Source organism: Sus scrofa, chromosome 1 (assembly GCF_000003025.6).
Source record: "Sus scrofa isolate TJ Tabasco breed Duroc chromosome 1, Sscrofa11.1, whole genome shotgun sequence".
Classification (NCBI taxonomy): Eukaryota; Metazoa; Chordata; class Mammalia; order Artiodactyla; family Suidae; genus Sus; species Sus scrofa.
Window position 1 is genome coordinate 114,398,174 of NC_010443.5, and position 240,595 is coordinate 114,638,768.

Consider the following 240,595-nt stretch of genomic DNA (forward strand, 5'->3'; position numbering starts at 1 on the left):
TAAAGTCAGCTTATCCAATAACCCTTTTCCCAGAGAAAGGGAGGAGCCCATCTAACCCAGGAAGTGAGGTAAAGAGAAGCACCAAGCAGGTGGCTGAGTAGGGAGAGTGCCCCCTGATGGTGTCCTATGACTTTCACATTTATTTTGACTGTGGTTGGAGGAAAAGCAGCTGGATTTGATCGGAGAGGGAGCAGGGAAGCACAGAAGGTTCCGGAACAATACTGAGCCTTGATGTACCTAGCACCAGCGAAGCAGGCTGACTCTGTGAACCGTTGCAGAGGATAGCTGGGGCATTCAAGGAAGTTGATGGCAGGCTTTTTCAAAGGCCTTTCCTCCTCCGATGGACAGGTCACTTTCAGAGTACTAAGTTGAATGAAACTTCATAGGCTCAGGTTTAAGTTCTTAATAGGTATGAGACATAGACCTCCCAGAAGAGTGTTGATGGGGCCAATGAACTGCAGCCCAGGAGACCTGGGTTCCGTGGTGTCCCTGATGACACTCTCTGCCTTCCCCTGGAGTCATGTTACCTCCCTGGGGCTTCATTTCCATGTGATAACTGAGGGCTTCGGGACTGGATGTGATCTAAGGTTTTTTTTTTTTTTTCTTTTTAGCTCTGACATTCCAAAAGCATCAATAAAATGATTCCCAAATATTTCTGTTTCTATTTATTTGGGTTATAAACTGCCATTTCCTCTAAATTGTAAACAGTTTACTCTTATAATAGGTCAGGACTCATGGCACTGGGCAGAGTTGTAGGCTCTGTTCTTGAGGAGAGTAGACACATACCCAACACTGGATGTTCAAATCACAATGCATCCTACATTTCAGCAGCCTTGGATGGCTTTTACTTTCTGGAACATGCTAGGTACCCTTACATCTCCATGCATCTTGGGGTCCTAGGACACACACTCTTAGGCAGGTTTGTGTGCAGAAGTGTTTGGGGTGCTCTTTGGATACCAACCTATGGGGCTGATCCTCTGCAGCTGGAATGGCCTTTCAGCCTTGTGTTCAACTCAGGCAAGGGGGCCACGCCTCTGGACTCACTTGTTGACCAATCAGACTCAGGCTTCCCCTGGGGAAGGGGCCTAACATTGAGCTAAACAGCTCCCTCCAGCCAAGGGTGATTCTGTTGCGCCATCAGCACCCAGCACTCCCTGCAGCTGGGGGAGTTGTGGGCGGAGCTGTGACAGCAGCCCCCAGGGGGCCTTGTTCACACTCCGCCCCTCCTCATTTCCCCAGCTTCTCCTGTCCATCACTGCTGTTGCCAAGCTTCTCCCAGTGACTCAACATTTTTTGTGCAACCAGGAATTCCTCGAGGGTAGGGCTGCCTCAAGCATCTCTGTTGCACCAGACATTCCCATGGAGCCTGGCAGGTAGGAAAGAGAATATACTGAAAAAAAAGGGAGGTCTCCACATCAGAGATGAGTTCAAATCCCAGGGTTACTCATGATGAGGGTACTCCGGTTCCTATCTGAGCCTCGGCTTCTCAACCTGTGAAATGGGGAAACGGTAATGATCACTGCCTTTTAGGTTGTTGGGATGAAAAGAATAGACAACACACCTGGCACATGGCAGCTACTTAGGAGAGGAGCAGGGAAGGCTGCTTCCTGAAGCCTTTCCTACTGACATATTAGCAAAGATCTGATTAATCAGTTTCAGGAGAGGGGTGGAGCGAAGCAGTCAGAAAAGGAGGAGCTGTGTGTGGGCAGCTATGAGCTCCAGAGGGCATTGGGGGAGCCGTGGATCCTTAGCAATGTGGTGGTGCCCAGACTAGGGGAACGAGGCCACAGGCTGGGGTGTGGACCCTGGGCGCCTCCACTGGGGGGACCCTGAAATGGAGGAAGGACTTGAGGGGAAGACTCAGGGGCAAGCTTAGCCCAGCTGTGAGGCCTGTGTCCTGCTTCAGAGGTCAGTGTCTTAGCCCTTCATCTGGACATCATCTTCACAAACATCGCTGAAAACAGAAGCTCCCCAATGTTTATTATCTCGCCAAACAACATTCCTGGCAAATAAGCAGACAGAATTATCGTCAATGCCAGGCGTTTCCTCCCTACCCCAGGACAATGCAATTATTACCATTGCCTCACATGGGCCACCGCATAGACCTCTGAAAATAGGAAGCAGCCCGATTAGAGGGGGCTGGAGGGCCTGGCTGGCCCGCATCCTGTCTCCCACGGGGCCAGGGCCCGCCGGATACACCACGGAAAGCCCACTTCCATCTCCATCCCCTCCCTCAACAAAACCATCCAGGGAAGAAATATGTGCCTGCCCTGGGTGGAGAGAGCTTGGTCCTGCCTGTACAAGGGGAAGGGGAAGGTGCACCAGGACCAGATGCTTAACTCCTGTTTTCTTTGTAAATTTCAACACAGGGCCCCCAAACATGTCTCTGCTGAACATGTTTGTATTCGGACGGTGGGTATTTCACTTTACATTATGTCGTTTTATTTCATTTTGCTTAAAACTCAACAGAGTCCAAAGAAATCCCTTCAAACCCCATAGAGTACAGCAATCCCTATGTGTTATCAATATGGGACTCAAATCAAGCTACCCTCCATTCAGCAGGCCTGGCATATCATTCAGGCTACTTTGAAATGGGAATCAGAATACAGCCCAATTGCAGCCAAGTTAAAACTAAAATAAATTGCACTACCAGAGTTCCCCCTGTGGCGCAAGGGGATTGGCGGCATCTTGGGAGCGCCGGGACAAAGGTTCCATCCCCAGCTGGGCGCAGTGGGTTAAGTAGCTGCCGTGTAGGTGGAAACTATGGTTTAGATCTGATCCCTGGCCCAGGAACTCCATATGTAGCAGGGCAGCCAAAAAAGAAATATAAAATAAAAAATAAATTGCGCTATAGAGCAGAATCACATATTTTCATTCATTCACTTATTAAGCCATCTATTCATGTACTAATTGGATAGTAAATGGATCAATTACATTGTATGGTATTGTACTGAGTACTTTCAAGGACCCAAGTGTTGTCTGAGGGCTGTGGAAACACAAGGATGCCTAAGAATCACCCCCTGCTATGAGAGGCTTACTGTCTAGAAGGGGCAGTGGAGTCTAGGAACAAACCTGTAGGAGCGTATTATTCACCAGGAGGCAGGGAGAACAGGAAGGACAGTGGCTGGACTGGCTACACTCATATGGACACACAGACTTGGGGGCCATGAAGTTTGCTATTAAATTTCATCCCAAATTTTAAAACGTCAACAAAGCATTTTAAGCAGAGGCGTCCTGTGATGCCACATGGCCATCAGACTGTAAGTGACAGCTCAGTTGTATATCCCCAGCCACCAGCACATGCCACATAAAAGCAGCTCAGTAACTATTTGTAGAAGAATGTATCAGCACATGGAGATGTTTAAGAACAGCAGAAGAGAGGGATCTCTGGAGATGAAAGGAATTGGGACCTCACGAAGTTGGGAAAATGATTGAAACACCCATGATGAGAATTCAAGCGAAAATAAGCAAGTGGTGGATAAAATGATTGCCAGGCTACTCAACATCATTAGCCATCAGGGAAATGCAAGTCAAAACCACAGTAACATACCACTTCACATACACTAGAATATCTGTAATCAAACAGACAATAACAAGTGTTAGCAAGGATATGGAGGAATTGGAACACTACTACACTGCTGAGAGCAAAGTAAAATGGTGCAACAACTCCGGAAAATAGTTTGGTAGTTCCACAAAGGGATCTAACAAAAGACCAAGCATTTCCACTCCTAGGTATATACACGAGGAAATGAAAAGTGTGGTCATTCACAGATGTGTATACAAATGCTCACAGCAGGAGTTCCCATCATGGCTCAGAGGAAACAAATCTGACTAGCATCCATGAGGATGAAGGTTCAATCCCCAGCCTTGCTCAGTGGGTTAAGAATCCAGCCTTGCCATGAGCTGTGGTGTAGGTCTCGGATGCGGCTCAGATCCCGAGTTGCCGTGGCAGTGGCGTAGGCTGGTGGCTACAGCTTCAACTCCATCCCTAGTCTGGAAACCACCATATGCCTCAGATGCGGCCCTAAAAAGACAACAAACAAACAAATGCTCATAGCAGCATTGTTTACAGTAGCCAAAGAGTAGAGCAACTCAGATGTTCACCAAGGAACAAAATGTGGTACATTCATACAAAGGAATACTGTTTGGCCATCAAAAGAAATGAAGTGCTAATACATGCTAGTACATGAATCAGTCTTGGAAATATCATGCTGACTGAAAAAAACCAGTCTCAAAGGACCACATAGTGTATGGTCCTGTTTACATGAAACGTCCAGGATAGGCAGACCTAAAGAGGAAAAAAAAACTCCATCCACTCTGGAAAACAACATGGAGTCTCCTAAAAACAAACAAACAAAAAACCCAGAACTACCATACGATCCAGCAATCCCAACACTGGGTATTTATCCAAAGAAAATGAGTACAGTAACTCAAAAACATACATGCACCCCCATGTTCACAGCAGCATTATTTGTAATAGCCAAGTCATGGAAATGCCTAAGTGTCTTCCAACAGAATAATAAAGATGTGACATGTATACACACACACTGATGGCCAGGCCATGGCGATGTCCAGTGGAGGAGTATGGTTAACTCTATGGCAGAGATAAGCAGTCAGCTTCTCAGCCCTCCTCTGAGCAGCCCCAGTGGCCAGAGGAAGGGGAGTGGGGTGTCAGTGCCCTGGGAGGGCCCAGGTGCCTATGGTCTCAAGGAGCGTGAAGAACTGGTTCTGTAAGTCTGACACCAGCTGTGGAGCCACAGCATAAACTAAGCAATTTGCAGTCACAACTCAGGTCTTGGTAATGACCTGTATGAAAGCTTGGTACATCCCAAGGCATGACATGAGCAGGACTGAATGTAAATCATGGAGGATGGTTCTGGGGCTTTGACAGTGATGGCAGGTTGCTCATCACCCTGGATGAAGAAATGACTGAAATCGTTCAAATCTCAAGATTCTATGAATGGCAGAGGCATGTACATGCCAAGGAAATAACCCCCGGGGGAAAGTTAAGGGAAACTCCATCACTTATCAACCAAGTGTGGAGACAGAACCTGCAAGAGCCACGACCCTGGGGAAAACAATCACTTTTGTCAGTGCCTCGCCAACTTTCCATCAGCAAGGACATTCTTCAGTAACATTCTCTGACAATGGCACATTCAGAGAGACCATGTCTATCCAGTTGCATCCTAACAAATAAATAAAATGTTTTCAACATTTTCATGAATCAGAGAGATTTACAGTGGCCAATTAAAGCTTCTCATCAGTTGAGACCACCAGCCTCCCCCGGCTGGGTTTTGAGAAGCCTCAAGCCAGCAAACACTGACCTCACTGAACAAAGCAGCAGTACTGGGAAGCTGCAGGGTTTCCTTCTGTCAAGTTTCCCAGAGCAGTGGAGTGGCCTTCAGATCCCCTAAGAAGTCCCCCAAGGCCCTAAGGGCACATGGGTCTTTTGCCAGAAACACTGTCCTCACCTCTCTCCTGTGGTTGGGACTGGCTTGTTACAAGCAGAGCAGAACAGGGGCACCAGGGTTTGGGACCCCCGAAGACAATGTGCTGTTTGTTTATTTATGCTTTTTAGAGCTGTACCCGCAGCATAGGGAAGTTCCCAGGCTCGGGGTCAAATCTGAGCTGTAGTTGCTGGCTTACACCACAGTCACAGCAACTCAGGATCCAAGCCACATCCGTGATACTACACCAGAACTCACGGCAACGCTGGATCTTTAACGCATTGAGCAAGGCCAGGGCTCAAACCTACCTCCTCATGGATACTAGTTGGATTCGTCTCCACTAGGCCACGACGGGAACTCCCAAGGTGCTGTCTAATTAATGCTAAATGGAAGCAAAGACATCAAGATTTTGCACAAATTCCTCTCCCCACCCTTCTCAAGTAGTGCCAAGCCCGAGTGATTTTGTTCTTTCCAACCAAGGTAATGCATTAGGTCTAGGGTCTAGACTGGTGAGGTCCAAAAGTAACATAATGAGAGCCATTTTTGAAATTCTTCATTTGTCTTAGAGCCACATGTTTTAGATGTAAAAAGAAGCAGGTGAAATTAATTTTAAGAACATATTTTATTGAAGCCAATATGCCCCTAATATCATCATTTCAACATTAACATTACTATTGATAATAGTAACAGAGTTATTCTGTACTTTGGGGATAGTAAGTCTTCAAAATGCAGCATGAATTTTACACTCGGAGCACATTTTAAGCTCTCAGCCTAGCTAGACTTCAAGTTCTCAATTGCCCCAAGGGGCTAGGGGCTATACCATTAATAAGAGGAGCCCAAACCTGGCCGCCTTCCTCGGACCCCAAGTCAGCACCATCCTTGCTGCTGCACAAGCCCCGTGTGTGTTTCAACACAAGTGAATGACTTTTCCAAAGATAGCCCAGCAGCTTCCCCAGTCCAGCCGCCCAGGCAGGGCGTGGCCACCTTGAGCTCCAGAAAGAACAGGTGTTTCCCACTGGGATGTCCCTTCTGACTTTTCAGAACGTGGCACTCAAACTGAGTTTATCTCATCCCTCCCAAGTGCTCTACTCAGGTGCAGACTCGGTGGCTAATTCCTACCCCGCACACTGGGAATCCGACATCAAAGCAGATACAGACACAGGAGCACATAGAAGCAAAGGAGAGAAGGAACTTCAGGGTTCCCTGTGGCGCCTCAGTCCCTGCTTCAAGCTCCTTGACCCTGGGCTCCGAGACACCTCCCTCCAACCTCAGAACAAGTCCTCCTTGTCACTTAAGGTAACTCCAGCAGGATTACCTCTGACCATAGGCTTGTAGAATCTGTAGATTATTGGATAGATTGCACAAACCAAACTCTCTTCTAAAGAAAATCAAAGCCTAAAGGCAAGTCAATATGAAGCATTTATCTTGAAAAAAAAGATTGGCTTCAGATGGACTCGGGGTCCAATTGTCATTCTAGAATTATCTGCTGTTAACTTTGTTGAAAAGAAATCAAAATTATATATTTGTGACTTTAAAGGTCCAATGGTTTTTGGGTTTTTTTTTTGTCTTTTTGTTGTTGTTGTTGTTGTTGCTATTTCTTGGGCCGCTCCCGCAGCATATGGAGGTTCCCAGGCTAGGGGTTGAATCGGAGCTGTAGCCACCGGCCTACGCCAGAGCCACAGCAACACGGGATCCCAGCCGCGTCTGCAACCTACACCACAGCTCACGGCAACGCCGGATCGTTAACCCACTGAGCAAGGGCAGGGACCGAACCTGCAACCCCATGGTTCCTCGTCGGATTCGTTAACCACTGCGCCACGACGGGAACTCCAATGGTTTTATAAAGCTTTATAATGAAAACGAGCCTTTCCCTGATCCATCTTCTACACCCTGGTTCCCACTCTCTAGATACAACCACTGTCAACTATGTATTCTTTCTTTTTTTTTTTTTAAGTCTTTCTAGGGCCACTCCTGCGGCATATGGAGGTTCCCAGGCTAGGGGTCCAATCAGAGCCGTAGCCACCGGCCTACGCCAGAGCCACAGCAACGCGGGATCCGAGCCGCGTCTGCAACCTACACCACAGCTCACGGCAACGCCGGATCGTTAACCCACTGAGCAAGGCCAGGGATCAAACCAGCAACCTCATGGTTCCTACTCGGATTCGTTAACCACTGAGCCACGACGGGAACTCCTCAACTATGTATTCTGATATTTATCTCTATATATTGAAATAGCACACTTACGTGGCTTTATCTAGATTTTTTTAGATTTTAGATCTTATCTATTTGACTATCCAAAGGGAAGCTGGAGGTTTGGTCTCTTAAATCACCCTGTCTACTTCCCTTCCCACACTATCAAATACAGCTATATAATTTTCATTAACTCAATATTCAGTGCTTATACCTTATGCCTGTGTGACACATACAGGGCCATGTAGTGCACTGAATAGTTATATATCCTCTTTTTTCTTTTTCTTTTTTTTTTTTTCTCAGGCTGCACCTGCAGCATATGGACAGGTTAGGGGTTGAATCGGAGCTGCAGCTGCCGGCCCATGCCATAGCAACACCAGACTCAGACTCGAGCCGCATCTGTGACCTACACCACAGCTCATGGCAATGCTGGATCCTTAACCCACTGAGCAAGGCCGGGGATGGAACCCAGGTCCTCAGGAATACTAATCAGTTTCATTACCGCTGAGCCACAACGGGAACGCCTCTATCTTCTTCCTTATACAATTTTTTGTTTTTCCTGGAGTTAACAATCATTGTTTTTTCTTCAGTCAACTTTCTAGGTACTTATTACTAATTCGTCACTAACTTTACTTCAAAACTAGCAATCTTTCAGTGTGACAAAATTCATTTGGTCCTGTGTCAGTGACATCTTTTTCTGGCCCTGCCCCACTTCCTGCCAGAGCCCTCCAAACCTGTCTTCCAGGTCAGCCCCACAGCACCACCCAGGGGCTCTTCTTACCTTTGTTCTGGGGAATCCCAAATGTATTTCCTGCGATGGATCACCAGCTTCCTTTATCTCTTTTGTCTTCTTTTTCTTAAGTAATCTCATTTTAGAAACACTCCAAAGGGTAAACAAGAATTTAAAAAGTTTTCAAGTTTTTGAATACCTGAAATTGTCTTGATGTTTTGGATGTGTACAGTATTCTAGGTATGGAGAAATAATTCTCGGAATTTTGAAGGCATTACTCCATGATTTTCTAGCTTAAATTTTTTCTTGAAAAGCACAGTGCCATGCTCATGCTCCTAATATCCCCTTCCCTTCCTGCAGAAACTGAAAGGGTCTCCTCTTTGCCCCTACTGGTCTGGAATGTCCTGATTACAGGCACTGTTGTGGATCTGTATCATGCATTGTGCTTGCTCCTCTTTTCCATCTATACATTCGTGTCCTTCAGATATGGGGAAATTTCTCAAATTATGTCTTTGATATATTTTTCCCCTCTCTGGTCTCTGTTTCATCTCTATTGTCAGCCAGTTATTTAGGTGTTACCTGCCTGGATGGATCTTTTTTTTTGTTTGTTTTCTCTCCTATTTTCCAGCATATTTATGCTGTTATTGTTCTACCTTCTGGGTGATTTCCTTACCTTCTCTTTTTCTTTCTGCTCTCAACTTTCAAGTCCAAGGATTATCCCTGTTTTCTTATTGCAGCATCCTGCACTTCTGTATGTATTCTCTGGGGATCAACCTATCTCAGGACACTGTTCTTGTTGCCATGATGGTTATTCCTTCTATTTGTCAGCTTCTTCCCACCTTCCTCTTTTTATTTTTCCTTCTCGTTTTTTTCTCTTTGGTATTACTGATTTCTCCCAAACGCCTCTGGCCCTTAGCTGTGCACTCACATTTGAGAGTAAGGCCCTAAGTAACTGGTAGGCAGCCCTTTCCATGGAGGCAGAGCCCACTGGCTGTGGGATTAGCCAGAGGATAAATAATGGGGCACTTCCACTGGGGGCTATCAACCCTCAGCCTCCTTGAAGGTCCATGCCCCAAGCCAGTTGTCTTCCCCAGAAAGGAATCCCCTAAGCTCCTGCCTGGAAGATACCAACCTTGCTGCCAGTGCCCTTGGAGTAGGGTGGTGGAGGGACGGGGCGGGGGGCGGGGGAAGAGGGGGCTCTCACCATTCAGGGTGTGGACTGTCACTCAGTCCCCCATGAAACATAGCTCCCCTATCCATGGCCACGCTGCTGCCCAAAGCCAGCAGCTCCAGGGAGCCAGTGTCTAGTCCTCTGCTGGAATGAGAGAAAGGATCTGGGGGATCTGCTTCATGGGCAAATTTTCAACAAATCCTATTCTTAGCACCATCTTTACCCCATTTTCAGAGGCTCCTTCATACTTCAAACTTCCTTTACTGTCTACTAGGATATATCATTTTCTGATTTGTTTAAATGACACAGGTCCATCTCTTTCCAGCTTCCCAGATTTTATTGCCATTGTTTACTCATTTATTGTTGTGGCTTTTCTTCCATAAAAAGGTATCTCTTGGAGCTCCTGTTGTGGTGCAGCAGAGATGAATTCAACCAGTATCCATGAGGATGTGGGTTCGATCCCTGGCTTCTCTCAGTTGGTTAAGGATACACCATTGCTGGAGTTCCTGTCGTCGTGGTTGAGTGGTTAACAAATCCAACTAGGAACCATGAGGTTGTGGGTTCCATCCCTGGCCTCGCTCAGTGGGTTAAGGATCTGGCATTGCCGTGAGCTGTGGTGTAGGCCGCAGATTCAGCTCGGATCCTGTGTTGCTATGGCTATGGCGTAGGCCAGTGATACAGCTCTGACTGGACCCCTAGCCTGGGAACCTCCATATGCCATGGGTGTGGCCCTAGAAAAGACCAAAAAAAAAAAAAAAAAAAAAGGATACACAATTGCCCTGAGCTGTGGTGTAGGTGGCAGATGTGGCTCGGATCCTGAGGTTCTGTGGCTATGGCTGTGGCTGGCAGCTGTAGCTCCTATTCAACCCCTCACTTGGGAACCTCCATATGCTCCAAGTGCAGCCCTAGAAAGCAGGAAAAAAAAAAAAAAGGTATTTCTTGAATGTGATATTTCAGGAGGGCACAGTGGTAATTAGCGTGTTCCTCCAGTCATGCTTAACTAGTCTCTTGTCATCTTGGTGAGCTACTTTCATGCCTCTAGGCTGTTCTTCCTTCTCTGGAATAGGCTACGGGTAATACCCACCCTACAGAGCTGTTCTAAAAATAAAAGGAGGTAATATTTGTAAAGCACTACATATGGTTTCTAGCACATACTAAATACTCAGGGCCTATAGTTTACTCTTTTCAGTTACCAGATCCACCTTGAGAGAATGACACGCAATGCAGGAAAAAAAAAAAAAATTCAGATTATGATCAAGTATTTTATGTTCTAAATTCATAAAAATTAGCTCCTGGAAGTAATTATTTGTCAAACATGTCATCTTTCCACATCCATATTATTATAAGAATGTGGTAGACAGTCACATCCTGGGTTATTTTAGACATAGCCCTTTTTGGAAACAGAACTGGATGACCTCCAAAATTATAAAAGATCAATTTATCCATGATGAATAGATATCACAGGGAGATAGGGCAATGTTAATATGGCCTCTGTGCCTAGGAATTTGAATTGCTTTATTTCCAGGCTGGAGGCTGGTTGGAATTGAGAACTCTTTCCAATAAAATGCTGGGACAGGAAACCTACAGATGAATTACCCCAGTAAGTGGTATAGGATAGCATTGCAAATGTGTATTTGCATTCAAGATAGAAAATGATCTGAATTTCAACAAGGAGCAGCAAGCCTTTAGATTGACCACAGGGCCTTCAGGCACTAGGATTCTGGACTGCCCGGCCTTTGGAAACACACAGCTCTCCTAGGAGTTGGGATACTGTAGAACCTGATATCTTTTTTATCCAGGGTGAGTTGACCTAATGAAAACTTCACACAGACAATACTTGGGACTATAGAAAATGGGGGGAGTTAGAGAAAGAGATAGGAACATGGCCTGAGGAGTGATCATGCCTGACCATTTTCAGAGGGAATTAACATACTTACTGAGGCTGACATTAGGGGAAAGCCTTTGTGTGTGATTTATAGATATTAATGAAAAAACATTTAATGAGAGTCTTTTGCAAAAGCTTTCTCCTTTTAAAGAAGTGATGGATATGAAAAATGTTCTCTCATATCCATGAGCATGGAGCACTGGCTTCTGGACAAGACGGAAGGAGTGCTCATCAATCGGAATTGTCCTTGAGGAAGAATGGTCAGCCCCAGAGGCATCCAGATCCTGGGCTTCACATCACTCTTGCTTCCTTGAAACGTTTTCAGTCATTACATATGTGATGTGTCAGAAAATTAAAATAAAGTAAGCAAAAAGAAATATTCCTTGAAATTCTGCCACCAATCTTAGCCTTTTCATCACTGGTCTCTGCGTAGGAGGAAGAATCTAGGAAAACTTGGCTTGAACATGGCACTACCTTCCTCTAGCAATGCCAAGCTTACAACCTGTGCAGAGAGAGGGGATCCTCCAGGGCAGGATTTGAAAGGGCCCCCAAAGCTACTCTCCTCTCACCATTAGAGACTCACTCAGATGGGGCAAATATGAGGACTCTGTGAGTTCCCAAAGAAAGGGCAGCATCTTACCAGCCACTGACACACTCGAGCAGGAATGACTTTGCCTGCATAAGGTCAACACTGTTGCCTGCAGAGCGCAAGGGCCTGAAGGAAAGGGAAGTGGTAGAGTGCTTTGTAAACTGCAAAGAACTCTATGAAGAAAGTGTTATGACTGGTCCAAAGCAATGGAATTCTAGGTTAAAGTGTGATAAAGCCTCTGCTCTGAAGTCACTGGTCTCATAGGTCACCGATGGCAATAGATGTCAGGAACCGGAAGGGAAACTATGAGTCACCAGGGATGAACGCCTAAAGAACATATGGAACATTGACGAAGTGCCCATTGTGGCGAGGTGAAAGCGAATCTGACTGGGAAACATGAGGTTGCGGGTTTGATCCCTGGCCTTGTTCAGTGGGTTAAGGAACTGTAGTGTATGCTGCAGACACAGCTCAGATCTGATGTTGCTGTGGCTGTGGCCAGCAGCTGAAGCTCTGATTAGACCCCTAGCCTGGGAACCTCCATGTGCTGAGGGTGTGGCCCAAAAAAAAAGAACATGTGGAACATTGAGACATGAAGACCTACCTGTCAAGCAGTCCTGCAGAAAGTTAAGATGACCACAGCTAAGTTGAAAATATCACCCGCACATGGGACTGTGAGCTGGAAGCCACTGAACCAGTTGGCTTTGACTTATGTGGATTTTAGAGATTGTCATGGTAACTATGATGAAAGATGCATGGAGCCCTCCTCCAAGGCTGGTGTGACTGTAATAAAATCATGCAGGACTCTGGCAAACAGCTGGGCAGTTCTTCAAAAGGTTAAACACAGAGAGACCTTATGAACGAGGAATTCAACTCCTAGAGAGAATTCAACCCAAGAGAATTAAAAACCTATCTTCAAACAAAAACTTATACACTACTGTCCATAGCAGCAAGATTCCCAATAGCCAAACAACTCAGATGCCCATCCACTGATGACTGCATTAACAATATCTATTTGCACAATGGAACATTATCAGCCATAAAAAAGAATGAAGTTCTACATGCTATGACATGGATGCAGCTTGATAAACTGAAGTCAGACACACAGGACTACATATAGTATGATTCCATTTATAGAAAATGTCCCAAAGAGGAAAATCCATGGAAACAGAAAGCTAGATACAGGGCATGGGAGGGAGGGGGAAATGAGGACTGACTACTAATGGGTGTGGGGTTTCTTTCAGGGGTAATGAAAATATAAAATTAGGTCCTAGCCTCCTTTCCAATACACCAAATATACATCAACCAATAGCGTGCAAGGATGGGTGGGGACCTAGCAGGGTGGAGGAACCCCGGTGGGAGACTATTCCATTGTGAAGAAGCCAGTGCCATTTTTCTTTAATAACTGACAGTGAACATGTCTAGACATTTTCATGATCAGTGAAAACACTACATAGAGGGAACACGAGAACCAAAGGTGTGGGACCCGCCCCCAAGCCACCCCTCTGACTTTGGTTGGCTGTTTCAGGAAGAAAGGAGGCCAACTCCACAAGATCCCACCCTGGCAGGTGTGTGAGCAGGAAGAGGAGCCAGGAAACACTGATGCTGATAGAAGGGACAGAACCACACCCAGCCAGAGATCACTGTCACAGTGCTAAGTCCATCAGCCATGTGAGGAACAGAATGGAGAAAACCCACTTCGATGACAGGAGCCTTCCAGACGGGTCTCTTCCTCACCAGTCTTACCTTCTGCTGACTGTAGACACAGCTTCTGTGAAACACCCAGCACAGGTGAGAGCTCAGTGAATATTTTTTTAGGGAATTAATAGCAACATCACTTCTGACAGCAAACAAAAAAGAATGAATTTAAATGTCCTACAATAGACTGTTGGTACTGATACACTGATGATGTCTCTAATTAGGCAAGTTATTTAGGGCTACCATGCCTGAATCTTTCTCTTCGCTAAAATGAAGAGAGTAACGGAACTTGTCTCCTATTATGAAGATTTAAATGACCTTAGGTATGTAACTTCATAGCATAAGTGAGTACAAAATAAATGTTATCTGTTACTGTGGTTCCATGGAATACTGTGCACCTGTTAAAACTGTGTTGAGGAAGTATGTTTTATACATGGAAAAATTCATGATAATTTGAAAAATAATGAAAGTACAAAGAGTATAACTCCAAACTTTATAAAAGAAATGTATAGAGAATAAGCCTAAATAAATATACAAAATAATAATAAGTTATTTTCTAGGCAGTGAAACCAAGGGAGACTTTCCTCCTGCTGCTTCTCCTTTATATGCATATTATCATTTATCTGTCTATATTTTTTAACAAAGAGCATAAATTATATAATTGAAAAAGTTAATAAAAATTCCACTTGAACCCAAAAAAGGCATTCTATACAATAATTCCTATTTATGGAATATTACTCCAAGAAAATAATGGCAAATAACAAAGAAAATAATATCTGTAAGAGTTGAGTATATTTATATACAGTGATTTTAAAAGATATTCATGATGTTCAAAACATGAAATCAAAAAAGTTCAAACATATTAGAATAATGCTTTAAATATTAGAATATACTTATCAGTAATATATAATTTACCTAGGATAAAATAGCTGACTTGTGATCTCAAATACATAGCAAAAGAGAATATCATAAGCAGACTAGACTATAAAGAGCTGATGAAAAACCTTAACAGGGAAACCTAAAGAGCCATTAACAGAAGACATGTTTGACTTTCTGCCATTTGTTAATTACAGTTAAGGCCATTTGCCACCTTTGACCAGAACAGGGTGGATTCTTTTTCAGTGATGCAAAAATTAACCTAGAAACCTCTGGATGTAATAGAAATCTGAAGGGTATGACAGGACGCTGTGACTTCTGGTTCAAGGACATCAGATGGACCCTGTGGCCACAGCCTAACCCATACATTCTGGACCCCTCGGTCCCCTTTGTAAGTTCTAGTTCACCTTACCCTCGGACAGAAACCCTTGTGGAAGTGACCTTGAATATTAGCAACTGCACTCCACTCCTGAGGAAGGGACCAGTTGAGGAGAGTTCTAAGGGCCTGGCAGAGAGTGGGGTGGGGATCGGGAGAGGGGACACCCTGGGGAAGGAGTGGGATCCAAATCACCAAGCACTCCCTTCTCCAAAGCATCCTTGCATGTAGGCTAGCCGGATGTTGTGGCTATTTTATGTGGTCATTTGGCAGCAAAAGTCTGCAATGACAGAAGCAGCCCTGCCCAGTCTCTGCCCGAGGATTCTAGCTTTAGCCAGAGTGGAGACTGTGGTGCTCTCTGCTGCCACCCAGTGGATCTATTATGAAAGGTCAGGTAGGGCATTTAATCCAGAGGTCCTCAGTGTGGTCCCTGGACCAGCAGTACCAGCATCAGTATCACATTCTTGGCTGTCCCAGAAATTCTGGAGTGCGGCCAGCAGTCTATCTTTTAACAATACCTCCAGATTTAGATGCACACTTAAGTTTGAGAAGTACAGCTTTAGTCGAAGTAGCGATTTGCCCTGGGATGCATGAAATAGAAAATCAAAGATTTTTCCATTGGGAGTAGCTAATTCTCCTTGTTCATGATCAAATGTCAAACCTTTTATAAGAACTAAAATTCACCAGCCACTTGAAAAAAATTATTCATCTCCTTCTTAGAAAGGACAAGGAGGCGTGAAACTCAACTCCTCTGCTTTTTATCCAGAATCTCCTGCTTACAAACATCAACGTCTTTCCTGTTTCTGGGAGTGCCATTCAAATTCTCTCAAAAATATAGTCTAAAAACTATTTTCCAGCCTCACCTCCAATCACTCCTCCACTTGATTTATCCTAGACTCTAATAAACTGGCTAATTCTCTAAATCCAGCCTGCATCTGTGTGTTCACTCTACTCTTTCTCCAGTCAAACCTGCACCCATCTGTAAGATTAAAATTTCACAACAGGCATTCTCTTGTGGCACAGGAGGTTAAGGATCCAGTGTTGTCACTGCAGTGGCTCAGGTCGCTACTGTGGCACAGGTTTGATCCCTGGCACAGGAAATTTCACATGCTGTGGGAGTGACCAAAAAATTTTTTTTCATAATAAAAAGTCCTAAAATATTGCACCCATTTTTAAAGCCCTCTCAAACACCATTTCCTCTATGAAGCATTCCCTAACTACCCCAGGCAATAATGATCTTTCTCATCATAAACCACCATTACACTTCATTTTACCTCTCTTTTAGTACTTTATTTTTTGTTTGTTTGTTTGCTTGTTTAGGACCATGCTCACAGCATATATAAGTTCCCAGGCTAGGAGTCAAATCAGAGCTGCAGCCACTGGCCTACACCACAGCCACTGCAACACTAGATCCAAGCAGAATCTGCAAACTACACCACAACTCACAGCAACACCGGATTCTTAACCCACTGAGTGAGGCCAGGGATCAAACCTGTGTCCTCATGGATACTAGTCAGATTCGTTTCTGCCTAGCCACGATGGGAACTCCTCTTTTAGTGCTTTAGACTATGCCCCTTGCTTTTTAGTTCTCAGTGGACACTTTTATTCCTTTAAATCCAGGACTGACTTACCTCAGTATAGGGAAGTGCACAGTAGGTACACAGCAAATGCTTTTTGAAAGGTGCAAGTGAATAACTTTGGTCTCACTAAATAGCAGCTTACAACCATTGGGATTAAAAATCAGTATGACACAACCATTGCAATATAAAGGTAACTAGGAGCCTCACACAGTCTGGGCTAGGCTGGGAAGACAAAGCATGCTTTTCCGCAGGTGAGTGGGGCCCTGGATCCCCAACACCTAACACTCTACCACATCAGAGCCAGAAGTGGCCACCAACACCCACTGCTGGCCACCGCCGTGGCCGTGCTAGGACTCACTGCAGGTAGTCCTGTGAAGCCTCCATCTTATCGGCTCCTTAAGGAGTCCACCTGAGAACCCAGGAACCCTGGGGAAACCCAACTGTTGCAGCCACCACTAAGCATCTCCTGAGCTTTTGGTCCAAATCTGCAGTAGCCATCTCAGGAAGTTGGAGTCAACTTTATAATTTCTCTCCTTCCAGGCCACTCACCCCAATGGTACCCCATCCTCACCACTGCCCTAATAAGTGTCCCTGTATTTATAGTTTTGACCATGTGGACCTGCTAGAGGAGAGATACCCATGGGGCCTGACACTGGAGCTTGGCCAGAGGACCTGAAAGCCAAGGGGTGGTCAGAGAGTAAGGCATCAGGATCCTCCAGGGGAAAAAAAAAAAATGTGTGGGCAGTCGAAGATAATGGCCAAAATGGAAACCAAGAGATAGTGAGGCTTGAGTGGGCAAGTGGGAAAGGACAGTCCACACAGCAGGCTGCAGTTGACACGGCCGCAGCCTGGGGCTTGAGTGTGCAGAGCTCCCAGGCAGAGGGACTTGGGGGCCCTGGCCTCTTCAGGCAGACCTTGGCCTCTGATGCAGCTGACACTATTGTCACAGAAAACCCCAACTTGGTGGGCACCCTTCCTTCAGGATCACCCCACTGAGCCGTGAGTCCCACCCCTGGATATGGTCCTTCCAGCAAGCCATCCAGAGGCAGGTCTCCTTTCCTGTGGGGAGGGCAGGGGAGGGGCATTGCTGGGGTCCACACTCACCTCATCATCTTTATAAATCCCTTCCAGCGGCATCTGTTTATTTTCTGTGAATGTGCCCAGTGGGACACACATTAATTCTGGAGCCTGTATGAAACATTGAGAAGCTGGCTTAGAAGAAATAAAATGAGAAAGAGTGGCTGGTTGCCTTTGGGTAGAGATGAAGAGACTGGGATCAAGGATGGAAAATTTATTTTTCACTGTTTTACTCTGTTATACTCCTTTCATTTTTTATTATATGCCACTTAAAACATACTAGCCTCGGAGTTCCCGTCGTGGCGCAGTGGTTAACGAATCCGACTAGGAACCATGAGGTTGCGGGTTTGGTCCCTGCGCTTGCTCAGTGGGTTAACGATCCAGCATTGCCGTGAGCTGTGGTGTAGGTTGCAGACGCAGCTCGGATCCCGCGTTGCTGTGGCTCTGGCGTAGGCTGGTGGCTACAGCTCCGATTGGACCCCTGGCCTGAGAACCTCCATATGCCGCGGGAGCGGCCCAAGAAATAGCAAAAAGACAAAAGAAAAAAAAACATACTAGCCTTAATAGAGAACAATTAAAAGGATAAGAACCAACAAGTCACAGCGGGACTACTTGTAAAATAAACCTGCTAACAATACAGAAGATTAACCTTCCTATGACTCAGAAAGAAAGGTTAATTAGCAAAGCTGAGCGATGGGGGAACTGGAGGAACTGTCGCATCTGTATATTGTTGGTATCTATGGAAATCAGTAATTTGGCAACATTTATAGACACATAACGATGTTTTTCACTTGAGACCCCAGTAATTCCAGTTCTAGTCATCTAGCCAAGACAAATAATTTGAAATATGGAAAAAATTACAAATACAAAATAGTCACTGTATGAAGGCAAATTTTAGAATCCTAGGCATCCAATGATATAGGACTGGTAATTAACCAGTGGGATTCACACAATGTATTATCATGCAGCATTTTGTAAAATGATTATAAAAAAGTTTATAATCTGGAAACAAAAGTGACAACAAAGCATACATAAACTCACATCAACACTGTGAGTGTAGTTATGTTTTTTAAAAACCATATGAAAAAAGACTGGAAGGAAATGTGCTAAAATGCTCATGATGGCTACATTAGGCTGGTAACGTTATTTTCTTTCTCTTTTTCTTTTTTTCAATTGTTATTTCCCCAATACGATTTTTTTTTTTTTTTACTGTACAGCATGGTGACCCAGTTATACATACATGTAAACATTCTATTTTCTCATATTATCATGCTCCACCATAAGTGACTAGATATAGTTCCCAGTACTACACAGCAGGATCTCACTGCTAATCCATTCCAAAGGCAATAGTCTGCATCTATTAACCCCAAGCTCCCAATCCACCTGACTCCTCCTCCTCGGCAACCACAAGTTTATTCTCCAAGTCTGTGAGTTTCTTTTCTGTGGAGAGGTTCATTTGTGCTGTATATTAGATTCCAGATATAAGTGATATCATCTGGTATTTGTCTTTTTCTTTCAGACTTACTTCACTCAGTATGAGATTCTCTAGTTCCATCCATGTTGCTGCAAATGGAACACTTGTATTCTTTTTTATGGCTGAGTCGTGTTCCATTGTGTATATACACCACATCTTCCTAATCCAATCATCTTTCAATGGACATTTGGGTTGTTTCCATGTCTTGGCTATTGTGAATAGTGCTGCAATGAACATAGAGGTGGATGTGTCTTTTTTAAGGAAAGTTTTGTCCGGATATATGCCCAAGAGTAGGATCATATATGGGTCATATGGTAGTTCTATGTATAGATTTCTAAGGTACCTCTATACTGTTCCTCCTGTTTTGGTAATATGATTTTATATGGACAAATAAATACGTGAAGAAAGAAAAGTGGTCTTCCAAGCCCTCTACCTGCCAAGCAGAAGCACTCTTGAGGCCTCTTGGCAAGCTGTGATGTAATCCTATTTTTGGAAACATCTGGTTAGAAAATGCATACTTAAGGAATAACAAACACCAGAAGGCATGCCTCAACTGCTGAACTGTTCAAAAGCTATTCCCAGAATGTAAGAATTCCAGTTTCTGGAATGTTGAAATTAGAAGGAAAGTTCACCAGAGTTCTCTAGTAGCACAGTGGGTTAAGGATCTGGCAATGTTACTGCAGTAGCTCAGGTAACTGCTGTAGCCCGGGTTCGATCCCTGGCCAGGGAACTTTCACATGCTGCCCTCATGGCCAAAAAATAAAATAAAATTTAAGAAAGGAAAGTTTACCAAAGGAAGTTCACATTCTGCTCAACAAGAGTCCAAATGGAACCCAGCAAGAGAAACATGGCTACTAGCATCCAGGTGGCCCAGAGTGAAGTGCACAGACAGCATCCTTCTCCAACTGCTGGTGGTCCAGGAGGTTGCAAGCAGAGGGGCCTATAGAGGCAGCAGCCCAGGAACAGCAGTGGTGATTCTGGGCCAAAGCTGGGTGTTCCCAGGGATGCTTTACTCTTTGTTCTCCCAGGGGGGTGGGAGGTGGGGTGGTGAGACACTGGTTTTTGTGAGCCTAGAGCTAGACAAGCAAGCACCATAAGCAACTAAAAATACCCATAATCAAACAGACAGACAACTAAATGTTCCCTTAGATCGACACTCTTCAATATTTGTTCACCATATTTGAGGGACAAAGGGCAGCAGCGTGCTGGGTAAGGAAGGGGAAAGAATATCTCTGGGTAGATCAAGTCTATTCTTCACTGCTGTGCAGGGAGGGTGAGCTCAGGACACCCAAGCCTGGACATCCCAATGCAGCAAAACCAAGGCTCTGCCCTCATCCGGGTCCACCTGTAGAAAGAGCTTAATCTTCAAACCACTAGGCAATTATGTCCCCCTTGGGGGTCTCATCCCTCCCCAGTGCTGCTGAATGCCTGTGGATACTTGTTTAAAACAATTCCCCCTACAAGCCTCACCTCCAATCATTCCTCAACTTCATTTATCCTAGATGATAAGGCAGGTGACTGGTTCTCTGATTAGTGGTTGCCTTTAAGAGGGAGAAAGGGGATTAGGTAGGGAGTGAGGGACAAAGGGGAAATCTTATTTTAAAATGTAATGCAGGGAGTTCCCGTCATGGTGGCTCGGCAGAAACCCAAATCTGACTAGTATCTATGAGGACGCAGGTTCAATCCCTGGCCTCGCTCAGTGGGTTAAGGATCTGGCATTGCTATGAGCTGAGGTGTAGGTTGCAGATGTGGTTCGGATCTGGCGTTGCTGTGACTGTGGTGTAGGCTGGTAGCCATGGCTCTGATTTGTCCCCTAGCCTGGGAACCTCCATTTGCTGTGGATGTGGCTCTAGAAAGACTAAATAAATAAATAAATAAATAATATAAAGCATATATGATCAAATATTAACTACTATTAATTTTTGGTGGTGGGAACACAGATTTCTCAACAAAATAAACCAAAGGTCCTTAAATGGAAATTTCAGAGACCCAAGGCCAGGCTGTGTTACCTTGGCAATTTCTGTATTCCCCATATTTGATGCTTCATAAATATCTTTGTTGCTGATGTTGGTAGCAAAATCACAGGGACTAACTCCACACCTGGCCTCTTAACTGGCAAGCAGCTCTGGATACTCACTGGCATAAGTGATGCGATGTCATGACCCCATAATGACCAGCAGGGGGAGCTCAATGCCTCCTGCCTGCACGGTTCTGCCCATCCCGGGAAGGGCTAACCTGGTTATCTTGGGCACACCTGGTCCTCCATGGGGCCTAGACGGGAAGGCCACATGAGTTTAGTAAGCCCAGGAGCATTCCATACCTTGAATCCAGCAGAAACGAAACACGGGGAAAAAAAATCTTTTTAATTGCCCTGAAGGGGAAGTGGTAGTAGTTATTTGTTTCAGATAATGAATCTGGTTTAGGAAACCATGGGTAAATTAGGAACGGATAGTGGTGGGAGGGCCAGGGCTTTGCATTATTCCTGGGTCACTGGAGGAGACTGCAGGTAGGCTGAGTGGAGGCCAGGTCTGCCCTCCAGTTCTTATCTAAATGCCAGGAGATGCCTGCCCAGGAAGAGTGGACAGGGATACCAACTGCCTCCTTATGGAGAAAGAAGCCAGAGCCCCACAGGGACCCTGTCACCTGTCTTTTTCAGATCCCATTTCCTTGCTTAGCTCTCAAGGATCTCTGTGCCTGTCTCCAAACAGCTCCATATTTATGCCCAGGAACATGGCACCGGATGAAAGCCATGACAGCCGCCCCGAGACGAACAAGCTAACCAAGAAGCTGGACTGGCAGGCTTACCAGCCCCACCCTTTCAAGGGCAGAAGGGCATCTAACCAGAGACACTTGGTTTATCTCCAAGTCCTTTCCTGGGAAACAGACCTGTTCTGGAAGGGCCAGAAGGCCAGAGGCGACTGGCATGATGTTAGCAAGGCTGGCAGGCTGCAGCGGGTGGGAGGGAGCTTGCAGAGGGATCGAGCAGGCTGGCTGCCTTCCTCCCGGCAAGCCTCCTAGTCCAAGTGCAAACTTGCAATACAGAGGCCTGGAGCTGTGACCACAGATGAACCTCCCAGCCCTTGTGCCCAACTGTCCTCAGTAGGGGAGGCAGCAGTGACTGTTTTGGGGGGACAAGCAAGGGAGAGGGCCAAGGTACAGGGAAGCCGACTGGTAAGAACAGCAGAGGGGGGACTTCACCCCAGCCTGCTACTAATTGGTGACTTTGGACAACTGATTTCTCTTTCTGCACATGTTCCCTAACAGGTGAAAGGGGGCAACACCACCCACCTTGCAGGCTACAGATTAAACAGGTAAACATTCCTGGCCCATGGGAGTCTGCCCAAGTGCAGCTTCTACCCTGTAGAGGGATTTTAGATGTTAAAGAATCATTCCCATTGCCCGCAAATAAGGTCATTCCACAGGGCAAAACAGATTGGTCTTTGTACAGTCCCTGGGTGGGTCCCCTCTGTCTGTTGTGTGGATGGGGAGGTGGGTGCCTATCACTTCTCGACCAGCACACATGAGCCCCGCCGCAGCTCGCATGCCAAGGTAAGGAGGCAGGGAGTCTGGCCGCCACAGCTGGAGTCCTACCACTTCTGGGACTGGCTGGGCAGATGGGTCCCCTTCTCTCAGGGTGACCTACACACAGTTCTCAGACCAGAAGCTGGCTGCACCCACCTATTTTCTCCCTCCCCGAACACAGGTCAGATCCTGCCCACTTGCAGGAGTCCAGAGCCCAGGCCCACCCAGCTCAGCACAGTCCATGCCACCTCCTCCAGAGGGCTGGCAAGGGTTTCCAGACTCCACCGCCAAGCACCCCATATTCTTCAATGTGCTGCTCTGGGGTGAGCAGTTTTATCAGTGGATAGAGTTCCATAGAGTGACCTGCTGATTTCAGGTTGCAAGTGCAGTGATGAAAGCTGTGAGACGCAAGGACGATGAACGTTGTTATACGCTGTTCAGAAGACGTCTCTGGCTCCAAAAAGTCTGGGGGCTGGGATGGTAAATGTTCCCTCAGACTGGCTGATGTTGGCCCAAGGCCACCTTCGATACTGGGAGATGGTGGGGAGGCCTGATGACCACCCGCCCCAGATCAGGCCCAGACAAGGCAAGTTAGCACGGCGCTAGGGAGCATCGATGGCAAAATGACAAATCCAAAGATGACAGCAGCTGAGGGCATCCCTGAGACAGCTAGGTTAACTGTGCCCAGCCTCATCCATCAGTCTGTGGCTCAGAGGGTGACTCTGATTTCCGTGTGCCTTTTCCTGCAGTGCTCAGAGTGGAAGCAGAGGGCAGGCTTCTGCGTCGCAGGGGAGAGCTGAAAGAGGAAGGCTCAGGAGACCATAGCACAAGATCGAATGGGAGACCCTCCAGGATGGTGGGTGAGGGTGGGAGGCAGCAGAGCTTCCTGGCTCAGAGGGCAAGCTCCAGACCGACTCCAACCCTGCGTCTTCTACCACTGCCACGTGCCCTGGGGAAGTTAGGAACTCAATCTGCCTAGGCTGCCTCACCTGTCACAATAGCACATGGTGGGGGGGGTTGGCCAGAAGGACAAAGTAAGTTAATACACCTGGGAGTTTAGAACAATGCCCAGCACACAGCAGGCAAGTAGTCAGAACACCAAGCTGCTGAACTGTGAGCGGAAAAGCAGGGAAGACGGGCGGCACTGACTAGACAGAGGGCGAGCAGAGGCTAAGACAGGACAGACAAATCCGGTGTGTTTAAGTATACAAAGGACTTAGTGTTTGTATCTAATTTCCAGGTAGTTTAATCATCAATTCTGTAATCACACTTTAAGATTACAAAGGTCCCAAACTGTGCCTCATACCTTGGATCTGCCGCAGCACCTGGCCAACACTGGCAGACCTGCCCTTGAGCTGACTACTTAGCTCGGATGTGACCCATCGCAAAACGCCTAGCTTCCCCAAGCCTCAGGTTCCTCTCCTGCCTGCATTTCCCCCTTTCTCTTAAAATTGTTTGTGTTTACCCAGAAAACCTCTGGAATCATGTTCCCCATCCAGGAGGCATGGTTGACAACACGTTGTAAAACCAAGCGACATTCCCCGGGGTAGGAAACTCACAAACCTGCCCCCACAGAACAGGTGCTACTGCTGACTGTCTCCCGGAAGGAGCCTTCCCAGCTTTAACAAACCCAGCATGGGGCACTCACGCAAATCCTGCCTTGCTGATGGAGACAGGCAGCGCCTCAGGTCACACACCTGAGTGTCCATGAGGATTTCAGCACAGGGCTGGGGGCGTGACCAAGTCTGGCTGATCCCTCGGCAAAGCCTGGCATTTCTGGATTTGGGGCAGTTAAGCCGCTGATAGGAACTTGCTGTCGAGTCATTTTCCCCTATAATTTGAAAGTTTACAACAGAAAACTTTCTGGCTCGTGACCGTCTTCCTACAAAGACAGGATCAGGGCAATAGGAATGCAGAGAATATGGGGGAAGGACTTCTTCCTCCTCCCAGAGGTTTGGGGGAGAGATCACCTCTCAAGACCTCTTACTCCCACCGCAAGGACCCCGGCAGAGGTCAAAGAAACAGGCTTAACAGTTTCAAACACAACTAATACCAAATGTGTGCCTTTTACTTCCACATAAAAAATGTATACCCCACTGATCTTGACCGTAAACCAAAAACAACAAAAAAAGGCAAACAGAATTTATGCAAAGGCTTTGAGGACTTATTAAACCTAGAAAATCTTGGGAGTTCCCATTGTGGCTCAACGGTAACGAACCCAACTAGTATCCATGAGGATGCAGGTTCGATCCCCTGGCCTCGCTCAGTGGGTTATGGATCTGGTGTTGCCATGAGCTGTGGTGTAGGTCGCATTCGTGGCTCGGATCTGGCATTGCTGTGGCTATGGCTGTGGTGCAGGGCAGCAGCTGTAACTCTGATTTGACCTCTGGCCTGGGAACTTCCATACGCTGCAGATGAGGCCCTAAAAAGAAAAACAAAACAGCTAGAAGATGTCATTTATATTTGATATGCTCTGTTTTGTCAGAATAAAGTGGGTCAAGGGCTTCTGGGCAGCAGGTTTGGTGGGATAATGACATCACTGGAGGCGTTGAGGGGGCAGAGGGCAGAGCTCTGGGCAGGAAGCAGCCGCCACCTGCTGTAGTGCCAAGGCTTAATGAAAAAATGCCCTGGAGAGCAGCAGTGTTGGGGGAACCCACTAGGTCTGCCGAGGAGCGAAGAGAAACAGCTGCAGGCAGTCCGACCGCCTTTACCACTGGAGGCTCAAGGAGGAGGTATGGTCACTCAAGTCCTGTGGGTCATGAGGGAGCCCCTCGACAGGCACCACAGCCAGAAATGCTGCACAAACAAGAGAGTGACAGCAGGAAAATGCTGACCTCCACCTGCTCCCACCAGCTGACCCCGACCAGAGCGGTCATCCAACCTGGAGGGAACCCAGGGCCTGTAGGGATCAGCCGCCAGAGGACAGGACAGAGAACGGCTCTGAGGACAGAGGATGAGCAGCGTAGGTCCCCTTCCATGCAGAAGCGACTTTTTTATCCTATAGAGGGGAGGCCATGGTACCCACTGGAGATCGAGTGAGATGATAAGCCAACCATGATTGCAGGAGAATCCATCTCAGTTTAGGAACAAGGAAGAAACAGGGAGTGCCTATGTATTCTGTTATCAACACACTCCCCCTCCTGGCATTTTCTGGAAATGGGCAGTTTGGGTTTCTCAGAACATCACAACCATCCAGTGTTCACCACTGACCCCCTCCCCACCTGCCCATTTCGCAAACGGGTCCAGCTGGATGCCCCAAGTTCCCCTTCCTCGAGCAGCATCCAGCCACTGACCTGGACTGCTTCTTGGCAGACACTGAGCCAAACTCTGGAGAAAACAAAGGAGTCAAAATAACACGAGAGTTGAGATTCCTGTTGGGTGATCAAGTTTATTGAAAGGCAAGCTCGCTTTCTCCAGAGTTCACTTACACGGAGGTAGCTGCCCAACAATGTCTCTCCCCCATGACAAACCAAGGCAATCAAACCATACTTGAAAGCACAAACCCAACAGAATAAGCCTATTGGCGCTGTCAGATGACATTCAGAAAAAAAATTACAAAGCTATTATGATGATTGTCTCCAAAGCACTGCATTTGGCCGTATACTTGTTTATTAAATAAAGTACTTTTTTTTTTTCTTTTTAAGCTAGCTAAAGAAAATACTCTCAAGTAGGGTTAGTTCTTAAAACAATAAACAGAAAAAAAATATGTGTACATAATAAAATCAAAGAAGGACAGATTGTCAGAGCTGGCAAGGACCATGGGCCCTGGTCTTGAATCATTCCATATAATCTGCTACTCGGAGGGCATGCCTCTCAAGGTCCTGGGGTAAGATGAGCTGGGAAAATGTCTCTTAACTCCCAGTCCACTGTTCCTCCCGCCCCATTACACTACATGCATCCAGCTCACCACCAGCGCCGTTACCACAAAAGAGGGTGCATTTGCTAACATGTGAAACAACGGCTTTAGGGCAAGGATGCAGGTCTTCTGAACGATGAGCGCCGTTCCCTCTGTAGTGGCAGTTTGTTTCTTGCAGCTTGCTTCATGGCTACCAGAAGCAATCAGCCAGAACGAGAGGCAGTGAACTTCTCATCAACCCAGACAGACTCTTCCTCACTCCAAAGTTGTTGGGCACCTGCTTTCCCCTCTCGGATCCACAGTTCTGAGCCAGCAGAGGCATGGCTAGGCGGGCATCTTGGCAAATATCTCACGGTGGTGGAAGTAGTGGCGAACTCAAGAACCTATGAGGGTCAGAGAACCCCTGGGAGTTCCAGTGAGGCTCGCCGTGTCCCCGAGAGGACAGAGGGGCTCCAGGGCTGGGTCCGGAGGGGCTCAGCCTCTACATCCGTCTGTGGGACTGTTGTCTATCACATGGTTGCCCCCAACAGTGCTCCAGGAAGGGAGGGACTTTGATCCACTTTATTCACGGCTGTGTTCCCAGTGCCAAAGACTGGGACATCGTCGAAGGTCCAATAAATACTTGCTAAATGAATGAATGGCTAAAGGGAGGAATCTCCACAGTCCAAGGAAGTACGCAGAGGCAAGAAGCCCTCCACCCAGCGGAGGGAGAGAAGGGCCTGGCTCAGATGCCTCCCCCACAGGGGGCGATGACACCCACCCTTAAATGGGCCTCTTCACCCTGAACCTGCTGGGTAGGCTCTGTGACCTGGTGAAGCAGGGCGCTGAGATTCCCCACTCCCCATGACAGCTGTCACAGAGCACTTGGGTCACAGGCCTCTCATCTACCAGGATGTATGGGGACCCTGCTGAGGCTGCTGGACACACACACTCGGCTCACAGGGTTCTCTCTCTCCTGGGCCATGGTGAGCCCTCTCAACTGCCCACTGCACACCCTCGTCCAGGTGACCAGACCTGGCCTCTGGACCTGCCTGGGGACCCTTACAGTGACAGGGACACCAGGAAGGCTGGATGTGCCAGGATACCCTGCATCCTCCCAATGCCCTCCTGAAATGCCATCCCGGGGGCGGGGCCTTGCCCGGATATCACCCAGTCCCAGTCACTTCCTGCCCGGTCCCACCCACTGTCCCCTGTCTGGGGAAGTAGAAAGGATTCTTCCAGTTGGTACAGACATGCCTCTGTCTTGTACTTCTCCCTTCCCCTTTCCGACATACACCTGAGATCCTGCTCCTCCCCCTCCTGTCCACACCTTCCCCAGCTTTCGAGAACTTCTCTTCCGCCTCCCTCATCCACCCACACCCACACCCACATGCTTATCCCATCTCCTCTCTTCCAGTTCCCACGACCTTATCATGCGGACCCGCCTCTTCCTCAAGCCCAAGTCCATGAACCTTGTCCCCAAACCCTCCCATTTCCCACCCAGCAAGCACCCCATCCAGGGGCTGAGAGGGCACAGTTCAGAGGCCTGCTGGGGGCGGGGGGCAGGAGGAAGGGACCAGTAACACCTGACGGGAGGGTGCCATCCTCCCAAAAAACACATCCTCTGTCAAAACCCCTACATGCATGTCTCCCAACACCACTGGTGTAAAAGAAATCGCAACTGGTGACTGGAATTGGTCTCAGTGTAGCTTAGATACTTTACCAAAAATCTAAGTGAAATAAGCCACCAAGGCCGCAGGTTCAAGTGATCTCTGACAACTTTCCCTCTCTTCATCAGCAAGCTGGGACAAAGACCACTTGAATTTCTCTTCTCGGGATTAACTCTTCCTTATCACCACAAGGATTCCTTTTTTCCAACTCTGATATCCTGAGGGGCCTTTAGTCTAGCATCTCCCTCTTCCTCTTGCCTCTGCTCTGCAATACTTAAAAATCTAGTATAACTTCATATTTTGAAAAATAATACTCAGTAGAGATGTGCGAACTTTACAAACAAGCTACCCCAAGAAGCCTTTGGAACATTCCCAAATGGAACAGCAGCAGTCCATGAGAAGGTCTGATTTAAAATATGTACAGCCTATACACCATTCCCCCCTCCCCCGCACAATGGCTGTTAAAAAGGAACTAGATTTGGACCCTTTTTCTCAACAGGGGGAGGGCGGCGGGGGGATGAGCAGCAGCGCCAATGGTGCTGGTGGACAGCTGGGCAGGACAGGAGCACCCTCTACCAGGCTGCCGGGGGATGGCTCCCAGGCCGCAGGCGGCTCAGCGCATACACTGCAATGGCTAAGTCTAAGCTACCAGAGCTGTGCTGCCACAGAGAGGAGGCCACGATGCAAGGGGAGGAAGGAATTGCCTGCTCTGTGAGAGGAGGTGACAGGGCTCCTTTCCGGCCTCCCGCTGTGGATCCAGGAAGTGGGCTCAGATCTGGCTGGCAAGAGTGCTGTCCTTGGGGTAAGTGTAGCTCAGCGGTGCCTCGTAGAGGCTGCCCCCGTCTGTGCTGAGGTCGTCATCATCGTCCACGTCATCCAGCACTTTGCTTGGCAGCTTCTTAAGTCTGCGGAACAACAGCGGACATGTTTCCTGGTCCTGGACTGGGGCTCACCTCTGATCTGCAGCTGAAGGGGTTGGAGGTTCCTGTCTCTCCACCCCAGTGAGTGGCATATAAGCCTGTGAACTTGACTGGTCTGCCCCTGACAGTTCCTACAGCAACAGGGAGCAAACTGCTCACCTGTTAGCATGGGAAGCTGCTATAGACAGGGTAGGCTACAGATAAGGTGGGCTGGGCAGGGCTGGACCAAAATCAGCAGTACTCATTTTTCCTTTTGCTTCCCAAGTGGCTCAGCAGGGTGCCGCTATAAATCCCATCTTAACTAAAAACTTTATCGTCTTGTTCATCATGGGTCATTTGCATTAGTATTGCATGTAGTATAAATTCTCCATCTTGATTACTGAGGGTTTTTTTTTTTTTTTTTTTTTTTTTTGCTTTTTAGGGCCACACCTGCTTTTTAGAGCCACATATGGAGGTTCTCAGGCCAGGGGTCGAATTGGAGCTACAGCTGCCAGCCCACACCACAGCCACAGAAACTCAGGATCAGCACCATGTCTGCGACCCACACCATAGCTCATGGCCAGGCCAGATCCCCAACCCACCAAGGGAGGCCAGGGATCGAACCCGTGTCCTCATGGATCCTAGTTGGGTTTGTTAACCACTGAGCCAAAAATGGAACTCCCAATTATTGAGATTTTTGGTGCTCTTTAAATGTTTCCCCTTAATGCCAGCCAGGAGCTAGGTTCTCGACAGGCTCTGTTTATATGATTCTCAACAGGCTCCAGTCTTTTACACATTTCTAAAAAAACTACCTTGGCAGCCAGCAAAAAGCCCTAGGTCACAGTCAGCCTCGAAGAAAGGCCCAGTTCTATGAATGAGGCATGAACTTAAACTCACGCCTTCATTGCAAAGACCCAGGCAGTGGTCCTGAGGCAGGAAAAACAACCCCCACCTAATCCTCCATCCTCAGGTCCATGGCTGGGAAGCTTGAAAGAGCAGCTCTCTCTGGAAACCAGGTCTGGGATATGCTGGTGCTCCAGAGAACATGAAACAGAACTTCACCTCATTTCTCCCTAACCCAGGAGTACTAGGGGCTGGCCTAGGAGCTGCTCCCCCCATGGTGGTGGGAGCCACTCGTACCTGCTCCGAGCCTCAGTTTCCCCTTCTAGAGACACGGATAATACCTGCCCTGCTGACACTGGAGCAATGGTAGGAGGATGACACACGTGACATTCTTTTGAGCATGTGGGGCAAGTGGAGTAGACAGCGCCACTCTCTTCTCTAGGATGGGATGACCCCAAATGGTGACAAGGGATCAGCATGAGACATAAGGAGTGGGAGTGCCCTGAAAGCACTGCACCCTCCTCAAATGCCATGGGCATCACGGTCCCTGTGGGGTCACCACACTTGCCCACCTTAAGTCCTTCTTCATGGAATTGAGCTGCCCCTGCAGCTGCTCATTCACGTCCATCTGCTCCTCCAGCTCCCTCTGCAGCTTCTTTTTAGAACTTTCCAGCCTGTCGATTTCCTCCTCAGCCTCCTCCACCTGGCGCTTCATTGCCTTCAAGCGCAAGCTCAGCTGCAGGGGAGAGAAAGCAGGCTGTGAGCTGGCAGGTCACCTGGCCCAGCATGGAGAGACCAGCGGTCCATCCAGGCAACCAAGACATAGCAAAGGGGACAGAAGACTAAGAAAGACATGTCTGCTTTTCAAAAGCCAAGTTCAGGATTGAAGTTTGCAGAAACCCCCTACTGAGTGGACTCCAAAGGCGCCATTCCATGACAGAAGGGGTGGGGAGTAAAGGGAGGACTCGGTCCACTGCAACCTCACTGCCCACCCACGCCCCCAGCCCGCAACGTTCAATCTCAGCTGGGAATGAACTCGCAGAGGGGCCCACACCTGGTCCTTCTGATCTGTCAGTGACAGGTGCTCATCATCCACCTGCATTACCAGCTCCTTCACCTTCCGCTCCAGCCGGCGGTTGCTGAGCTGGAGGCTGGCCCGGTCCCTGCAAGGGCAAGGGAAGCAGAACAGAGGACCCTCTCACCTCAGTGCCCCCCAGCACCCTTACCCCAGGAGGCCCAGCCCACACCTGCCTGGTCTACTCAGGCTTAGAGTCAGAGAGACTCACACCCAAACAGGAGGGAAGCACTGCCCACTGGACAGATGAGGACACAGGGCTCTGAGAAGGGGCATGGCTGTGCCTGAGCCCAGAGAGCCAGACAGGGGCTGAGCTGGGGCCTGCCCTGAGCGCCCCCATCCCACTGCTTTACTTGGTAAGGCAGAGGGTCACAGGCTGCCAGACTGTTAATGTTTGGGGCTGACGCTAGGCTGCTCTGGCTCAGTCCTAAAGTCCTACTGAAAATGGATAATGTACAGTGCTCTAGGCACGCACCAAACACCCACACCGCCACCAGGAAGGTGAAGGGCCGTAAGACCTGAGGCTGGCCAAGTGCAACCTGGTGCTGGCCCTGGGGCTGCGGGCTGAGTGCTAGCTACAGGGAATCACGGTGCAGAAAGGGGGCGGTCATCTGATCCTCTGTCCCTCACAGCCACACGCCCATCTCTAACAGATGGCCACTTGGCCTCTGCTGAAGACACCTGGTTCCCAGGGCACATCAGCCCCCTTTCCTCCATTCCAGCTCCAACTCAGTAGCTTAAGAGGCCACCTGTCCTACTGAAGGTGGGGAAAGGAGCAGCTATGAACTAAGCAGTTAGGGTGGAGGGTGAATCTTAAGTTTCAGCCTTGCTACATCAATATTTCAGCCAAGCTACCTTCCTCAAGTCACTTACTTTGGTGGGTCTCCGTTCCCCTACCTCTAAAATGGGAACAATTTTTCAGCAAGGCTATACTTGCTCTGCCTTCCTCAACAGGCTTAGGAGGACAGGAAGAAGCACAAGAGCAAAACACTCTGTAATGCAATGCCCGCTGCCCACCAGGGCCCCTGCACCATGGCTGGGCTGGGCTCACCTCTCCTCGCTCTCCAGACGGTCCTCCAGCTCTGCAATCCTGGCCTCCATCTGCACCACCAGCCCCTCTTTGCTGGACCTGTAGGAACCTTCTAGGTGGATAATCCGGCTTTTTAAGTCCTTGGTCTGGAATAAGACAGGGAGACTGTGAGGTGCTGTGTCTGCCACACTCTGTGCAGAGCAGGAGCAGAGCCCCAGGTGGGTGGATGTTTGGTCAGTGACTGTGATAAGCCTAGTTTCCACATTAAGATATGTGGCCCCAGGAGACCTGGGGATGTTTTCTGGGCAAAGCTTTGCACTCCAGTCCTGACAGGCCAAAAGAAGAGGTTCTATCACACACCCCAATGGGCCTAAGTGAAAGCTTTGGTATGTCCTAAGAAGTCTGCATGTCAGACAAACAAGCATGGCCTTGGCTTTTTATAACCCTATTGGGGTGGGACGGGAGAATCAGGCTCCTTCAGTAATATCACCTGCCCATTGAAGGACTTATATGAATAGCATGTGAAAGAGTGATTCAAGTAGGATCTGTTAGCAACACCTGCATTTGAGGATGCTGGTCTTTTATTATTCTCTTCTCATTGGACTTGAGCCCTCTTAGATCTTAAACACAGCACTATAATTCCACTTCTCCCCAGCTGCTAAACCTCCAAGCACATCTGACACTGGGAATACCTGTTCTGGAAAAGGCCTCAGAAACACATCTTCCCCTGAGGGGATTTCATGGAGTGCTGTGCCAAGAAGACTCAACCAAGGGGCTCCAGTCCAAAGCCACAAGGAAGGGCCAATGGAGGGGTTGGTTCAGCTGCCCTCACCTGTCTCTCCAGGGAAATCTTGTCACATTCCAAGTCCTGACGCGCAGCTCTCTCCTGAAGCAGCTCGTTCCGCATCTGCTCCATCTACACCAAACAGAGCCAAAGCCCAGAGGTTAGAGAGGTTGTTCCTGGAGCCTTTGTGCTGAAATGCTTCCCAGGTACTGAATTCCAACCTCCAAGTCAGCTCCTCTTCCTGACCGGGGCTTCCTGCCTTCTCTTAAATAGAAGCTGTTTCTTACTCTTGACTTCTCAATGATTGCATGGATAATAATACAAATAACAATAACTCATAGCTAACCCTGTCATGATGGGTTGAATCATGTCCCCCTAGAAAGATACACTAAAGTCCTAACCATGAGAACCTCAGACATCACCTTATTTGGAAACAGGCTCTTGATAGAGGCAATCAAGTTAAACTGATGTCATTAGAGTGGGCTCTAGCCCAATATGACCGATGTCCTTGTAAAAAGGAAGAAGTTAGTTTCTTTCCTTCTTTCTTTCTTTTTAGGGTTAGGGCCACACCTGTAGCATATGGAGGTTCCCAGGCTAGGGGTCGAATCAGAGCTGCAGCTGATGGCCTACACCACAGCCACAGCAATGCCAGATCCAAGCCACATTCGTGACCCACACCACAGCTCAGAGCAACGCAGGATCCCGACCCACTGAGCGAGGCCAGGGATCAAAGCTGCATCCTCACAGATACTAGTCAGGTTCTTAACTCACTGAGCTACAACAGGAACTCCAAAAGGGGACATTTTGATGCAGACAGACACGGACAGAGGCAAGACAGAGACACAGGGAGAATGCCACGTGAAGACAGAGGATTGGATGGAGGCAGCTCCAAGTCAAGGAATACCAAGATTGCCAGCAAACTGCCAGAAGCAGGAAGAAGGAAGGAAGGATTCTTGCACAGGACTGGAGGATGAATGGCCCTGCCAATGCTTTGAATTCAGAGTTTTGGCCTCCAGAGCCTGAGACAATACATCTTAGCTGTTCTAGGCCATCTACTTTACAGTGCTCTGGGATGAAGCCCTAGAGAACTGAACACCTGCACAGCATTTCATAGGCAGTATCCCACGACAGCCCCACAACAACCCCACGGCGACAACGATGACGTAGGTAATATCATCTCTGCTGAGGACATCACAGCTCCGAGAATCTAATCACCCTGGATGGTGACCAGCCCTCCCAGATTGCCCAAGACCAAGGATGGACTTGGGACATAGGATTTCTGCTCAATCTGCAGGAGTCCCGGGCAAACTGGGACAAGTCAGTCACTCAACCTGCTGGAGAGCTACACAACTAACAACAGAGGGGCTGAGATTTCCCTGAGTTCCTGACTGCTGCATTCAAGTTCAAGCTTCAGAGAAGGCTTCCGCAGTCAGCATATCTCAGATGCTACTAGATCTCTCCCTTCTTATGCCAGAAACAGAAGTCAGCAAGAATGCTCCAGGTGTCCTGGCAAAGGCCAAGTGCTACTGTGGATTTCTTCTATAGTAATAGGAAATGAGCCTGGCTGGGCAGCATCTGGAAAGAGATCCCATCACCTGCCTGTCAGCATCTCCATCTCCCATCCCCTTTAGCACAGGTGAAAGGAACTTCAAAGGCAGAGGCCCCAGATGCTGTTTCCAGAACCGTCCAATAGAGGGCGCCCTGAAGACACCCAGAGAACCAGGAAAATCAAGCTGCCTGCTCCTTAAGGTCAGCGACCAACATAGCTAAGAGGTGTGCACATAGCAGTCCCTTGAGGCCTGGGGAGACCTGTAACACTCTCACCTTATCTGTTCTTGGCCTGGATTTTCACAGGCTATACAAGCTCCCCTGAGTAAAAGATTAGGTCATTCCTTCCCTGCCATCCACCCCAAGTGCAAGAGCTGACAGTTCTATGAATAATGAGAGGTGTCACCACAACAGGCTAGGCTTGCATCTCCCACTGTCCCAACCACAGTGTTGCACGGGGTGACAAGTGGAGTGGTGTGGCTGGTCCAGAGTGGGTGACACGGAGTGGTAAGAAATGAGGCTGGCCACTGTCACGGCTGGTACATGGAGGCCTTGGCACCACAGGAGGAAGCTGGGACCCTGCCCACAGGTGAGGGTGAATCTGTGTGTCCAAAAAATAAAAAATAAAGTTTGCCTTTCTGACCGGCAGGCTTCTAAGGCACCGGGGTTCTGAATTTTACAGCAGAGGACACTGAGGTCCAGGGCAGTTATCCATGTACCTGGAGGGAGCCAAGCCAACTCAGAGCTCACAGCCCCATGTGCTCTGGCTCCCTAGACCAACTCAGTGGAAAAAACTTCAAATGGACTTAGGGTTAAGACAGCTGTCACGTAAAAACCAAACCTGGGAGGCAGTCAGTCTCCTTGGGGCATCCTTATACGCAGCAGGGGAAAAAATGCCAGCCTTGCATAGGGTCAGCAGGCAGAGCATTTAAAACTCCTCCTGTGCCCCCTGCCTGGAGAATCACATGCTGCAAAGAGGGCCTGGAATGATTTCTGTAACGCTCTATAAGCACAAAGTCCAGGGGTAATGAATGCAGCCTCACAGCCCCACTCCGAATGCAGCTGTGACCCACAGAGGTTGTCAGCACAGCTGGGCCACGGGGCCTCGACATGCCTCTCGGGGGAAATTGTTCTGTTCACGCCTGCTGGGCAGAGGCCAGGCCTCACTGAGGACACAGTTAAACTTTCACTGCAATGGGAAGCAATTACACAGGCTGGCAGCAGGGGCCCCGCTCTCTTCCTGGCTCTGCATATGACCTTGGTCAGCTCACCTCTGGGATGCAGACTCATTTTAGAACAAGGCAGCCTGTGACACAGCAAAAGCGCCCTGGGGTGCTGTGTGTGTGGCTCTCCCTGAAGGCAGCTGCAGTCCCCTGCTCCATCCTTAGCTACAGTGACCATCTCTTCCCTCCAGATCTTTAGGACCGTCCCCAGAAAAGACCCCCCTCTGTCAAGCTCAGAGGTAGAGTGTGTTTGTGAACTTACAGGCTTGTGTGCTGGGGGGAGGGGTGGTCTTGGAATGATGGGGTGGGTGCATTCATTCCTCAGACTATACCTATCATCAGCCTAGGCTGGACATCGTGACAAAAAGACCAACACAGTATCCGATCTCATCACAGGCTTGTAGGGGACAAACTGGCCTGGTACATGCAGTCAGTGTCACCGAGATAGGGAAGGAGGGAGTAGGGGTGGAACACATCGGGGGGGAGTCACACCCCACCCAGACTTGGAGGGCCAGGGAAACCCTCCAGATAAAGGAACACAGGGTGGGGGAGGACAGAGTCAGGAAGAGATGGGAGGGGGCAGAAGAGAACATGCAGCCGATGAGACAGGGCGGAAGTAAGAGAGAGGCAGCACAGGTGGGGAGCCAAGGGGACAGGTGGAGTGATAGACAGGGTGCAGTCACACGGGGCCCACAATAGTACTGTGACCAGGACAGAAAGGACAGAAGCCCTGCATTGCTTTTTTAGAGTGTTATTCCCTCCCACCATCCCCCAATGAGGTGGGTACTGTAAATATGCCTGCCCACCCTGGAGTCCAGGGGTGTTTGCACACACAGGTGTGGAGGCTGCATGATGCCAGGTGAAGCCACAGGATGGAAGAGCTCACTAAGGAGAAAGGAATGAAGGAGGAGGAGGAACTGAGTCTGGGAAGGCCTCCTGCTCCACGTTATGAGGGGAGGCAGGGAGGAAACCAGGATGCTGACCCGTCCCCAGAGCAAAAGAAGGGAGGCCCTGAGGAAGGTGGGCGGAAGGAGGACTGAGGAAAAGGCATGTCGGATGCGGGGAGTTTGGTCTGGGAGGCTGGGCAGGCAGAACCGGACTGCAGAGACTGGGAGACAAGGCTCCAGGCGGTCAGCTGCAGAGCTTGAGGGAGGAGTTTGCAAGCCATCTGCCCACACTGTTCCCAGACCAAGGGCGAGAATCACAGAAGAGGAAGACGCAGTGGGTGATGGACTGTAACAGGATGGGAGTATGACGGGAGACAGGCCATCCAGGGAGGGACAGGCAGGATCCAGCTTCCCCCCACCCCGGGGGGGGGGGGGCAGCATGGAGAGAACCTCTCCCTGGGAGACCTAGAGCACAGAAGACCCAGCCAGGCTGGGGGAAGCAGGATCCTGGAGCTCGGAGGCCTGGGAGGGAGCAGGAAGGGAGAGAGAAAGAAGAGAAGTGAGATTATTTCCCCCAAAGTGAAAGGATAAGGAAAAACTGGAGGCTTGTAGAGAAAGAAATTCAGTTGTTACAGGGTGTGAGGTCCAAATCCAGCAAGAGGCAGTAAAAGGTGGGCAGGGCAGAGGCCAGAGTCTCCTCGCAGCTGGACAGCACCTGCTGTCTGGGGGCCCGGGTGGTGACTTCCCACAGCTGTGCTCCAGGCTGAGGAAAGAGGAGGGAAACACAAAGAAGCAAGAGCCTCTGGTGACAGGGGCGGAGCAACTACGTGTCTGCGTCTGAGCCCATTAATCCTCCTGGAACTCGCAGGGGCAGAAGTCAGCACCCTTGCTTTCCAGGTGGGAGGCTCAGGAAGAGGGGAAGCAGCTTTGGGCTGCAAACCTGTAGGACCCAGGTTCCTCAATGAAGGGCAAAATGCAGGACAGGCAAGAGCTCATTGCGGGGGCGGGGGAGACCACGGAGCCTAAAGGGAAGCAGCAGGAGGCGAGAGGCGGAGGTTCTGTGGAGGGATTGAAGGACCCAAGGGGTTCTCCGCCCTGGGCCCAGGCTGAGGTTCAGGACAAACCCCTCAACGTAAAGCAGCAGCCACTGGCCAAAGTCTTGCTTCCTTAGCGCCACTGCCGGGAAATTCTGGATCCTGCCAGGAAATGCCCCCCTCCACCCTGCCCCCCCCCCAACCCCTTTGCAGAGGCCCTCGGGAAAGCAGCATTCCAGAGGCCTCCGTGGGTTCGAGACCTCCCCAGCGTGCCCCAGGCAAATGTGACTCTCCAAAGGAAACACAAAACAATAATTATTTATACCCCACCGCCTCCCCGCCAGAGATGGCTATTAAAGTGGAAGTGTAAAATAAATCAGAGTGGAGAACAGGAAGGAACAAATGCGTGGCCATAAAACTTCACAGTTACTGTCACTGAGCAGTCAATTTTTCTTCAGTCTTTTGGAAACCAAGGCTTTTGGCAAATGTGATAGGCTGCCTTTAATTCTTCTAAAAGAATAGCCTGACACTCAATTCTAAAATAAATCCACCACAAGGAATACCATGTGGTGTTATGCACAATGCCTTCAAGGAAGGTTTCACCATAAACCACATGTGTTTCAGCCATGCTCCTCAATACAGCCATCCCCAGCATTGGCCCAAATATTCCAAAGGAGATCCTTCTTATCCTGTGCCCACAGTGGCAAAAAAAAAAAAAAAAAAAAAAAAAAAAAAGAGAGAGAGAGAGAGAGAGAGAAAGAGGGAGAGAGGAGGAGAGGGGAAGAGGGGAAGCGGGGGAGAGGAGGGGACCAGGAGGGAGATGGAGAGGGGGAGAGAAAGAGAAAATAGCCTCTGGCTTCTCTGGACCAGGGAACTAAATCTGAGGTTGGGAAAATACTTCTTTATATAAGCTTAGCACTTTATGTGCTATTTACCCTTCAACTACATTAAATAGACCAAACCAAAACTTTCCAGTCAAATTAAAACCAGAACAGGAGCTAAAGGCAACAGTGTATCACAGCTGGACTGAAAGAATGCTAAACCCTGAGCACGATGATCGGAAATAACTGTATTAGATTCCAGTGGCTTTATGTCAGAGACACTGGTGACCTGAGCCAGCTCTCGGGATTAGAAGCAGCTGCCTTCTGGGTTAATGAAAAGCCAGAGATATTTGTGATTGCTAACAACAATATTTAACCCCATCACCTGTGTTTACCATTGGGCTGTAAAAGGGTTGGTGAGCTCACACTTCTGGCTAGTACTAAAAGTGATACTCAACCACAAGGAAGAAAAATTATTATTAACCAACTGTACACAATGGGTTCTTGAGCAGCCTTTACAAGAAGGGGCAATTCTGAGACCAGAATCATTTTAATTAAAGGGGGGAAAAAATGAAAGAAAGATAGAAAGAAATCCCATTCTGCTCTTGTACTCACTGACGGCAAAGGAGCCTAACTGCCCAGGTGTATAGTCTGGTAGCTGCATCCTCCCCCTGGCCCCATGCAGACTGAGGAATAGGTATGATGCAGGCCACTAAGGGGCAGTTACTGAAAGTAACCATAGAAGCCCACAACTTTATCCACTTGGATTTATCCTGCAATTGCAAAGGCAACAGGGCAACCTCACTTCAGGCCCTGGAAAGAACATGAAGCCACCCGAAGCTTCTGAGTTTGTACTTGTCTTTTTCTTTTTTTTTTCTTTTTGGTCTTTTTAGGGCCACACCTGCAGCATATAGAAGTTCCCAGGCTAGGGGTCAAACTGAAGCTGCAGCTGCTGGCCTACACCACAGACACAGAAACTCGGGATTCAAGCCATGTCAGCAACCTACAGCTCATAGCAACGCTGGATCCTTAACCCACTGAGCAGGGCCAGGGATGGAACCTGTGTCCTCATGGATACTAGTTGGGTTATCGCTGAGCCACAATGGGAACTCCTTGAGCTGGTACTTTTCCTCCAGCCTCCTGGCTGCCTGGGATGCATGAACGGTCTTTCCACTGGGTGGGGTTATTTTGGCCTCCCCAGGCAAAAGAACCCATCTCCATCTAGACGGAACTCTCCTGGTAACTGCATGCACTCAGCCACTAGTAACCACACGCAGTGCCCAAGAACATCAGCCTGTGGGACACATTTAAAATACCAAGCTGGGCCATCTGCATCCTGGACTCCTGAGGAGAATCAGGAGAGGACTAGGCAACATTAATCCTCATTCATATTAAGACACACCATGGCATTAGCTCTACCTTAAGAACAGAGACCCAAACATCTGGGGGTCCTGACCACCCTCAGTTTGACAATGGGATGATAGAAACAGATAGAAGGGAGTGGGTTTCAGAGTCAGGCCGTGGCTCCACCTCTTACAAACCTCTCCACCTCGGGTGGCCACGTAGCCTCATAAGCCCCAAAAACAATGAGAGAAAGCATGCAAGACACAGGCCCAATGCCTAGCACCTGGAGATCCCGCAGTAAGAATGCAAATTGTCCTAAATGCAAACACAGTTTTGGAGGAAGGAGAGGAAAAAGGATTTCTTTGGATTTAAACAAACCAAAAGCCAGTAAAGCACCCATGATTTTATTCAAGTTTCCTTCAGCTTCAAGAATATCTTGAGCACGTTGCCGTGAGCTGTGGTGTAGGTTGCAGACGCTCAGATCCCAAGTTGCTGTGGCTGTGGTGTAGGCCGGTGGCTACAGCTCTGATTCGACTCCTAGCCTGGGAACTTCTATATGCAGAAGGTGGGGCCCTAAAAAGACAAAAGACCGGAAAAAAAAAAAAAGAATATCCTGAGCATGTATGCAAAAGGAAGGCCTGAGAAGGCCTGGGAACTTAAAAACAATGTTGCTGTTTTTTTTTTTTTTTGGTCTTTTTATCTTTTAGGTCCACAGCATATGGAGGTTCCAAGGCTAGGGGTCCAATCAAAACTGTAGCCGCCAGCCTATGCCACAGCAACAGAGGATCCGAGCTGTGTATGTGACCTATACCACGGCTCACCGTAACGCCGGATCCTTAACCCACTGAGCGAGGCCAGGGATTGAACCCATCTCCTGATGGATGCTAGTTGGGTTTGCTAACTGCTAAGCCACAACAGGAACTCCCACCGGTATCTTTTTTTTTTTTTTTTTTTTTTTTTTTGCCTTTTTTAGGGCCACACCTGATTTTCATGATTTTGTATCATCTGTCCTTTGTCCCTGGGAATAGCCCAGCTAAGGCTTCATTCAGGCTCACCTTCTCTTGCTCTTACTCCCACCCAATTCTGGAACTCTGCTTCACTCTTCTGCTCCACAACCTCCATGGCTCCCCACTACCTTCAGAATGGTCCTTTCAAAACCCTCAATACGCCTCTCCTATTTCTATCTTATGGAAACACAGGAGTCCATTCACTGCTCCTCAGAATATTAAATAGATCCTACCTCCCAATCCTTGTTCACTCCTTCCACTCCATCTAGGACTCCTTTTCCATTCCTTAGTCTAAATCTTACCCTTTCTTCAAAGCCAGCTCTGGACCACCCTGCCCCTGAGAACTCCCACAGTCACCCTTCCCCCCCTTAGCGGCCTGACTCCTTCACTTGGTGTTTAGGACCTGCTGCTCTTCCTTGAGACTCGTCCGCTGTTTAGGTATGCCTCTGCTTCTCACACAAACCACGGCACCTCAAGGATGGAGGCTACTTTGTTTAACTGCACAGCCTGACCCCAGGGCTATGCACACAGCCGGCGCCCACCATGCTGTGCAAACACTGCTAGACAGGACACTGCCTTGGGAGACACCCGAGCACCCTGGCTGCTACAAGGGGGACTTCAGGCCTTGGTTCTTTCATCCACTGCATGAAAAGTCTGGGGAAATGAACCCGGAGGTCCTTGCCAGATCTCAGATGCTGTAAATGGGGTAGGCCATTTGCTAAAATTGTCAGAAAACCTTTTTTTTTTTTTTTTAAGCTTTTTAACCTAAGCCCTATCACTAAGACTAGGAGAAAAATGGAGCTGTTTGGAGGAAGCAAGGATTCAGAAGAGGAGCTTGTGAGAATGGAGAGATTAAATACAGAAAAGCACTGTACCCTTTCACTTTTTAATTTAGAGAGACCATGGTCCAAAACAACATTCCCCGTGTCTTCCCCACTCAGTACAGTGAGCCAAGCATCCAGAGCCAATGATACACATCTGGCTGGAGATTACAGGCACTGTTTTCCTATTCTTTAGGAGACATCTCCTGCAAAGGAGGTGTTACAGGGCAGCATTTGAGGGGGTGGAGAAAAAGAGATCTCAGGTATAAAGGTTTCCTATTTCTTTGATTCTGGCACGAAGGCAGCAGGAATATATATCCCTTGAAGTTGAGCTAAGTGAATTGCACAGTTTCAGAATCAAGGTCCACCTGTCTACACCCAGAGCCCTTCCCTGGAGCCTTTAGCAAGAAATCCATCTCAGACTGACCTTGACTTTAAACGAGAAGTAAAATAGGTATTTGGTTGACCTGTTTCTCTACCCTTCCTGACAAACCTGGAGGCAGCACTGGCCAAAAGAGAGGCCCCAAGAGCTCCACCAGGAGACCTCGTTTTATTTCAAGGGTTTGTTTTATTTCATTGCTGTTTTAGTAATCCCTGTATCTGTCTGAACATGATGGTCAATTTCTCCACTTTTAACAGGCACCAGACTTTACAGCCCCAAACCTAGAGAATACAGTGAGAACAACAACAACAAAAAGACGAGGAAAAAAGAATGAAAATGGCAAAGAGGCTAGACATTTGTGGAAGCCATCTTTTCAGGCACACTAACTCAGACACAGGAAGAGAGTGGGGGCGTTAAAAGGTGACTCAGACCCTTAATTTTATAAAAGCTTCTCCTAGCATTTCAGTGTTAGAATTTAGAAAAGCGTCCAGAAATCTTCAGGAGCTACATGGGGTCACTGCCAAAGGGTTTGGGCCTGCAATGGGGACATGCTACCCAGTTAATGTCACTAATGTCACTGCTATCTAGTGATATGATACCCCATCTCCAGGATATGACTTAGGTACTCTGAACTTTTTTTTTTTTTTTTTTTTTTGTCTTTTGTCTTTCAGGGCCACATGTGCGGCATATGGAGGTTCCCAGGCTAGGGGTCTAATCAGAGCTGTTGCTGCCAGCCTATGCCACAGCCGAGCCACCTCTGCGACCTATACCACAGCTCACGGCAATGCCAGATCCTTAACCCACTGAGCAAGGCCAGGGATCGAACCCGCAACCTCACAGTTCCTAGTCAGATTCGTTTCCACTGAGCCTCGACAGGAACTCTTGACCTTTTTTTTAATTAAAAAATGGAAACAAAATTCCAAAACCTTGGGACTATACCAAGTGTAGTTTGGGAAATCATTCCCATTATGTACAATATGAGGATAGTGTGAACTGTCCCTGACCACCTCCGAGTGTTGCTCTAAGGATCAAATATAAGTGAAACTCCTTTCACTTAAAAACTGCAAAAAGCATTCCCTTGGAAGGTACGGTTATTGTACTGTGAATGCCTCATAGGTGGATGTATTGCTAATTCACTGGCAAAGTTCTTAAAGGAGACGGAGTCTTATCATGTACTCCCCATGGACTAACACAGCTACCAAACTCCACGCAACTGCTTGTTGAACTTGTGATTCTCAAAGCCCCGGCTCTAAAAGCCCTTTGCCCCTCGTGACTAACAGACTGTTATCCATTACCTGGAAACTCCCCCTCTACACACACTTGTTATGTATCACCCCTCTTTCTTAGTGGCTCACCCCACCCTCCATCATTTCCATAAGCCATGAACCCTCCCTCCCTCCTCTAGCTGAATCCTCATGTTTAACCTCTCACATTTTCTTTTTCATGCAGGATGATCCACTCACCATTCAATTACAGTACAGTACCTGTTCCCTGCTGCGAGCGATCCTCTCAGACAGCAAATCTGAGTTGTTCCTTTCTTCATCCAGCTCTAACTCAAGTTGAGACATCTTGTCCTAAGAAAGAAGTCACAAACACCGGTAACTTAACTTGCACTGACCAAGTTTTTAGAAGGACTGCCCCATGGAGGACAACCCCCAGGGCAGATGAGAGCTGTATACTGTGAATTAGAGTTTGGGAAAAGGAAGTGTCTTTTTCTCTTACTGTCCACAACACATTAAGTCCACACATAATTTGAACACATTGTAAAACTGTGTTTTATTGCCATTTTTCTTTTTTTTTTTTTTAGGGCTACACCTGTGATATATGGAAGTTCCCAGGCTAGGGGTTGAATCAGAGCTATAGCAGCTGGTCTACACCACAGCCACAGCAACACAGGATCCAAGCCACATCTGCCACCTACACCACAGCTCATGGCTTAATCCACTGAGCAAGGCCAGGGATTGAACCCACATCCTCATGGATACTAGTTGAAGTCATTTCCACTGAGCCACGATGGCAACTTCTTATTGTTTTTATAGTGTAAAATATAATTGTGCACCTATAAAATACATAAAGGAAAAAAATATTACCCCAAATGCTGATAGAAGCACTGAGGCTATTTTAACATCTTTCCTTCAGACTTTATCCTCCCCTTATGAATCAGTAATTTTACAAAGATCTACCGAAGCCTAGGAGGTATGTAAGTTAAAAGACAGTGTGGAAACCAAGACACAGCCCAGCACATTTCTTGAAATACTCTAACCTCGGAAGTGTCTTTCCTGCTCAGGGTTTCCAAGACCCTCAAAAGCACAGAGTGTATAACAGCCTTTTGCATCTGCCTTTTTCTTCTAGGAAATCTCGTATACTCAGCACCATGCAGCCCCAAATCCACATCAGAATAACATACAGACAGGGCTGGCCCATTCCTCTAAACCAGCCATCACAGAAGAAGCATCATCTCTAGCTTCCTTGCAGGCTCCTCATTTAACATCACTGGGTGTTAAGAGAAAGCTACTTCACAAACCACCCCACTGGAGGGTTACGGGGTTTGCACATGTGTTTCTCCTGTCACCAACCATGTGCCCTATGCCTGGATTTAGTCACAACCACGAGCCAGGCACACTAAAAAGCAATGAGCGTTGTGAGTTTTTATGTGAGCCTGCAGCATCTGTACATAAATAAATATTGTCTCTGCAATTGTCAAAGTTGGCTGTCTAGCCTACATATGCACCAAAAATAAAACTCACAGAACACGCAAATGACTTAGTGTCTCTAAGTGCCCTCCCTATTAATGAAATCTATCCAGAAAGCTCTCTCCCAGGAGCCAAAAGTCACAAAGACCAACTCAGAAGAGGAAGCCAGGTCCGGCACCAAACCTCCTATTTGTTCAGTGCTTCCTGACTTCTCCAAGGCCAGTGTCACTCGGCATTGCCAAGGATCCACAAGTGCTCCATTTACCTAAAACAGCCACTGAGTCTCTCAGTTTACAGACAATCCTCATTACTGAGAGAGCTCTTGAGTCTGACAATTAATTTGTTAAGTGCTACTGAAGGACCAAGCAAGGTATTAGTCACCACAAGACAGTCCTTCCAGCTGCCTCTTAGGGGAAGAAGTCCCCCCCCCCCGGCCACACACAAACACACACACACACACACAGTGGTAGGGTCTGGAGAGCTGTTCCTTTTTGTTCATTTTGTTCCTTTTTAATGGAGAAATAGCTAAAATATAGCACAGGGGCAGGTGAAGCTTAGCTACACCGCTGCTACTAGACCATGAGCTGGCAAAAGGAGATGTTCTTTTTAGTTCAGAATATTCTGGAAGATGAACTGACAGCCCAGTGTTTGACTATGAGCACCTCTGCACAGGGCTCTCTTCTTGCCTACAGTCTGGACTGTGCAGAACCCAACAGGAGCATTCACGGGGTCAGGCCAAGGGTCACTTCACCAATGGTTCTCATGTCACTGACTGACGAGGCTTTAGCTTGATTTTAACCAGTTTTTTGGGTCCTAGAATAACCATTTTCTAGTTACCTGGGTTAACCTTAGCTTGCCTTAAAACGACCCCCCCAATGAGATCAGAAACAGGACATTAGCAAAATATACAGCAATCTTGCCAAAAAAAAAAAAAAAAAAAAAAAAAAGATAAAACTGTAACCAGGTAATTCTAGCCTCTAAAAAGGGCCCATCTAATAAAATCTTTAAGGGCTGAAATATCACTTCCTAGATATAAACTGATACTAAGTCCCCTAGAGGTTTTAAAAGTTATTTCTATTTATTTGTCAAGTTGAATTGGGAATTCCACTGAGTTTAAATTCCAGCTATCTCCCCCTGGCCTTGAGCACTCTCTGACTTTTATCGAAACCTTGACAAAGTTAACATCTCCCAAAGACCCGAGGCTAATTTTTAAGTCTCTCTTTTCCTCTCTATTAACTCCACTGGGAGAGCCTCCTTGCCTGCCTGCTTGCATCTCTCACAAGTGTCCTATCTTAATAAATTTATTTCTTTTTATCAAAAGATAAAAATAAAAAAATAAACTCGCCAAAAAAAAAAAAAAAGGAGTTCCCGTAGTGGCTCAGCAGAAACGAATCTGACTAGCATCCATGAGGACTCGGGTTTGATACCTGGCTTGGCTCAATGGGTTAAGGGTCCAGCATTGCTGTGAGCTCCAGTGTAGGTTGCAGAAGGGGCTCAGATCTGATGTTGCTGTGGCATAGGCCGGCAGCTGAAGGTCTGATTAGACCCCTAGCCTAGGAATCTCATATGCCGTGGGTGTGGTCCTAAAAAGCAAAAAAAAAAAAAAAAAAAAAAAAAAAAAAAGACTTTACTAATGTCTGGCTGTTCAAGGGAATAAAAGCCAAAGACTTCCTGGAGTTCCCGTTGTGGCTCAGTAGGTTAGGATCCTGAGATAGTGTCTGCGAAGATGTGGGTTCCATCCCTGGCCTCGGTCAGTGGGTTAAGCCTCAGTCAGTCACAAGCTGCAGTGTAGGTCGAAGATGTGGCTTAGATATGGTATTGCTATGGCTCTGCCATAGCATTGGCAGCTGCAGCTCCAATGTGACCCCTAGACCAGGAACTTCCATATGCCACAGGTGCGGCCATGAAATTAATTAAAAAATAAATAAATAAATAAAGGCTGAGGTGTGCACAGAAAGGCTACTTCCCTTGTGCCACAAGCCCACTCTCCCCAGGCCCCAGCTCACGCCCGTGCTGCTCAGAGACCTCCATCTGCTTGACGAGTCTGCCTCGGTCATCCTTGAGGTGACTCTTGGCCTCCAGCTCATACTCCAGGTCCTTCAGGGTCTGCTCCAAAAGCTGCCTTTTCGTGAGTGCCTCCTCCTGAGCTCTCTGGTAGTCCCGTAACTCTTCCTCCAGCAGGCGCATCTAGAATGAGGAGGAACTGGGCGGGTTATCTGGGCACATTAGGCACACAGAGGTCTCACTAGACAGTGCACAAGCTGACCTGGAAGACGATCAGAAGACCGCGAGCCAGAGCCATCTCCCTCTGGACTCCAGTTTCTTCTTTTAGAAAAAGAAGCCATTTTCCAGTTATAGATAGCAACCCGCTGGGTTATAAATTCAACATAGTAGATGCTGATCAGTGTTAGATATAACAGAAAAAAAAATCAGAGGAGTACAAGGAAATACTGTTTTGTGAAACTTTTCCTTTTTTGGTCTTTTTTAGGGCCTCACCTGCAGCATATGGAAGTTCCCAGGCTAGGGCTGAATCGGAGCTGTAGTTGCCCGCCTACATCACTGCCACAGCAATGCCAGATCCGAGCCACGTCTGCAACCTACACCACAGCTCATGGCAACACCAGATCCTTAACCCACTGAGTGAAGCCAGGAATTGAACCCGTGTCCTCATGGATACTAGTCAGGTTGGTTACTGCTGAGCCATGGTTACTGCTGAGCCATGATGGGAACTCCTATGAAACTTTTTCTACTAGGTATTCATATATTTGTACAAATGCATGTATTACTGGGTTACAAGGCAAGACGTCCTTCTTACTGTAGGTCATGGCCAAAAACACCAGAATACCCCTGAACTAAGTAAGTGGTTCCTAGAGTGTAATCTATTGCCAGCTTCTATCAGCCTATTCTCAACAAAGGTTTAAAGTTAGGAGAAAATAAAAGGTAAAATAATGACCCCAAAGCAACCTGCAGGCACAAAAGCTATTAATATAACCATGCAAATTAGGTGAAAACCACTGCTTTCCAGAAGAATATCATGTTACAGGCTGTCATAATTTACAGTGTTTTGTTCCTCCACAAGATGGCACTGAACTAATAGCTGTGAAGAAAGTACCACAGAGATCCTGATTCACAAGAGGTTGTCTGTGTTTTCCGAGTCTCTGGAATCTCCTCAAGGGGACTAGCCACCACAACACACAGAAGGTACTCCTTAAATAACTGTGTGGGCTGATTCAGTGAAGCTCAGGGCTGTCTGCTGTGTCCTCTTCCTTCCCTCCTGGAGGTGGGATAGAGTGGAAGGTGAAAGTGGTCTTGGGAGTAGAATACACCAAGGGTTAATTCCCTTCAGGGAGCATATACCATAGTGAGTGGCAAACTCCATTAAAGTACCTGCCTTTGGGGGTGGTTTGCACAGAGAAATTGGGAAAGCCTCAAAGATAGTCTTTTGGGGGACCCAACAGATTAGGCTAGTTTAGGAAGCCCAGTAGGAATATTAAGAAATGCGTTCCTCTCCTGGAGGCTGATAGAAACACCTGACATTTCTTTTCTTTCTTTCTTTCTTTTTTTTTTTTTTTGGCCTTTTTAGGGCCACACCCACAGCATATGGAGGTTCCCAGGCTAGGGGTCAAACTGGAGCTGTAGCCGCTTGCCTATGCCACAGCCACATCAGACCTGAGCCACGTCTGTGACCTACACCACAGCTCATGGCAACACCAGACCCTTAACCCACTGAGCAAGGCCAGAGATTGAATCTGTGTCCTCATGGATGCTAGGCAGATTCGTTTCTGCTGAGCCATGATAGGAACTCTGAAACACCAGACATTTCTATGAGCAGAGCCTTGAGGAGGACATCTCCAGATAAAGAGCCTCGTCTGGTCTTTGGTGATGACTGAGTAAAGGTACAAAGTGAAAATCATCCCATGGAAAAAGGAGGATGGGACATTCTTTGGATCCAGGGAGTGCAGCATACTCCAGAGCATTAAAAAAACAAAAACAAACAAAAAAAACTCTCCAAAAAAAGTGTCTTTAAAAAAAAATTCTTTGTGTTTCCACATCCTGATTTGTAATATTGCAATAATTATAAAACTGACCTTATGAGACTCAAATGAGATCACACCCCCCAAAAGAACGTGGGGTTTAGAGTCAGAAAGACTGACAGGTAAATGGACAGCTCAAACTTTCTTCTCAGTATTCTTCCCAACCCACAGCACATTCCTACCTTCCACAGCCCAGATAGCCCCTCCTAACACCTAGCAAGGGCTCTGTCATGCCAAGGGCACTTGATGAGGATATGCCCACGAGAATACCTAGTGTAGTGTCTGGAATCACAAGTAAGCATATACCTTCAGGAGTTCCTGCTGTGGCTCAGTGGTTAACGAATCTGACTAGGAACCATGAGGTTGTGGGTTCGATCCCTGGCCTTGCTCAGTGGGTTAAGGATCTGGCATTGCCGTGAGCTGTGGTGTAGGTCGCAGAGGTAGCTCGGCTGTGGCATAGGCTGGCAGCAACAGCTCCGATTAGACCCCTAGCCTGGGAACCTCCATATGCTACCGGTGAGGTCCTAGAAAAGACAGAAAACAAAAAAAACCTTCTGAACCTACTAGTGCTACCCTTAAGCAGTTAAAAGTGCCCCTTGCTAAGTGGGACTTAGAAAATAAACTGAACAGTGAACTCAAATTCTTAATTCTCTAAAGATTATCTTCATCAGAACTTTTTGAGTTCTACACCAAAGGCAAAGGAGGTAAAATGCCCATTTCTCTTAAACTAAAGAAGGCAGTACCACAGCTCTTAGGGTAGGGAAAATGGACCCCTAGAGTGTTTGTTTTTGCTTTTTTTTTTTTTTTTTTTTTTTTTTTGCCATTCTTGTGGCATGCAGAAGTTCTGTGGCCAGGGATCAAACCCATGCCACAGCACTGATCCAAGCCGCTGCAGTGCCAACACTGGAACCTTAAATTGCTGTGCCATCTGGGAACTTTTTTTTTTTTAAACTGAGAGCATTGTCTCAGCTCAACCAAAATAGGGTGGAGGGTGGTGAACAGAGTTGAACTTAAGTTTCTCAAGAATCCAGAGTGAGCTCAGCTTATTCATTCATGTTTATTTCAAATGCCTCCATGACTACAACACCCTGATTCAGGGTAGTATCTGACTGCACTTTCCTTTTTAGAATGATGAGGTGCCTGTTTCTGACATTCAAATAGAGGAAGTATCTCACAGGGCCATGCCACTGAGAAAAATCTAGGAAGCACCATCTTTGTTGTCATCATAAGGAACCCTGTTATTGGAATTATTGCCCTTTTATAAACAACACTGGTCTCTATCTGGCCTTAACTAATCTCTCTGGATCTCAGTCTCTTTGCCGAAGTAGAGGATCACCAAGGTCCCTTCCAATCCAAAGATTTTAGCAGAGTAGCCATTATACACAAACCAGGGGGAACACTTTACAGAGGTTACCATGACACTGATTTTCTGGAATCAAAACTGCATCCCAGGAGTTCCCGTCGTGGCGCAGTGGTTAACGAATCCGACTACAAACCATGAGGTTGCGGGTTCGGTCCCTGCCCTTGCTCAGTGGGTTAACGATCCGGTGTTGTCTTGAGCTGTGGTGTAGGTTGCAGACTCAGCTCGGATCCTGCGTTGCTGTGGCTCTGGCGTAGGCCAGTGGCTACAGCTCCAATTCGACCCCTAGCCTGGGAATCTCCATATGCCGTGGGAGCGGCCCAAGAAATAGCAAAAAGACAAACAAAAACAAAAAAAAAACAAAAAAAAAACAAAAACAAACAAACAAACAAAACAAAACAAAAAAAACTGCATCCCAGGTCTTTGTTGGTGTTCTGGCCAATTCCTGGATCCTTCTGCCCAGTTGCCACCGAAATAAAAATGATCATTTTTTTCAATGACGAAGATAACCGTGATGTCCATATGCTAATTTCAGTTCTTACTTGGAGTCCTGTATCCTAAGACCCTGAACCGCAAAGGATCTGTTCTCAGGGTCCTTTCACAAGGGTTCTACAAGCCTGTAATAAACATCCATTGTTCTTTCACACAGTTTCAGCGCTGACTCATGGGCGACTTTTCTTTGATCATCAAAGATATTAAAAGTTTGTTTTTAAAGCAAAATTTGTTTTCCTGTGGAATTTTGGTGCTTTGGGCACTACTTACCAAAAAAAAAAAAAAAAAAAAAAAAAAAAAAAAAAAAAAAAAGCAAGCTTTACAACAAAACAAACAAACCCCCTACTATTAGTGTCCAGGATATACAGACCCTCTGCCATAGTCTCACGTGTTACCTCATTTAACTATTACATTGTTATTATTCTGTATACTTTTAAAGAGGTAGAAACAGATGTTCAGAGATTTGGAGTAACTGGCTCAAGATCATCCAGCTGCTAAGAGTCACAGCTAGAAATCAGAACACACTGTACTTGCATTTTAGAGCCTTCAACTTTTCGTTAAAATAATCAAAAACATTCCCTTTATTTTTCTCAGTGCTTTAGAAATCAAGACTAAAGGGAGTGAACATTGGGGTTACTTGGCTCTTGCATTCTTAAATACAGTCCAAAGTTACTGTTTTAATCATTTTGATACTCATAAATTCCTGAAGATTTCTTTTTGTCTCCATTATTGTTGTCTTGAAACTCTTAACCACCACTCCTATTCCAACAAAAGCTTGTACAATTTTAAATGAATGGCCAAAAAACACCTGGCTACTATAATCCCAGTTCTAGGATTAAATTAAAACACTAACACATATAAGTTATTTCGACACAGCTAGGCACACCACTGGTGCTCATAAATGCAGCTGGACTTTTTAGGCAGAAAATCTTGGATTAATCATGAAAACGGTCAAGCTAAAGTTGTGTTAATTTCATCTCAGAGGTCCCAGGTCCTTTGTGTCTTAGAATGCCATCTGCCCCCACGTAACCATCCTGAGAACTAAGCACCAACTCTATCCTAAAAATCTACCCTAAGCCTCTCCTGAGGAGTTTCAAGGCAGTCTTGAAGGATATTTTGAACAGAGGGAAACCAGGAATGAGCTGGCCAGGCATTACCTCATCCTGCATTTTCACGGCATTCAGACGGGACTTTTCAGCCTCCAGAGTTTTCTCTTTCAACTGCCTTTGCATTTCTGCAAGCTCCCTGCGATTTTTCTCTTTGTACTCATCCAGCTGGTTCTGGAGCTCCAGTGTTGATGTGCGGGACACCTCGACAATATCAGCCATCTGGAAGAAGTGACACAGGGGGAGCCCACCCTGTGATGCTCTACCTGGGGCCAGGGAGCTAGGTTTGGGTCCCATCTCAACACTACCCCACCCCCTCCAAAGAGTTCACAGCACCTGGTCACGGTCTTCCCTGGGTTAGTCACCTCTAACCTGGAAGCAGGCTGCAGGTGTAGACAAGCACATCCTCTGGATCTGGATCCACAGTCCTAGGCCATATCCTTGCTCTGCCACTGCCTAGCTGTTAGACTGAGGCAGTACCTACCTTCTCTGGGCCCTTGCAGTGTACTCCTTAAAAGCACTGAAGCCAGACTCTATACCTGGCAGGATTGTTGTCAGTATTACAACAATACAGAGACAGAATTCCAGTCAGACAAAATAGCTGGTAAAGTGACTGGCACACAGCAGTTGTCAGCAAAGGGCAGGTACTCAGGACGGCTCCTAGAAGGTGGGGAGCCCATCAGTTCTGGGCCTTTCCCCTTCTGCATGTTTTAGGGCAGAGGTGAGCAGAGGCAGAAATGACGGGGCTTTAAAAAACTGCATTTCATACTCCTGGACATGAAAAATAGGCACAAATGCACAGATTACACAAAGGGCAGAGCTTCTGATTCAGGTAACATCCGTAAAGTCTGCACTGACATGCCAGGCTTCTCTGAGTCATTAGTGAGAGGAGCTGGGTCCAGAATCCAGAGCGGGTAACTGGCATTTTCTAAACCAGATTCCCTGTAACTGGATTATCAACAAGTCCAAAGAGCTGCTTCAGGAGATCTGCAAATCCCTGACACATCTGTGCTGAGACATAGTGCAGGTCTCCTCGGCAGGCCCCTGGGGGTGGCAGGCTGGGTTCCCACACCCTCTCCCTCGCCTCTCCTGCTCCCTCACCTCCTTCTGCAGTTTCTCAATGGTCTTGTCAAGGTGCCATCTCTCATTCTCCATTTCATTCTTCAGTCTTCTTAACTGTTCCTTCTGCTCAGCCTCGTCTTTGAGCTTCTCAGACATCTGCTTCTGCTCCTGGGTAGCCCGACTCAGATTTCTCTGCAGATGGCAGGGAGAGGACAGTGCTGTCACCTACCTACCAGGTCAGCCACAGGAAGAGGTGGCAGAGGGAATTTCACAGCCATACCGCAAAGCAATCAGACCTACTACATCAGTGATCAGGAAAACAATCACAATAAAGCCATCAAAGAGACACCAGCACCTCATTAGCTCTGAAATTCAGGATCAAAATGCAAAAATGACTGAACCAAAAATATATGCAGGAATGAATGGGCAGAGAGAGGATACACTACAGAGATACAGAAAATGGCCAAGGCTGTTGGGGGTGGCCATTCAGGATAGTGTCCAAAAATCTGACAGGGCTCACGCTTGAAACTGAGATGAAGTTCTATGATAAACTAACTTAAACCTATGTGACAATTTACATCCTGTGATGCACAGCCTTGCACTTAATGTTCTAGAATCTTCTCTGCTATACAGATGATTCTTACAGTTAAAATTGCTAAAAAATGAATCTATAAGAAAAAAGAATATTGTCCTAGGGGACAAGAATCCACTTGGCAGAAAGAGTTGTAAGCAACAGAATCCATGGGCTGGACTCATACCTAGAAGAAAAGGAACTTGGCACTCCATGGGCTGATGAACCTGACAGATGGAAGGTATTAAATGGAAGAGACATGAGTCGGGAAAACTGCAAATGAGGGGTTGTTTGGTGAATCGGCACCAAATACGTACTTACAAGATCTACCATCGTGGCACAATGGTCCCCTGGGCTTCTCTGAGGTCCTCATTTCAGAACATCACACAGACTGATGTTCTTTATGTAAAAAACATGCAATGCTTAGAAAAAAAAAAGTTCTTTAATACCTTAGGAAGATTACAGTGGCTTCCTTAAATGGCTGAGTGTTAAGGCCTTTGGTATAAGGATATCACAAAGGAGCACAGCTCAGAATGGGGGAGCATGACCCCAACACAAGCGAGATCATACATAAAAATGTTACTAGGCACTGAGGGCTGAATGTGGGTTAGCACAGGTACTGCTGAGGCCCTATGCAGTCTTGTGCCCCTGCAGAGGCTGTAAAAGGACAATGGTTTATGTTTGCACACTACCAAACAGTTTACACACTGCTGTCACGTGCAGTAACTCAGGCACCTTGAAAACACTCACACATCACTTCAGGCACTACTGGTTTGAAAAGCTCTGGCATAGCTCTGCTGGCCAAGCTCATGACCTGGGGCCAAAAGGCCACCTGTGGAGGGCTGCACTCAGAGAAATGGCCAACACAGCCGGGCTGCTTAAGTTAAATGCTGCAGAGACCCAAGGTCAACAAAGGCAGCTGGAGGAAGGAGGGTGGTAAAAGAAAGGTAGTCAGGAATTCCATGTCGGGCAATTAGCAGGAGTGTCCGATGTCCAGCCGGGCACACACCAGAGAGAAGGTCAGCCCCCAGGACTTGGGTCTGTGGTTGATTTAATAGTGTTGGGGACACAGGGCAGCACACATGGTAAGGTAAGCCAGGTATGGTTCTGCTGTTTGGGAGAAAACTCCCATGAACAAGTATCTCAAAATGTCAATCCTTGAAAAATAACAAATACAGGGGCCACCAATGCCTTCCCGTAGAATCATCAGGGTCCAACTCAACCCCTGTTCTGAGGTCCGCAGCCTCTCTTTTTCTTCTTTCCCAGGGGCTCCAGGCGAGCAGACAAGCCAGCCTCACTCAGCTCTACTAAACCTTCAATTGGGAGTGCATTTCTGTTCGCCATTGGCTCAGAGACGGCTCCCCTACCCCCACCCATGGCTCTGCTCTCCTATGCCACTGGAGACACCCCAGACTGACCCGCTCTGGGCCTGGGGCCCAGCCAATACCCTCACCCCAACCTTAACACACATATACACACAAACACTTGCCTACAAGATTAATTTTGCCAAATTATTTTTAAAATATTTCTTGCATGCTCGCCCCCTATTGCAGGGTTATTAAGACCTGAAAAGGCAAGGAATATATATATTTTTTCTCTTTTTAGGGCTGCACCTGTGATACATGGAAGTTCCAGGCTAGGGGTCCAATTGGAGCTGCAGCTGCCAGCCTATGCCATAGTCACAGCAACGTGGGATCCAAGCCACAGGATCTATGACTCTTCACAGACAGTGCTGGGTTCTTAATTCACTGAGCCACAATAGGAACTCTCATAGATTTTCTATCTGAATACCTATCCACAAAAGTAATCTAAAAATTTCTTCCATCAGACTCAACCAAGCAAAGGTGCTGGACTTTTTAATGTAAAATATAGACTCTAGCCCTCTCTGGCAGAATCACCATTTCTTCTTAGAATGGAGCCCAAGCGTTTGCATTTGCAAGTTACCCAGACAATTCTAATAGACTCTAAACTTTAGAAATGCTGTTAAAACAGTGATCTGCCTCTTTGGTTGTTCAAGAAATATGTTCCGACATGTCTCAGCAGTGGCTAAGAAAATATGTACTAAATTCACAAGAAAAGAAAAGCAGCAAATGTGGCAACTTTGCATTTAGCTCTGTAGTTACAATAGGGACGGAGTAGGCACAGGTGGTTGAGGAGGTCCCAATAGGTCATCATAGATAAAGACAGAAACCTGGGGGATGTTGGGAGACCACCGTAAATTCAAGAAAGCCATCAGAATAAGGCAGCCTTGCTTGACTAGTGGAGGTGTGAGAACTGCCTCAGGTCACTGGGTGGGGGATGGGATGAGGCCTGCATTCAGATTCAGCCCAAGGGCAAGAGTTTGAAGACCACCCTTCAGCTGACTGAATACACACAGTTCTGGATACTAAGGAGGAACCACCACTCCCTGCAAGGAAGAGGCAGGCCTTTCCAACCCCCACTCCCCTTGGATGATAAAACTGGGGCCCACCAGATCCTCAGGCAGAGCTTCCTTGCCTGTCCACTTGCATCTTTTACAAGCATGCTATCCTAATAAATCTGTTTCTTACCTATCACTTTGTCCCTCGCTGACTTCCTTCTGTGGGCAGGCATAAAGAACCTCAATCTTAGTGAGTCCAGACACAGGGTGAATAACTTGAATTTAAAACCGTGGGTTTAAGTCCCAATCTGGCTTTAGATTGGGTTTGAGTCCCAGCACGTGGTGGGCTCAAGTCCCAATCTAGGTTTTGGCTGGGTTCGAGTTCTGACACATGGGTTCAAGTCCCAATCTGTGTTCTGGCTGGGTTCAGGCCATTAGTGCTGTCAGTTTCAGTGACTAGCAGTATAAGCCCATTGATTAATACTGGGACAAAAGTTTAAGGAACATTTATCAGGTTGGAGAATCCAAAAAATAAGGTTGATGGTTGTCTAATGAGTGCCCTTGAGCTTGGGAACCATTACCTCAACGGATGCAGAGCCTCTTCCTCTACGGCTGAGCAAGGCCCCGACTGGTCTGTATTAACAACAACCAAGTGGCAGGTGAGCCTACAGGCTTTAAGGAAGGCGAGAGGCTTGGTAAAAAGGCTGTGATAAGTCCTGGGGCTTTCCTCTCCCATGGTCTCAATTCACTCAAGTCCACTAGGGTGGGAGGCGCAGGCACAGCATCGGTATTGTTATCCCTCTCTGAAGGCAAGAACTACTGCTTCCCCATCTGCAGAAGCCATTTCTCAAGGCAATCAGAGACAACTCAGCCGTGAATGCAGTTCAAGTGAATGTACACGGCAGTACGATCCTCAACCAGTGGCAGGGCTGAAGCAAATCAAGAATGGCACCTCTTTTAGGAACCCCTGCCACTCTGACTGAACCATAATAAATCAGATCTGGGATCAAACGCTCTTCAGCCAGCATGTGAAGAAATATATTTATCATACATGGAGATGCAATGGATCACTCAAGGCACAAAGATTTTGCGATGTAAAATGCTTATGTGGGGGCAAAAAGGTCACCTTCTCGTCTTCCTCTAAGGGTTAAGCTCCCTTTCGGTTGCCAGCTTTGGGAAAGGCACGCAGAGTTGAGAAACTAGGGGAACAACTACCTAGTTCCCCATTTGAGAGAAAGCAAAGTATTTTCGAGTGATGGTACACTTTTTATAGCACTACTTTGGGGATCAGATAATTCAGATAATGACGGTGAGATTGTGAGGCTCTTCAAAAATTCTTGCCGGATTATGTTGCCAGTGGTTCACATGGGCACACGCTGCACAAAGCATTCTCACCATCTCAACACGGCTGGGAAAACAGGCCTGAGCAAAAGTAACACGTCAAGGATTATTTCCAAGGCAAGGATGGAGATCCGGAGGTGGGGGCGGGTGGGGATTACATTAAGATCTTTGTACCTTGAGGCCGTCATCTGTTCTCTCTGCTGAATTAGCTATGAGCTGCAGATTCACAGCTGGTGAACTACTTCCTTCTCTGTGAAACTTTCTTGTTTTGACTAAAGAATGATAAAGACAGAGCCTGTAATAGCTGCTCCCAGTGCTTGGTGTGGACATGACACAAAGGTGCATGCAGATGTTTGTCCCTGTAGAGGACACGTGTTTGTCCTCTCTCTCTGTCCCCAACAAACTCAGATTTAAAACCTGTGCTTAGAGTGCTGGGTTGTAGCCATCACAAGCCTTAAACAGCAGCACAGTGAAGCTGCCATCCACACAAAATTAACCAAACAAGGAGGCAGGGAGGAAGGAAGGAAATGGTGAGAGACAGAAGAAGAAACCCAAAGAAAAGACACCAAAATAAGGAAAAAAACAGGGCTTTACAGCATGCAAAAACAAGGTCTCTTAATGATCATTATACAACTACAGATGTGATAAATTGATCGAGTAATTGAAAAAAAAAGGCCTCTGTCCAAAGCCAGAGACAAGGTGGAGATCAGTGATCTGGATGTGAGGGCTCTTGAGTCAAGGCTGACCTGAGTGAACCCTACTCAAGCAGGTTCCCCTCCTCCAGCTCCAGGAGCTGAAGTTGTTTATGCAAGGCGAGCTGCATTTAGACATTTACAAATCTGAATCCCGAGTCAGCTCCTGACACTTTTCACTTGCTCCTCCCCCACCCACCCTCACAAGCATGTCCTAAGGGAAAACTTTAACAGCCTCCTCTTAGACAATTGTTCAAAAACACTGGCTTTCACTGCCTCAGAAACTAGCCTGAGGGATGCTGGTTCTTTAAAACCCAAGAGCAGGCAGAAGGAAGGACATACCTGGATCACCCTGAGGTCACTGTGCAAAGTCAATTTACAACCTTTTTTTTTTTGTTAAAGAATGCATTTCAAACAATCTTTCCAGCCTTCAAATAGGAAAATCTAATTTTCTAAGACTCTACTGATTTTGAATAGAGATAGCGATCTAGTTTCAAGGAAATGACTTCCTCCTGCTCCTGGGAATAGCCATCTTGAAGGACTGCACTGAGGAGTCTATTTGCCCAGAGGAGAAAGGAAATTGGCTTCTGCCACAGAGCCGTCTCCACACTGCCCTGGGGACCAGTTCTGGCGGCCAGTGCACACCATTCAAATTTTATCTTTGGAGAGCTGTCAGGATCTTTCATGTCTAGAGCAGGATTTCTCACCCTTGGCACTACTGACATGCAGGTGATGCACGGCGATGGGGGCGCCCTGTGCTGGGCAGGGTGTGAAGCAGAATCCCTGGCCTCAGTTCACTAGAAGCCGGTAGCCTCTCCCTGGCTGTGACAACCAAAAGTGTCTCCAGACACTGCCAAATGTCCCTCAGTTAAGAACCATCGGTCTAGATGGATGGTCTGAAGGCCAGGATGGTTGTTATCATGTGAGGAGCAACGTGGAAGGAGAGCGCCCATGGCAGTCTGAGCCTCCCTCAGACTTGCTCCTCAGCTTCCTCTATGGGGGATCGGGACAACAGCCCCCAGTGTTTACCTGGGCATCTTCCAGCTCACTCTCCAGGGTCCTTCTGGCTGATGTGGCTTCTTTTTCTTCCTTTCTTGCACGCACAAGGGCCTCCTCTAATTGCCGATTTTCTCCCTACAAGGAAACACCAGGTCAGTGTTCACACAGACATGTGCTGTGCCTACAAAGTGGATTCTGTGCCATGAAAGCCCTCAGGGGACATGCCCAGACATGGCCAGCAGTGACTGAGGTCACAACATGCCTGTCATGGGCCCACAGTGGCACACAACAGCCGTGCAGATGTGCGTGCCTGTCTGCAGTTCCACACTGAGCCGGAGGTGAACACCCAAATCAGTCATCTGGGATAATTTTTGGAACATACAGATGTGCAGTCTCTGTGCTGGAGCTTCAGAAACAACAGGTATTGAACAGACTCAAGCATACAGTTTTAGAAAAAGCTTCCAAGTGATTCTGATGGATGACCACTTGGGGGATCGCTGTTAGAACACACCTTCCTTTATGTTTCTTTTGTCCCCTTTTACCGTCAGAGGCTATTTCTCATGGCCATCAATACCCATCTCTTGCTAATAGCCTCCTTTTTCTAGAGATCTGGAAAACCAGATAATGAGTTTGTTAAAACTTGAGAGATTTCAAAAACCATCAACCAACTGTTAAAAAAAAAGAATAAACAGTCAAGAGTGAGAATGGGCCTGATGGCAGTGTGAAGACAGTCTTTTTGGGTGTTTCGAGGCCTCTGCAGTGTCAAAAGGTTGAGCATGCGTGGTGTTTGGACTCCTGTGGCTGGGCTTCCCACCTCAACTCCATCAGCCCTGTTGTTCCCAGGCCTTTCTAGAAGCCCATCTCCCAGTAGTACCACCCACAGAGGAACACAAGAAATGGCTTGTAGAGAGGAGATGTTCATGATTACCTTGACCTTTCCTACTCAATTACGATTAAAAATCCTCCCCACTTCTCAAGCCACTCACACAAGAAAGGAGGAACCACTGTTGCCGAGCCCAGACTCAGAGCCCAGACAGCCTCACCTCGAATTTCTTGAGCATTTCCTTTGCTTTAGCCTCATCGCCTTGCAGGTCAGCTACCTGCCTCTGAAGCCGAGCTACGGTGCACTCCAGCTCTTCAATGCTTGCCCGAAGCTTCTGGTTCTCCTCCTGCAGAGCCTTCACATGCATCTCGGCCCCCACCTGGGTTTGCTCAGCGGTACTGCTCCGACTGGCCAGGACCTCAACGTTCTGTTAAATACATGGAACAGGGGAACACAGGAACCAGGGTCAGGGCGCATCCCCCAGCTTTGAGGAAGGCTGACAGTTATTAAAACCCACTACGTGCTGGGCACTGTGCTAGGCCAAGCAGTGGCACAGCACAGCCTGCAGGCCCACCTGCTGCTGTCTGCTATTAATCATACAGAGTTCCCATTGTGGTAATGAACCTGACTAGTATCCATGAGGATGCAGGTTTGATCCCTGGTCTCACTCAATGGGTTAAGGATCCCGTGTTGCTGTGAGCTGCAGCATAGGTCACAGACACACTTGGACCCCGCATTGCTATGGCTGTGGCATAGGCCAGAAGCTGCAGCTCCAATTCGACCCCTGGCCTGGGAACTTAAACATGGCACAGGTATGGCCCTGAAAAAAAAAAAAAGAAAGAAAGAAAAAGAAAACCAAAAAACCCGAAGTGTCACTGGAACACCACCATATCCATTTGTGGTCACACTTTCTGTGGTCATGTTCATGCTACAACAGCAGGGTCAAGACCTCTGGCCAAGACCTAAACATTTACTATCTGCCTCTTTACAGAAAAAGTTTGCAGAGCTTTGCCTGTCAAACCCTTGATGTGAAATTTCAACCTTTTAATAACTTTAGGAGGAGGTGGGTATTATTCTTATTGCCATTTTAAAGACAAAGAAACTGAGACTTGGGTAGACTGAGGGACTTGTCCAAGGTCATCTAGGAGGAAATGTATTCAAGCAGACAAAATCTAGAATCTATTCATAGAACCACTGCCTTCCCCCCCCTCCGCCCCGCACTTTTTTGGATGCACCCAAGGGATAAGCAAATTCCCAGGCCAGGGATTGACTCCGAGCTGCAGCAATGCCAGATCTTTAACCCACTGTGCCACAGTGGGAATTCCACCACTGCCTGTTGATGAGTTTACTTACCTGACCCTCATCACTTGCAGCGCCCCTTAGTAGAAGCTCTTGATGAGGGGAATTTCTCTCTATATATACATATACATACATACATACATATATATATATATGAATGAATGTCCAATACAAAATAGGAATTAAAATTTGCTTAAATTATGATACAGTTCATAGTACAAACTCTAGGCACTGTCATCTGAAAATGAGCATGTGTTACATACAACCCATAATGGAAAGGAATGGCAACAATTATAGGATGATTACTGTTAATTCCAGGTGTCACATGGGCTTTTTATTTTTTTGGCTCAGCAGCTTAAAGTGACAGTGAGGAGTTCTTGTCATGGCACAATGGAAACAAATCCAACTAGGAACAATGAGATTGCAGGTTCAATCCCTGGCCTCGCTCAGTGGGTTAAGGGTCTGGCGTTGCCATGAGCTGTGGTGTAGGTTGCAGACACGGCTCAGATCTGGCGTTGCTGTGACTCTGGGGTAGGCCAGCAGCTACAGCTCCAATTAGACTCCTAGCCTGGGAACCTCCATATGCCGCGGGTGTGGATCTAAAAGCAAAAAAATTAATAAATAAATAAAGTGACGGTGAGTGGTGCTGTCCAGAATTTCACCTCTCTCAGCACATCTCCTGTCTTCCATTTTTCCACTACTACAAAGATGCCAATACCAGTAAACCCAATGTCCCCCAAACAATGCTGCAGACACCTTCAAGGAAAGAAGGCCGATGGAAGGCAAGATCTGGCTTTGAAGGCTATGTCTCAGCCCACTCGGGAGAGCTGGCTGCAAGAATTGCTCACTTACACAGCTTTTGAGAAAGATCTTTAAATCATGTAACAGTACAATAAGTTGTATTATCCTGAACTTCGCCAATTAGAGAGTTTCAGAAACCAGAGCATCTTTTCACAAACCCAATGTTTAGTTCTATACATCTAGGAAAGCTCAGCAGAGTCAAGCTACTGAGTCAGAACAAGGTTATTAGCTGGCATCGCTAGGAGGGCACTAAGGTGGTACCCAACAGCTGGGGTTTCTTAGGACTACCTGGATATATCATCTCCCATCAAAACCAGCAAGATGAATGAGGAGGAGAAATAAAGTGTGGTTAAAAGCCCGAGGAGGGATCTAAAGAATGCAGTAACTGGTCAGACCAGGGAAAAGAAAGAGCAAAGTCCAGATTGTCCATTCCTTCCCTAACTTTCCCATTAAGAGATAAAACTACAAAGCTACGGTTATCGAGACAGTGTGGTTCTCGCATAAGGGCACCCATGTAGTTCAATAGCATAGAACTGGGAGTATAAAAATAAACCCAACACTTAAAGTCAACTGATTTTTATTTTATTTTTTTATTTTATTTTATTATTATTATTTTTTTTGTCTTTTGTCTTTTTGTTGTTGTTGTTGCTATTTCTTGGGCCGCTCCCGCGGCATATGGAGGTTCTCAGGCTAGGGGTCCAATCGGAGCTGTAGCCACCAGCCTACACCAGAGCCACAGCAACGCTGGATCCGAGCCGTGTCTGCAACCTACACCACAGCTCACGGCAACGCCGGATCGTTAACCCACTGAGCAAGGGCAGGGCCCAAACCCGCAACCTCATGGTTCCTAGTCAGATTCGTTAACCACTGCGCCATGACGGGAACTCCAGAGTCAACTGATTTTTAACAAGGGAGCCAAGACAATTCAAGTGAAAAGAAGAGTCTTCAACAAACAATGCAGAACTGGATAGCCACAGGCCAAAAAATGAAATTAGATCACATCATACACAAAAATTAACTCAAAATGGATCACAGACCTAAATGTAAGATATAAAACTATAAAACTCTTCTAAAAGAAAACATAGGAGTAAATGGCGTGAGCTTGAGTCATGCAAGTCTTCTTAGATACAACACCAAGAGCACAAGTGACAAAAGATTAAAAAAAAAAAAATTGTTGTAATGATACCAGTAAGATGAAAAGACAACCACAGAATGAGAGAAAATATTTACAAATCATGTATCTGATAAAGGACCTGTATCTAGAACATATAAGCAATTCTTCAATTCAATAACGAAACAATAGCTCAATTTTTTAAATGGCCAAAGGATCTGAATAGACAGCTTTTAAAGAAGATATACAGAAGTCCAAGAAGCACATGAGAAGATGCTCAGCATCATTAGCTACTAGGGAAATGCAAATCAAAACCATAATCAGCCACTTCATACACACTAGGATGGCTATGATCAAAAAGACAGATAATAGCTAGTGTTAGGGAGCGTAGAAAGACATTGGAACCCTCATACATTGCTAATGAGAATGCAGAATGGTGCAGCTACTTTGGAAACAGTCAAAGTTGCTAAAAATGTTATGTATTTACTTATTTACTTATTAATTTGTCTTTTTAGGGCTGTACCTGCAGCATATGGAGGTTCCCAGGCTAGGGGTCAAATCAGAGCTGCAGCTGTAACCACCAGCCTACACCACAGCCACAGCAACACCAGATCTGAGCCACGTCTGTGACCTACACCACAGCTCATGGCAACACCAGATCCTTAATCCACTGAGCAAGGCCAGGGATCAAACCTGTGTCCTCATGGTTACTAGTCAGATTCATTTCCACTGGGCCACAACGAGAATTCCTCCTCGAAATTTTAAACAGAGTTATCCTAAGACCCAGCAATTCCACTCCTAGGTGTATATATACCTAAGAGAAATGAAAACACATGACCACACAAAAACTTGCCCCCAATCTCCACAGCCACATTACTCATGGTAGCCAAAAAGCGGAAATAGCCCAAATGCTCATCAACTGGTGACAGAGTAAACAAAATGTGGTCTATCCATACCATGGAATATTATTTGACCCTTAAAAGGAGTACATGCTACAACGTGGATGAAGCTTGAAAACTTTACACTGAGTGAAAGAAACCATTCATAAAAGGCCACATATTGACACTTATATAAAATGTCCAGAATAGGCAAATATATAGAGATGGTAAGTAGATTCATGGTTGCCTAGGGCTGAGGGGATGGGAAGATTGAGAAATGACACCTAAAGGGTACAGGATTTCTTTCAGGGGTGATGAAAATGTTCTAAAATTAACTAACTGCAGGGACAGTTGCAGAACTCTGAACAAACTAAAAACCTGTGGTTTGCACTTTAAATAGCTGAACTCTTATGTTATCTACCTCGATACGGCTGTTTTGTTTTTTTTTTTTTAAACAGGGGGAAAGCACCAAGGAAACCCGGAGGCTGAGTGGGACGGAGGGGATGGACGAAGTGAGGTCTGCCGAGGCCCCATGGAGAGGTAGAGACTCAAGATATCTGCCTAAATCTTCTGGGAAAGCAAAGAACATTTCCATGTGCAGTCAGTGATCTTTCCTTCACTCAGAAGTCTCAGGAAGAAGAACAAGTAACCTGAAAACCAGATCTGGTTTAAGCTGGATTGGGGCCCACCTGGCACCCTAACATGCTAGATAAAGAGAGTGCTGTGCTTCTCTCTTTAGAACTTGGTGTTTTCTCTCAAAGTGGTGGGGCACAGTCTGAGTCCATCATCTTGGAAGGATGGACCAGCAGATTATCTATCACTCAGCTTCCAGGGCCCCATCAGCTCCAACCTCAGCTCTGGGTTTCAGACTGAGTGTGACCCCAGGGGAGCCTCTACGCACTAAGATACATTGTCTTGTTTTGACCATCTGTAAAATCATCAACTGTTTTGCTTTATGTCTTCACAGTGTGGTAAACCACATTATGTTTACAAATAAATTTAGTTTAGGCCTCCATTGGCAAACTTTTCTTTCCAGAGCCCCCTGCCCTGTGCCTGCCGCCCCCTGCAAAACACTCACAGTTCACTGTTTCATATAAAGCCCATAGGGCAAACGTGCTTTTCCAGAAACCTTACCTAACTCACCTGCCACAGGGCTAGAATCTGAAAGAATAAAAATCATATCTCTTTGTTCAAGGCAAGTCCTATATGCAAGTTTCTCCTAAGTGAAGAAAATTGGTTTAGTGCAACTCAAAAGCTCTTCCAACTCTGACCTTTGATCTATGCATCATCTTTCCCAAATGCTTAAGTTTGTATTTATTTCCTGACTGTGGCAAAGGCAGCAGAACCACCAGCACCGGAGCCAGTAAAGATGTACTCAGACAGGAGATCACTAGGGACAAACACTGCCAACCTCATTTAAGTTGCTGGTACTTCACTTCTGTAATTCTTTCATCTTAGTCTCCTGTGTCACAAAAAGACTGGGGAGGGTGCTTCATTATAAAGAAAACCAAAGAGCACACGAAAGTTTCTAACAATTTATTTAGCCACATCATACCTCCCATGTAGTATCTATCTGTAAAAAAAGACCACATGGACTTACCTTTTATTATTATTTTTTCTTTTTTGTCTTTTTAGGGCCACAACCACGGCATATGGAAGTTCCCAGGCTAGGGCTTGAAGCGGAGCTGCAGCTGCTGGCCTGCACCACAGCCACAACAACGCCAGATCCCTAACCCACTGAGCAAGGCCAGGGATCGAACCTGTATTCTCCTTATAACTTTTTTTTTGGGGGGGGTCTTTTTGTCTTTTCTAGGGCCACACCCGCAGCATATGGAGGTTCAGGCTAGGGGTCTAATCGGAGCTGTAGCCACCAGCCTACGCCAGAGCCACAGCGACGCGGGATCCGAGCCACATCTGCAACCCACATCACAGATCACGGCAATGCTGGATCCTTAACGCACTGAGCAAGGCCAGTGGACTGAACCCGCAACCTCATGGTTCCTAGTTGGATTCGTTAAGCACTGAGCCACAACGGGAACTCCATCGAACCTGTATCCTCATGGTAACTAGTTGGGTTCATTACCACTGAGCCACAATGGGAATGCCTGGACTTGCTTTTTAATATCAGCTATTACCCATTCCTACAAGCAGTCAGAAAGAGTTAACAAAAGTCACTCCAAATTCCACTCCAGAAGGCTGAAAACTTACACACTAGGTCATTACCACAATGGCAAAAGTAGCGGATGTGCTATGTTCTCTTGTTTTGTAAGACTGGACCATCCCTTAAAATCACCCTGAAATGATTCCTTGACCCATCAGGCAGCCAAGGTCAAAAGAATGGAGAACACAATGTGGGGGTGGTGTAAGTTTCTCTCGTCCGCTGTGGCAGGGCTAACATGAGCTTCCAGAGCGCTACACGGTCGTATGGATTAGGATGACAATGTACCTTCCCTCTGACCAGCAACGTCTCTTCTAGCACTTATCCTACATGTGTTAAAAGTGATATGTAAACAATATATTATTAACTGCAGCCCTATAATGGCAAAAGATTGAAAACTAAATGCCAATTCATCAGGCCCTTGCTGTTTAAGTTAAATCAGTTCAATGATATCCCCTGCCTCTGAGGGCAGGAAAAAGCAACCAGATTAAGTGAGGAAAATGGTGTGCTTCTGTTTGTATGAAATGAAAGTAAGAGGGGATAAATCTGTATTTACTTGGCTACACAAATTGGTGACACTGCCTGGCTGAGAGGAAGGGAAGTGGGGCTATGGAAAGAAGCAGAGAGACGTATTCCATTGCAAAACCCTCTTATAAGTTTTAAATTGTGAACTATGGACATTCAAGGAATACTTAAAATGCTTCAGCAAATACACATTTTCTTTGAAAAGATTGACTACCAATAGCCATAGGCACTTGGAGGACAATCATCTCCCCAGCCCAGTTCTCCCCTCTTCCAGCCTCCAGAAACTCTTCCCCAACACATTCATGAAAGCTCCTGGGCCATGAAAGATAGTGGAGCGGGAGCAGGGGAGCAGCTGTACAAACAGAGCAGAGGGCCAACTCTCCCACGCTGGTTTACATAGTTAAGAAATTCCTTTTCACCACATATAGCTGGGAGAATGGAAAAGACCCAGATGGCTCAGGACTTTCATTTACACGAGTGATTCTCCAAAATTTCCACCCAAGCAACCCTAAGGCAGACAAGTCCAAGGCAGGGTGATGAGAGACTTGCAGAGAACTGCTCCCAAAGCTTGGGTTTCTCCATCAAAGAGGCATGTGCAGGTGTTCCCTTGTGGCTCAGCTGGTTAAGGATCCAATGCTGTCACTGCTACAGCTCGGGTCACAGCTGTGGTGCAGATTTGAACCCTAGCCTGAGAACTTCCACATGCTGTGGGTGTAGCCAAACAAACAAACAAACAAACAAACAAACAAAAAAGAGCACGTACACTTTGTGATCTACACTACAACCTTCCTTCTACTCCACATCTCTTATTATATCAAGATACCATGTCCTTAGTGTTCCAGGAAGATGGGCTACCCTGTGGCTTTAGCAACCACACTCTTCCCCACCCACCCGGAATACGTACACCCATCTCAGCATGACTGACACAGACATAAACCATCTTAAGAATGGAATTCAGATTTAATTTAAAAAATGCGCCCCTTCAAACTATTGCATTTGGAATGCATAAGCAATGAGATCTGGCTGTAGAGCACTGGGAACTATATCTAGTCACTTGTGATGGAGCATGACGGAGGACAATGTGAGAAAAAGAATGCATATATGTAGATGTGACTGGGCCACGTTGCTGTATAGTAGAAAATTGACAGAACACTGAAAACCAGCTACAATGGAAAAAATAAAAATCATTTAGAAAAAATAAAAAAATAATATAAAATAAATGTGCATCTAAAAGTACAGAGAAAGAGGCAAAGCGTTCTGCAGTCAGGTCAACCAGATGAGACTCAAATCCAGGCTGTGCCTCTTTCTGTGGCCTTTCAGTGGGCTGGGTCTCACAGAGCCTTAATTTACCTATTTGTAAAGGACAGATGTTACCTACCTACACCATCTTAAATGTTCAGTTTAAACAAGGTGATGCCTCTACAGCTTCCATTGCTGTTATGACCAAGGCCACGAAACATACATGTATTTCCCAAAAGGTCAGGACTTTGCCCAGCTTACCTACTGTGGTTCTAAATCCTCAAACCTGGCTTCAGACTATACTCTGCACATTTTTACCACCCCAATATCAAGCCTAGCTTTTGCAAAAGAGAAAACTGAGATCTTTTAACAGTCTTTCCAGAGGAAAACTGTACCACTAAAAATCACAAGACTCCTTCTCATTAATTATAGGGGCAAGTCAGGTTTCTTGGTTGACTAATTCATTAAAAATTTAGTCCCATTTCCCAATCGCAAATGGTTTGGCAAACTGAGGGCAACTAAGAAAATTCTTCCAAAACAGACAAACAGCATGTTTCGACCTGTTGAACTGCTAAGTTTCCACTACTAAAATAGTTGACTTTTAACCATATGCTCCAATTACTGATTTAAAAGCAGGTTGGGAAATGCTCAACATCACTTACTATTACAGAAATGCAAATCAAAACTGCAGTGAGGCACCACCACACACCAGTCAGAATGGCTGTCATTAATACATGTCTACAAATAAGAAATGCTGGAGAGGGCATGGAGAAAAGGTTACCCTCCTACACTGTTGGCAGGAATGTAAATTGGTGAAAACAGTGTGGGGGTACCTCAGAAAACTAAATATAGAATTACCACATGATCCGGCAATCCCACTCCTGGGCTTATATCTGGACAAAACTTGGCTATGTCACAACAGCCAAGATATGGAAACTACCTAAGAGATGAATGGATTAAGATGTGGTCAATATACACAATGGAATACTACTCAGCCATAAAATGAACAAAATAATGCCATTTGTAGCAACATGGATGGAACTAGAGAGTCTCATACTAAGTGTGAAGTCAGAAAGAGAAAGACAAATACCTTATCACTTACAGGTGGAATCTAAGATATGGCACAGAACAGAAAGAGACTCACAAATGTGGAGAACAGACTTGTAGTTGCCCAGGGGGAGGGAGTGGGATGGACTGGGAGTTTGGGGTTAGTAGATGCCAACTATTACATTTAGAATGGATAAGCAATGGGGTCCTGCTTTATAGCACAGGGAACTATAACCAATCACTTGTGATAGAACATGATGAAAGAGAAAAAATGTGTGTGTGTGTATATATATATATATATATATATATATATATATAAAATAAAAGCAGGTCACTTTGCTGTACAGCAGAAATTAACAGAACATTGTAAATCAACTGTAATTAAAAATAATATAAATGAAAAGAGGTTGGGGGCATTTCTGTTGTGGCTTGGCAGGTTAAGAACCGGATGTGCCTGTGATGATGTGGCTTCGCTCAGTGGGTTAAAGATCCAACGTTGCCATAAGCTATGGCACAGATTGCAGATGAGGCTTAGAACCAGCATTGCTGTGCCTGCAGTGTATGCCTGCAGCTCTGATTCAGCCCCTAGCTGGGAACCTCCACATACCGCCAGTGCAGCTATAAAAATAATTAAAAAAAAAAAAAAAAAAAAAACTAAAAGGGGCTGGGGTTGGACTACATAATTATTATCACACACACACACAAAGTAAAAACCCAGTCTCTGCCTGGTACCACCATTCATGGCAAATAATGACCTGCTTACAAGCTGGCACATTTTCATGTGTTAACGCCCACATTTGGAAATGGGACCAGGACAAACTTTTATTCATGAGAAGCACAAAACTCCCCCAAGAGCGCCACAAATGGCCACGTCTGAGTGTTTCTCCTGACCCAAAGGCACTGATGCACTTTCCTTGCCAGAGCAACAAACCACACGCCTCGGAAAGGCTTGCTCCCAATGGATAAAAGGTAACCGCCCAGAACGAGCCCCTCCTGGCTTGTCCTAGTGCAGATCCAACACATAGACACATCAGGTTTTACTAATTAACAAGGCCACTGGCACAGCCAGCTTTTGTTTCTTTTCCGTCTCACTTTTTTGCTGAATGAGGGAAAACAGCTGAGGCGTGGAGGCCGGGAGTCCAGGGAATGCAATGCTGGCTCGTCAGTTCCACGTCACTGGCTGCCCCCACCCTCGATGAGTGAGGCTCAGGAGCTCAGCTGATGGGTACCCAAGGGGGCTCCTGAGGCCAGGTTTTCTGCAGGGAGTCATCCCTTTCCATGTCACAGCTGTGGACGTCACTTTCAGTCCACGGTGAGGACCTGAGTCACAAGTGATGTGTCCCTTTCTCACTTGGGATTCGTGGACAGTTAGGTCCCCTGCATTATGCCTTCAGCCTCCCCCTCCACCTGCACAACAGTCAACTACTGAGGAAAGAAATAGCATCTATTTTAGTCATAAGCCAGTCACTTTATCTCCTCCCCCAGTCACCTGCGAATTTCACTAGCATGAAACTTCTAAGCCAGGGCTTCTCACATTTTAATGAGCATGGGACTCACTGGGGGACCTCCTGAAACGATTGTTCTGGCTCAGGCAGCCTGGAGCAGGGCAGGGGCTCTGTCTGACTAACAAGCTCCCAAGTGGTGCCAGCGATGCTGGTCTCTGGGTACCATTGTGAGCAGTGAGGTCTAGACTGAGAGGCTGCTCTAACCTCATGCATATGGTTCACAGCTTAGGCCCCAACTCTCTCCTCAAGTCCTCTATGCTTCTTGGTCCGACTCCAGTGCTGGGAGGGGTACAGGCAGCTTGAGTACCACTGCAGGCTGTGCAGCCAGCTCACACAGTGACCTACACAAACTCATGAGCCCTCTAAACTCAATTCGCATCCTTATAGAAAGCATAGTAGGTAATGTGTGCTCTAAATGGGGCAGAAAATTCCCCAAAATGAGATATAAGAGCTAAGAAAACTGAGATCCCTGCGCTAATGTAAAGTGACGGATTTTTCTTCTTCCTTCTGACCACCCATTTGCCATTTTTTGGTGAAAGTGGGGTTGAACCATTGCAAAACATCATTTTAAAACCCCTACCCTCCAAAAATTCTCTCACTGTATTTTCCAAATGCCAACACTATTCCTTCTCAACATATTTGTGGTTCAGAACTGAACTGGTTGCAGAGTTATCTCATTGATAAACTCTGCAGCAACAGAGCAGTGCCATTAGGAAGATGGAAATACATGTTGCAAAGGAAATAATAAAGTAGATAATACTCATTACCAAACCCTAAATATTTTCAAGGAAAAGTTGATTCCAAAGCCGAAAAAGGTAGACGTCAGTAGTCTTTTCCTTTTGTTAGAAGATGTGAATGCCACACTAGACACTGCTAATAATTAACTCTATGATGACTTCAGACAAGTCATTTAACTTCCATCTGCCTTCAGTCTCCTCCTTTGTAACATGAAATAGTCAGTCAAGCAAATTTCAATGTTCCTGCCAGCTCTCAATTCCGGGATTCTAGAATGAACTTGAAGAAATCAGGCCATATTACACAATCATTAAACTAAGATTCCAGAGGTTTTACTCCTGTAACATCACACTTAAATTTTATCTTCATATGCTGTCTGTTAAACTCAGATAGTCTTTGCCATCGTCCCCACCATGGCATCTAGAGCTAAGGACCACATCTGAAGACCAACTTTCTGCCACGGAGCAAAGCATTACTAGCTCATTTTCTCTCTACAGTCCCCAACTTGCCAGAACTGAGTTGGAATGTATCATGTTTAATGAAGATTTTTGTTTACATCCTTTTTTTCCATTGCCCTGGTGGTGATTTTTCTGTTTACAAAACCACCTAAAAGATACTCCTTTTTAATCATACTCAATTACCCAGTTTTTCCTATAGTAACTTGGTGATTATATAGGCTAAAAATATCATTTGTTTTCTTCACAATGTCCTTGGGAAGTCAATAACTAAGAAACCAGTAATATTTACTCTCAGAGTGTAATTCAGATATAGGTCTAAGACAAAAGCTGTGCTAATAAAATACATCAAGTTTGCTCTGAGAATCCATCTGACAAAGGCTCTCATTTAAGCCATATGACAGAGTTAAAGAGACACCCAACATGGGGATAAAAACACCTATGATAAAAATACTCTGCACACGGGAGTTCTGTTGTGGCACAGTGGTAACGAATCCGGCTGGCATCCATGAGGACACAGGTTCAACCCCTGGCCTTGCTCAGTGGGTTAAAGGTCCTGTGTTGCTGTGGTGTAGGTCGCAGATGCATTTCGGATCTGGCATTGCTGTGGCTGTGGTGTAGGCTGGTTGCCACAGTTCTGACTGGACTTAGCCTGGGAACCTCCATATGCCATGGGTATGGCACTAAAAAGACAAAAGACAAAAAAAAAAAAAAAAAAAAAAAAAAAGAAAAAAAATGCTCTTCACACAAATAGGTCAAGATCAAGTGATTTCCCCAAGAGGCAACATGCTCAATAATAGTTCAGGCTTTTACATATTGTGCAACTCCACTGACACGAAATATCTACAACTGAGAAAGAAAGTAGACCTGTGGTTGTCAGGGGCCTTGGGAGGGGGAGCTGAGATGTAAGGGGCTTCATTTTGGAGTGATGGACATGCTTTAAACTAGGACAATAGTGATGGTTGCCCAATCCTGTGAATATATTAACACCAGTGAATTGTACACTTCAAATGGTGAAAAGAGTGAATTTTACATTATGTGAATGTTATCTCGAAAAAGAAAACAAGAGTTCAGACCTTGGAGTTGGCAGACCTGAACTGGTTCTGCTTGTTGGTCTCTACACCTTGGTTTTCCCCATTGTTCTAAGAATGAATGGACACATTATGCTAAGCACATAGCAATGTTTCAGGCACACGGTAAGATGATGACAACCTTTGATGGCTACACATAAGGTCATGCAGCCCAAAGTCACAAACCAGGACTTGCACCTAGTTCTCCAATTCCTGTCTGTGATCTCTGCTGCTGGCTACCTCCAAGTGTGACAATGGCAGCGGCTTCAGGGGAAACTCCCCAGTCAGCCAGAGAAGAGAAAAGGAAGATTGACACCTGCCAACTGTGGGCTTAAATCTGGACATATCCAGATTTAAGGCAAGGGAAATGGAATATGCAATTGGATCATGAAAACTGTTTCTGGAGCTTTCTCTGAAACAGAGCTCCGGGTTGCAGACTTTTAATTATGCTTTTGCCTTTTTTTAAAAAAAACACCACTCCTTAAAAAAAAAAAAAAAAAAAAAAAAATCCTCACAAAAATCTGCCCAGTGTCCCTGGGTCATCTCATTGTCCAAGAGATGACAAGAGCCTTATATCATACCTGTAAGGCACCATTTCCCTCACCATGAGGGCCACAGTCTTTGCTAATCTTGTGACCAGCATATCAAAGTTCTCTTTATAGAACCCCACTTCCCACCACGGTACAGTCAGTCCTTCGGGGTGCTGCCAGCTGGCGGAGAAGACTCCACCCAGGCAATGCCATGAGTCCAGAGGCTCTGCGTCACAAGGAAAATACGGGGTTGGGGGGAGGCAGGAAAAAAGCAGGGGTTAGACACCCAGTTAGACAGCCTTCATCACCGATAGACCTAGCAGTTTCCCAAATGGTTAAAATCAGCTTGCTGTCAGCACACACACGTCTAACAGGTTCAACAGGATTTCTCAAGACAGAAGATAAATAAGCAAGTTCCCAGAGCCCTGCCTACTGGAGAACTGAGGGGACCCCTCCAAGATAAACCAAATCTCAATCTGGACGCCAACCGGCCCTAATCAAGTCCCCAGTTCTATACAGTTCCCTTCCCAGAAATCTTGTTATTTGTGAAAGTTGATCCTTCAACTTCCCCACTTGGCTGCTACTAGACTTCCATAAACACTGGGAAGATAAGCCCTAAGTTGTAGAAATCATGCCGTTTCAAAAATTTAAACAGAAATTTTCAGACCAAGAACTCTCATTCTGACAACCATTCCCATTAGTACCTCTTTACACTCCCAAATTAGACTAATTTCCAGGCAGAAAGTTGTCAACTTCTCCCTTCATCCCCTACCTCCAAGGCTGCAGGAACAATAACAGGAGCTGAAGAAAGGAAATCAGGACTGACTTCATGTTTGGAAGGGAAGAGGCTGGGCCAAAACCCTCACCAAGCTTTGAGGCTGGTTCCCATAATCCCCAGGGTTAGGACACACAACAAGGGTGACCATTATTTATTTCTTTCTTCCAAGATGCTCCTTGAGACTGAGTTGAGCAGACTGTCTCCTGTAAAGCCCAATGCATGCATGGTCTCCAGCTCTCTCCTTGTAGGCCAGCCTGCTGGGGTCAACAGCTAGCTCTAACTGCTGGGCAGGAGGAGCAGAGCCAGAAATAGGAGTGGCCTAATGCAGGGATGGTCACCTGCTCACTCGGAGGTTTTGTCCAAGTCACCACTTCTCTGAATCACAGTTTTGTTTAAAAAAAAAAAAAAAAAAAAAAAGGTGGGGTTATGGATCCATTCATTGCATGGATCAAGAAGAATGAAAGATACTGCCAAGCGTCAAAACACTAGTCACTATATAAATGGCAAACAGTGTCCAGGAAGGAATTAGTGTGCACCGCTCAGGAGTCAGAGAACATAAAGCACAGGTTTCCTTCTAGACAGAGGCCCTGAAGGAGGCAAGGTGACCCTCTGGCCTCCATCCCCTTGGACTAATTGTTTCCCAGCCATGGATGCTGGCTCGACTCTCATTCAGTCCCTCTGTTTCTGAATAAAGGGAGAAACAAATGTCACCTTTCCTCTCAGAAGAGGTGGGGGAGACAGAGGGAGTGGATAGCACCATCAAGTCTGCTCACAGATCTACCCCAGGACTGCTCAAGTGCCAGGTCCCATGGGCTTTTTTAAAAAGGCCATTTTGAGGACCTACCCTTGAGGCCCCATATACCACCATCATAGTCACTGGTGCTTCTGCCCTCCAGGTACAAGTATGATTGTGCCTGCCTGTCTCCTTGAAGTCAGGTGTGGCCATATGACTAGCTTTGGTCAATAAAACATGAGTGTAAGCAACATGCATCATAAACAGGTACAAGCTCTAAGAGACAGTTAGGGATTCACCTCCATGCCTTCCACTGCTGCAGCCTTCAAAGATGCCTGGGTGAACCAGGGGCCCTGACAAGCAGAGCAACCTCCACCTGCATGTGGCCACCATGACCCTTGTGAAATGAAATGTGGGCAAGAAAAAAGCTTGTCTTAGTTAAGCTACAAAGCTACAGAGCTCTTGTTATTGCAGCATGACATCATGCTAAGACCTGTGCTTAGAGGCCCAGCCCACCCATCTCCTGTTCACTGAGCACAAAACCTTGAGTATATCACAGGCTTCATCCCAAAGAGCCAGTGAGGCTATAACAAGGAAACAGCATGGCTTCCAGAGTCAGGCAGACTTGGGGTCTTTTTTTTTTTTTTTTTTTTTTGTCTTTTTAGGGTCACACCTGCAGCATGTGGAAGTTCCCAGGCCAGGGGTTGAATCAGAGCTGTAGCTGCTGTCCTACACCACAGCCACAGCAACTCAGGATGTATGTGCAGAACAGAGGCAGACTCAGACTCACAGACTTTGAAAAACTTAAGGTTACCAAAGGGGACAAGGTGGGAGGGTGGAAGGGATGGCCTGGGGGTTTGGGGTTGGCACATGTACACTGCAGTATGTGGAATGATTGGCCATTGGGGACCTACTATATAGCAGAGGGAACTCTACCCTGTATTGTGTGATAATCTATGTGGAAAAGAATCTGAGAGAGAATAGATATGTGTATATGTACGACTGGGTCACTTTGTTGTACAGCAGAAATTACCACAACCTTGTAAATTAACTACAATAAAACTTAAAAAAAAAAAAAAAAGAGTCCAACAGTCTAACGGCCTCTGAGATCATGTCCATCTCTGTGCTTAAGAACATGGCACCTGCACAGCAAATGGTTATTTTCTCTCTCTGGCCTACCCAAGTTTCTGTTTTGCCAGGTGAAGTTCCAACAGACCTAGAAATTCATTCATTCATTCCCATCTTACTCACTTGTAAAGTGATAGCATGTCAGCAGTATTTAGGACACCAAGTTTCTCTGGTTCAAATCCCAATCAGCATTTCCAATATCCCCCATCTCTCTCCAGCCCCCACCATAACTTTGGTAAATAAGCAGACCTACAGCTTCTGCTTCCTGGGGCTAGAAGCCACTACCTCTCCAAACAAGCCTTTCCATTTTCTCAGAGCTCTCAGCCATGGAAATAGCTCCTTAATGCTGAGCTATCTGCATTCCTACATCATCACTGGGACCAAGGAAGGTACAGTCCTTCCTCCAAATGAAGCCTATCAAACATCTGAAGCCCTCAAACCTCCATAATACCATCTTACCTGGCCTTTTCTTCCTTAGGCTAAACTGTCAAAGGTCCATCTTCAACCACTGGGGTGCAGTATCCAGTACTGTTTCAAAGTGTGGGGCCCCAAACCAAAACAATACTTCCTGAAGACTTGCTGCCCACCCACTCTGCTGATGACCAAGTACCCTCAGACACTCAACGCAAAGTCTCCCAGTAAAGAAAATCTTCAGATCCCTCATAGGTACGTGTCTGCATAGAGGTAAGATAGAAAGCCTCATGCCACAACTCAAGTCCACAAGCTGAAGAAAGCTTTGGACTCCTCAAGACAGATGTCTGGGAGACCCTTCCCAAGACCCGCCCTGCAACTGATAGTGTGGTGATGGTCGAGGAATGACTGCTGCGGTCCTCTGGTTCCCATCCCTTCTTCTGCTGCCAGCCCCTTTCTGCCTCTCCCCACCTGGGTACCCCAACACCCTGCTGGCTCTCATGCATGGAGCTCATCTTGTTGGCACAACCCCATTTTCTTCGCTAAGTTGTACCTTAACCCTTCTGGGGAGAAAAATTAGACAATGTCTTTTTCCCTCCCATGCTTCTCTCCCTTTATGGCCAACACTTTCCACCCCATCCCATCCCAGGGGCTACACCTGGGGAACTGGCCCCAAGTACGCTGTTAGTTACATTCCCCAGGACAAGGCTCTGGATCAGGCAGGTGACACAACATCTCTGAGTCCTCTGTCTATGCCAGGCATTGGGCCCACCTGTTGGGCATCCCACTTTGTTCTTAGTTACCCACCCGCCCCTCCCAAGAGAGGTATTATTAAATTATTTGCTTAGAAATGGGAAAATGGAGACACTAAGAGGTTAACTTGCTAAGGTCTCGGGGCTAGTAAGTGGCAAAGCCAGGTACAATCCCAGGTGGTCTCACTTGAAAACCTAGCAGACTGACCACCAGCCGGTGAGCTCTTCACAGGCGGGGCCTGCATCTCACTCCTGCACCCCAGGCCTGCCCATACCTGGCACACAGTGCACTCGCAATTCAAGTTTAATTGGCTCTATATGTTTTTAAGCATCTAGGTGTATTTGACTATACCAATGAGAGTCACCAAATGCACATACTCCCCACTGCACATTGATTTGATATTATTTTATCAACACACATGATTTCCACCATGTCATGAGCTAGATCAACTTCTGTTATCTGGCCTGAGAACCTAACCCCAATTTATAACAATGTCTCCAAGAGAACATTCTTTCAACTTTCAAACATCCTACCTAAAAATAAACTTTTAGCACCCTCCTTTCCTAAATTGAGCCTACAATTAGCAGATTCCTTCATTAGGGTGCTGCTGAGTTTTACATTACTAAGAAGTCTGTCCTGCCTTTAGTCTGCCTCAGAAAAGATGCCTAAATCTCAAAGGAATGTGTGAATTGGACACCCCTCACATTTTCTTTGCTTTTTTTTTTTTAATAAAGGCCCCATTCTCAATCCAAAATTTTCACAATATTCTAGCTCACTGAAGGCAAAGGGTCTTGTGTAACCTGATAAATGAATGACCTAATTAATGAATTTTTAATTCCCTGAAATGGCTGGGATGCCTAGCTCAGGTCAAGCTCAAGACGTGTTCTAGCGACTCATTTTCCAGATAAGCAAACCAGAGGCTGGCGAGGTTAAATGACTTGTTCAAAGTCACACAGTGGAACCTCAGCCACAGCAGGGCCTTGACGGACTTAAATTTAACCACTCTATCAGACATTATCTATTAACCCAAGTAATACCTCTCCTGCTCCCTAATAATGACAATGCAACTCAACACACACCTACTCTTACAGCTCTGCCTGGGAACCCAAGGGCTTCAAGGGAGTCCTTGTGCTTATCTGGCCTCAGAAAAACACAGAAGAGGAGATCCTGTCATGGCTCAATGGTTAACGAACCTGACTAGTATCCATGAGGACGCAGGTTTGATCCCTATCCTTGCTCAGTGGGTTAAGGATCTGGTGTTGCTGTGAGCTGTGGTGTGGGCCAGCAGCTATAGCTCCAATTCCACCCCTAGCCTGGGAACCTCCATATGCCACAGGTTTGGCCCTAAAAAGAAAGACAGAAAGAAAGAGAAAAGAAAAACACAAAAGAGTCTCTATTTTTACCTTTGGCTGCTGAGAGTGGCTGCTTGCCAAAGGGAAAGGGTGTGAAGAAAAACATCTGACATTTCCTTCTCAACCTGAAAGATGCATTTTCACCTTCCTACCCCACCACCCAAACCCAGGGTCTCATCTACTCAGCTCTAGAAAAGTAGGGGACTTGGTTCTAATATACAGCTCACTCCTCCACTCATTCACAGCATGTCTTCCAGACCGCCCTTGCCAAGATGATGCTTCCACCGAGACCCACCACAGCTCAGAGTCCAGAATGACGCCTATTATGTAACAAAGTGAGTTAAACTCCTAGCCCAGACTCCAAAACCTTTCTAAATTGACTTCAGTCTACCTAGTCCACCTGATTTTGCCCAAACCTTCAAACTCTGCGTCCAAGAGATTCGTTTTTATACTGTGTGTCAAGTTCATTCCCAATTACAGGCTTTTGTACAGCATCCAGAACCCTCTGTGGAAAGTACCCTCCAAAAAAGAATTATCTAACACAGTATTTTCCCCAAAAGTGTTTTATAAAACAAAAGCATTGTGGGATATCGTTTGAAAAAATTTTTGTGGTCATTTAATTCTGAGAAATTCTTATGACTGAGTCCTTTCTTGGAACATTATAATTCACATTCAGCTCACATGTTAAAGGCTCAGAGAAGTCTCATAACAGGAAAAGACATTCAACTTTATCCCAAGAGCCCCCAAATAATCTCCCATTTACCCTCTGTTCTCCATCTTCACTGTCGCTACACCAGTCGAGGATGCCACCATTCTTCCTGGACAACAGCAAAAGCCTCCTGGCTGGTTCACTCACTTCCCCGCTTCTGGCCTCTCCAATCCATTCCCCACACACCGGGGCAAAAGGGAAGATTCTGAACACCAAATGAGTTCATGTCATCCCTTGCTTAAATGTTTCAATGGTTTTCCCATGCCCTTGAGGATAAAGGCAATGACCTCTGTCCTTGGGGTTTATGGATTCTACCTACCTCCCGTCGTATACACGCTTCTCCTCCTCACTCAACCAGCTTTCCACTGGCCTTTTCTTTCTTTCCTTTTTTACCTTTCTCCTGGATCCTATTTCCTTCTACCCCAGGGCCTCTACACATCTGCCTAGAAGACTCCGCCCTGCCTCTTCCACATCATTAGCTCCTGCTCAGCCCAATCATCACCTCTTTAATGGTCCCTGCCCTTCAGACTCATCATATCCCAGCCTCTCTATTCCATGAGCCTTGCTGCAATTTGCGTTTATTTATATGACTTTCTCCTTACACCCCCTTCCATCAGATTGTAAGCTTTCTGAAGGTGAGTATGTGTCCATTTTCGCTCACTCAGTTTAACACAGTGCCTGGCCCAAGGTGAATACACACACACACACACACACACACACAAATTGCTGAAACAATAAACCTTAAGTATGAGCAACCTCTGTGAGAAAATAAAGTACAATACAATACATTCTCTAACAGAGATATAAACCAACTGCTCTGGGAGAGGAGGCAAGGGAACCTTAGCGCCACCTGGTGAGACAGGCAAAGCCAAGACGTGCTGGGTGCCAGGCAGAGAAGGGAAGGGGAAGGCAGTGCAGACAGAAAAAACAGCACCTGCCAGGGTATGGAAGCTTGCAAGGGCTGGCTGCTTCCTCATAGATTCTGCCATACATCTAGACCACCTCCATCTGCCATCCTCAAGGGGAGAGAGCATGTCCTTTAAGCTCTCCTCTCGAGCATGAGAGGGGTGCCCTGGGCACAGAATTGTCTGCCAATGTGAGAAGTGAGCACCTCCCTACGCATCAGTTGTGTTCCCTTCCTGCCGGGGAGCCTCAGGCTGCCCTCCCAGTGTGCGCCTGCCCACAGCACTGCTGCACAGCCCGCACGCTCAGCTTGCCATGGCCTTGAGATTACAGCCACTCTTTGCAGATCCCGCAGTGCCTGCCCTTGTGGCCAGCCTACCCTAACCCTCCGCCCCTGTGGAAGTGCCCCATTTCTGGAAACTGGAAGCCTCTCTTTAGCCTCACTCTGGTTAAGAGCTATCCCCAGCAACATTCCTAGGGATGCTGAATAAGCAGCTTAGATGAAGAGGGTCGGGGTGCTCAGAACCCTTTGCTGGGGCTTTGACTCCGCTGGATCAAAGCTGCAGCACGTGTGTCTGTGTCTTTACCCTGCATCTGCAACAGGGAGACACATGCCAGACGCTCCTCCAAGAGAGTTTGTTCTAAGCAAGAGGAATCCTGCCGGGAACCACCCTGCCCACCCCCACCCTCCAACCCCTAATCTAACCAGGCCTGTTCTTTGTTCCACAAAACAAACAGCTAGTTCCTGCCAGGCCAGATGAGGTGCACACACACACACACGGGAGCAAACAAAAAGGCCTCTTGCCCAAGACTTTCTTTCCTGTTGGCCTGACGCTGTCACGGGGCCCTTTGTTTGAAGTCACCAGATGTGCCAGGTCCCTGAGGGACCTGCAGCGGCTGGGAATGTCACTCACTGACCTTCTACTGCACAGTCAGCCTCACTACACCTGACCCGGTGGGGCACAGTTCTGTTCTAACCACCCACAGGCTACTCGCGGAGAAAATGCATCCTTCTCCCCACAAATCGGCCCTTTAGCCTGGCCCCTCACTCTTCTCTCCTCCCTGGCCTAAGAACGTCCACCCAGCACGTCTACACTGCACCAAGACGGTGCTGCCAACAACCTTGTTTCACCTTCCCCTCGTCTCCATCATCACCCCCACTTTACTGATGGGGAGATCGGAGCTCAGGCTCCTAAGTGCCATGCCCCAGTCATCTGGCCGGGTTCTAGGGGGCTCTAGCCAGCTCCAAGGCACAGGCCACCAACATCTTTCTCAAAGATCCTGATAATTAATTCCTTCACAAAAGACTTGATAGGTGAGTTCCTGTCATGGCTCAGAGGTAATGAAACCAACTAGAATCCATGAACACTCGGGTTTGATCTCTGGCCTTGCTCAGTGGGTTAAGGATCCAGCATTGTCATGAGCTGTGGTGTAGGTCACAGACATAACCCAGAGCCAGCGTTGCTGTGACTGTGGTGTAGGCTGCAGCTGTAGCTCCAATTCCAACCCTAGCCTGGGAACTTCCACATGCCGAGGGTACGGCCCTAAAAAAACCAAAAAAAAAAAAAAAAAAAAAAAAAAACTTGATAAGGAGTGGAAGGCCACACTCAACCTGGGCATCACGTCAAGCACGACTCTCAATCTGTTCAGGAGACAGTTAGACAGTTCTCTTGATAATTACAACAGCCTTATTGGAAATAGTCACATTTGGGGTTTAAGACCCTACACCAAAGGAACGTGGTGATTTGGGTTTTGTTTTTCTTCAACATATTTGTTGTCTTCCTGAGCACATCCAGCTGCACTTCAGAACAACGCTGTGGATATTTTCCCTGAAAACACACACGCCTCCCTCCCCTTGCCTTTCACGCATTTATCTTATCTCCACTCCCCCAGAGTTCATGAGGCTCCATTCCACATCATCCCTGGTTATCAGTTTTGCTTTTACGAGCAACACTTATCTGGATTTCTGAGACATTCTTGGCTTTCCAGAAACATGCTTTCATTTTTCTTGTCAACTAGTCACTTTATACGCTTCCCAAGCGAGGCCTCCCCATGATAACAGCTGCCCTCTTAATATCCTCACCCGTCTCGCGGCATTAATGCAAGCTGCAATAAACTGAGACACGAATGCATTATTAACGTCAATCTATACCAGGGAACATAATGCTAGTCATCATCTAAACCACATTAAACACTTCCCAGGACAATATGGCTTCATCTAACTCTCTTTCTTGGTGTTTATCAGCAACTCCCCAAAATTGTTTATCAATACTTTATTATATATACAGAACCTCAAAGTAGGAGGGCAGCTACACCTCTGTTTTTTCCTAGACAAACTGACAGTCCCCAGCGATCGTGTTCACCATCATCCTTTCCTTCTCTCCTTGGTGGTGTTCCCAGGTCAAAAGGGCGGAGTAATGCTGTTTTTTTCAGAGTCACCACAGGTATAAAACCAGAAATTCAGGCTTCACCATGTTTGATTTGAAAGAAATCAGCAGGGTTAGGTATGAGGAATCCTTGACATGCAGGGAGGCTTTCTAGCAAGACAGGTCAAAGCATCCCTGAGGTATGAATAGCGGCAGAGGTTTCAGAGTCCCTGCATCTGACAAGCTACGAGGAAGCTGGTAATGAGACCACGACAAGGACGTCTCGGTGGTTAACAAGCTGACTGAGAAAGCAAGAATACTGATGACATCGTGCCAAGCACCTGCTGACAGGTGGTTCGAGGGTCACATAAGCAAGCTATTTCAGGGATCTCTAAGGAGCGACCCACAGGGTATCACCGAGTTACAAGAACAGATCCTCCAGCCTACAAAGCCCCTGGGTAAATGTAAGGAAGAACTGTAAGAGGTGATGACAACCACCTTCACAACCCCTGCTGTACAAGGGATGGGCAATGAATCCCAAAGAATAGAGCAGAGAGAGAGTGCTTGCTTCCAGAGGAGAGGCGCTACCTCCTGGCTGGACAGTCAGTATTATACAAGAAGCACATGGGGATATTTGGAGGGATGGCAGACTTGCCAGTGCCTGAGCTCATGCCTAGACGCTCAAGTTTCCAGGGAACACCCTTGGCCGAAATCTCCTGGATGGGATGCCAGCTGAGTGCCGTGACTCCCAAGTGGATGGGGGCTGGGAATGAACAGAAAAAGACATAGTCCAGTTGTCCTGGATGGAAAATGTAACACGCACCAGTTTGCAATCATTCTAAAATGAAGAATCAGGCTTATTTAGCCTGAAACAGAAAGAACAGACAGCTCATGGGATTGGGTCCTTTCCCAAAATACAATCCATTCATCCCAACTAATGCTTTTATTTGTCTTTTGTCTTTTCAGGGCTGCACCCGCGGCATGTGGAGGTTCCCAGGCTAGGGGTCTAATTGGAGCTGTAGACACCAGCCCACGGCAGAGCCACAGCAATGCAGGATCCAAGCTGCGTCTGCGACCTACACCACAGCTCATGGCAACGCTGGATCTTTAACCCACTGAGGGAGGCCAGGGATCCAGCCTGAAACCTCAGAGTTCCTAGTAGGATTCGTTTCCGATGAGCCACTATGGGAACTCCTAACTAATGCTTTTAAATTTTCTACCTCTATTTTTAATGGCCTAACCGTATATGAGCAGTTTATTATAAGCTGCTGACAAGGGAAGGGTGTTAAGTGCTGCATCCAGGCGCAGAGGGGAAAAAAGGACCAGGAGAAAGAGCAGTGGCAGAGGTGGGCTCTTTCAAACCAGAGACTTCAACAGAGCTGCAGCAGAGAGCTAGAGATGATAGAAGAAAGAGAACCCTCTGTATTCCCATCATCAATAAAGCTTTCTGGCCTCCATTTCGGAACACAGATCCTTCCCAACCCCTCCTTCTCACTCGCACAGTATCCAGTTACAAAAAAACATGGAATGGCTATGCCTTTAAAACGAGTCACTAGGTGTGCCTATAAATGTAACATTTTAAAATGGCAAGAGCACAGGCATATAAAAGTGATGGTTTTTGGACCCTAAGTTTTCTTGCCTTGCGAAACTGATCTAAGTGGTTTTCAAGTTGATACCCCCAGTCAGTGTTCTGGCATATCTCTCTGGGTGATTACTGTTTGTCTCATTCTTATGAATACTGTGGGGTACAACAGTGGCATATGACATCATCCATCACCTGCACATGATAAGGAGAGAAACCTGAGCTTACTGGGATCAAGATCATGTCTTGTTTTTCTTCTTAGCTACAGTACCTTGACCAATGTCACATATACAATTGGAACTCCATAAATATTCAGTTTGCTGAAAACCCGAGTGGAGAAAGCTACCAAGTATCTATTATAACCATAGCAGATGAAAAGAATGCAATTTAAGAATCTGCAATCTCCCTGAATCCACTAAACAGTCCCTTAAAGGATTCTCAAGTTTGACATCATGTTACCTCAGTATTCATAGCAGCACTATTTGCAATAACCAAGACATGGAAGCAATCCAAATATCAACAGAGGAATGGGATAAAGATGTGGTACATAAATACAATATAATATTACTCAGCCATAAAAAAGAATGAAATGATGCCATTTGTAACAGCATCAATGGATATACAGATTATAATACTAAGAAAAGTCAGTCAGAGAAAGACAAATACCATGATATCACTTATATGTGGAATCTAAAAATGATACACCCCCAGCGTGGGAACTTCCATATGCCCCAGGTGTGGCCCTAAAAAGCAAAAAATATATATATATATAAATATATGATACAAATGAACTTATTCACAAAACAGAAACAAGACACAGACACATAAAACAAATTTATGGTTGCCAAAAGGGAACGGGGGTGAGGGAGGGATAAATTAGGAGTTTGGGATTCGCAGACACAAACTACTATACATTAAATAAACAACAAGGTCCAACTGTATAGCATGGGGAGTTATATTCAATATCTTGTAATAAGCCATAATGGAAAAGAATGTGAAAAAGAATACACACACCAAGAGCATATAAGAAAATAACACACACACATATATAATTGTATTATAAATGAATCACTTTGCTGTACCCCAGAAATTAACACAACATTGTAAATCAACTGTACTTCAATTTAAAAAAAATTTTTTTAAACAAAGTTTGACAGCATGTTGACTTATACACATGAATACATCTGTGGAGCTTAGAGTCATCCAAAAGTCCCACTAAGCCTTGGATCCTGCATTCCACACATACGAAAGAACAAGAAACAAGAGATGTCATTTATCTCTTTTCAGTTTAATAGAGTTGACTTTTAAACCAGTGCTACTGCCTGTTCAGACTATTCTGAACCTTGGGTCTATCATCTAGCAGCTGGGCTCTCTCTGCTGGCTTGGGTCACCTAACAGATTTGGTTAAGTGTGCTTTTTGTGTCTTTTTCATGGAAAACAAGTTAACAGGACTAGGCCAAGAGTCTTCCACCCATCACTGGAAAACTTTCCAAATCTGTCTGTAACCCCAATCTCCTCGCCTAGTAACACTGCCAAAAGGAAGAAAACATAATCTGATGATCTGGAATGACTTTTTTTCTGACTTCTAGGGATCCTCTCCTACATCAACTCTTATTTGAACTTTTATTTATTTTTTTTTTCTTTTTGCCTTTTTAGGGCCCTACCTGTGGCATATGGAAGTTCCCAGGCTAGGTGTCTAATCAGAGCTGCTGCTGCCAGCCTACACCACAGCCAGAGCAACATGGGATCCGAGCCAAGCCTGTGACTTACACCACAGCACACGGCAACACCAGATGCTTAACCCACTGAGCGAGGCCAGGGATCGAACCTGCATCCTCATGGCTGCTAGTCAGATTCGTTTCCACTGAGCCACGACGGAAACTCCATGAACTTTTAATATTTTCTAAAGAAGGACACGAGAATCAATGTGATTGAACTTTATCACCTGCAAATTTTATTCATTGCAAATTTAAAACTATGAATTCATCATTAAAAGAGTTAGTTCCAGATTAAGGTACTTTCCTCACCTTGTTTATTCCTGAAGCCAAGCCAGATCTCAGAAATCGTAAACATTCATACGTCCTTATAGGGCTGCTTTACTAGTCCCTTTTTCTCACTAATGCAGGAAGACTGATGTGCTCCCATAATCCTCAATAAGGAAGTAAAATCTGGAAACAAAATGCCATAGCCACCCAAGGGGCCATTCACGACTCCAGGGCAATGACTGGCTGCTCTAACAGTGCTCTATGAGCCTGAGTTAAGTACAGATGTGGGCCCGTCTGGATCCCAGCATCCACCTCCTTTCTCTGCTCACAGAGTCCCTGTAACTCCCAGGCTAGGAAAGAAACATGGGTATAATTTTCAAAATCATACAGCAAAAAAGCCTTTACCTACCCTGAGGAAATGGGTGCTTTCCCCCTCATGGACAGCAAATATCATGGCAGAGATCAAGTTTCTTTTTTCACTTTGACTGCCAGAAATCTCAGGACCACAGTGTTAATTCACTTTCAGGAGCTTTGGACTACATGGTTGGGCTGTCTTTTGTCTCCACTACCCTCAGTATTAACTCTATTTTTCATTTCCCATGTTCTTTTATATTATTTTTTTTTGCTGAATGTGCTTTTGTAAGCATCCTCAGATTCATCCTGCAAAATACGTCAAGATGTACACAAAGTTGCAAACCCTATTGCTCCCAGAAATATCCCCTGCAAATTAAAGCCTGGCAGCCCTTCATTTTTGCCCAGTGCTAGTAGGTAGGAATGGAGTGTAATTCTGAAATGAACTTGATACCTCTGAAGAATGAAGTCAAGCTTCATTTTCTGTGCCCACTGAGAGGATCAGATCCTCCAACTTCCACCTTAAGAGATGCAATGGAATACTACTTAGCCATTAAAAAAAGAAATTTTCCACTTATAGCAACATAGACTTAGAGGGCATTATGCTAAGTGAAGTCAGAGAAACAAATGCTATGATATCACTTATATATGGAATCCAAAAAATATATAAACTAGTGTACATAAAAAAAAAGCAGACTCAAAGATACAGAGGACATGGGAGTTCCCACTGTGGCTCAGCAGGTTAAGAACCTGACTAGTATTCATGAGGATGTGGGTTTGATCCCTGGTCTTGCTCAGTGGGTTAAGGATCCAGTATTGCCACAAGCTGTGTAGGTCACAGATATGGCTCAGATCTGGCATTGCGGTGGCTGTGGTGAAAGCCTGCAGCTGCAGTTCTGATTTGACCCCTAGCCTGGGAACTTCCCTAAGCCCTAAGTGAGGCCCCCCTCCCCCCCAAAAAAGGAGAATGAAAGTCTCTTAACTAGAAATACTTGGGTGTGAAGCTGCTGGGTTAGGGAGTAAGGGGAGTTGGTCCCACCAGTATCATGTGAATCCCAGTTGGGATGAACACATGTTTAGAGCACTTCTACTGGCAATCTCCTTGTGAATGTCATTCTGTTCTCCAAAATGGAAAGAAAAGGCTTTTCTTTCTCTTCCTGCATCATGGCCTCATCATCCAGTTACTATTCTGCCTCTGAATAGCAATGTGGGCATCTTTGAGTATAGTGACCATAACAACAAAAGGTCATGCACGGAGGAGTATGCTTGAAATATTTGTTCATTCTTTCACTGCATCAGTCAACAAACATGCCAGTGCCTCCTATGCGCCAGAGGCTGGACATAAAGATGACCAAGGAGCTCACAGTCTAGTAGAGCAAATAAGACCTAAACTAATTGCACTGCAGTGTGCAAGTGATACCAGAGGTGTGTACGGGGCACAGGGTAGAAAGTGGTAGGGTTGGAAGGAGGCCATTCAGAGACGACTTCATCGAATTGGGTGTCAGACGATCTCACCAGGTAGATTCTTTTTTTTTTTTTTTTTTTAAAGAAAAGTTTAGAACAGTTTTATAGAAAAGTTGCTGAGCTAATACAAAGTTCCCATATACTCCACACTCAGTTTCCTCTGTTCTTGTGTCTGACTTTAGGTACATGTGTCATAATTATTGCGTCAATACTGACACATTATCATTAATGCAAGTCCATACTTCATTTAGTTTTCCCTAGTTTTTCATGCCCTCTTTCTGTTCCAGAATCTCAACATGGCTATCCCCACTATATTTCGTCATCATGTCTCCATGTCTTCCTTGGTTTTGAAGACCCTGAAAACAGAAGTACTGGTCAGGTGTTCTGCGGACTGTCCCTCCATTGGGATTTTCCTGCTTCTTTTCCTCAAGGTTTTAGGGAAGAAGACCACGGAGGTCGGGTGCCATTCTCATCACGTATCGAGCAAGGGTCTATGCGGTCCCTGGTATTAGTCACTGACGATGCTGACCTTGATCACCTGGCTGAGGGAGTGTTTGTCAGGGTTCTCCACTGACCCCACTCCCACTCCCCCCAGAAGTCACTCCTTTCCCCTGCTCTTTCCAAACTGTACTCTGTGGAAGGAAGTCATTATGTGCAGCCCACACTTAAAAAGTGGGAGGTAAACTCTATATTCCTGAGGGAGTTCCCGTTGTGGCGCAGCGGAAACGAATCTAACTAGGAGCCATGAGGTGGCGGCTTCTACCCCTGGCCTCCCTCGCTCAGTAGGTTAAGGATCTGGTGTTGTCGTGAGCTGTGACGTAGGTCACAGATGTGGCTAATATCCTTCATGGCTGTGGCGTGGGCCGGCAGCTATAGGTCCGATTAGACCCCTAGTCCGGAGACCTCCATATGCCTAAATAAATAAATAAACTCTACCTTCCTGAAAGCAAAGTACCTTTATAATTTGGAATTCTTCTGTAAGAAAGATTTGTCTATGCTTCCCCTATGTATTTACTCATTTGTTTATATCAGTATGAACCCAATATTCTGAGTTATAAGCCAATACTCTTTTATTTTATTGCTCAGATTGTTCCAGCTTTGGCCACTGGGAGTTCTTTCAGGCTGTGTCCCTTTGAGACATCTGCAGCACTGTGTGTACATGAGAATACTCCTTCTGAATGTTTCTTTACTCTCTGGCACTTCCAGGTAGGCTTTTATAACATGGTTCTAACAACAAGGCCTGACCATGTTTTATTTGTTTGTTTTTCTTTTTTTTTTTTTTTTGGCTTTTTAGGGCTGCACCCACCAGCATATGGAGGTTCCGAGGCTAGGGGTTGAATTGGAGCTGTAGCCACTGGCCTACACACCACAGCACCTCGGGATCTGAGTGGCGTCTTCGACCTACACCACATCTCATGGCAATGCTGGATCCTTAACCCACTGAGCAAGGCCAGGGATCAAACCTTCATCCTCATGGCTACTAGTCAGATTCTGCTGAGCCACAACGGGAATTCCAAAGCCTGACCATGTTAACAACATCTTCAAACATGCCAGCATCATGGAACTTTAATGTAAAAGTGGATGTTATGACATCACTGATCATTAGAGAAATGCAAATCAGAACTTCTATGAGGTACCATCTCACACCAGTCAGAATAAGTCCTCCAATAACAAATGCTGGAGAGGGTATGGAGAAAAGGGAACCCTCCTGCACTGTTAGTGGGAATGTAAATTGACACAACCAGTATGTAAAACAGCATGGAGATACTTCAGAAAGCTACAAAACTACCATATGACCCAGCAATTCCACTCTTGGGCATATAGCTGGACAAAATTTTCCTTGAAAAAGACACACTCACCCATATGCTCATTGCAACATGGAAACAACCTAAATGTCCACTGACAGAAGCTGTGGTATATATACACAATGGAATACTACTCATTCATAAAAAAGAACAAAATGACATTTGCAACAACATGGATGGAACTAGAGACTCTCATACTAAGTAAAATAAGTCAGAAAGAGAAAGACAAATACCATATGATACCACTTATATCTGGAATCTAATATACGGCACAAATGAACCTTTCCACAGAAAAGAAAATCGTGGACATGGAGAATGGACTTGTGGTTGCCAAGGGAGAGGGGGAGGGAGTGGAATGGACTGGGAATTTGGGGTTAATAGATGCAAACTATTGCCATTGGAATGGATTAGCAATGAGGTCCTACTGTATAGCCCTGGGATCTAGTCACTTATGATGACTAGATCTAGTCACTTACATGAAGCATGATGGAGGATAATGTGAGAAAAAAGAATGTATATTATGTATGTGTGACTGAGTCACCTTGCTATACAGTAGAAAATTGACAGAACACTGTAAACCAGCTATAATGGGAAAAAATGAAAATCATTAGAACTAAAAAATAAATAAATAAAAAATAAAAGCAGACTCTAGGGGTTTTTAATCCAGTGCCCTCCTTTGACAGAGGAGAAAGTGCAGGGTGAAGATGAAGTAGCATGCCTGAGGCCATACAGCTTTTTTGGAACAAAGCCATTATGAGGAATCCCTGCTTCCTATTGCTTATACTCATTTCCTTTTTCTCACTAATCCAAGGATCTGCTGTTGCCCATGTGTGATAGCCCAGACTCCAAATCTCTCCAGGTGACCCAGTGACCTCAGTAAGGTTGCATACCAAGCAAGGTCCGAATGTTTTATGCTATCTTCAGACATTCAGGGAAGATGGCACCCTTTTTATTTTCAGTAACCAATTTCATTTTCCTACTTGGGATAGCGGTAATCCTCACTTGCAACTTAGCAGGTAGCAGTATCTCAAACTCCTTTGGTTTGAACAGTCTTTCTCTTTAGGGTAAGTGGCCAGGCCTCACTACTACACTTGGATGGTAAGGGGCTTTGAAAGAACACCTGAACAATGGTGTTCAGACCATTCCAAGGGGCAAGAAAAGTCTCTTCAAGATATGGTGCTGGGGGGAGTTCCCATCGTGGCTCAGCGGTAACAAACCCAACTAGTATCCATGAGGACGTGGGTTCGATCCCTGGCCTCACTCAGTGGGTTAAGGATCTGGCATTGCCATGATGTGTGGTGGAGGTCCCAGACACAGCTTGGATTCCAAGTGGCTGTGGCTGTGGTGTAGGCTGGCAGCTGTAGCTCCAATTTGACCTCTAGCCTGGTGACGTCCATATGCTACTGAAGTGGCCCTTTAGAAAAGAAAGAAAAAAAAAGCAGTGGTGCTGAGAAAACTGGCATCTACATGCAAAAGAGTGATGTTAGACCTCTACCTCACACCACACTTAAGAAGGAACTCAAAACGGATCATAGATTTAAATGTAACTGATAAAACTATAAAACTAAAACTATTGAATTCTTAGAAAAAGAGTAAGTCTTCATGATGCTGGTTTGGGCAATGGTTGCTTAGATATGACACAAGTAACAAAAGAAAAAATATATAAACTGGACATCATGAAAATTAAAAATATGGGTGCTTCAAAAGAAGGCATCAAGGAAGTGAAAAGGCAAGCCACAGAACATTTAGCAAATTATGGATATATTAAGAGACTGGTATCTAAACTATATGAAGAATTGCTATAACTCAATTATAAAAAGATGATCCAATTTAAAAATGGGCAAAGGATCTGAATAGACAGTTCTCCAAAGAAGATAAGCAAAGGACCAACAAGCACATGAAAAGGTGTTTAGCACCATTAGCCATCAGGGAAATGCAGATCAAAACCACAATGAAATACCATTTCACACTGACCAGCTGACTATACCCAAAAAGATAAGTAATGACAAGTTGTCGGGGAGGATATCCAGAAACTGGAATCCTCAAACACTGCTGATGGGACTGTAAGATGGTGCAACCACCTTCAACATCTGTTTGTCAATCCTTCAAACGATTAAATATAGAGTTACCATATGACCCAGAGACTCTACCCTGAAGGAAAACATCTGTCCACAATGAACTTGTACAAGTCATATACTCTGAAACTATATCCAAAGATTAGAGAATACTGGAGACATTTTCCAAAAAAAAAAAAAAAAAAAAAAAAAAAAAGGCCATCTTCAAACTCCCTCCCCCCGCCAGCATACCTGGCAGTTTCTGAGCTTGTACCCAACTCTCATTCATCTGGGCAGAAGACATGACCTCTAACCTCTAATTCTAGACCTGCACATTTTATGAGAAGAGCCAGGAAGGGTAAGGTTCTTAATAACAGCATCATCTACAAAGCTAGCAACTAAACACGATTCTAATCATCCCATCCCCCGAGATACTGGCCTCAATCTTGGGCCTTTCTTAAAAAGTACAGCAATGTAAACACAAAGAAAATTCAAGTAAACAGATTTATTTGGTAACATCCAGGGACACACCATCACCAATAAGAGAGAACTCCAAACACTTAGACTGCCTAAAATCACTGGGGGGAAAAAATGCATTCTAACCCAGTATTCCAAATGTTTCCGGTATCATTTTTGCCCAGAAAAACAAAAAGAAACCAACTCTCCTCTTTAATAATTTATTTTTGGCTTTGTATACCTGAAACCAAGTAATGCTGGCTCAAGGTAAAATAAGCCAAGAAGGTGATAAACACAAGAAGAGAAAGAAAAAGTTGTTTTTTGGAACCCACTTCCCATCTTGGAAAAACTCATTTGCCAGGAAGAAGTGGTCTTGATCTTTACAATAAATATGAATTTGCCAAGTCAACCCCTTTTCCCCCAAACACACACACACATACACACATACCAGAGGATCTAATCTTGGCCTCTTCTACCTGCTGTGCAATCAGAGTTTAGTAGGTGATTGTGCTGGCAGAAAGACTTTTAGGACTATTTGTCAACTAAAAAGCTTCCTTCCATTAAAAGCTTCCATTGTATCAGAAATGCAAGTTGAACTGGGTTGGGAAAAACAACACCCAATAAGTGAATTAATTCCACAGTAACCTCAAGCACAGATGGCAGGGCAAGGCCTACAAATGCTGTGACCTCAGTACAAAGTTCTAGAACATATCCTCCCAATGGGATTACAACATTAGGACAGAATTCAAACAGCCTCTTCCTTAGGATCATTTAACACTGTAAGTGTCCACTGGGGCCAATTAAAATTGGGAGCTCCAGCCCAGCCTCTCTCTTGTGTCAGAGACCTCTCTCCTGGATGTCTACAACACCCCTCAAATATAACACAGTCAGACTCAAGGTGAACACAACGGCAGTCCTCATCCCATTCACCACTCTGCCCAGGCCTGGACCTCCTCTGGATCCCTCAATGCCCGCAATGTTCATCCCATCACTTGGTGTAAATATCTGAGGGTCAGCCATTCCATCAACCATGGCATGAGCAGAGACTCCAGTTTAAGGGCTTAGATGGTAGAAATGGGGAAGAAGAGGAGTGAGCTGACTGACTTAAGAGGGAGAATCATCCGGATTTGGTCATAAGCATAGTTAACTTCTTCCAGAAAAGCCCAATGTCTGCCTTGTTTTCCAGCTCAGGGTATCCCACTCCCACTATCCTGTTAGTTATTTTCCTTCCTCTCCTCTCCCTTCACTACCTTCTCCCCAACCTTGTGCAACGATATCATTCCAGCTTCCACAGAGACAAACAGAGTCATGGACCCCTAAAATGTCTGGTTTATATTTTTCTGACAGGCACTTAGTATAGGAAAGGTGGGGAAACTTGACCTGGGCCAAATTTCTTGGCTCTGTCTGGCAGCCAAGCCCTGTGGAAGACAAAGTTTCAGACTTCAGCCCAACCCAACCCCAGGGTATCAGGAAGACAGCTGATTCAACAAGGTCATCACCTTAGCCCAAGAAGCCTGGGCCCTGGGCCTGACTCACTCTCCTTCTGATTCTAGTCTCCTGACTCAGATGCTCATGAATTTGAATTCCTGCCTCCCCTGAGTCCGGCCTGGTCTACCAACTTATCTTGGCAGGTTCTTTGATTTCTCTAGAAGGAGAATACCAGGCTATCAGGAGAGTGCAGTGAGGCTGGGGCACCAAAAGAGACAGCAGGTGGCTGAATCCCTATTGGATCATTGTCCAGGGGGCTGTGCTATGCCATGAAAGACTATGGGTTCATTCACAGCAGCATGCTCTATACACGTCCAGCACAAGATGTTCCAAATATATCATGAAAGAGGAGAAACATGTGCTGTCAAAACTATGATCCGAAACATCTATTTATATTTTCCTACCTTGGGCTCTTATGCCATTTTAAAATGCTTTTCTAGTAAGATATACATTCTTTTTAAGAACTCATGGAATATAATACTGGGCCATAACACAAACCTGCACAAATGTAAAAGAACTGAAATCATATGGAATGTGTTCACTGACCGCAGTGGGATCCAATCAAAAATTAATAGAAGAAGGGTAATGGGAGTATATCCAAACACTTAGAAATCAAACAATACACTTCTAAGTAATCTATGGATCAAAGACAAGGCCTCAAGGAAAATAAAAAAGAATATACTGACTCAAATGAAAATTAAAATACAACATATCAAATTTGTGGAACACAGCTAAATCAGTACTCCCAGGGAAATTTATAGCACTAAATATTTATAGCAGAAAAGAGGAAAAGTCTGAATTCAATAATATAAGCTGCCACATTAAGAACCTGGAAAAGACGAGCACCTACCATGGCTCAGAGGTAACGAACCCGACTAGTATTAATGAGGACGCAGGTTTGATCCCTGGCCTCGCTCAGTGGGTTAAGGATCCAGGTTTGCCATGAGATGTGGTGCAGGTCATAGACACAGCTTGGATCTGGCACTGCTGTGGCTGTGCTGTAGGCTGGCAGCTGCAGCTCCAATTGGACCCCTAGCCTAGGAACTTCTATATGCTCTGAGTGCAACCCTAAAAAGCAAAATAAATACATAAATAAATAAAGATAAAATCAGAAATCAATGAAATTGAAAACATAGGAACAATAGGGGAAAAACTGAAACAAAAAACTAGTTATTTAAAAAGAACAGTAAGACTGACAAACCACTGGCAAAACTAACAAAGAAGGAAGATAAAATAGAAATTATCTATATCAGGAACGAAACAGATTATGTCACTCCATCCCCTGTAAGCATCTATAGGATAACAAAGGAATATATCAACAACGTTGCATACATCAATTTGACAACTTGAATGAAATGGACCAACTCTTCAAAAAGCACAAACTACCACAATTTACCCAAAAGGAAAAATACAATTTGATAATTATTAGTCCCATAACTACTAAGGAAATTGAATTCAAAATTTTAAAACTCTCAAAATGAAATCTCCAGGCCTAGATGGTTTCACTTCATTTGAAGAAGAAACAAAAATGAATGCTATACAATCTCTTTTAGAAAACAGAAGAGGAAGAAGTACTTCTCAATTCATTTGATAAAGTCAATACTACCCTGAAACCAAAACCAGATAAGATACTACCAAAAAAAAAGAGAGAGAGAGAGAAAAGAATTATGAACAAATATCTCTCATGAACACAGACAAAAAATGCTTAAAGTATTAGCAAAGAGAATTCAACAATATATAAAAAGAATTATACAATAGGGTCAAGTGGAGATAGTCTCAGGGGTGCATGGCTGGTTTAATATTTGAAAATCACAAGAAAAATCAATATGATCATATCAGTGATGCAGAAAAAGAAGAATTTACCAAAACTCAACACCTGTTTATGATTCAAAAAAAACACCTCCCAGAAAACTATGACCTACAGGGAAACATCCTCAACCTGACAAAAGAGCATCCACAAAAGATCTACGACTAACATTATATTTAATGGTAAAAAACTGAATGCCTTCCCCTTAACACTGGGAACAATGCAAAGATGCCCACCCTCACCACTCTTATTCAACACAGTACTAGAAGTTATACCTAGCAGAGAAAGCAGGCAAAAAACATACAGATCCAAAGAAAAGGTAAAACAATCTCTATTTGCAAATGGCATGGCTGTCTATGTAGAAAATCCCAAGGAATCTACCAAAAAAAAGAAAAAATTGGAACTACCAGTACACTACTGGTTGATCTGATAATGTCTAGATACAAATGGAAGGCTTTTCAAGTGCTGTTCATCAAGGAATGATTTGGAGGGAATAATAGGAAACCTCTGAAGACATATCACAGAAAGTGGTTTCAAAGTTGGAAGATGGCCCCAAGCCAGCTGGTAGGAGCACCAAGGTCCTAGACCCAACAAGCAATGCCACTGGCTCACAGATGGATCACTGGGATCACAGACTGTGTCATCTACTTTTTAAAAGGCTGTATAAATTCTTAGCTAGAGGCTAAAATTCTCTTTTAATGAGTATTAGTTTCACTCTCATGGATGGGACCTGAGTCATTTAAATTCTTCTTTTGATGTCTTTCCAAGAGTCTCTTCAAACTCCTACCCAAAGACCAAAAGAAGCCACTACATCTCACTGGACCATAGCCCTACTTTCCACAGACAAATAAATGACATTTGTAACTCATTTAAACATTAAATTCAACACATATTTTCATACCCATACTCAATGCTATCAACAGCAAGTCCCTAGAAACAAGAGGCAAAGAGATTATCCATGGGGGGGGGGGAGTCAGGGGGGCAAAGTTCATCTTCTTTTAGTTTATCCTTTTAATTTTTCACACTTCACATTTTATTTAAAAAGTCATTTATTTACTAACCATGTATGTCTAATATTGCAATTAAACCAACACCGACTTCTCTTTATCTAGGGTAACTGAGGACCAGCACCTGTGGAGCAGAGCTCCCACCTGGCCTAACACATAGCTCAAGGCTTATCCTCCACCCTCTGCTGTCCCCCTCTAGTGCCTCAGAACCATCCTTCCTCTCTTTGCCCTCTTTGCCCTCCAGAGCTATGGCTCATACTCCAGGCTCTGTCTTTCACTTCCTGATGCTTCCAGCTTCCCCGCTCCCTATCACACCACCGCCCAACCCTCTCATCCTCCCCCTGCACATCTTTTCTCTCTCCTGCGCCCAATGCACCGCGCCACACTCATCACACTTCCAGTTACAAGTGTCCTCCTGCCTGTTTCTAATGCTGATTTCCTCTGTAGCTAGGCACTGGGCTTCAGCCTCAGCACTCTCCTTTCTAGCTCCTAGCCTTACTCTTCTCTCTCTCTCTCTCTCTCCTTTTGCTGGCTTGCTCTGTTTTTCAGGTCCATTCTCCACACACTCCCATCCCCGGCCAGCTGCCTTCCCCAAAAGGACACGTCTACTTAGCATGTATTTGTTGGCTACATCCAAGTGCCGGACAGACGGTGTATCGGAAAAAGCAGTGACCAGGAACCCAGAAACTATCTTCTAGACCTATCTCAAACCAAATCATTGTACTTTCCTAGAGGGCTCAGGGAGGAGATGGGTTCAAGATGTCCCCAGCACCTTGAAGCTCTCAATAGGAGGGTGAGAGGAGCAGCACAATCCCATAGCACACCTAACACGGCATTTAGTTAACTCTCTAGCAAGGAAGAGTCCACTTTGAATCTCCATGTGTTTGTTAGCAGCCTAGGCTGATTCAATAGTTAACTACAACTCTTAATTTCGCTATTTCCCTGAGCCTGGTTTCATTCCAGGGAAGGGAGAGAACAAATTCTACTTCCCCAAATCAAGTACCTTCTAGCAGCAGCAGTGCTGTTGACTTTACACTAGGAAGTTTAATCAGTTTAACCTTCTCCCAGCACCAGAGGCAAAAGACTCAGAACAGCTCAAGAAAAGGGGCTGTGGATTTAAAATAAAAGGTGTGGGGTGGGGAGCCTCTTTACCTGCCACTCCCACTAAGCCCAGATTTGGGCGCCTGCCTCTCCTGCAGGGCTTCTCCATCAATGAGGCTTTTGTTCTTCTGCCACGATGAGCAGCTCCACACAAAGCAGGCCCCGTGACCTTGTGTGACATCTCTGTCTCATGAACACTTATAAATTCGGTGAGCAAACAGTTCTCCACTCTGGATGCAAACAGGACCGGATGTGTGTGAATGCCAACTGTAAACTCGGAGACAGGATTAACTGCTCAGCAAGGAGTTCTTTCTCTGTCATATTATCCTGTTAGTTAAATGCCAGGCCAGGCTCTGACTAATTTCCACCAGACTTTTGTCAAGGTCAACATCGGTGGCTGCACCGAGGAACTATAAATTATTAACCCTGGTTCTCCTCTGGACCTGAATCAGCTGCAGAGCTCACTGCCTGCCAGCCACGTTTTCTCCCCAGGGCAGCAGCAAGAAGTTTACGGTACACAGCACAGGGTCTGCTTCTGCCTTGAAGGGTCACTAAGGCAAACATGGGAAAGAGCGGCGAGTTGGGGCTGCAAGGGGCTGCCCATAACAGGAAAAATGAAAGGAAACCCAGCGGGCAGGGTAGCTGCCTGGCATCCTGAGGTCTCAGAAACCGAATACGGGAGCAGCAGTGGGAACTTTCTCACACAAGGTCACAGGCTTAGAGACATGGAAGAAAAAATGCCTAACCAGGCAGGGGACACCCCATAGATCAGAAAGCATGTGGAATTCAAACAGCACGTGCTCCTTGGGGCTTCATACATGCTGGACTCAAGTTCGGGGTCCTATTTATAAACCCAACTGACTCAAAGCCTCCTCATATGCACGCTACAGGACAACCCACTGCCCATTTTCCAGAGCTTATTAGTGTCTTGGCTCTTGCTCCAAAGCCATGAAGAACTCAGTGTTTTCCAACTAAATCTGCCGACATCTAAGTCTTCCCCGCGCTGTCATCTAGCCATTTCCCTGGTGCAGAACAGACATCTTTAGGCTCTTAAACAATTCAGGGATGGAAAAGACAATATCCTCCTAGGCCACATCGTCCCCAAATATGATCACGTTCACCTGTACCACCACCTCTTCTGGGCTCTGTCATTTATCTGCTTGACTTTATTCCCAGTCTTATTCCAACAAGTCTCTGAAGCACGGGCAGCCCTTTTTTCTCACTAGAAGTGGATTCAGAGGGTCCCTAAATCCAAACACAGCCAGTATTTCCTCTCTCTGGACCACACACTTGAGAAACATGTGCAGACATTTAACACAGAGAAAGAAAATGAAGGGAAGTGTCAAAATGAGAAATATGTGCACTTGGCCATGTGCTCCCCTTTGTCTAAGTCCCCAAGGATAAGACCCATCCACCACTTTGGAATTTCCAAGGGGAGGAATATCCTCTCCCCTGCCCCCTACCCGACCCAACTCCTACTTACAACTGACAAAACAACACTACCTTATTCATTACCGTGAAATCTGCTGCAATCACCCTATGGAACAAACACCTTGCTTTTTATTTTGTGTTTCATGACACCAAGCTCTAATGCTGCCTCACACAAGCTCTGTTCCCTAGTGGACCCTGGGGCAGAAGGAGCTTTCCATTACATTTGCCTTACACACATTTCCAGAATCCTAACGTGTGGTCACAATGAACACATCGCTTACATCTGTCACTCCAACCTCACTAAACCGCATCTGTTCACTGCAGAGGCCACCTACTATTCTAATGGTTTCCACTGCAATCCAGATGGATTTAGCCTGCAATCCACTAACAGGCTAAACCCATTTGTGTCCGTTCAGTACCTCAAATATGGAAAGCACTCAAAAACATTTGTTGAATGAATTAACAAGCAAGTTTTTTAACTGCCTAGGGTAAGAGTATGGATGGTACAAAAATAAGCAAGGAAAACGGCCACCCCTGAAGTCTCAGGAGAGAACAATCCCAAAAGCCTAATGCTCTGACATTCCATTTAAATGCCCTTCCCACCCCTAAGCCACCTCACTCCTCTCACTGCTCCCAAGGCTCAGTCCAAGCCTCACTCCCTCTTAGCAAGTTTTCCTGGCCTGACTACATGGAGGAAAAAAAAAAAAATATATATATATATATATATATATACACACACACCTTTTTTTTTTCTTTTTTTTCTTTAATGCTGTATAAAAGCCTCTCCAAACCTGGATGCCATTGTTCCATGTGCCAAACTGGCAGCATTGATGGAACAGCAGAGAGCAGAGACCATTCTGCTCATCTCTGGGCCCCTGGCTTTGGCATGATCTTCATGAGCTGAGTGAATAAAACATAGGCAAAGCAAACCCCAATAAATGCTAGGGGAGAAACAAAGGCTCTGGGGATCGCAAAGTGTAAGGGCGGCAGCTGCTAGACCACATGAAGAAGGCATCTGAGCTCAGCCCTGCCGGACAGCCAGGGTGTTAAGTGTGGAGACCAAAGCACAGGGGTGGTGAAGGATGTTAGAGACTACAGAGCTCATCCGAGCAAGAGTGACAGAGGAAAGAAGGCAGGGGGACTGCCCAGGGAATACAGGGGGAGTCTGGGAGAAGGACGCAGGAGGGCAAGTCAGAAAATACAGACTGAGGCCAGAGTACGTTCAACCCTGAGAGACAGGGGCTGTTGGTGGTGTTTTCCCAACTGAGAGAAGAGGATTCTGGGGATAACAGGTGAAGGTGCCAAAAGTACTCAGCCATTAGAGTTCCCATCGTGGAGCAGTGGAAATTAATCTGACTAGGAACCATGAAGTCGCAAGTTCGATCCCTGGCCTCACTCAGTGGGTTAAGGATCCAGCATTGCCATGAGCTGCAGTGTAGGTCGCAGACTTGGCTTGGATCTGGCATTGCTGTGGCCGTGGCACAGGCCGGCAGCTGTAGCTCCGATTGGACCCCGAGCCTGGGAACTTCCATGTGCTATAGGTACGACCCTAAAAAAGCAAAAACAAAAAAAAAAAAAACAAAAAAAAAACTCAGCCATTCAGTCTACTGCTCACCAATGATGCTTAAGGTCACACAGCAGTCACACTGTGTGTATACACATACTCACATAAATATATACACACACTTGTATATACAGATTCCAGTTTCTCTATAGAAACACATGTGTGTGGCAGGGGTGTGTGCTGCCCTGTGCACTGCAGAATGTTTAGCAGCACCCTTGGCTGCCACCAAGTAGGTGCCAGTAGCACATCCCCAGTTATGACAACCAAAAATGTCTCCAGACACTGTCAATGTCTCCCAGGGTCAGCAAGCAGAGTCACTCCTCACTGAGAACCATCAACATAGATCGTCTCCCAAGAACACAGAGGGGGCTGCGGGAACTGAGAGGAAGAGAGAGGATTGGTATTTTGGCAACTGCTACACAGAAATTCAGTTTTTGAAAAGATTCTGTGCAATATTACTCCATAAAATGAAATAAAATACAGTCCCCCCAGGAGTTCCCATTGTGGCTCAGTGGGTTAAGAACCCAACTAGTATCCATGAGGATGCAGGTTCAATCCCTGGCCTGGCTCAGTGGGTTAAGGATCCTGCATTGCTGGGGCTGAGGCATAGGTCAGCAGCTGTAGCTCTGATTCGACCCCTAGCCTGGGAACCTCCACATGTCACGGGAGCGGCCCTAAAAAGAAAAAAAAAAAAAAATACGTCCCACCCACTACTCCCGAAAGGATCTCTATTCTGTCTACCATACCACACTGGACTTCAGATGGAACGAGATCGCAAATCAGAGGCCCAGAGGTGGCAAGTATGGGAGGACAGGGCACATATTTCTACCAGGGAACCAGGAATTGCTCTGTGTGGCCAGAACTAGGCTCATCATGGACAAGAGTGAGGGCCATAGTCACAAAGGTGGGTGGGAGGCAGCCTGTGCCAGACCCTGCAGCTGGAGTTGTTGGGGGCGGGGGGTGGGCAACTAGCGGCTGGCCAACCTGCAACAGGTAGAAGGGCCAAACCAGGAGAGGACACAGGGAGAGGGCTGCTGAAACCATCCAGGCTGAAGGTAACAAGGGCTGAGCCCAAACAGTGGCTGTGGACACAGACCTGGGCAGCAGATGGAAAGTGAAGGCCAAAACTGAGACAGGGACCCCCAAGGACAAAGAGTAAGCATAGGCAACTACACGCAGGGCTTTCTCTGAGCCTAAGGGAGGTACAGATCAGCACCCCACCCCCTTTCATTGTACATGGGATGGGTTCTGAGAGTATAACAGGTTTTACGTACTGTTTTTCAAAAGTTTTGCTCTCTTTCCTCCTATTTGTCCCCCAAATCAATCACTATCCCTTTGTGTCCTTCCTGAGATAGTCTATATACGCACAAACATACACATATGCCTGCATTTGGGGTTTGTTTTTGATAACAATCATAGTATCCACTTACAACAGATGGAAAAGGAAACAGGGAAGGACTAGGAGTCTTCCATAAGATCAATAAAAGCATTGCCAGATTTAGAACCGTGACCTCTCCTTAAACCATGTCAGTGTTCTTCTTTACACATTTGGATTCATTCATACAAAGAATACTGTGCAGCATGCTGCTAAGTGCTGAGGATACAAAAGATAAGCTGGTCCCTCCTTCAAAATGGGGAGAACATCACCTAACAGGTAGAGTTCAGCAAAACAAGGACTAGCTACAGCCTTGCTCGAGTCAGTGGCTACAAGGCAATGTGGCATCAAAGAGACGGTTTTGTCAAAATGCTGCATTTGTTATCTATGACTGCATAATAGATCACCCGCAAAACTCAGCAGCCTAAAATAATAGTACACATTTATTATCTCACAGGGTTTCTGAAGACAAGGAATCTAGAAGTGACTCTGGTAGTTCTGTCTCAGGGTCTCTGATGAGATTGGTCCACAAGATGCGGCCAAAGCTGCAGGCATCTGAAGGCTTGAGTGGAGCTGGGGGATCCACTTCCAAGATGGCAAACTCAAATGGCTATTGACAGGAGCCCTAACTCCTTCACCACGTGGGATGTCCCAAAGGCTGCTTCAGGGCCCTCACAACATGGTAGTTGGCTTTCCCCAGAGCAAGGAATTCAGGAGGAAGCCAGGTGGAAGCCAGAATGTCTTTCTTTCGTGACCTAGCTTTGGGAGTCAAACCCTACCATTCCCTACTGGTCACACAGAGCAGCCCTATTTAACATGGGAAAGGACTACAAAAGGACCAGGAGTACCAGGAAAGCACAGATCACTGGGGTGGGGGTCATCTCAGAGGCTGGCAATCATAAATGCCCCATATACCGTCATTTGCTTTGACATTGTAGATACTTCTGTTTTCACACTGCTTCTTATCGTAATGGATTTAGAGCTTATGACAGGCTCCCTTTTCTGCTTAGAATGATCAAACAATAGTGCCAAGTTTTTCCACCAAGTAGAAATCTACTTAATGATCTTGGCAAGTCTTTAGAAAAATATTCGTCAGACAGAATTTAGAGGCAGAATATCAGAAAAAGTGTAACACAGACTAAGTAGGATTTCTGATAATACAATGAATGCAGTTTTCCCTTCAGATGTTAGAGATTCAACTATTTGCAATAAAATGGCTGCAATTGTCCTTGGATATTTAAAATAGCCCCTTCTCCTCACTCTGCCCAGGTCTGTGGGTTGACCATACCCACACCTGGAAATGCACGTGGTTACTGGCCCTCAGTGAGTGGCCACCACTCCAGCCTTGCTCACACTTTCAGCCTCTGGATGGTGTCCATGGATGGTTCAGAGATCTTAGAACATTCATTCCATTTGGGGAGAAATACTAGGTTATTTCTCTACTCATATAAATGTCTAAAAGGTATTTCTAGCACGAAGACATTATAATAGCCTTATCAGATGAGATACCAAACTTTCCTCCTTCAGCTAACAGGCAGCATGAACACACCATTGCAGGGCATTCTAGCATACTTGTAAAGACCAGAGCAGACTTTTCCACAGAAGGACTCTGATCCTGTCCCACACACACACACACACTCATGTGTGCACTCGGAGCATCCTTTAAAAAAGTCTTCCATGACTTCCACTGCTCTTAGGGAAAAAGATCTAAGTCCTTAAGGTGCACCCAAGGCTGCATGAGCTGGACCCTATTCTGCTCTCCTCTCCTCTCACCCCACACCTCCTGTTGTCCCTCACGGTTCAGCCTCACTGGCCTTCATGCAACACCCTGAACCAACCACACTCCCTCCTGGCCCCAAGCCCTTTGCACATGCTGTTTCCTCTGCCTGGAACATTCTGCAAGTTTTTTAAACCTAGTGAATTCCTACTCATCCTTCAGCTCTCCATCCTTATTGTGCTCAAGGAAGCTTCCTCCTCTTCCCACTCCATTTCAAAGCACTGATCACAACTGAAAGACATATCTATACGTGTGATTGACTGAACTGTATCTGTCTTGCTCCTCTTGTCCACTTGATCCCCACAGTCCAGTATGGTGCCCAGCATAAAGGAAATGCTTGATCAATATCTACCTAATGAACGAATGACTATGAATGGACTACTTATAGATAGAGAGTCCCAAAACAGTAACAACAACCAGTTAGGAGCTGCTGTTGACTACTGACCATCATATCTGGTTACTCTTCCTACAGGTGGGAAATAAGCCGGCGGCATCCTGCCTCCTCCGGGGGAGCTCAAAGCCTATGTCCAACGTGGCACAGACACCATGACTCACAGACCAGGCTGTTCTGTTGCACTTCCTAAGGCCAGAACAAGGCTTTGACTCTTTCTCCACCCAATTAAGTTTCCACACTTTCTCTTCACACACTTCATGTGAATTCGCTGAGATTTTTCTGGATGACCTACAAGGCCTGCCTCCACCTCCCCTCTCCCTTGTGCTGCAGAAAAACACCCTCCTGCTTAAAGACACTCATGAGGCCTCAAGGAACCGTCATTGAAACCTGCCCAAGGTCAGCCTGTCCCTGTTGTGAGGAACCGTCCTCTTGTCCCTGTTGTGAGGAACTGGGACACTCTTCACAGAAGGGCAGTGGCCAAATCTACTCCCCTCAAGTTGCGAGACCCCCTTGGAGGCTGTCATCCTACTGCAGAAAGCCGAGCCCTCATGAGCATTTCACCTGATGAGGTCCTTCCCTGCAGAAACCTCACCAAGAACTGGAACCTAAATGATTTTCTTAAATAAATGAAGTATATTTTAACTCATCCCTCAGGCCAACACTCTGGGTCTTGCATGTGGACCGTTTAAATGTTCTGGCAATTTTTTTTATTACTCAAATGAATGTATCACATCTATAGTTGTATAATGATCATCGCAGTCCAATTTCATAGGATTTCCATCCCACAACCCAAGCACATCCCCCACCCCTCAAACTGTCTCCTCTGGAGAGCATAAGTTTTTTACTATCTGTGAGTCAGCATCTGTTCTGGCAATTCTATTAACTCTAAGTTTGCTAAAAGGAGTTGAGTACAAAGACAGAAGCCTCAAGATGTGCTGAGGTTCAGCAACTCTCAGAGAGAGGCTGGGAAAGGGGAGTACTGTTTTCATTTCTAATGCTTGAGTAAAAGACACTTTAGGGTGTCAAGTTACAGAAGGGATGTGCTGGTTCTCTCCTGGGTGCTGCTCTGTAGCAGTTAGCCTTCCCTGATGTCCTACCTGGCATGAGCCTCCACCATAGCACCTGTAACTTCCTTGTCATCGTATCTGCACATTCCTCCCAACAAACCTGCAAAAGATCCCCAAAGCTAGAAATCATGGTTGGCTGGACTTGTAGCCTCAGTGACCAGCAGGGGTAAAACACAATAAAAAACGTGACGGGAAATGAATGGCCACGTCAAAGACTCCTCCTCTGTCTGTTACACCCACAGCAAGGGACTCTGGCATCTCAGTGAAACACCAGGAGTGGAGTGCTGGCATGTCCTGTTTACTGTTCGCCAAGGCCCGTAAGAGGCTTATCAGGACCCACGCACCTGGAACACATGCACCAGGCACAGCAGGGAGGGGGGAATGTCTGGAGCTTTGATGGAACATCCTAAGACACAATACTAGGCCTCTTATTTAGCTACTTTTTAACCAATGCAGAATGCAGAAGAGAGATGTAATTAAGAGGGATTTCAGGGACCAGGAGGGAACAAGAGAGGAAAAAATGAAAAGAACTTTTTAACCTTGAATCTTTTTCATCCTAACCTTTACCAAAGCAAAGTCCTGGGCCACTCTAGACACCCTTGAATCTGCAGAAGAGAGATATTTTCCATGACCTGGCACCTGATTATAAACCCTCTGCTTCCCCTGCTCTCAACAGCTGTCTGGCATAGTAAGTTGATTATGTGAAGTTAAAGAACTGAGGGAGTTCCCTGTGTGGCTCAGCAGTAACAAAGCTGACTAGTATCCATAAGGAGGAGGGTTCGACCCCTGGCCTCACCCAGTGGGTTAAGGATGCAGTGTTGCCTGTGGTGAGCTGTGGTGTAGGCTGGCAGCTTACAGCTCCGATTCGACCCCTAGCCTGGGAACTTCCATATGCCGTGGGTACGGCCCTAAAAAGACTAATAATAATAATAATCAAAGAGCTGAGGAAATAAGGCTTTTTTACAGTTTCCTCTGCTAACCTGGCTCCCCTGGAGAAGACAAAAATGAGATTTCACACTGAATTAGCCTTGTCTTAAGGGAGGCAATTCCATTCCATTGATCCCAAGATTAGCCCTGGTTTTAACCATCTGACCCTGTGTTGACCTTATGCTTTGAAAAGAAATTGTTCACAGACTGGTAGTGAAGACGGAAGGAAACCATCTCGATGTGCTCTGAGAAAGGAGCAAGGAAACACAGTTCATTTCTGTAAGACTGCGTGACATTTCCAAGTTAATGGGTGAAGCACAAACACAAGGCCCTAATTTTAGGACAGTTTTTTTTGGGAGGGTGGGGAGTTTCAACATTCCTGAATTTGAATAAAATTTCTCTAAGGACCACAGAATGTAAAATGCAACATAAAGTTAGAAAGAATTTACATTATAAAGAGCAGAACAACCTAACAGTATGGAGACTCAATATATATTAGGTATGTAATATAAAAAAAAGGCTGCTTTTATGTTTCTCAAATGTATCATTAAAGAAGCCAATGACAGCGCTCTTCCCCTTGCATCTCTTTACCAGATGCGGCTGCTTCTTTTCAGGTCTCTGCCTCTGTGTCCTCCTCGGCCTCCCCCTGTCCTAAGCCCACCTTCTCTCTGCCCCATCGCCAGCCCCCATCAGTGACCCCCTCCTTCGGGGATTCCTCACCATCCTACCCCACGACAGGGCCGTCACATCTCTTACTGCCCAGTGTCCCCCAGAGGCCCCACTGGAACCACCCTGTTCCTGGCAAGGCCTCCTTCTAGGCTCCTGGGACCAACTTCTGCCTTCAACTCTCCCTGCTCCTCACCCAACTCAGCGTGTCTCTCCTGTCAGTCCCACATCTCCTCAGCCCCTACCTGCGGCTCATTCCTCCTCCTGTTCTTCCAACGTCTCACCTCTCCTACCTCCAGGTCACACCCCTACGGCATCATCTCCCTGTTAGGCCCCTGATTTAAAAAAAAAACAAACCATAAAGTGGTCCCTCACCACTTAGAAACCACTCAAGGGTCACGGCCTGAGGGTAGTCAAACAGCCTTCACAATCTCAACTCACCTCACTCTTTCAATCAGAAATCTTTTTGTGTTCTTTTCAAAAGAAACAATAACATACGTTTTATTATAAAAAATTTCAAATATTAGCAAAAGTAGAAAGAAGAGTACAATTAATTCTTCCTTACCTATCACCCAGGGTTGACACTCATCACATAGCTAATCTTGTTTCAACCACACGCCCACTTTCTCAATCTTGTTTCAACCACAACCCTCACTTTCTCTCCCCAGTGAATTATTATTATTTTTTAAACATTTTTTATTTTTTGCTTTGTAGGGACATACCCACAGCATATGGAGGGTCCCAGGCTAGGGGTCTAATCGGAGTTACAGCTGCTGGCTTATGCCACAGCAACGCCAGATCTGAGCTGCATTTGTGATCTACACCATAGCTCACAGCAACAGCAGATCCTTAACCCACTGATCAAGGCCAGGGATAGAACCCACAACCTCATGGATGCTAGTTAGATTTGTTTCCACTGCTCCACGATGGGAACTCCCCCAGTGAATTATTTTAAAGCAAACTCCGTAAAACAAAACAGAAGCAGACCTACTGATATAGAAAACAAACTAGTAGTTACCAGCAGTGAGAGGGAAGAGGGGAGGAGCAAGAGGCTATTAAGAGGTACAAACTACTACTGTAAAATAACTAAGCCACAGGGTATACTGCACAGTATAGGGAATAATTGTAATAATTTTAAATGGAGTAAATCAATCAAAACCCTAAATCACTATTGTACACTTGAAACTAATAGTGTTACTCAACTACAGTTTAATAAAAAATAAACCAAGGAGCCAATCCCACATAGCCTGTCATTTCAGCCCTAAGTACTTCAGGAAGTTTCCTTAAAAGATAAAGCCTCTTCAAAACAATAACACTATTATCCCCCAAAAATTTTTGTTTATATTATTTCTTAATATCATTAAATACAGAGACAGTGTTTAAAGGTCCTCAATGATTTCAAGTAACCTCTTGATTTGTTTAAACTGAGATCCAACCAGGTTCAGGCTTTGGATCAGGGTCTCTGACTCTTCAAAGTTCTTTTCCTCTGTTACCACCTTCATTGTCTATTCTCCACCAGGCGCCAGCCCAAACACACATCACACATTCCCCAGCAAGGCGTTGCTCACACTGTCCTCAGAACCCTAAGTGTCCTCAGCCTCCACGCTCTCATGTCCAAATACCACTCCCCTTTCCCAGCCTGACCTGAACACTGCCGCTGCATGAAATCTTTCCTGATTGCCGTCAGCCCATCCAAGCACAAGCCATCTCCTACAGCACTCTGTCTCTACTTCCCTTGGGGCATTTACTCGTTCCTACTCTGCACTTAATCCTTCTCTTCCTTCAATCATTCCTTCCTTTCCTTCTCTTCCTTCAATCTTCTGTAAGGTAGATTTATCTGATTTATCTTCATTAACTTTGAAGAATTGAGCACAGTACCTGGTACATGGCAACTGTTAAGTAAAAAAAAAAAAAAAATCTATAAATGTAAGTGTAACTATGACGAGGTATCCCTTCACACCAATCAGAATGGCCATCATCAAAAAGTCTAAGGAGCTCCCACTGTGGCTCAGCAGGAATGAACCCAACTAGTTTCCATGAGGATCTGGATTCGATCCCTGGACTCGCTCAGTGGGTTAGGGATCCGACGTTGTCATGAGCTGTGGCATCGGTCGCAGATGTGGCTTGGATCTGGTGTGGCTGTGGCTGTGGCATAGGCCAGCAGCTGTAGCTCCGATTCAACCCCAGCCTGGGAACTTCCATATGCTAAGGGTACAACACTAAAAAGCAAAAAAAAAAAAAAAAAAAAAAAAAAGTCTACAAACAGTAAATGCTGAAGAGGGTGTGGAGAAAATGGAACCCTCCTACACTGTTGGTGGGAATGTAGATTGGTGCAGCCACTATGGAAAACAGCATGGAGCTTCCTTAAGAAACTAAAACTAGAACTACCATTTGATCCAACAATCCAACTCCTGGGCCTCTATCTGGAGAAAACTGTTATTTGCAAAGATATATACACCCCGATGTTCACTGTAGTACAATTTACAATAGCCAAGACATGGAAGCAACCTAAATGTCTATCAACGAGGACTAGATAAAGAAGATGTGGTGTATATATACATATAATACAATGGAACATCACTCAGTGATAAAAAAAAGAATGAAATAATGCTATTTACTGCAACACAGATGGACCTAGAGATTATCACGCTAAGTGAAGTAAATCAGATAAAGACAAACATCATATGATATCACTTATATGTGGAATCTAAAAAAAAAACCATACAAGTGAACTTATATGCAGAACAGAAACAAATTCACTTTGAAAACAAACTTACGGTTACCAGAGGGGACATGTGGGGATGGGGAGAGCAATGGATTAGGGGTTTAGGACTGACATATGCACAGTGAGGTATATGGAATGATTGGCCAATGGGGACCTGCTATCTAGCACAGCGAACTCTATTCAATATTTTGCGATAATCTATGTGGGTAAAGAATCTGAAAAGGAATGGATGTGTGTACATGTGTAATGGAATCACTTTGTTATCACAACACTGTAAATCGACTAAACCCCAATAAAACTTTTTAAAAGATAAATTTAAAAATAAAAATAATACAAATGGAGAACTGAAGGATGGTAAGGATATCTCACCTATCTTCACCCTCCCTCCTCTTCTCCTTCACCCATGCATTTAAGAGCTGGTTGATGTTTAACTGCTGTAAGCTGGCACTCTCAAAGTGCCGGATGGTCCAGAAGGGATACTACTAACACATAACCAAAAACAGCTCTTTTAACATCTTCAAAATACCTGCAGCTTTTAGAAGCAAAATTAGTGCTTCCAAGATCAACATTAACATTCTGATATTATTTCCAACAAACAAGATCTGTGAATTTTTACAGAAACAATTTTAACTCATAAGTGAGTCCCTAAAACATTCTAATGCCTGGCCATGGGGTTTCTGGGACTCAAAAGCATCTCCTCTTTCCTCTACTCACCTCTCTGGTCCACAAACGTTTACCAAACACCTAGTAAATGACAAGCACATTGGGGATGCTGAGTGGGAAATGATGACTCGAAGTTCTTAGTATGACAGGGAAGATAAACGCAAGTACAAAATCTTCAGCAATTGCCAGTCCTTGGAAACTGTAAGGTCCAAGAAGCAACCAGCAAGTTTTTAGAGGAGCTGGAATTTGAGCTGAGCCTACTTTCTGAGAAATCTGAAAATAATGATCACCATCCGTGCTTCTCTTTTGCACAACGAGGACAAGAGGAGTTGGGGAAAGAAAGGGGCAGAGATGAAAAGCAGCAGCTAACAGCTGTGGACGGACTTCACGTCACTCCCAGACGACAGTCGTGCTGACTATCCATGTCTGCACATGGATTCCAGCCACTGCCACAAACCCAAGGAGAAAGAGGACATTTCTTCCCTTTCAAACTGGGAAGAGTATAAAAGAATGTAACATAGGAAAAAGTATGTTATGAAAAACAAGGGGCAAAAGTCCTCAGCAGTCCTTTCAAAGATTGTGTGACAGAGTCGTCTTTGTAACAGAACATGAAGCTCCGTGCACCTGTGGGGAAGGAACTGAAGCAGCTCACCTAATGTCCCAAACCACTGCTCTGATGGGAAGGCACGTGCTTCCCACTGCACGAGGACACCCGCGTCACCAGGGCACTCAGGACTTCTCCTCTGCTGAGCAATCAGTCAGTTCTTGGAAAGGGGTGGCTGGCTGGGTCTACAGAAACCACTTTTACACAATATCTGTTTGGAATACCTATAAAATATTCTTAATAGAATGTGACAGTTCTCACCAAATGTTCTAGAAATTTAAAACTTTTAGTGCTCAAGCTCAGGCCAGGATGAAGTATTTGCTAGTTGATAATGATAAAATAGCACTTTAGGGATTTTTGGCCCTGGGGCAGGGGCAAAAATTAGAAAAACTGATGCCAGGAGGCTGGGCTGTCTCCTAAGACTTAACAAGTAAATAAACCTTTTAACATAATGCAGTTCTTTAAAGAAATGTCAGCTTTTAGTCACAGTTAGGTGAGCTTTTCCCCTGGGGCAGGGAAAGACTAAAGGCCAGTGCACAAATTGAAGAAAGACTAGTAAACTAAAAACATATATTTAATTCATGCTCCTCCAAGTAGTTAATACTATTAAAATTCCATTATAGAGTACCCTGATGTAAATACTGTCACAAAAAGGCAGCATCTAGTCACTACACTGGCAATTTTTTCCCACTAAATATGATTCTGCCACACGTGTTCAGCAAACACCTTCAGAAGTGAAAGCTAACAAGGTATAAAAACACAATCATGATCCTCTTTAAGAAACTGCACGGAAACTCAAAAGCGAGACAGAGAAATTCATAAAGCAACAGAGTCCTCAAAGATCACCCACATCCTCATCGGAGAAAATCCAACAGGAGCCAAATACCAGGGTCTGAATGCCCAGTTAAGAGAAGAACTGATTTTCACTTCCTTTTGCTCATCAGATTGCACAGATGGGACTGTGTACTAGCCACTGTGCCAGGGACAGGCCCAAAGAGACAAAGGTTACACACGGTCAACCTGCAGATGGCTTGTGTTTGGTCTATACAATTCTTTTTGGATTTTTTCCTAATTTGAAGCAATACCTGAAAGTCAGGAGATCCAATAATGCAACGGCCTACGTCTGTACAGATTATTTCCATACCACCAAGATCCTCTTTGACCTGCCCTGGTTCCCTTCCCTGCTTGTAACACATGACAGCAGAGGACCTTGAAACTTCTAACGAAATATCTTACCCCCATCAGTGGCGCGTGGGATTTCCTTTCAGCCAATCCACTATGAATGTGCCCAACACCATCCTTAACTACCCTTCAATGAATAAAGCACATCAACTCAAGCTTTGACCTAAGGTCTGAAGGCGGTAAAGACATGACGGGTCCGAAAGAGAATCATTTTACTCAGTAGCCTGTTGGCATGTGCCCCACAAAGCAAGAGCATATAGAGCCAAGAGCAAGGACAACGGGCTGCTGCACGAAAGGAAGGAGATGGAAAAAACAAACATGTCCCTGCAAAGCCATGAAAATCAAGTCTTTCATCTTCTCCCTCAAACAAAACCAAATCTCAAAAAAGCTATGATAGGCAAATCAACAACAGGCTTTTTTTTTTTTCTAACCGTCTTAGTTATAATACCCGCAAACAGACTATTTCCCAGACATTTTATTGTTACAACAAACAAACCCATCTTTCACTTCCTGTCATTTGCAATTACCACGTCATCACTGAAAATCAGTGTATCACTGCGGAGCGCAGGGGAAAGACAGCCTACGGGCTCTGAGCTGTCACTGTAATCATCACAGAATAAACAAATATCAAGAGCTCTTTCTTCACCATCTTTAAGCTGTATTTTGCAGAGAAGCTAAAATATTTACACTCTGTAATTCCTACCTTTCTCTAAAGATGGCATGATATTTCAAAACATTTTCCCCTTCAAAACACTCCTTGTCTCTGCAACGAGAGGTCCCACACCAAGGACTTCAACATAATTTAGAATCTATTGTAGGAGCCAAGAATTCAAGTGAGAGAAAAATCATCTTGCAGGGGTTTGAGCAATTCAGCCCATTAACCCTCTCGTAACTTTGCTGAGAAAAGAACCTAAATTATCTCGCAAAAGGCTTCACCTGTCAGAAGGAACATGCTGCCAGGGCAAGGGTGAAGGACTCCAGAAATCTGGGTCCTGTCTGCAATCCCGCCCCCATCAGCAAAGTCACGCAATGCCCTAGGCCTCCGACCTTTAGGAACCCTGGTGAGGTTTCCTGCTGAGCCCTTAAATCTCACCAAGTGCGAGAACTTTTCGCCAGTGCCCTTAACAATTTTTAAGTTTATAGACTTAAAATGGTCAACAGTAGAACCGCTGAGTTTATTCTTCGTGAACACGGTCTAGATCCATGATCTGTCTCGGAAAGGAAGGCAAACAATGGGCCTGGTGGGAGAGGTGGGCCTGCCCTCCTTGGCACCCCTGCGCTCTGGCCGCCACCCACCTTGGTGGCCTCCTCCACGCTCTCCCGCAGGGCTTGCAGCTCGGCGTCATACTGCTCCTTCAGCTTGTCCATCTCCAGGTCGTGGCTGGAAACTTCTTCCTTCAGGGCCCCCTTCAAGGCGGTGAGTTCACGCTCCCGCTTTCTCAAGAGGTCTTCCTGCTCCTCCTTGGCAATGAGCAGATCCTGCAGGTCCTGCTTTGCCTGTAACAGCTCCTAGAGAAGAGGCAACACAAAGGGAGGTGAGGACGCAGCAGCTTACCTCGGCCACCCGCACAAACAGCTGCACCCTCCCCTGTCCTCCTGCTCTCTCTCCTCACTCTGAGCAAAGGCTGAGCCCCTCGCTCCCTCTCCCCATTCCCTCTTCAGAGGCCAACGTTCCCCCTGATTTGACTAGCTTAGCCTTTCTGAGATGTGATTTAATTCGAGGGGCACAAGGGAACTGATTTTTTTTTTTTTTTTTTTTTTTTTTTTTTTTTGCTTTATAGGGCAGCACCCAAGGCATGTGGAGATTCCCAGGCTAGGGGTCGAATTAGAGCTGTAGCTGCCAGACACAGCCACAGAAACAGCCACAGCAATGCCAGATCTGAGCCGCGTCTGCGACCTACACCATAGCTCACAGCAATGCCAGATCCTTAACCCACTGAGCGAGGGCAGGGATCAAACCCGTGTCCTCATGGATACCAGTCGTATCCATGAGGGGCACTCCCAGACAAAGGAACTGACTTAAGTTTCAGGGCTCTGAGGGGCCAGGCAATTATTTGCATCTCTTCACTACATGCAATGGTCTGAAGCCCTTGCCAATGGCCTTCATGACCCACTGCTCTGTGAGGGACGTGCTGCCCTGCTGGCCTCATTTACTTCACCCCCGGAACCCTGTATGAGGTCAAACCCTTAATCCAGGACCTTCACATTCTCCCGCCCCACTGCCTCATGAACCTCACTGGTCAAGAGCTAAGTCACAGAACTGGGGCAACAAGTTCCACCATAAATAGCATCACCTACACCCAAGTGTGTCCTGTCAAGGCTCGGGGTTCCTTTCACATCACCGCCCCCATCAGAACTGCTCAGCTCCCCTCAAGCTTGGGCTCCCCATCCCAGCAGATGCCCTCAGCACTCAGCTGGGACTTCAGCTTGACTGCCTGGCTCATGTCTGCACACTAGCCGTCCCCCCAACCTGAAGCCACTTCAGAGACAAGCTTTCTGTCCCTTGCCAGCCTGCTCCAACTTTTTACTAATCAGTTATCTTTTCTTTCATTTTGTTCTTTTTTGTTTCCTTGAATCTATATTCTTTCCCTTGGAGCACAAGAATCCTCTGAGTTAAGGGCAAAAACAAACAAGCTTTACCACCAGACTTTTAAAAGGGTAATTTCTATTCACTGCCTATAATTCTTGACTGCCTTGTCTACTCTTTAGTCTCCTACAAATGGCAGACTTCTGTTCCTACTCTTTATTTTTTTTATTTTCCCACTGTACAGCAAGGGGGTCAGTTATCCTTACATGTATACATTACATTTTTCCCCCCACCCTTTGTTCTGTTGCAACATGAGTATCTAGACAAAGTTCTCAATGCTACTCAGCAGGATCTCCTTGTAAATCTATTCTAAGTTGTGTCTGATAAGCCCAAGCTCCCGATCCCTCCCATTCCCTCCCTCTCCCATCAGGCAGCCACAAGTCTTTTCTCCAAGTCCATGATTTTCTTTTCTGAGGAGATGTTCATTTGTGCTGGATATTAGATTCCAGTTATAAGTGATATCATATGGTATTTGTCTTTGTCTTTCTGGCTCATTTCACTCAGTATGAGAGTCTCTAGTTCCATCCATGTTGCTGAAAATGGCATTATGTCATTCTTTTTTATGGCTGAGTAGTATTCCATTGTGTATATATACCACATCTTCCAAACCCAATCATCTGTTGATGGACATTTGGGTTTGCTCAACATTGCTGATTATAAGAGAAATGCAAATCAAAACTACCATGAGATACCACCTCACACCAGTCAGAATGGCCATCATTAATAAATACACAAATAACAAGTGCTGGAGGGGCTGTGGAGAAAAGGGAACCCTCCTGCACTGTTGGTGGGAATGCAAACTGGTACAGCCACTATGGAGAACAGTTTGGAGATACCTTAGAAATCTATACATAGAACTTCCATATGACCCCGCAATCCCACTCTTGGGCATATATCTGGACAAAACTCTACTTAAAAGAGATACATGCACCCGCATGTTCATTGCAGCACCATTCACAATAGCCAGGACATGGAAACAACCCAAATGTTCCTACTCTTTAAAGACTACCCCCTCAAAGGTCATACTGACCTCTTCATCTCCGCTTCCAATGGCCTTTTCTCAGTCCACCTACCTCCTTCAAATTCTCCTCTGCCTTGCAGTTGAAAGACATGGCACTGTTTGCTTCCCTCAGGCCACCCTTTCTGTGACAATCTTCTCTGGCTTTTCTCTTCCCTCTTCCCCCAAGCTAAGAAGACCCCCAGGAATATGACTTTCCATGCTTCATTCTTTTTTGGCAAGCTCATCAACTTTTTCTCCCCAACTATTAATTCTACATAAATAACTCCCAAACCTTTACCTCCAACCCTTATCTGACATCAGACCTGCAAGACAGCTCCACTTGGAGGTCCTTCTAGCACCTCTGATTCAGGAGGTTTACATTTCTTGTTACAATTCATTGTGGCCTTTCCTCTCCCTTTGCCTTTTTTCATTGTTCTTGGGAACAGCAGAAGCTTCTCAGCAGCTCACAACCTCAGGCTCTTAGCAACAACCTTGGTCTCTCTTGTCCCTACCCCTCACAACCAAGAGCTTAGTTCTGTAACATCTTAGTACCTTTCCCACACCTCCCTGGTTTAGACTCTCATCCCATCCAGCCCAGGTGGTTGGTAAGGGTTATCCACCTCCAGTCTCTCACCTGTGACCTCTATCCCATCACCCACACGACATCCTCTTTCTGGGGTGCCCTTCGTCCCTCTCAATCCCATCTCTCCTTATCTTTCAGAAAACCTCTCAAGACAGGTTCTATATGACCTCCTCCAAGAAGTCTTCCTTGAATCCTTTTCCTGAACGTCCACCTCACTTGAGCTGCACCTTTTTTTTGTTTTTTGTTTTTTTTTTGGCTTTTTAGGGCAGCATATGGAGGTTTCCAGGTAAGGGGTCTAATTGGAGCTGTAGCTGCTGGCCCACACCACAGCAACATGGGATACGAGCCACATCTGCAACCTACACCACAGCTCACAGCAACGCCAGATCCTTAACCCACTGAGCAAGACCAGGATTCGAACCTGTTGCCTGGTGGATACTAGTCAGGTTCACTTACCACTGAACCATGACGATAACTCCTGAGCTGTACTTCTCACAGCACTTGATACTCTTACACTGCAGTCCTTATATATAGCTTTGATGTTCTCATCTCCCCTAATGGTCTATCAGCCCCTTGAAAGAAGGACACTGACCTGATTTTTTTTTCTTTTTTGGCTGCATATGGGGTTCCCAGGCCAGGGATCAGATCTGTGCTACAGTTGCCACGTAGGCCGCAACTGCAGCAATGCCAGATCCTTTAATCCACTGTGCACCATGCCAGGGATCCAATCTGTATCCTAGCGCTCCCAAGATGCTGCCAATCCCATTGCACCACAGCAGGAACTCCAGATCGGATTTTTTTTCTTTCTTTTTTTTCACAGCTGCACCTGCAGCACATGGAAGTTCCCAGGCCAAGGGCTAAATCAGAGCCACAGGTGCTGGCCTATGCCGCAGCCACAGCAACACTGGATCCAAGCCACATCTTCAACCTACGCTGCAGCTTGACCTACACGGCAGCTCGTGGCCATGCCTGGTGAGGCCAGGATCGAACCCACATCCTCGCAAACATTATATTGGGTTCTTAACCCACTGAGCCACACGGGAACTCCAAATTTATTATATTTTGATGCCTGGATCAATGACATTGGGAGCGGGCCTGTCCTAGACATAAATAAACATGGATAGCTGGATAGCACAGCAGGAGTCTGGAGATGTCAGAATTCTAAACTCATCCATCCTTCCACTCTAGGCTTCTGAGTAAGTAAATATCTTGTCCTCTCAGAGCTCCTGGGGAACTGGAGGGATGTTTGCCACCTGGGATCTAAGACCTTTCCATTCAAGATGTACGTCACCGATGAGGGGATGAAACTACTTATATCCATTTCAGAATAACTGACAATGGAATCGCTTTTCTTTGCTCTTGGATATGCACATCCATTGAGCCAGGGGAACCTCTGCAATCCCAGAGTGGAGCTGCACTGCAGAGACTAAGAATTAGTCCTTCGAGAATCTAGCTAGCAGGCATACTAAGCTCAGATACAACTTCCAGGAAATCATCCAGGCAACTAGAGCCACTCTGGCTTCTCCAAAGTGCCAAACACAGAACACACAAGCCAATTTTATGAAAATATACCCCCCATCCTGATATTTATTAAAGGAGATGCCCTGCTGCTGCCGCTGTCCAGCCCTCCTTAGAGAGTATTAGAGACACCTACCCCCACCCCCACCGCCAGTGTCCCAGTGCCACTGGCTATCCGTCTAGGTCTTCCTGGAGCCTCCTGCCAGCTTCTTCCCAACAACCCTTGTGAGCACTCCCGTGCCCCCTCACCACCCCCCACTCCCCGCCATTTCCTGCTCTTACTCTCACAGATTTCTCAATTGTTTTGGATGATAAGGCAGTTCCTCTTTCTACACTTATTTTTTCCAGGATAAATCTGTGTTTTTTGTTGCCTTTTGTGTACCACCACCAATGCACGTCAAGAACCGAAGTTTTTAGGATCCATTCTACACCGACATACTGTTATCTGAGGCTGTGGTTTAAGTGGACTCTCTTGCACAAATCCAATCAGATTACACCTCACCCTATCACTGAGTAGCACTTGAAGCTTTCCAGAGTAGAAACCAATAGGCACATACAGGAGATTTTAAAAACTTCATCACCCTGGTGGTAAAGTCAAAGAAGTAAGAGAAAATATATAAACCTCAGAATATAATAAACATCCATTAGAGATGCACGTGCCTCACCAAAGGAAAACACCAGCCACTCAGAATCCGCACTTTCAAAACCTATATGCCTCCAGGCTGGCTGCACACATGAAAGTATAAGAAATGGGGAGTTCCCGCCGTGGTGCAGCGGAAACAAATCTGACTAGGAATCATGAGGTTGTGGGTTCAATCCCTGGCCTAGCTCAGTGGGTTAAAGGTCCAGCATTGCCAAGAGCTGTGGAGTAGGTCAAAGATGCAGCTCAGATCTGATGTTGCTGTGGCTGTGGTGTAGGCTGGCAGCTATAGCTCTGATTCAACCCCTAGCCTGGGAACCTCCATATGCCCTAAAAAGCAAAAAAGGAAAAAAACAAAAAATAACAAAAAGAAAATATAAGAGATAAAGACCTTCTGTGGATGTATATGCGTAGCTGGGGGGAAAGCTAAAAAATTAACTGTGATTGGTACTTACTACATGGTAAGAATTAGGCTAAGCATTTCTAAAAACCCTAGGAGATGAAAATTACTATTGTCATTCATAAATGAAAGAAAAAAAAAAATCCTGGAGCTCTAAGATGCTAACATGCCTAAGACCACACAGCATGTAAGTGGTAAAGCCAAGACTGGAACCAGGTTGGCTATGATGCCCATTCTCCTCACTTCACAGCCTCTGCAGGCCTGACAACAAAACTACCTGCTCAGCAGGGGCTGAGCTTAGGTCTCTCAGACACAAGTGAACAGAGGACTGTGTTTGGCTAGAAGGGCCTGCTCTCTTTCTAAACTAAAGCAAAGAAACCACCAGGAATCTGAAGAGATAAGAAGGAAAGCTGAGAAGGAAAGGAAGCACACACTGGGACCCGGCTGTCATGAGCAGCAGCAAGTGCCTGTCCTGACAGCAGGGGCACTGAGACACACACACCAGAAGGTTCAGAGTAGCAATTCATTTGCCCACACAAAGACGAACTTCACACACCACCTACTCACAGGTGATCCATGTCAAAATGAGGGAAAAAAGCTGAGCTAGATGGTCTTTTGCATGACTGCTTCCCAGAAGTTTTACAGAGTCTCTATGTCTGGCTTACACTCATTCAAAAGACAAGTAAAGTTCTTAAATCAAAACTACAGGAGCTCTTGCCATGGCATAGTGGGTTAAGGATCCATCTGCAATGGCTCAGGTCGCTATGGAGTCTCGGGTTCCACCCCCAGCTCGGTGCAGTGGGTTAAGGATCTCGTGTTGCTGCAGCTGTGGTCTAAGTAGGCAGCTGCAGCTTAGATTCAATCCCTCGCCCGGGAACTTCCATATGCTGAGGGTGCAGTCAAAAAAAAAAGAAGAAAAAAAAAAAACCTACAGCTGACAGCATTACTGTACATGGAATGGATGGTCAATGGGGACCTGCTGTGTGTAGCACAGGGAACGCTACCCAATATTCTGCAATAACCTGTGTGGGAAAAGAATCTGTAAAGGAATGGACATGTGTATACACATAACTGGATCACTTTGTTGTACAACAGAAATTATCACGACATTGTGAATCAACTGTACTTCAATAAAATCTTTTTTTTTAAAAAGAAAAAAAAAAAACAAAAAACCTATAGCTGACAAAAACTGTCATTTTCCCCCCAGAAGGATGGCCTGGAAAGTGTAACACAGCTGGTGAGAACTATGATTTTTTTCAGTTGTTTTTCTATTAAAATGTGTATAATGTTGAGTAACATTATGACGAAATAAACCTAAACTATTTCAGAGGCATAGCCTATCACCAGACCAATACTATTACATAACCAGAATATTTTACTGATATCTAAGTACTTGTGTCTTGGTCATTGTCAGGGAAAAAGACCACAAGATTCTGTTGGCGCCTCTGTCCGCACTATAGGCCCCCATCAAAGACAATCTCTGATAACTAGAAAAACCCAGTCATGGGACTTAGAGACATGTTCACCCATCACTCCCAGAAATACACTCATGGACAAAGGAGTGACTAAAAAACTCGAGTTCGGATTATTTTCATATCTTGAGTTAAAAAAGAAATTTAGAACCATTAGTTGTTTAATTAAAAGTAACAAAGTCATCCTATTCTTGGTCAATTATTTGGCTTCACCTAAGAAAACAGGGTATTTTCTACTATTTCTTTTCTTCTTCCTTCTTTCCTTTATAAATTTTATTCTCTTAATGTTACTTTATTGCCTCCATATAGAGACCCAATATTATTTAGCAGAATGTGAAGTAGTAAAAGATATTTCATAAGAAATCTTATGCATTATGCAGGCCTCTCAAAATATAGGGCCTTCAAGCTTTTTCAAACATTCAAAAGCAGAAGTGTTTAATGTTCACCGTGTTTACCAGTCTGCTCTAAGCCAAATACTATGGAATACTTGGCCACAACTATAATCTGTTATCAGATTCCCTTTTTATTAAGATATGAGGAATAAACTGCAAGTGACAGGGAGATGGGGTCTATTTTATTACTGATACAGAAACCATAGATTATTTTTAAATGTTACTGACACGTCAAAGGAAACTGATTAAAAGAGTGAGGACAATTTTCCAGAGAGAGAGAAATCCACTTTGGCATAGAGAAGCTAACAATGTCCTAACTTATCTTGCAGAAAGCCAGCAGTAGATGATATAGTTCCTATTACAGGAAAGAGGCAAATAACTAGAAAACCAGCAACATCAGGAACATTGTTAAGCAAAGAGGTGCTCTGTTTTCTTTTCCTGAGTCTCACATTATCAGTCTCTGCATGAAAACACAATTGCCAAAACTGAAGCTCATATCCCAGTTACCACTATAAATAAGTCAAAAAGCTAACTAATTTAACTATGCTCAGTTAATATATGCCCAGTATACTGTGTTTAAAGAGGCAAAGAAGTTACTGTTCTTTTCAAAGTTACTTCCTTTTTAAAATTCTTTCCCTTCTCTCTCTTTTTTCTGGGTTGCCCCCTTGGCGTTTGGATATTCCCAGGCCAGGTATTAAACCTGTGTCACAGCAGTGACAATGCTGGATCCTTAACGTGCTAAGCCACCAGGGAACTTCCTAGAATTATTCCCCCTTTTTAATGGTGATATTTTTAAATTAAATTAAATATTGAAATTTATTCATTTCCTCTGTTGCTTGGCACTGTGCTAGGCATTAAATGTGGGAAGAAGCAAACAAAGATGATATGCTCTTGAATGAGCTGCCGAGTAGAAGAAAGACTGGCATAAAATAAGAGCAGGAGTTCCTGCTGTGGTGCAATGGGATCAGTATTCTCTTGGGAGCCCTGGGGTACAGGTTCGATCTCTCAGCACAGTGGGTTAAGGATCCAGCATTGCTGCAGCTGCAGCTCAGGTTGCAACTACAGCTCGGATCTGATCCCTGTCCTGGGAGCTTCATATGCCACAGGGCGGCCAAAAAAGAAAAATAAAAAAATTTTTTAAGATAAAAATCAGAGCAAAATTTAATGTGCTATAGAGAATCTCAAAGGACAGAAAATATCTGGGGAAAGGACAAGTAACAAAGGTTTTGGTTACTGAGAAAATTCAGCAACTTAAGAGACTTCCCAGTAGCAAAAATAATAGGCTTCCCTTTTAGAATCAGTGAAGTTTCTACACAAGGAATAAGAGACTGTGATAGAGTCTCACCTTTTACGTAAATATATTTATGAAGCTACATTTTTTTTGCCCCCCCCCCTTTAAGTACTGTACCCACAGCTCATGGAGGTGCCCAGGCCAGGGGTTGAATTGGAGCTGTAACCACTGGCCTATGCCACAACCATGCCAGATCCAAGCTGCATCTGCGACCTACACCACAGTCCATGGCAACACCAGATCCCCATCCCACTGAGCAAAGCCAGGGAATGAACCCGCAACCCTCTGGTTCCTAGTCAGATTGCTTTCCACTGTGCAACTACAGTAACTCTAATGAAGCTACATTTTTATTGATAGATATAACCAGTGATATCATTTCTATCATTAGAAAAAATTTTAATATGTAAAAAAATACATGTAAAAAGCATTCACATTTTTTCATAAAAAGAACAAATGTAGGAGGATGATTAAGTATATACTGTCTATTATATCCTTAAAAATGAAATACGAAGGCTATAAAGTATAATAAAGAAAAATATTTCTGACTTACTAACTTTTAAAGTTGGGTATCTGGAGTTCCCATTGTGGCACAGTGAAAACAAATTCAAACAGTATCTATGAGGATGTGGGTTCGATCCCTGACCTCACTCAGTGGGTCGGAGATCTGGCATTGCCATGAGCTGTGGTGTAAGTCACAGATGTGGCTTGGGTCTGGCATTGCTATGGCTGAGGAGTAGGCCAGCACCTGTAGCTCTGATTCAACCCCTAGCCTGGGAACTTCCAAATGCCAAGGGTGTGGCCCTAAAAACCAAAAAAATAAAAATAAAAATAAAATCAGGTATCATAACTGTAGAGACACTGTAATTGTCTCCACAGTATAGATGAAATCTATCAATGAAAAGGGAATTAAAAAATGTGGAAATAAAAACAGTTTAAGGTGTTAAGAAAATGTTTGTTTTTTTACCACCACCCCATCTTAAAATTTCATTTTATGTGATTTTCCTAACACTTCAGTGATAAAGACATTTTCAAAGCCCCATCCTAATGTACCTTGTCATTGTAACCTTGGGGCCTGCAAAGACAGAACCAAGAGAAGCAGAAGAATATACCAGAAGTGCAGCGGTTTTTAAGCAATCACTGGATAAAAAGAGAAAAACCAGGTGGTAAGGAGCAGGCCCGAGGCTTTCTCAGGAGAAAAGGGGTTTCAGCAGAGACAGAGAGATGGTGTTGTGGGGAGAAGAGAAAATGACCCCTTCTGCCCATGGGAAAATGGATTCACAACAAGGCCTCTGCCAGTGGCCAAAACTCCACTCTCCTCTCCAGCCACCAAGTCATGGGGAAGAGAGACGTTAAGTCCTAAAGACCAGGAAGAGTCCCTCCTGGGAAACGACTCCAAAACCAAACATGGAAGAGGGTGAGAAATCAGCTGTCAGTGGAGACACAGGGAAATGCAGGAACTTAGGAGACAGCAGCTTTTGGCCCCAAGAAAGGGACAAAGACAAGATCCAAGCCCTTAGGGGAAAAGCAGTAGAAAGTGAGTTTAACAAGTTACCTTGATTTTCTCATGGTTTTTTCATTTGTTTTGGCTTTGTTCTAAACTGTGTATCATTTATTTGTTGGGCTGTTGCTACAAACCAAAGCTTATAGGGCACTCAATTTCTAAGCTATGCCAAAAATACAGATGATGCCATGTTACAGCAAATATCAAAAATCTAAACAGGTGAAGTTCTGTTTTTTGGTTTTTTTTTTTTTTTAATCTCCCCAATACATTATTTTTTTTCTACCATACAGCATGGTGACCCGGTTACACATACATGTATATATTCTTTTTTCTCATATTATCATGCTCCATCATAAGTGACTAGACAAAGTTTCCAGTGCTACACAGCAGGATCTCATTGTTAATCCATTCCAAAAGCAATAGTTTGCATCTATTAACCCCAAGCTCCCAATCCACCCCTCTCTCCTCCTCCACCTTGGCAACCACAAGTCTATTCTCCAAGTCCATGATTTTCTTTCCTTTGGAGAGGTTCATTTGTGCCACATATATATCGCAGATATATATATGTGATATCATATTCTGATCTTCAGTTAGACCCATTCCCAAGGGGGAAAAAAAATGGAGATGTTCAAAACCTTTTCTTACTCTCCAGACATTTCACACGTGTGTATCTAATATCTCAACAAGATGATAAAAAAAACCCATTATATATAATTAACAAATGAGAGCAAGAAGGAGTCAACCCTATCTACTGACTCAGAGATTGGTAACAGTTGAGTACTCGATAGGGGACAGACTGATATGGGCAAAAGCCTGTGTACAGAGCAAGCAGATTTATTCATTCAAAATGCATCCAGCCAGCCAACAAATATTTTCTGAGTGCTGTATGTCCCAGGCACTAGAGTAGCTGCTGAGGATATAGTCCTGAGCCAACTATCACCAACTCTGCCCTCTTGCAACCTAAGTGTCTTATGGGAGCTTTAAACAAATAAAACCTACCTGTAACAAGTGCAGTGTGATCATTAATATAATATTAACATCTTTTAAATGTTTTTCCATAAATTGCATTACTTACAAGTATTTTTACTCAAAGTTTAATCTGAATATATTAGCATTTAGAGCTAAACTCAAATTTACTAGAAATACACAGGAGAGCAGAGCAAATTAATGGACATCATAAGGAAGCAATCAGAAAATCCAGAATGTCGGAGTTCCCATCACGGCACAGCAGAAACAAATTCGATTAGGAACCATGAGGTTCGATCCCTGGCCTCGCTCAGTGGGTTAAGGATCCAGTGCTGCCATGAGATGTGGTGTAGGTTGCAGATGTAGCTCGGATCTGACGTTGCTGTGGCTGTGGCGTGGGCTCTGATTTGACCCCTAGCCTGGGAACCTCCATGTGCCACCAGTATGTCTCTAAAAAGACAAAAGACAAAAAAAAAAAAAAAAAAGAAAGAAAGAAAAAAGGAAAATCCAGAATGTGGGGCATCAGTCTGGTGTCTTCATAAGATCAGTAGGAGGAGAGAAAAAGGTCAGGGCGTAGAAGATGGGGGGAACAAGGGAGGCTATACTAAGATAAATGAACTCTGAAAGTGTTAATAACAAAAGCAACATGGGATTCTTGACTGAATTCTGGCTTGACAGAAAAACAACCACCATAAAATACACCTGCAGGACAAATTTTGAGTAAGGACCAGATATTATACAATATAGCAATTAATTTTTTAGATATGATAATAGTATTGCGGTAACAAGAAAATTCCCTTATTTTTCAAATGCAAGTGGAAGATTTTAGGGGTGAGAGGTGGTATTTACTGAACCATTTCAAAATAAATTACAGCCAAGATGAATAGATACACGAAAATAAAAAAAAAAAGAGGAATGGATGGATAGAAGAAAACAATGGAGTAAACAGGGCAACATACTGATAACTGTTGAATTTGGACTGGAACTCTATGGGAGTTAATGCATTATTCTTTCTACTTTTCTGTATGGTTGAAAATTTTCCTAAAGCAAACAATTGCATAGGATGCTCTTGCAGAATGGAGCCATAGGCATAGGAAGAACAAATACACATAACAGATTATGGCTCCCAGTTCCCCCATCCATCCCATCCCCCTGTCACCTGACTCCCTAGCCCCACTTACTTCAATCAGAGCCCCCTTCTCTCTGTCCTCAGATCGTTTAGCACTGTCCAATTCATCATGCATTTCTGAGAGCTGGTCCTGGAGATCCCGGATCTCAGTCTGGTGCTGTTCCCGTTCCATCTTCACCTGGAAGAGCCTGGCAAGAAAGGAAGCCCATGAGAGAGATGGTCCTAGGCTCTACTTATTTTCATCCTGTCTGCTTTCAGATCTTCAGATGGTCAAGTAGAGTCATCTAAGTCCCCAAGGAGGAGTTCCTGTTGTGGATCAGCAGGTTAGGGACCTGACTAGTATCCATGAGGATATGAGTTCAATCCCTGGCCTCACTCAGTGGGTTAAGGAGCTGGCAGTTGCCACGAGCTGCAGTGTAGGTTGAAGGCGCAGCTCGGATCTGGTGTTGCTGTGGCTGTGGCGTAGGCTGGCAGCTGCCGCTCTGATTTGACCTCTAGCCTGGGAAATTCTATATGCCACAGGTGAGACCCTAAAAAGAAAAAAGAAAAAAAAAAATCCCTAAGGAGCCTCCTATTCTCTGTTATGCACCAAACAAAAAAATCACAAACCAGAAAAGCACTGGAAAAAAATCCATGTCTACAGTCTAATTTGCCCAACAAGAAGACAAGTGAGAATTCAAACCAATGTAATGGGAAAAGTTATACAGTGACATTTCCTCCCCAGAGGAGACCATACCATATAGTACTAGAATTTGGACACAGAAGATAAGGAATTACCAAAACGAGTACAACTTTTTTGATGAATGTTTCACTAAAGCCACTCCACTCCCTACCTCACCATCCCACACCCAGTAGTCTAGACCTGGAGAGTCAACAAATTATGGCCCATGGGCCAATCTGGCCCACTGCCTGCTTTTGTAAATAAAGTTTTATTGGAACACAGCCATGCTCATTCCTTTATGCATTGTTACTGGTCGTTTGCACCATACAATGGCAGAGCTAAATAGTTCCAATGAAGACCATATGGCCCATAAACCTTAAAACATTTACTATCTGACAGAAAAAGTTTGCCAACCTCTGCTCTCAATCAAACTCACAACTATTCTACCTTTTTCATCCTGTAAAGTCTTTACTGCACTCTAATTCTCAATTTTTTTCCCTCACCAAATTCTTTTTTTGAATTTAATCTCTAAGAATGTTTTAAAAGCAAACATTACCCCATCACAACAGCAAAAATCAAACACTACACCTTATATTTTTCTTGAATTTCCCTCTAGATTTCACTCCTGCTTAACCTCTCCTTAAGGCTTCTGTCACAGCCACCAGGCTTCACAGCATGCTCACTTTCAGACCTTGGTTTCCAACTTTTGTCACAGATTTGACTGCAGCACAATGGCAAAGTCATCTTGGGCTTGATTCTCCTTCTCTGAAGACTCAAAAGAAGTATAAGCACCGCACACATAGACAAGCACCATCCAGGATGAAATTCAGAACCTGGGAGGCTGTGGGTGACAGGGGCTTTTTGGAGACTGGGCCCAGGCTGCGTTAACTCTGTCCTTAGGTATTACCACTTGGTATTTCCTGCTTCTCACTTAACTGCTGTGGGATCCAGGGCTGAAACTTGACAAAACATCATCTGAGGTGCACAAAGCACGTTTAAATTACCAACCTTTCTGCTTAGCCATCTACACATGTCACTAGTTCTATAGTTTCACAAGAATAAGAGGGAAAGGAATACAAATCATTTTAAGAAAAAAAGAAAAGAAAAAAGAGGCAAAGAAAGAGAAAAGGAAGGGTCAGTTGCCCTATAAGTATGTGGAAAGCTGGGTAGTATTAAATGGTCAAAAAGGACCCAGCTCCATGGGCGCAGGAATCCAGGCAGCACTCAGGCTTTGGGCCAGAACTTACTCCTCCAGCTGTCTCCGGAGCTCGCCTTCACTTTCCTCCAGCCGTCGCTGCAGCTCGGCATTCTCTTCCACCTTGCCTTTGTGTTGGCTTTGGAGCGCTTCTAAGTTTGCTTTCATTCTCTCTCTCTCTTCTCTGATGTTCTGTTGATTCTAATAAGATATGTGTTGCTGAAGTACCTCCACTGTACAGTAATGTCATCCCACTGAAGTCTCCTTCTAATCTCTGATAGACTCCATGTCTCTGCACTTATATTATTAAACAATTTGACAAAACTATGTAATTAAGGCACAGGCGTTCGTAACTAGAATGAAAGCTGAACACTTAATGAACTGTAATACTTCTAAAAGAGAAACACAAACGCAGCTAAAACACATTCTGCTATTTCTCTTAGTCCAGATGTTTTATATACATTCAGTTTCTGATTCACCTGCCTGAATCCAACAGCATTTCTATTGCTCTGTCAAAGCCAAAAGACTCTCCATGCTTTGGTTACTTAAGAAAAAGTTCTTTTGACGGCAGGAGCGAAATAACACAGGAGTTTACTCAGTCATGGGTAGAATGGTTCTTTTGAAAAATAACCTGTTTCCACTTCACTTGAGCATCCCAAAGTACTTAAAAATTTCATTAGCCAATCAAGACAAATGAAAAAAATAGCATAAAAGAAAAATCAGATTACCTTGACTTCTAGTTGAAGCTGTCTCTGAAGTTCAGCCACTTCTGAGGTCAACTTATTTTTCTGTTCTAAGAGATCTTTGACTTCAGATGAAGAATTAGAAGCCTACAATTTATTGCAAAGATATCCTAATTTAAATGTTCAAGATGCTTTCATTTTCTTTACCCCAAAATAGAATTAAAGCAATAACACCAAACATCTTAAGACCCAATTCAAATGCAAACCCCTACAGAGAACTTTCCCCAATTTTGCAGGCAGAATTAATCATGCCAGCTCCATTAGGACCCCTATGAACTTTATTTTATAGCACTTATCCCAGTCATAGGAAATATTTCATCAGCATTCTCTCAACACTAGTCCAATATGACTAAAACTTTTTTTCTGGTGGAAATTGACAAGTGAGTCTAATGCCAACATGGAAAGGTGAAAGACCCACAGCAGCCAAAATAATCTTGAAGAACGAAGTTGGAGGATGTACATTATCAGATTTCAAAGCTTATTCTACAGACACAGTAATTAAAACTGTATGGTTATTAGCCCAAGAGGACAAAAGTAGACCAATGGAACAGAATGGAAAGGCTGAGTGATCGGAAACACTCATTAGAACTGGCATACATCTGGTGGGAGCACTGATTGTTTCAACCACCCTATAAAACCGTTTGGCAATATTTAAAAGCTAAACATATGCCTACTTTAGGATCTAGTAATTTTACATCTAGGTATGCACCCAAATGAGTGAATACAAACATACACACACACACACACACACATACACAGAAGAAGGTTCACAGAATCTTTACTCACAGTAGCCAAATACTAGAAATGTCTATCAAAAGTAGATTGATACTATGGAAAACTTCAATAAAAAGGACCTTCTAATTTATGAAACATTAATGAATCTTGTTGACATAATGTTGAAGAAATGAAGTCTGGAGTTCCCATCATGGATCAGTGGTTAACGAACCCAACCAGGATTCATGAAGATGCGAATTTGATCCCTGGCCTAGATCGGGGGTTGAGGATGCAGCGTTACCATGAGCTGTGGTGTAGCTCAAAGACATGGCTCGGATCCCATGTTGCTGTGGCTGTGGTGTAGGCTGGCAGCTACAGCTCTGATTTGACCCCTAGCCTGGGAACCTTTATATGCCACAGGTGTGACCCTAAAAAGACAAAAGACAAAAAATAAATAAATAAATAAATAAATAAATAGGAGTTCCTGTTGTGGTGCCTCGGAAACAAATCTGACTAGGAACCATGAAGTTGCAGGTTCGATCCCTGACCTCACTCAGTGGGTTAATGATCCGGCGTTGTTGTGAGCTGTGGTGTAGATTGCAGACTCAGCTTGGATCTGGCACTGCTGTGGCTGTGGCGTAGGCCAGAAGCAATAGCTCCAATTAGACCCCTAGCCTGGGAAACTCCACATGCCACAGGTTTGGCCCTAAAAAGATAAATAAATTAATTAATTATATTGCAAAATTTTATTTATATAAAACTCAAGTAAAGCAAAACTAATTTGTGTAATAGAAGCCAGAATATGATTACCTCCAAAAGGAGGTGGTGTAAATGATTGGGAAGGGGCACAAGGAAAACTTCCGGGGTGATGGGTGTGTTGTTTATTGATGTAGGGGGTGTTTGCATGAGTGCATGCCTTTAAAAAAATTCAATGAACTATACAGTTAAGATTTGTGCAATTTAGTGTATGTAAGTTATATCCCCAATAAAACAACATAAAAAGAATCCTTATTTGTTGAGGATTTATCTGCAAGAAGTCATACTCAAAGCCCATGTCTCTGTGTTCTCAAGGCCCTTTGTACATATACCTGTTACAGAACTCTCATGGCACTGGGGGTTATGGCTCCATAACTGCCAATGAAGTTTTTATCCTTTGTTCTCTACAAACACCTATATGCTATATGCAACCAGTAAATAAATGTATATTGACTAAATTGGCATTCTTCTTTTACTGTTGTGTGTTTTTTGTTTGTTTGTTTTTTTTTTTTTGGCTGCACCCATGGCATGCAGAAGTTCCTGCACCAGGCATTGAACCCCAACCACAGCAGTAACCTGAACCACAGCAGTGTCACCAATGTGGGATCCTCAACCCACTGAGCCACCAGGGAACTCCAGGACTTCGTTCTTTTAGATGTTACATTTTCAAAATGAAGAGGAGCCTAGTTGAATATTAATGGGATCTCATTTCTGCCTTGAATGGATCTAACAATAGGGTAACACTCTCAAAAGGATGTCGCTAAAATCCTACAGCAAAGTGGTTAGAAAACCACAAATAGGGGAGGGGAAAAGATAAAAACAGGAATTAAAACCAAAAAAGGCAGTTTTTTGGCTCTCATGCACCTGAATCCAGGTGTGAGTCATGCATGAACTTAGAATCAGGTATTTCCACATCCACTCCTATGAAACAGACTAGATAGAAACTAAGAGTCGACAAAAACACAGGACCTCCAATTTTATTAGGCAAAATAAGAACAATCCATTTTAGAAACATAAATCTGACCCAGTGAGGGAAATCATAATTTTTCTTTCCCAGACAAAAACTGCCTGCTTTGCTGCTTGCCAATACCGTCTTAGTCCATAAGGGAGAGGGTTCTCTTGCTAGAAATCACTTCCCTGATACCAAAATATAAAACTCCAAAACCTGTGCCAGCAAATAATCAGATTTATAAAATGAGAGAGAAGGGGAGTAGAAAAATGTGGGCAATTAAGCAATCACGGCATTGTGATCAGAGCCAGACGTCTAAGAGCCTAAGTGCATCTTCTCATTATCTCTGGGCCTGATTAAGAAGCAGCAGCTTCATAACTGGACTCCTCTCCTCTAATCTTACCTGGTTCCAAAAGCTACAAAGGAATGAATTTTTATGAATACAGCATTATTCATTGTTGTTTAAAGTCCATCAGCCCATCACCATCAGCCTGAAATGGAAACTTACTTGATTTACAAGGTCCTGCCTATCCGATGCCCAGTCCCCACATCCTGGCTCCCTGCTGCAGCTACAATGAGTTACCTCCAGTTCCCTAAACATGGCAAACACACACCTCTTTATGTTTTATGTTTGTTTGTGCTTTCCCTCTACCTTGAATGCCCCACCTTTCCTTCTCTGGGAGAATTCTATGATCTTTTGAGACATCATGAAGTGTTATCGACTTGAGAAGGGCTACCCAACTTCCCTAGTTTGGGCTGGATACCCCTAGTCTGGGACTGCAATGACAATCCTAACATCAGGACCGAAGGGTGCATTTTTCAGAAGAATACGCAGGCAAATGAAAAGCAACAGTCATGGTGATCATTTGGATTTAAAAGTTTTAGCAAAAAAAAAAAAAAAATCCTAACCTAATTTTAAAAACTGTGTAGAGTTCGTGAAGCCTGCCTATAAACAAGGTGTATAACTTACAGGTTCCCCAGTGGGAATTGTATGTATGTGCATACATATTTTGATTACTATATTATGTAATTCTATATATTTTATATTTATAAATATATAATATACATAATGTGTAATGGATAAATTAAATCTATATCGAATATATAATAAAATATATTTATATATATAGTTTTTGAAGTTTGCTGGTGGCTTAGCAGGTTAAGGATCCGGCATTGTCACTGCTGTGGCACAGGTTTGATCCCTGGTCCAGGAACTTCTGCATGCTGCGTGTGTGGCCAAAAAGTAAAATAAAAATAAAATATATTTATTAGATAAATGCTTTTATTTGAGAGCAGAAGTCATGGATTAGCTAAGTGAGAAAACCGAACAGTAAAAAATAAAGAGTGGGTGATTCCCAAAAATATCCTTTATTTCTATGTCTCCAAAGGTGAAAACCAACCTATAGACAAGCTCCCTGTTTACCTGCCTCTATGTATCTTCTCCTTCCTTCCAGTGCATAATTCCCCCCAGAAGAGAAAAGAGATGCCCAAGCAAGAAACAGGTCCCAGTTCAAGGTGGCGCAGAATTAGGAGACAAGATTTCAGTCATCTTTCTTAAATTCAGGGCACAAGGTATGTCTAGCATATAGTAGATGTTAATCAAATAAGAGATAACTCTCCCATTAACACAACAATCTCTAAGCCCCAACTCAAATTCAGTACAATAAACTACACAGCAGTTTTTTAAAAGAGAATTTGGCTCCACTCCACTCCTTCCTTTCTCTTCAGCCCATGCTGGTTGCCCCACCAGTTTCTTTTCTGTATTTTCTGTTCTGGTTTTCTTATTCCTTATTTTCTCAAGTTTGAGAGCTTGGGTTCATATCTACCTTTTAAATCTGCCTACAGGAGTTTTCATTGTGGCTCAGCAGGTTAAGAACCCAACTAGTATCCATGAGGATGAAGGCTTGATCCCTGACCTTGCTCAGTGGGTTAAGAATCTGGCATTGCCATGAGCTGTGGTGTAGGTTGCAGATGCAACTCAGATCTGGCATTGCTGTGGCTGTGGCAGAGGCTGGCAGCTACAGCTCCGATTCAACCCCTAACCTGGGAACAAAAAGAAAAAACGACAAAAAAAAAAAAAAGTCTATGATAATGCTAGGGTTTTCCATCCAATGCTTCATTTCTTTTCCTTTCCTAAATTTCACCACCTATTTGTTTCATCCCATTATATTTTACAGATTTTTAAAAATAAAATTTCTTGAAGTTCCCATCGTGGTACAACAGAAACAAATCCAACTAGGCACCATGAGGTTGCAGGTTCAATCCCTGGACTCACTCAGTGGATCTGGTGTTGCCATGAGCTATGGTGAAGGTCGCAGACACAGCTCAGAGCTGGCGTTGCTGTGGCTGTGCTATAGCCCAGCAGCTATAGCTCCAATTGGACACCTAGCTGGAACCTCCATATGTCGTGGGTGTGGTCCTAAAAAGACAAAAATCATATAAAAAATTAAAAAATAAAATTTCTTAAAAACCTTTACAGAAAAAAAGCAGGATGCAAATTAGTAATATATAAAACATGCTCTACTATCTTTGATATAGCTCACTACTCAGGAAACTTGCCACTTACTGCTGTAACCAAACGTAACCAAGGAAAGCAGTTTGCCATGGTCCATGTGAAATGCCTTGTACTAAATGCAGAGCTTTGACTTACTTGATTATTTCCTTGTGTACTCCCTGCTGCTCGAGACTTCAAAGTCTGGATTTTCTCAAAGACCAAGTTGACCTTCCTCTTAGTAGCATCATCATTATCGGTGCTTCTGGAAGAAAGGCAGCAAAAAAAAAAAAAAAAAAAAAAAAAAAAAAAAAAAAAAAAACAATGATGGCACGACCATTGATCTCAGACGATTTTACATGCCAGGATGCACAAACAGCAAGCCCTTTAAAAGGATAAATTGCAAGAGGCATGAATTAATTAAGGCTGTGGACACAACCAGAGAAAGGAGAGCAGGACGGATGATGTATTTTTCTCCAAATTAATTGTTCTATGTTACCATTTGATTTGGAAGAAGGGTTCCAAGAACATTCTAAATAAGCATGGAGAAGACATCCAATGACAATTAAGTAATTCGCTGTTTGCTTGATTCAAATGACTTGTATTAATTCACTCCAACAAGGAACTTCTCCGGAAGGTGTGTCACATTAGGAGTGATCCATAGTGATCTTAACTTGTTTTAGTTTATGTTTAAAAAAATACATCCCTCAAGCCAAAGTTGTCAACAAGGCAGTCCTTTGCCTAAACTTTCACAAGCAAGGGTCATATAAAGTTCTATTAATGTCTTCCATACCTTCTATCACACATACCTGGCACTTAGGGAAAAAAATTTAAAATAAGTTTCCTTAAATAAGTGCCTCTCACTAAAGTCTGTGTTATCAATCTCTCAATAAATCGTAAGCCAAAAAAATAAAAGAAGGTAGAAAAAGTATTTTAAATGCTAAAAGTTCTTCTACTCTTCATGGAAAGACACTAATAATGGCTTGTTAGTTGAAAGAATCTCTTTATGAATTTTTTTCCCAAAAGAGCCCCCATCTTATATTTTGAACCATTTGGTCAGCTCTGCATTACTGACAGACTATCTTAAGGCACAATACAAAACTATGAAGTGTTTTGATACCAATGAGTATTTGCCAAGTGACTTTCAGTCATGTCAAACGACAAAGCTTTTTTTCTTTTTAATCATATCTGATGAGAGAACTGAAACAGAAACTTCAAATTCCTGGCCTAGAATTCCAGCTCAGTTGCAATCTCAGAAGGGACTGAAAACCAGATTATTCAAACTCAAACCTCCCAGATAAGTAAGTGGAAACTACAGCTTTTAAATGACTCATACGAGCTTTAAAAATAATGGAAGCAGGGGCTCCTGGCCAAGGTCAACTCTGGGGAGGGGAGAAGGATGTTTCATTTCTAACTTCTAACAAGAGGCGATGGATTACGCCTGTGTGCACATGGGCACATTCAAGGTGATGGCAGACTCAACTGAAAACTGAAGAGTCCACCTTCTTCGTATCTTTGAATTTGTTTCTGCAACAGTAAAGTGTCATTTTAGAAACATACCATTTTTAACTTTTCAAGAATGATGGCCTTTCCTATACTTGCTTCCCCTGCTCTTCACCTCCCTCCACCTGAAACTTAAACGCTGTTATGAAAACTCCAGCCATGGAGTCTGAACCCTGAAGTGGCTCACACAGGGCAAAAAGGAAGGGCAAAACCCAAGGTCTCAGCAAAGAAAATTCAGAGGCCCACCAGAAAGGACAATACTTTGTTCCTTGAAGGAAAATCACTAACCCTTCTTTGAGGTAATTGTAAAGTATCTGCTTGGCCGTCTCCTCATTGGTTTGCTGAGTGAGCTCTTGCTGACCTTTTAACAGATCCGGTGTGGCCTGGAACACAATGTCTGTTATTAGATCACAGGATGATGTTTTCAGCAAGAAGACAAAACTCTACAGCAGAAGCTTCCAAACACATTTCTACTTTCAAAAAACCATTCCTCAGGTAAGGATGCTCATTACAACTGGTTCCACCACTTAGTACCTCTGCAACCTTGGGCAAGTTGCTTAACTTTTCATCACCTCAATTTGCTTGCCTAGAAATAGAGGTTAACAGCACCTACCTTCATAGGGTTGGTGCGATCCTACAATATATAACAAATAGCACCTGGCACTTACCAGCCTTATTATCATGGTTATCATCATCATTATTTTTTATTGTTACTACCAAAACACTAAACGTACCACTTAAATAAATTCCATCACTTCAGGATAAACCTAAATTAGGATTAACCTAATTTCTCAGAACAGGAATTAACCCAGTCACTCAATGTCAAGAGAAAAATTAATACAGCTAGCAAACTTAAGCATGAAGCCTCTTCATTTTGGAAACAAATTTTGCATACATTCAGATTTCACACATACACAAAGAGAAAAATCAAGCCTCTTTACAGTGTTCGACAAGTTACTTTACAAACAAAAACGCAGTGGGAATCCAATGGTAGTTAGAAAACCAAAGCATTGGCAGTGTGGGTCATAATCTAAAGGGGAAAACTCTAAAAAATATATTGGAGGGGCAATTACTGATTCAAGAGGGAGAAGAGGTATTTCTACCGCCAGAATGTAGATCTCTGAGAAGGATAAAAAAGACTCCCACTCGTATTACCTGAGTATTTGAGGCAGAAGTAAATGTCTTCACCGAAATCCTCTTGGTACCTGAATCAGGGGAAGTTGCCAGCGGCCGACTCTGTAACATCAACGTGGCAGTGGCTGTTTTGATTTCCTCCTCCTTCTTATTCTGTGCTGGGAGGGAGGATGTGCGCACAGTCGGACTTTCCGGACCACCTCTGTTTTCTGGAACTTGTCCATCTTTGTTCTGTGGGGACAGCCCGGGCTGGGCCCCCTGCAGCCGAGCGAAGGCGCGGCCCATACCCTGCTTCCCCCGCTGCTCCTGCGCCTGCGCCCTGGGAGGACACACTTGCGAAGGGCGCAACAGGTGCTCGGTGGACTTGCCCAGGTTCCGGCTGAATTCACTGAGGTACTCTGAGTTCCCTTGGAGACCGAAAGGAAAGGCACTATCCACGCTGCGGGACCTCTTCCGGTCTTCTGGGTTGATCCTGTTTCGCTTCCCAGACCTGCCTCTTCTCTGCAGCCCAGATTTTTGGTCAAATTTTTCAATCAACTGATCGACACCAGGAATCGACCCCGTATCAATATCCCGCCCAGTTCCGGGCAAGAAGGGGATATACCTTCTGTTTTCATGACGATTCACATTGTCGGCATGGATGGCACATTCCTGATCGTCGAGTAAAAATCTGTACAAAGAGTTGGCCGAAGTGGGAGTTGTGGATGAGGAGGACGATCTCCGGGACCGGGCTCCATCCAGGACGGGTCCTGCCGAGTCCTGGCGCCGGAAGGGGAGCACGTCAGGCCTGGTTTTCTTGGCTTCCGGGTGGGTGTGCGGGCCGTGGGTGGGTAGAGGCCTCCCGCCAGGGGAAAGGGCCTCCTCTACCTCCTTGCTGCAGCTCTGCACATTCACGCACACCGAGGTCTGCTTCTTGGGGTCATCGATGACCACAGAGCTGCACAGTCGAATGGCCGTCACGCTGGATTTGGCTGGGTCTTCCAAGGGAGGGCTGGTCGGCTGCAGCCGGCTAGGTTTGGACAAGCAAGTCCAAGCCTTTTTATTGTTGGTCCCTTCTTCCGTTAAAGCTTTTAGCCAACTACTCTCAGGAGGCTGGTGATTTTGTAAGTGCCACTCATTCTTTTCAGGATCATAGGGCTGTAAAAGCTCTGGATGCCTCTGAAAGTTTAGCACCGGAGAGGGCTTCACTAGCTGCTCTTTGCGTTCCAGAACTCCATTCTTGCCCTCCAAGAGAGAGGATTGTTTCAGGTTTCTTACTGGGCTGGGTTGGGCGTATGGGTTTTCTGGGAGCTGCAGTTCTTCTGCACTGTTCTCCTCCAGCACAGACCCGTTGTTGGAATGGAGAGGCAGGTTGTTTATCATTGGAGGTGGAAATGAAGGCCCGTTTTCGGAAAGAGATGCGCCTGCCAGACACCGCTCTGTGTTATTGAGGACTATGTAGGGGTGGCCGTCGATCCCCTGTACCCGAATACTGACCCCGTAGGAGCCTGTCTTAGCGTGCTGGGAATTCCTTGGTTTTTTGCTTTCATCACTTGCAAGTCTCAGATGGACGCCGTATTCCTGCTGCACATGTTGATATTCACCAAAATACAGCTCCATGGTTCACTGTTCCCACTACCAAGGAAAGATGGGGTAAAAAGAGGGCATTAAGTTAGAATTACATCTATTTAAATGAGGATTATGAGGGAAAGTGTCAAAGTTCAAGAAAAACAAAACACTTCAAACAGCAAGGACACTTCAGAGCCAATTGCTCGTCCAAACAGGCCTTTCTGGATGCCCATGGGTCCACGTGACCAGGGTGTTTGTCAACACTGGGCTTGAACCCTGGCCTTAGGGTAGATAACTGGCAGCTGACCTGACACCTTTTGCAGAGCTTAATTATTCTGTTTCTAGCTGACGGGCTGTGCTGGTTGCCTTGTTTTTTCCTTAGTTGGTTTCCTCACACTTTATACTATTTATTTTTAACCAGTACGATGTTCCAGTTACCAGCATTTGAGAACAAGGTACTTTTCCATGAATTAATGAAGAGCTAAGGCTTTCTGATGTTCACCATTTTTCTTTTTTCCTATACTGTTAAATTTCCTGTCAAAACAACTCTGTCAGGCTTGTTTATGTGCAACCCTGTTTTGAAATTTTTATCATTATTTATTTGGATACACTGTGTAAAATTTTTACTTTAAGGCAGCAGTTGTTTGTGAGAGTGACAATGAGAGTCAACGATTAAAAATAATTTTCGGAGTTCCTGTCGTGGTGCAGCAGAAACAAATCTGACTAGGAACCATGAGGTTGCGGGTTTGATCCCTGGCCTCACTCAATGGGTTAAGAATCCAGAGCTGCTGTGAGCTATGGTGCAGGTCAAAGATGCGGCTCGGATCCCATGTTGCTGTGGCTCTGGTGTAGGCTGGTAGCTACAGCTCCTATTCGACCCCTAGCCTGGGAACCTCCACATGCCGCAGGTGCAGCCCTAAAAAGCAAATAATGTAATAATTTTCAATCTTTTTTAAACCAAAAAAGTCCAAGTAACATAAGGATCTGGAAAATGCCACTGAAAAACTGAAGACTTGGGGCTTTTTGTGACAGAGCCTAATGATAAGAATCACTACCTTCACCTTTCTGGTGTGTGGTCATCCTTGTCAGAAACTGCACGCACCTCACCAGGCAGGACACCCAAACCACCCACACTCTGACCAAAAACGTACTTCTGTCACTTAGAAAAACTCCAACAGCCATAGAGATGCAGGAACCAAAGACACAACTGGTCACAGAAAACAGCTATCTCATTTCTCTGTCAGTGGCCTTTTTGAGTGTTCTTTCTCTTCTGGAATCAATCTGGTAGCATATTTTCCAAGAAAATATTTTCACATTTATTTACACAAAGTTTTGCAAAGCATAAATCATTTCATCTCCTCTACATCTATTTCTCATTATCTAGTTTTATTTGTGCTCTTTTCACCTATTTTTTTTTCCCACTGTACAGCAAGGGGATGAAGTTATATACATTTTTTTCCCCCACCCTTTGTTCTGTTGCAACATGAGTATCTAGACAAAGTTCTCAATGCTACTCAGCAGGATCTCCTTGTAAATCTATTCTAAGTTGTGTCTGATAAGCCCAAGCTCCCGATCCCTCCCACTCCCTCCCTCTCCCATCAGGCAGCCACAAGTCTATTTTCCAAGTCCATGATTTTCTTTTCTGAGGAGATGTTCGTTTGTGCTGGATATTAGATTCCAGTTATAAGTGCTATCATATGGTATTTGTCTTTGTCTTTCTGGCTCATTTCACTCAGTATGAGAGTCTCTAGTTCCATCCATGTTGCTGCAAATGGCATTATGTCATTCTTTTTTATGGCTGAGTAGTATTCCATTGTGTATATATACCACATCTTCTGAATCCAATCATCTGTTGATGGACATTTGGGTTGTTTCCATGTCCTGGCTATTGTCTCTTCACCTATTTCTTGATTATGCAGGTAAAACATACATCTACATACTTTTTTAATTGAGCTAGTTCTTTAGGGTAACAACAATTTATCAATCATTTCTATTTTTAAAATTCTTATTGAGTTCTAGTTTGATCATTATTTCCTTCTGCTTTCCTTTATTACATTTCAAATTTCATTCATGCTTCACTTGTTTATTTTCATTCTTTAATTTTAGTCCATAAATTGTGCTATGTGACTGTGTCGGGAATTTGTTGGTTCCTACTAATGAACGGACCCAAAAATTTTCCCCCAGGGAGGTCCCATCGTGGCTCACTGGGTTGAGAACCCAACTAGGGAGTTCCTGTTGTGGTGCAGTGGAAACGAATCTGACTAGTATCCATAAGGATGTGGGTTTGATCCCTGGCCTCACTCAGTGGGTTGGGAATCCAGCGTTGCTGTGAGCAGTGGTGTAGGCCAGCAGCTGCAATTTGACCCCTAGCCCGGGAACTTTCTTATGACACAGTATGGCTCTATAAAGAAAAAAAAAAAATTCCCCCAGAGATAGGAAGTCCAGAGTTAGAAAAGATGCCAGGGTATTTTTGAGGAACACCTCTTTTATCTTTCTACTCTACTACCTTTAGCATGTATTAGACACCTTATGATTACAAGATAGCTGATCCAGCATGACATACATCAGGTTTATTAGGCCTAATAGGTCAACCTTTTTTTTTAATGTACATTTCAGTTTTTTTGGTTTTGTTTGTTTTTGTTTTTTTTTTTTTAGCTTTTTTAAGGTCACATCTGTGGCATAGGGAAGTTCCCAGGCTAGGGGTCCAATCGGAGCTGCAGCTGCTAGCCTATGCCACAGCTATAGCAACGCCAGATCCAAGCTGTGTCTGTGACCTACACCACAGCTCACAGCAACACTGAATCCTCCAACCCACTGAGCAAGGCCAGGGATTGGATCCGTATCCTCATGGATACCATACCATATCCTCAGATTCTTAACCTGTTGAGCCAATGGGAACTCCCTCCATATATTTTTAAAATTTTATTGGAATATAGCTGACTTACAAAGATGTGTTAATTTCAGGTATACACCAAAGTAAATCAGTTATACATATACCTACATCCATTCCTTTTCAGATTGGGCCAACGTTTTTAAGGTGCTTTCTTGGAAGCCCCACCCAGACCCACCAATCCCTTTCATCCTACTGGTATGAATTTAAACTTATGGCCATCCTTGCTGAAAGAAAAGGTTAGGAAAGAAGGGGGTTTTAGCTGGTCACTGACACTCTCAAAATCAAGGTTTTTTGGTTTTTGTTTTTTGGGGTTTTTTTTGCTCTTTATGGCCCCACCTGCAGCATATGGAAGTTCCAAGGCTAGGGATCGAATCAGAGCTACTGCAGCCAGGCTACACCACAGCCACAGCCACGCTGGATCCAAGCCATTATCTGTGACCCACACCAGAGCTCATGGCAATGCTGCATCTTTGACCCAGCGAGCAAGGCCAGGAATCAAACCGAATCCTCATGGATACTAGTCAGGTTTGTTTCGGCTGCACCACCATGGGAACTCCCTCAAAATCAATATTCTATTAGGAAAAAGAGAAAAGAAAATGGACATTGGGAAGGCAGCCAACAGTCTCCACCACAGAAATGTTTCTATTATTTTCTAGTTTCAATCTGTGGTTTTGAATTCTTGACTCAGGATTGTTCAGGGGAAAGTTTTTTTTGGCCACACCTGAAGCATGCAGAAGTCACAGGGTCAGGGATCAAACCCAGGCTACAGCAGCACCCCGAACCACCTACTGTCAGATCCTTAACCCACTGAGCCACCAGGGAATTCCCTGAGAAAGTATTTTCATGTGCAGTATGCTTGCTCTGTTGTTTTGGTTTGGAGGTTCTTTACTTCTGTATGTTGTTATTTTCTATTTGCATTGTGTTATAGTCAGAAAATGAGGTCACTATTATTTCTTTTTAAATATATTGAGGTTTCCTTTGTGGGCAGATATATGGATAATTTTTGTCAAAGTTTAACTGGGTGCTGCTTGTAGTCTCTATTTTAAGGAATGGCATTCAAAATAGATCTATTAATATGACCTTACCAATTATTCAGTTCAGCTCCAGTTCCTCTTACTGAATTTGTCTGTCTGATTTGTCTTGGGCCTTCCTAGATACATTCATTTCCTATTATTGGCTTAGGTGCTATCAGTTTTCTTGGTGATTATCTTTTAAATATAAAACATGTTAGGAGTTCCCATCATGGCTCAGCAGTAATGAACCCAACTAGTATCCATGAGGACACAGGTTCGATCCTTGGCCTCGCCCAGTAGGTTAAGGATCCAGCATTGCCATGGGCTATGATATGGGTTGCAGACACAGCTCGGATCCTGTGTTGCTGTTTGTAATGTAGGCCAGTGGATGCAGCTCTGACTTGACCTGTAGCCTGACAACTTCCATATGCTGTGGGTACAGCACTGAAAAGGCAGGGGGAAAAAAAAGAAATTAGACATTATCACCTCTGATTTTACAGATAGGAACAACTTGAAGAGGGCCATTTTCTGCAAGATTCATCATCCCACCAATTCCAATTATTTCATAATAGCTACTTTTATTTTCAGTTATACTAACATTTTTAAATTTTTAATCAAAATAAAACAAGATTTACAAGATACAATGAAAACCTATACCTTCCAACCTCTTGTCCCCAATTCCAACCACATTCCTCAGAAGAAACCTACAAAGTGTAGGCATTCCTTCTAGTATTTATCCCCATGTTTTTAAGTAATATGCCTAGCTGCAATGTCTTAATTTGTGATTTTTATATATGGTAGATGACACACATATACATGTGAAGTTCTCATTGTGCTAGCTTTCCAATAGTAAAACTATGGGCCAACTGTGTTTACATTATTGTGATTATATAAATATTATCCTCTAAAAAGCCAAATTGTAAACTCTGGTCATCTTTCTTCCATAATTGTAACTTTCCTAGAGGTAGTAATTGCTGTATTTACTTGTCTTGTTTTCTATATACCTAAGCTTAAATCTCTTCATCAGCTGTATCACATTCTGTTAGATGCTTACCAGTTTAATTTCCAGATGATGAAAATATCAGATATTTTGGTGATTTTTTTCCAATGGTGACTTCCCTTCTGCAACCTTTTTTTTTTTTTTTTTTTTTTTTTTTGGTCTTTTTGCCATTTCTTGGGTCTCTCCCGCAGCATATGGAGGAGGTTCCCAGGCTAGGCTAGGGGTCTAATACGACCTGTAGCCGCTGGCCTACGCCAGAGCCACAGCAACACGGGAATCCGAGCCGCGTCTGTGACCTACACCACAGCTCATGGCAATGCCGGATCCTTAACCCACTGAGCAAGGCCAGGGATTGAACCCGCAACTTCATGGTTCCTAGTCGTATTCGTCACCCACTGCGCCACGGCGGGAACTCCTCCGTTCTGCAAACTTCTATTCTCCAGCTCTACATTAAGGTTCAATGACTCTCTTCCTTTTGTGTTATATTGTTTCCTAAGTTTCATGTCTTCCTCTGTCTCAGTTTACCCAATCAGTCTGATGAAACACAGGTACAGTAACTTTTAAAGAAAAAGTGCAAGGGAAATTTTTTTTTTTTAACTTCTTGCACTTTGAAAACCGTGTTTATTCTATGCTTACTTTCCTTCTTTTTTTCCTTTTGGCCAGGCCCGCAGCATGAAGAAGTTCCCCGGCCAGGGATCGAACCTGCACCAGAGGGGAGTGCAGTGTCACTGCAGTGACAACGCCAGATCCTTAACCTGCTGCACCACAAGAGAACTCTTGCTTATTTCTGAACGACAGTCTAGCCTTCCTAGATTTAGAATCCAGGTTAGAAATCATTTTCCCCCAGATTTTCAAGTATTACTCTGTTATCTTCTAGTTTCCAGGGGTGGTATTAAAAATTGTAATGCTGGAGTTCCTGCTATGGTGCAGCAGAAATGAATCCGACTGGTAACCATGAGATTTCGGGTTCAATCCCTGGCCTCGCTCAGTGGGTTAAGGGTATGGTGCTGCCATGAGCTGTAGTGTAGATCACAGATGTGGCTCAGATATGAAGTATCTGTGGTGTAGGCTGGCAGCTGTAGCTCCGACTCAACTCCTAGCCTGGGAACCTCCATATCCCATAAGTGCAGCCCTAAAAAGCACAAAAAAAAAAAAAAAAAAAAAAAAAAAGAACTGGAGTTCCCGTCGTGGCACAGTGGCTGACGAATCCGACTAGGAACCATGAGGTTGCAGGTTCCATCCCTGCCTTGCTCAGTGGGTTAAGGATCTGGAGTTGCCATGAGCTGTGGTGTAGGTCGCAGAAGTGGCTCGGATCCCGTGTTGCTGTGACTCTGCTGTAGGCCGGCGGCTACAGCTCCAATTAGACCCCTAGCCTGGGAACCTCCATATGCCATGGGTGTGGCCCTAGAAAAGACCAAAAAAAAAAAAGAACTGTGATGTTGATATGATATCCTTTCCTCTGTATATACCCTGTTTATTTTTCTCTGAAAGTTTCTAGGACCTTTTCTTTGTCTTTGGTGTTCTAAAATTTCACAATGATGTTCCCCAGTGAGGATTTTAGCAAATTGGGCACTTTCAGAAAACATGAGCACTTAATATATTTCTTCCATTTAGAAATTCACTCCAGCTTTATAAAGTGTCCTTATTTATTTCTATGATAATGTTCATAGATCTTTTTGTTCTTGCTGTCTGCATCTAATATATTAGTAGTGCTGAACCCTTTAGACCAAATTTCATTTTTTTGTTCTACTGTTCCATTCTTCTCTAGTTGTTTTTATTTTTGTTTCTTCTCTTTTTAAAGCCACACCTGTGGTACACGGACATTCCCAAGCTGAGGGTCAAATTGGAGCCATAGCTGCTGGCCTACAGCACAGCAACACCAGATCTTTAACCCATTAAGTGAGGTCAGAAGTCGAACTCATATCCTTGTGAAGACTATGCTGGGTTCTTAAACTGCTGAGCCACAAAGGGAACTCCTTATTTCTCTTTTTTAAGTGCTGTTCTCATTTTATGCATGAAAATAGCTTCTCTCTGAGGATATTACTGCAATTTTTTTTTCCAAAAAATACTTTTTTTCTGCCATCTACAACATCTCAGTCTTCTGCAAGATATCTCTTTTCTGGTTAGTTTTAGTCCCTGTCTTTCACATTGAAAACCTTCCTAATATGACTTAGATCTTTGACTGCCAGACCTTATTTAATAGAGAAGTAGTAAAAGTAAATTGTAAGCTCTGTATTTATAGAAAGGGGTTATTAGCTGGTAAGCTTCAAATAAGAGGGATGAGAGGAATGCCAAGCTTTCCACTGAGGGACCCACACATTTCAGAATCTGGGGGTATATTTTTTTGGCCAAACCTGTGGCATGCAAAAGTTGCCAGGTCAGTGATGAATCTGGGCTGCTGCAATGACAATACCAGATCCTTAACCCACTGTACCACAAGGGAACTCCTCTGAGGGCACTTTTTTTCTGGAGCTATTTAATTTCCCAAGAAAAGAATCCTCCAATCTAGAGTTCCTGTTGTGGCTCAGTGGTTAACCAACCCAACTAGTAACCACGAGGACACAGGTTTGATCCCTGGCCTCACTCAGCCAATTAAGGATCCGGTGTTGCCATGAGCTGTGGTGTAGGTCACAGACATGGCTCAGATCTGGTGTTGCTGTGGCAGTGGCATAGGCGGGCAGCTGTAGCTCCAATTCAACTCCTAGCCTGGGAACCTCCATATGCTGTGGTAGGTGCAGCCCTAAAAGGACAAAAAAAGACTGGGGTGGGGTGGGGGAAGAATACTACAACCCATTGTGGAGCTGCACAAGCCTGGCTGCTGGCCTATGAGACAGGGCAGGGGATGCACATGGACATCCCAGCTCAAATTAAACCTCCATTTTCTTTCTTTTTTTTTCTCTTTTGCTTTTCAGGGCCGCACCAGAGGCATATGGAGGTTCCCAGGCTAGGGGTCCAATTGGGGCCACAGCTGCCGGCCTACACCACAGCAACACAGGATTGGAGCCGCATCTGAGACCTACACCACAGTTCATGGCAACGCCAGATCCTTAACCCACTGAAGCGAGGCCGGGGATCAAACCCACACCTCATGGTCCCTAGTCAGATCCATTCCCACTGCGCCACAATGGGAACTCCTTAACCTCCATTTCCCATCACCTACACTTGCTTCCAACATTATTCCAACACAGTTTTCCCCAAGAAGAGACCTCCGGTCTATCGCTGAGGTGGGCAGGGGACAGGAGCAGGTGGCTGCCCACAGATCCAGGGCACAGAGGTTGCCCTGGGGGTATAAGTGATCCAGTTCTCAAGGTGCCTAAATAATGCCCCAGGTGTTGGCCCCTCACTCCACTTCACAGTAACCAAAGCCTTCCTCCCCTGAGCCGCTCAGCAGCTCTGCAGGCACATAACCTCCTCTCCACGATGCAGGCACCTTACATGGAAGTAACTCTCACCCCAGTTATCACCACTCCATCGTTTGCTTCAGAGCTCACTTCCACTGCTCCCCTGCCATTCTTTGTCTTTGGAGGTTTAATTTTTATCCCTTTACAATCTTCTGAATGGAATTTTGGGGAGTATTTTTGTCTTTTGTTTTGTTTTGTCTTTTCAGGGCCGCACCCGCGGCGCATGGAGGTTCCCAGGCTAAGGGTCGAATCGGAGCTACAGCTGCCAGCCTATGCCACAGCCACATGGGATCTGAGCCGTGTCTGCAACATACACCACAGCTTACAGCAATGCCAGATCTTTAACCCACTGAGCGAGGTCTGGGATTGAACCCACGTCCGCATGGATGCTAGTCGGGTTCCTTAACCGAACTGAGCCACGAAGGGAACTCCACTGAATGGAATTCTGAAAAGGGGATATATAGCTTATCTAGCTGAATGAGACTAATAATATTTGTAAAACACTTCAGTCCTAGAACAAGAATGGCAAACATGCCTTAGATGAAACAACACATGAAGGTCAAGACCAGATGACCGGCTAGGTCTTAAGCCCTGTTTCCGAGCAGCGCTGGCACATTTTATTCTGCATCTCTAACAGAGTTCATACCTATTAAAGTTTATATAAACATGTTTTAACAGAAGTGCTTCTGTACAAATTCATTCACTGCGATGCTTTTTAAAAACGGTATTTACTAAATGAGGTCATTTTACCCATCTATAATCTCCTCTTATGCTGACTCTGACTTTTCTATGAAAATATTTCCCCTAATATTTACTCATAAAATTCCTTTCTAGGGTTTTACAGTCCTTTTCATTAGTTGCTGCTACTACAGTCAACACTAATTACATTTCAACCTTTGAGTAAGGCTGCCTTGGTTTACTGCATTCTTTGCTCCCTGTCAGCAAATTAAGCTGTGTATGTGAATTTCATGAAATGTCCACAATTTGCATTTCCTTGACAACACACCTCAACTAAGTATTTTCAGGGAATGACATTTCTCAGCTGGGCACTGGTGTCATAAGCAGGTGTGGATTTCCTTCCCAATCACAGTGTAAACACTGAATTAATGATTGGATTTTAGGACAGCTGGTCTCGTCTCTGGCCGCTAGGCCACGTCTGGATCCTAACACACTCCACGGGCACACTTGTGCAGTCAGGGACTAAGCCCAATGGAGGGCTTACATAATCTGGCAGTAACTGCTGACCAAATGCCAGAATGTAACATTGTGGCACTGGGGAAATAAAAGTGGGGTTTTGGAGTGGAAATAATGCTTTTGGGAAAGACCACTAAATGATGATAATTGCTTTTAGTTAGCAAGATCAATGAGTGTGTTTGTGCGTAAGAACAAAGGGCTTAGCACTTGGAAGACGGTGAACATACACCAGATAGGGACATTTCCTCTCTCCGGGCCATCACATGTTATCGGCTAAGCCCAGAGATTAGTCACAATGCCAGGTCATACCTCCCACCTCACCACCCTAATTCCCACGGGCACCTCCAAGCCCTGGAAGCATATTCCCTAGCCATTCCGAGGCCCTCACGGCTACTGCAGACATGCAGACGAGGAGAAAGCTTCCAGCCATAGTCAGCCCTCCCTCCTGAGGACAGCATCCTACCAGCCAGGCCCAAGCACCCAGCACAGGCCAGGACTCTATGTGTTTGCTGGGAATAAGTAATTCCATTTGATCACACAAATCATTTAAGAGAGCATCTAGAGCAGGGACGAAGAACTAATGAACTTCGGTACAGCTGTGACCTTGATTCTAGGAAATAAGAAGCGAGCCCAAACCAAAAAGGAACTTCTCTAGAGTGGGGTTCGGCGACCGCCTCGTTCAAAGGGAAGCCACTGCTTGTCTGAAGATACACACAAGTTAACACTTCTAAAGAATGGACAAAAGGGACTAGCTTGCAGGACTAGTGGGAAGACATGAATTTTGTGTGGGAATATCCTCATTAGACCCTCATTTGCATGCAAGTGAAAAATGAGAGTGTAGGGAGTTCCCGCCAAGGCACAGTGAAAACAAATCGGACTAGGAACCATGAGGTGGCGGGTTTGATCCCTGGCCTCGCTCAGTGGGTTAAGCATCCGGCGATGCCCTGAGCTGTGGTGTAGGTTGCAGACGTGGCTCGGATCTGGCATTGCTGTGGCTCTGGTGTAGGCCAGCGGCTGCAGCTCTGATTCAACCCCTGGCCTGGGAACCTCCATAGGCCACAGGTGTGGCCCTTAAAAAAAAAAAAGACAAAAGCCAAAATGACGGTGTAGAACATCCAGGATTAGAAAACTGCATCCTGATTTTTCAATGTATTCCCAAACATGAGACAAAGAGGCAGCCTTACCTAAACTACACTTTTTCTTTCTATCTATCCATCTGTCCATTCTGTGGGGGCGGGGGGACTGACACAACTTTTAGGATTCAAAGGGAAATGTCTCTCACACAGTCAGGCCTTCAGAATTCCCTGGAAAAACAGTTTCAAAAGTAAACTTTGAGGGAGTTCTCATTATGGCTCAGCAGGTTAAGAACCCGACCAGTACCCATGAGGATACAAGTTTGATCCCTGGCCTCACTCAGTGCATTAAGGATCCAGCATTGCTGCAAGCTGTGTATAGGTCACAGATGTGGCTCAGATCTGGCATGGTTGTGGCATAGGCCAGCGGCTACAACTCCGATTCGGCCTCTAGCCTGGTAACTTCCATATGCTGCGGGTATGGCCCTAAAAAAAAAGTAAACTTTGAGGTTTGAAAATTATATCAGAGTTGCTGTCTACATTACAAAGTTCAGTGTGATTTGAATCTCTTTAAATCAGCATGATGACCAAAACCTTTTTTTTTTATTTTGAGGGCCCCACCCACAGCATATGGAAGTTCCCAGGCTAGGGGTCCAATCGGAGCTACAGCTGCCAGCCTACACCACAGCCACAGCAATGCAGGATACAAGCCATGTCTGCAAGCTACACCACAGCTCATGGCAATGCCAGATCCTTAACCCACTGAGTGAGGCCAGGGATTGAATCTGCATCCTCATAGTTCCTAGTCAGATTCATTTCCGCTGTGCCATGAGGGAAACTGTCAAAACTTTTCTTTGGGGGCAAAACAAATTTTTTATACTGAGTGCTATAGCTTCCTCCCAAACTCACCTTGCACAAAAAGGAGGATGGCAAAGAAAAGCTTGTGGGAAAGTTCCTTTTATCCTAGGGTTGGAGGCTTCAGAGAATCAACCAGGGGTTTGAAGACCAGGGGTCAGGAGGTCTAACGACCCTAATCACACTCAGGCTGGACCATGGGCGCCAGGCTAGCTTCCCTGGGATGCTCACCTGAAATGCACCCCCTCCTGTCCCTGAGGATGGCCTCTAGCCACATCATCCTCTGCTCCACTTCTGCTGGTTTTGATCCCACTCATCTTTTATATTCCCCACTTTAATTTAAAAATCCAATAGATGATAGTTTACATTCCACAAATTCTCTAAAAAATTCATGCCCCAAAAATGGTCCAGAAAAGTTATTCATCCTCCTTCACCTTCTGACCCTAAAATTATTTCTACAAATTTTCCCACCAATGCAGATTTAAGACACAGAAGACAAATCATGGAGAGAACAGCAAGGTACAGGGGCGAGAAATGTGTCTACTGCTGGACTCGGATCAGATCCCAGCTTTGGACAAGTTCTTTAACTTCTCTGGGTGTTTTCCTATCTCTGAAGTCAAATTCTTAATGGTGACTTCTTAAGGCGCTTGGGGAAATTAAATCACAGACTGTAGGCTAAATGAAATAGGAAATAATGAAAAAAATTCCATGTGGCATTTATGGCCACAAGAAGGCTGACTTTGATCATAAAATGTTTTTAAATACTTCTGAGGCAGAGCCTAAAAACCCCACTGGTTAACCAAACAGCGTTAACCACCAGCATCCTGAAATAATGTATTAATTAAGAAGCCAGAAGGTTGAGAATCTAAAGTACAGTGCTGGGTCCAGAGTGGAAACTTAATAAATAGTTGTTGACTGAATAAAATGAATGTCTTTATGTTGCCAAGTCCACACAAAAGTTCTTAACCAGACAAAACACATCCATGACATGTGTGCTACAATTTCCAAACGGAGCCTGAGCCCCAAACACAGCAAAACAGGGTTGTCACTGCATTTTCTCTCTGAGCCCAAATCTAGCTTTAGAATCTTCCTCAACAACCACTGCAGTCACTGCCAGTTGATCAGTGTGAACACAATATAAGTCTGTTTGCCACCCCGACATATATTTTGATACTCATCTAAACCTACCAACTCTGAAACCAAAATGTCTCAGAACTAAATCACCTCCTAAATCCCAGGGGAGGCTCCTCTAACCTCTCAGTCTGTCACTCATAATAGTTCACTCTGAGCACTGGAAAATTCCTCAAATTCAGCACATACATTAGGCTCAGGTTCACCTTACCGACATTAAAAAAAAATTCTATTGGGCCACCAAGAGGAAGGAACATTTTTGCAGGTAACTGGCCAAGAGTAACTTCTATCCTCACACTGTGTTCACAACCATTATTTTCAACCTCTTCCTCCCCGTAAAAAAGTATGTTCCATCAGATATGAAGATCCTGTCTGTTTTGCAGGCTGACCCACTCCAGCAGTTTCTAACTTCTCTGGCACATGGTCAGCTCTGCACAGCTCAGCAAGGCTCTCCTGTACCAGCTCTTCAGCAGATGGGTTTTTTCCCAAAAACTGTATCTCCAAGTGTTTTCAACCAGTACTGAGTCAGGTATACACATCTTCCTGCACGGTGCCAGGGTGCTTGACTATTCCATCTTGTCTGCTCAGATCCTTGCAGTCCCACGTGTGAGGCATTCCATTTTCTCCCCATTAGAGTGTGCGAGCTCCAAAGGGCAGTGACTGCACCCAAGATCTCCACCTGGCTTGGGGGCAGTGCCAGGACTTAAGACCCAGACCTTTCATCTCTAGGACCTAAGCTCTTTCTTGAGCAAGGACCACAGTTTCATTTTTTTTGCACCCCCACTCCCAACCCCCAGTATCTGGTAGTTATCCTGACATGGCCATCAGATGGCTATGGACCAAAACACATCACCATGTCCTACTGCACTGGCACACCAGCAAAGCAGCCTCCTGACTGTCAGATCTCATCAGATGTGTCACTCTTCAGGGAGGCCCCCCTCCTCACCATACTCCTGGCACCCCAAACAGTGTCCTGCATGTAGCAGGCACTGGATAGGTAAATGAAAGGATGAAGTAACAACATGTATGATGCACACAGCTCTGAATCCCCTTTAAAAATCTGAAAACTTTTTAAAAAATTCAACCTAAATGTCTGTCAACAGAAGAATGGATAAAAAAGGTGAGATATACATATATATATATATATCTGATGGAATATTATATTATATATATGATGGAATATTATTCAGCCATAAAAAAGGATGAAATAATGCCATTTGCAACAATATGGATGAACCTACAAATTATCCTAATAAGTGAAGTCAGAGAGAGAAAGACCAATGTCACGCAATATCACTTCTATATGGAATCTAAGAAAATGATACAAGTGAACTTATCTATAAAATAGACTCACAGCCTTCAAAAACAAACTTAGGATCACCAAAGGGGAAAGGTGTTGGGGGGGGACAAATCAGGAGTTTGGGATTAACATATACACACCACAATATATAAAACAGATCATCAACAAGGACCTACTAGATAGATAGAATGATAGATATAGCACAGAAACTCTACTCAATATTCTGTGATAACCTAAATGGGAGAAGAATCTGAAAAAGAATGTATATAGGTACAACTGAATCACTTTGTTATATACCTGAAACTAACACATTGTAAATTAACTATACATCAATAAAAAGTAAAAATTTTAAAAATTATACAACACTATATCATAAAATAAAGTTTTGGAAATGGCTAAAAAATAAAAGCATGTTATTACTAAAAAAAATTTTTTTAATTAAATAGGAGTTCCCGTCCTGGCTCAGCGGTTAACAAACCCAACTAGCATCCATGAGGACGTGGGTTCAATCCCTGGTCACACTTAGTGGATTAAGGATCTGGCATTGCCGTGAGCTGTGGTGTAGGCCGCAGATTCAGCTCGGATCCTGTGTTGCTATGGCTATGGCGTAGGCCAGTGATACAGCTCTGACTGGACCCCTAGCCTGGGAACCTCCATATGCCATGAGTAAGACCCTAAAAAGACAAAAAGATCAAAAAATTTTTCAAATAAATAAAAAGTCATCATCATACCCCCCCAAAAAAATCAAAGCTTCCCTTACAAATCCCCTCGCTCATCCTTCTAGTATGCCCACTACCTCCAACTGGAGGATGTATCACAGTTTTAAAACACTAGACTCTCACTGTCAGCACCATTGTGGCTTTTCTTCCCATCTTCAGCTGCCACTTTCACAAGATGCGTGTGTTCCAAAAGTAGAACACAGATCCTGGGGTTATCAAGCATCTACTAAGGGGAGTTAAGGAAGACTGCAGAATCCCAACAATGCCAGCTCTAACAAGCCCCATTCCTGGAACCTCCTCAAAGAGGATTCCTGCAAAATGAATTCCAAAGCTAAATATCCTCCCCTGGAAGATAGCTTATGCCATCTGCAAAGTATTTCCTCCTGGCCCCTCCAAACAAGATCAAACCAGGAAAACTGGTCCATTTTTGTCCTCATCAGGGCAAAGACTGAGGAAGTCAGCATCATGAAAAAACTTGGCCAAATGATTACAAAATCTAGAGCCTCCTGAACAGAGTGGGAGGCATCCCTGCGGGCCTCAATTCACAAACCACCCAGTCTCATAAATTTGTCTGCCAGCTGTCTGACAGGGACCCCGAAAGACTACATTCTAAATAACAGACACCTGGAACACCCACAGAAACCTACTGAATATCATACAGCGTGACTGTTAAAAACAGAAAAGATGATGCTGTGTAGTCACCTAAAACATTAAAAAATAAAATGAAGACAAGTCTTCTTCTTAAATGGAAACCTAGGAGTTCCCGTTGCAGCTTCGCAGCAACGAACTGACAAGTATTCATGAGGATCTGGGTTCGATCCCTGGCCTCTCTCAGTGGTTTAAGGATCTGGTGTTGCCATGAGCTGTGGTGTAGGTCGCAGACTGGCTCGGATCCTGCATTGCTGTGGCTGTGACATAGGCCCGTAGCTACAACTCTCATTCGACCCCTAGCCTGGGGACTTCCTTATACTGCACGTGCAGCCCTAAAAAGCAACAACAATAAAAAACAATAAAATAAAATAAAATGGAAAACTAGCATAATCTCCACACATGTCAATTCAGGTTGTCTGTTGTTCAAGACAACAATAATCCCAAAGTTTGACGCTACCAGGTATTGTATTCCCTGGTGTGATCTTCCTCTCCTGAATTCCCCTGGGTGGGCAGCAGGGGAAGAGGCACCCCCACACCAGACTCCGAAATCACCCCAAACAGTGCATCGCGTGCTCCCCAGCTATTCAGGTAAAGGAAGCACTGACTGTGCTCTCCAACGTTCCGAACATTCCTAATGTCCCTGGTTCCCTTTCTCTTTCCTAAAAGCACTCCCACCCCACCCCTGCCTCTGTGGTCTCCTCATCATCTTTTTTTTTTTTAAATATCTTTTTAGGGTTATACTTGGGGCATATCAAGTTCCCAGGCTAGGGGTCGAATTGGAGCTACAGCTGCTGGCCTATGCCACAGGCACAGCAACGTGGGATCCAAGCCACATCTGCAGCCTACATACACCACAGCTTATGGTAACGCCAGATCCTTAACCCACTGAGCGAGGCCAGGGATCGAACCTACGTCTTCATGGATATCAATCGGGTTCACTACCACTGAGCCACAACAGGAACACCTCCTCTTCATCTTCTGCCCTCATCTCCATGCTTTGACGACTCCATATCGCTAGGCTCATTCATGAGTATGAGAGCCTCAAATTCCATCTGCAAGTTGCTACGGTCTGAATGTCTGTCCTCCCAAAATTCTTATGTTGAAATCCTAACCCCATCCCTCAGATGATACGAGGAGGTGGGGCCTTTGGAAGATGTTTAGATCATGAAGATGGGGCCCTCATGATTGGGACCAGTGGTCCTATAAAGAGACACCGCCTGTCCCTCAGCAGTCCCTAGTCCCTTCTACCACATGAAGACATAACAAGAGGGAACCAGCAATGATGCAGCAAGAGGGCCTCATGAGACCACCACTTGCTGGCCCCTTGATCTTGGAATCCCCAGCCTCCAGAATGGTGAAAAATAAATTTCTGTTGTTTACAAGCCACCCAGTCTATGGTATTTTACCAGAAGATAAGACACAAGTGAACAAGACATATAAACAAAGATACAGACTCAAATGAAATATACATGGGATAATCATTCACCTATTTTTTTTTTTTTTTTTTTTTTTGGCTGCACCCACAGTATGCATAGGTTCCGGGGCCAGGGAATCTAACCATCACCACAGCAGCAACCCAGACCACAGCAACGACAAAGCCATATCCTTAACCCAAGCCACCAGGAAACCCCATTTGCTGTCTCCCTCTTGGGCCCCATTTCTCAAGTGCAGAATCCCTTCTCTGGTTTCCAGGAGCTATGGGAAAACAGAAAGGCCTGGGGAAAAAAATTAGAATTGGGAGCTTCTCCTGCATACCTTCCTAACCCAGGCCATGGCATTGGTGAGCAAGCCACCTACTCCATTATTTCACATTTAAATGTCTTTGATACATATGTCACCAGTAAGAAAGTTTCACAATTCTTGATGTGTTTCAATACTCAGAAACTAAATCACCAATAAGAAATTGAAATTTTGGTTATATAAACAAACCAAATATTAATAGCCTTTTAGGGTTTGTCAGTACGTATATTCTTTCATATTCATATGAATACAGATATTTTAAAATTTCTCTCTTGAAAGCATGCTAAACTTTAATGGCCCACTCAGGGCTTATAGTATCCTTGTTTTGTCAAACATAGCTTTTCATAAGCACTTTGGGGAGTTAAAAGACCTGTTTCTAGGGGTCCCTGTTTTCAGCTGAATCTTTAACAGTGATTAATTCCTATTTTAGTCTTTCACATGCTTGTGTAATATACAGACGCCTTTAAAGAAAAAAATCCTGGGAGTTCCCTGGTGGCTCAGTGGGTTAACGACCTGCACTGTCATGGCTGTGGCTCAGGTCACTGCTGTAGCTCAGGTTCAATCCCTGGCCCCAGAACTTCCGCATGCCATGCACATGGCCAAAAATTGTTTTTAAAAAAAAAAAAAGAAAAAAGAAAGAAAGAAAATTCTGAAAGACCCCTTGTGTTCACTTAATGTTCAAATATAAAACTACTATAGGAGTTCCCATTGTGGCACAGTGGTTAACGAATCCAACTAGGAACCATGAGGTTGTGGGTTTGATCCCTGGCCTTGCTCTGTGGGTTAAGGATCCGGTGTGGCCGTGAGCTGTGGTGTAGGTCGCAGACGCAGCTCACATCCCGAGTTGCTGTGGCTCTGGTGTAGGCTAGTGGCTACAGCTCCGATTCGACCCCTAGCCTGGGAACCTCCATATGCCTCAGGAGTGGCCCTAGAAAAGGCAAAAAGACAAAAACAAAAAAAAACAAAAAAAACCCTACTATAGTTTTTATGACATCATAGAGCCAAAACTAATCTGTGCATTAAATACAATTTTAAAACCAACACAATTCAACTTTCCAACATGAATTTAATAAGCAGGATAATGTAAAGTTTGCTAAAACTACATCACCACACATGCTGTGAATGGGAAAACGGCCACCACTACAGGGCAGAAACATTCATTTGAGCAGGCTGCCCTAACAACCCTGGATCTTCACATGGTGTGATGGGCTCACTCACGTGTCCAGTCCATCTCCGTTCTTTCCTGAGAGTTCACTACTACAGTTAAAACACTATCATACAATCTGAAACTAAATCGTCATAAACATGGCATTGGATTGAATGGTAGTGACCAATGGTCCTCCAGCTCATCCAGATATGCCGATCCAAGGGCTTTATTTAATCGCTAATGAGTTTCTCCTGAGAGCCTACTGCCTTGCTAGACCCTCTCTTACAGCTGTTCCATGGAGAGATAGTGATCCCTCTCCCCAAAGACCTACGCCCCCACCCCATGGGGAGAGAGAGAAGCAAGGAACTCAGTGACAGGCATCATGAATAACATGGAGCAGGGTGAGCAGAGAGCAAGGTGGTGGTGAAGGTTCCTCTGAGATCTGGTGGGCAAAGGAGGTCCCTCGGAGAAGGGCACATCTGATTTCAAAGAGAAGATGAGATCTTTGCCATCATTGCTCACTGGGCAGAGACAACGGCAAGTTGGACAATCAGCAGGAAAGGCAAGTGGCCAGAAAACAGATGGAGGCAGCAGGGACGGGAGGGAAGAGCAGTGAGCAGGAGCCAAACTGTGGGGTCTGTGGGCCTCAGTAAGACCCGGGGTCTTACCCAAGTGGGGTGGGACGTCAGCACTAAGAGTCAAGACATTCTTCAAAGCCAGGGCCTGGGAGTTCCCTTCATGGCGCAGTGGAAACAAATCCGACTAGGAACCATGAGGTTGCAGGCTCCATCCCTGGCCTCACTCAGTGGGTTAAGGATCTGGCGTTGCCGTGAGCTGTGGTGTAGGTTGAAGACTGCTCGGTTCTGGTGTTGCTGTGGCTATAGTGTAGGCCGGCACCTACAGCTCCAATGCAACCCCTAGTCTGGGAACCTCCATATGCCGTGGGTGCCGCCCTAAAGAGCAAAAACAAACAACAACAACAACAACAACAAACAAAGCCTGGATGAGCTCAGCTAGGAAGTAACGCAGGTAGAGAAGATGAAACCAGAGCTCAGCGCAGCCCTGCAGTGCGCCCTGTGGACCCGCAATAACTGCATCACGGGGAGCCTGTAAGAAATGCAAAACCCTGGGCCCCATCCCAGACCCGCTGAATCATCACCTGCATTTAACAAGAGCCACAGGAGGGTCTAGGCCCCGGCACCCCCACACGGAGGAGAAGACAAGGCACAGGCAAAGACAAGTGAAAAGGAGCAGCCAGTGGGGACAGGAGGAACTGGGAGAGGGTGGTGGCCTGGAAGCCACAAGAGGCTGGTGTTTCTGAAAGGAAGGGGTACTCAGATTAGCCAAACGCTACTAATCAGCAGACAAAGAAGGGATGGAGAGCAAAGGTGACCTGGACGAGAACTTTGTCACTTCAGTGGAAGGCACGGAAGCCCCACCAGAGTGGGCTAACTCCACATTATTCAAAGCCAGGGCCTGGGAGTTCCCATGGTGACGCAGTAGAAACAAATCCGACTAGGAACCATGAGGAGTAACGGAGTAAAGACATCTCTTTCAAGGAGTGTTAACTACCACAGAAATTAAAACACAAAAATAAAAGGAAGGTAATCATAGAAAATGTACATGCCTCCCTTGCTCACCCCCAACTCTCCCTTCCACCCCAATAAAAAGTATCTGCTGTGTTTTGTTTCCTCCTCAAGGATGTACTGGCTGCCGAGGCAGGAGGTGTTTGCAGTGGGATGCAAATAAAAATGCATAACCTGGTATTCACGCTCAAAGAATTCCAAGCCAGACCTTACCTAATTTTATGGAATATTACTTTTTTCCCTCCCTCTGGCAGTCGCCTATTGTCCCGTGTTGCAGCTGAACCTCTAAGGGTGTGCCAAGAGTAGCTCAAGAGGTATGGTCTGCATGCAATTAGCAGCAACTAGAGAAGTGTATGGAAATTCCTCTTACCCCGAGAATGCCCGTAAAGACTTTGAGAAAAGAATCCAACCCAGAAAAAAGTCACTCCTTTCCTCCTTCTGTACAAAATCCCTTTACCTATCAATGCTCACCCCCACGCCCATCTCTCTTCTACTCCAGGTGGAGGGGGACCTACGCAGAATCACATTCTGAAGGTACAAAGGCTTTCAGAGACCATCTAACACACCGCCAACTCCCATTAGATGTGCCACTTTCAAAGCTCCTTAGTTCCAAGTTTTGTGGATCATCCTCTCTCCCCATCACCTCTCTTCAGCCAGAAACGGGCAGCAGCACGTCCAATTCACCTTTCTCCACCTCCACTCAGTACTAATGTTAGGTCCTATGCCCCAACTCTGTCCTACTGCCGCACAGTATGCAACATGGGATCAGTTCTTTAGTGTGCAAATGATGATGATGATGATGATGTAATTACCTGTTGTTAAATACTCAGACTATGTCCCAAATACCCTTCTAAATGTTTGTGTATTGAACATTAACCTACTCTGAACAGTCAAGTCCGAAACTAACGTCTAGACATTAGCCTCATGTTGAACATTAACACATACGCATTAATTGGGATGGTTAACTGACGACCACATCGAAAAAAAAATGGCCAAAAGGCAAAGTACCTGCATGTCTTAGTTTTCCCCTAGGGGCTCAATTTAGAAAGGTTCTGTATTTAAAAACCCAAATGCAATTTGTTTTCTGGGTAAATCTGTCCAGAGGGAGCCTCTCTGGGTCACAGCAGTGAAAATCATGGTGTCGAAACCTCAATATATTTACCCGGTGCTCTTCAGCTGTCCTCAGGGTGGCAGGAAGCAGACACTCAAACAAAACAGGTGCCAAGTTGTGAGACAAAACAGGCAATAAAAGCATCTTTTTTTTTTTTTAAGTCTGGATACAAAAAAAAAATTTTTTTCAAAGAAAAGAGAAAAAAATGAAGAGGAAGAGGAAGAAACAAAACTGGGAGACAATGGAAGGAAGTCCCTCCCTGGAATTTAAGGGCTTTTTGAAAAAAATCATGGGCCACACATTTCTCCCAAGCTTCTGGTTTCTTTTGGTTTCCTACCCCGAGACAGTTCCTAGGACTTCTCTATTTATGTGAAGTGATTAGATAGTTGTAGGGCAAATACACAACAACCTGTCTAAAGAACCTTAAAAAAAAAAAAAAGGAGAAACACAAAAAAACCCATATTCAGCACCCCAGGGAAAAAGCTGCCTCAAGGAAACTGAGGCTTTTGAATTTTTCTTTTTCTTTTTCTTTTTTTTTTCTTTTTTTTTTTTTTTTTTGGTCTTTTTTGGGCCACACCCATGGCACATGGAGGTTCCCGGGCTAGGGGTCGAACTGGAGCCTTAGCCAACAGCCTACGCCAGAGCCACAGCAACGCAGGATCCGAGCCTTGTCTGAGACCTACACCACAGCTCACAGCAACGACGGATCCTGAACCCACTGAGCGAGGCCAGGGATTGAACCTGCATCCTCCTGGATCCTAGTCAGGTTTTGTTACCGCTGAGCCACGACAGGAACTTCATGAGGCTTTTTAAATTAGACACATCCACACTGCAATGTTATGGTTAACGAGCGCCTCCACATTCACCTGAGGCAGGACCTCCTACTGGCCCCGGTCTGTGCAGGAGCCCACGATGCTGTCCAGCCAAGTACAGTGAACAGCTGGGACCGGATTCCAGCTCTGAGCCATGCGCGAGCGCACTCCTAGACCCTCCTCAGCGTGCTTCCTGCATTTAAAAGCAGGCCTTTTGGAGTTTCCTGGTGACTCAGCAGGTTAAGGATGTGGCATTGTCACTGCTGTGGCCCTGATTACTGCCATGGCAAGTGTTTTGTCCTGGCCTGGGAATGCTGGCATGCTGTAAGTGTAACCAAAAAAAAAGGAAAAAAAAAGAAAAACAGGCCTTCCTCTCAGGTGGAGGAAAAAGGGTTAGGCTTTCCTCAGAGTAGGTGACTATAATCTCTCCACTGAGAAGCATTCCTTCAATCCTAATGCTTATTTTTGCCAAAAACGTCCCATCAGATATTCTCACACAACTCCAACATAGAGGTCTTCCTCCAGAGCCTTCACACCTAATGCATCCCTAAGAACGTTACCTGGACCATCTCCTACCCCAGATGGACTGGAGGATGGGGGTCCCTTTGTTGTTTAAAGGTAGAAAGGGAACAAGGGGAATTTGGTTTAAGAAAGTGCCCCTCAACAGCCCAGGGGTGTCCATTATGTTTCTACATACAATGCTGTGTCAGTCTGCTCAGGCTGCCATAACAAAATACCATGGACTAGTGGGCTTCACAGAAATTTCTCATGGTTTTGGAGGCTGGGAAGTTCAAAATCAAGGTGCTGGTCAATTCAGTCCCCAGTGCCAGCTCTCTTCCTGATTTGCGGATGGAAGACTTATTTCCTCACACAGCCCAACCTCAGAGCAGACCTAGGAAGGGCGGTCTCTCTCCCTCTTCTCTTAAAGCCACTAATCCCATCATGATGACCCCACCCTCTTGACCTCATCTAATCCTAATTACAGCGCAGAGGCCTCACCTCCAAATACCATCCCATTGAGGGTTAGTTAAGAAATCATTTGATTGGGTGGGTTGTTATAAACCTTGAGTCCATACTGAGTAGGTCAGAACAAGCCAAGGAAGGAAAGAAGACAAAGAACTCTGTCATCTAGCGGCGTGGAACCACCAAATATTTGGTAGCTCTAAAGAAATGAATTGGGAGTTCCCGTTGTGGCGCAGCGGAAACAGGTCCGACTAGGAACCATGAGGTTGCAGGTTCCATTCCTAGCCTCCCTCAGTGGGTTAAGGATCTGGCATTGCCGTGAGCTGTGGTGTAGGTCACAGAGGCAGTTTGGATCCTGTGTTGCTGTGGCTGTGGTGTAGGCCGGCAGCTGAGCTTCAATTAGACACCCAGCCTGGGAACCTCCATATGCCACAGGTGCGGCCCTAAAAAGAAAAGAAAAGAAAAGAAAGAAAATGAATTATTCACAAGCTTTTTCTTGTGAACTCAAATCCCTAATGGCTGAGTCTTCATCTTCCCATTTCTCTCTTTTAAAGAGCCATTAGATTCAAAAAATCTAACTGTATTACAAATATATGAAACCACCTCATAAAAAAGTGTAAGGAGAAAACACTCTAGAAATGAATGGAATCTATAAGACCAAAAGCAAAAGCAACTGTACATTAGTATTTTACTGTTGTTGACCAAGTTGCTTCCCAGAGAGGGATGGGTTAAGAATTCTGAAACCACTAAACACGAATATTGGAATTAAACAAGTAAATGGATGGCAAATGGCAAGAACTTTGTTGCCAGCTTTTGGAGTCGGGGGTTATAGATATGCAAGGGGAGAAGGCTAGAATGATCCATGTGCTAAGAGACCAGAACCTGTGACATCAGTATAAACGCACGTTTAGCTCAATAAAGAGAAAGATGATATATAATATACACATGTTATTTCTTACTCTATCAGCCAAGAGGGCTTAGAAGCAGTAACATCCCAGTAGCAATAAGCATACCTAGGGCTCAAATCTTGGTTTCTAATACCAATAAATTCTCCCCCCCAAAATGAACTAGAGCTCCTTAGAGAAATGGCTTATTCTAGGACTGAGGCAAGAAATACGTTAAGATGAGGCTAGAATATTTTGTGGTGTCAAAAATTAATGAAGTGATAGGAGTTCCCATTGTGGCACAATAGAACTGAATCCAACTAGTATCCATGAGGATGTAGGTTCAATCCCTGGCCTCGCTCAGTGTGTTAAGGATCCGGCATGAGCTGTGGTGTAGGTCGCAGACATAGCTCGGATCCCACATTGCTGTGTCTGTGGCATAGGCTGGTAGCTACAACTCTGATTCAGTCCCCGGCCTGGGAACTTTCACATGCTCCAAATGTAGCCAAAAAAAAAAAAAAAAAAAAAAAAAAATATATATATATATATATATATATATATATATATAAACACAATAATGGAGATATGTCAAAGAGATATGGAGCTCCCAATGAACAAAGCTGCAATGCCTTGAGCCACAAAATAAAGGAGTACTGGATTAAAGTATAAAAATTAATATCCTTGAGGGCAGAGTGATATAAAAAAATGACTGGAATACATAGGTAAATGGAGAAGAAGTAACACATCTCCCATTCAGAATTCCAAATGATTTAAATACTCTACTGTATATGAAGGGGAGCAGAGCTCCTCACTCTCTCTGTGTAGCCTACACATAGTAACTTCCTTCCACAGAAAAATAGCATGGAGAGGAGGTAAAAGATTAAATTTACAGTGGAGAAACCTCATTAGCATGACCTCAGCCAGGTCCCTACATCATCAAGATCAACATCAACAGTGCTAAGTCATGTTGATCACATGTACTGTGATTAAAACAGCTCTTTACCTCTGTGGTTTTCCTCTTAAAGCCACTCACCCCAGGGTAATGGTAAGGAAAAACAGACGACAAATTCCAGGTATTTTTTCAGAAAATACCTGACAAGTACTCCTCAAAACTGCCAAAATCATCAAAAACAAAGAAAGTCTCAAAATTATCGCAGCCTAAGGAGATAGGACAACTGTCAGTAACATGGTATCTTGGATGCGATCCTGACAAGAAAAGGACATCAGACAAAAACTAAGCAAATCTGAATAAAGGATGAACTTTAGCTAATAATCATTTATCAGCATCTGGGTCCTTAACTGCGACAAACCAAAAGTATGATGTTAACAGAGAAAACTGGGGGGGAATATATGGAAACGCTCTGTACTATCTTCACAATTTTCTCATAAATCTGAAACTACTCTAAAATAAAATGTTTTTTTCAGAGTTCCTGCTTGGCACAACAGGATCGGTGATGTCTCTAGAGCACTGGGACACAGGTTTGGTCCCCAGCCCAGCATCAAGGGTTAAGGATCCAGCACTGCCTGCGGCATAGGTTGCATCCATGGCTTGGATGTGATCCCTGGCCCTGGAACTCCATATGCCACAGGTGGGCCAAAAAAAAGAAAAGAAAAAAGGGGGAAAAGTTTCTTTCAAAGTAACTTTTAAAATAAAACCACCAGGCAATCAAACTCAAGGCGGCTGTGGTCAGAGTGGTCCCTTGAGAGCCAACACTTGCCATTCCTGACTCGCCCACCAGCTCTGGCACGTTGAGTGGCCAGTAAAAAGATACCCATGTTCTTCAACAGGTCACCAGGCACACCATCCTGGTTAGGTCTCAAAGCACTGCTTCTGGATCACCTTCTGCCAGGAAGCACAGGGCAGAGCACCTTCCAGGACCCGCTAAACACAGAGCATCCCGTCCCAGATACCCGAAGAGGCACCAGCAAGTGCCTGGGCTCACAGTCCCGCACAAGGTGGGGTGTGAATGTGATCTTCGTGGTGAAAATTTATGAGCTGTGGGCAGTTTCCCACAAGCCAAAGAGCAGAGCTAAATGACTAACAAACTTGCAAACTGCCTGTCGTAGGAGAGAGAAGGAACTAGCAAGATGGGCATAGAAGATATACCTTCCCCAGAGAAGGTAATATCTGAGCAGAGTTTAAACAGGAGCATTAAACAAAATGTGTACCCCAAAGCTGCCGATGTAACCCCGAATTCTGCCCCTGTTCCTCCTCCCTCTCAGAGCGTCATTCTCCAAGAGAGAAATGTGAATTGGATGAAAAACAGAAGAGCTAATTTTGTCACAGAGCAGAACCAGAGAAGTAAAACAAGAGAGAAAAAGAGAAACAGAAAAGGTTTGAGAGCAAGAGAGGAGTGGTGAAAAATGCACGATGGGATGGAGGCAATTAGAGGGAGAAAGATGTTAATTAAACTTGCTTGGCCATGGGAAGCCACAGTGACAGGAAGCGTGGACTGGGTGTTCCTTGGGTTGAACATAAGGAGAGACGAAATGAAAGCTCCACTGCAAACACTCCTTAACATGTACCCCCTAAGAACTCAACTCCCTGAACGGAAAGCCAGACATCTCCTTTGCACCCCAGCCACACTCTTCCCAGCTGTTTCTTTCTTACAGATGCTGGTGACCCTGATGTCACAGACACCTTGCACTGTAGGTTGTTGGAGCCCAGGCTACCACCACCCTGCCTCGATCTGAATCCAGCGCTGCCAAGGCCCCAAGCCACCCAGCCAAAGACAGTGCAACACCCAAGGACATAAATCCAACCCAGAGACCCACCGAGTACCTGGGAAACAACCCCCCCCCCAGACCCTCCCACGCACCACTCATTCACAGCAGCTATGTTTCTACATTTCTGTAACTTTTTCATGTCTGTCTCCCCCATCAGACTGAGATCCACAAGAACAGAGACTGTATCAGTTTTCTCACCATTTTGCTCCTAGAGCCTCCGAGCATGCCTGACATAGTGCAATTGTTTATCAATTAAATAATGAATGAATGAATGGACATAGACTCCTCCCTCCCCTGCTCTCCCCACCCCAGCAATCTGATCTCCAGAAGGAAAAAAGGTCACTGCAATCCCAAGTGACCAGTACAGAGTTTGATCTTGGAATGAGTTTAACCCATAGAAATGGCGGTATAAATAATGATTAGGCATCTGGTGTTACCAAACAAACCAGATACATAATTAACAGTGCAACAATAAATAATACCAACCATTCACTGAGCATTTACCAAGTGCCAAGTATTACACTAAACCCTTCTCATTACAGTATTCAGCAACTCTGCCAAGTATGTATTATTTACCACTCTTTTGCAGGTGAGGCAACTGAGGCTCAGAGGGGTTAAGTCACCTGCCCAAGGTTACGCAAGAAGCTGTGACAGAGCCAGAAGTCATTCAGGCCTAATTCCAAAGACACTTCTCTTCCTGACTCCAGGCTTTTGCTACATAAGAGGAGCAACAGATGCTAGTGGCAGCCTGGAACCTAGCCACCATTTATGTCACTGAATCCCCAGGAAGATACATTCTAGCTTCAAACAATCAACTAACTGCAAAATAAACTTCTGCAAATTATACAGTTTACAGGTTGGAGACCACCTGCAGAGGACTGTGAGAAGAGAAGTCCGAGGAAGTGGCTGCCAGCATAGCACCCAGCAGGCAAGGATGGAGCATTTCCCTGGGCGCCGACAGCAGACATGAGGCACGGTCCCTGACACCCCATAGCAGGTGCCTCCAGGAACAGGCACTGATCCCCAATTCTACATGGAAGCAAGATGGCTGGCCCACAGCTCTAGGCCCAGGTGGCAAGGAGGCCATGTAAAGAGCAGGGATCCAGGAAGTCAGGTGAGGATGCTGGCTTAGTGAGAAGAGAGAGCAGACTTCTATGGGGAAAATGACAATGTTCTTGACATCTCTGAAGAGGTGGTGAGCTGTGGTTCCAACAGCCCTTGAAAAAGAAACCAGAAGTAGCATCTGCCCACGTACACGGAAATGAGGCATATCACTGCCCTAAACTCTGACCCATAGGAAGGGATGGTGGGTTCCCAGCTCAACATGTCAAGAGTTGGGATGTCGTCACTCCCATCCTCACACAAAGCTTAAAAGAAGTTGCCCACTTCATGGGGCCACCATGGAGCTTAACTGAGACTGTGAACACAGAAACACTTTTTCAACTGTAGTACATTAAAGAAGTAGAAGACACCAAAACCTTATCCCTGTGGGGTTGTTTTTGTTTGCTTTTGTTTGCTTTTTTTGGGTTTTTTTGTTTTTAGGGCTGAACCTGTGGCATATGGAGGCTACAAGGTCTAACTGGAGCTACAACTGCCGGCCTACACCACAGCTCATAGCAACATGAGATCCTCAACCCACTGGGTGAGGCCAGGGATCAAACCCACAACCTCATGGTTCCTAGTTGGATTCACTTCTGCTGCACCATGACAGGAACTCCATGTAGGGCTCCCTTTTAATCCAGCCTCTGAAAATCTGAAGAGTACAAAAACACAGCAATAGTTCAGTCTCTGAAAGCATGTGGTTCACCACACAGAGGCTCTAGCGCAGACTCCAAGAACGGCAAAAGAAGGCTTAGGACAGAGGAAACCACCTCTGAGGTTGCCCAGGGTCCACTGGGAGAAAAACAGGGAGGACTGGCCTTATTCCTTCCCTGGCAGGGTTGCTGAGCTGGGATGCCAAAGAACCACAGTCACACAGCTGGATTTCTGAAAGGTGCCATTAGGCTTCTCTTGGGGTCTTCAGTTCCACAGACATTCCTGAAATCCTACTCCACGGAGGGCCTGGGGCCGTGCTATGCCCTGAGGCCCACAAGCAATGAGGGGAATGGGAAGCAGGAACAACCTGCACTGTCTCCACAGTGGAGCTCAAGGGGTAGCAGGAGGCAAGAGGACAGGTGGTCTGGGGAAGAGGTCCAAGAGGCAGTGGCACTTAAAACAACACATTTTTATTATAATGGAGCTAAGTCTCACCAGGCTAAAATCAAGGTACCAACAAGCTGCATTCCTTCTGAGGCTTTAAGGGACAATCCATCCCCTTGCCTTTTCCAGCTGGAAGCTGCCTGAATTTCTTAGCTCTCTGAGCCAGTGCCTGCACCTTCCAAGCCAGTAATGTAGCATCTTCCAACATTGCTCCCTTCTCTGATTCCCATCCTCCTGCTTCCCTCTTTCCCTTATAAGGACCCTGAGATCATCCCAGCGTGGCTCAGTGGAAATGAACCAGACAGTATCTATGAGGACCTGGTCTCACTTAGTGGGTTAAGGATCCGGCATTGCCGTGAGCTGTGGTGTAGGTTGCAAATGAGTCTCGGATCTGGTGTTGCTGTGGCTGCAACGTAGGCCAGCAGCAGCGGCCCTGATTCAACCCCTAGCATGGGAACTTCCATATGCCGCGGGTGCGGTTCTAAAAATTAAATAAATAAATAAGGACCCTGTGATGTCACTGGGCTCACCTGGATAATCCAGGAAACTCTGTCTCAAGGTCGTTAATTTAATCACATTTTGGCCATGTCAGGTGACATGCTCACAGTTCCAGAATTACGATGTGGACACCTTCTGCTGGGGAAGAGTGGAGGGGCATTGTTTCACTTAGCACATAAATGGACAAGGAAAGTCAGGCCCCAGAAATGAAAATAATAATGTTCAGGGGAAAAGCAGGGATGAGAGGACATTTTTTTTCCCCCAGCTTCCCCAGTTCTGCTTTCCTGACCTGCTGCGTTCTGCCTTAAATTCCTTGAGACACCGCTCATCTGCTCTGTCAACTGCCCCAGAAGATTCCTCATTATGCTTTTGCCCCAAGCTATGCAACCAGTAAGGTGGTACACATGCAATTTAGGCCGAGGTATCTCACCCTAAAGTCTGTGCGCTGAACCACAGACAATGAACTGCGGGAAAGTTAAGGAGTCCAGGAGAGTTAAGGAGCAGACTGGACCCCTGGGTCAAGCTTAATAATCTAATAGGGAGAACTGAAGGCTGTGACGAAACCAACTACAGGCTGGGTGAGGCACAGAAGCAAATCTTGTTGGCTAGAAGAAAAAAAAAGACTTGGGGATCATAGTTGAGAACACATTCGCTGTGATATGACTGTCAAAGACCACCATGAGCTCTGAAAATTATATATCCAGGTTCAAGAGAGCAGGGCGGCTAACCATACTGGAGACTGCTGAAATCAAGAACAACATCCCCCAGCTCTTCCAGAAGTGTCTCTTCATCCAAGTGCATAGCCCAGGGGAACAGGCAAGATGAGGACAAACGGGCCACCAGCCCAGCCATCACCTTAGCCAAATGGACCCAAGCTCATCAAGTGCCATCAGATTTCCCACTCCCATCCCCATGGTTTAAGGAGCTCCCTCTGCTTGGGGCTGATCAGCAAGAGCCTAGTTTAAAAGAAGAGTGGCCAGGATGACTTTAGGACTGAGCAGCTAAGAGAAGGCACCAGGTCCAGAAGGAGGGGAAGAGGGCTAAAAAGGACAAACTGTCATCAGATGTAAATACCAGAAGAGTTGTCATGTGAAGAGGGGCTTAAACTTGCTCTATGTGGCTCCAAAGGTTAGAACGAGGAACAAGAAGCAGATGTGCCAAGGATACAGATTCCAATTCAATTGAAGGGCAAAGTTTTCTAACAGAGATGCCTGAAGGTAAACAGGGCTGTTTCGGGAGATGGAGAAATTCAGTGGAAGCGGGTAAACAGGGCAGGGCCGCCTGTGCACAGGCAGGTTTGAGCGGGGACTCTGGTGTTAGCCCCTCCAGAAGGGCAGGTTCTTCCAAATCTGAGTCAATGATTCCATCTCATTTTATTCAGTAACAATCATGCATTTACATAATCAGAGAAAACATCAAGACACCTACCCCAGAGACAAGAGGTGCAGAGGTGAATAGAGTGTGCCAGGCACAGCCTGGAAGAGACAAGAGGATAACAGAACAACCCAAGAATAAAGTTTTCTCCTTATCCTGTGTTTTCCTGGGTGCAGGACTTGAGAAAAACAGTCTGTAGACGGGGTGAAGCCACCCTCTGCCTACAGTCAGGGCGAGGTGTTCTGGCCCACCCGCTGCCATCCACTGCCTGAGGGACTCGGCCTGGACCAGCAGTGAATGAGAGTGACTCCAGGCACAGCCCTGACATCAGGCTCATCCCAACACAAACTCAAAACCAGTATTGGCTAGTTGCCCTCCTGGCAGAGGAAGGAAGTCAACTCAAGCCTGCCCCCAAGGAAACCTGGGGTTGTCACATTAAAAGGCTATGAACACTTCTGGACAGTGGACAGAGAACACAGAAAATGTGAGCCTTGGAATTTTGCAAGTACTTGAAACTCATAGTTTACAGTGTCTATCCTTTCAGTACTAGGAAAGAGGTGTAAAGGCAGCTGAAAGCTCTCAGGGAGGTACTGTACTCTATTAAGAAACCCCACATAGAAGCTGAGCCCAAGCCCAGTGCGATTATCCATATCAAAGAAGAGTGAAGAAAACCAATGAGAGCTGAACAGCAGATGACAGAAATGTCAGCATAGCCATGCCAGAAGCTCCCTGAGGGCAAGGATGAGCACATCTGGTTTGGGCTGCCCAGTGGGAACACAGTGGGTGAAACAGAGAATGCATGAATGAATGCTGAGCCAGAGGTGAGCAAGCCCCTGAGAGGATGAAGACAGCCTCCAGACAGCCCCACTTGACTCTTGGTTCGGGAAAAGGCTCAAACTCTCAACAAGACTCAGAAACTGGCTCTTGTAAGAAAATCTATCTATGGATGGAATCCTTGCTCATGACACTCTTCTGCAATATTTTCATATAGAGAAAAACACTGGCACCATCCAACAGAGTGTAAATTTGATGAATTCTAGTAAATTTCCAAAGTTGGGTTTTGGGGGGCATTCCCATTGCGGCTCAGTGGGTTAAGAACCTAACTAGTTTCCATGAGGACGCAGGTTCAATCCCTGGCCTCACTCAGTGGATTTGGGATCCAGTGTTGCCATGAGCTGTGGTGTAAGTTGCAGATGCAGCTCGGATCTGGCATTGCTGTGGCTGTAGCTGTGGCGTAGGCCAGTGGCTACAATTCCACTTCAACCCCTAGCCTGGGAATATCCATATGCCATGGATGTAGTCCTCAAAAAAAAAAAAAAAAAAAAAAGTTGGTATTTTTAACCATGGTCTTTGTGTTCTCTAAGCTGCTATGGCTTATTTTCAGACTCCTGTATTAAAATACAAAATCCACCAATATGTTATTTTTTAAGTACATCTGACTTTCTCCCCTGAATCTGAGAAGACACAAGCACTCTCTTACTAACAAAGGACTGCAGTTTATCTTTTTAGCAAGAAGAAACTACAGCCACCCAAGTACATCATGTTTAATTCAAGAATTGAAGAGCATCCCCACACACCATGATAAATTTAGGAAGCAGAGGTTTAATATTTTGAGAAGGCAGTGGTGCTAGCTTCTATTTTGTTTCTCTGATAATTAACAAGACTTTTACAGGTTTTTAGCAAATAATATAGCAACAGATATATTTAGGTTAGAGGTATTTTTTCCGCTCTTTCCATCGTTATTACTGAGCCTCCTCATATTCACTTCCCTACCTACCCCAAAACACACACACACACACACACACACACACAAATTGGCACCATGGATGTACAGTCAGAAACGCCAGCCTAGAAAGAGAAGAAGTGATGGGAAGGCTCCCAAAGGCACCCTGCCTCTACTGACTAAACCAGCTGCATAGAGCAGAAGAGAAAGGAGCTGGCTTTCTGCCCACGGGTCTAAGCATCACTTTGGTCATAAGCAGAAAGCCAGAGCTCCTGCTCGCTAGCAACATAAGCATCTCCCACATCAGCTAAGGAGGAGGTCAGGCACTGTTTGGGGCACCCTGCCTAGGTTCACCTTTAATCTCCCCACCAGACTTGTAAAACAGGAAAACAGAAGAAGGACACGTTTCAGTAATTCAGACGGTTATAAGCTACAAGGTGACAGTGCTGGGATTCTGAGGGTGCCTGTATCCCAGTCCAAGTCCTCGTTTGCCCACTTTACAGACCCTGCTACCTCTTAAGTATGCTGTTCTCATGCTGCCGACAGGGAACTCTCCAACCAGGACACAATTTTACCCCCATGAAGTGGTGACCCCTCCCTGCTCAGGACCCCAAACCATCTTGGCTAAATAAAATGCCTCTTAGGTCAAAGGTTCCTGCCTTCAATCTTCCAAAACAGATGCAGTCACCAGCCACCACCTATCAAGCTCAGAAGGGGCCCTCACCAGGCAGCCCGTCAGGAACAATGCTCCGTGGAGAACTCTCCATCCCCAGTTCTCCTCTCATACTTTGGTTTTCTGAACCAAACAAGGTTTTGCTGGACTTGTTTCTCTACATTTTTCTTAGAAGAAAAACAACTTTCTGGGTAGACTCAATACAGAACCACACTTACTCTTATTGCTTCCAATCATCTAATAGCACTAATGGTCCCAGGACAATTTGATCCTTTCTCTCTAAACTCCTGGCTTCCCACAGCCATGGCATCAGGGTCAGCACCCCCATCCTGGACCCCCAACTACCTGAAGCATCCTAGATTCTCCCTCTGCCTCATGCACTACCCCATGAGTGGCACTTCTGGTCAACCCTGCCCCCTCTTAGGATGTCAGCACGTCCCCCGTGCTGGTATCCTAATTGGGCCGTTATGTGTGTCTCACCCAGCGTCACCAATGGCCTCCTCGACTGTCCCACGGCCTCCTCTCTTGTTTTCCTCCAACCCATTGTCCACACACCAGTGTGATCTTTTCAAATGTGTCCACTTGTCTGCACTTCAGCTTAAAAAGTATTCAGTTTCTTCCCTTGAGCTCAAGATAAAAGTACAAGCTCCTTAACCCAGCATACAAGGCCAGCCCCCTGACAATTTCAGGTCACATGAGATGCTCTTACAGCCATAACAGAGTATCTTGAAACTCCTACTGTACAGAGAGAGTCACCCAGGAAGCCCACCTCCTGAGGGCAGAGGCAAATGCCTGAACTCTGCTGGCAATAATCAAATGAGCCAATTCTACCCCCACTGGATAACTAGAAATTTCATGTCAAACAGACAGATGGCCCACCTTCCAAGTGCCTGTGCTCAACCAGGAATAAGACAACTCAATTGGTACAATAAGCACAAGGTTACTACTATGTGCCAAGTACTTAATATTTTGATAAATAAATGCATGCAATTAAAAAAATTGTTTCATGAATTCCCGTCGTGGCACAGCAGAAACAAATCTGACTAGGAACCATGAGGGTGCAGGTTTGATCCCTGGCCTCACTCAGTGGGTTAAGGATCTGGCGTTGCCATGAGCTGTGGTGTAGGTCACAGACGCAGCTCAGATCTAGCATTGCTGTGGCTCTGGCATAGGCTGGCAGCTACAGCTCTGATTTGACCCCAAGCCTGGGAACCTCCCTCCATATGCCACAAGTGCAACCCTAAAAAAAAAAAAAAAAAAAAAAAAAATTGTTTCAGAAGGTATTTAGAGCCCAACACTACTGATAACTCCAGCAATAAATTCAATACACATACTTGAATCTTGAAAACTTGAATCTACAAAACACTTTCATACTTGAATCTTGAAAACTTACTTGAATCTTGAAAACTCGAATCTACAAAACTTGAATCTACAAAACACTTTCATGTGAGTCTGATTACTATGCTCTCATGTGCCTAACTGACATCTTAAAACACTATTTTTCAAAGAGGACCCTCTGGGCCAGGCAGGCATCTGATTTCCTCAAGTACTCACTGGCTCCAGCCCCTGGGCCCTGCCCTATCACTGACCCCGCCCTTCCCTTCACCCTACCATGGCCACCTTGCCTCGACTGCAGAACAAATTCCACAGCAAGTCCTGGACTACAGTACTAGGCTCCCAACTTGTCTGCCTGTCTCCTTCCTTCTCAAACCCCTTAAGTGGCTTCTGGCTCCCATCACAATAAAACCTTAAAATGACATGCAAAATCCAGCACTATCCCCCTCTAGCCCCACCCCCTCCTCCTCACTCACTCTCCTCCAGCTACACTGGCCTCCCTGCTGGCCCCGCAATATACCAAACACCCTCCTACCCTTGTGCCTTCTGCCTGACGGTCATTAATGTCCCTGTCCCCTCTCCCAGTGCCCTGCCCCCCACGCAGCCAGGCTCCAGACTTTCCTTCAGGTCTCAACTTCTGGTTAATCCATTCATAGAAAAGACCCATCTCAGAGAAAACATCTCCACCATCTCCCACATCCTCACAGACCTCCTTATCTGGGTGGTTTTTTCTTCTGGCTCTTATCAACCACTGATATGCCTTTGTTTGTTTGTGTTTATTGGTATCTCCCCCTGGGAGGTCTCTATAGCTAGGATTCAAGCTGCCAGGAGTGGGATCTTTGCTCTGCTAGCCTTTGCTGAGGATGCCATCCTATCATTAAGGTCAATGCAAGGCCTGGCACACAGTGGGCTCTTGGTAAATACTTGTATTAAACAAATGAAAAAACAACATTTGTATTAAATGTAAGGTGCATTCCTACAGGGTTGAAAAAAGGCCCACCCCTTCCAAGAGCTTTCCTGCCTTTGAAAAACCCTGGGGAAAGATGCCGAGTTTGAGCTGGGGGAGGGGACCATTGTGGAAACATCAGATTAACGGGCCACCTTCTCAGGGTGAGAAGACTCTTGAGCAGGAGAGCGGAGTCAGCCCCTCTCCCATCCCTAGGCACTGAGCTCACCACACACCCGTGAAAGAGAGGGAAGAGCTGAAAATTGAGAGCAAATGACACAGCAAAGAATGTTGCAGCAAGCAGGGAACCTAGACAGAGTCAGAATCCAGAAAGAGAAAAGTCTCACCTGAGGACAGGAAAAGCAAAGGTCACAGCTTCCAAATCTGAAGCAGCACTGAGATGGGCAGTAGCACAGGAGAAACAAGATACAGCGTTTGACTGTGAGAGACATGGCCCAGCCCAGAGCCTGCGGGAGCACTGACGATGGAAACCCTGGGAAGGGGGAAGTCAAGGAGCCATCATCCTGGAAAGCAACACTCCTATAGCACTTCGCACTTTAAAAAGCATCCACACAACATGACGTTCTTGATTCATGTAAAAGACAGGGAGGTTGGCAGTACAATTTTAAAGATAAGGAAACTGGAGCTCAGAAAAGCCAAGTGGTTTCTAGTTCAAGATGGCACAGCCATCAGGCAGGAGAGGGAACTTCCCTGGGGTCCCTTGGCTCTAAGGACGCTCAGCTCTTTTAACAACTCAATTCCAAAGGAACTTGATTCTTAAGGCCCCTCCACAAGTGATGAACAGGACATTATCCACGTTATACTAATAACTATTTTATTCAAGAGCAGGACACCCCTCCTGTATCCCTCCAGGGATTTAATCCACAGCCTCTTGACCTGGTCCTCTCTAAGCCTTCCTAAAGTGGTTAAAAGGTAAAAAGCCAGGAGAAGACAAACACAGGCCTTTAAAAAATGGTCCTCAAAAAGGGACCTGCTGTGTAGCACAAAGAACTCTACCCAGGATTCTGTGATAATCTACCTGGGTAAAGAATCTGAAAGAGAATGGATGTGTGTACATGTATTACTGAATCACTTTGTTGTACAACAGAAATTATCACAACCTTGTAAATCAACTATATGTCAATGAAACTTTTATTTTAAATGTTGCCTCAGGGCTCTATAAGGCACAGAGAGAGGCTGCAGAATACAGAACAAAAACTGCTACTGAAAGCATTTTTACATAAAAATGCACCCTCTGCAAAAACTTGCTATAAGGGGCCCATATTTTTCAGTAACTTCCTTCAAAATGTCACCAGCACAGTTTTCATGGAAACCTGGTTTCAGAAAATCCTCGGCAGGCTCATTGAATTTATTTATTTATTTGTCTTTTTAGGGCTGCACCCACGGCACATAGAGGTTCCCAGGCTAGGGGTTGAATTGGAGTAGTAGCTGCCGGCCTACACCACAGCCACAGCAATGCCAGTCTGTGACCTACACTGCAGCTCATGGCAATACTGGATCCTTAACCTACTGAGCAAGGCCAGGGATCGAACCCTCATCCTTAAGGATCCTAGTCAGGTTTGTTGCTGCTGAGCCACAATGGGAACTCTACTGAGTTTATTAAAATTTCATTCTTTCTTTACTTGAAAAGATCCACATGCAATTACAAAAGAAAAAACCCTCAGAGTTCCCATCATGGCACAGTGGAAACGAATCTGACTAGGAACCATGAGGTTGTGGGTTCAATTTCTGGCCTTGCTTAGTGGGTTAAGGATCCAGCGTTGCTGTGGCTGTGGCGTAGGCCAGCAGCTGTAGCTCCAATTGGACCCCTGGCCTAGGAACCTCCATATGCTGTGGGTGTGGCCCTAAAAAGCAAGCAAGCTAGAAAGGAAAGAAAGCAAAGAAAGCAAAAAAAGAAAGAACCCTCAACATTCATAAATTCAAGAAAATGCTGTTCTGCTTTTGTCACTAGCTGGTAGAAGCAAAATGAAAGACGGAGTGAAAAAGGAAGATTTGTCCTGGAGTTCTGAGAGGTCCAAAGCTGAGCCCTCCTAATTCGGCAGGGAGAAGGGAATACAGATTTAAGCCCGTTGCCTGGAAACACTACAGAGCCAACAGGTCATGGACACTGTTCATAAGAAGATGCACATGGGCCGCCTGGAGAAAGCAGAAGGGGGAAGAGACTTTTCTAGTCTTCTAAATCAGCACCTCACATTGCCCTGGAAGTTGGGGAAAAGTCAAGGCTGACTGCAGAGTACTGGTCTCCCGGGTGCTCCCTGGGCAGCAAACACATCTGGGCTCGGGTTCCAGTCAAGCTGTGGGAGGCCCCCTTGTCTCCACGGGGGCCTCAGGAGGGGAGGTGACAGGTACCAGGGTTCTGGGCCTTGTATGCATCTGCCTCCTAGAAAGGCAGTGGCAACCCGCAGCTCCAGAAAATAAAGTCAACCCAGGGACTGGTTGGGGCAGCTCTCTGGACAGGGGCACTGCCACTCCCTGGCCAGTTTCTCAGGCTGCTTCTCTCCTGCACAACATCACCCCCATCTATTTAGACTGAGTATTTGCCAGCTTGCCTCTATCCAGCCAGATGTGCCTTTCAAGGATTGCCTATTTCTGTAATTATTTCCAGGAGAAGCAAACACTCTTGAGCCACTGGGGTTTGCCATGGAATTCAATCTCCCACAAAGGGGTGTGGGTCTGCCTCTGGCCCTGCTCTCACTGGGCGCACAATGGGGTGGGCCATCCAAGTCCCCCTTGGTCAATGAAAGCTGTCTTGAAATAAAACTCCTTGGCCTCAGTTAAGAGTTAATTCACTTCCCAAGTTCTGCTTTTTGTTTTATGTTTTTTTTTTTTTTTTTTTTTTTTAACCTATTTCTTTGAAAGGAACTTCACTTTTGAGGGAGAGAGAGTTTTTTTAAACACACTCTCATTAGGCCATACTTGCAAAAAAATATATGTATCATTTTCTTAGCAGCAAAGTTTTGGCCTAAATTCTTCCAGGAAACCAACATGTTGTACTGGGCCCCAAAGAGGGGTGTGTCGGCCTGGCCGACAGAGCTCAGCATGAGTCAGGGGCAGGTTGGTCTGGCCAAGACCACCTCTGAGGCTGCCACTGAGAAGGCAGACCCCCTTGTCAATAGCTGGCAATCAAGGCTCCCTAACATTTGCTTTCAAAAGACTCTCCTGACATCAAATTCCTGGCAGGCACTGTGGAAAGTACTGCCTCCAAATGATAGCACAAGACTCCATGGTGGTCTTTTCTGACATCACTCAAACCACCACTTCCAGTTTCTTGAGTAGATTCAGAAAAGTGCCCAGCCCTTCAATTTTCATTTGAAATAATGGATGCATGCAGTTAGAATCTCAAAGACCCACTCCCTTATCAAAACATTTGAGCCTATAGCCCTAAAGCCCTACACTGCGAAATACCTTCCTGGTGGCTGGGATAGGAAAACCAAGACCTCTATGAGTAATTTAATCTAGGCAGGAAGGGCAGAGGTCAGAGGAGCTGGAGCCTTTAAACGCTCCACCTCAATGCCATTGGGCATTTAACTTTGTCAGACACTTAACAGAGCACCCACTATGTGCAATTCACCTTCAAGATTGTGTGGAGGACATACTGTGAGGCCTTCAAACAACAGGGTAGCAGTACTTTGGGTTTGGCTGCTTAAAATGGGAAATCCAAAGTAACTTTGGCTTAAACAGTAAGAAAGAAATATGGAGGTAAGCTGTCCATGGCTAGTATCATGGCTCCATGGTCATCAGGGATCCAGGCTCCTCCTTTCTTCGTGCTTCACCTACCTGGAGCATGGCTGCCATTATCACAGTTACCTCATGATCCAAGGTAGCTACTGGATTTCAGCCATTGTGTCCATGTTCCAAGTAATAGGTAAGACAGAGAAAAAGCAAAAGAGATGCATTGTCTGCACAAATTGTCCCTGGAACCTTCCCATAAGCCCCACACATAACAGTTTACCTTTCACTGACTAAAGCTTAAGTCACTAGCCCATATCGAGGTGAAAAAGAGCTGGGAAATAGAGTCTTTCAGCTTGGCACATTACTATACCCTAAAAAGAAGTCAGGCTTTTGGTTATTGAGGAAGAAGGGTAGACTATATACTGGGTTTAAAATTAGCAGAATGCATAAAAAGAGAATTTGAAAATGAGCCAATGTGGAATTCTACTAAGTTTTCAAGAGTAGACAGTAGAAAAAAAGAAAAGGCATTGAGGGATGTAGACTCAAGTGACATTACACTTCCAGGAACCTAATAACTTTTATTAAGTTGAAGGTGTTTTGAACAAGTGGAAAAAAAAAGAAAGAAAAGAAAACAAGTTTCTAAAACAATCCACCTCTGATTTGAACATATTTCATGAAACTCTGCGGCTAGTAAGGAAATGTCTTAGACATTCTAGAACTGGGGCTCCATCAGAATCACTTGGGAACCTTTTTCAAACACAAATTCCTGAGATCTGCTTTTGGAAATTCTGATAGATGGTTGAGAGTTGAGGCCTAAAATTCTGTACACACACATACATATACACACACAAGCAGTTCAGGTAATTCCTCTGACGGGTAGTCTGGTTGAAAAACAGTGATTTCCTCCAAACCCTCATTTAAAATATGAGGGTACAATTTAAAACAGTTATGTGACTTATCCAGGGTCCCTATGAGTTGTTAGCAGAACTAGGGCGAGAATCTAGGTCTCTCCACTCTTTATCCAGTCCTCTTTTTCCTTCAATCACTCCTCTGAGGAATTTGAATCTGGGCCTCCAGAACTCCAGAACACAATGAGACTGTCCAATCATCCTACAGAGGTCTTCGTTTTCAGGCTAGATCCAATCTCCACCTGAATTATAGTTAACTACCCACCAGCGAACATGGTCCCACCATCTGCCAGATCTTTACCCCTGCATCAGACCCAGCACCAGCAAAAAAGTATGCTTCTGGATGCTGCAATGCCTCCTCGAGGGGGGTGGGGGGGGCGGAAATCAAGGAGTGGTTTAAAATGAATACCTATGTACAACATGCATGCATGAATCTGTACCTACACATCTTTTTTTTTTTTTTTTTTTTTTTCAGGGCTGCACCCATGGCATAGGGAAGTTCCCAGACTAAGGGTCAAATTGGAGCTGCAGCTACCAGCCTATACCACAGCCACAGCCACACCAGGTCTGAGCTGTGTCTGTGACCTACACTGCTCTTAGCCACAATGGATCCTTAACCCACTGAGCAGGGCCAGGGATCGAACCCGAGTCCTCAAGGATACTAGTTGGGTTTGTTACCACTAAGCCACGATGGGAACTCCCTGCACCTATACATCTACATTGACAGCCCCCTTTTCTGAGATCTCAAGGACACTGGGGAGGGGGGCAAGCAGCATTAGCCGGGAATGAAGGACAGAGGCTGGAAACGAGCCACAATTGGGTCAGCATATGAACGCTAGTGCTTCCTGTGTTGAGATCTCCTGACCATAAGCAGGAGAAGCTGAGGTAGAGAAGCAGGGTCCACCACCAACTGGTAGGATTGAGACGGCCAAACTCTCATCTCTTCCACCCCTATCCCCCCACCAGCAAGGGGGCAGGGGCCTGAGTTCTGAGTGCCTGTGGCAGGACCAGGCTGTGGTCCTACCTCCCTGGCTTCCCTTGGTCCCTGCCCATTCCCATGCCGATCCCAGCAATTCTGTGAGCCTTACAGCATCCTCATAGTACAGTCTCTCTGCTTGGATCTACCAGGGTTAGTTTCTACTGCTAAAAATTAAGACCCATGATGGATGGCCTCATGCAAATAGGGAGGGTTCCATTCTCCAGAAGTCATCCATGTCAGGATAAGTGAATAACCTGAGACATGAGAAGGGATATGAATATTGAAAGAAGACCCTTGGGCCAGGATCGAACCTGTGGCAGGTTTGATCTTCGCCTCCCTTCTCTGCCTCTGGTGAAGACTAGCATTTCCCTCAGTGCCTTCTCTCTCTCCCATTCAATCCTCTCCTCCTCCTGACCTTGTTTGCCTTGCCTCTTGACAGAACTGAATCTGCTTCTCCTCTTTCTTGCCTCTTACACCCCAGAAATAAAGGTCTTTCTTTCGACTAAAAACTGAAACTTAGGAGTTCCCGTTGTGGCTCAGCAGTAACAAACCCAACTAGTATCCATGAGGATGTGGGCTCGATCCCTGGCCTTGCTCAGTGGGTTAAGGATCCAGTGTTCCTGGGAGCTGTGGTATAGGTCATAGACATGGGCCTGATCTGGTGTGGCTGTGGCTGTAGCCAGCAGCTACAGCTCCAATTGGACCCCTAGCCTAGGAACTTCCACATGCCGTGGGCGCGGCCTTAAAAAGAGAAAAAAAAATATGTATCTGAAACTCAAAAATCTCTCATCCGGCACCTTCCCAATCTGTGCTTTGCAGAAACAGCCTTCCTAAGGGTGGGAAGAAACAAAAGTACACACTGGTACACTTATGGCGGACAAGAGCAAATTTTAATGCATACACCATCTGATCTAGCAATTCCACTTCTAGTCATTAACCCTAAACAGAACAATTACACAGACATACTTCTAAGTGTATAAATTTATGCATACAAAGTATTTATAACACAAATGGGAAACCATTAAAAAAACTGAAGACAACCTACAGAATGGGAGAAAAATCTTTGCAAATGAAGCAACCGACAAGGGATTAATTACCAAAATATACAAACATATCATGCAGCTTAACATCAAAAAAACAAACAACCCAAGCAAAAAAATGGGCAGAAGATCGAAATAGACATTTCTCCAAAGAAGACAGACAGATGGCCAAAAAACACATGAAAAGATGCTCAACATCACTATTAGAGAAATGCAAATAAAAACTATAATGAGGTATCACCTCACACCAGTTATAATGGCCATAATCAAAAAGTCTATAAATAATAAATGCTGAAGAGGATATGGAAAAAAGGGAACCCTCCTACACTGTTGGTAGGAATGTAAGTTGGTGTAACCACTACGGAGAATACTATGAAGGTTTCTTTAACAACTAAATATAGAACTCCATTCGATCCAGCAATCCCACACCTAGGCATATATCCAGGAAAACCATAATTCAAAAAGATACATATTCACCCCAGTGTTCACTGCAGCATTATTTACCATAGATGAGGAAGCAACTTAAATGTCCATCAACAGAGGAAATGAATAAAAAATATGTAGTTCACATGTGCAATGGAATATTAGCCATAAAAAAACTAAATACTACCATTTGCAGCAACATGGATTGATCTAGAGATTCTCATACTAAGTGACGTAAGTCAGACAAATACCAAATGCTATCATTTACATGTAGAATCTAATAAAAATGATACAAAAGGATTTATTTATAAAACAGAAACTCACAGATTTCAAAAGCAATCTGATGGTTACCACAGGGGAAACCATAGGGGGTCAGGGAGGGAATTGGGAGAATGGGAATAACATATACACACGACAGCATAATCATCTTATAGATGATTAACAAGAACCTATTACATAGCTCAGGGAAATCTACTCAATAGTTTGTAATAACCTATATGGGAATAAAAGCTGTACATATATATGTATAATTGAGTAACTCTTCTGTACACATGAAACTAATACAATGTTGTAAGTCAACTATACTCCAATAAAATATTTTTTAAAACTAAGTTCTACACACACCCAAAACTAACTTAAGAGAACTTTACCCTTGGGCAGCAATCCTCTATACAAAGATACTCTCTGCCCTTAAGAGAAAGCCAAGAGATCTCTATTGATTGTCTTGAACATACAGAGTAAATGCAGGATTGTAGCACTGGGAATTTCTTGTGTCATTTTTTTCTATTTTCCCACTTAAGGATTTTTTACTGGCAACAAAAATCAGCCCTGGGTCTTTAGGAGATTAAGCATAGCTTCAAGGAACAAGGTTCTACTTTCTTTTTAATTTTTGTTTTGTTTTGTTTTATTTTGTCTTTTTAGGGCTGCACCTGCAGCATATGGAAGTTGCCAGGCCAGGGGTCGAATCGGAGCTACAGTTGCCAGCCTACATGACAGCCACAGCAATTCAGAATACGAGCCACATCCACGACCTACACCACAGCTCACAGCAACGCCAGATCCTTAACCCACTGAGTGAGGCTAGGGATTGAACCTCTGTCCTCATGGACACTAGTCAGACTCATTTCCGCTCAGCCACGACGGGACCTCCAATGAGGTTCTACTTTTCAAAAAACTATCCAACCAGCATTTCAGCCAGTCATGCAAATTATAAAACAGAAACTCACAGATTTTCTGTGAAATATAGACTATAATTAGGATTCTGAGATTAGATTCCATGTTCAACAGCAACAAACAGTTGGATTTGGTACATTTGAAGAAAACAGATAAATTGGTAAAAACATGAAGACTATGCACCAAATAAGTATTCTCCATTCCAAGCGTTGTTCTCTGTGGGCTAATGTTCAAGTGAGTTGAAACAACAGAGGTTTGTGTACCTTCAAAACTGGGCAAACAACCTGCCAGTTTAATTAACTTCAATTTACACCACAACACGAGCCCAGTATTACAGCGTGCTCAGTTACCAGGTGTGAAATAAGACTTATTTCCCAACACACTGTACAATACATGGCCGGCAGGTGGGCTGCACTTTCTCACAGGGCTCAGTCTATCTGGAAGCCAAGAGCACTTCCCACTTGCCAGCGCCACAGTGCTCCAGGCATGGCAAGTGCACAATAAATGCTGCCTTCCTTTCCCCTTTCCTTCTTCCTCCAAGTAGAATAGAAAAATGGCAGTATGATGATGCCCACTTACAAAACCACTAAGACTATTCCTGGGCCTTCCACTCATTGCTTTCCTATTTTACTATATAGGTACCCCAAACACCCCCTTTAATAGGATCTTACTTGCAACTCCAATTTTGTGTTCAGCATACATGCATATATGCAGTGGAACAAACAGGAAATACACCTATTACAGCTGTCTATCTTGATGGTAGAACTGAAAATAGTTTTGAATTTTCAATATACTTTGCTATATTTTCCACATGTTTTACAGTAAGCATCTGCTTGGTCAAAACTGAGTTTGGGAGTTCTTGCTGTGCCTCAGCAGTAATGAACCCAACTAGTATCCGTGAGGATGCAGATTCGATCCCTGGCCTCATACAGTGGATTAAGGATCCAGCGTTGCTGTAGCTGTGGTGTAGGCTGGCAGCTGTAGCTATGACTGGACCCCTAGCCTGGGAACTTCCATATGCCACACATACAGCCCTAGAAAGCAAAAAAACAAACAAACAAACAAAAAACTGAGTTTGATACAACAAAGTTCCACTGATCATTCTGGTACACTCACCAGAATAACTAAAATGAAGATGACACAGAATTCCAAATGTTGACACTGGAGCCACTGACATTCACTCTCTGCTAGATGGGAGTGTTACCTGGTACAACCACTTTAATGTTGTTTCACAGTACTGATATATGAAGACCCAGCAATTCCACTCCTAGATATACCCCCAAAGAACCTACATACATATACAGGAATGTAACACTAGCAATAACAGCCAAGAGCTACAAACAACTCAAAAGCCATCAATATCTGATAAACCAATTATTGAAGCATAGTCAGATAATGAAAACTTAGCAATGTATTTAGCAATGAGAAAAAAATAAATTCTTACTACATGCAAATCCATCAATGAATTTCAGACATACTGTTGAATAAAAAACTGACACTAAAGAGTACACACTTTAAGAATCCAATTCCAGGGAGTTCTTGCTGTGGCTCAGCAGAAATGAACCCGACTAGTATCGTGGGGATGTGGGTTTGATCCCTGGCCTCACTGAGTGGATTGGGAATCCAGCATTGCCATGAGCTATGGTGTAGGTCGCAGACGAGGCTCAGATCCCATGTTGCTGTGGCTGTAGTGTAGGCTGGCAGCTGTAGCCTGGGAACTTCCATATGCCTCCAGTGCGTCCCTGAAAAGCAAAAAAAAAAAATATATATATATATATATATATATATATATATATATATATATATATATAAATATATACGATTCCATTTTAATGAAGTTCAAGAACAGTCCAAATTTACCACTGGTGAGAGAAATTAGAGAGTAGTGTTCTTTGTTGAAGAACAACGACTGGGAGGAAGCGTGAAAAAACTTCTGGAAGATAGTGTACATTTTTTATTTCTGTGCTTTTCTACTTTAACATCAACCACAACAAAAACTGGGTTCGCACCATAGCTCTATTGACTAGCTGTGTGGCCTTGGGCAAATTCCTTAACCTCTCTAAGCTTCAGTTTCTACATCTGAAGAAATGAGAATTAAATTAGGTGATGCATACAGTGTGTTAAACACAGTGCCCAGCACAAAGCTTTAGCACAATACCTAACAACAGTGGTAGGACAAACATCTCCGAGGTTTTACTACTATTTCCAGGCATTGCTCTAAACCCTACATTCATAATCACTCTGACATCTCTCCCAGTTCCTGTTCTTATCTACTACTCAAGGCCAGATGTACAGGCTGTGACCTAGGCATTCAGAAGTCGTCTGTGTAAAACACCAATCACAGCATTTATTCCAGAGAGAAGGAGGAACCACTAGTTATGCTGCTGCTGAAGTTCCAAAGAAAGGAAACTGGCAGTAGTCAGGATTGATCACAGACTATTGGAGAGAAAAATGGCTTTAGCTTCTGAAAGCTGTAGCTGCTTTCTGCAAGAGGAGAAAGACTATTTTATTCCAATGGAATAATTCATTTTAAATTGAAGAGTCATTTGGGAACTGAAAGAGCTCATCTTTCTTCCCTAAAGAAAGAGAGGAGACAAGTAACTCTGTTAGAAGATTTTCATGTTGACTGGCTAAATTTACTGTCCTTTAACATATTTCAGATTTACAACTAAAACAATTTTTAAAGTATATGCCTGCTGTGTAAAGTAACTTAAAACGAGGGTCATGAAGCAAGAGACTCAGATTATAGCAGACTGTCTTAGTTAAATGAAACACTATAAACACTGAGAATACTCTCCAATTTAGAAGATGAAGCAAGATTAGGAATGACTCACATCTCACAAATTTTTTACTTTAATTAATTTCCAACTTGCTTTCAACTAAGGAAAGACAGACTGCCTGGGTCTGAACCCAGTCCCACCACTTACTAGCTGTATCACCTTGGACAAGTTATTTAATCTCTCTGTGCCTCAGTTTCCTCGACTGCAAAATGGGATAATATAATAAGGTTATTATAAGGCCTAAATGAGTTAATTAAACATTAAGTGCATGAAGGAGTACCAAGCACTATTGAGTGCTATGAAAGGGTGACTATCACTAATTTTTATATTTTCGGATACAGATACAGAATTCACCTAAAATGATAAAAGGTAATCAGATTTTGCAGATATATGATAGATTGTCTAAAAACCAGAGGAAGCTGTGTACTAAGATTATGTCAAGTAAACATGAATATTTGTGGTTTGTATGTATACACACACACGCGCAAACCAACCCTCCTTTCCTCCCTCCCCTCTCTCATAAGTAATGTCAATCACTCTGGAACATAATCCCAACCAAGGTGTCAAATATTATGCTTCTTCCAAATATTTCTAAGGAGCCATTTAAAAAACACGCATTGGGAGTTCCCTTGCGGTGCAGCGGGTTAAGGGTCTGGCATTGTCCTATAGTGGCTCATGTCGCTGCTGTGGTGTGGGTTCGATCCCTGGCACAGCCAAAAATAAATAAATAAGTAAACATTTAAAATAAAAAGTACACACTGAAAAGGCACATTTGCTTTCTGTATTTCAAAAGCATGCTGGAAACTTTCCATGGCACATTTGAGCAGCACAGTGAATGGTGTTCAAACATGGACTCCTTTCAACCTGCAGCCTCACTAAAATTTTACATTTTCCTTCAATTGTGAGCACAAAAAGCTTTTCATTTTGTTCCAAAGGAAATGATCTTACCATAGCTCAACGATATCATCATTGTCTGAATAGAGTGGGCATCCGGTGGCCATTACAGAAGGGCTAAAAGCTAAAACCCAAGGGTATAAAAGTTAAAAGCAACTCAGTGGAAATGTCAGTTATAACATTTTCTCTTTGTTTTACAAGAATCAAACTCAGCGAGAAAGAACCCTCAAGCAAGGGAATGAGAATATCAGCACAACAGAATGGTAGCACTCCACTCCCCCTCCAATAAAAAGGCTTTTCAAAACCCATAAGCCTCTGCTTTTCTATGTGGAAGAGAACTGTGCTCGAAATGATTACTACATATAATTCTTCCATTTCACCAAGAGGCACATTCACACTTTTCTACCAACTGGCCAGTCAGATCCAAAATCCCTATCTCACTACTACTATCTGTGTTTTTTCCCTATTATCAGAGTGACATAATTAAGACAGCAATTTTCCGATTTATTAGTCCAGGGTATCAAAAACCTTATTTTGTGTAAAAAGTTAACTGCTCATTCTGTACTTCACAGACTTTAAGACACCCAGATACCTCTCCACTGAAGCCACACCTATAAACACAGCCAAAATATGACAGGAGTTCCTGTCTGCTCAATCCTTTGGTGTAAACACCTTATTCAGCTTTATTATCCACAACTTGGCACAGCAGTCTTCAGTATGAGATGGATGATGAGTAGAAAGTTGCATACTCAGGTTCTTAGCAATGAATTAGATTCTGGAAGTGCAAGGAAAAAGTAGATAATAGCAGACATATTTCATTTGCAGAATAAAATTTCCAGCAGAATCTACTTTCTTGCTGATTTGAGCTGCTTGGTTGAATCTTGGTCCTTCATAAAATTGCTTTGGGTCTTGATTGAAACATTTATTCATTCTGCAAATGTGTATTTGACTCTACTATGTGTAAGACACTGCCTCAGGTGCCAAGGGAGATAAAAAATGATCTTTTTTCACTCCTGGACTTTTTTCTTTCCACAAGTTCCCTTCACACGGATTACACACAAATGGCACTCACCTCACAATCACATTTCTGATAATGCCTTTGTTAGGGCCTTATTTCCTCTCAGTAAGCCCCTGTGCATACCAAGAATACAGCTATCATTTTATTATTATAAAGGTAATATACATAGTGGTTTTTATAAAATTCAATCAAGGAGGGCTTGAAATGAAAAAGAAAATTTCCCTCCCAACCACACTACGAATCCCACAGCCCAGAAATAAGCAGGTTTCAGGAGGCTTTTTCCAGAAATACACATTTCCAATCAAGAATTAAGACTTTTTTAAGGAGTTCCCATCGTGGCTCAGTGGAAATGAATCTGACTAGTATCCATGAGGACACAAGTTTGATCCCTGGCCTTGGTCAGTGGGTTAAGGATCCAGCGTTGCCATAGTGTAGGGTAGGTCACAGGCATGGTATAGGTCATAGGCATGGCTGTAGTGTAGGTCACAGGCGTGGCTCAGATGTTGCGTGGCTGTGGCTGTGGTGTAGGCCAGCAGCTACAGCTCTAATTTGACCCCTAGCCCGGAAACCTTCATATGCCATGGGTACAGCCCTAAAAAGACAAAAAAAAAAAAAAAAAAAAAAAAAAGACTTTTTAAAAACAGTAATGAGATCTTAGTATACTTTTATTTTAAGCAAGGTGCAAAAGTCTATTTTATGAGTTTTTATCAGTACTTACAAATTTGACTAATGCCATAATACTTATATCTTAGTTTATTTAACCAGTCCCCTTGAAAAGTATTTAGGCTATTTCTAGTGTTATGCTATTATAATGCTGCAATAAATTTTCTTGTTGTTTGCCAGCCCACTTTTGCAGGTATGTTTATGAGATAAATTCCTAACTGTGACAGGGCTGAGTCACAATACGGACAGTTTAAGTTTTGAAAGATAATGCTGTGTCTGGTACCAGTGGCTTCCTACTCACAGCAACTGCCCCTCTCCCTGGGGCCAGCAAAGCTCCAGTTTTGTCCCCTCTCCTCCAGTGCCCACATGGAGCCCAAGATTGGTCTAAGCAAGCTATGGGAGCCCCATCTCTCCATGCCAGTCATTGGCTGAGAGGTGGGCATCTGACCCAGTTTTGCCAATGTAGCACACAAGTTCTGCAAGGGGCTTTCAGCAAAGGTTTTCTCTGCTTTCCTCGTTTCCTGCCTCTGGACAGCCCACAGCACCGTGTATGAGGATGTGGTAGTTGAAGCAGCTATAGCCACAGTGGGACCATAAGGGGCCAAACTTGAGGACAAATGTCAGACACTGATGCTGGCAAAGAGGGAACATATCTGGGTCTTCCATTAATTAACCCCAAACTGCCCTAACTTTGAACTTTCTTGTTTACGTGAGATAGTAAATGTCCTTACCATCTAAATCACTTTTATTTGGGTTTTGTCTACTTAGGTGCTGGTGAAAGTATTCCTACTGCCAAACCGTTCTCCAAAAAGAAGTCTACTGGATTTATAATCCCCCCACCTCCAAGACCAATAGGAGAGTGTCCCCTCAGAGCCTTGGCTTCACAGGGTTCTAGTCCTCATCTATTTTTAGTGCATCTTCTGTTAATAGCCAGAGTCTTTTCTTCCTTGGATAGCCTAGCAGCTCTTTCCCCCAAAAAAGGACACACTGCAAAAAGGTAACACAAAGGGAGACCAATATTTCATTCTGCTCCCTCTGAGGCAGTGCAAAGTTCACCTGGCTACTTAGGAAAGTAGACACTGTCACTGCAAGGCCAGGACATTATCCAAAATGCCTTAGAGCCGGACACAACTCTCTGCTGGGCTGCAACAGTCACCAGGTTGTGGAAGGACAGCCCAGACTGGAAACTGGACAACCTAGTTCGAATCTGCAACTTATGAGCTGGCTGGTGAAGTCACCCAACCTTCTGAAGCCTTTTTCTTTTTTTTTTTTTTTTTTTTTGTCTTTTTGCTATTTCTTGGGCCGCTCCTGCGGCATATGGAGGTTCCCAGGCTAGGGGTCTAATCGGAGTTGTAGCCACCGGCCTACGCCAGAGCCACAGCAACGCAGGATCCGAGGCGCATCTGCAACCTACACCACAGCTCACGGCAACGCCGGATCGTCAACCCACTGAGCAAGGGCAGGGACTGATCCCGCAACCTCATGGTTCCTGGTCAGATTCGTTAACCACTGCACCACGACAGGAACTCCTGAAGCCTATTTCTTTTAATGTCAAAGAAGGCCTCCTGAAACACAAGTCCAGGATCCTTATAAAGATGAGGACAGGATGCATGAAGGCCCTTGGATAAACTGTCAGACTATTAGAGGTGGGAGTTTGGCTGACTCCCGCAGACCTATGCTGAGAGGTGGCCAGGCCAAGGGTAAGCTGAGACCTGGCCTCCGTGGATACTCTGGCCCTCTGCTCTACATGTCACTCTTGCCACCACAGTGGGCAGCCTTTCAGGTCGGACTGCTGACCAGGAGCATCACTTCTGCTCCTACCACAAGAAAGCAGACCTCCCAGGAGCACTGTCACAGCAAATGAATATCAAGTGATATTCAGTGGAGTCAGCACGTACCAGGCGAATTTACAGCAAAGACCGAGGCCTGGGCTGGTATCTGGACAAAAAAGATATCCAGCTGGCCTAGTTAGCGAGCCCCCAAAAGACTGGTTTGGCCTATACTTTTCTCATCCCTCTCATTCATTCTGGACCACCACGGTGGATTCAATCACCATTTCCTGCATTCTACTCCCCTGTGATGGGGTTCTGTGTCCCGTCCCCTTCTTTGCCATGTGGCTTTGCAATAATACCTCCAACGAGAATGGCCACAGTATACTTCCCCACCACAAGGATGTTGGGCTTGGCCACGGGATTTGTGTTACCAATGGTTATGCCCTGTTAGGCTACTGAAATCTGCCACAGATGAGATGTCCTAGGTAACCATTGCCCGTTCAGCCTACAGACCAGAATAAGCACACGTGGAGGGGACCTGAAGCCAAACAGAAACCTGGAATCTAGCCCGGCCCAGCCAAGGCCAGCTTAGGTCAACCAATCAATACTCAACCAATAGATGACCTGGTAGAAAAATAAATGCTTATAGTAATTTTTGCAGTGGTAAGACACTGAGATCAAGGGATTGTTTGTTATGCAGCAACATTATGTAGCAAAACCTAATACAACAAATAAATGGTCAATATAATGGTAAGTTTGCCTGGCACATAGTAGACATGCAGTAATAAAATATCTGTGCTTATTTTAAGGAGATTTTAATTCATCCATCATTCATACATATAAACTCCGATACACATTAGGCCCATAGGAACCAGAGCACAATGAATACAAAAATACTAATTCCTCTAAGTATCTTTTTGGTCTAGCAAAACCCCCAAGCTTCCTAAATTCTACTGGGGGAGAGGGGTCACTGTTGACAAAGCTTCTATTCACTTCATTCATTCATTTATTGTCCTGGGTTTAATCACAGCAGGGATGAAATTCAGCATCTGTGCCCTGTGCTTTCAGGGCCACACCCGTGGCATATGGCAGTTCCCAGGCTAGGGGTCCAATCGGAGCTACAGCTGCCAGCCTACACCACAGCAACGCAGGATTCAAGCCGCATCTACGACCTACACCACAGCTCACAGCAATGCCAGATCCTTAACCCACCAAGCGAGGCCAGGGATCAAACCTGCAAACTCATGGTTCCTAGTCGGATTCGTTAACCACTGCGCCAAGACGGGAACTCCAAGAATTTGAATTCTTTTTAATGAATCCCTTTGACCTATTAATCTTCATTTATTCACTTCACATACATTTACTGAGCACCTGTGATACTCTAGGCTTTTGATGGGGATCTGAGCTAGAAAACAGCTCATACAACTCCTAGTCCCAAACCCTGGCTGTGCAGGTGCACCAATGACCACAAATTAATTATTTAAAAATATAGTCAATAGCCACAAGGAATATTGGGAAAAACTCCAATGTCGTCTTCTAATTTTACTTTATAAAGACTTACATTTCACTTGCAAAGGTGACAATTACACATCCCTCTCCTTTCATCAAGGACAAGAGAGAAGATGGTTTGAAGCATGTTTTTTTTTGTTTTTGTTTTTTGTTTTTTTTTGTCTTTTTAGGGGCACACCTGCAGTATATGGAGGTTTCCAGGCTAGGGGTCGAATCGGACCTGTGGCCACTGGCCACAACCACACTAGATCCGAGCCACGTCTGTGCCCTACACCTCAGCTCACAGCAACACCAGATCCTTAACCCAGTGAGCAAGGCCAGGGATCGAAACTGCATCCTCAGAGATGCTAGTGAGATTCGTTTCCACTGAGCCACAACGGGAACTCCTGAAGCACGGTCCTTCTTACACTCACATCCACACACAGAGAGTTGTGGCAGACTTAGACATTTAATGACCTGTGGCATGAAGTCTTTTCAAAGGTCTTTGGGAAATCTAAATAAATTACATCCACTGGCTTGCCTTTCTTCCCACATTTATTTTCTCCCTCAGAGATCTTAATAGATTCATCAAGCATGATTTCCCCATCTACAAGTTTTCTTTAAGGGTCCAGTGATCTCACCCTCTCCCATGGACAGCACAGACCTGCCAGGCAGGGAACTGAATTAGCTCTGAAAATAGGAAGCATTCCTCCATTCTAACAGGGGGCTCACAGAAGCGAAGCGTCAGAATAATAAGACCATACATGTATACACCTCCCCACACAGACACCATTCTAAGCACGCCATATAGATTAATTCATTTAAACCCAGAGGCAGGATTTGGACCCAGGCAGTCCAGGGCCAGTGTCCAGGCTCATCACCACCAGGCCCTACAGGCTCTCTGCAAATCCCAGCCTGTGCCACACTCTGGGCTTCCCCACCTTCCTGTCCTGGGCCAGCTTGATGAGGATCCCCAGGAAAGCTGCACAAGGGGAGGGCCATGCTAAAGTGGCCTTTATTTCAGGACACTGCTTTTCCCTGGACACTCCTTGTGATAAACCCTAGCATTTCCCATGAAAGAACCTTGTAAGCTCCCTAAAGCTGCCAATATCCTGCTTCCTCTTGGCAGGGCCTACTCACCTCTAGATCTGGACCAAAAAGCAGAGCCTCCTCAGCTCTAAGGGCCCATGGCTCTTAACCCAAGAAATCTCAGAATCCTTGCTGAGAGCTCTGTCTTTTCCTGAAAGACTGAGCATCTCAGGGCCCTGAGCTGCTCTCCTAAATTCTTAAGTCTCTTCTTACTGAAGTCCCCACTTTGTTACTAAGCTCAGAATTGAGGGGTGGGGGGTGGGGGTGACACACCGTCTCCTTTCAGTCTAGTCTCTCTCCAGGAGCTAGCTTTACATCTCTATGAAGCTTCAGGCTTCTCTGAATCTTCTCCCCAGGGGTGGCCAAAGGGCGGGAGGCGGCTGGGTGAGAATAGAGTCCAGATTGTCTGAGTCAATGACAAGCTACAAATCTGGCCCAGGCTTCCACCTGGAAATCTAAAGCAAAGGATATGATTAAAGGCACAAGTTAAGGAGCCCTCACTCCACAGCTCCTCATTTAGAAGCCCGCAGCGGCGTTAAATGTAAACACTTCCCAAGAAAGCTTTAAAACAGAGGGAGGTTTTTATTAAACGACTTAATTGAGGGCCACTTCTCCTGTGGAAAGCTTTCAAACAGAGGAATAAAAGGGCCTGGTGGGTGTTTTCCAGACACTTGTTTTTTAAACCTGCCATGCTGTCCTGAGGAAATGAAGCCGGTGTGTGTGCTCCTTCTGCTAACTCTTCAGCAGAAATATCTAATGAGACCTAACCCCCACCACCCACTACCCCCCACCGCCTGCTGGCACCAAGAACCCATTGTGACAGCCTCATTCCAACACTCCTGGCAAGGGTCACAGATGAGAAAAGTAGAAAAAACTAAGGCTGGCCAAAAAGGACCCAAACAAATGAAAAAGGACATTCTCGAACTTGCAAACAGGACATGACGTGGGAGAACAGACCTGGCAAAACTACAAAGACACCAGGTAAAAAGAACGAAGGGCTGATGGGTGTCACGATGCATGGATGGACCTTGAAAACATGATGCTAAGTGAAAGACGCCAGACCAAAAGGCCACGAGGGAGTTCCTGTAAGTGAGACAGCAGAAATGAATCCGACTAGTATCCACGAGGATGTGGGTTCGATTCCTGGCATCGCTCCGGCGTGACTGTGAGCTGCAGTGTAGGTCCCAGATGCGGCTCGGATGCCGCATTGCTATAGCTATTGGCTGTGGCTACAGCCAGCAGCTATTAGCTTCAATTCAACTCCTAGCCTGGGAATTTCCACATGCTGAGGGTGCAACCCTAAAAAGCCAAAAAAAAAAAAAAAAGGGGGGCCACCTGTTGTATGATGCCATTTATATAAAAGAACCAGATAGGGAAATCCAGGGAGCCAGAAAGGAGACAGGTGGTCCAGGCCTGGAGGGGAGGGAGGAACGTGAAATGACAGCTTACTGGATGAAGCGTTTCCTCTGGGATGATGAAAAAGTCCTGGAATTAGATGGTGGTGATGTCTGCACAATGCTGGGAATGTACTTAATGCCACTGCACTTAATTACACTTTAAATTGACTAAAATGGTCGATTTTACCTGGTGTGTATCTTACCACAGTCTTACCACATCTTACTAGTAACACCTCATCTATGGCGCTAAGCTTCCCATGGGCACTATGTACATCTTAAAGACAGATCACTTCTCCCTGCACCTGTCCTCAGGTGGGTGCTGTTATCATTAGCCTCAGCTTACTGGTGAGGAAACCACAGTACAAGAAGGTCAAGAAACCTGCCCAGGGTCACTTAGCAAACAGGAGAAGAACCAAAGGATGAACCCAGAGGTGACCAGGCGGCTCTCAGCCACAGGCACTCAGAATCATGCTCTGCTGCAGGAATGTTTTCTGGGCCTACTTTACCACTTTGCCTGCAACGTGGATATTCCTTGCTTGTTGAGCCCTAATCCCTTTTTAGTGGCATTTCCTGAGTGACCACTATCTCCCCTTTCACAGAGAGGAAAAGCAAGCCTCCTGAGGTCGATAGCTGACATCAGGCCACACGGTGGCTGCAGGAGCCTGGCTTCTCCTCCAAGGTCCCACACTGCTGTTTTCTTGAAGAGCCAGGTTTAACAACCCTGAGATGTTAAGGGATTTTTTTTTTTTTAAATCTTATGTTATTTATATGTAAATCTATATGTATTATTTATATGTAAATAGGTGCACACAATTACAAACGAAGGAGCACTTAATGGAGAGGAAGCTCTTCCCACACTTCAGGGGCACTGTGGGGTAACCCAGAAGCACCAATAAAAGGTTAAATTCCATTCTCTCCACCCCACTTAAGAAAGCTGAGCTCTTTGTCACTGGCCAATAACTCCCTTTCATGAGACCTGTTAAAAAACACAACCACAACCACTGTTAGAGGTGCCACCTTGCCAGGGCTCTCAGCCTCAGATTACTGTCTTTGGGGGGCTGCCCTGTGTCTTGCAGGGTGTTTAGCAGCATCCTTGGGCTCTACCCACTAGCTACCACCAGCACCCCTGGTTGTGACAACCAAGAGGTCTTCAGACACTGGCAAGCAGGGAGGCCCCCATAATGTCAAAGAGATGTAGCCCTAACAGCTCTATGAGGTAAGAGTGACATGCCCATTTCCCCGATGAGGAAACAATCCCCAAATGGATGAGGAACCAGCCCAGACCACCACACTCCTTGTGATGAGCAAATGTGGCCTCTAACTCAAACAGGCGAGATCCCCATGCTCTCACCCTACAACGTCAAGATGGAATGAGAAAACAAGAGACTGATTTACCTTCCACCAGCTCACTTACTTAAATGTTAAACTGGGCCTGCCCAGGGCAGATGGCCAATGGGCTAGAACCCTGCTGGGGTTTGATCCTCAACTCCAAGGAAAACAGTGCTCTGCTGGCAAGAACAGTCCCAACAATGCCTGGAAATCTGAAGGGCCTCCTTGACTTACAAAATAACCTGTGAGCGGGGGGCAGGCATGCTCCTTGAATAATAAATGCTCGAAGCACAAACACATATCACTGACCATGAAAGTCTGAGATACATGTTTTCAAACATGCTTTTTTCAAGAATTCCTCCTGACTGGAATTCCCATTGTGACTCAGCAGTAACACACCCAACTGGTATGCATGAGGACAAGGGTTTGATCCTTGACCCCTCTCGGTGGGTTAAGAATACGGTTTTGCTGTGGCTGTGGTGTAGGCTGGCAGATGCAGGTAAGATTGGACCTCTAGCCTGGGAACTTCCATATGCTGCAGGTGCAGCCCCAAAACGACAAAAAAAAAAAAAAAAAAAAAAAAATCCTCCTGATTATGATGATGAGAGATTCCCCCTACACTCTCACCCTTTTGAGTGTTCATATGCTTTTCTGTTTAGAAACCACTGTGGCTGCTAGTAAGACAGACATGAAATTCAGGAGGTCACATTTTGTAATTCCTGTCGTGGCTCAGTAGTAACAAATCCTACTAGTATCCATGAGGACATGGGTTTGATCCCTAGTCTTGCTCAGTGGATTAAGGATCTGACATTGCCATGAGCAGTGAGCTGTGGTATAGGTCACAGATGCAGCTCAGATCTGGCGTTGCTATTGTTATGACACAGGCTGGCAGCGACAGCTCCAAGCCAACCCCTAGCCTGGGAACTTCCATATGTCTCAGTTGCAGCCCTAAAAAGATTTTTAAAAAAAGATGTCACCTTTCAAAGGGCTGACCGACTTCTGCCCTTCCTCCCAGAAAACTTTACTGAGTATCTATTTTCTGCTAGACTCAAGGACGTGAGATTAGTCAAAATATTCCTCCTCTTTACTGGTTTTCAGGGGGTTCTTCTGTCATTAGCAAAGGGCACTGATGGGGATCTAATTGCTGAGATAAAGGCATATGTAAGCAGTCAATGATTTGTGAAGAAATGAATGAGTGGGTGCATCAAAGGCATGAATGAAGAGCCCGTGCAGTAACCAGGGTTCAGGGCCCAGAGAGGCACAGCTCAGGGCCAGATGAGTTTGAACCCTGGATCTGATCACTTGGGAGCCACAGAGCTGTGACAAGTGACATATTTTCTTAAAGCCTTCTTTCCTGCACCTGTAAAATGGGTTTAAGACAGTACCCACTCCACAGAGCTGCTATGCTAAACTCTCTCAGACAGGACTGGAGCGAAGTGCTCTAGGAACATTTGCTATTTTGACGAGAATCACTGATTTGGGGAAGACTCTTGGGAAATATGGTGACCCTCTGCCTCTTCTGTACCCCATCCAGGAAGTTGGACTCACTGCAGGTACCCAAACCATAGGGAGAGGTGGTCATGCCCTGAGCAGACCAGACCTGAGGCACCAGGCTACTAGTGGTTCTAATCCCCCGCCCCCCACTTCCCTAGTTCCTCTAACCTTACACCCCACCTCACCCCTCAAAAAGGTGACTCGGGGCAGAGCAGACAGTTAGGGCTGAGCTGGGCTGACTGCATGTGGAACAAAGGTGCTCAAGCCCCAAACCTGAACCTCACAAGTGAAAAAAAAAATCTTAAATTTGGTAAACTTCAGCCAGCAGTCCCTTAGCAAACTCCTCTCTCTTATCTCTCCCTCCATTCTTTCTCTATCAGTACCTCTCCAACTCCTAAAGCTTTCACTGTAATCACCACTCTCAGTAAACTTTCCAGGTTTTTGATATTTGATTAGGGCAAGGAGAGAGGCTAATCAACTTTTCAGCTGCTGCTGTGTAATTCTGAGTAAGTCACTGTTTTTAATAAGGAGGATAAAAATCTCAGAGGAAAAAAAAAATGGTAGAGAAGCAAATCTTTTTTTTTGTTTGTTTTTTAAGCTACCTGTAACACAGCTACAATACAGCTCAAGGATATGGATTAGTTCCTAGGATATACATAAGGCCCTTTTCATGACTTCGAAAACCGGCCATTTCTTTTTCCTTTGTGACAAAATCACAAGAGGGCAGCTGTTACAGCGGCTCAAACTCTGGGCTGGAATCCCCAAACTCCCACTCAGTACCAACTTCAAGACCTCACCAGGTTCCTCAACTGGCAAATGGGACCAACAGCACTGACCACTGACGTCACAGGACCCCTGGGAGGTGTCTTAGTCGCAGGGTGTCCTGCCCAGATTGGACTCCAATTTGCAAGGGAAAACAGTGCCAGTTTCACATGCAATAAAATGCAGGGCTGGAGAGCCAGGGGGAGAGAGAGGTAAAATTTGAATTATTGAAGCTAAGACTAGAAAATCTAGATCATCTTGCCTCAATCCTATAGCAAAGAGATAAACAAGAGGGAAAGATTATTAATAATAAAAGGGCTTTAGATACAAGAAAACTAAAGTAGTGGGCCTCCACATCCCCTACCTAAGGGAAGCAGAAAGCCTTGGGATTGGGCAGCAGGGGACCAAACCCACCCTATGAAACAAGACGCTGCCAGGCAGGCTGCTGAAATCGCCCATGACGAATGCCCTGTGTGCTAATCCCAAACACTAACTCCATGACGACCCTCCACCGAGTCCCCTGGAAACGTTCCCCGGGGCTGACCCTTCTTAGGGTGAAACGCAGAGCCAGAGCCCATTGTACTAATGGACACACATGGAGTAACCCTGTTTTCAACTCACCTTTACTAATTACAGGTCCGCACGACTCTAAACCCTCTAAACCCTTCTTATGTGCAATTTTAAGAGCTTGTGGTAATTACAATGCAGCGACCTTTTGTTTTTGTCAGGAGCACCACGTAAATAGGAGTTGAACGTGCACGGCTTCGTTTTGCTCCAGAATGTTTAACACTGCATTTTGCTTTTCATCTCTTACCCAACAACCAATTATCTCCAAAAATTCAGAGGTTTGCAGGGCTTGAAGAAATGTGGAGATAACTTCTCTCTATCCTAGGATTTGGGATCCATTCGGAGCCTTCCTCAACAGCCAAATCTATCCTCTCCATGAAAAAAGCCAGAAAAAATAGGATTTCATAAAATCTCCCTGGGGATGACAAGCCTGCAGTGATCTTCAGTCTAATATTACACATCATCTAGTAGAAGCAAACAGTAAATCAATCCAGACCGACGGGAACTGTGATGTCAGAAAAACAAGGCACAGGAAACACAATTTCTCAATCAGCTCTGCTTCAGAGGTGCACGGACCAGTGGAAAGGCCTTACCTTTGAATTCAGGCCTCCCAAGCACTCGCAACATCAGGCTGCCATTCCTTCCCATCACCTGCCCAAGATCCAGCACCTCTTTGGGTTTCAGTTTCCTAATCTGTAAAATGAGGCCGCTGCCACCTGCCTCTCAGGAATGTTTGAGTTTTTGAGCAATGGGGGACAAGGCTCCGCTTGCCACCCAACACATGCAAGGTGGACAATCAACAAACAGAACTGCAGTGACTACTTCTGCAGGCCAGCTATTTGGAAACTGCCTTCCCAAAGCAGCGTCAAGTCCAGTTTTCTGTACGTTCAAGGAAAGCTGAGCTAAAGGGACAATAGGATGATAAATAATGAAGTCCACACACTGACTGGAGCCACAGACAAAACCAAACCACTTGCTCTCAAAAGTGCTACAGTGGCCGTACTCCCCTTCCAGCTCTGCTGCACAGGAGAGGTAGCCACCACTCACGAAGCTTCTGCTGCCAGTTGCCAACATGCCAAAAACAGATCCAGGCACATTCTCTGCCAGCTGCCTGGCCGCAGGTCATTTCCCTGCACTGCTAGCTTAAGTACCCCTGAAGCAAATCACTCTTGCCAGAATCCTGTCTCTTCTTTCCTCACTCTCCGCCTTCCCCAGATATGATCTGTGTGCAAACTCTTTCCTCTCCTCCATCAGCAAAGTAACTGAAATCAGTTATTCAAAACTTGACATAGGGATTCAATAAAAGATTTTAAACCTGAGTAATGCTTTCCCCGGGCCTGCAGTGCCCCATGAATTGACAAGTTATCCACCTAACCAGGTGACAAGTGCCAGGTGCAACCTGGGACCCCCCACCCCCAGTTCTTCATGCTCACTGTGAGTGTAAGAGCTCCCAGCTTACTAGAACACCAGTTTACATCTCAAGCTCCATAACTCAGAGACTGCACCCTGTTTACCAAGAACTCAGTGAGCCATCCAGAGCTCTGCCAGGAGTGGGGTCTTTACAAGAACTGAATGTGTTAAATGAGTGAATAAAGAAATGAAACACCAGGAGTTCTCGTCGTCGTGGACACAGTGGTTAACAAATCCAACTAGGAACCATGAGGTTGTGGGTTTGATCCCCAGCCTCGCTCAGTGGGTTAAGGATCTGGCATTACCGTGAGCTGTGGTGAAGGTCGCAGACGCGGCTCAGATCTGGCATTGCTGTGGCTCTGGTGTAGGCCCACAGCTGTAGTTCTGATTCGATCCCTAGCCTGGGAACCTCCATATGTCACGGGTGTGGCTCTAAAAAGCAAAAAAAAAAAGAAAGAGAGAAAGAAATGAAACAACAAAACTTTGGGATGAATTTAAGATGATGCACTCTCCCTCCCAGGGATCCTGGTTTGGGGGACAAGGGACAGTGCCCAAAAAAGAAAGGGCAAGTGGGGTTGGACTGGGGTGTTTGACTGAAAGCTCCACTAAGCTTCCCCTACAGGAAAGTCTGTCAACCCCGGTAACTATTCCCATCAACCCACCCCTTTTTTTTTTTTCTTTTCCACTTTCAGGGCTTTCATGCCATAGCTTGTTTCTTGATAAAAGCAATGTCATGTGATAGAATAAAGTAAGCACTCGGTCACTCAGGGAAAATTATCCAATTTTACAATTCCCCTTGAACTTTGTTCTTCTCCTCTAATGCCTCTCAGCCATTTCACTGCCCTTCAGTGCCAGGATCACAGGAGGGAAAGAAAGGAAAAGCACAAAATCAGCCGTGTTGTTTTTAAAAAGGTCAATGGCATCTCTTGGATAAATATGTTGCAGGTAGGGAAAGGGCGTTAAGGAGGCCATTAAACTCTTTAACTCCTCCCACACCCCATCAGTACAAGCAAATTAACTGTCCCCACTCGAAGGGGAAAAGAAAGAGAAGCCAGCAGGGCAGTCTAAACACAAACCCAAGATCTCTCCTCTGAACGCTGAACCATTTCTCTACAGGAAGAAGCCCCTCTCTAACTCCTCCTTCACTTACTTTCTTCTAATCACTTTAGAATATCAAAGCGGCTACTCTGAAGAGAAATGTTTAAATAAATCGATTTTAGTCCATATTTACATAGGCTTTTTTTCCCCCAGAATGTACCATTATGTTGACAGTTTAACTACTGCTGTTCAGGTGCAACTTTTCAGGCACTAAAAGTTCAACAGCATCCTCAAATTAACATTTTCCCCCCAAATGGTGACAAGATTAGCAAGTTCACAAACCAGTCAACAGCATGGCTTCATTTTGTTGGCCTGGTCCAAAAAAACTCAACGTAGGAAAACACTTTCCATATGGTCTTTTCCCCCCAAAGGTTGAGGATTGGGGTCAGGGCCCACCCTGTGAGACCATGCACTCCACATAACCTCCACTCTCCAGCCCAGGCAATTGAGACTGCTGCCCTGGTGGCCTCACTTCCAGCAACGGAATACAGTGAGAGGGGCAGGGCAAAAAAAGAAAAACAAACGGGGGAAAAACTCTACAATTTTATATTTTTCAAAATGAGTGTTCTTTTGATTCGCATTAGAAACTAGAAATGAACACAAACATTCCTCCACCTCTGGAGGGCACTCTTGAAAGTATGTCACCCCACTACTAATAAAAATGCAATACAGAGGACCAACACCTAAGAAAAAAACAAAATCTACTAGTTTGTGGCCAGACAGCATACAGGTGGGAATCTAATACAAACATCATTCTTAGGTACCATGGTCAATTAACCAAGACCCCAGGAGATTGTCACAATAGCAAGGACACATTGAAAATGCACTTTAAGAAGACATGTGATCAAATTCAGTCAATGTACATATATGTTCAATTTTTCCTTAGTACTATTTCCCTTTTTTTTTTTTTTAAATGGCTGCACCTGCGGCTTATGGAAGTTCCCAGGTTAGGGATCAAATCCCAGCCACAGCTGCAACCTATGCCACAGCTGTCCCAACACTGCCCTTTTTTTTTTTTTTTTTTTTTTTTTTGCTTTCTAGGGACACACCCACAGCACATGAAAGTTCCCAAGCTAGGGATTGAATCAGAGCTGTAGCTACCAGCCTATGCCACAGCAACATCAGATCAGAGCCACGTATGCAACCTACACCACAGCTCATGGCAATGCTGGATCCTTAATCCACTGAGTGAGGCCAGGGATGGAACCTGAGTCCTTATGGAAGCTAATCAAATTCATTTCCGCTAAGCCACAATGGGAACTCCAATGCTAGATTCTTTAATCCACTGCACCAGCAGGGGTTCAAACCCATACCTGTATAGTGACCTGAGTCAGTACAGTCAGATACTTAATCCACTACACCACACCACAGCAAGAACTCCTCCCTATCTTTTTTTTTTTTTTTTTTTTGTCTTTTTGACTTCTCTAGGCCGCTCCCACGCATATGGTGGTTCCCAGGCCAGGGGTCGAATTGGAGCTGCAGCCGCCAGCCTACACCAGAGCCACAGCAATGAGGGATCCGAGCTGTGTCTGCAACTTACACCACAGCTCACAGCAACACTGGATCCTTAACCCACTGAGCAAGGCCAGGGGTCGAACCTGAAACCTCGTGGTTCCTATTCGGATTCGTTAACCACTGAACCACGACGGGAACTCCCCTCCCTATCTTTTTTAAGATTATCTGGTAAATGGTAAAGGTCTCACCTCAGATGTGTCATGCTATAGGCACCAATTCCCCAGATGTTATTCTATTATTATTTAATAAGAAATAAACACTGTGTTACATCTGCTGGGCTTAATCACACATCAGGAATAAGCCCAATCTACACAATGAAACTTAACACACATAGTGACACCACATCAACCACAAAACCTTAAGGATCTTGCCAGCTTGAGTTCTTAAAATAAAATAATACACATTTATGCAGAATAATTATTTGTGCCAGAGGATCTCCAAAAAGTGATGGATTCCTAAACCAGTTTTCCTCCTTTTAATCTGAAATCCTTTCCAAAGAGGACAAACAAAATGTCGCTTAATTTTCCCTAAACAGGGCAACCCTGTATTATAACCTTGAACCTTGCAGTGACTTCTTGATTCTAATTCCTACACTCCCACACCCTTGGCAGAAAGTGCACTAGCAATATTTTGTGTAAACCGAAAAACAGAAGCCAAGGAAACTCCCGAAAAAGGCACCATCTGCAGCTTAAAGTTGGAAAGCACCAACCCACAGGTTCTTCAGGTAAAGAGGTGAATTACAGAGGGCAAATCTCTAGTAGTTCAGAAAATGGCTGTGGGAAGCAAAAATCACCACACATTAGAATCACCTGGCTTTTGAAAAGTCCATTGTCCAGGCTGTGCCCCCGACCAGCTGAATCAGGATCTCTAGATGTGGGGCCCAGGCATCAATAATCGTTAAAACTCTCCAGATGTGCAGCCAAGTTTGAGAACCAATACCCCAATGATTAATTACCAAGGTGTTGTGAGCAAAGCTAGAAAAACACTGCTGCTTTAGGATGAAAGGGTATACACCGAGTAAATACACAAAGTTTAAAAAAACAAAAAAACCCTATGTAACTCCTACATGACAGCCAAGCACCTGCATAGAGGCCAAGCAGTGATGCAACTTGGAAAAGTCCCTTGGAGAGCTAGGATATGTGCTGTACGTGAGGCAGGGGCTTTCAGGACGACCTGCCTGGAGAGGGAGAGAGGGACGCCCACCCGCCTTTTCTTTTCAAAGGGTGGTCGGGACCAGCATGCCCAGAAATTAAGTAAAACAGGGTCGGACAGGAATTGAAGTGCTCTTTTGGGTCCAGGAGGAACCCTGGCTCATTCTCAGCTGTCACTCGAGCCCGAGGGTCGAGACAGGGGTGCAAAGGCTGCCAATTCCTCTTCAGTACAAGGCGTTCCTGGAGCCCTTTCCTCGCCCCTGGCCTGGACGCGGGCCCCGGGGCACCCGACCACCAGATATGCCTTTCTTCCCGCAGCGCGCGGGCGGGAGTTAGGAGGGTACCTTCCAGCCCCAGGAGCCGCGCGCTGGGCGGCGAGCGCTGCGCAGCACCAGGCTCCGACGGCGAACGCCGCGCACCTGGTGGAGTCCGAGTCCTCTGGGTCCCGCTGCCTAAGCAGACACTTCGGCCCGCGTCCCCCGGCTCAGGATCTCCGCGGCCGCCCCCGGCTCACTTACCGTCACCGCCGCCTGTCGGGTCCAGCTCCCGCCGCAGCCAGCGGAGTCCAGCCCGAGTGCAGGGGCCAAGGCGCCGCCAGGAGGCCGGGCGAGCCGGGGCCCCGCCCCGCCCGCTCTCGAGGAGGAGGGGCCGGGGCCGAGCGAACACCGCCCGGGCCGGGGAACTCGGCGCCCCCACCCCCTCCCGGGCCCGCTCGCCCATCCCGCTCCACCCGCGCCGCGGGCCCTCGCCGCACTCCCGCGTCCTCTGGCGCCGCCCGGCCCTCTGGACGCGTCTCCTCGCACCCAGACACCGCCCGTAAACTGCACGGCCGGGACCGCGCCCGCCCCGCGCCAGCACTTTCACCCCACCCGGCCTCATACTCCCCTCCAGCAACGCTTTGTCCTCCTGCTTCCCCAAGAAGTATCCCAACCGCCTCTCCACCTCCACCTCCACCTCTAAGCCAGAGCCGCGGTTGTTCCAAATGCCCGGTCTGCTGGAAGCCGAGCCTGGTTCATACACCCCCATTCGACTTCTATCCCTTCCCTACGGCCCCTTTGCCCAGTTTTCTCCCTACTTTCCAGGCAGCCTTTTCCTTCCCACCTGGTCAAAAACTGTAAGGCATAACTTTTCTCCTACAGCAAATCTGAGTATTTATTGAGCACCTACTAAGTCTAGAAATACGGGTGGGGAGGTTTAAGCTTACGGTTGCCACCTAAAATCAAACAGTAATGTCTTAAGGAGACAGGGAAGCGAGTTCCCAAGTTCACACTGCTGATTGTAGTAAGAGCTGTGGGGATTAGAAGTCAGATTTTGCTATTTAGTTTAGGTATCTAGTTGAGATTCCGGGGGAAACTGCAGAATGCCACTGACCAGCTGTGGGAATTTGAGCAAAGAACGTTCCCTCATCTGGGAAATGAGGAGGATACCCACCCCAACAGATTGCGAAGACTGCCTAAGAAAACAGATATGGAAATGTCACACAACCTGTACTTAGTAAATGTTTGCTGACAAAATGAATCAAATAGACACCTTAAAATTCAATAATTTTTTAAGAATATAAAAAGATTTAAGGAGTTCAGGTTGTGGCCCAGCAGGTTAAGAACCCAACCAGTATCTAGAAGGATGCGGGTTCAATCCCTGGCCTCGCTCGTTGGATTAAGATCTAGCATTGCTGCAAGCTGTGGCATAGGTCACAAACACAGCTTGGAACCCTCATTGCTGTGGCTGTGGTGTAGGCCAGCAACTGCAGCTCTGATTGGACCCCTAGCATGGAACTTCAATATGCTGCGAATGAGGGCCCCCCCCAAAAAAAGACTTTAAAAATAAGAGAATTCAAGAAAATATTTGCAAATCATGCACCTGATGAGGGATTAGTATCCACAATAAAGAACTCATTAACTCAATAGCAAAAATACAAATAATCTTTTTCTAAAATGGGCAAAGGATCTGAACATTTTTCCAAAGATGGAGACATCAACAGGTGCTCAACATCACCTATCATCAGGGAAATGCAAATCAAAACACAATGAGCTATTGCCTCACACCTGTCAGAATGGCTATCATCAAAAAGATAAGTGTTAGTGCAGATGTGAGAATGTAAATTGGTGCAGCCACTATGGAAAAGAGAAAGACAAATACCATATGATTTCACTTAAATGTGAAATCTACAAAAAACCAAACCAAAACAAAAAAACAAGCTCAGATATAGAGAGAATAGATTGGTGGTTACTGAGAGGTTACTGATAAGGAATGGTTGAAATGGGTCAAGGAGGTAAAAACTTTAGTAATAAAATAAGTCATGGATTTGTAATGTACAGCATGGTAACCATAGTTAATACTGATTTACATATTTGAAAGCTGCTAAGACAGTAGATCTTAAAAGTTCTCATCATAAGGAAAAAATATCTTTGTAACTGGCTATTAACTAGACTTATTGTGTTGATCATTTTGCAATATATACAAATATCAAATTATGTTGTATACCTGAAACTAATATCATCATACTAATTATACCTCAATAAATAAGTTTATTTCTAAAGCAATAGTGATGGGGGTGGTGGGAAGATCTGGATTCTACTTAAGAATCCAAAGGGGACAGCAAGTGTCAAAGGAGTCTTTTTGGAGGAAGTAGGGTTGAGCTATTCTATAAATACTGGATCCAGGTGCAGGTGCATCCAGGAAGACAATCAAGGTGGACAGGGCATATGGACAGTATTCAGAGGTGGTCCAGCTTTCCAGAATGAAGGCTGCCTATGTGTCGCAGGATGCACACTAGAAAGGAAGATGGGGTCAGATGGTGGAAAAGGCATCTGATACCAAAGTAAGTGCGCTTAAATTAAAAAAACAACTTGGACACCTCGAAAGCTTAGAGTAGAACTTGCATCCTACAGAACAGAGGGCACTGAAATGACACTGGAGGCCTAGGACAGCAGAAACCTGCAGCCCAAGAACCACCACAGCGATGAGAGAGGATTGCAGCAAGGAGGGACAGGGAAGAAAAAAATTCCAAAGATACCACCTAGGACTTGGGAAGCAGATGTGTACAGTGGCAGAGCGGGAAGGGCAAAAACAAAGCTGAGACAAAGTTGACGTTTCAAGGCTTGTGACTTGGAGCACCTTAAACAGGGCTGATTTTGTTATGAGATATACTGAAGTTTCCATGAACTTGAGGTAACAGTAGCACTTTTCAGCGGAAATGCCCCACAGAGGCAGGAGGTGGGGTTGGGAAGTAGAGGGCAAAGAAGAGGTGCCACGGCTGGACCAGGTGCCAGGAGAAGAGAGTGAAGGGCCCTTACTTAGAGCTAAGCAAGCACAGGTCACCAGCCAAGGAAGGGGGAAGGTCCCTGAGAGCTATAACGAAGAACCAGGGACGTCGTTGATGAACCAAAGTATGGCAGTTCATGAAGGAGAGGCTGGTGCCAAACATCACTATTCTACTTCTCCTGTACACCCTTACACAAGGAGCTGGACAAAGCATGCACTCAGTACTTACTTGTTAGCTCTCTAGAAAGCATTTAATCAGCAAGTGACACCCCCCATCCCAGGCAGATATTTTGCTGATAGTGAAAATAAAAGGAGCCATTCCAGGCAAGGAGAGAAGCAGGATAGAGATCAGATTACTAGAGAAAGTGCTTTGGATGCTGCTACTGTCAAGATGCACCTCAAGCCCCTTCAGTGAAAATAAACCTTTCCCCTCAGAGCAAACTTCTGAAAAAGTGAAATGCCTCCTTCCTTTACTTCTATTGCTTCTGTGGATGTTGTTATAAAGCCTGGAGAGAAACATGTTTTTTGATTTTTGGTCAATTGCAGCAACTTGCTGAAGAGAAATATTCAGGAGGAAGAATAGAGAAAAATCACCTCTTTTCTCCACCAACTTTGTGTACATGGGAAACATGATGCAGAAATACTCAGAGAAATGCTGTAGTGTAAATAACATAGAAGCAGAGAAACAGAACACAGGAAGGGCCACAGAAGGGAAGCAACACCATGAAGCGCTTCCTAAGGGTCGAACTGTGAGGATGCAGTGAATGTGGGTAACAGAGTGGAAGAGCATTCGCAGAAGATGCAATCAGACACACAGGAAGCAGGAAGAAGTGCACAAAGAAGAAAATAGTAAAGTGGTTTGTTTGGTTGACACGGAGAAGCTATGCCAGGAAGAAAGATGGGGTTGGGAAGGGATCCTGGAAAGGTCGTTTTGTTTTTTGTTTTTTCTTCTTTTTTCTTTTTACTGCCACACCTGCCAGCATGTGGAAGTTCCTGGATTAGGAGTCAAATCAGAGCTGCAGCTGCAAGCCTACACCACAGTCGAGGCAACACCAGATCCAAGCCGCCTCTGTGACCCACATCACAGCTTGCAGCAGCACCAGATCCTTAACCCACTGAGTGGGGAATTGAACCCACATCCTCACAGAGACAACGTCAGGTCCTTAACCAGCTAAGCCACGATGGAAACTCCTGGAAAGAGGTCCTTTGGATGGAGGCTTTAAGAGGCTGCCTTGGTTTGGGTTGGCCTAAAAATAGAATCTGAGATAGGATCTGAGGCAGATGTACCAGTGCTGTGTGCAATGCGCCCCTTGAGAAGCACAATGGCTGCAGGGCTCCCAGAACTAACAATCTGGAGGTCAGGGGTGTGGAGATGTTTTTCCATGTCTCCAACCAGGACTGCCCCTGGGCGCTACATTCACCATCCCAGCTCCCATCCTGAGAGGGCTCCCTAAAGTGGGAAGCAGTCAGACTAAGTTGACACCAAGTTTGCATGGAGCTGTCCCGGTAGCTTCAGGTTGTCCACTGCCCAGCTCTCACACGCTCCTCCTATAGTGTATGGCAGCTGGCAGCTTCTCCAGAGCTATCCCTCTGCTCCATCCATCCCACTCTGTCTCACAGCAGTGTGACTCCAGCAAGACACTTCCTCCCCTTGAACAGCTTTCCTCAGAACCCCAGAGGTCAGACTTCTAGCAAGGTCCTCTGGGCCTAGCACCACATCTTCTCTGCCACCCAGTGAAACCCAGCTATCCTTTCCAAGGATGCCCCACCCTGGGCCCAGGTGCAGGGGAGGTGGATCCTTGGGTGCCCAATCTCACTTTTAGACCATTCATGCTTCCCACCAAAAGTTAAGAATCGCTGTCTTAAACGAGTCACTTTCAGGGTTTCCATTGTGGCCTAGCGGAAACGAATCCAACTAGTATCCATGAGGATGTGGGTTCTATCCCTAGCCTCACTCAGTAGGTCGAGGATCCAATGTTGCTGTGGCTGTGGTGTAGGCCGGCAGCTACAGCTCCGATTCAGACTCTATCCTGGGAACTTCCATATGCCACATGTGTGGCCCTAAAAAGTAAAATAAATGAATAAATAAACAATTCAAAGAGTTCATTTATATAGGTGCTGGGGAAGAGACTTAATATACCAGTTACATTAAATTTCTGTTTGACCTTCTTGAGTCCCTTGGGCAAGCAAACTTGGTAGGTCTTCCTTCTGTTTACAGAAAAAAAACTAACTCCTTGGCAAGATGTGGAAAGATGCTCTGGCCCAGACTGACAGGAAATTCAAGTTGAGGGCCACGCCCTGCCCACTCAACCCCCACACTCTGGGCCTGCTCTCAAGGTCCCTTTCATTGAGAAGTTTCTTCCCTCTTGCTCTAACCCCTAAAGGTGTAGCTCAAGTGCTTCCTCCTCCGTCCCTCCCTTTTGCCTTATAGAGGGATTTATCATAGCACCCATTTATTTGTGATTCAACCCTCCCATACACGTGAGCACCTGAACCCTAGGGAGAGGGTCAGAACTTGGGGGATGTGTCCACCAGCACATAGCAGCTGTTCAGTAAATGTTGGATGAATGAATGAACACATGCTGGTCAGTGCACACAGGAAGAGCTATCAGGTCAAGGATCCAGCATAGGTCAAAGCTGTGGCTGGGATCCCCGGCTCAGAACTTCATGTGCCACTGGAAAGGAAGAAAGGAAGAAACGCCACTGAAAACAAGTTTTGAGCTCACACCTTGTGGCCAGACCAGGGAATTGCCCAGCTAATCTGAATTCCAATGAAGACTTGCCATTGGCCTTGGATTAGTAACCCTGTAAAATACCAAAACCTTGGATCCCAAGTTTGTAAAGGGAGGTGATATTCACGTACCCAACAGGGAAGAGGTAGAGTCTGATTACTACTTAAAGGTCCCAAGTGTAACTGTGGAAAAACAAATATATGTATCGTATGGAGGACTGTAATAAGGGTGCCATTAACACTTTCTTCATCTGGGGGAGACAGATCAAGAAATTATTCCTTTATTTTTTATGCTCTCTGGAGTAGGACATTCCTATCGTTTAAGTGAAAATGCTGAAAGAAGTTTCATAGTAGGAAAAGAAAGAGAAAAAAAGAAAGAAAGGAAATCAAGCAAGGCTTGAGTTTGACTCCATGCTGCTCTTACCCTAATTACTCTAAGGGTCCCACAGATTTTTCCCACAGGTGTTTCAACTTGCACAATAAATTGTTTAAAGATCAAGTGGGGGAATTTCCTTCATGGCTCAGTGGTTAACGAACCCAACTAGAATCCATGAGGATGCAGGTTCGATCCCTGGCCTCACTCAGTGGGTTAAGGATCCAGCGTTGCTATGGCTGTGGTGTAGGCTGGCAGTTGCAGCTCAGTTTTGACCCCAGCCTCCTGGGAACCTCCATATATTGAGGCTGCAGCCCTAAAAAGCGGGGTGGGGGGTGGGGGGGAGAGAGAACATCAACTTCAGAGGGATTAAGTAAGTGCAAAGCGATTTGTACACATTTTGTCAATCAGTTGGACCCAAGCAGGTCTGGACTTTTGGAAGCTTCGCCTGTCTGCCTAGAGGTGCAAGAACCAGGGTCGGAATGTCAAAGCCCAGAGGGAGGACTTCCCGAGAAATAGGAGATGTTTACAATCGCCATCTCCTTAGTCTTCCCCACACTACCAACCGATACTAATTCCATGAAGATGCATTTGTTAAATATCATCCCCAAAGCATCCCTGGCTCTGTTAAAAACAACTCCAGCATAAAAACATTTTCCATTTTCTATTGTGCTTTGGCCAACGTCAGGACAGGTTACATTCCAAGATTAAAAATAAAAACCTTTAAAAAAAATTTTTTTTTAAATTTTGAATCTGTGGACTGTTTTCTCTGTAGCAAATTAATCAACCATTTGGGGGATTGAGTTACTTGGTACTAAATGACCCAAGCCATCTTGAGGGCCACAGTCTCAGACCAACTGGCCAATGGATGACATCTGAAATACCACATCAAACGTTTTCCAATGCTGCATTTTTGTTCGTTTACAATGGCCAACACCTTGTAATAGTGGATTTCTCCTTCCAGAACACATTTTTCTTGGACATGACTAAAGCAAAATTAGCAAGCTGGGACTATCTGATGGCTAAGCCTTGAAATAGAAGGCTAGAATTTAGTTTATCTTGCAGAAGTAGACCCAATTTATTTCCCTAGAATGTAAGTGTGAGGAATTACCTTAGGGTTTATGAACTGGTCTACTCAAGAATAGGTTCAGGTCCATAGACTGAGGGAGGATAATGTGAGGAAAAAGAATGTATATATGCATGTGTGACTGGGTCACTTGGCTGTATAATAGAAATTGATAGAACACTATAAACCAACTATAACAGGAAAAAAATCTTTTAAAAAAAGTTCTCCCAGGTGATTTTTTTTTGTCCTTTTTTTTTTTTTTTTTTTTTTCTTTTTGTCTTTTTAGGGCTACAACCATGGCCTGTGGAGGTTCCCAGGCTAGGGGTTGAATCGGAGCTGCAGCCACCAGCCCACGCCACAGCCACAGCAACTCGGGATCCGAGCCACATCTTCGACCTACACCACAGCTCACGGCAATGCCGGATCCTCGACCCACTGAGCAAGGCCAGGGATCAAACCTGAGTCCTCATGGATGCTAGTCAGGTTCACCAACTGCCGTGTCACAACAGGAACTTCTCCCAGGTGATTCTAATATGCAGACAGGATGATGATCCTGGCTCTGATAATACTTTGCTCATAGGACTTTCTCAAGAGCAAATTCTCTCATTACCTTTTTTTTTTTTTTTTAAGAGAGACTACCTTTTGAGGCTGGAGATGGACCACTGTTTTATAGATCAATTTTCCAGGCAAGAGACCCTAACTGTATTTTATCTGTAATTTATTTCCATCAATGAAAGTCTACTTTACATCACAGTGAGACAATGTTTTTGAAATACGAACCACTCCTCACCCTCTTCCCCTCTACCTCTCCTTTCCAAGACCCCATTTGCCTGTCACCTTCAGGATGGGAGGGGACAGGGTGGAAGGCAGAAAAAGGAATCTCTGAGTGGGAGTTTTCAAAAGCCTTTGGCCTGAGAGCTCTCCTGCTCTAGACTAAAAATTGGGGAAATGTGAGGCTTATGTATGGGATTTGCTCTGGGAACTAGAACATATTAATCTAGAGTAGAAGGAAGAGGAAATTACAAGGTAGGAAGGGGAGTTCCCATTGTGGCTCAGCAGTAATGAATCCGACTAGTACCCATGAGGATGCGGGTTCGATCCCTGGCCTCAATCAGTGGGTTAAGGATTCGGCATTGCCATGAGCTGTGGTGTAGGTTGCAGACGTGGCTCGGATCTGGTGTTGCTGTGGCTGTGGTGTAGGCTGGTGGCTACAGCTCTGATTCAACCCTTAGCTTGGGAACCTCCATATACTACAGGTGCAGCCCTAAAAAACAAACAAACAAATAAAAACCTAAAAGGTAGGAGGACGAAGAAACCAAACAGGAAAAAAAAATGGACATAAGGGCCACCACAAGGGACTTGACGAGCACTGTGGGAGCCGCCTTGGCCCCCAGACTCACTGGCTGATCCCCCAGTGAGGGTGAGGCTCCCCTGCCTCCGCAGTCAGCCTTCTGCCTGGCGGCCACCCAGGAGAAAGATGCCCACTTGTGCCAGCGACTTGACACACTCCCCTACTCTAGATACTGGGTGCTCCATTCCCAGTTTACCACAATCTAGAAAGTTCTTAAGCCCCAAGAAAGAGGATGGAACTCAGGATACCACATGCTAATAAGATGGCCCAGATATTTCCACAGGATTACAAAACTCTTAGAAAATATAGCAGTAAAAGATGACACCCACAAACATACTTCAGTTAATTTTTTTTTTAATCTTTTTAGGGCTGCACCCACAGCATATGGAGATTCCTAGGCTAGGGGTCGAATTGGAGCTACAGCTGCTGGCCTACACCACAGCCATAGCAACTCGGGATCCGAGCCACATCCATGACCTACACCACAGCTCGCGGCAAAGCCAGATCCCCAACCCACTGAGTGAGGCCAGGGATTGAACCCGCAACCTCATGGTTCCTAGTCGGATTTGTTTCCACTGCGCCACGACAGGAACTCCCAGTTAATGTTTCATTGCCTTAATATTCACACTTAATACCAGAAAGAAATCTGTCCATCAGCTCTACATTCCAGACATCTCAGAATTATAACTTCCTTAAAGGATATAACACAAGTTGAAAACATTTTAGGAAGGAAAGTAATTCACATTTGATGTTTTGTAGACTGCTTGCTAAGTATGACACTGAGGGACATATAAAAACAGTATAATGTAATAAACTGAATGCGGCCAGAACATTCTGCAGTCAGGGAGCTCTTAGGATCACACACCATCTATCTTAATTACATCCCTGTCCAAAAGATAGAACACCACAGGAAGGATGTAGTTTTAACTAGCTTGGAGGGCTATAAAATAGTCACCTTGTTATAAACTCTGGTTGTTACATACCAGCAAGGGACAAAGTGTTTGTTTTCTGTTTTAAATTTTGTTTTCATAAAGCTACGTTGCAAATACTATGGATTTGCAAGGAACCATAAAATGGGAAGACATTTTTCAAGAAAGGACACTTTATTGCCCCTGAAATACAGCAGCCAGCATGCTGATGCTGCTGAGTCTACATTTCTTTCTTCAGCTGTTACTATTTGAAGGAGGGATACTTAATAAAATTGATAGTTCTCAAAACTTTGTTTTTTGGAGAAAATTTTTTGCAGATGGATGGTGGTAATGGTCACACAACAATGTGAATGTACATAATGCCACCGGTCTGTACACTTTAACGTAGGGTACATGGTATAAATTTTATGTTTTGCAGATTTAACCACAATTTAAATTTAAAAAGAATAATAATAAAGAGCCTATGGCTCCAGAATGCGGGGATGAGGGGGAATACAAAAACATTATTTTTGTGGTTTTGATTGTGTGTGTGTACACATGTATGAAAAAAGGAAGAGAAGAGATTATATTTACTAAAAAATCCAAAATGTTCTGGTTGTGTCTGGCTGATGGAAATGTAAAATGTGAGCATCAATGCACATTGCGGGTTAGTAAAACACCTGAAAAATGGAGCAAATCTGAGTCTGCATCTTCCTTTATAAAATATTACAAGCTAATTAGCTTATGCTAAGATAAAGAATTCATAGAATCACTTGTGATATTTAGCATCTTGTTCAAGCCCCACCCAGTCTCTTACCTGCTCACTGCCATTCTAAGCATCCAGAGCCAAGAGAAAAAAATCTACACAAACTTAGAAAATTTCCAAAAGGTATCAACATTTTGAAAATTTTTGCTATTGAATTGAACTACTGGAGGGGCATCAAGAAAGCAGTAAGATACATAATAAACTCTTTACGTACACCTGGATATTTTAACACAATTTGTTTTTTGCTTTTTGGGGCCACACCTGTGGCATATATGGAGGTTCCCAGGCTAGGAGTCAAATCAGAGCTATAGCCGCTGGCCCACGCCACAGCATCATGAGATCCGAGACAACTATGAGACCTACGCTACAGCTCACAGCAACGCCAGATCCTTAACCCACTGAGTGAGGCCAGGGATGGAGCCTGCAACCTCATGGATACTAGTCAGATTTGTTTCTGCTGAGCCATGAGGGAAACTCCATGGATATTATAACACAATTTGTTAAAATGGGATTAAGTATGGCACGAGGTGCCATTTTTTGGAGATATTCATTCCTTAATATTCCTATTGTCCTCCAAAAACTACACCAGGAATAAAACATAAATGCCAGTTTTTATCTCCTCTGCCTGATTCTGATGTCTGTTTCAACAGGTGAAGAGCTGCAAAGTGGAAGGGGAAGGAGTGTCCATGTGCCAGGCACTGTCATGGGGCTTTATGTGCATTATTTCATTTAGCCCTGAGCAATAACCCAGACAATATTGTTATACTCATTGTGCAAGGAGCAGTGGAGGCCACGGACTATACAATTTGTCTTAGAAAGCACAGCTAGCAAGTGGCAAAGGCTCAGATTCCAAACCAGGTCTAACTGACTCCAGAGCCTGTGAGCTTACTCACTATGATACACCACATGTCTATGGAACCAGCTCTCTCATACATAATATATATTTTAGAAAGCATTTCTTTTCCATTATAAAAGTAATTCAGACCTTCCAGGTCTAGATGACTGAGTGAGCACATATTGAAACATTCCCTTCTACTACAAACATACAAATGAATTATAGAGAAAGCCCCCGGGTGGACTGTAAACCTCTAGCTACAGGGCCTGCTACTGGGAACTCATGAGGAGCTGAGGTCAGACAGGGGTGTGAAGTCAGGGCTGGACACCATGCTCTCTGCTCAAGAATCCTGACTAAAAGGAGTTCCCACTGTGGCTCAATGGGTTAAGAATCCAACTATGGCAGCTTGAGTCACTGTGGAGGCACAGGTTCAATCTCCATCTCGGCACAGTGGGTTAAAAGATCTGGCATAGCTCACAGCTGTGGCTTAGATTCAATCCCTGGCCCGGGAAACTCCAACATGCTGTGGGAGTGGCCATTCAAAAAAAAAAAAAAAAAAAAAAAAAAGGATACAGACTAAAACAGCTTGTTTAGATTTATAACCAGAAATATGTCTCTTGCCTACAGCAGGACATGGATAGAGGGGTATTTACATAACTAGAAGCTGACTCACACTCAATATCCAGAATATAGTTTCTGCCCAGAGCAGGGACAGCAGACTACTAAACTAAAATCAAATTTAAAGACAGAATCTGCAACCAGGAAATCATCTAACAGTGAAGAAGAAAACTGCACAAAGAGCTCTCAGACAAATGACAAAAATGCATGAGTCTATCTAGTGCCATGAAAAACAGTGAACAAATGCAATAATTTATGCTAGCAAAAATTCAGATAACACCTTCAAAGAATTAAAATACACACATAAAAATATATGTTATTGGGAGTTCCCTGGTAGCCTAGCAGTTAAGGATCTGGGGTTGTCACTGCAGTGGCTTGGGTCATGGCTGTGGTGCAGGTTCAGTCCCTGGACCAGGAACTTCCATGTGCCATGGGCACATCCCCCCATGACCAAAAAAAAAAAAAAAAAAAAAAAGGTAAACTAAGCAGATATCAAAAAGAACTGGAAATACTGAAAAATTAATTGAATAGAAGAGACACTTAGTAGTTTGGACATAGATAAACTTACAGTTAATAAATTATAAAATATAACTAAAGTAATTATCCAAGACTGAGTCTAAAGAAACAGAAATGGAAAATTGAGACTTCCAATTGTAAAGAATAAGAGTTCTAGGAGTTCCCTGGTGGCCTAGTGGTTAGGATTTGGTGTTTTCATGGCTGAAGCCCAGGTTCAGTCCCTGGCCCAGGAACTTCTGCAAGCCATGGGTGCAGCTGAAAGTGGGGAGGTGGGGGCAGGAAGAGTAAGAGTTCCAGAAATGGAGAACAAAGAAAATAAGGGCGATGTAAGATTTAAATGCCTATGAGATTATCCCAGAACTGAAGAAAGACATGAGTCCTCAGGTTGAAATAAGTCCATAATTGAGAATATTAAGGATAAAGAGACAAAAAACTTTTTCTTTTTTGTCTTTTTGCCTTTTCTAGGGCCACACCCGAGGCATATGGAGGTTCCCAGGCTAGTGGTCTAATTGGAGCTGTAGCCACCAGCATACTCCAGAGCCACAGCAATGCAGGATCCAAGCCTCATCTGTGACTTACACCACAGCTCATGGCAACACTGGATACTTAACCTGCTGAGCAGGGCCAGGGATCAGACCTACAACCTTATGGTTCCTGGTTAGATTCGTTAACCACTGAGCCACGACAGGAATTCCAAATTTTTTTCTGTTTAGGGCCTCATCTGTGGCATATGGAAATTCCTGGGCTAGGTGTTGAGTTGGAGCTGCAACTGCCATCCTACACCACAGCCACAGCAATGTCAGATCTGAGCCACATCTGTAACCTATGCTGCAGATTGTGGCAATGCCAGATCCTTAACCCACTGAGTGAGGCCAGGGATGGAACTCACAACCTCATGGATACTAGTTGGGTTCTTAACCCACTGAGCCACAATGGAAACTCCCAAATAGAAAATATTAAAAGGTATCAGAAAGAAGACTGCTCAGACTGACAACAGATTTTCCTCAGCAATAATAGATACCAAAGGATAATGGAATAATAATCATAAATGGGCTGAGGGAAAAATATGGCAAATTTTGTAAATGAGAATTCTATACCCAAATAGGCTATTACTCAAGAGCAAAGGTGACATGAAGACATTTTCAGACTTATGAGGACTAGGAGATTATATTTTCTCTAGTATTTAAGAGAAATATGTAAATATAATGAAAAAATGGAATGCCAGATGAAACAGAAAACAAAGAAACTGGTAAAAACGCTATAAATCTAATCAATGTTGACTTGGAGTTCTTGTTGTGGCACAGGGGAAATGAATCCAACTAGGAACCATGAGGTTGCAGGTTTGATCCATGACCTCACTCAGTGAGTTAAGGATCTGGTGTTGCTGTGGCTGTAGTGTAGGTCACAGATGTGGCTCAGATCTGGCGTTGCTGTGGCTGTGGTGTAGGTTCCCTAACCTGGGAACCACCATAAGCCATGGGTGTGGCCCTTAAAAAAAAAAAGTAAATAAATGTTGACTCTACCATTGATGACAGTTTTTGAAACTGGGATCCAGAAAACAGAAGCAGACAGAATACAATTTACCCTTGAACAACACAGGTTTAACTTGTGAAGATCCATTTATACATGGGATTTATTTCACTAAATACGTACTGCAGTACTACACAATTAGCTGATTGAATCCATGGATGCAGAACCACAGATACAGAGAGCTAAGTGAAAAATTATATGTGGATTTTCCACTGCACAGAATCAGCAACTCAACCCCCATGATGTTTAAGGGTCAAGTACAGGCTCAGCTCTACTACCTAACTCATTCCATGAGACTAGCATACTTTAATACCCAAACCTGATAGTGATATTACAAGAAAGGAAAATGATACACTAATAACTTTCATGAATATAGGTGCAAAAATCCTCAATGAAATATTAGCAAATCAAAGTCAGCACTTCATTAAGAAAATTATACATCATGACTAAGTGAGAGTTATTCCAGGTATGCAAAACTTTTTCAACATTCAAAAATCAATTAATCTAACCTATCACATCAACAAGCTAAAGAAAAATCATATAACCATGCCATTTGATTCAGAACAAAAGCATTTGATAAAATTCAACTTCCATTCATAATTAAAAACTCTCAGCAGGAGTTCCCGTCGTGGCGCAGTGGTTAACGAATCCGACTAGGAACCATGAGGTTGCGGGTTCGGTCCCTGCCCTTGCTCAGTGGGTTAACGATGCGGCGTTGCCGTGAGCTGTGGTGTAGGTTGCAGACGCGGCTCGGATCCCGCGTTGCTGTGGCTCTGGCATAGGCCAGTGGCTACAGCTCCGATTCAACCCCTAGCCTGGGAACCTCCATATGCCGCGGGAGCGGCCCAAGAAATAGCAACAACAACAACAACAACAACAAAAAGACAAAAACAAAACAAAACAAAACAAAAAACTCTCAGCAAACTAGAAATAGAATGAAATTTCCTCAATTTGATAAAGAACAGCCACAAAAATCTGCAGCTAACATCACCATACTTAATGGTGAGAAACTGAAACAGGAGAGAAGCGGGCAGGGCACAACTCTTAAATGAATGACATAGTCCTTGCGGATATGATAAAAACTGGTTAGAACCAACTAGGTCCAAGATGGTAGAGGATTTGACTTCCAGGGTACCTTGAGTTTCATTATACATTCATTGCAACACATTACCATGCAGAATGACATGCCCACAAGTGCCATGACAGTTCCAAGAGAGACTATAAAAGGTCAAAAAGTGAATGGTGGCCCAATTCCTGAAAACCCCCACGCCTTCCTAGATATAGTTGGAATAATCCTCCTACTCATTAGCCTATGCAATTGCCCAGCCTTTAAAAACTCACTCCCCATATCTTAGGGTCTCTTCCTCTCAGCTTCTGAAATGGCCCACAATCTGTGAAGTGTGATTCTTCCAGGGCTGCTCTCTTGCCTTTTGAGATGGGTACATTTTGTGTATCTTTCAATAAATCTACTTCTCGCCTATGACTTTGCCTCTTGCTGAGTTCCTTCTGCACTGAGACATAAAGAATCTGAACTTCATTAAATCCTCAGACCAGGTGTGTGATTTTAATTTAAAAAAAACCCAGTAAGTTCCAGTCCCAATCTGAGGTATATGGTCTCAATACCAAAGGTTTTCTCCCTAAGATCAGGAACAAGGCTACAATGTCAACTAATTAATTTTATACAACATTGTACTATTGTTTCACTAAGACAATAACATAAGAAAAGGAAATAAAAGACATACAGATTGGGAAGGGAAAAAAATTGACCTCGTTCACAGAGGACAAGGTGTCTATGTAGAGATTTCCAAGAAGTTACAAACAAAACTCTCAGATATAAGCAATTATAGCAAAGTCACTGGATACAAGGTTAATGTTATAAAAGTTAGGTTTTTCCTCATAAGCCATTGGTGAGTAATTGGAATGTGAAATTAAAAGCATAGTGCCACTTATATTAGCACCCCTCACCCTAAAAAGAAAATATTTACATATAAATCTAACAAAATATCTTCAGGATTTATGCGCAAAAAACTAAAAACTGATTTTCAAAAAAACCCAAAAAAGGTCTAAATAAATGGAGAGATAGTCTTTATTTATTTATTTATTTATTTCTCTTTTTAGGGCTGCACCCACAGCATGTGGAGGTTCCCAGGCTAGGGGTCAAATTGGAGCCACCTTCCTGCACTACAGCCACAGAAACAATGGATCCAAACCTCATCTGTGACCTACACCACAGCTCACATCAATGCCAGATCCTTTAACCCACTAAGAGAAGCCAGAATCGAGCCCACATCTTCATGGATACTTGTCAGATTCTTAATCCACTGAGCCACAGTGGGAACTCCTGGAGAGATATTCTGTATTTAAGAATCAGAAGACTCGATATTTTTCTTCTGTCAGTTCTTCTCAACTTATAGATTTAGTGCAATTCCAATCAAAATGCTGGCAAGCTACTTCGTGGATACTGACAAACTGACAACCCAAAGTTTATATGGAAAAGTGAATGCCTCAGAATAGCCAACGCAATACCGAAGAAGAAAAGCACATTTGGAGGACTTACATTCCCCAACTTCAAGACTTACTATAGGAGTTCCCACTGTGGCACAACAGAAACAAATCTGATTAGTATCCATGTGGGTGTGGGTTTGATCCCTGGCCTCGTTCAGTGGGTTAAGGATACAGCTTTGCCATGAGCTGTGATACAGGCTGCAGACATGGCTTAGAACTTTCATTGCTGTGGCTGTGGCATAGGCCAGTAGCTGTAGCTCCGATTTGACCCCAAGGCTGGGAATATATGCCACAGGTGCAGCCCCAAAAGGCAAAAACAAAACAAATAAAAACTTACTGTAAAGCTACAGTGATCAAGATAGTATGGTATTGAATAGACATACTGATCAATAGAGTAAAATTGAAAACTCAGAAGTAGACCTACTCAAATATAGTCAACTAATCCTTGAAAAAGGAGCAAGGGCAATTCCATGGACAAAGGATAGTCTTTTCAACAAATGGTGCCAAAAACTTGGACATCCATATGCAGCAAACTCAATCTACACAGTGGCGTTCCTGTGGCTTGGCAGTTAACAAACCTGACTAGAATCCATGAGGACATGGGTTAAGGATCTGGCGTTGCCATGAGCTGTGGTGTAGGTCACAGACATGGCTCTGATCCCACATTGGTGTGGCTGTGGTGTAGGCCAGAGGCTACAGCTCTGTTTTGACCCCTAGCCTGGGAACTTCCATAAGCCACAAGTGCAGTTGTTTAAAAAAAAAAAAAAAAAAAAAAAAAACTAATAAAAACTTGTTCTGTGAAAGACACTGTTAAGAGAATGGAAAGATAAGCCATATACTAAGAGAATATTCATAAAATACACTGTTAAAGTACTTGTATCCAAGAACTCTTAAAAGTTAACAAGAAAGCAAACAACTCAATTAAAAAATAGTTAGAGATCTGAACAAAAACCTCAACAAAGAAAACATCAAGATGGCAAACAAGCACATGTAAAGATGCTCTGTATCTTTTATTATTAGAAAGTTTCAAATTAAAACAATGAGACACAACCACATACCTATTAGAATGGCTAAGATGCAGAAAACTGACAATAGCAAATACTAACAAGGATGAAGAGCCTTAGAAATACTCATTCATATCAGACACAACTTAGAATAGATTTACAAAGAGATCCTGCCGAGTAGCATTGAGAACTATGTCTAGATACTCATGTCGCAACAGAATAAAGGGTGGGGGAAAAAATGTATACATGTAAGGATAACTTGATCCCCTTGCTGTACAGTGGGAAAATAAAATAAAACTAAATAAATAATTTAAAAAAGAGAGAAATACTCAGTCATGGCTAGTAGAATGTAAAAGGGTACAGTCACTCTGGAAGACAGGTTGGCAGTTTCTTACACAACTGAACATGGTCTTACTATATGATTCAGCAATCATGCAATCATTCAACTGAATTGGAAACTTACATCTAAGCAAAAATTTGCAAGGAAATGTACATTGCAGATTTATTCATAATTATCAAAAACAGAAAGCAACCAAGATGTCCTTCAATATGTGAAGTCAATTTAAAAAAAAACTGTGCTATCTCTATAAAATGAGATATTATGTTAAAAATAAATAAGCTATCAATACATGAAAAGACACAGAGGAACCTTAGATGCTTATTACTCAGTTAAAGAAGCCACTCTGAAATCACTCCATTCTAATGATTCCAATAATGTAGTACGTGCAAAAGACAAAACTGTGGTGATAGTTAAAAAATCAGTGGTTTTCCAGGAGCTTTGGGGAAGGGGAGGGATGAATAGGTAAAGATCATCATATAATGATAAAGTGATCAGTCAACATCAGACCATCTAAATATATTAAGCAAATACTAACAGATCTGAAAGGAGAAATAGGCAAAAATACAAAAATAGTAGAGAAATTTAATATCCCATTTCCAAAAATGGATAGATTATCCAGACAGAAAGCCAATTAGGATATTTTGGATATGAACTATACTTTAGACCAAATTACCCTAACAGAGTATAATATAACAGATCATTCCATCTAACAGTAACACAATACACATTCTTCTCAAGCACACTGAGAACATTCTCAGGGAGAGACCATATATTAGGTCACACAACAAGACTTAAAAAACTTAAGGAGACTGAAATCATACTAAATTTCTTTTCTATCTACAGTGATATAAAACTAGAAATCACTAACAGGAGGAAAACGGCAAACTTTACAATTATGTGGAAATTAAACAACACTCCTGAATAACCAATGGGTCAAAGAAGAACTCAAAAGGAAAATTTTTAAAAATATTTTGAAACAAACAAAAATGGAAGTTCAACATACCAAAACTTATGGAATATAACAAAAGTAGTTTAAAGAGCAAAGCTTATAGCAAAAAAATGCCTACCTTAAGGAAAAAGAGGTCTCAAATAAACTACCTAACTTTGTACCTTAAGGAATAAGAAAAGAACAACAAATGAAGCTCAAAGTTAGCACAAGGAAAGAAATAACAAAGACTAGGGCAAAAATAAAAAAGCAATCAGGGAGTTCCCATGTGTTTCAGAAGGTTAAGGATCCAGCGTTGTCATTGCAGCAGCTCAGGTCACTGCTTTGGAGCAGGTGCAGTCCCTAGCCTAGGAACTTCTACATGCCACAGGTGTGGCAAAAAAAAAAAAAATAAAAGAAAATCAGAGAAACAACAAAAACAGATCTACAAAACTAAGGGCTAATTTTTTTTTTTTAAAAGAAAATTGACAAAATGTTAGCTGGACTACTAACAGAGGAAAAAAAAAGAGTAGACTAAAATTTTAAAAATCAGAACCAAAAGAAGAGATAATACAATTGATACTACAGAATCATAAAAGATCATATCAGACTACTATGAATAATGAATAATTATGAATAATTAATAATTATGCCATCAAATTGGACAACCTAGAAGAAATAAATTCCTAGGACCATACAAATTACAAGGACTAAATCATGAAGACACAGAAAATATGAAGAGACCCATAAAGAGTAATGAGAATGAATCAGTAATTAAAACCTTCTGAACAAAGAAAAGCCAGGACCAAATGGTTTCATTGATGAATTTTACCAACCATTTAAAGAAGAATTAATACCAATCCTTCTCAAACTCTTCCCAAAAATTGAAAAGGAATGAACATTCCCAAACTCATTTTACAAGGCCAATATTATATCCTGATACCAAAGACAGATAAGGACACTACAGAAAAGTAAACACAGACCAATCTCTCTCATGAATATAGATTCAAAATTTTCAAATTATATTCAACCATATTCAACACATTAAAAGTATCATTACACCATGACAAAGTGGGATTTATCCCTAGGATGCAAAGATCATCTGACATGGCATATCACTAAATTGATATACCACCTTAATAGAATGAAAGATAAAAATCATATGATCATCTCAATAGATGCAGAAAAACATTTTGATGAAAACACATTGTTTCATGATAAAAACTCTCAACAAACTGGATATAAAAGGAACACACTTCAGTATAATAAGTTCATGTGTGAAAAGCCCATAGCTAACATCATATTCAATGGTAAAAGGTTGAAAGTTTTCCCCCAAGATTAGGAAGAAGACAAAGGTGTCCACTCTCACTACTCCTATTCAACAGAATAGAAAGACCTAGAGAACAATCAGGCAAGAAAAAGAAATAAAAGGTAACCATACTGGAAAGGAAAAAATAAAACTGTTCGCAGATACTATGAAAGTATATATAGAAAATCCTAAAGACTCCACCAAAAAACTGTTAGAACTAATCATTGAATTCAGTAAAGTTTCAAGATTAAAAAAAAAACCAACATAGAGTACAATTTAGAATCTGTCAATTTTAGCTTTTCAAACTGTTATGGATTTGATATAAGTTGTAATAAACCTATAGATGAATGTGGCAAGAACTGACGTCTTAGTATTAGTTATCCCTATGCATGAACATGGTATCTCTTCACTTATTTAGATCTTTTAACAACTGTTCTCAGCAATATTTAACAATTTCAATGTGTAGGTCTTGAAATATATTATTAAATGCACTCCTACATATTCTATGTTTTTGATTCTATAATATACATAATTTTCACATTTCATTCTATAAATGTTTGCAGGTTTTGGGTTTTTTTTTTTTTTTGCCAATATGTAAGAAATATTTTTTTTTTTTGGTAAATTGACCCTGTATCTCGTCAACTTGCTAAACTTCTTTACAAGTCCTAATAGCTTTTTTGGTTGATTCCTTGGAATTTTCTTCTATATAGGATCATGTCATATGCAAATAAAGATAATTTTACTTCTTTTTAAAAAACTAGTATACAGAAATCAGTTGTATTTCTATACATTTACAATAAAATAACTGAAAAAGAAATAAAGAAAATCCATTTACAATAGCAACAAAAAGAACAAAATGCTTGGGAATAATTTTAACCAAGGAAGTAAAAGATGTTTTTACTAAAAACAGTGAGACTATGGAAGAAATTAAGAACACATAAACAGAAAGATATCCCATGTTCATGAATCAGAAGAATTAATATTGTTAAAATGTCCATACTTCCCAAGCCATCTATAGATTCGATGTAATCGCTATTGAAATCCCAGTGGCATTTTTTAAATGATTTTTGCCATTATAGCTGGTTTAGTTTTCTGTCAATTTTCTACTGTAGAGCAAAGTGACCCCATCACACACATATACATACATCCTTTTTCTCACATTATCCTCCATCATATTCCATCACAGCTGACTAGATATAGCTCCCTGTGCTATACAGCAGGATCTCATTGCTTATCCACTCCAAATGCAATACTTTGTATCTGTTAATCCCAGATTCCCAGTCCATCCCATTCCCTCCCCCTCGGCAACCACAAGTCTATTCTCCAAGTCCATGCTTTTCTTTTCCGTGGAAAGGGTCATTTGTACCAATGGCATTTTTTACAAAAAAAAAAAAAACAAAAAAACAAAAACCAAAAAAAAAAAAACCAGAAAAATCAATCCTACAATTAGTAGAACCACAAAAGACCCTGAATAAATTCTGAGAAAGAACAGAGCCAGAGGCACCATACTTCCTGATTTCATACTATATTACAAAGCTTAGTAGTCAAAACAGTGACATTAAAAAAATAAAAAAAAAAAACACATAGAACAACAGAATAGAAATGTGAGCCCTGAAAATTCTCAAATATACAGCGACTAATATTTGGCAAGGGAGCTAAGAATACTCAATAGGGAAAGGAGAGTCTCTATAATAAATGGTGTTATGAAAACTGGATAATCACATGCCTAATAATCAAAGTGAACCTCTTTCACCACTCACAATAATTAACTCAAAATGGATTAAAGACTTAAATATAAGACCTAAATCTGTCAAACTTGTAGAAGAAAACAGGGGAAAAGCTCATTGACATGGGTCTTAGCAACAACTTCTTGGATATGACACAGTAACAAGGCAAAAATCAGTAAGTGGGACTACATCAAACTAAAAAACTTCAAACCAGAAAGAAACTATCAACAAAATAAAAGGTGACCTACAGAATGAGAGCAAATATTTGTAAATCATAAATCAAGAGTTAATATCCAAAATATATTTTTAACAAGCTCATACAACTCAGTAACAAAAACCAAACAATTTGATTAAAAAATGGGCAGAGGAATGGAATAGACATTCTCCCAAAGTACACATAAAAATGGCCAAGTAGACAAAAAAGTGCTTAATATTACTAATTATCAGAAAAATGCATGTCAAAAACTATGAGATAATCACCTCACGCCTATTAGAATGGCTATAATAAAAAAGATAAGAAATAACAAGAGTTGGAGAGGATGTGGAGAAAAGAGAATCTCTGTGCACTGTTGGTGAGAATGTAAATATAACTTCAAAAAATTGAAAATAGAACTACTATATGATCCAGCAATCCTGCTTCTAAGTATATATCCAAAGGAAATGAAGTCAGGATCTCAAAGAGATATCTACACTCTCACGTTCATTGTAGTATTGTTCCCAGTAGCCAAGATATGGAAACAACTGAACTGCGTATTGATGGATGAATGAATAAAGAAGATGTGGTACACACACAATGAAATCTTGTTCAGCCATGAGCAAGGAGGAAATCCTGCCATTTGTGGTAACGTGAATGGACCGTGAGAGCATTATGCTAAGTAAAATCAGTCACACAGAGAAAGAGAAATACTATATGATCTCACTTATATCAGAATCTAAAAAAGCCAAACTCATAGAAACAGAAGATAGCATTGTGGGACTGACTGTTGGGGGAAGTGGGGAGATGTTGGTGGAAGGCTACAAGTTTCCAGTTAAAAGATGAGTAAGTTCTGAAGTAGTAATGCACAGCATAGTGACTATAGTTATCAACACTGCAATACTGTGTACGCACTTGAAAGTTGCTATGCGATTAGATTGTATATGTCTCAACAACAAAAAATTATGTGAGGTGATAAAGGGGTTAACTAACCCTATTGTGGTAATCATTTTGTAATAAGTAAGTGTATCAATTCAACTGTGTACACCTTAAACTTACATAATGTTGTAAGTCAACTAAATCTTGATAAAGCTAGAGTGGGGGTTGGGGGGAAAGGAAGAAATCCCATAATCCTTCACCTCAATCCCTTGAATGTTAACATCTTACTTCACCCATGGAACCTTATGAAAGTAAGAAAATTACCATGGATACAATACTACCATAATCTACAGATCTTATTAAATTCTAATTGCCTCTCTAATTACCTCTTCTGTCCCTTTCCTCTCCAGGATCCTTCCAGATGCTAAACTGCAGTTAGTTACTGTGTCTCCTTGGTCTCTTCCAATCTGTAATGGTTCCCTAGTCTTTACTTGTCTCACAGTCGTGACACTTTTTTTTTCTTTTTTGCTTTTTAGGGCTGCACTCGTGGCATACGGAGGTTCCCGGGCTAGGGGTCCAATCAGAGCTGTTGCTGCCAGCCTACACTACAGCAAGGATCCAAGCCGCATCTGTGACTTACACCACAGCTCATGGCAATGTTGGATCCTTAACCCACTGAGCGAAGCCAGGGATTGAACCCACAACCTCTTGGTTCGTAGCCGGATTCATTTCTGCTGAGCCACAATGGCAACTCCACAATCTTGACACTTTTGAAGAGTACTAGTTATTGTGTTGAATGCCCTCCATTTGGGGTTTATCTGATGTTTTCTCATGATCAGATTGAAATTATCTATTTTTAGCAAGAATAGCACCAAGGAAATGAGCCCTCAGTGCACCATGTCAAAGGAGGAAGGAGCCTCATATGTTGTCACTATGTCTTATTCCTGATAACATTAGCCTTAATCATTTTGTTAAGGTGGTGTCTGCTGGGTTTCTCCACTGTTAAGATACTGTTTTTCCTTTTGTAGTTAATAAATATCTTGAGGGAGCTACTTTGAGGCTATACACATATCCTGTTTCACTTCAATTTTTTCTTTTAAAGCCACGCTTGTGCCATATGCAAATTCCTGGGCTAGGGGTAAAATTAGAGCTGCAGTTGCAGCAACACCACAGCCACGGCAACACTGGATCCAAGCTGCATCTGCAACCTACACTGCAGTTTGCGGTGATGGCAGATCCTTAACCCACTAAGTGAAGCCAGGGATCTAACCCATATTCTCACGGTGGCAGTGTAGGGTTCTTAAACCACTGAGTCACTACGGGAACTCCTCACTTCAAATTTTACCCAATAATTTTAACTTTCAATAGTGGCTCACACCTGCAATAACTTTTGCTCTCATGTCTGACGGTGATTTTATTTATTTATTTTTGCTTTTTAGGGCTGCACCCACAGCATATGGAGGTTCCTAGGCTAGGGGTCTAATCAGAGCTACAGCTGCCAGCCTATGCCACAGCTGCAGCAACACAGGATCCAAGCTGCATCTGCAATCTACACCGCAGGTCATGGCAATGCTCAATCCTTAACCCACTGAGCAAGGCCAGGGATTGAACCTGAAACCTCATGGTTACTAGTCAGATTCATTTCCACTGCACCACAACGTGAACTCCTGATGGTGATTTTATATTTCCCTCATTAATTTTATGATTACTATTGTAAAATTCCCTCATTATTAATTATTATGAGTAACAAACTCTACGGAAGAGCTGTCCTTTCTCATCCATTCACTTGTTTGCTTCTAAGAGTCTGTCATATACTTATTTTATTCTAGGGGTTATTCTCTAATGCTATCATTATTTATTTTTTTGCTCAAATTCTTCTAGCCTTGGCCATTGGGAGGCTCCTTCAGGTTGGTTTCTGCTTCCTTTTAACATGTTCTCATCCTTTTTTAAGCATTTCCTTGCTTTCTGTCTCCTCAACATACTCTAGACTCTTCTTGTATTTTCATGCCCAAGACTAGGAATCAACCACTTGTACAAAACACTTGGCTCCTTTTATTTAGAAATGGAGTTCCCATCATGGCGCAGTGGAAACAAATCCAACTAGGAAGCATGAGGTTGTGGGTTCAATATCTGGCCTCGCTCCTTGGCTTAAGGATCTGGCATTGCCATGAGCTGCGGTGTAGGTCGCAGACGTGGCTCAGATCCTGCATTGCTGTGGCATAGGCTGGCAGCTATAGCTCTGATTAGACCCCTAGCCTGGGAACCTCCATATGCCACAGGTGTGGCCCTAAAAACTTAAAAAAAAAAAAGGAAATGAATACCTGGGCCCTAGGTGAGCTTGTTGTCACTGGAGTCATTGCATGTAGGTCCTCTCGGAGACCAGAACACATACACGTAACTTATTATATATTAACCCACACAGGCATACACATCCATATTTCTGTATCTACGTACCTGTCTCTGTACATATGATGTGTATGACACATGTATATGTAAACATATATTCATACTGATATTTCAGATTCCAATCCAACACCCCAGGCCTCATTCTAGCCACCTCCTTTTATTTGTAACTTCCTCCTCTGACAGTGAGAAATCCAATTCTCCACATCTACAATCTATTTACTTATTTGTCCACCCCTAGTCTACACCTAAAGTGGGTTCAGAATTGCTACCCCATACTCCTGTGAGAAACAAATGTACTAGGAGTCCAGTATCTGTGTACATCATTTTTATCCCTAGATACCTGACAGTGTCAAGTCAGAAATCCTGTTTTCTGAAGGGTACTTAGATTAGTTCTTTTCTTCCCCACTCCTTTCAATGTGGTCACGTTATGCATCTGTATTGTGGTTAGCTTCATTTGCAACAGTTTATCTCCTATTCACATACATCATCCTGATTAATTTTTTAAAAATTTACATACAGTAAAATTCACTCAGAGGTTTGCAGATCTATGGGTTTTGACAGAGGTATAGATCCATATATCCACCGCCACCGTCTAATCCCCCTTCAGCATTCTCTCAGGCTGCCCCCTTTGTGATCAACCCCTATTTCAGATGTTTTTCCATCTCTGATTTTGCCTTTTCTAGGATGTCACATAGTGGATTCATGCAATATGTAGCAGATTCATGCAATATGTAGCTTTGAGGATTTGGCTTCTTTCACTTAGCAAAATACATTCATTTTACTCTAGGGGTCATGACCCGATGTTATCCTTATTCATTTTGTTGCTCAGATTCCCCAGTTATGGCTGTTGAGAGCTCTTTCAAGCTGGCTCATGCAATCTTTGGACACATCCTCATCGTGTTTCTGGCACTTCCCTACTCTCTGGCACCGCAGCTGGTCCTGGCTTATTTTGTTCTTTTTCAGTCCTGGAATCCCATCCCATTTCTTCAGGAAGCCCTATGGACCTTGAAGAATCCACTCCAGGGTACAATCTGCCCTCAGAGAAGTCTCTTGTTTATCCCCTGCAGTGCCCAGGAGAGACAGAGGCAAGGGCTGTTCGCATCAAAAGGCACAGAGGCGGTAGAATTAAGGGGCTAAGGGCAGAGGTGGGTTAACTGTGTAATGCAGGCTGTAATGCAGGGCTCACACCAATGCTGACAACACTGTGTCGCTACAGCTTCTCTGGCAACATTTCCAGACAGTCCTGGACACGGAAGGCGCTTCAAGGTTTTCAAATATGGTACTAAGCCTAGGATGTCCCGTTCATGTTGAGATGCAGTCTCACTGTCTTTATACCAACTGCCCTCCTGCTCCCAGCCACTGATCATCACATCACAGTAGGTATTTTCACTGACTGAAATGACCAGTGGTTTTCTCCTCAAATTACCTCAGGTGAGGAACCCCTTCATGTCTACCTAAAGACAGTGTTTAAAACTTAACATCTAAAACATATGAAGGAGTTCTCGTCGTGGCGTAGTGATTAACGAATCCGACTAGGAACCATGAGGTTGTGGGTTCGGTCCCTGCCCTTGCTCAGTGGGTTAATGATCTGGCGTTGCCGTGAGCTGTGGTGTAGTTTGCAGACGCAGCTCGGATCCCGCGTTGCTGTGGCTCTGGCATAGGCTGGTGGCTACAGCTCCTATTCGACCCCTAGCCTAGGAACCTCCATATGCCGCAGGAGCGGCCCAAGAAATAGCTAAAAAAAGACAAAAAAATAAATAAATAAATAAAATAAAACATATGACGCTGTAAGAAAAAGAATGTATGTATGTATGTGTGTATGTGTGTGTGACTGGGCCACTTTGCTGTACAATAGAAAATGGACAGGAATTCCCATCGTGGCTCAGTGGTTAATCAATCTGATAGGAACCATGAGGTTGCAGGTTCGATCCCTGGCCTTGCTCAGCGGGTTAAGTATCTGGCGTTGCCGAGAGCTGTGGTGTAGGTTGAAGATGTGGCTCGGATCTGGCATGGCTGTGGCGTAAGCTGGCAGCTACAGCTCCAATTAGACCCCTAGCCTGGGAACCTCCACATGCAGCAGGTGTGGCCCTGAAAAGACAAAAAAAAAAAAAAAAAAAAAAGGACGGAACACTGTAATCCCACTATAAAGGTAAAAATAAAAATCATTAAAAAATAAAAAATAAAAATAAATAAAATACATTATGCTTGGAAAGTCCAATGTGGTACAGCAGGTTAAGGATCCAGCATTGCTGCAGCTGTGGTACAGGATCGAGCCCTGGCCCCAGAATATCCATATGCCACAGATGGGGCCAAAAAATAAATAGCATATACAATTCTTTCAAAACTCCTTGCTAAAGCCAGCTTTATCAAGGGCAGGCTGTCATAGTTCCCTGGGGTTGCTATGGGAACCCGTGTCTGTGAATTTCAAGTGATACCTAGTTAGCAGCCGGCTGTTAGCAGCTATTTGGAAGAAAGGATGTTTCCCTTTCCTATGAAAGTGGAACATTTCTCTCTTCAGCCTGTGAACAATTAGCCAGTGGGGATTTTACTCACATAAGACAAGCCACTGGCTGGATTCCTGCTCACTGAAGGAGTCGGGGTGGTGGGGAGGGTGGGGCGCAGGCGGGAACTGGCTCAGACCTGCTCTATCAGGAGGACGCAGCAGCTGAGTCCGCCCTTCACTGGCAAAGGCTAACATCTCTGAGGCAGGGAAGCCAGGTGGAGCCTGCAAGGTACATGACTGTCGTGGGGGCAAGAAGGAGCTTTAGCTAGCAGGAACCACTGTGTGTACTATGGTTTCTGTTGGCGCCAGCACCACAGGACAGATTTCTGACCCTTCCCCTTTACATCCTGGGCTGCAATCCCACTGCTTATCCCCAGGTGCCTTCTTAGCCATCAACAGTCACTTTGGATGAGTTGCCTTTATTAGCTAATCTGAACCCAGCAAATTCCCATGTTCCAGGTGCGACCCAGAAGCCTATATGGCAATGCTCGTCCAGGTGAGGCCTGCAACCATCAGGTTTCCATAAGCCCTAGGCCTGGCCTGCTAACCCTAAGACACCAAGGCTGGGTGCAGTGAGCCTTGCAGCCACTCCTGCAGGTCTCAGCCTCCCTTGCTCTGGATGCCATGGCTCTTTAGAGTCATCATTAAGCAAAGAGCAGGAGTAAACACTGTCATCTAAGGCAATGGTTCTCCTCCATGACTACTCATCAGAAACATGTGGATAAGTGGAGTCATTTATAAACCAAATGAACTTAATCCAATGATTCAGTGGCTCTAGGGTGTAGCTGGGCTTGGATTTTGAGACACTCCCTAAAGGATTCTAACTGGTGGTCAGAGAAGAACACTCCTGTCCTAAGAACATCTCTAATCCCAAACAAACAACAAAACGCAAACTGACCGTCACCGGGAGGTAGTGGTGTGCCGTAACTTGGTTCAGTTCTTTCTTTTCTGGCCACACTTGTGGTATTTGGAAGTTCCCAGGCTAGGGGTCAAATCAGAGCTGCAGCTGAAGCCTATGCCACAGGCACAGCAACAATGGATTTGAGCCATGTCTGTGACGTACATTGCAGTTTTCGGCAACACAGGACATTTACCCTGCTGAACAAGGCCAGGGATCGAACCTGCATCCTCATGGACACTAGTTGGATTCGTTCCCACTGGGCCACAATGGGAACTTCTGTTCAGTTATTAAACTAACTTAGAGGGAAAAAAATTCCTCTAGGTTGAATCTGCTCTCAGACATATCTTCACTCTCTGTAAACAGGGGTAAGAGGGTCAGAAAAACAGATGTCACCCTGAGCATTGTCCCACACTTGTGACTTGGCTCTCACAGTAAATAAGAACAAAGAATTTTCTTTTTTTTCCCATTGGTTCAGTGATTGTCCCCTATCACTGAATATGGAAAATGGACTCCAAAGTCACAAACCACTATGAGGAAATGCAGGGTTCAAACGCAAAGCATCACAGGTTGGGGAACGTCTCAGGCACTGACCTTAAGCAGGACTGTGAAGCAGGCGTCCCTGCCACACCCCATGGCTGAGAAGGGGCAGGGCGCTTTCTCAGGGTCTGGAAGACAAGGGGAGATGGGGCAGTAATGATTACCATCACCTCAAAATCAAGCCTTTAGGCAAGGCTCCCATGAGAGACAAGGAAGCACAGGGAACCCCAGAGAGGGTGGTGATCAGAGCGGAGGAAAGCCCCAGTGGGCTGACCATTTAATGACCCTGCATCTGAGAGTGAGTGTTCAACTCTGCAGATGAGACCAGTAGGGGTGAGAAAACCAAGCAGGGATGGCTGTGGGAGAGAAAAAGGGACGTATCTGTAAGTCAAGTCAAAAGTCATCAAAAAGTTGCAGGTCACGAGGCCTGACTTCTTTACTTAAGAGACATGGGAAATGAGTCACTAGAAGGTGAGGGGACTCAGCCTGGTCACATAGCCAGTTGAGGGCCTGGAGAGCCCAGATGACCACTCTCTCAGTCTGTCCTGCCCAGTCTGAAAACACCTTCTGAGCACTGGGCCTCTGACATCAGGTCCTAGGTCTGAGGGATGCTCCAGAAACCCCTGTCGTCAAGGAGGTCACTGCCAACTCGCATGTCCTGTACTGGTTTCCATTGCTGCTATAACCACCACCTCAAACAACACACATTTATTACCTGACAGTTCCATGGTTCAGAAGGCCGATATGGGTCTCACTAGCTAAGATCATGGTGTTGGCAGGGCTGGGCTCCTTTCTGGAAGCTCCAGGGAAGAATTCTTTTCCTCGCCCTTTCCAGCTTCTAGAGGCCACTGCATCCCCAGCTCACGGCCCTCTTCCTCCCTCTTGAAAGGCAGCAAAGTCAGACAAAGATCTCATCCGACTTCACCCTGCCCTCCCTCTTCTCCTTTTAAGGACCCTAATGACCACATTGAGTCCATCTGGATGAACCAGGATAAATTCTCAATCTTAAAATCAGCTGATTAGTAACCTTAATTCCCCTTCGCCTGTAACAACACAATCACAGGTTCCGGGGATCAGAAATGGACATCTCTGGGGAGCCACCTTCTGCCTGCCACACTCCCCATGAGTTTTGTGACAACCCAGCTGTGGCGGGGGGGAGACGGGCTAGGCATCTGAAAGCTCAGGAGCTGAACTAGGTGTCAGCAGAAGAAAACAGCACCTATGGTTCTCCCGGGATGGAACCTCTGTGCAATAAACACAGAGAAGGGAGGTTTGAGACAAAAGATTTTTGTGGGCCTCCCTCACTTCATCACGCACTGGTGTGTTTCCCAGAAAGCGGAAACGTTATGCAGAGTCAGGGGAGCCAAGTTCTCTCCCAGGGCCAGAGGCATAGTATCTGGAATGAGCCAGAAGTTTAAAAGCTAACCTGTTAAGAAGTCAGCCAAGAGCAAAGAAGGTCAAAGCAGCCCTGCCCCCACTACACACTGGCTGGGTAATTCTGAGCCGCTCCCCATGTCAGCAGGTGGGCCTCATACAAACTTTAACTTGAAAGGACTATTTGGAATGGAAATAGGCTCCTGCCTGGTCTCCTGACTTTGGCTCTCCTTCCACCTCCCTGCTGCCCCAAAGATCTTTCCCAAGGCAAACCCAGGCCCTGGAGTGGAGCTCAACCCTGCAGGTGCTGCATGCATCCTTCTCCATAAGGAAAGGCTGGGTAGGCTCTACCCAACCTGGGTCTGCCTGCAAGCAGCTCTCTTTCCTGAAAACACGACCATCTTAGCAGCCTCAAGGCCTCTAGAATCAATCAACTCCCTCTCTTTCTGGAAAACTCAAGACCAATTATCACTCCCCCAGGGATTCCCACAGGAGCTGACTGATGCCTCCCCTCATCTTTCACGGCTATTTCCTGCTGGGCTGAGGAGGAGGGTAGGGGTATCATTTTCTTATATTTCCCCAGGACCTACTGAGCAAGGGACCAGGCACGGTGGGTGCTCTGGAAATGTTTGTCACATGAGGAGGGATTATAGAAGGTTGGCGTGTTCTGCTCTCCCGGTTCCCTAGGAATTAGGAATTTGGAAGTAGAATCTGAATGGGTTTCATTAATGTATGAAATGAGACTAAGTCCGCAATTAAAAGAAAAATCATGTTGGCAGTTCTGATAGATTGCTGGCAGTCATGGCCACAGTAAATGGTGCCCCTATAGCCACTTGTGCTGCCTCCATGACATCACGACTCCTCCCATTAAGAGGCAGAATGTGGAGTGTCCGTCATGGTGCAGTGGTTAATGAATCTGACTAGGAACCATGAGGTTGCGGGATCGGTCCCTGCCCTTGCTCAGTGGGTTAACAATCCGGTGTTGCCGTGAGCTGTGGTGTAGGTTGCAGACGTGGCTCGGATCCCGAGTTGCTGTGGCTCTGGTGTAGGCTGGTGGCTACAGCTCCTATTTGACCCCTAGCCTGGGAACCTCCATATGCCGCGGGAGTGACCCAAGAAATGGCAAAAAGACAAAAAAAAAAAAAAAAAAGAAAAAAGAAAGAGGCAGAATGTAATGTCTCAGCCCTGGAATCAGAGCTGGCCTGGCGACTGGCTTTGGGCAGCAGAATGTAGCAGAGGTGGTGATGGGCCATTTCAAGTCCAGGCCTCCAGGGGTCTTGAATGCTTCTGTTCTTCTTTTAGGACTCCTGCCTTGGCCATGAGGGCATGCCTGCTGGAGGAAGAGAGAACAAGCATGGAATAGTCTGCAGAGTAGAACTGATTCATTGTACCTGAGGCTATGCTCCACCCACCAGCCCCCAGCTCCATCACCAACTGACCCCAGAGTACGCCCAACTGAGTTCAGCCAAGCCTGGCTCAAATCACCAGAACCACCCACTCCACCTACAGACACATGAGCAATAATGGCTGTTGTTACTAAAATTGGGAGGTTTTGTTACACAGCATTTTTATGACAAAAGATAATACAGGACACCTGATAGCTGACAAGCAATCTTGAGTTCTTGGCTGTTGTGGGAGTGGAAAGGAGGGAGACAAAAAATCCATCTTTTTTTTTTTTCCTTTTTAGGGCTGCACCTTCATCACATCCTTGAGGAAGGCTGTGTTTGGAACATCATAACAAAAACAAAGATAAGAGCCATTCTGACCCTGCCGATGGGACAGAGGTGGAAGTGAGAGAGCAGGGGGGGAGTCACGGGCCTGGAGTCTGGCGGAGTGTGGGGAGGCAGGAGTCCGCTAGAGGCATCCTGAAGGCTGGACGGGTGGATCAATTCAGCACATCCTGAGCACATCTGCGTCTGCCTGCAATGGATTTGGCCTTTCTCCTAACATCCCCTCATAACTCACTGGGCCTGAGTCAAAGTTAATTTGGGAATTCCCCCAAAGCACACATCAGAATTTTTCTTAACAAAAATGAGGAAGGAGGATAGAGGAATTGCTCTGCCCCTGAAATGTATCCACCATTCAAAGCCCAGCTCACATCTCACTGCCTCCTAATGGGAAGGACTCTCTCCTTCCTCTGAATCCCACCAACAGTACCTGAGGGCCGCCAGGCACACAAATGCACATGTCACACAAGCATTTGCTGACTTGCCCAACCTTGAAAATAATCTAGGCTACTTCAGGTGCAAATGCGCAGCATTTAAACAGGCTGAGTAAACTTTATTTTTCCATTGAAGTTTTACATTTTCCTGAAGTTGGTAAAATAAGCAATTTCTTTGAAGTTTCACAAATTCCAGTCACATGTAATCAAATAGTTGTAATTTCTTTTTGTTAAATAGTTGAATTGCTTTTCCTTACAAACTCCGGTTCAACATGCAGTGAGGAATGAACACAGATCAACTTTTGTACTGATAAGTGTCTAGTCTTTCAGATTTCTTGGCTCCTTTTTTAAAAGAATTGAGGTAGAGTTGATTTACAAATATTATGTAAGCTTCAAGTGTACAATATAGTGATTCACAGTTTTTAAAGATTATATAAAATTTTAAAGATGAAGGAAGAACTGGGGAGCCAACACCACATAGGACATTGCTTCTGTAGGAAGTGTGTTCTGTTCTGGAACAGCCAGCCTGCAACTGAGGCATCAGCCGTTTTTCCTTCGCATCTTCAAGCAAAGGAGAAGTACATCTGCCTGCAGGGCTTTTAAATTTCCATTAAGAAGGGGTTTCAAAAACATTTTTTTAATTAAAAAAATTGTTTTTTGCCATGCCCACGGCATGTGGAATTTCCAGGGCCAGGGATCAAACCCACGCCGCAGCAGAGACCCAAATCCCTGCAGTGACAACACTGAATCCTTAACCCACTGAGCCACTAGAGGAACTCCTCAAAGACATTTTCTATGATTTATCTGTTACTCTAGTTCAATTCACCTCTTTGACCAGAAGTCTCCCCAACCCCTGAACCAGCAATCACTTCTTTCCCTAAACTACAGCAAGTTCTGTCAAGAAGGCTTCCTCTCTTTCCTCCCTCTCACACACTTCAGCTCTTTGCTTGCCAAAGTGCTCTGATTATGGGAGGGCCAGAGTGTAGAGTCATTGTTCCACAGCTGTGGTGGCCACATGAGATCACCTGCTTTTCCCACTTGGGTCCACAGGAGCCAACTTTTTCCTCTGGAAACAGTTGTGTGGCCAGGACCAGATGGGTGCAGCCACTGAGAGCGCTCCCTCCTGGGAAGGGCCCGTGGGGGCAGTGAGGTGGAGACACTAGGGGGACAGGCAGCAGACCAGCCAAAGTAGGCCTGGCGGTCAACGGTTGACAGATGTCAGGCCTGACACCCCACCTCAACGACTACTTTGCCATGATTTTCCTCTTTCAATTATTATTTCCTCACTTATTTTTAAATAACAAGTAAACATGGAAATGTGGAAAATTTCAAACCTATAAAATTAGGAACATATAATGAACGCCCAGCTTCAATAATTGCCTACTTATGGCCAATCTCATTTCCTCTATACATCCACCTATTCCCCTCCCTCCTAATCATTTGGACATGAATCCCAGGTATAATATCATTGTTTTTTTCTGTAAATACCTCAGTAATTCTAAAAGATATGGACTCCTTTTCAAAAGACAAAAAAAAAAAAAAATACTATTATCAAATGTGAAAAGATTTAGTGTAATCCCTGTCAAAATTCTTTTTTTTTTTTTTGTCTTTTTGCTATTTCTTTGGGCCGCTCCCGCGGCATATGGAGGTTTCCAGGCTAGGGGTCGAATTGGAGCTGTAGCCACCGGCCTACACCAGAGCCACAGCAACGCGGGATCCGAGCCACGTCTGCAACCTACACCACAGCTCACGGCAACGCCGGATCCTTAACCCACTGAGCAAGGCCAGGGACCGAACCCACAACCTCATGGTTCCTAGTCAGATTCGTTAACCACTGCGCCATGGCGGGAACTCCAATCTCTGTCAAAATTCTGCTTGGCATTTTTCACAGAAATAAAGAAAATCCTAAAATTTGCATTCAATGACCAAAAAAACCCCAGAATAGCCAAAACAATCTTGAGCAAGAACAAAGCTAGAGGTACCACACCTCCTGATTTCAGAATATATTACAAAGCTATAGTAATCAAAGCAATGTGGTAGTAGCACAAAAATAGACACATGGATAGAAAAGAATCAGGAGACAAGAAATAAACTCATGCACATATAGTCAACTAATATTTGACAAGAGAGCCAAGAATACTCAATGAGGAAATGACAGTCTCTTCAATAAACAGTGTTAGGACAACCAAATAACCACACACGGAAAATACAGTTGAACCCCTATCTTACACCACTCATAAAAAAATTAACTCAAAATGGAAGAGATTCTTAAATGTAAATCCTAAAACTGTGACACTCCTAGGAGAAAACATAGGGGAAGAAACCTCCTTGACATGTGTCTTAGCAATGATTTTTAGGATATACACCAAAAGCACAAACAACAAAAACAAACATAGATAAGTGGGATTCCATCAAACTAAAAAGCTTCTAACCAGCAATGGAAGCTTTAGCAACAGAAACTACCAACAAAATGAAAGCCAACCTATGGAATAGGAGAAAATAGTTATAAACCATTTATTGGGTAAGAAGTGAATAACCAAAAATACAAAGAACTCATACAACTCAATAGCAAAAGAATAGGATTTTAAAATGGGCAGAGGGGAGTTCCCACTGTGGCTCAGCATAACAAACCTGACTAGTATCCATGAAGATGTGGGTTTAATCCCTGGTCTCACTCACTGGATTAAGGATCTGTCTTTGCCATGAGCTGTGGTACAGGTCGCAGACTGGCTCAGATCCCGCATTGCTGTGGCTGTGGTGTAGGCCAGTAGCTGCAGCTCTGATTAACCCCTAGCCTGGAAACTTCCATATACTGCAGGTACAGCCCTAAAAAGAAAAAAAAAAAAAAAAGGGCAGAGGACTGAATAGACATTTTTCCAAAGAAGACATGCAATTGTCAACGGGTACATGAAAAGATGCTCAGTGTCATGAATCATTAGGGAAATGCAAATCAAAATCACAATGAAATATCACCTCACACCTGTCAGGTTGGCCTTTATCAAAAAAACTGGAGGTAAGTGTTAGCAAGGATGTGGTGCACGGTTGGTGAGAAGGTAAATTGATGAGCCACTATGAAAAACAATATGTTCCTCAAAAGATTAAAAATTGAACAGCTGGAGTTCCTGCTGCGGCGCAGTTGGCTAGAATCTGACTGCAGTGGCTTGGGTCACTGCAGCAATACAGGTTTGATCCTGGCCCAGTGTAGTGGGTTAAAGGATCCAGCATTGCCACAGCCATGGGTTGGATTCAATCCCTGGCCTGGGAACTTCCATATGCCACAGATGCAGCCATTAAAAAGTAGACAAACATAGAACTACTACTTCTGGCTATATATCAAAAGGGAATTAAGTTAGGATCTCATAGATACTATGTTCATTACAGTACTACTCAGAATAGCCAAGGAGTTCCCATAGTGGCTCAGTGGAGATGAATCTGACTAGCATCCATGAGGATGCAGGTTTGATCCCTGGCCTGGTTCAGTGGGTTAAGGATCTGGCATTGCTGTAAGCTGCTGGCCTGGGGGCTGCTCATATCAGGACAAGGCTCAGATCTCATGTTGCTGTGGCTGTGGCATAGGCCACCATCTATAGCTCCAATTCGACCCCTAGCCTAGGAACCTCCATATGCCTTGGGTGCAGCCCTAAAAAGACAAAAAAAAAGAATAGCCAAGACGTGGCAACAGCCTAAGTGTCTATTGATGAATGAATAAAGAAGATGCGTATTTATAAAGTGGAATATTACTCAGCCATAAAAAATAAGGAAATCTTGCTATTTGGGACATAGAGATGGATCCTGAGGGCATTAGGGCATTATGCTTAGTGAAATAAGTCAGAGAGAGAAATATTGTATGATCTCACCTATATGTAGAATCTAAAAAGGCCAAACTTGTAGAAACAGAGTTAGAAGGTGGTTGCCAGGGGCTGGGGACAGGGGAGATGGGGAGATGTTGGTCCAAGAGTCTGAGCTTCCAGTTAGAAGATGACTAAATTCTGGGAACTAATGCACAGCATTTTGACTACATATAACAACACTGTACTATATCCTTGAAAGTTGCTAAGAGAGTAGATCTCCAATGTTCTCAAAACAAAAAGAAACAGTAGCCATACATCCTGATGGAGGTGTTAGCTAACACTAGGGTGGTAATCGGACTACAATATGTAAGTGTATCAAATCAATGCTGTGTACACCTTAAACTTACACAAGGCTGTATGCCAGTTATATCTCAATAAAGCTGGGGGGAAAATCTAAAAATGATGAACAATAATGCCTCCATGTTATCCAATATCTGGTCAGTGTTCAAATTTCCAAAGTAACAAATGCCCTACTTAAAAAAACAAACAAATACAAAAACAAAAAATCAAGAAAAAACAGGTTATTTGACTCAGGCTCAAGTAAGTTCCACATACAACAAATCGGTTGCTTTGTCTCTTTTAATCTGTAAGTTCCCCTATGGTCTCTTTTTCTTTTTTCCTTTGGAATTTGTTGAAGTAACTGAGTTGTTTGTCCAATACAGTTTCCTGCAGTCTGGACTACTTCCCCATGGTGTCATCTAACACATTTCTCTGCCTCTCTGTTTCCTGTAAGTCTGTGTTGGAGCTACAGGCTTGACTGGACTCAGGTTCACTTTTTTTGGGCAAATCTCCTTCAGAGGTAATGGAGCCTCCTTCTTCCAAAGGAGGCTCATGTGTCTGTTTGTCCCTCTTTTTTTTTTTTTTTTTTAACATATTAGCCATCACTGCTGCTTAGGGCTTCAATATTTCATCATTAGGGATGCCCATGGGTTTTTTAAAATTGATACATAATTCACATACTATGAAACTCACCATTTTAAAGTGTACAATTCAGTGGGTTTCTAGTACATTCACAAGGTTGCACAACCATCATCACGATCTAATTCCAGAACATCTTCATCACCCCTGAAAGAAACCCATTCCCATTAGCAGTCACTCTTCATTCTCCCCTCCCCCCAGGTCCTGGCAACCCCTCCTCTACTTTGTACTGCTATAGATTTTGCTACTCTGGACATTTCATATAAGCGGAATTATTTGTGGTGTTTTGTGACTGACTTATTCACTTAGCACAGCACTTTCAAGGTTCATTGTATTGTGGTGTGTATCAATATTTCATTCCCTTTTATTCGCACATACTAAGCCACTGTACAGACCACACTGTGTGTGTATATTCATCAGCTGATGGATATTTGGGTTTTTTCCATTTTTTGACTATGCACATCCATGTACAAGTTTTTATGTGGCCATATGTTCTCATTTTTCCTGGGTACAGACCTAGGATTGGACTTGCTGGGTCACATGGTGACTCCATGTTTAATGTCTTGAGGAACTGCCAGACTGTTTCCCTCAGCAGCTGCTCCCTTTTACATTCCTACCAGCTGCTATTTCTCCCCATCCTTGACAACACTTGTTACTGTCACCTTTTAGATAAAAGCCCTCCCAGTGGGTGTGAAGTTCCCATGGGTTTTGAGTCACTCCCTACCCAGGCTTTAAAGCTCAAACATACCGGATTTTCAAGGCAGGCTGGTTGCGCTGGCTCATTCCCTGCCCAGCTCCTGCAGGGTGCGCTGCAGGGAACGAAAGCTGAATGCGACATAATATCTGCCCTGGCAGCTCTCAAGGGCCAGCTCAGGAGATGTAAACTAGCTCTTCTATTGGCAGGAACAGAGCCCCTCCCCCACCCCCAAGTGGGCTCCAGTAAGGGGAAGGTTTGCTGCAAGACCTCCCAAGGGTCTCACAAATGAGAACAAGAATCAGGTCCCTCTCAGCACCCCCCTTGCTCCCCCCAGCCCCCATCCATCCTCCTCATTCTCCTGCCTCTGCTGACTGCCCTTCTCCGTTTGCCCACAGCCTCTGCACCCCCTCACCTCCCAATTTTGACATTTTGATGGACTCCCAACTCCAGCGGTTTTTCTACCATGGCACCAGCCACAGTCACTAATGGCTCAGTCTCCATTCTTGATTCCATTCTCTGGCAGGCATGTGTTTCTGTGCCAGGTCACAGAAGGCCCATGAAGGGTCCTCCGGCCCCGTCAGCTGTGGCCAGAGAGGAGCAGGGCCTTCCGAATGAAGAAGGAGAGAGAGCCTTCCAGCCCCAGCGCTGTGGGCGGACACAGCCACACCAGGGGCAGGGAAGGGGGTGGTCTGTGCTAGGCCTCCAACTGCCAGGAATTAGAAAAACGGACAAGAGTGAACTTCCATTCCAGGCCCAAAAGTGGGAAACAATAAGATGCTCTCAGGACCCAACGGGTGAGTGGGTTTGCAGAGAGGGAGAAGTGGAGAAAAACAGAGAGGCGGCCTTTGTTGCATGGTTCTGGCTCATGATTGTTAAGCTGGGGAGCGTGGTCCCATCGTATGGATCAGTGGTTTCCTAACTTATTTTTAGCAGCAGAAGCCTTTTGTTGCCACATCAAATATTGCCTAGAAGCTGCATGCATGAATCCAAGGAGAGCAGAGCCATGCTGGGCAGAGCAGAGGCGAGGGGAAGAAAGGGGCTTGCCCAGGCCCCTCCATCCCTTATCCTCATGTCAAGGTCCCTCTGCCAATTTCTGGGGCTCTGTGACACAAGCACAGCCTCTGATGGGCACTGGGGGATACGGGCAGGTTGCTGAAGAAGAACGAAGGGGTTGTTTGAAAAGGGAATGGACTGAGAAGAAGGGCAGGGAGCCTAGAATGCAGGTAGGCCACCTGGACCATGCAGGGGTGACCACAGAGGTGGACAGGCGCCAAGAAGGAAGAGGGCACAGGATTTGGTTCAGTTTGAATGAAAAGGAGAAGTTTGTTAAGGGTGGTTCTGAGCCTAGGAGCCTTAGACAGACATGTGGGAGGGGTCCCGGGGGGAGAGGAAAGTGACAAGCTTACAGATACATTGCATTGGCAGTAATGACCAAAAGGAAAAAAAAAAAAAAAAACCACATAAAACCAGGTTACTCCATAAGCTGCTGAGCAGGAGTGGGGTCCACACTGCTGCCCTGAGGGGGCAAAGCCAGACCTTTGGAGAGAGCCCACTGCCTTGGGAAACACTTGACCGAAGCAGCTGGCCGAGGGCTTTCTTGGTTGGGGCAGGGAGGTTTAAGTCCTGACACAAAGTTAGAGTTAATTAAATCATACCAAATTACAGTAAAACCTCATTATTTCAGTGTTGGTTAATTAAAAATAGTGACTATTTCAAAGCCATTGCTAGTCCCCAACCAACCAGACGCCTTTTATTACTGTTTAATAAAAGTGCTGAGATAAGCCGAACCTAGTAAGCACAAAATCCAAGGTGGGGGGAGGGGTTGGAGAATTTTTCTTTTTGTTCTTTGGATTTCAAGTTAATAAGGTTTTATTGCAGAAAAAGTTCAGGTACTTGTCGGCAGCGAGGCCAGCAGGACACCAACTGCCAAGCAACAGAGCTCGAAAATGATTCACTTTTCCCGTTGGCCTGTCAACCTCATACATCAGGAACATAGATTCTGGAATATTTTTTCTCCAGAAAATTTCCTACAATTGTGTGTTAGGGGAACCCAGCCCACCCACATAAAACCAATCTTTGAAAAACAATATTCAGTCAACTATTTATTCAAAAACAATTAGTCAATAATTAACTACTGTCATCAAAGGAGCACATGGGCCAGGTGTGGCTGGCTGCCTGTGCCAGGTCACCAGCCCTGTAGCCAGTGCTGAGTAGGACCCTGGTGTGGACCAGGCACACCTACTGGCCCGTGCCCCCTACCAGCTTTGGCATTTGTTTCGCCCACAGGGGTCTTCTGCCCTGCCCTCTCAGGGTCTTGGCCAAGCTTACTGGGGCT

General features: G+C 44.7%; 1 protein-coding gene across 5 annotated transcripts; it reads right to left on the reverse strand.

Moving 5' to 3' along the window:
• CGNL1 (cingulin like 1) lies at positions 25,975-230,158 on the reverse strand. 5 transcript variants are annotated; one of them, XM_021094667.1, is made up of 19 exons: positions 229,975-230,158; positions 134,955-136,547; positions 134,088-134,182; positions 132,456-132,561; positions 127,372-127,473; positions 126,696-126,844; positions 124,840-124,975; positions 112,605-112,817; positions 59,568-59,774; positions 58,555-58,659; positions 52,602-52,754; positions 51,552-51,722; positions 46,534-46,695; positions 43,300-43,389; positions 32,797-32,880; positions 31,986-32,110; positions 30,914-31,022; positions 30,432-30,595; positions 25,975-29,022 (listed from the first exon to the last, which is right to left on the reverse strand). In XM_021094667.1, the coding sequence occupies exons 2-19, from the start codon at positions 136,530-136,532 to the stop codon at positions 28,887-28,889; spliced, it is 3,885 nt and encodes a 1,294-aa protein (XP_020950326.1). In that variant the 5' UTR covers positions 136,533-136,547; positions 229,975-230,158; the 3' UTR covers positions 25,975-28,886. The 5 variants fall into 5 exon arrangements, with proteins under 5 accessions (XP_020950326.1, XP_020950335.1, XP_020950317.1 ...); XM_021094676.1 differs by lacking the exon at positions 229,975-230,158 and adding an exon at positions 200,591-200,678 and having other exon boundaries at positions 132,456-132,558; XM_021094658.1 differs by lacking the exon at positions 229,975-230,158 and adding an exon at positions 200,591-200,677.

Coding starts and splice junctions, on each gene's coding strand:
- CGNL1 (XM_021094667.1), bottom strand. CDS start 136,532: ATGGAGCTGTATTTTGGTGAATATCAACATGTGCAGCAGGAATACGGC. Junction 127,474..132,455: donor GTACACAAGGAAATAATCAA/GTAAGTCAAAGC, acceptor AATAAATTGTAG/GCTTCTAATTCTTCATCTGA. Junction 30,596..30,913: donor TGACAGATCAGAAGGACCAG/GTGTGGGCCCCT, acceptor TCTCCCCTGCAG/CTGAGCTTGCGCTTGAAGGC.